This window comes from Colletotrichum jinshuiense, chromosome 5 (genome assembly GCF_051148585.1).
Source record: "Colletotrichum jinshuiense chromosome 5, complete sequence".
NCBI lineage: Eukaryota > Fungi > Ascomycota > Sordariomycetes > Glomerellales > Glomerellaceae > Colletotrichum > Colletotrichum jinshuiense.
The window spans coordinates 117884-389074 of record NC_139312.1 but is presented as its reverse complement, the minus strand read 5'-3'; the positions used below and the strand labels follow the sequence as shown (position 1 = coordinate 389074).

At 54.6% G+C, this 271191-nt stretch overlaps 67 protein-coding genes across 67 annotated transcripts; 33 read left to right on the top strand and 34 right to left on the bottom strand.

Moving 5' to 3' along the window:
* Nucleotides 1-7908: 7908 nt before the first annotated feature.
* Nucleotides 7909-9805, top strand: EsH8_V_000098 (multicopper oxidase-domain-containing protein; the record flags this gene model as incomplete). Its single annotated transcript, XM_083272614.1, has 3 exons — nucleotides 7909-8146; nucleotides 8202-8685; nucleotides 8740-9805. The coding sequence occupies 3 exons, from the start codon at nucleotides 7909-7911 to the stop codon at nucleotides 9803-9805; spliced, it is 1788 nt and encodes a 595-aa protein (XP_083125329.1).
* Nucleotides 9806-13849: 4044 nt separating this feature from the next.
* Nucleotides 13850-17439, bottom strand: EsH8_V_000097 (karyopherin KAP123; the record flags this gene model as incomplete). The annotated part of the gene is made up of 3 exons (XM_083272613.1): nucleotides 13850-14726; nucleotides 14930-17225; nucleotides 17394-17439. The coding sequence occupies 3 exons, from the start codon at nucleotides 17437-17439 to the stop codon at nucleotides 13850-13852; spliced, it is 3219 nt and encodes a 1072-aa protein (XP_083125328.1).
* A 2640-nt stretch (nucleotides 17440-20079) lies between these two features.
* Nucleotides 20080-20557, bottom strand: EsH8_V_000096 (Cerato-platanin; the record flags this gene model as incomplete). The annotated part of the gene is made up of 2 exons (XM_083272612.1): nucleotides 20080-20265; nucleotides 20327-20557. 2 exons carry the CDS (start codon nucleotides 20555-20557, stop codon nucleotides 20080-20082), a joined length of 417 nt encoding a protein of 138 aa, XP_083125327.1.
* Nucleotides 20558-23256: 2699 nt separating this feature from the next.
* Nucleotides 23257-24556, top strand: EsH8_V_000095 (homoserine kinase; the record flags this gene model as incomplete). Its single annotated transcript, XM_083272611.1, has 3 exons — nucleotides 23257-23683; nucleotides 23776-24074; nucleotides 24206-24556. The coding sequence occupies 3 exons, from the start codon at nucleotides 23257-23259 to the stop codon at nucleotides 24554-24556; spliced, it is 1077 nt and encodes a 358-aa protein (XP_083125326.1).
* Nucleotides 24557-24775: 219 nt separating this feature from the next.
* EsH8_V_000094 (uncharacterized protein) lies at nucleotides 24776-26202 on the bottom strand (the record flags this gene model as incomplete). Its single annotated transcript, XM_083272610.1, has 3 exons — nucleotides 24776-25563; nucleotides 25663-25857; nucleotides 26007-26202. 3 exons carry the CDS (start codon nucleotides 26200-26202, stop codon nucleotides 24776-24778), a joined length of 1179 nt encoding a protein of 392 aa, XP_083125325.1.
* Nucleotides 26203-31976: 5774 nt separating this feature from the next.
* Nucleotides 31977-32746, top strand: EsH8_V_000093 (uncharacterized protein; the record flags this gene model as incomplete). The annotated part of the gene is made up of 2 exons (XM_083272609.1): nucleotides 31977-32147; nucleotides 32234-32746. 2 exons carry the CDS (start codon nucleotides 31977-31979, stop codon nucleotides 32744-32746), a joined length of 684 nt encoding a protein of 227 aa, XP_083125324.1.
* An 891-nt stretch (nucleotides 32747-33637) lies between these two features.
* EsH8_V_000092 (RNA export factor GLE2) lies at nucleotides 33638-34853 on the bottom strand (the record flags this gene model as incomplete). Its single annotated transcript, XM_083272608.1, has 3 exons — nucleotides 33638-33995; nucleotides 34078-34529; nucleotides 34587-34853. 3 exons carry the CDS (start codon nucleotides 34851-34853, stop codon nucleotides 33638-33640), a joined length of 1077 nt encoding a protein of 358 aa, XP_083125323.1.
* Nucleotides 34854-36363: 1510 nt separating this feature from the next.
* Nucleotides 36364-37821, bottom strand: EsH8_V_000091 (uncharacterized protein; the record flags this gene model as incomplete). Its single annotated transcript, XM_083272607.1, has 2 exons — nucleotides 36364-37108; nucleotides 37190-37821. 2 exons carry the CDS (start codon nucleotides 37819-37821, stop codon nucleotides 36364-36366), a joined length of 1377 nt encoding a protein of 458 aa, XP_083125322.1.
* Nucleotides 37822-40523: 2702 nt separating this feature from the next.
* EsH8_V_000090 (histidine phosphatase superfamily) lies at nucleotides 40524-41738 on the bottom strand (the record flags this gene model as incomplete). Its single annotated transcript, XM_083272606.1, has 3 exons — nucleotides 40524-41243; nucleotides 41300-41524; nucleotides 41586-41738. The coding sequence occupies 3 exons, from the start codon at nucleotides 41736-41738 to the stop codon at nucleotides 40524-40526; spliced, it is 1098 nt and encodes a 365-aa protein (XP_083125321.1).
* Nucleotides 41739-42949: 1211 nt separating this feature from the next.
* On the top strand, nucleotides 42950-44591 carry EsH8_V_000089 (ethanolamine-phosphate cytidylyltransferase; the record flags this gene model as incomplete). The annotated part of the gene is made up of 4 exons (XM_083272605.1): nucleotides 42950-43049; nucleotides 43128-43245; nucleotides 43327-44101; nucleotides 44238-44591. 4 exons carry the CDS (start codon nucleotides 42950-42952, stop codon nucleotides 44589-44591), a joined length of 1347 nt encoding a protein of 448 aa, XP_083125320.1.
* A 3506-nt stretch (nucleotides 44592-48097) lies between these two features.
* Nucleotides 48098-49447, top strand: EsH8_V_000088 (aminotransferase; the record flags this gene model as incomplete). Its single annotated transcript, XM_083272604.1, has 2 exons — nucleotides 48098-49201; nucleotides 49274-49447. The coding sequence occupies 2 exons, from the start codon at nucleotides 48098-48100 to the stop codon at nucleotides 49445-49447; spliced, it is 1278 nt and encodes a 425-aa protein (XP_083125319.1).
* A 618-nt stretch (nucleotides 49448-50065) lies between these two features.
* EsH8_V_000087 (uncharacterized protein) lies at nucleotides 50066-52541 on the bottom strand (the record flags this gene model as incomplete). The annotated part of the gene is made up of 4 exons (XM_083272603.1): nucleotides 50066-50722; nucleotides 50778-51117; nucleotides 51190-52134; nucleotides 52192-52541. 4 exons carry the CDS (start codon nucleotides 52539-52541, stop codon nucleotides 50066-50068), a joined length of 2292 nt encoding a protein of 763 aa, XP_083125318.1.
* A 729-nt stretch (nucleotides 52542-53270) lies between these two features.
* Nucleotides 53271-54039, top strand: EsH8_V_000086 (uncharacterized protein; the record flags this gene model as incomplete). Its single annotated transcript, XM_083272602.1, has 2 exons — nucleotides 53271-53638; nucleotides 53745-54039. 2 exons carry the CDS (start codon nucleotides 53271-53273, stop codon nucleotides 54037-54039), a joined length of 663 nt encoding a protein of 220 aa, XP_083125317.1.
* Nucleotides 54040-54961: 922 nt separating this feature from the next.
* Nucleotides 54962-58778, top strand: EsH8_V_000085 (uncharacterized protein; the record flags this gene model as incomplete). Its single annotated transcript, XM_083272601.1, has 5 exons — nucleotides 54962-55229; nucleotides 55286-55997; nucleotides 56056-57328; nucleotides 57376-57852; nucleotides 57915-58778. The coding sequence occupies 5 exons, from the start codon at nucleotides 54962-54964 to the stop codon at nucleotides 58776-58778; spliced, it is 3594 nt and encodes a 1197-aa protein (XP_083125316.1).
* Nucleotides 58779-59933: 1155 nt separating this feature from the next.
* On the top strand, nucleotides 59934-61514 carry EsH8_V_000084 (FAD-dependent oxidoreductase; the record flags this gene model as incomplete). The annotated part of the gene is made up of 3 exons (XM_083272600.1): nucleotides 59934-60523; nucleotides 60640-61205; nucleotides 61483-61514. The coding sequence occupies 3 exons, from the start codon at nucleotides 59934-59936 to the stop codon at nucleotides 61512-61514; spliced, it is 1188 nt and encodes a 395-aa protein (XP_083125315.1).
* Nucleotides 61515-62474: 960 nt separating this feature from the next.
* Nucleotides 62475-63895, top strand: EsH8_V_000083 (HNH endonuclease signature motif containing protein; the record flags this gene model as incomplete). Its single annotated transcript, XM_083272599.1, has 3 exons — nucleotides 62475-63042; nucleotides 63097-63161; nucleotides 63218-63895. The coding sequence occupies 3 exons, from the start codon at nucleotides 62475-62477 to the stop codon at nucleotides 63893-63895; spliced, it is 1311 nt and encodes a 436-aa protein (XP_083125314.1).
* A 353-nt stretch (nucleotides 63896-64248) lies between these two features.
* On the bottom strand, nucleotides 64249-65904 carry EsH8_V_000082 (FAD-dependent oxidoreductase; the record flags this gene model as incomplete). The annotated part of the gene is made up of 1 exon (XM_083272598.1): nucleotides 64249-65904. The coding sequence occupies one exon, from the start codon at nucleotides 65902-65904 to the stop codon at nucleotides 64249-64251; it is 1656 nt and encodes a 551-aa protein (XP_083125313.1).
* Nucleotides 65905-66598: 694 nt separating this feature from the next.
* On the top strand, nucleotides 66599-67916 carry EsH8_V_000081 (uncharacterized protein; the record flags this gene model as incomplete). Its single annotated transcript, XM_083272597.1, has 6 exons — nucleotides 66599-66736; nucleotides 66794-67025; nucleotides 67089-67487; nucleotides 67564-67671; nucleotides 67740-67795; nucleotides 67860-67916. The coding sequence occupies 6 exons, from the start codon at nucleotides 66599-66601 to the stop codon at nucleotides 67914-67916; spliced, it is 990 nt and encodes a 329-aa protein (XP_083125312.1).
* Nucleotides 67917-68517: 601 nt separating this feature from the next.
* EsH8_V_000080 (alpha/beta fold hydrolase) lies at nucleotides 68518-69471 on the bottom strand (the record flags this gene model as incomplete). Its single annotated transcript, XM_083272596.1, has 1 exon — nucleotides 68518-69471. One exon carries the CDS (start codon nucleotides 69469-69471, stop codon nucleotides 68518-68520), a length of 954 nt encoding a protein of 317 aa, XP_083125311.1.
* Nucleotides 69472-70041: 570 nt separating this feature from the next.
* Nucleotides 70042-71751, top strand: EsH8_V_000079 (major facilitator superfamily domain-containing protein; the record flags this gene model as incomplete). The annotated part of the gene is made up of 5 exons (XM_083272595.1): nucleotides 70042-70146; nucleotides 70218-70315; nucleotides 70363-70710; nucleotides 70767-70913; nucleotides 70965-71751. 5 exons carry the CDS (start codon nucleotides 70042-70044, stop codon nucleotides 71749-71751), a joined length of 1485 nt encoding a protein of 494 aa, XP_083125310.1.
* A 776-nt stretch (nucleotides 71752-72527) lies between these two features.
* On the top strand, nucleotides 72528-73822 carry EsH8_V_000078 (uncharacterized protein; the record flags this gene model as incomplete). Its single annotated transcript, XM_083272594.1, has 3 exons — nucleotides 72528-73273; nucleotides 73325-73396; nucleotides 73456-73822. The coding sequence occupies 3 exons, from the start codon at nucleotides 72528-72530 to the stop codon at nucleotides 73820-73822; spliced, it is 1185 nt and encodes a 394-aa protein (XP_083125309.1).
* A 1586-nt stretch (nucleotides 73823-75408) lies between these two features.
* Nucleotides 75409-78214, top strand: EsH8_V_000077 (glycoside hydrolase family 18 protein; the record flags this gene model as incomplete). The annotated part of the gene is made up of 6 exons (XM_083272593.1): nucleotides 75409-75644; nucleotides 75779-75978; nucleotides 76127-76518; nucleotides 76563-76963; nucleotides 77141-77553; nucleotides 78207-78214. The coding sequence occupies 6 exons, from the start codon at nucleotides 75409-75411 to the stop codon at nucleotides 78212-78214; spliced, it is 1650 nt and encodes a 549-aa protein (XP_083125308.1).
* A 459-nt stretch (nucleotides 78215-78673) lies between these two features.
* Nucleotides 78674-83020, bottom strand: EsH8_V_000076 (uncharacterized protein; the record flags this gene model as incomplete). The annotated part of the gene is made up of 3 exons (XM_083272592.1): nucleotides 78674-81005; nucleotides 81061-81901; nucleotides 81997-83020. 3 exons carry the CDS (start codon nucleotides 83018-83020, stop codon nucleotides 78674-78676), a joined length of 4197 nt encoding a protein of 1398 aa, XP_083125307.1.
* A 359-nt stretch (nucleotides 83021-83379) lies between these two features.
* Nucleotides 83380-85197, bottom strand: EsH8_V_000075 (alpha-glucosidase; the record flags this gene model as incomplete). Its single annotated transcript, XM_083272591.1, has 1 exon — nucleotides 83380-85197. One exon carries the CDS (start codon nucleotides 85195-85197, stop codon nucleotides 83380-83382), a length of 1818 nt encoding a protein of 605 aa, XP_083125306.1.
* Nucleotides 85198-87330: 2133 nt separating this feature from the next.
* On the top strand, nucleotides 87331-89387 carry EsH8_V_000074 (general substrate transporter; the record flags this gene model as incomplete). Its single annotated transcript, XM_083272590.1, has 4 exons — nucleotides 87331-87895; nucleotides 88031-88134; nucleotides 88212-88348; nucleotides 88499-89387. 4 exons carry the CDS (start codon nucleotides 87331-87333, stop codon nucleotides 89385-89387), a joined length of 1695 nt encoding a protein of 564 aa, XP_083125305.1.
* A 352-nt stretch (nucleotides 89388-89739) lies between these two features.
* On the bottom strand, nucleotides 89740-91269 carry EsH8_V_000073 (Zn(II)2Cys6 transcription factor; the record flags this gene model as incomplete). Its single annotated transcript, XM_083272589.1, has 1 exon — nucleotides 89740-91269. One exon carries the CDS (start codon nucleotides 91267-91269, stop codon nucleotides 89740-89742), a length of 1530 nt encoding a protein of 509 aa, XP_083125304.1.
* A 512-nt stretch (nucleotides 91270-91781) lies between these two features.
* EsH8_V_000072 (uncharacterized protein) lies at nucleotides 91782-92690 on the bottom strand (the record flags this gene model as incomplete). Its single annotated transcript, XM_083272588.1, has 1 exon — nucleotides 91782-92690. One exon carries the CDS (start codon nucleotides 92688-92690, stop codon nucleotides 91782-91784), a length of 909 nt encoding a protein of 302 aa, XP_083125303.1.
* A 635-nt stretch (nucleotides 92691-93325) lies between these two features.
* EsH8_V_000071 (uncharacterized protein) lies at nucleotides 93326-94335 on the bottom strand (the record flags this gene model as incomplete). The annotated part of the gene is made up of 2 exons (XM_083272587.1): nucleotides 93326-94111; nucleotides 94162-94335. The coding sequence occupies 2 exons, from the start codon at nucleotides 94333-94335 to the stop codon at nucleotides 93326-93328; spliced, it is 960 nt and encodes a 319-aa protein (XP_083125302.1).
* Nucleotides 94336-100884: 6549 nt separating this feature from the next.
* EsH8_V_000070 (uncharacterized protein) lies at nucleotides 100885-102321 on the bottom strand (the record flags this gene model as incomplete). Its single annotated transcript, XM_083272586.1, has 1 exon — nucleotides 100885-102321. One exon carries the CDS (start codon nucleotides 102319-102321, stop codon nucleotides 100885-100887), a length of 1437 nt encoding a protein of 478 aa, XP_083125301.1.
* A 504-nt stretch (nucleotides 102322-102825) lies between these two features.
* EsH8_V_000069 (mannose-1-phosphate guanylyltransferase) lies at nucleotides 102826-104350 on the bottom strand (the record flags this gene model as incomplete). The annotated part of the gene is made up of 3 exons (XM_083272585.1): nucleotides 102826-102852; nucleotides 102905-104143; nucleotides 104285-104350. The coding sequence occupies 3 exons, from the start codon at nucleotides 104348-104350 to the stop codon at nucleotides 102826-102828; spliced, it is 1332 nt and encodes a 443-aa protein (XP_083125300.1).
* A 1571-nt stretch (nucleotides 104351-105921) lies between these two features.
* On the top strand, nucleotides 105922-108922 carry EsH8_V_000068 (P-loop containing nucleoside triphosphate hydrolase protein; the record flags this gene model as incomplete). The annotated part of the gene is made up of 3 exons (XM_083272584.1): nucleotides 105922-106111; nucleotides 106201-107443; nucleotides 107494-108922. The coding sequence occupies 3 exons, from the start codon at nucleotides 105922-105924 to the stop codon at nucleotides 108920-108922; spliced, it is 2862 nt and encodes a 953-aa protein (XP_083125299.1).
* A 5337-nt stretch (nucleotides 108923-114259) lies between these two features.
* On the top strand, nucleotides 114260-116125 carry EsH8_V_000067 (general substrate transporter; the record flags this gene model as incomplete). The annotated part of the gene is made up of 4 exons (XM_083272583.1): nucleotides 114260-114662; nucleotides 114726-114838; nucleotides 114953-115773; nucleotides 115855-116125. The coding sequence occupies 4 exons, from the start codon at nucleotides 114260-114262 to the stop codon at nucleotides 116123-116125; spliced, it is 1608 nt and encodes a 535-aa protein (XP_083125298.1).
* A 1890-nt stretch (nucleotides 116126-118015) lies between these two features.
* Nucleotides 118016-123496, bottom strand: EsH8_V_000066 (FtsJ-like methyltransferase-domain-containing protein; the record flags this gene model as incomplete). Its single annotated transcript, XM_083272582.1, has 6 exons — nucleotides 118016-120112; nucleotides 120165-122660; nucleotides 122712-122800; nucleotides 122854-123234; nucleotides 123297-123363; nucleotides 123419-123496. 6 exons carry the CDS (start codon nucleotides 123494-123496, stop codon nucleotides 118016-118018), a joined length of 5208 nt encoding a protein of 1735 aa, XP_083125297.1.
* A 601-nt stretch (nucleotides 123497-124097) lies between these two features.
* EsH8_V_000065 (E2 ubiquitin-conjugating protein MMS2) lies at nucleotides 124098-124713 on the top strand (the record flags this gene model as incomplete). The annotated part of the gene is made up of 4 exons (XM_083272581.1): nucleotides 124098-124170; nucleotides 124236-124315; nucleotides 124376-124581; nucleotides 124653-124713. The coding sequence occupies 4 exons, from the start codon at nucleotides 124098-124100 to the stop codon at nucleotides 124711-124713; spliced, it is 420 nt and encodes a 139-aa protein (XP_083125296.1).
* An 880-nt stretch (nucleotides 124714-125593) lies between these two features.
* On the top strand, nucleotides 125594-126819 carry EsH8_V_000064 (SPFH domain-containing protein; the record flags this gene model as incomplete). Its single annotated transcript, XM_083272580.1, has 2 exons — nucleotides 125594-126000; nucleotides 126060-126819. 2 exons carry the CDS (start codon nucleotides 125594-125596, stop codon nucleotides 126817-126819), a joined length of 1167 nt encoding a protein of 388 aa, XP_083125295.1.
* A 719-nt stretch (nucleotides 126820-127538) lies between these two features.
* EsH8_V_000063 (uncharacterized protein) lies at nucleotides 127539-130220 on the bottom strand (the record flags this gene model as incomplete). Its single annotated transcript, XM_083272579.1, has 1 exon — nucleotides 127539-130220. One exon carries the CDS (start codon nucleotides 130218-130220, stop codon nucleotides 127539-127541), a length of 2682 nt encoding a protein of 893 aa, XP_083125294.1.
* Nucleotides 130221-147477: 17257 nt separating this feature from the next.
* EsH8_V_000062 (uncharacterized protein) lies at nucleotides 147478-148278 on the bottom strand (the record flags this gene model as incomplete). The annotated part of the gene is made up of 1 exon (XM_083272578.1): nucleotides 147478-148278. The coding sequence occupies one exon, from the start codon at nucleotides 148276-148278 to the stop codon at nucleotides 147478-147480; it is 801 nt and encodes a 266-aa protein (XP_083125293.1).
* A 662-nt stretch (nucleotides 148279-148940) lies between these two features.
* EsH8_V_000061 (glycoside hydrolase superfamily) lies at nucleotides 148941-151423 on the top strand (the record flags this gene model as incomplete). Its single annotated transcript, XM_083272577.1, has 2 exons — nucleotides 148941-149468; nucleotides 149537-151423. The coding sequence occupies 2 exons, from the start codon at nucleotides 148941-148943 to the stop codon at nucleotides 151421-151423; spliced, it is 2415 nt and encodes an 804-aa protein (XP_083125292.1).
* A 387-nt stretch (nucleotides 151424-151810) lies between these two features.
* EsH8_V_000060 (uncharacterized protein) lies at nucleotides 151811-152287 on the bottom strand (the record flags this gene model as incomplete). Its single annotated transcript, XM_083272576.1, has 1 exon — nucleotides 151811-152287. The coding sequence occupies one exon, from the start codon at nucleotides 152285-152287 to the stop codon at nucleotides 151811-151813; it is 477 nt and encodes a 158-aa protein (XP_083125291.1).
* A 4095-nt stretch (nucleotides 152288-156382) lies between these two features.
* EsH8_V_000059 (uncharacterized protein) lies at nucleotides 156383-156847 on the bottom strand (the record flags this gene model as incomplete). Its single annotated transcript, XM_083272575.1, has 2 exons — nucleotides 156383-156489; nucleotides 156595-156847. The coding sequence occupies 2 exons, from the start codon at nucleotides 156845-156847 to the stop codon at nucleotides 156383-156385; spliced, it is 360 nt and encodes a 119-aa protein (XP_083125290.1).
* Nucleotides 156848-158621: 1774 nt separating this feature from the next.
* On the top strand, nucleotides 158622-160154 carry EsH8_V_000058 (RCC1-like domain-containing protein; the record flags this gene model as incomplete). Its single annotated transcript, XM_083272574.1, has 3 exons — nucleotides 158622-159143; nucleotides 159261-159867; nucleotides 159940-160154. The coding sequence occupies 3 exons, from the start codon at nucleotides 158622-158624 to the stop codon at nucleotides 160152-160154; spliced, it is 1344 nt and encodes a 447-aa protein (XP_083125289.1).
* Nucleotides 160155-160201: 47 nt separating this feature from the next.
* On the bottom strand, nucleotides 160202-161957 carry EsH8_V_000057 (transcription factor domain-containing protein; the record flags this gene model as incomplete). Its single annotated transcript, XM_083272573.1, has 3 exons — nucleotides 160202-160910; nucleotides 160998-161442; nucleotides 161525-161957. 3 exons carry the CDS (start codon nucleotides 161955-161957, stop codon nucleotides 160202-160204), a joined length of 1587 nt encoding a protein of 528 aa, XP_083125288.1.
* A 1951-nt stretch (nucleotides 161958-163908) lies between these two features.
* On the top strand, nucleotides 163909-165665 carry EsH8_V_000056 (major facilitator superfamily-domain-containing protein; the record flags this gene model as incomplete). The annotated part of the gene is made up of 2 exons (XM_083272572.1): nucleotides 163909-164064; nucleotides 164163-165665. 2 exons carry the CDS (start codon nucleotides 163909-163911, stop codon nucleotides 165663-165665), a joined length of 1659 nt encoding a protein of 552 aa, XP_083125287.1.
* Nucleotides 165666-170199: 4534 nt separating this feature from the next.
* Nucleotides 170200-171192, top strand: EsH8_V_000055 (pectin lyase fold/virulence factor; the record flags this gene model as incomplete). The annotated part of the gene is made up of 1 exon (XM_083272571.1): nucleotides 170200-171192. The coding sequence occupies one exon, from the start codon at nucleotides 170200-170202 to the stop codon at nucleotides 171190-171192; it is 993 nt and encodes a 330-aa protein (XP_083125286.1).
* A 784-nt stretch (nucleotides 171193-171976) lies between these two features.
* On the bottom strand, nucleotides 171977-175700 carry EsH8_V_000054 (uncharacterized protein; the record flags this gene model as incomplete). Its single annotated transcript, XM_083272570.1, has 2 exons — nucleotides 171977-174570; nucleotides 174710-175700. 2 exons carry the CDS (start codon nucleotides 175698-175700, stop codon nucleotides 171977-171979), a joined length of 3585 nt encoding a protein of 1194 aa, XP_083125285.1.
* A 1265-nt stretch (nucleotides 175701-176965) lies between these two features.
* Nucleotides 176966-178353, bottom strand: EsH8_V_000053 (M4 family metallopeptidase; the record flags this gene model as incomplete). The annotated part of the gene is made up of 3 exons (XM_083272569.1): nucleotides 176966-177387; nucleotides 177446-177664; nucleotides 177723-178353. 3 exons carry the CDS (start codon nucleotides 178351-178353, stop codon nucleotides 176966-176968), a joined length of 1272 nt encoding a protein of 423 aa, XP_083125284.1.
* Nucleotides 178354-180451: 2098 nt separating this feature from the next.
* On the top strand, nucleotides 180452-181510 carry EsH8_V_000052 (Sec63 Brl domain-containing protein; the record flags this gene model as incomplete). Its single annotated transcript, XM_083272568.1, has 2 exons — nucleotides 180452-180970; nucleotides 181025-181510. The coding sequence occupies 2 exons, from the start codon at nucleotides 180452-180454 to the stop codon at nucleotides 181508-181510; spliced, it is 1005 nt and encodes a 334-aa protein (XP_083125283.1).
* A 537-nt stretch (nucleotides 181511-182047) lies between these two features.
* Nucleotides 182048-183761, bottom strand: EsH8_V_000051 (nucleotide-sugar transporter-domain-containing protein; the record flags this gene model as incomplete). Its single annotated transcript, XM_083272567.1, has 5 exons — nucleotides 182048-182317; nucleotides 182388-183125; nucleotides 183194-183502; nucleotides 183562-183591; nucleotides 183678-183761. 5 exons carry the CDS (start codon nucleotides 183759-183761, stop codon nucleotides 182048-182050), a joined length of 1431 nt encoding a protein of 476 aa, XP_083125282.1.
* A 4254-nt stretch (nucleotides 183762-188015) lies between these two features.
* On the bottom strand, nucleotides 188016-188411 carry EsH8_V_000050 (uncharacterized protein; the record flags this gene model as incomplete). The annotated part of the gene is made up of 1 exon (XM_083272566.1): nucleotides 188016-188411. One exon carries the CDS (start codon nucleotides 188409-188411, stop codon nucleotides 188016-188018), a length of 396 nt encoding a protein of 131 aa, XP_083125281.1.
* Nucleotides 188412-189372: 961 nt separating this feature from the next.
* EsH8_V_000049 (FAD-binding oxidoreductase) lies at nucleotides 189373-191322 on the top strand (the record flags this gene model as incomplete). Its single annotated transcript, XM_083272565.1, has 4 exons — nucleotides 189373-189693; nucleotides 189755-190178; nucleotides 190248-190309; nucleotides 190369-191322. The coding sequence occupies 4 exons, from the start codon at nucleotides 189373-189375 to the stop codon at nucleotides 191320-191322; spliced, it is 1761 nt and encodes a 586-aa protein (XP_083125280.1).
* A 1083-nt stretch (nucleotides 191323-192405) lies between these two features.
* On the bottom strand, nucleotides 192406-193688 carry EsH8_V_000048 (uncharacterized protein; the record flags this gene model as incomplete). Its single annotated transcript, XM_083272564.1, has 3 exons — nucleotides 192406-192822; nucleotides 192885-193117; nucleotides 193175-193688. The coding sequence occupies 3 exons, from the start codon at nucleotides 193686-193688 to the stop codon at nucleotides 192406-192408; spliced, it is 1164 nt and encodes a 387-aa protein (XP_083125279.1).
* Nucleotides 193689-196270: 2582 nt separating this feature from the next.
* EsH8_V_000047 (FAD binding domain-containing protein) lies at nucleotides 196271-199184 on the bottom strand (the record flags this gene model as incomplete). Its single annotated transcript, XM_083272563.1, has 8 exons — nucleotides 196271-196453; nucleotides 196511-196774; nucleotides 197526-197552; nucleotides 197619-197843; nucleotides 197902-198071; nucleotides 198126-198473; nucleotides 198524-198730; nucleotides 198788-199184. The coding sequence occupies 8 exons, from the start codon at nucleotides 199182-199184 to the stop codon at nucleotides 196271-196273; spliced, it is 1821 nt and encodes a 606-aa protein (XP_083125278.1).
* Nucleotides 199185-199933: 749 nt separating this feature from the next.
* EsH8_V_000046 (SDR family NAD(P)-dependent oxidoreductase) lies at nucleotides 199934-200987 on the top strand (the record flags this gene model as incomplete). The annotated part of the gene is made up of 3 exons (XM_083272562.1): nucleotides 199934-200019; nucleotides 200146-200598; nucleotides 200654-200987. 3 exons carry the CDS (start codon nucleotides 199934-199936, stop codon nucleotides 200985-200987), a joined length of 873 nt encoding a protein of 290 aa, XP_083125277.1.
* Nucleotides 200988-202206: 1219 nt separating this feature from the next.
* On the top strand, nucleotides 202207-204406 carry EsH8_V_000045 (uncharacterized protein; the record flags this gene model as incomplete). Its single annotated transcript, XM_083272561.1, has 11 exons — nucleotides 202207-202363; nucleotides 202416-202538; nucleotides 202594-202709; nucleotides 202768-202874; nucleotides 202937-203140; nucleotides 203350-203474; nucleotides 203528-203578; nucleotides 203642-203724; nucleotides 203774-203951; nucleotides 204021-204121; nucleotides 204188-204406. 11 exons carry the CDS (start codon nucleotides 202207-202209, stop codon nucleotides 204404-204406), a joined length of 1464 nt encoding a protein of 487 aa, XP_083125276.1.
* A 644-nt stretch (nucleotides 204407-205050) lies between these two features.
* Nucleotides 205051-206231, top strand: EsH8_V_000044 (uncharacterized protein; the record flags this gene model as incomplete). Its single annotated transcript, XM_083272560.1, has 2 exons — nucleotides 205051-205272; nucleotides 205347-206231. The coding sequence occupies 2 exons, from the start codon at nucleotides 205051-205053 to the stop codon at nucleotides 206229-206231; spliced, it is 1107 nt and encodes a 368-aa protein (XP_083125275.1).
* A 271-nt stretch (nucleotides 206232-206502) lies between these two features.
* On the bottom strand, nucleotides 206503-208901 carry EsH8_V_000043 (kinase-like domain-containing protein; the record flags this gene model as incomplete). Its single annotated transcript, XM_083272559.1, has 2 exons — nucleotides 206503-208678; nucleotides 208753-208901. 2 exons carry the CDS (start codon nucleotides 208899-208901, stop codon nucleotides 206503-206505), a joined length of 2325 nt encoding a protein of 774 aa, XP_083125274.1.
* Nucleotides 208902-212110: 3209 nt separating this feature from the next.
* Nucleotides 212111-215027, top strand: EsH8_V_000042 (bZIP transcription factor; the record flags this gene model as incomplete). Its single annotated transcript, XM_083272558.1, has 3 exons — nucleotides 212111-213184; nucleotides 213305-214883; nucleotides 214936-215027. 3 exons carry the CDS (start codon nucleotides 212111-212113, stop codon nucleotides 215025-215027), a joined length of 2745 nt encoding a protein of 914 aa, XP_083125273.1.
* A 450-nt stretch (nucleotides 215028-215477) lies between these two features.
* On the bottom strand, nucleotides 215478-216834 carry EsH8_V_000041 (uncharacterized protein; the record flags this gene model as incomplete). Its single annotated transcript, XM_083272557.1, has 3 exons — nucleotides 215478-215692; nucleotides 215812-216229; nucleotides 216319-216834. 3 exons carry the CDS (start codon nucleotides 216832-216834, stop codon nucleotides 215478-215480), a joined length of 1149 nt encoding a protein of 382 aa, XP_083125272.1.
* A 1972-nt stretch (nucleotides 216835-218806) lies between these two features.
* Nucleotides 218807-220142, top strand: EsH8_V_000040 (phosphatidylinositol-specific phospholipase C1-like protein; the record flags this gene model as incomplete). The annotated part of the gene is made up of 3 exons (XM_083272556.1): nucleotides 218807-218846; nucleotides 218908-219740; nucleotides 219828-220142. The coding sequence occupies 3 exons, from the start codon at nucleotides 218807-218809 to the stop codon at nucleotides 220140-220142; spliced, it is 1188 nt and encodes a 395-aa protein (XP_083125271.1).
* Nucleotides 220143-221098: 956 nt separating this feature from the next.
* EsH8_V_000039 (uncharacterized protein) lies at nucleotides 221099-224386 on the top strand (the record flags this gene model as incomplete). Its single annotated transcript, XM_083272555.1, has 1 exon — nucleotides 221099-224386. The coding sequence occupies one exon, from the start codon at nucleotides 221099-221101 to the stop codon at nucleotides 224384-224386; it is 3288 nt and encodes a 1095-aa protein (XP_083125270.1).
* A 594-nt stretch (nucleotides 224387-224980) lies between these two features.
* Nucleotides 224981-227153, top strand: EsH8_V_000038 (DUF2264 domain-containing protein; the record flags this gene model as incomplete). The annotated part of the gene is made up of 2 exons (XM_083272554.1): nucleotides 224981-225770; nucleotides 225823-227153. 2 exons carry the CDS (start codon nucleotides 224981-224983, stop codon nucleotides 227151-227153), a joined length of 2121 nt encoding a protein of 706 aa, XP_083125269.1.
* A 656-nt stretch (nucleotides 227154-227809) lies between these two features.
* Nucleotides 227810-229380, bottom strand: EsH8_V_000037 (Zn(II)2Cys6 transcription factor domain-containing protein; the record flags this gene model as incomplete). The annotated part of the gene is made up of 3 exons (XM_083272553.1): nucleotides 227810-228979; nucleotides 229061-229213; nucleotides 229315-229380. The coding sequence occupies 3 exons, from the start codon at nucleotides 229378-229380 to the stop codon at nucleotides 227810-227812; spliced, it is 1389 nt and encodes a 462-aa protein (XP_083125268.1).
* A 2123-nt stretch (nucleotides 229381-231503) lies between these two features.
* On the top strand, nucleotides 231504-232537 carry EsH8_V_000036 (RTA1 domain-containing protein; the record flags this gene model as incomplete). Its single annotated transcript, XM_083272552.1, has 3 exons — nucleotides 231504-231651; nucleotides 231712-231960; nucleotides 232026-232537. The coding sequence occupies 3 exons, from the start codon at nucleotides 231504-231506 to the stop codon at nucleotides 232535-232537; spliced, it is 909 nt and encodes a 302-aa protein (XP_083125267.1).
* Nucleotides 232538-237605: 5068 nt separating this feature from the next.
* On the bottom strand, nucleotides 237606-239219 carry EsH8_V_000035 (uncharacterized protein; the record flags this gene model as incomplete). The annotated part of the gene is made up of 1 exon (XM_083272551.1): nucleotides 237606-239219. The coding sequence occupies one exon, from the start codon at nucleotides 239217-239219 to the stop codon at nucleotides 237606-237608; it is 1614 nt and encodes a 537-aa protein (XP_083125266.1).
* A 1860-nt stretch (nucleotides 239220-241079) lies between these two features.
* On the top strand, nucleotides 241080-245670 carry EsH8_V_000034 (uncharacterized protein; the record flags this gene model as incomplete). The annotated part of the gene is made up of 3 exons (XM_083272550.1): nucleotides 241080-241382; nucleotides 241449-243851; nucleotides 243928-245670. 3 exons carry the CDS (start codon nucleotides 241080-241082, stop codon nucleotides 245668-245670), a joined length of 4449 nt encoding a protein of 1482 aa, XP_083125265.1.
* Nucleotides 245671-245755: 85 nt separating this feature from the next.
* Nucleotides 245756-247796, bottom strand: EsH8_V_000033 (Fungalysin metallopeptidase-domain-containing protein; the record flags this gene model as incomplete). Its single annotated transcript, XM_083272549.1, has 3 exons — nucleotides 245756-245942; nucleotides 246005-247368; nucleotides 247437-247796. 3 exons carry the CDS (start codon nucleotides 247794-247796, stop codon nucleotides 245756-245758), a joined length of 1911 nt encoding a protein of 636 aa, XP_083125264.1.
* Nucleotides 247797-250470: 2674 nt separating this feature from the next.
* On the bottom strand, nucleotides 250471-265529 carry EsH8_V_000032 (uncharacterized protein; the record flags this gene model as incomplete). The annotated part of the gene is made up of 6 exons (XM_083272548.1): nucleotides 250471-250605; nucleotides 250661-258944; nucleotides 259003-259073; nucleotides 259145-261261; nucleotides 261316-264440; nucleotides 264496-265529. 6 exons carry the CDS (start codon nucleotides 265527-265529, stop codon nucleotides 250471-250473), a joined length of 14766 nt encoding a protein of 4921 aa, XP_083125263.1.
* Nucleotides 265530-271191: the final 5662 nt, after the last annotated feature.

The window sequence follows — 271191 nt, the reverse complement described above, 5'->3', positions numbered from 1 at the left end:
AGTGGATAGGTACCGGAAGTTCTTGCATAAACGGTGTGAACCAACACTCGAGGTGCGATATGATGAGTTCTGTCAAAGATATATATGAATCAACGTCGGTCGCGGATAGTTAAGAAGAGGTGATGGCAGAGGCTAGCCCTTGTTCTCGCGATGCCCCATGGTCCTGGCCCGTTGGCCCTGTTACTCTCTCCTCCCGTCCGACACAAGCTTCAACAAAGTTACGCGGAAGAAGACGTCTGGTATTTTATATCCCGCCTTCTCCTTTGACATGCTACACGGGTTGAAACCCGGTACCCATACCTCGGGAGCGGCCTCTTCTCGCCCGAGGACATGAGGCCATCCATGGCAGCGTGCGCTGCAGAACGTCGCTCACGTGCTAGGAAAAGACTACGACCAACCCAGGCCCACAGTGGACGAACTCGACGTCAGAGTCGTTGTCGTTTGCGGAGCAAGATCATCTGGTTGAGGGGTGAGGATGTGGTTCTTCGGCGTGGGGCTGAGTGGTGACGGGGGTCCCGAACGCGTGTACAGGAAACCCCCTGATACCCTACAGTTGAGTCGTGTGTTTGGGAGTGCCTCGTAGGCCCGCAGGTGCGCTGTGAGACCGGCTCGCAGGCACGTGTCCTGGTAGGCGCTTCCGAGCGAACGTTGCCGACGTAATAGCTATATGGCTTAGTGTACACCAGACCGCGCTGCCAGACGCCGATCTTTCGGTATACATCAGGCCAACCGCTGTGGGCTCTGATTTTGACGGGCAGGCTGCCCCAGTTTCATTTTGTTTCCCTGTTAAAGTATACCAGCACCTATATGTTGTAGAACTAGGGAGGGAAACAACCAAATCGGCAGCGATCGGTCCAAGGACCTTGCAGGAGAGGAATAGGCCGTTCCCATATTCGTTTACAAGGTGCTTACCTACCTTGCCTTGGTAGCTTGTCAGCTTCGGGTTGGCACCGACGAAGGGCAGCCCGCAGCCAGGAGGGCCAATGATATCAACACCCGGCGGGGAGTATATGCATGAAAGACCAAAGTGTAGACCAATGACTACTCATGTTATATACTCAACGGTATGCTTCCACTGCATGAACATAGTCAAGAGGCGAGGTACAAGATTTGCGAATGGAAAAAGATACCCCAGGTGTATTATGAAGTAAAGACATCAGTCCATTTTAACTATCGACGGAATGCCAGTGCTTGACTGGAGGGCTTCCTGCTACCCGAGGGCTGGCCGATAAAGGCTGGTAAGTGATGCGTTTGTGCTACAAGTGCTACGGATACTTCCGTGCTAGTTCCTTGCACATTGCCCCCCATCACTCGTCGTATGATTTTCTGGGAGGGATATCAGCACTGCAGCTCCATGGTAATGCGTGTGCTTCCAGAGAACCACCAGTATTGTCAAGCTTTATGCTACGTGGACTGAAGCAAAGTACTGTCTCTGCATTCCTTGAACCAACCATTTTCTTTGATGTTTCTTCAGCCAAATACAATATCATCAATGTGACATGGCGCTCTTCGGGCTGCTCAAAGCCTTCCATGACGGTGAATACATTTACCTAGAGCTTCGCAAGCTTTCCCTCGATGCTCAGACATGATAGCTATAGACGACGACTCACAAATCGGTAGGGGTGGTTGGGTACTTTGTGTTTTCGCTGTTAGTAAACAACCTTCCGGCTTCAATAATGGTATATGACAAAGTTTAGAGTGAGTCTACCAAATAAGATCCTATGTATCTGGGTATAGCTAGGGCAAGACTTCGGATAATGAATGGGTTGTGTTTAAGTACCGGGTCATAAAAAGGTATTCAATTAATTTAATACTCTCACATTGTATTGTGTAGACAGGCATTCTACGTGTGGCTTATGTGTCTAAAATGGTCACAATTTCAACGGCTGCTCACATCTGAATGAATAACTCCAAAGAACAATAAGTCTAATGTAATTTTCCAACATAAATCGAAATGACCTGGTAATATCACACTTGCGATACAATTCAACTCTTGTTGAACACTCCTATTAGTTTCAAGATAGACTAAAGAAAAAAAACATCTACTTATAGTATAGTCTCCTACCTTCAATGATTCGAAAAGAACTACCCCATAGACAATATACACGCCCATATCCTTGGCGAGAATCTCTTCAAAACATATGCTATATAATCCCCTGCTATCAACTTAACCGTAGGTGAGGCAGAACTGATGTACACAACTGACTTCATGATATACTTTCAATACAGCGCAGATATGGGTGTATTTGTGTATATTTAAAAATGGCGAGAACAGCCGATGTTAACATATTGCCCAGTGTACTCCACAAGGTGCAAGTACGACGTTCAGGTGATACCCAGCAACCGCTATTCTGCCGGCCTACTGATCCATTCTCGATTGTTGCATTATGCCCTTATACTCCACTGCAACTAATTTGTCCTCTAGGATTAACGAAAACCGAGACTTGCATTATTTCTGCTTCTATGCTTCAACTCGAGAGAGGGGAACTTGGTGTCAAAGTGACGTATCGTATTTGTTTTATCTAGCTTTTACCAGTCGACAAAACTAGCTAGCAGCACATCCATCATACGGCTACTATCATACTGGCGAGATATCAATCACTTCTACGAGACGAGGGCGTGGCGTCATGCTTGGTTGACGGAATCATATGCGTGAACCAAGCCTCAAATGATGTATTTGTCACACGAGTGGCTGTGCAGGCGTAGCATGTATCCTCTCGGGTTGAGAATTTCCCAACGGAAGAATGACGAGAAATGTGTTTGTGAGAATGGCGGCCTCGGTCTTGGCTGTGGCTTCTCAAGCGTTCCAAACATTCACTTCCACTTCTCCAACCCGCACCGAGAGAGGAAAAGTTGCATTGTTTGGTTGGAGAGAGTCTGGAACAAAGTCGGGTACGCACGTGCCTACCGTTGTGGGTTCAGCCAGATGCTCTGGGGTTGTGCAATCTCATTTGCTTGATGGCCTGAAACTTCTCCCGCAGAAACAATGTAATTTCTTTTCCACGTCAAGGACGCCACGCCTTATTTCACCCGGCTCCAATCTGCATTGAGTATCGCCCAGTTGAAGGAATGAAAGTGGCCGCGGCACAGCTCCCGAGCGTCACTCAAAAATAGAAATAAGCTAATAGCCCCCCTTACACCGTCGAGATGCGATCCTATTCCGAAATGCGGAGTGAGTAATTTGATTCTGACGCTAAGTGTCGTCGTCGTGGCTGATTAGGAATGCAGCTCCAACAACCTATGATGTCTCAGGAGGCGAACCCAGAGATGATGGCGGCGGCGACGGTTCATGCCGGATGATGTCCCCGACCGACTTGCCATCGTCCACGCCCACCACCAGCCTTGCCAGTCAAATCCGTGCACCACGTCGCTTGCACTCTGTGGCAAGTCGATATCGTCGGCGACCGTCACAGGGGCGGCTGGGAGTCTATTCTGAAATCTTTGCTGAAGCATTGGCCATGCAGCTACCGTGACGTGGCAACATTCGTGGCTGGTCGTGTGGCTGTAATCTTCATGGTGCAACATAGCGTTTTCTGGGGGAAGTCAGAGCTTCTCAGCCCTGCTCTTTGACAATGGGTTGAAACTTCCAGGCTGCAGTTCATGATGGGCATACAGATACCAGCCTCAATGGAACAGCAGACGGGACATTCGCCTCCTCGAGACCGGGGATCATGATGCCGCAGCAGATCGCATCGGCTGCCCCATGCTTCACGATAATTTGGACAACGATGCCGAATCCACGGCTATTCTATACCTATCGAGCATTGCCGCCCAGCCTCGCCTCATTTCACTTCAGCATCAAGGAATTAACACCATGAGAAACCTGACCAGCTCTTTGGACGGCCCACACGGCTCAGCGGAACCGAGCCCTTTGAGCCATAGAAAAACCAGCCAAAAGGATGACGGGGGAAAGATTACCTGGTTCAGCTCATGGCTAGGTCCTCCAGAAGCATTTGCCAAGTTCTAGCCTGGTTGAAGCCTCAAATTGGCCTCAGCGCATCGGCATCCTCCGGGTTCACAATTTCAGTCAAACCAGTCGAGGATATGTATTCGCCACAGATTCGCAAGGGCTTTGATGTTTTATCAGCCAGCGATGTGATCGAAGGTCCATCAACTGAATGGCGCCGCTTGTTGTCAGGAGACAGAGTCCCGTCAAACGACGGCAGCAATCGTTATTTGATAGATGGAAGTTAGAGTCCACCAGTGCAGCCGAAGTACAATCTTCATACGTACGAGATGGACCCTGGTCAACAAAGGAATCGAGACCTGCTTTAGCTGTAGCTTAATGGTTGGGGGTACCGCGACCGGGACGGGATGCTCGGTCCTCAATTTCCCAACTGGTGAGTTTAACGCGTGTATGAAATGGTCAAGCTTGCAGCCCCTCCGAGAAAAAAAAAAGTTGGAAAGGCTAGCAATTTGAAGAGAGACGTGGTTGCTCCGGCACCAGGACAGTATCGGCAGCCCTAATGTGCGGCTGGCCTTTGGCTTTCACAATTGACAACCATGATAGAGCGCCCGGCCTTGGGCCAAGTACCACGCGTCCCGACGAAATGGTTGGCATCTTCTCTGACAGCCATGTCATTTTCATCGGCCGCGGTCAATTCCAAGGATGCGTACTCATCCGGCCTGCGTGCGCCTTCGGATACCTGGACTGCTATGCATTCGAGACGGCCGTGTCTGCACGCGGGCTGCAAGAACCCCAGCTTCGCCGGCACTAACATTCAAGCGAGCTAACGCTCGAACGCCCTAGCCGTCGAGGATCCCAACTTTTGTCAGTGCGCCTCGCATTTGCAGCCCCTGTCCTGCAAGATTCGGCGGCCACAGAATACCCTCCTCCCTCCCCCTTTTTCAAAAGGATTTTTGAAGAATCCCCCATCGTCCTGCCACCAAGTTTAATGCCCGATACCAGAGATATTTCGGCATCCGGTATCAAAGGAATGAGCCGGGCTGGGAGAAACCGAGGCCTGCTGTGCTCGCATTGTCGTATCGGCAAATAATCCTCCGAGAGATCGACCCATGGGTATGTCGAATTGGAAACTCCTGATCGACAGCATGCATGGACAGAGGCAACTCATCCTCGAGACCAAGCTCACACTCCCTTCATCTTTGTGGTCTTCCCCAGACGCACGGTGGTTGTTCTTCGAGAACCAAAGCTACTCCAGCCCGACGTTTTCGATTTTTACCCAGGCCTGTTAGGCAAGCTAGATTTTCATGAACCCGAGGCGCTAAAGAGGCTGGGTCGTTCTTGTTGAGGTAGAGCATGACTTTGTGTGGGTTGAATCTAACACCAAACCCTGGGTCTGATTACCCAAAGTGGGAGCATTCAGCTTTGCGCGCCACATCCCGAGATTCCGTGCAGTCCGTCCTGCTGGTGTTGGCAGGTGAGTGATGACAAAGCGGGCAAACTTGCGTCTTGGCATGCTTCTTCGCCGAGAGTCGTCGCCGTGTTATTTCTAGATGCGGTGCTGTTCGAGCATCCGTCCGTCTGGGAAAGCCTGTTCTCAAATCAGCACACGGATCTCTACCGGCGTATCCATCGGACGGAGGGGGGCTCCTGGTCCGTGGAGGTTGGTGGAGCACTGGCGGGGCGGATCCAACGACCTACCGACCTAGATATCCGAAATGGACCCTTGGCGACGATGGTTCATACATGCCGAGCGTACGAGTTTCTCTTTCTTCGACATCTCTTTGACAACTCGGATAACCAGCAGTTCGTATCAAATTAGGGGAAACCGAATGGAATTACAGCGCTTCGAGTGGCAGAAGGGCTATTTAGACACGCCGAGTTAAGTAGTTCCGGGCTGCCAAGCAACCGGGTCTTAAACCTGCCATGGAGCACCTGTCTGATGAGTCGTGCCTCGTGGAGGTCGAACACTCGCAATATCCCAGTTCAGACACTTTTTTATTGAACGCGTCATCAGAAAAGATAAGAACAGATGGTCGGGGTTCTGGCGAACGTTGGCCGACGGCTTTGGAAGAGCCAAGCTAAGATGCCGGTGCAACATCGGCCATGCCCTTCGCCAAGAGCGACGTATCCGATGTTGGGGCCGTGACAACGTCGTCCGGAGTTTCTCTATAATGGGCCGCATCATGCGCTGCGCTGAGCCGGAGCACAGCAGGGACCTCTCATCCCAACCAACCTCTCCACTGGGGAGGCGAAAGGAGGCATGAGCAAAAGTGCTCGAAGGCCTAGGCACGTGGCGACGCGTCCTCTGTCGAAGCACCTGTACCCAACAGTCTGGACATGCAGCGGATGTTTCCTATTGATGGAAACATCAGGCCACATCTTACATAACCACCACGGGAAGTTTTTGTGGCAATCAGGGCACTCGCATTTAAGACCCGACTGTCTTAATTGTGCTATTGGCGTCACAGAGGCGCGTCTGCGAAGGGCTTCTTTTCGCGCTCGCCACCCCGCGCTACATCATCGATTCTCAACCCCTGTTAATTTGCACAATACAAGCGTACAAGCCTGGATTGCGGTGATTATCGGCGAGTCATCTGGTGGCTGCGGGTAGCCCACTGGATATTTTCGAGCCAAATCTACCAGTGCCTGGAGTTGGTGGGTATAGCAGCACCCCTCGAACACACGGGCGCCTGGGGTACGCTAGAACGAAGTCATTCGCCCTGCCAGCGATGGAACGGCGGCCACAAATAGAGAGGGCGGGACACCGATGCAAGCTGTGCCTGGTGCATGGACGTTGGGAAAGGCTGGCACGATGGTCAGGAGTAAGCGTTATGGTGTGGCGCGCTTGAACTTCTCGGCGTCAACTATTTCGATGGGCAAAGGGGTAAGCAGATGGTGCCTGAGATTTCGCTGCCAGCCTTGTGCGTGCTGTGGAGAAGAGCCTAGGATGGTCCGCGCGCCCGGTCAATTTCAACGACAGCCAGCCAACCCAAGCCACTTGTCTGACCATTGCGATTCGGGGGGCTCCTGAAATTGCAACCGGCATGGCGGCCGGACTGGCTGCATTGGCGCCGCGCCAGCCCTTAGCTGCGCGTTCACAGACTCGCAGAGTCACAGTCACCCTCTCTGATACGGCTGGTCTTGGGGGGGGAGCAGTTCTTACCCCTGCTTGGCATCCGATGCTTTTTGCTTGCCTTTGTACTCGGCCGACATGGAGTCGCGAGACGTTATGGTAACCAATTGGGACAGACATCGGAGCGATCGGCGACTGGGATCATGGGCTCTGGGTGAGGCGAATGCTCCTTGGACTGCGACCGCGTCTAATAGTCTCTGCCTCCGATATTGCTTTTCCCATCATTTGTTATTCCCTACTATGCTGACATCACCCTACTTCGGGCCGCTTGATCCTCTCTCCCTCCACTGTAATGTCTAGCTCACTCGGTCGCGCAGCCATACCACGGACCCCTCTGGCAGCTGGCCACCTTAGCTTGCCAGGAAGTGAAGGAGATTGAGGGTGCAAAGACAGGAGGGACTAGAACGAACCCTCGCCGCATCATGATGGCGACGATGGATTACAACGTGGCTAAGAACGAGATGGGTCTTCATAGCTTTGACCCAGGCTACGCACCTCCCGCGACTAGAACGACAAATGACTCGAGCTAATTGGGTCTGAGGCTTGGTCTGTGAGCCTCGAGATTGCAGTCGGTTCTGTGAGTGCCATCCTCTCCGCACCTGTCCGCCATGGACTTCGACCTGCTCGGATACCTCCCAGTGCGAGGGGCCGCGCCACGGCGAACGGCAGACCACCCTTGGCTTGTGCTCCTGGGGGGGCGGACTAAACAGAGGCGAGTGCATCCGTGTCTCTTCCCTATATATCATGATCATCCTCGCCTACCCCAGTGGTTGTTGGACAGAACACCAGCTCATTATCCTTCTTGGATCTCAGTCTTAGATCCTATCCATTCACTCGTTCTAGTTTCTTTCGTCTTGCAGCTGCAAACATGGTTGTTTTCCGCTACGTTCTTCCGACCCTGGCCTTGGCGCTGGGAGCCATCGCCGAGTCTCGCGAGTTTGAGTTGAACCTTACCTGGGAGACGGCCTCGCCCGATGGATTCGCCAGGAAGATGATTCTGGTCAACGGGCAGTTCACTGCCCCGAGGATCGAGCTCAACGAGGGCGACGATGTTACCATCAAGGTTAACAACAACATTCCTTACCCCGCCACCATCCACTACCACGGTACGTCGAGGCCCGTCCTGAGCCGCATTGCCTCCCGTTTACTAACTTGGCCAAGGTATCGAGATGTTGAACACCCCGTGGTCCGATGGTGTTCCCGGCCTCACCCAGAAGCCTATCCAGACCGGCAAGAGCTTCGAGTACAAGTGGAAGGCCACCCAGTACGGTTCCTACTGGTACCACGCCCACTACGAGGGCCTCATCGAGGATGGTCTCTACGGTGCCATCACGATCCACCCCGCCTCCACCCACCAGAAGCCCTTCAGCCTGATCTCGAGCGACAGTGCCGCAATCCACGCCATGGAGCAGGCCGAGCAGAAGGTCGTGCCTCTCTTGCTCTCCGACCACCGCCACATGATCTCCGAGGAGACCTACGAGTTGTCCAAGGCCGCCGAAATCCAGTTCTCCTGCTACGACTCCTTCCTGTTCAACGGAAAGGGCAGCGTCAAGTGCTATACCGACGAGCAGAACACCGCTATCCTGACCCAAGAGCGCAGTGATGTCCTGTCCAAGGTTGCCGGTGCCAAGATGACTGACAAGGGGTAAGTCGCACCGCGCTGACCATGGTTCCAACACCGTTCGCTAACACAATGCAGTTGCCTTCCCCCCGCCGTCATTGCCCAGGGCAAGGGAGATCTGAGCAAGATCCCTCCCGGTGTTTTCGATGGTTGCCAGCCTAGCACCGGATCCGTCGAGACCTTCAAGGTTGAGAAGAGCAGCTGCGACACCGAGAAGTGGGTGGCTTTCGACCTCATCGGCGGTTACCACCTCCACACCGGCATGTTCTCCATCGACAACCACTCCATGTGGGTTTACGCCATGGACGGTGCCTATGTCACCCCCCAGGAAGTCGAGGCCGTCCCCGTCTCCAACGGTGACCGCTACTCCGTTCTCGTCAAGTTCAAGCAGCAGGGCGACTACACCATCCGCTCCTCCAGCGTCATCGCCGTCCAGCACCTCAGCGGTACCGCTCTCCTCCAATGGCGCGAGAAGGGCCAGCCCGAGCCCGAGATTGTCGCCTCCACCCCCTGGGTCGGCGAGAACGGCAAGCCTCTCTCCCGCGACGTCCGCGTCTTCCGCCAGGCCGCGGCCAAGCCTTACCCGCCCATCGCCATTCCCAAGACCGCCGATGTTCTCCACCACTTCACCATGCACTCCGAGGGCGGCGCTTACTACTGGGCCCTGAACGAGACCTTCCTCGAGCCCGCCGACTTCGAGAACGATGTCCCCGTCCTCTGGGGCGCCCGTGCTGACGAGAACGAGCCCACCGTCCTCTCCACCAAGAACGGCTCCTGGATCGACATGGTCTTCCAGGCCGCTGCTCCTCCCCAGCCTCCTCACCCCATCCACAAGCACGGCAACAAGATGTTCTTGCTCGCTTCCGGCACCGGCGTCTTCTCATGGGGCTCCATCGAGGAGGCCGCCGCCGCCAACGCTTCCCTGTGGAACTTCGTCGACCCTCCCCGCAGGGACGCCTTCGCGACCCCCAGTGCCATCAACGAGCCCACCTGGATGGCCGTCCGCTACCACGTCGAGAACCCCGGCCCGTGGTTGCTCCACTGCCACATCCAGAACCACATGATGGGCGGCATGTCCGTCATCATCCAGGACGGCGTCGACGCCTGGCCCGTCACTCCCCAGGAGTATGTCAACTACGCTTAATTACAGCAACGACAATGTCTATAAAAATCGATTTTCCCTTGGGGTAATTGGTATTGTAATGGGGGGAACATAGAAGGGGGGCACGGCGCGGGGCGGCATACGCGTGTGATTGTATTCACGATCCTTTTTTTGCTTTTTTGTGTGCACAGGCCCGTTTGGACAAAACTGGCCTCTCTTTCCTGACTGTCATATATTCAAGAACATGCAGTAATCATTCAATCGATAATGGACATTGACCTCATCTTCTCTTCCCCTTCCTCGTCATGTTCGCAAATGTGCAAGTTCCCTTCCCGTCTCTCCATGCTTGGCGTTGTCATTCGCCATCTGGACGCCCTTGTTCCCAACAGTTTTATTTTTCAAGGCTCTCTGCATCACGAACTTATCAGACATCTGTTCCAGATATATTTCCCACGATAGGCGTATTTCAAATGATAGGCGCCTTCATATACATCCCGGTCCACCGTCTTCCCTGTGTCGGACGACATGGTGCCGTCTCACCCCGCGGCGGCAGTGCTACTCGGGAGCCTTTTCGTCTTTTCCCCTTCCCCTTGCGCCATGCCGGAGCCTCTCCCAAGGGAGGAGAGGACGAGAAAGAGGGGGCAAGAAGATGAGAGGGCGCAGTGCATCGCATTGCGTCCTGCGCGCGTCGTACGCGCATGCATGCAGCGCAAATCGAAAGGCTCATCATTTTCGCGCATCCCATCACGCTCCCCGTCAATCTCGCTGGGCGCCCCCCCTTGCCGTTATCCCCTTTCTTTTCCCTTCTCCCTTTTCCCGTTACGGGGATATTAGCATGTCTCGGCTTTCTCTGACCTAAAATCGTGTCTCGTCTTGATGCGGATAGAACGGACTAGCCAGTTGACTTGCAATGACAGTTTCTGCATAGTTTGATGCCCAGGCTTGCTCGGTTAAATGAGCGTGTGGTTCGCCCCGGGGCGGTGGGTGAGAGGTAGAGAGGGAGAAAGAGGCACCAGGGGGAAGAGAAGCGAACAGACGGGTGAGAAAAGCAAGTGCGGGGTGGCTGTCTTAGACAACAGGAACACATAGCAGGGGCCAAAGGCAAGGCACATGTTGTGCATGGACTATTGCGCACATCTTTTTCGCGGACCAGAAGCAACGGCCGACATGCAGACAGAGAGAGTACAATTTCATTTTTCCTAAGAGGCGCGATCCGGCGCGTCCCAGGGGGACGGGTTTGAAGTCGTCTCGGCCAACAGTGTTCTCCTTTTTGGGACCCATGCTTGGTGTTAGTGGCTCGCAGTCTGCAGTTTGGGTGGCGCGAAGGCGCATCTCCTTTTTTTTATTTTAACGATTTTTGATTTTTTTGCCCAGCGTTACGCTAGGTGGCCGACCATGTATTAAGTGGCTTTTGCTCCTTGGCGCATTGGCGATCTCAGGCAGGGAGGTAGGGAGAAAAGTGGTGACCCGGTGTTGTTCTTAGCCCGGTCGTATTGGCGGAGGAGGCTTTGCATTAGCGCCGACGCACGTTTGTTTACGATATGTTCATGTGAGAAATTGGTTTTTTTGGTTCGCGGATGTAGTGAAGATTCCGGCAGTACGGAAGTGACGGGCGAGTGATGAGGTGCGAGGAGACCGGATGGTGGCGACAAACGAGGGTCCCGGGATCCCGGCTGCCCATGATGCGCCGTGGGAGAAGAACATTGTGCAGACGACGATCCGATCAGATGCTGATCAGAGAGAAAGACGATGCGATGAGCTTATGATGCGGCGGCGCGAATAGTCGTTGCCATGTCAACGGCTGAACAAGACGATGCTCGGGTGGCGGTCGATAAATAGATGGGCTCAGGCCGTGTGACGCCTGGCCTCATCAAACCTAGCCCGGCAAGAGTGTCCCAAGAGGCGCGCCCTCTCTCGAGTGAGACTGGCACCCAGCTGTCTGACATTATTTCGAGCCCCCAAATGAGGCTGTGGCGAGACCTGTCTGGGCCGCGGCGTCCTAACACGCCCAGCGTTCGGCGATGGTAACACGGCCTGGGCCCGTTCTGCTCCCCGACGGCTGCGAACCGTCGCGCGCATCCCCTAATCGCACGACCGTGGGATGCCCTTTTTGGAATACCGATGTCGGGTGGAACGCACATCCGAGACATCGGCGGAAAATGCGGGGCTCGATTCGTTCGCCGGAGCCCCCGCAGGGCCGTGGCCTTCGGGCCCGCATGCACCCGGCAGAGCACGCTGTCTTCGGCGCATCATTCTGTGGTAACTCGAGACACGCCGCGCAGGCCAGACTTTTTGGTTCCTTATCCTTCTTAAAGAACCACCTCCTGAAGGAGAAAAAAAAAATCCATTTCGCCGTGGGTCAACAGCCAGCAAAGTTTCAACTAAACCGCGACGGCATCTCTGAACCAGAACCCGACGGTAATGAAAGACCCCATCGGAAAGCCACACGGAGGCTTCATCGCCCCCCCACCCAATGTTCCACCGCCTCCTTCGCCGAGACCGGTGTCGTGCTGGCTGAAGGCACCGCCTCGACTCCGATATTGTTGGTCTCTGCGCTGGACACCAAGTCGTCAACCAACCGTACTTTCCCCCCGGCGCCCTCGCAAGCGAAGCTGCATGTGCCCCACACGTGGACTCGTACAGCGTACAAGTTCGTTCTTTCGCTCAGTTGGAAAGAACTGTATGTAATGCGATGGACGGAGCAGGCATGCCAAAATGCAGCTGGCATCATTAGCGGCCACCACCTTACTATTGGAATGCTTCTTGCAGTTATTTCACAGGCAGGAGGCCATTGAGAGTGCCCAGGTACTGTCCGTTTTCTTTGAGGCCCTGGGACCTGCGCAACGGAGTTTGGCTGGCGAGGGGAGCACGCCGGAGTGGATGGTCCGCCTTTGGAGATCGTGGCAAATGCTCTTTTTGAACTCCAGTTGGGGCGTTTGCGGGCTTGGATTCGAGTGAAGGGTCGAGCTCGAACGAGTTAGGCATGTTCATGCCACATGTTATTGGGGTGATGAATGATGCCCAGATTGCCTCGGGGTCGGCCGTGGTAGTTGTAAGTATGATTGATCACAGCGCCTGATACCTTTTCGGACCTTGCGACATGCTGATCTGTCTGGGGCCGGTGGCCAAGGGGTGGAGGCGCCAGCTAGCAGAATCCGTGACGTCTCGCTGAGTAGAGAACTCGAGTTGCCGCATGTGCTGCTTCCGTTATGACACCCGAGAGGAACCACTTCGCGCCTGTCCTTTCAACCTTCAATCCTCTCCCGGGCAGGCACATGCCATGGTGACAAAGCTCTCCCCTCCTGAATTGTTCTCCTGTCATCCGCCTGTTGTGGATGGTGACCATTTTCTAGCTCGCTCACATAGCTCTTCATGGCCCGATGAGGAGGCCGGCGAAAGCGGCGGACCAGTGCCGGACGCCGGTGAGGAACCTGCTGGACAGCGGCCGGGTCACCGAACTGGTACGGTACATGCACATCAACCGCCACATTTTCGAGGATGGCGGTCCTAGCAATGGCGTCATGGAGGCTGAGAGGATTTTGAACGTGGCATCAATTGGCTTTGAGAAAAAAACTCAAGTAACTTTTCCCGGGGGATGGACGGGAAGTTGGCGGAGGAGATTGACGCGGGCCCCCGTATCCAGGGCGGAATGGTGCATATCATTCTGGCCAGTCGTCACACAAGTGTCATAGAAGTGGCATGGAAAGTGGTCTAGAAGAGGGCTGCCAGTTTTAGGTAAGGGTCGAGGATTGAAGGGTTACGGCATGCCTCAGCACGAGGTCTGTACGTGATTAGATTAACACGTCGTTACACAAATCACTCTCACGGGCTGCGGGATGTCATGTCTATGGGGGGACTCTTCCCAGCTCGAGAAGCCTCACAACGCAATTTCACGGGGACGGACAAAAAAGGTAGAACTGAAAAAGTCGATAGTGCATTGGGAATCATCCAGTAGGTATTACCCTGGTAGTAGTCTATGAAGCTATCTACAGACATCAAGAAATGGGGTCTCGTCCACTCATCACTCATTAACAGCCCTTCCTCTTTATGGGGGCTTCAACGTTCTCCTCTCCGAATTTTAGGTTTTTAGTGCAGCGCCTGGGCGAGCTTCTGCACCAGCTCGCGCGTCTCCGGCTCCAACTGGTCCTCGGGCGGGCTGAGAACAGCCTGCAGGACGGGCAGGATCTGGGGAGTGAGCCTCTGGACGGTGGGGTTCTGCTGGTCGTACAGCTTGTAGATGGCCTGGAAGATGGGGGCGTTCTCCTCGTAGTCCTCCTGGAGGGGCAGGACGTTGACGATGGCGGGGATGACACGGTCGACGAACTCGGGGTTGGGGTTGACCATGACCATGCGGGAGATGCAGCCGGAGACGTTGTCAACCATGCGGGACTCCTTGATCTGCAGGAGAGGCTCGAGCTTCTCCAGGATGGCGGGGTACTGGGGGATGGTCTTGTCGGTCTGGGTGGAGTTGAAGATGAGCTGACCAGTGGCGTAGGCGGCGTTGGACTTGGCGAGAGAGTCGGGGTCGGTCAGGCGGTGGACCAGGACAGGCAGGAGGGTCTGGGTGAAGGGAGTGACCGCGTTGCCCATGTACTTGATGGCCTCGGCAATGACGCCGACAGCGGTGGAGCGCTCCAAAGCCTCCTGGGAGCTGGCAAACTTGAGGATGGGCTTCTCGAAGATCTTCCACATCTCAGCGAAGTCGCCGCCGAGGGCGGTGGCGAGGCCGAGAACGACGTCGAGGGCGGTGTCAATGACGAGCCAGTCGAACTCGGAAGAGCCCTCGCCCTCGAGCTCCTCCTCCTCCTCGTCGCCGAGGTCCTGCTGGCAGGGGTGGGAGCGGGTGATGAGGGTACCCAGGATGGTGATGCTCTCCTTGAGCAGGTCATCGTGGGTGAGGATGGCGGGACCGCAGGCCTTGAGGGTGGCAGCGATGTTGCGGTTGATCTCGGTGATGACGCTCCTGTAGAAGAATTATTAGCAACCATGTCTTGATCAAAAAAGTTCTTTGAGAAATTTGAGATTGCCCATTAAATCAGTCGTGATCTAACGTGTTCTCAGCAACCGCACAAAATTTTGTGCGTCTGAGTGAGCTGGGTATAACGCGAGTTATTCATCCTTTTGAGGGCGGGAGATAGAAAAAGAAATGTTTGCCAAGCAACTTACCGCTCGGTATCCTCTTGCCACACGCCCTTGGTGGCTTGGACGACCATCTGACCAAGGCCGATGATGACGTTGTCGGGGGTCTGCTTGGGGGGGAAGCCGGCCTCCCACTTGGCGCCGGTCTGCTCCTCAAAGAGTTGCCAGACGCGGGCGTACGCACGCCAGAGGGTGGAAATGGCGGCCTTGCGGGCACCGTCGTAGGGGTGCTCGGCAAGGGGAGAGACCTTGCTCATGGCCTCGTCGAGGTACTGGGAGATGGCATCGGCACCGCAAGAGTGGGTGATGACATCGCCGAGAACCTCGAGGGCGATCTCCTGCTCCAGGGCGACGGCGGTGACACCGGTGAAGTCATCAATGTCATCCCAGTCGGCGTCCTCGTCCATGTCCTCCTCGTCCTCCTCAGCGGACTTGACGCGGAGCTTCTTGCCGCCACTGAGCAGCAGGCCCTCCGGGATGTCGTCCTCGGTGAGGCCGGGGATGGAGATCTCCTCCTCCTCGAGCTCAAGGCAGTCGAAGAGACCCTTGAAGACACCAGGGAGGAAGTGAGCAAACTCGCTTCCGTAGACCTTGGAAAGGGAAGCCCAGAGAATGAAGCTGGTCTCCTTGAGGCGGGCGTTGTCGAGGCTGAGAGCCTCCTCGCTGGCCTTCATGAGGTCCATGACGTAGGGCTGGAACTCCTGGGCGCCAACAGCGTCGGCGATGCGTCCCATGGAGTCGCAGACGGACGAGCGGAGAGCGAGGGCCTCCTCGCTGTCCTTGATGGTGACGTACTGGCCAAGAGCACCCATGACCTCACTGAAGTAGGGCTTGAACTGCTCTCCGCCGAGGGCAGAGGCAATGGCACCAATGGCACCGGCGGCGGCAGCCTTGACAGCAAAGTCGTCGTGGCCAAGGAGCTTGCCCATGGGGACAATCAGCTTGGGGCCGAACTCCTTGATGAGCTCGTCGTCGAGACCCTCGCCGATGAGGGAGTCGAGGGCACCGCAGGCAGCGCGGATGATTCTGACGCTCTGCTTGTCGGAAGACCCGGCAACAGCCTCGAGGTTGGTGAGGAGGGCGCCAATGAGCTCCCTGTGCTTGGGCGAGAGCTCGTCAGCCATCTCATCTGCAAGGTGGATGAGACCGACAAGAGCAGCGTGACGGACGGAGCCGTCCTGGTCGTTCAAGAGGTTGAGAACGATGGGAAGCAGGGGCTGGAGCTGGGTGGCGATGAAGTCGGGAGCACCCTCAGCGGCAGTGCCGAGAGAGAGGATGGCGGACTTGCGGTGGCCAGGGTTGGGGTTCTGGGCGAACTGGGCGAACTGCTCGAGCAGGGGCACAATGACCTGGCGGGGAGGCAGGTCGCTGGACAGCTGGTCGATAAGGCTCAGGGCAGTTCTGGCGGGAGAGTTGTCATCGTCGTCATCGTCGGTATCGATCTCGGCGACAACGTGCATGCTCTTGACCATGAGCAGGGCGCCCATGTCCTTCATGCCCTGGATCTTCATGCGGCGGTAGCGGGCGCACTGGCTAAGGAAAGCCAGGGCCTGCGAGCGAGCATCCTCCTCAACCTCGGTGTTGACGGCAAGGTCAATCATGAAGTGGATGAGGTCCTTGAGGTGGGCGGCAAGCAGCGCAGAGTCGTAGGCCAAGAAAGACTGGAAGACCTCGAAGATGTCCTTGTACTGGTCATCGTCGCCGTTCTGAATGGCGTTCTTGAGGATCTCAACCATGGGCTGAACAACCTGCTGGAGGATGGTCAGGCTCTCGGCGTCCTCCTCGGGGTCGATGAGCATCAGCAGAGCACCGACAGCCTTGACGGAGTTCAGGCGAACGTCGGCGCTGGCGGGGTCAACGATGGTCTTCTTGATGAGGCCAAGGAGCTGGCTGGTCTGCTCGGCGAAGTGGGTGGGGTCGTTCTCGAGCAGAGCAAAGAGAATGTAGGAGCCAACCTCGCGGTGGGCAACATTCTCGGAGGTGTTCAGGGAGAGAAGAGCGCGGACAAAGTCCTGGCCCTCGCCATCCTCGAGGTCGAGGCCGACGGCGCCGGCGAGGAGGCGCGACTTGGAGTGGCGCGAAGAAGCAGACTGATCGTTCAGAATGCTCTCCAGGAGGTGCTTCTTGGCAAGCTCGCGCTTGTCAGCGGGGAGCTTGGACCAGTGCCTGGGCGTCAGACGCAGGCACTGGACGGAAGACAGCTGTCGAATCGCGGCATCTTCGTGGGAGATGGTGATTTCAATCAGGAGCAGGAGAGACTCGGGCTGAGAGTAGTAGTTCTTCTGCAACTCGGCCGTGACGGCCTTAACCTTTTCGGTGTCGGCTGGAATGGAAGAGACTGATTAGCAATTGTGGGAGAAGCGAAGAAAAGACAGTATTTATATGGACGCCAGGCGGGAAGCGAAAGAAGCGAGGGCAGAGAAATGAGGGAGGCTGGCTCGACGGGGTCTTCTGCCGGGGTGGCACAGGGAAGGGGGAGAGGATAACTCACGGATTTGACTCGCTTGGAGCAGCTGGACCAAGTTTCCTTTATCCATTTTGTGCTTGTTGATGTGTCGTCGTCCTCACGACTGCGCGCAAAAAAAAAGAAAGAAGACGAGAGGAAAAGGGAGCGAGGAGAGAAGGGAAGAGGCTCGGCGCGACGAATTTTTATTTGGACTGGAAGGGGTGTCGGCCAGTTGTATTTGTTGATGCCCGAACCACCTATGACACGGCGCAACCAAGTGAAAAAAAAAAAAAAAAAAAAAGGCACACCAAGCACAGAGCCACACACAATTTTAGGGGACTCGACGTGAAAATTTCGAGATTAGCCCCGCCACTACCGATAAGATAACGAATCTAAGCTGTTCTGGAAGGAAAGAAAATTTCCTGCAAGGCGGGGTTAGGTCCAGGTACCCCTCCTCACCTCACCGCACCTGCAGAATGGGAGTGGTACGTACCTCGTCTGCCCCTCCATTCACGTGCACTTTGCTCTTCACGCTCCTAGGATGGTGTCTTCATTCGCTCATGTCGCGGCGGTCAAACGAGCCCATCTAGACCGAGTTGGGACTGAAGGGCCGCTTGAATGCCGGCCTTTGTCTCATTATTGATCTCATTGTGCAGTCCTGGCCACTACCTAACTAGTGAACCGGCTGCTCTCACGTCCATGTTCCCTCTCTCTCCCGTTTGTCAGCCGCAGCAGAACCTCACGGGGGAAAGTCCGGACCGAACGACACGATATGACGCGAGTCTGAAAACTCAGAACCCAGGCCTGATATGTTCTATTATGCCAAAGCCTACGATCCCTGCAAAAAGGGGGGTTGTTGAGCACCGTACCCTCGACTACCCCTCGCGCTCGGTCCCGGCGTAATTTTCTGACTTTTGGAAGGAGGCGAGGCCTCCCGCTGACGATAATGGCCCTTTTATTGGCGATGGCAGAATTTGCAAGCCTCGCCGCATGAATTGTGGGCTCGCGCTTGTTTCGAGTCAAATCTAACACCGAGATCCCTCACCGACACTTTCCTGCTGCCGGTCCGAGGGACCCACTCCGGCTGTCGACTCGGACTCGGTGCATCGTCCCACACTTCCGCGCGGCGTCGGTTCCAGGACGGCACCTTGCAGAAGCATCGACATCCACTCGAATGCTTTCAAGCAGTGTACAAATTTACCCATAATCAAGAGATGCCATGTTTTGAATACGCACACTTGCTTCTTTGGTACTTGGCTACCGGTCATATGGCATTGAACAGTAGTTAAAGGCACCGCTGAATGATCTAGTTGTTGCTTCAAGCAAAAAAAAGCTATATGATTAACCGGTTTAATCCTGCCGGGTGTTTTATTCATTAGCCATACTCCTCTTCTTGAGAGAGCTTTGGTCCCTCGCTGCTCAGGCGCCAGGGAATGGTTGATTAGACTTCCACAAACCTTTCATGTAGCCTGTTGTTGCTGTATGCTCTTCCTTTCTTGAAGTAGAGAGCACCCGGAAGCAGCTCAAGCAAGATGATGTCACAAGAGGAAGAGCTAGTCGTCAGCTTGCGGGCCCATTTGATACTTGCCCGAACGACGATCCTTGTCATCAGACGTCGCGCAATAGCTCCGTTGGTCGTAGAGAGATGCTTATTCTGTGATCCAAGCAGTAAATCTTACATGGAGCGAGGACGTCGTCCTGATGGTTACCCACGGGCCAGAGGCTGTGGGTGAATTCGATTCGAAGGTTATAAGGACGAGTCCCACGAGGTTGGGGCGGGACCTCCAAAAGTAGCAAAAGTCACTAGCAGTGTACCTGAAGAAAGTGACCCTTTCCCCCCCTACAAGATGAATGGCCTGCTCACGGTGACTTATCAACTGCTGTTGGAGGGTGGTCACACGCTTACCTCTTTTAGTTTTGTTTCGGTAGGCTGTTCAACGGTTTCTCGAAGGTGGTCGGTCATATGAGGGTAGAGTTCTCCCTGAACACACGTATACTCTTCCAGTGAACAAGACTCCCAAGGTCGCCGCAATCGACAGGCTCTCAGAAACACAACCTGCAAACGCACACCTTTTACGATGCTTCCGGCAGGATTATTACTCCAACAAAGTTCTTTCAACTGGTTTACTGGACCAACATATTAACAATGACAATGACAAGTGGCTCGTGTACCTCAACAGAAAGGGGCGCATTGTGCGTCCAGGTCGACGTGTCAGCCGGGGTCGGACCAAACACACCGTGACAACAACGTGGGAAGAGAGAAAGGTACAAAGCGGCCGGTGTCTTGGTATTCTGGCAAACCTCAATGTCGAATCATCGATACGAAAACACACTAGCCAGAGCGTAAGGGCCTGTTCAACAGCTATCTCGGGTAAGCAGTTCGACTCTGCCCAGACCACCACAGAGATTGCAACTGGGCCCCTGATTCGGCAAACAGCCGGGGCATAAGAGCATTGAATACCCTCTTTCCCTTGTTGCAGACACGCAGCGGGGTGTGGAGGCTCATGGTGTTAATATTCGGGACCGATTATATGTGTTGACCACGGACACCGGCAACAAGCCGTGCCCCATTATGATTTAAATCTGTTCTAAGGAATGTATCGTGCTATGCGTATGCCAAATGATTGAAGAGCGCCGTCCCATGCAGTGTGTTGGTTTCCTCCCGCCCCTTCATTACCCAATCATGCTGATTATCTTTTATGACTTCGTATCGTGACACAGGCGTCGTCGTTTACAGCCCGCAGGCGTTGAGGCCGACCTGGGTGGCCTGGGCCTCGATGCGGCCGAGCTGGGCGGCCTGGCCGTTGGTGAGGTCGTTCATGGCGCCGAGGGCGAGGTTGAAGCCGGAGCCGGCGTGGTCGATGGCGAGAACGTTGATGCTCTTGCCGTTGTAGGTGAGCTGCCAGCAGGTGCCGCACTATCAGGTGTTAGTCGGGGTGGGTTCTAGCCAGGATGCGGGGGAAAACGGCGTGACTTACGTTGGGGGAGTTCCAGCCGGCAACGGCATCGGAGCCGCCGATGTAGGGGAAGCGGGCGACCTGGGCCTGGTTGTTCCAGCCGTACTTGGTGATGAGGCCGTTGGCACCGTCGGAGCAGGAGACGGCAGTCAGGGAGCGGGCGCCATCATCGTAGCCGGTGTCGAAGGAGACAGAGACGGCCGCGGCGGCGGTGACGGAGGTGAGGAGGGTGACAAGGCTGGAGAACTGCATTTTGGCTGATGTGGGTTGTTTGGTGGGTTTGATGGGTTGGTATTACTCGTTTGGAAGGTTGTTTGTAGTTGAGGAGACTGTTGGAGAGACTGATGAGGATGAGAAGCAAAAGAGCAGGATGAGGAGGTCTGCCATTCTCTCTTTATACAGCTTCAACAGCGGCTTGATCCATCAGCCTCCTCCATTGTCCCATCACCAGACCGAGCCGGGGCGGACTTCTCCCAACGGCAAACAGAACCATGCATGACGTTGCGGTCTCTCCGGCAATAGCGTTATGTCGTGACATGGCCGGCAAAGGACGCTTAGCTCCTGCTTGGCGGGCTCCATCACACATGTCACATCGTATGGGGTGACTGCCGTAGAGGGCAGACTACCCCAGGGTTCCTACAATTCGTATTGATGCTGAGAATGGATGCCGATCACAGATCTGGATCCTGCCGTGGGGAGCGGGCCACTAGAGTGAGGCGAGGGTTAACCTCGTATTCGCTAGCCCCGATTCCAGCGTCGGGAGCAAACACGCGATCCCTCGAGAATGGCAGCGACAGTGCTCGTCGACTGCGCTGCGACAGGGCTGTCATACTCTGTTTTTAGCACCCAAAAGCCCCTAAGGTTGTTTGGGTTAGTATTCGGTCCGCAGTTTGGCCCCAGTCGCCAACCTCCCCCCCCCGCCGCTCGGAGTGGGAACATCGAGCGACGTGAGTATTAGCAGACGGGAAATATTCTTTGAGGCAAGGGGTTCTTGCCGCTGCCGATCGTTGTTTATGCTTTTACCGCCTTGCCCGTCGTAGCGGAGCTTTGCCTCGGTCAATTGTTCTTAACCGTTGTTTTTCTCCACACGGCCCCCAATCAAAGCCGGCGGGACGCCGCATCAGGTGGTCTTTCTCTCGTGTTTGCCAGAAGCAGTTTCTTCGCCAACGCATGCGTCGCTGCGACCTTGTCGAGATCTGCCGCATGGCAGGGCACTTGACTCCCGCTTCGTGTGGCCGGCACGAAGGACGAAGAGATGCGTTCTCGATGCGAGCGTCATGGGGCTTACTGCGGCTGTGGCGGACGCTATGCTATCCACGTTCAGATGAGCCCCCTCCGAAATCCTGCCGCCACCATGACCACGGCAGAAGGACGCCAATAAGCACCGTCGCAGAGCCTAGCCGTAGTCGCCCACGATGGTGAAGGAGCCTAAGGTCTTTTGCTCATTGGCATAGGTGCGCTTCCTGCTGACCATACGCGGCGTCGAGCAACGTTACAAGCGCGCAAGCGCGGATCGGCGTGCAATCACACTCACTTGTCTGCGACGAACACGCCGATCAGTTGGCCGCGTTGCTCGTGTTGCCCGTCGCGGGGTCCCCGATGTTTCCGAATATCGCCGCCCTGGCCTCTGCCTACCAGCTGACAGTAGAGCCAGGGCATGGCCGCAGAGGTTGTGGCATCCGCGGACGTAGCTCCATAACTCCATGGCTCCAGAGTGCGAATGCGACCGACAGGCATCACTGATAAACGGTGGAGCCCACGGTTGGCTCGGCAGAACACGAACTCTTGTCTTGTTCTCCGCTTGCTCATGGCTGTTTCCGATGCATTTTCGTGGCGGTGAATGGTTATTGCTGCGGGAACCCTTCGGATCCCGTCGAGGTGACATACGATACGATAGGTGTTGGGAGAGAGGGCTGCCGATAAAAAGAATGTATGCCCCAGCATTCTCTTTGAATAAAGATCGCCGCCCCGAGTTTTCATGATCACCGTGCCAACTCTGTTCGTGGACAAGAGTCAAGCATGGGCTACTCGCGAGGCGACAGCAATATAAACGCATGGGGCTGTGAGTTGAGCTGATGTCAAGATAAGGACTATGGCCACAGAATGACGCTACAATCATCAAGGAATTTGCCTGAGCCTAGTCCCACGGCTATCAGTGATCTCCAAGAGACCCAGAATGAGCAGGCCGGATCGCAAGGAAGAAGCACCCCAGACGATCGACCTTTCTGTGGTCCATGTTGCGTAGTGCTGCCATCAGATGAACGTACGGCCGCCGTGTAAGTCTCCTCGGTCCATGAGTAAAATAGAGGCCAAGCGTGTCAGTGTTCATTTTCGAGGACGACATGCAGATTCTCATATCCTCGTATATACCGGCATCGATTCGTGCACATATAAGGACCAATGGTCTCCTGATATCGGCCTCTGGCGTGAGATGTAGTTGAAAGACGCAGTTATCATTGGCAAGACGTCCGAAGAAGGCATGTAGGAAGAAATGAGGCAAATGGCGTGATAAGATAAGGCGGCCGGGAGGTGGGACAGCATGGCACAGAGGGCGCCCCCCGTGCGTCGACCATTGGCCAATGGCAGCCCCGAGAGACACCCCGCATTCGAACGTAGGGCTTCACCCCACCAAAAACAAGCCAGCGCAGCCGCTGAGCCGGCTCCGTCATCGGGCTTCCTCAAATTTTTTGAGTCACTACCGACATTCAATCAGGCGATAACGCGCGGTTCACCCTCATTTCATAGCTCGATGAGAGAGAGTTCACAGCCATCTCACCGAGAAGTCACTCTTACATAAGCCGGAATCACCCCCCTCAAACCAACCTCACAGTCGGAAAACACCCCCCGTCGATCTACCGTCCAACAGGCCAGACCGACTGAACCCCTCACCCGCTCACCTCTCACCTCTCACCCAACTTACACCGCCTGCCCCGGCCCCCCGATCGCCCACCATGACCAAGGAGACGTTCGTGATCAAGACCCCCTCCTCCTCCGCCAACATCGGCCCGGGCTTCGACGTCATCGGCCTCGCCCTCTCCATCTACCTCGAGCTGCACGTCACCATCGACCGCTCCAAGACCACCTCGTCGGAGCCCCTGAACTGCCGCCTCACCTACGAGGGCCAGGGCGAGGGCACTACGGACATCAGCCTCGACCCCTCGGTCAACCTCATCACCCGCGTCGCCCTCTACGTCCTGCGGTGCCACGGCCAGCGCATGTTCCCCGTCGAGACCCATGTGCACATCAAGAACCCCATCCCGCTCGGCCGGGGCCTCGGCAGCTCCGGCTCCGCCGTCGTCGCCGGCGTCATGCTCGGCAAGGAGGTCGGCCACCTGGACCTCGACCTCGACAGGCTGTTCGACTTCTGCCTGATGATTGGTGAGCGCGTTCCCGCCCAGGCTGCTGCTACTGCTGTCCCCCGGACGAAGAAGCAAAAAACCACGGAAAGTTGTGCTCACACCCAGGACCAGAGAGACACCCCGACAACGTCGGCGCCTCGCTATACGGCGGCTTCGTCGGCACCTACCTCCGCCCCCTGAAGCCCGAGGACGTCCAGCGCATCGAGATCCCCCTGAGCGAGGTCCTCCCCGCCCCGGCGGGCGGCGTCGACACGGGCGAGACGCCCCCGGCCCCGCCCCACGGCATCGGCCACCACATCAAGTTCCCCTGGGCCAAGGAGATCAAGGCCATCGCCATCATCCCCGACTTCCAGGTCCCCACCCACCTCGCGCGCGAGGTGCTGCCGCCTCACTACACCCGCCCCGACGTTGTATGTTGAACCCCCTTTATTTCTCGTTCTCTCCCCATCTCTACCTATACCTCACACACTCCGTCTCTCCCCCCTCACCGCACACTCGCTATTCTCATCCTTGGCTGACAACCCGGACCCCCCCTCCACAGACCTTCAACATGCAGAGGATAGCCCTCCTCCCCGTGGCCCTCGGCACCTCGCCCCCGGACCCGGAGCTCATCCACCTGGCCATGCAGGACAAGATCCACCAGCCGTACCGCCAGACCCTCATCCCGGGCCTGGGCCAGATCGTCGAGAGCATGTCGCCGAGCACGCAGCCGGGCTTCCTCGGCGTCTGCCTCTCGGGCGCGGGCCCCACCATCCTGGCGCTGGCCACCAGCAACTTTGAGGAGATCGCCGACAAGATCATCGGCATCCTCAAGGCCAACAACCCCAACAAGGACGTCGGCTGCCAGTGGAAGATCCTGGAGCCCGCCGAGGGAACCCAGGTCATTCGGTAAAGGGGGAGAAGGGTGAGGGAAACAAAAAAAAGATGGTGCGGAGTGGGATTATTTTCTTTTTGGATTTATTCGGGTTATTTAAAGAGAAATTACGGGATGGGAACAGAGAGAGTGAGAGGGAAGAGGCGGTGTTTCCTGACATTTAGAGGCTGGCAAACTTTAGAAACCCTCCATTTGATACCCGCAAGGATCACCTAGCCCCTTTGGTCCCCCTTCCCCTCAGGAGGGCCAGCCCGGGTCCCCTCTCCGCGTCCCGGGTGTAGTGAGCGCGCCGGCCACGGCCCCGTATTGCCTCAGCCTGTCCCCGAAGGCCTCCCCGTTCCAGAGCTCCCGCCCGCCGACGAGCTCCCGCGCGGGCGGGCCGACCTGCTCGACGACGAAGCCGGCGGCCACGGCGCCGTACGCGGCCGCCAGGACCTCGTCGTCCGTCCGGGCGAGCGCCACCGCGAACGCGCCGAGGAAGGCGTTGCCGGCGCCCGTGGCGTCGACAACCCTCGCCGAGCCGGCGCCGTGGAACGGGGGCAGCCACACGGGCCCGGACCCGCGCCGGGGGATGACGAGGCACCCCTCCTCGCCGCACCTGATGACCGTGACCCTGCGCCTGCCCGCGGGCTCTGGCGGCGATCCCGGGTCGCCCGCGAGCCGGCGCGTGTAGTTCTCGACCGCGCGCCTGTCGTAGGGGACCCCGGGGCCCCGCTCCGTCGCCCCCATCATGCGCAGGAGCTCGTGGTCGTTTGGCGAGCAGATGTCGCACAGACCGACGGCGCTCATGTGGGCCTGCTCCCGGTCGCGGATGTTGATGGGCGAGGGCTCCCACGCGATCAGGGGCCGGGGCTCCCCCGCGCCGCCGGCGCCGCCGCTGCTACGTAGGTTCGCGAGGGTTTCGGCGTGGCGCCCGAGGTCCTCGGGCGTCGCCAGAGCGTGGATCACGGAGGCCCGCAGCAGGTCCTTCGGGAACCGGGCCACGTCCGGGTGGAGGGGCGGCGTGGTGTACCGGAACGTCTTTTCTGCGAGTCGGCGTCAGCTTTCCACTTCTGTGCCAGGAGAGAGAGAGAGAGAGAGAGAGAGAGAGAGAGTGTGTGTGTGCGAATCGGGACGAGACGAACTTCCAAAGACGTCGTCCTCGTACTCCAAAAGGCCCCTCGTGGATGGCTTGCCGGGCACCTCCTCCAGGTGCACTCTGGTGCCCCATCCCTCGATCTGGCGCCTCACGGAGGCCGGGAAGTCGGACCCGGCCGTGATGAGGCAGCAGACGGAGCCGGCCTCGTCCTGCGGGACGGCCAGGCGGGCGCCGAGGGTACCTGTCAAATCGGCGACGTCAGCAAAGTGTCAACTTCTCCAATGGTAGCAAATCTTGGGTTTGGAACGGGGCGAAAAAAATCCAAGCCCGGGACCGGGGTTGTGCGGGAATGCGGAGGAGAAGGGAGAGGAGGCGGCATTGCCAACCCACCGTAGAAGCCGGAGCCGCCGGGGACGTCACGGAGAATCCTCCCGTCCGGAAAGCGGATCTCGTCGAGCACGACCATGCCGAGTGAGACGAAGGCCGGGGCCGGGGCCGGTGCCGGTGTGGCAGTAGTCGAGGGTTCTGTGGCCATGATTGGTCGTCGTCGTTCCGTTGGCATGCTCGCCCCGGAAATCACACACATACATGCATACTACTATGATACACACGGATCGCGATGGATGCTAGGGTTTGTTGAGAGTCAGAGGCGGAATAAAGAACCATACTGAGACAGACACGCGCCCCCCCTCTCATCCACTCGGTTGCATATGAGAATTTGTGGGCGGCGGGGAAACGCGAATTGATTGGATCGTGAACCTTCTCCGTCTACCCTATGAGGCGTCTTGGAATGCGAATGCAAGGAACTTGCCGTTTGGGGGTTGTATGGACGGCGCAGGCCCGGCCCGTTTCCCTCCCCTTCCCCTTGGCTCACGACTGTGCAAATGGACGAACGCAGGCTTGGAATTCGTGCTCCTGTACGACCTCAAAATACCAGCGACGGCGGGTTTCCCGTGCTGCCTTTGGCCGCCAGGGCTGCAAGTAGACGGCCCCCCCTCGCGCCTCGAGGGCTTCGGGACAACCCGAAAGGGCCTCCCTGATAGTCGTATGAGGTGCTCGCCGATTGGAATGAGCGGTGAAGGGCAAATAGCCGGCACCTCATTCGCCGGGACGTCAATCGCGACCCAGGATGCCAATCACGCGTTCCTGATCTCGAACAGAGCCCAGCCCAAGACGTTTCTTTTCCCTGCCCCTTATCTATCGTATTTCGCACGAATACGCGTCTTCCCAAACAGCACTGTATTGTGTACAGTACTTCGTGCGCGCGCGCAAAACAAGGGAGAGCCCGTGCCGTGTTCCCTTGATTTCCAATCACCTCACCACGCAAGGGAATCGAGGCCAGGCCAGAGGCAAACAAGGCGCCTCCCGGGCAACCCACGCGCCCGCAGGTTTTCTTTCGAGAAGAGGGCTCCAAGCAAAAACCGAATAGGCTTATCCTTCAGACGGTCTAGGCTTGCAGTCCCAGCCAGACGGGAGGCAGTGAGGACGGGTAGATGTCCGTCTATGCCATGAGAGGCATCGGTCTCGACACGCCAAAGGTATCGATGGTGGCACGGCCGCCGCCGACCCAAAACCCAGAGATTCTAAAAATACAGGGCTGAAAAAGAAAGGAAGAGAGAAAAAGGCGACAAAAAACGTCGGAGCCCGTCGTCTGTCCCTCGAGCGACTGGGGCCGGGGCACGGGTTCTGTTGGATTCCTTGCACAGACTCGCTTTGAGTTTCCCGGCGACCAAAAAAAAGTCCAAACGACCCCCACGGCCACGGACGGTTTGAACTTCGGCGCGACATTCACTCGTCTTCTCTCCTCCTGCTCCTGCATGGCGCGGGTATCAGAATATTGGGACCTTGGGGTTTATTCGGTGCTTTCATGACACTTGCCGTCGTCACTCTACCACTTGGTTCGCAAGTATCCCATGTCTTGCTGCGTGGTTTTGATTCTTCTGATTCATGAAGCAAGTATCGCCGAGCCTCCGAGCACCGGTTCCGAGCAGTGGACAGCAAGACGAGACGCCGTCCGAACTTTGGAGCGTAGCCTGCATAAGCCTCTCGAGGAAGTTGGCGGCGTGTAGAGAAGATGACGGGACATTGAAGACGACGAAAGAGTGATGCATGCTGTGTGCTCCGAGTAACGGCACTTAGCCCGCCGTCCAAAATGCAAGGCGGCTTATCCACAGCAGTAGTGGCCCGCACCAACAGCTGGCACCGAGAGAGCTCGAGTGGGAGAACAGCTCGCCGTGCCTGTCATGTTGTCCGCGACTGCTGGCGGAGACTGAAGAGACGGGGAAAGGTTTCCCAACGATCTGGCGATGCGCCGATCGCCCATCTCCCTGGCCAATCACACCGGCGCTGCTCCCAGACATGATTCGACGAACGACAGCGGCACCGTAGCCGGGACGGGGACCCAAACCCCAAGCGGTGAGGGAGCTTGCTGGGAGTCAATCTCACCATGTAGTGTACATTGGCCGGGCTCCTGGGCATCGAGGCCTATCGGTCGCTTCGCCGTGCCCGCCTCGTTGCCAACTTGTTTATTATGCTTTTATGCTTCCAACCGGCGACACACACACAATCTGCAATCTCCACCAGATTGGCTGTTTGGCCTTGGCCCAGGGAGCATTTATCGGAGCTCAGGGCTCTGCATCCCCTTTCTGAATGTGGACGGCACGGTATCCGTAAGCTGGGGGGGTGACCAACCACCAGTCACGTCGAGCAGATGAACCCCATCAAGGCATGCCCAGCCGACGCGGGCGATCATGGGGTCGCAGGTGCCCCCAGACGGCAGGGAGCTAGGACAGCCAGCATGTTTTGGGTTGCAGGCGTGGCAGGGAAGAGAGAACCAAGCCAATTCGGGATCGCTGGAGGCGGGCAGGCTGGCGGCGAAGAAGGTTCCAAGACGAGCCTGGCACGACGAGAACGGACGTGCAAACAGAAACAGAATTACCCAGATGCGAGGGGGGGAGAAGGGCGAGAGAATGGAGAGAATGGACACAAGTGGGGGGACGAGGGAGAAGCGCCAATGCGCGTCTCGGTGAATGATGGTCAAGCGGCAGGCCAGCCGTGCCTTAGCAAAGTCGAATTGGGGGGTGTTCGTGTTGGCCGACGACGGCGGTTCGCTCTCTCTCTATCTCTCTCACTCTCTCACACACACACACTCCTTTCTCTCTCTGGTGAGGTGTAGGAGCGAGGAGTGCTAATGGTGCGTGTATGAGTGGTGCGTGTGTGAGTGAGCGCACACACTAGGTACGCCGGTATGGTGTGGTGGAGAAACGGGAGGCAGCGTGCATGTACCGGGGAGGACCCGCTGTGGCCCAAGCTCCTCAACGTCTCGAAGCTTTTTTGGTTTTTCTTCCCGACTGGGAGGTTTGGCAGGGCCGTCATCTTCATCCCCCCCCTGGTGTCTTGTTCCTGTTCCTGCTCCAGCTCGCGTCGGGTTCCCCCCCCCGGCCAAACTGACAGGTCAAACAGAGTTGCTCCCAACTACCTGAGTCAACAACAAAAGCACGGCCTACTCAACTCAGCTCAACAAGCATTTCGATGGATGCCACTGATCTACAGACCCATTATCGTATGCGTGGAGTCGTGCCCGTAGTGTAGTAGTGTATGCATCGTCAACACACTGAAGATATACAGACAACAGCCAAAGCGGCTAGGCGGTGGACACCATCCACGTACGCACTTGCTGTATGTACACAGGGACCTTGGTCCGCGAGATTGGCGCCCTGGGGACTAGTCATGCGATGGGACGGGGGGGAGAAGACAAAAAAGCAGTGATTGACTTTTTACTTCCTTGCTTTTGGTGCTTGCTTGCTTGCTTGCTTGCCTGCCAGCATTCATTCGCCTCCTTGCCGGCCCCGAGCCAGCCATGCCGGATAAGATATGGGTAAGATATGGGTGTCTCTATTTTCTGTTGAGCGTGTCCAAACACCGTACCTATCCAGCCGCTTATCGGCACCGCCGGGTATGCACGCCTTACTATGGTGGTGCAGAGAGGACCATGGAAGCGTTGGAACGTGGCTGTCTGATGCTCGCTCTTGGCGAGCTGTCTCTGCTCTGTTGCTCGACCGGCGCATTTCGAGCTGGCAGAGCAGCCCTTCACTTCACTCCCTTGGCTCTTCGTGCTCCTCACCCTCTTCGGAGTTCTCTCGTCATTCCACCCCTTCTCACACCATCCCCCACTGCACGATTGCTAATCTGACAATCTGACACCCGAAAGACAGTTCGCAGCCCGCACTAGTCTAGACTCGCAAGCAGAGTGACACATACAAACATGCACATACATGCACATACTATGTACACATTGATGCCTCGTTTCGATTCCTACTTTGTCCGCGGGGCCCCTAGAAAGGAGAGCAGAGCATCCATCCACCCATACACCCATCTATCCATCCTCGCGCGCGCTATGGGAACTCGAGCACGCTCTTCAGCACACTAACACCCGTCCGGTGCCCGCCTTGGCAGGGTCACGAAGCTGCTTCATCCAAGTGCCTGACCACCCAAGACGTGCAGCTCTAGCAGCGCCGTTTCTCTGTGTCTGGCCATTTGCGTGTCTATCTGCCTGCCTGTCTGCCCGCCTGCCTGTCTGTCTGTGTGTATGTCTCTGTGTCTCTGTCTCTCCGTCTCCCTGCCCGTCTGCCCAACTCTCTGTTTGTTTGTCTCTCTCGGCGCCTCTGCCCCCCCTTGTCTTGGTTTTGGATTCTTGCCCCCCACTCTCGAGAGTGTCCCCGTTCTGCAAACGGATGCCGTTCCATCTCGAGAGACAGGCGTCCAACATTAGCTGAGAGGGGCCTAGGGAAGTCAGTCCACGAAACCGAACACCGCCTCTCGGGCCCCGAAGCCAGATCCAGCGGCCACCGTAGAGATGCATGCCGCACATCCCACGGCCGCGCCATTCCCCTCCCGTCGTCAGCTCACGCGGTCCCGTCGATCGGGCGGTTTACCTAAAGGTTATCCATATTTTTTTTCTCTTTCTCTTTCGCTATGCGAATAGGGCCACTTTTTTTTCACAGCGCACTCGCTCGCGTGTACCTCCCAGGTCAGGACAGGTCCAAGGGGGGGCCCCCCTCTGAATGGATGTCGCCAGGCCGGGCTCTAGACCTGTCGGCATTTCGGTACACTCTTTAAACCTGGCGGGTGCCAGGCCGAGGCGAATGCATTCGGGGACATTGCCAGTGTCGTGCATAACATACGGTAGGGCGGGTGAGAATCGCATAATAGCGTGCATTGCAGGTAGACTACCCAGACCACCGCACTACACTGCAGAGCTGTAAGTGGTATAGTATAGTATATACTATGTAGTGGTGTACATAACCGACGCTGGACAGCAGATGCATGCCGACACGTACGTCCATCCCCCACTCAACCAACCAAAAATACCACGACCGGTCCCCTGCCCGTCTGATTGGATCCTCCCCAACAATACCAGGCCACCTCACTCACCTCTCTCACAAGTCCCCAGGTACGTACCTTTCTCTCTCTCTCCTTGTCTCTCCCCATCTCTCCTCCCCATCTCTCCCTCTGGCCTGGCCTGGCAGGGGTACCTCACCGGCAGCCGGCTTGCTCTCCGCCAAACCATGCTTGCGCCTCCGTCCTTCACCGGACCTCCGGGTACATCCACCTGCCTCGTACCTCCAACACGGACGATGAGTGCGACCGGTACTTTGACCCCAATCCCTCGTCTCCCGCGGCGCCATGTACTCTACCTCGACTCACCTGGCATTCTTTCCACCGTTTCCATCTCGTCCCATCCCACCCCCGATCCCAGACCTGGACGCAGGCCCATGGCCCGGCAAGCACTAATCCATCCGTCCCAGTCAAGTCAATCCCACCGCCCATCCCGTCCCATCCACGCCCATCCATCCAACCTAGCCCGTCCAGCTGTTCCAGGCCAGGGGTGTGTATGAGAGTGTTGTGTGTCTGCAGCGTGCTGCGCGTGTGTATGAGTGAGCGAGCGAGCCTGCGTGCGTGAGTGTATGCGTGTGTGTGTGAGTGTGTGAGTGTATGAAGCTCTGTCTCTGATCTCTCGTCGGCCCCTCTCCCGCCCTCCTCCTCCTCCCTCCTCCGTGCGTATGTATATCTGCCGTGCCACTCCCACCTCCTCCCCTCCCACCGTCCAACCTCTTCTGCAACGACTTCACCATCCATCTGCTCCCCGCGCCTATAAACTCTGTGCCCGCATACCCAGCCCCAAGCCGAAACTGCGTCTTCGCGTCTAATCACCACCTCCATCAACCGCACCACACCTCACCACCGCTCCTCCTCCAACCTCCGCCGTCTACCCCAAACAGCCTGGTCGGCACTTGACAATACAACAAACCCTACTTGAATCAGATTCCGAAAACCAACAAACCCCCCTAAACCCCAACTATGTCGCGCATTACCGCCCCCGTCTCCAAGCTCACCCGCTCCATCAACTCGGCCGCCACGGCCAGCCGCTCCAGCGGCCTGCTCGAGTCGCACTACAACATCAACCATGGCGCCGTCCTGATGCCCAAGTACGCCGAGCTCCTCCAGAACCGGAGCCCCCGCGAGCACGACGTAAGTCTTTCCCCTATCCAAGCCATCAACCCATGGCTCAGCTTCCCCCCTCCAAAACACCCCCCAAAACTAACAAACAACCACAGTCCGCCCGCACCCTCACAACAACCCACCGCCCAACCCCGCAGCCCACCCGCTCCTCGGCGTCGCACCACCGCCAGATGCAGACCTTCTCCAGCACCGCCGGCGCCGGCGGCGCCTCCCGCCCCCTCGCCTCCATGGACTACACCGTCCTGCCCTTCAGCCACGAGGCCGCCGCCGCCGCCAACAGCGACTTCGCCGGCATGCGCATGCCCCTCCTCCCGGACTCCTTCACCACCAAGCACCAGCCCCCCTACGCGCACGAGGCCGCCGCCGAGGACCTCCCCCTCTCCCGGCCCCAGATCTCCATCGTCGCCGCCCACCCCGAGAACGTCGCCACCGCCTCCGCCCTCACCGAGGTCGAGGGCTTCGGCGTCGACGGCGTCGAGCTCAAGTGGGCACACGAGAGCGACGCCGCCCCCGCCGACGCCGAGGGCCCCTCCCTCCGGAGCCTGTGGAACGGCCTCGTCGACGGCGTCGTCGGCGGCGGGTCCGCCCAGCAGAAGCCCGCCTTCTAAGCTTCTAAGCTGTCGGGGCTCTGGTGGGTGAATGAGAGCACCCCTGCTTTCTTCAACCCCCCTGGGGAAGACGACGCTCCTCAACCCACGAAAAGGGTTGTGGGGGAAATGACACGAGAGAGAGAGAGAGAGAGAGAGAGGACGATGACTATCATGATGTGAAACTAGAAAGCAAAGCGGCTGGTTGGTTGGGTATTCCTTTTTTTTTGTTGGGTTACTTTGTGGTTGGGCCGGCTCCGGGAAGGCGGCCGCAACGGGTCACGGGTTATTTTTACTACTACCAGGGTTTTAATCACCAATTGATGAGATGGAAGAAAGAGAGAAAGGAACCAAGGCGATGGGTTGACTGGGATACGGGCATCATCAAACCCTCCGTCCGAGTAAGAGGAACGGGTTTAGAAAGATGGCTCGGTTGAAATTGGGTACGAGAAGCACTATGGAATTCTACGGCTCAAAAATTCGGGATCTCGCATAACAAAAAAAAAAAGGCAGATCTTCTTATCAACACTCTCTTGGTCTTCATTTGATTCCCGTGACAGGCAGGCGCACGAAGATACGTGCGGTGATGTTTGTAACTTTTGATTGCCAATTTGGTATCGCCCCTGTGTGCCTTACACTCCTTTTTCGCGAGTACGATCCCGCGATTCCATGAAATTGATTGTGGTTGTTGTTGTTGCCGAGTCTGTCTGCCCTGGGCAGCTCTAAATTCTTCAAGCCCCCCTTCCTCCTTTTCTCCCTTCGTACATTACACAGGTATCCCGCCCGGCGCCACAGCTGCTGCTTGATATCTGCCTGCCCCGGGCCGCCCATGCCCCAGCTTCTTTTGCGCACCCGCCATAAACTGATCTGAATCTTCAATGCCGCTCCCGCGCGGCTCCCTTGCCTCCCCCCTCACCGCTTCTTCATGGTCGGGCGAGGCTTGCACTCGTCTCCCTGGACGGGATGCAGCATGACCTTGATGGGGAGCTGCTGCGTGTTGTGCTGGAAGCCCTTGCTCCAGTCGTAGCTGATGCCGTACGCGAAAATGGAGCCGTTCTTGTTGAAGGTCGTGGCCGTGATGCTGCCGCCGACGTTGGGGTAGCCCTTGAGGCGGTGCTTGGCGTCCTTGTCCCAGAAGTGGAAGGTGCCGTCGGAGCCCGCCGTGCTGAACGTGCCGTGGACGGGGTGGAAGGAGATGTCGTTGACCGCGTAGACGTTGGTGACGTTGTTCGCGGGGGGGTCGCGGTGGCACTTGAAGGAGAAGTTGGAGCTGCGCGGCGTTAGCTTTCTGCGGACCTGCGACGTCCGGGACTTGCGTGTCCCCCGGGACTTGCGTGTCCCCCGGGACTTACCTAGCATCCTTGTCCTCCACGTACTGGATGGCGCAGCGGCCCTCGATGCTGCCGATGGCGAAGCCGGCGCCGTCCGTGAAGCAGCTCACGACCCTCGTCTGCCACTTGAGAGGGCTCTGGAGGGTCTTGTAGAACTTGGTCGGGTTCTTGAGGTCCACGACGTTGATGTATCTGTCGGCCGTTCCGATGACGAGCAGGTCGTTGCGCACGTCGATCGAGTAGACGCGCTCCTGGCAGGTCAGCGTCGCCGCGGGCGTAGGCGAGCGCATGTCCCAGTACTTGACCGTCTTGTCCCAGGAGCCGGACACGGCCATGGGGCCGTTGGCCGAGTCGAAGAAGCGGACGCACTTGACGGGCTGGTCGTGCTCGCCGATCTTGATTGTTTGCTGAGAGCCGAGGTCGCATACCTTTACGGCCTTGTCGGCGCCTCCGGAGATGACCTTTGTGCCGTCCTGTTCGGGTCGGGTTAGCTGGGGCCGTACGCGGCGTCAGGGGGAGCACCGTCATACCTTGGAGAAGTCGCAGTTGAGCACGGGGCCATCGTGCTCGTAGGCGTGCCTGCCCTCGCTCTGGCCGTTGGGCGCGATCTCGTATATCCTGACCTTCTTGTCCCAACTGGACACCGCCAGGAAGTCGCTGGCCTGGTTCTGGGCGGGGGAGAAGGCGAGGTCGGAGATGCTGTCCTCTGGCGGGTTGGTGAGGGCGATGTCCTGCTTCAGGTCGCCGAGGGTGTTGCTCGACGACGCCGACGACGCGCTGCCAAAGAGGCCGGACATGGTGTCGTTGGGTTTGTCGGTCGAAGGGGGGGAGGGTTGCGCGGTGAGAAAGAAAAAAAAAAAAGGAGCTTTGCGACGCTGTTTGAGCGATGAAGAGCAAGTGGTTCGGGTTCGAGGTGCCTGGTCGGACAATTGAGGGGGGAGTAAAGGTCGGCGAGCCTCAAATAGCTGCTGAAAACCAGTCCTGCGTGAAAGCTATCTATCCAGGCAAGAAGGCAGTCGCGATGCGAAAAGTGAACGCTGCTTCCCCATTGGCTGCAAAGCCACAAGGCTGGGCTGCCTGCGTGCCTCCGCTCCCTTCTCTGCCTGTCTGTGGACGGTAGCTGCAGGCACAGCAGCCACACATGCCCCGCTGTTAAGCCACACCGCGCCCCACCGCCCGCCTAGCGACCTGGTTTTTTTTCCTTTAAAAAGATTCTCGAGCTTCGCGTTTCTTGTTCCTTCTTCTCCTTCCTCTCCAACCCTCTCTCGTCCGACAAATCGCCATCGAAGCTCACAAACAGAGACGTCCTCCTCCTGGAGGGCGTCTCGACCTCTCGGGGTCGACGTCAAGCTTTGGGAGAAAGTCCCCGGACACACGTTATTCTCCCCCTCGCGGGGGAGGAGAAAAACGCCGCGGAAACGCGCCGCCATAGAAGCACAGCGGCTGACCTCCAAGACCTGCGTCCAGACGCAATGGCCTCCCCCTCCGCCCTGCCCCGTCGCCACATCGTCGGCCTCCTACCCTGCCGAGCCCTGAGTGTCCTTGTCCTGGGGACCATATGGACGAAGATATGAGTCCGCGCCCTGGGATCGGGATCTCGGTGTGCTTGGCTAGGGCTTGGGGGGGTCTTCGATGACGGGGTGGCCGCGCGGGGTGGTCGCTTGCTGGGCGAATTCAAGGGTCGGTCGGAGGAGTCTTTTGTCGAGATCGACAGGTATGCGATTGCTCGTCCTCTTCACGGGGGGCGAGTTACTCGATGGGGCTTATTCTCGGTGCGAGGGGGGTTCAACCTCGGACAACGTCTTGTTCGGCCCGCACAGGGCTAGGCACCTACACTCTGGACTTCGTGGGAAGTCTCCCCGTCTATGATGCCCTGGGCCGACGAGATGTTTGTCCACAAACACACAAAAACGTTCGATGATGATTACCAAAATAGAGTCAAGCACTGAGGTGAGAGTCCTTAGGGGCCGCCATTGTGACGACAAAAAATGCGTTATGGTATCTGATGAACACTTCTTCAAACTTCTTTTTTATCTACATAGAATTCCTAGACTATGGCCTCCAGCCTTGTCTCATCATCATAGAAGAGGAAAAAAACTTGAATAATAAGAAAGAAATTTCACTTGATTGAATGTGGTATATCTTTAAGACCCATTGTTTGATCCCCTGCGCCCAACTACATCGCCTCGTACAGACCGGCCCGTCGTCCCCAAAAAACCAAAAGAGTAACTCCATTAAAATGCAGGTCATATCAGACATGATCCCGTCCATGTACATCACATCATATCGTCCCCCTTGCCCGGTCGGTCACATCAGGCCGCCGAGGACCACCTTGCCAATGTTTGCTATCTCCGTCTTGATGTGCGTCCTGCTGCTGTCCTCGAACTCCTTGACGACGCCCTGCACGATGATCTTGCGCACCTTGGCGTCGGCCTTGGCGAAGAGCTCCGCGACGGGGGCCGTCGTCTCCCGCGGGGTGGGGACCAGGCTGAGGACCTTTGTGTAGACGTCGATGAGCACCTCGCACAGCGTGGCAAAGGTCTCGTAAAAGTCAGGCTCGAACGGCAGCGACGGCGTCAGCAGGTGCGTGTAGACCTCGCCGGGCAGCAGGTCGTTGTCGCTGGTGGCGAACGACATGACGCTCGCGCTGGCGCTCGACGAGCCGCCGATGCCGCCGTAGCTGCCGCCGCCCGCCGAGTCCGAGTCGAGGGGGTAGCCGATGTCGTTGGCGCCGCTCGTGCTGCGCCGCGACTTGCCGCCCTGGCGGCGGAACATGGACGGCAGGCGCGCGCGCGAGAGCGAGCTGGTGGAGCCGCCGCCCTCGCTGTGGAGCTGCTGGAAGGACTCGAACTCCTGGAGGAGGTTGTTGAGGCTGCGGAGGAACTCGATGGGGGTGTTTGCGTAGAGGTCGACGATGGTCGGGAGGGAGAGGCCGAGGAGGAGGTAGTTTGTGGCGCGGCGGGCGAGCTTCCGCGATTCGAAGGAGGGCATGCGCGCCAGGTCGGGCTTGTCGAAGAGGATCGTGTTGAACCAGTACACTCGGCCTTCGTGTCTGTCCCGGTCCAAGTCAGCGACCTCTCTGTGTGAAGGAGGGGGGGGGGAGGGGGAAGGGGAAGGGGGGCGGGCCACATACGCTTTGCGCAGATAGTCCAACGTTGATATCCTCTTGTTCGCCATCTCCTGCATCTGCATGTGCAGCACGACGGACTCGCTCGACTGCCACATGTTGGGGTGCGTCGCGGAGGTCGGGGGCATGGGCTGCAGGCGGTCGCTGGGCGCGAGGCTCGTCGAGCCCGTCTGCGTGCGGCTGAGCATCCTGGTGAAGCTGTCGGCCGAGGCGGGGCTCTGGACGTTGTCGGACTCGCGCGTGATCTTTGCGGCGGCGGCGAGGGCGAAGTCGGGGAGGGCGGGCGGGACGTTGCGGTCGGTGACTACGACATTGCCTCCTCCGCCGGAGCTGGAGCTGTTGGCGCGGCGCTTGGACTTTGACGGCGAGCTGAAGGAGGCCTTGCGGCCGAACGAGTTCTTGCGGTCCTTGAGCAGGACGTTGGAGGCGGTGGGCGGCTGGAGGGGCGGCGGGAAGAAGGGGGACGGCTGCGGCGGCTGTATTGTCTGGGATTGCTGTGACTGCTGTTGCTGCTGCTGCTGCTGCTGCTGCTCGCCCGAGGATGTGCCTGGGCGGGATTTTGAAGAGGAGGAGGAGAAGAAGGAGGACGAGAAGAATGGTGCATTGGCCGCCGCGGGTGTTGTGCCGGATCGCTGCATGTCTTGAGTTGGTTGGGGGCCCTAGGAGCCTGGCAACCTGGGAAGGACGGGGTGATGGGGACGGGTTTCGTCAGGGAAGAAGGGGGCCAGCAACCAGGTTCAGGAGTCCGGCGAAGGAGGGCGGGCGAGGGCCCGATGGGATCGGCGGAGTGGTCGTGGGTGGTATTGGCCCGGAGCCTTTGGAGGTGGTGCCGGTGGGTGGTGCGGCTGGCTGGCTGGCTGGCTGGTGGTTTTGTCTGGAGAGGTTCCTTTGCCTTGCCTGGCCAGGGCGGACTGGAAAGCTTGCTGGGACCGATCAGAGCGTCTCCGTTGGCCCTTTTGCGATGCTTTTCGCGTGATCCTTCTCGGCTGCAGTCTTCCCCCCTTGCTTGGCACTATGACTTGCTTTGGCTCGTCTGCTCGCTCTCCGGTTGGTCGCTGGCAGACACCGAGGCCACTTTTTTTTCTGCCAGGTTTTCGCTGACGACAAGGTGGGAGGGAATAGGCTCGATGGCGGCAGGACGTAAGATTAAGGTAGCGCGCGATGCCCCCAATTGCGGTACTTGACGCAGCCCACGATTCGGACAGATTGGAGCTAGGAGCTGGCCTGCAGGACGAGTTTAATGAGAAATGGGGACAGGCGACGCGGAGGAGGCGAGGGGTTGCGGTCGTTTGTCGAGTCCAGACGGGGCCTGTGACGGTGCGTGATGCAGGATATCCAGGGCAGGTTTCTGTCCTTTATTTTTGTTTTGTTCCTGCTTGCGATGGGGTGGGATGCAACGTGGGACACTTCTGTCAGTGGACGGATGCTGGGGGGTGTGTTTGGACGTGGATTTGCGGATGTCGGACGTGGGTTCGACTGGGGGGGCGGAGGTTTGTTTGTCGGGCGAGGGATGATGTGCTGCGGGTGGTTGTGGTCCTTTTTCCCCCTCTCGCCGATTATGCAGCCGGACGGGATTCGACGAGGTGTGCGTCCGTAGGTAGGTATTAATTAAAAGTATGTAGCACTCCGAGAGCGTCTGCTGGCCTGTCCGTTCGCGGCCGTCCTTTGTAAGCTGTGAACTTAGTACACACGAAGGAGTCGACTTTTTCGGGGGGACGCAGTCGGCGGGCGGCTTTGCTTTGTGAGACGCTGCGGCGGGGGGTTACGGCATTATTAAAGGCGAGAGAGCTCGCATCATCGAAAAGCGCGTCCGAAATTAGCATCAACCGGAAGACGAACAAGAGCCAATTGGGCCCGAACCGAATGGGAAACATAAACAACGCCCTTGGCCCTTGAGTTGAGCACCCGGAAAGACGGGGGGAGGAGGTCCAACCGCATCAACATCATCGTCCAAGCCAGCTGCGTTGATCCCTGCGCGCCGGGCCATGTTTGTTCGCTGCTAATGGCGAATAGGCAGTGCGGCAGCCCCCAATGTTTCTGGCCGTCTGCTTCTTCTCCTACTCTCCATCTCTCTCGCACACACACTCTCTCCAGTCAGGGACGGCCCTCCCATTCCGGCCGTCTGAAGAAAGACATCCGGGGCCGTGGGACAATGGGCCCGGGGAGGAAAAAGCACAGCTGCTGGCTAACATGGCTGAAGGGGCCCAGATCCAGGGGGGGAATGCGCTGCGAACGGGAATTCGCCGAGCCGCGTGCCACATTTTGGGGGCGGCTTTGATACCCCCCGTTTTCGTGTCTAAGCTGCACATTGAGACAAAGCAGCTACATATCTAGCTATCTATCTGCAAGAGATATCCGTCCACAATGAGAACGGAACGGTTGCCGGCTGAGAGGTGGCCAACCAGAGCATTCCCAACCCCGTGTGTTAAGCTTTTGCCCTTGCATTCCAGCGGCTCCTTCGCCGCCACCACTCGCATTACGGTGCTGCTAAATACGTCCGGTTCCATCGCGCCCGAATCCTCCAGCCCACGACCATCATCCGTGGGCATCGCCAACGCCAACGCGGCAAGATCTGCCGCCCTCTCGGTGCCCATGCGAGGTCCCTTTTTCCCGAGATCTCGCGCGTCCGCTTGCGCACATGCTCTGCCCTCCCGTCTCACCACTCTCCACCGGACCAGACCGTCGATTCAGCAGAATAAGAGCCTCAACTGAGCCGTGCAGCACCCCAAGCGTCGAGCTACACGAAGCACAAGCCTCACCTGGCCCCTTTCCTCCTCCTCTCTCTTTTTTTTCCACGCAGGTTTTGAAACATTCCAGAAGCTCGGGGTCGCACGTGGGACGGACGCCCCCCCCCCCCCCCCCGGGGCAGAGGAATGTCCGCCCTTTAATGCCGCTCTGCCCCTCGCGCACGAGGCTACACATCGCTGGTGGGACCGTTGTTGTTGTTGATTTCCCGGTTCGCCACCCGTTGTCAGAGCTGCGACCCCAAGACGCCGGAGCGGGAGCGCTGATCATCCCTGGTCGTCTGGAAATATGAGGCCAGGCCCCCGATCGGGCCGCCTTCCCGCGTCAAGCATCACGGACTTCCAAGTGGCAAAGTTGGTGCATGAGACGAAGCCGGCCTGCTTCAGACTGCTGTACGGTTTAGACCGGCTGCTTCAGATGGCGCTTGCCTTCAAGGCGGTTTCTTCCGAGACGGCTTCTTCCAGGCGACTCATCAAGACTGACTGTCGTGCAATGTTTGGTTTATTTTTATGATTACATTACTACTAGTGCGCCAATCCCACCCCACGGCACCGCCTCCTCGCCCCCTTGAAGAAAAAGCCCCCTACGTGACTCCTCACGCAGACATGAGCGTGGCGGCCGGGAGGAGCGCCGTCGTGGCCGTCGCGCAGACGCACCCCTGGCCGGCGATGCTGGTGATCGGGGGTGCGGTGCAGGTCGAGTACGGCTCGTGGGCGACGAAGGTCGGCTCGGGCTGGGGCTCGACGACCTCGGCTTTGACGAAGACGGGGATGATCTGGCCCGTCGACAGGCGGAAGGCGCGGTGGTTCAGCACCTTGAGCAGCTTGGTGATCTCGCCCGAGTGGCTCGTGATGCTGAGCCACGTCTTGTCGTCGGTGCGGAAGACGTCGTCGAGCACGTCCTTGGACCGCGCCTCCTGCGCGTCGCTCGTCTCGGCCTCGTCGCGCCGCCAGAGCTCGTCGTACTCGGTGAAGCCCGCCTCGAACTCGAACGACGGGAACACGTTCTCGATGTACGTCTTGTTGGAGCGCCAGTTGCACGTGTGCACGGTCATGCCCTCGCGGAACCCTTCCTTGACGGTGGGCACAAACGGGCTCGCGGCGGGGAGGTCGATGTCGCCAAAGGTGATGTTGGCGGTGTAGCCGCAGCGGATCAGGGGGCTGGTGTAGTACGACTCGAAGTAGGGCATCAGCTGCGTCTCGTACCGGTCCTTGAAGTAGGCGTTGGCCTTGTAGGCCTCGGCCTCGCCGGCCGGGGTCAGGAGCGGGTCAGCCCAGCGAGCCGTGGCGTTGCCGTCCTGCTCGGCCCAGTAGCACTGCGCCGTGTTAGCCTCGGCAAAGCCGTCGTGCGTCGTCCCGGGTGCGGACTCACGTTCCAGGCGGGGGTGCCGTAGAAGGTCTCGGCGGCGTTGTGCCAGCCCTCGCCGTGGCGGCCCATGAACAGCAGCTTGTACTGGACGCTGTCGCTCTTGCGGCAGCCCGAGTTCAGGTACTGGACCCAGTGCTCGAAACGCTGCCATTGGGTCTTGACGCCCTCCGGGTCGAAGTGCTTGTCGGTAGGGTACGTCCTGTCGATGAGACCGAAGTTGACCGAGGCCTGTCGCAAGAGTTAGCGGGCAAAGAAAGAAAAAAACGCCAAGGCGCGCGAGTCAACCAACATAGTCGAAGCCGGTCGGGTCGGTGCTGTTGTCGTCCTGCAGGAAGTAGCCGGGAACCGACGTGTACTTGATCGACTTGCCCTCGGCCTGGGGCCAGGCGGCGAGGACGGCGGGCGCGAGGGCGAGGACGGTGGAAAGCACGAGACCCTTCATCTTGAAGCTGCGGGAGGAGGTTATCGACGGGATGCGCAAGAGGACGAGGACCGAGGAGGGCTACACCGCAGCGTTGTATGCGGGGGAGAGCTCTGGATAAATAGGACCCCGTCGACGGCATCCCCGCTCGCGGTCCCAGTTGTTTTCCATGGCCATTGACGCGCCATGCCGGAGCAATTTCCCTAGAAGAATCACCGGCGAGGCTCAGAGTCGGGACGGCGCCCGAAAAAAATCTGGGAGCTGGTGAATTGGCACACCGGATAGCTGCGATGCTCAAGACGGTGATCCCGGTCGCGGCCAATCGATTGGCAACGTGGTGCACGTGGGGGGGCCGACGACCGGGTTCCTGACAGCGGATGGGACCCAACCACGTTTTTCGCAGCGTTGTTCCTGAATGCTCTTAATCAACTTTCGATGGAGACGGCCAAGGAGCGATATGAGGCTCAGCCAGAACTGGGCATGAGTATTGAGAGGGAAAATCCGCTTGGAGCTAGGCCGCCTCGGTGAAGATGCCGTTCGGAGCGTTGGCTTCGGTCTGGGCGAACCGCACGCGCCTCCCGCCTGTCATCGTCATCGCCCAATGGAGAAAAAGACGTCTAAATTGACAGAGGAGAAATGAACAATTCGAGATAAGGGAAAAGCCCTGCTGCGCATTCAATCAGCTGACAAGGGTTCGCGGCAGAGGCGCGTAGCACCCCAAGCAAGCCCGTCAGGAACATGTGCCAACCCGTCTGATGTCTTGTTGGTGGGAGAGAACCGTTGGGACGGGACGGGATGGCATGCTTGGCCTGGGGCGAACGAAAACATGTGATGGGGGACCTAGTGGAGGAGGATGCACGCTGGAGGTGGAGGGCAGCCTGGGGGAGGCCCCGTGAGCGCCGTGTGTGTGGCCGGCCGGCCGCTGAAGCTCTGGTGGGGTCTCGGCTATCTCTGTGGCACTGGAACCTCGCCAATCACACGGCGCCGCTACGGGAGCGGGACATCGCGAGCCACCGCCTCCCAGGACCAGTGAGGTGCGTTCCACCAAAACCTCATGTGAAATCCGTCTCTAGTCGGTGAAACGGTCGGCATCACCATCTCATCTGCCCTCTATCGACGCAACATCAAAACGGCCAGGCCCTTCTTGCAACATATAAAAAAACAGGGCAGCACCCCCCGGATTTCGTGACTACTTGGCCTCGAGGACCAGAACCCATTCCACATCATCCATCATGGTGAACTCCGACCCCGAGTACCCGCCTGGCGAGGCCGCCCCTGAGATTCTGGAGGAGCGCATCTGGATCGACGGCTGCTTCGACTTCTTCCACCACGGTGAGCCCCCCCTTTGGCAGGCAACCGAGACCCCGGTCGGTCTCGCGAGCCGGTGAAGCTGACCGTTGTCTGCCGCAGGCCATGCCGGAGCTATCGTGCAGGCGCGCCAGCTGGGCAGCGAGCTGTACATCGGCGTCCACTCGGACGAGGCCATCCTCGAGAACAAGGGCCCGACGGTCATGACCCTGCAGGAGCGGTAGGTCTCGCGTGCTTATTTCTGTTCCTCCTTCCCCATCCCCCCCGTGACGACGGAACCGCCGCGCTCACAACTGGCCAGGTTGGCCGCCGTCGACGCCTGCCGCTGGGTGACGCAGTCGGTCGCCCGAGCCCCGTACGTGACGCAGCTCGAGTGGATCAGCCACTACGGGTGCAAGTACGTCGTGCACGGCGACGACATCACGTCGGACGCCGACGGCTACGACTGCTACCGCTTCGTCAAGGAGGCGGGCCGCTTCAAGGTGGTCAAGCGCACGCCCAGCATCTCGACGACGGACCTCGTCGGCCGCATGCTGCTCTGCACCAAGACCCACTTCATCAAGTCGCTCGAGAAGCGGCTGGCCGGCGAGGAGGGCCAGGGCACCTCCCCGGCCGAGACGCGGGCCGAGGCCGCGGCCATGACGGAGCGCATGCAGCTCTACGCGACCGACGAGACGGGCAAGGAGCCCGGCGTCGAGGTGTGGTTCTGGTCGGCCTCGGGCGCGGCCAAGGCCGAGGCCGCCGTCGAGGAGAAGGGCGACTTCCGCCGCTTCCTGCGGGGCAAGGGCCCGCGGCCGGGCCAGCGCGTCGTCTACGTCGACGGCGGCTTCGACCTGTTCTCGAGCGGCCACATCGAGTTCCTGCGCCGCGTCGTCGAGGCCGAGGAGGCGCTCGCCCGCAGGGACGGCTGGTACTCGCAGCAGGCCGTCGACGAGCGCGTCGGCAAGGGCGGCGACTACCCGCCCGCCTTCGTCGTCGCCGGCATCCACTCGGACGACGAGATCAACCACTGGAAGGGCATCAACTACCCGATCATGAACATTTACGAGCGCGGCCTCTGCGTGCTGCAGTGCCGGGTAAGCAAGCACCGTCGATTCCCTCGAAACACAGACCTATGCCTCCCCCTTTCCCTCCCCCTTTCCCTCCCCCTTTCCATCCTCGTTTCCCTCCTCCCTCCCCCACCGTCCCGGTTTCCCATACTGACTTCCGCAGTACGTCAACGCCGTCGTCTTCGGCGCGCCCTTCTCGCCGACCAAGGCGTACCTCACGACGCTGCCGTGGGGCACGCCGGACGCCGTGTACCACGGCCCGACGGCGTTCATGCCGCTGACGTACGACCCGTACACGGCGCCCAAGGAGATGGGCATCATGCGGGAGGTGGGCGTGCACGAGTTCGCCGAGGTCAACGCCGGCACCATCGTGCAGCGCATCATGCGCAGCCGCGACATGTACGAGGAGCGGCAGCGCAAGAAGGGCATCAAGGCCGAGGGGGAGACGGCGGCGCGGGACCGCGAGCTGCTCGAGGAGCAGCAGGCGCAGCGCGAGGCGGAGAGGGCGCGCAAGTGAGCGAGGCGAGCAGTTGGGAATGGCACCATCGGCGCCGGGTATTTGTCTATTTCAGATGGGAGGGGTGGGACGAGAGAGAGAGAGGGAGAAGGCATTTCATTCATTCATTGGGAGCGCGCGCGTCGTCGAGTTCTCATTTGGCAGTAGCATGTTTAATTGGATATCCTTACGAGCATGGGCACGGCAGCAGTGAAAGTGCGGGCAGAGTGAGGTCGGTCGGTCGGTCGTCCTTCAACAGGTTCGATGACAAACCAGGAAGAAGGAAAATAAAAAAAGAGATGAGAGACACGCAGCAAAAGAATAATAGCACGCCATCAACGAAGCCAACGGGACCAAACCACCAAACGTTATTTCACCCCCGTCTCGCCGGGTCGATCCGCGTGTCAGGATACATGGCATTGCCTGTTTCGGCATGGAATGTGTCTCAGAGCGTGAGGACGGGGGAAGAGGAGGAAGAGGGGGGAGGGGGAGCGGTCATGTTCGCATTCTTATCTTTCTGTCAGACCCCCAGACCGCCTCTGTTCGATGCAGCAGCGAAAGGAGGTTCAACCCGGTATGTCGAGATGTCATGCCATGGCCGTCCCCCCGGGTGCCAGCCCCAACAATGGCTGGTGTCAAGCCACACGACACACCAAGGTTTCCCCGCCATTTCACGTCAAGTGACCAGAGCTGTAACCGGGCGTACCTCCGCTTGGGCGGCGCCGGTGCGTTGCAGGGCTGAGCCTACTATGGATGTATCTCTGGCTCTCCCCTCCCGTCCCCACCCCCTGCGTGCGCCGTGCCGGAGGGGGCACCTCGAATACGGCGCCATTGCCCAGTCAGAGGGGAGAGAGTAGACGGCAAATTGGCATATCCTGGGGGGGTTTCGCGTCATATGTAGGTAAGATAAACCCACGGACCATGAAGCGGACGAAAAAAGAAAGTGCGTGGGTGAGAGCAAGAGAGAAAAGTGTGTGTGAGTGTGAGAGTGAGTATGCGAGTGAGTGTGAGGGTGAGAGTGTGTGGTGAAAAGGAGGGGGGTGAGGACGCCGTGGAAGAGGGATCCGGGCCTCCGAGCAGCCGCATACGCCTGCGCCAGCGCCGTGTGGTACCTATGCTGCATCACGTCTGCGTGTCTGCATGCACGCGCGCATAGGATGGAGTGCACGGCAACCCTCGCGGACAGGTATTACGGTACAGTGCCAGCAAGCACAGCTCGTCCTCCTGCCTCCAATGGTTACACTCGGCACCTCAATCTTGCCTGCGCCAACCGATCCGATGTTCGAGAAGGAAAAGGAGGTGGGGGGGAAGGAGGGGAGAGAGAGAAGACGAGTGCCGTTGTTGGGGGGGTGCGCGCGCGATACCTGACCTGGCGCCCTTGGGGGACACCGCTAGGGCGGTCCAGGGAGCGGGTGGTCGATTCTTTCGGCGTCCTTCCCCACGTCATCGCCTACACTCGGCTATCCGCGGTTGGTAGGAGGGGTAACAAGGGGCAGATAGCGATAACACGCCCTGCACCTCCCAATTCCGCACCTTTGGGTGTGTGCTTTCGTTGGAGGGGCAAAGCCGTCCGGGTTGGTTGGTGGTGGTTGTCGCCGCGCACTCTCTCCAATGCTCACTCCCTGGACCGCCAGCTGCTGCATCATCCCAACAACCTTGAAATCTTGGCAAGGAATTCATCATCATTTCCGCCCTTTCCTCGCTGTCCCCGGGACGAGGGGTGGGGGGGCGTGCCGTGGCCCTGGAAGGCGACGCCGTCGACACCGGTTTGGCGTCCCATCGAACATGTCAATTGACGCTCCAGAACCCTGTCCGACATGTCGCCCAAGGGCAAAAGGGCGCGGTTGACTGTGCGATGTCGGACCTTGACGGCCTGCCCTGGGATCAGCTCCGACGCAAGTCTATTCGGTACATTGGACTGACTGCTGCTGGGCGCGAAAGACAGATTGTCGAATTGGGATGTAGCATTGAGGGATCCTCTGGTGTTCGTGCCGTCGGCTTCGGGAGGACGCTCGCGCGCAACAAAGCCGCAATGGGGCGCGCGAGAAACGTCGACCGACTGGAGCCGTGGCCGGCCGACGGCTTGTGGTGGGACAAAAAAAGCTGTGTGTAGTACGGGTACCGTATGCAATGCAGATGTATCCCGTACCTGACGCCCCAATGACTAAACCCCGACGAATGGGCGGCCGCGGCTTGACCTCTTGTTTCGTCACAGATTTTTTTTTTAATTCTTTTTATTCTCCGGTCCTCAGCTTCGGACTGCAGCGTGGCCATCGCGAGGTGGGATAGTCCCGGCTTTAGCGGGGGAGGACGAGACTGGATTGAGTTGAGGGTTGGAAAGAAAGTAAAAACTCTTCATTCTCTCTTTTTTTTTCTCTCTCTTTTCGTCCGTATTTTCGCCATCCATCCGCCCCCCGGCTTGCTTCCCGGCTCTCTTATCTCTGGCTAATGTAATGGCCTGCCCATGTGGGGATGACCAGAGACTGCCGTTTTCGATCGAAGGATGTGCCTTTGATCAGGGCCGGCCACGGGCAGGGTCGGGAGACGAGATGAGATGTGAGATAAAGTCTGCTACGCCGCTTCACACCTGCTCACGCACTGGTGGGTCCCCGGCCGGGGGTCTCGGGCTCGGCATTGGCATCTCTCGATATGGATGGGAATTCGCCAGCACCGGTCTCCAGCCAGAATAGCCAGTGCGACGGCGACGACAGGACCCCAGAGAAACCCTTGCGGCGTTTCTTTTTTTTCTCTTCTTTCTTTCCTACGTGAATACCTATGTAGTATGTATGTATGTATGCTATGTGGACCCCGGGGCAGAGGCGACGGACGGCTCTCTCTCTCTCCCTCTCCCTCTAGTGCACATGGCCATGCAGCAGATTTGTCGGCCGGCTTGGCTTGCGAGTCGGAAGGGGACCTCTTACACGCTTCCGGACTGGCAACCAACCCGGCAACCAGACTGCTTGCTTGCTTTTGCTTCCTCCCCTTACCCTTCCTTTCCACCCCGTCCACATCCACATCCATGCCATGCGCCTGCGCCTGCGCTGCGCTGCACTACCAGACTTCTCCATCATGTTCCCTGTTATCTGAAAAACCCGCCCTTTTCAGGAGCGGATCCGCCGCCCCTCTGCATTGGCGCTTGAGTCACCTGCTCCATCTGTCACTAACCTTGGGGCCCAGCGTGACACCCGTTGTACCTACTTAAGTTTCGGCTTCATCCTACGACTCGCTCCCCATTGCTTTGTCCCCTTCCTCTCCCCATCTTAAGCCGAACCCCGTCCACCTTTTTCTCTCTCCTGCAAACACACACTCAAACTCACCCACACCCACACACATACATACATACATACACGCACGCGCGCACACGCTTGAACGGGTGTTCCTCGAACTCGTGCTACCTGTCACTTCTTCTGGCCGACCAACCAGCAATCCCTCCCGCCCCTCCGTCTTAGATATCCAAGACATATCCGCTCGACACACCGGTCACTCACGCACACACACGCTGCAGACCTCCGTGTAAACCGACCGCAATGGCTCCCGGCACAATCTCCCCCAGCCTCCACCATGGCAACCAGGACATCGATCTGACCTCCTCGGCCATCGAGCACAAGCTCGAGGCCCTCCCCAACGGCAAGGGCACCAACGGCGCCGCCAACGGCAAGCCCGCGGCCGTCTACCAGGAGCTCGACGCCTCCAAGCTCATCTACAACCGCACCAAGAACCCGCGCGCCGTCCCCGAGCTCGCCACCGCCAACGCCGGCACCGAGACCATCGCCACCGACCACATGATCTCGGCGACCTGGAAGACGGGCACCGGCTGGACCACGCCGGAGCTCAAGCCCTACGGCCCCATCTCCCTCATGCCCACCGCCTCCGTCCTGCACTACGCCACCGAGTGCTTCGAGGGCCTCAAGGTCTTCCGCGGCTTCGACGGCGCCCTCCGCATCTTCCGCCCCGACCGCAACTGCGAGCGCATGCTCATGTCCTCGACCCGCATCTCCCTCCCCGGCTTCCCCCCCGCCGAGCTCGAGAAGCTGCTCCTCGCCCTCATGGCCGTCGACGGCCCCAAGTGGCTGCCCCGCGACCGCCCCGGCACCTTCCTCTACCTCCGCCCCACCATGATCGGCACCCACCCCCAGCTCGGCGTCACCGCCCCCTCCGAGGCCATGCTCTACATCATCTGCACCTTCATGCCCGTCATGGACTCCCCCGCCGGCGGCATGCGCCTGCACACGAGCCCCGAGGACATGGTCCGCGCCTGGGTCGGCGGCTTCGGCTACGCAAAGGTCGGCGCCAACTACGGCCCCTCGCTGCTCGCCACCGCCGAGGCCCGCGCCCGCGGCTTCGGCCAGATCCTCTGGCTGTACGGCCAGGAGCAGTACTGCACCGAGGCCGGCGCCAGCAACTACTTCGTCGTCTGGAAGAACAAGGACACGGGCCGCACCGAGCTCGTCACCGCGCCCCTCGACGACCGCCTCATCCTCGACGGCGTCACGCGCCGCAGCGTCCTGCAGCTCGTGCGCGAGCGCATCCCCGCCGACGTCGACGTCGTCGAGCGCCGCTACACCATTGACGAGGTCGTCGAGGCCGACAAGGAGGGCCGCCTGGTCGAGTCGTTTGCCGCCGGCACTGCTGTGAGTTTTAACCCCCCTCTCCCCTTTTACCACTACCGCTTGCGAATGGTTTGACTGACGATGCATCACCAGTTCTTCGTGTGCCCCATCTCCCTCATCCACCACCGCGGCAACGACATCAACATCGGCATGGGCGCCGCCGGCGAGGGCGGCGAGTACACGCTCAAGATCAAGCAGTGGCTCAAGGACATCATGTACGGCGGCGAGCAGCACGAGTGGGGCGTCATCGTCCAGGAGGAGTTGTAGAAGACGTCGCGCGCGCGCGCCGGTACAAAGCGAAAAAAACACATGGGGAAGTGGGAAAGAGAAAAAAAAAAAAGGCCACAAATTCGTGCCCGCCTTGATTTCGAGGCTGTTCAGGTGCGAGTGGTGAGAGTGGACATGGTTTGGGTTTTCACGAGACAAAGTCATGGCATTTGGGGAGGGGCGTTGGGAAAGGCATCTTTGCACACCAAAAATTTTGGCGTTGGGATTTTGGGCATCATACATACAAAAAAGGGGACGTGGTGCATGGGGAGGGGGTTTGCCGGTAGGAAGTACCTTTTTTTTTTCTAGAGAGAGGGAGAGAGAGAGAGAGAGATTACTGCCCTGGCATCCTAGAATTCACCTTAATAATATGCGTACCGCATCTCACAACACCCTTCTGAGCCAGCACTTTCGAATATTTGGGTTTTGTGATTTCATGAAGACTGGCTTCTTGTTCGGGCTGCCCCGACTTACATTATAGACTTTGACAATTTGTACATCCGTGTCGCCGTGTCTCCGACTTCACCCCCGGTCTAAGCTCAATCTCCGTATAAACAGCAGCATGACAATCGTACACAATGCAACCCTATTCGCCTGCGAACAACCCCCCAACTAGGACTAGGTCCTGTACGTCGCCTCCAAGGCCCGGGAAATGCTCTCGCGCACGTAGCGCCGCACCTCAGCCCTGTTCTCCATGTCCAGGAGGGCGTCCTTGTCCATCGGCGGCAGGATCTCCCAGGGAACGACGCACCAGTAGCAGCCGTCCCGGACGGCCATGCTCCGGAACACGGACGACATGCCCTCCACCCTGGTCAGGTTCCCCGGCTCGCGCAGCTTGGCGCGCACGTCCGGGTGGCGCGCAAAGTCGACGAGGCGCCCGGCCACGGCGGCGCCGACGACGGTGGAGAAGGACGTGCCGGACAGCGGGCGCGCGCCGCTGCCGAGGTCGATGTGCTCGCCAAGGATCGCGAGGTTGCACGGCGCGTACGCCAGCGGCGACGGGTTGAAGGCCGTCAGGCCGCGCGCGCCGCCGTCCGTCGCGAACATGCACAGCACCTGGCTGGCCCGGTACAGCCGCGCGGGGAACGCGATGTTGCGCAGGTTGCCGTGGTTGTGCGCCGCCGCGAAGACGAGCACGCCCGACTCGTTGGCGTGGCGGATGGCCTTTTGCATGTGCTCGAAGTGCGACTCGAACCCGGACGACATGATGACTATGTCGACGTTCCAGACGTCCACCGCGTGGCGGATGGCCTGCTCGGCGCGGGATTGTGAGTGCTATATCCAACGACCGGAAGGGGTGAATCTCCCGGGGGTGGGGGGTGCCTCTTACCTTGGTCATTAGGGACGCAGTATTTTCTGCCGTGTCGCCGGTTGCTTGGTTGTTCTCCCAGACGCGCCCGACAAAGACCCGGACGTCGGGGTTCACCTTCCGCAGCAACCGGAAGATGCTGGTCCCGTGGCCGGTGTCGTCGCGACAGGTCGTGTTGTCCGTCGTGGCAAAGTCGACGAATTTGACAAACTCCTTGGACTTGGCACACTCCGGGTCGAGGCCGGTGTCCAGGATGGCGAATTTGGGGAACGGGGACAAGCCGTCTCTGTCCCCTGCGTACCGGGTGACGGTCTTGAATTTGTCCAGCTGCTGGAACCAGCGGTTGGATGCTGGCTCGGTTCTACCGCTTGCTGATCAGTTCTGCGCCCGACGTAGGCGGAGGAAGCAGTAGATAGGTGTAGCTCCGACGTACCTTGTTTCACTGACGCCGTTTCCTGTAGGCGAGGTGCCCTTCTCAGAGCCGACGGAGCCGGTAGAGCAGGTCGTTGCTTGCGGTCTGGGAATTAACGGCGGATTAGGAGCCGGCTCGCCTATCAATATAGGATTCGCGGTCGAAGCATTCGGGTGCTCCCAGGCCCCCTGGTACAATTTCCACAGGGGGCTGACCACACGCTCGTACAACACTTTCCGGACCTGCTCCGGATGTCCAGACAGGTGCCTCCAGTTGTCAGGAACCAGGCAGAACTCGATCGTATTCTTCAGTTCGTCAAACGTCCCCTTCGACCTCCACAGGCGCGGATTTCTCATGAACCGCATGGCCAGTATGTGGTCTGCGTTCCTCGGGAGCTGGGCGCACTTCCCAAAGTACCCGGCCCCGTTTTGGAGACAGAGCTCGATGCTGATGCCGAGCTCGATCTCCAGGAGCATGATCCCCAATGCGAGGACCTTGGGGAACCTGTGGACGTTGAACTTTGGGTTGCCCTCCCGCGGGGCGTTGTTGTGGAGGTCGGCGTGTAGGAAGGGCTCGTCGACGAACACCGCCTTTTCTGCCTCCGGACGGCACTCGAACATGAAGTGAACCGAGCGGTTGGTCCATTGCTGCAGCATCCAATCGGAGTCGTAGTACATCCAGGCGGCCCTCGCCAAGTGGCAGGACAGAAGCAGCTTCGTTTTGACCCTCTCGGACAGCTGTTTATCGTCGAGTATGTCCGACAGCGGCACGCTCGGCAGGTGCGTCAGGAAGTCTCGCGAAGGTATCTCGGCCTCTGAGTAGAACAGCTGGTCGCTCTGCAGGGCGAACCGGAACACGGCCTCGTTTTGCTCCCTGATGTATTCGCAGAAATCGGCAGCTCGTATCGCCGAACTCGCCAAGGGCGAGTATGGTGGCGGGTCGTTGAAGCTGGTGGGCGACTCAACCCTTCATCGTGGCAGACTGTCAGCCCGGTGCTTGATGGCGCTGCGCGGGAAGCCTTACCCATCTTTGGACACACAAATCAGGGCACCTTGCCACTGGCTTTCGGGGCCGTCGGGACGCTCGTGCGGGTGCCTCAAGAAAAAGAGGCCGAAATCGACGGCCCCGTTGCCGCTTTGCGCGTCCTTGCCGTTGCTCAGTCTCAGGGTGGCCTGTATCTGTCGATCCTTGGAGTCGTTTGAACGACAGAGGCAGTATTCCCGTAGCACTCTGTGTAATTTGATCGAGCACTCTTTATAGTCCTCTCGATCTTCATATTCTTCCTGCTCTTCCTGGCTCACATCGCGGGGCTTCGGCCATGCCGTCGGAGATTGGCCAATTCGAATTGGCAGAAGGGACCATATCCATTCCATGAGGTTTGTCTCTCTGCGAAGCCACCCAATCTTTTATTTTCTTTCCTCCTTTTTTTCTTATCGTCGTCAGGCGTTGGCTCGCCTTGGGCTTAGTGACTTGTGGTGACGGTATCGGGGTGCGATGGCCTTCGTGTGTTGTTGCTTTAGAGTAGCAAGTCGATTGTGAGTCCGGCATTCTTCAGGAGTGTCGTGGTGTGTTGATTCGGTCGGGGGAGAGGCGGGGGGCAGGAGCGAGGAATTAGTTCGGGAAGCTGAAAGTTGGAGGCGGCTGACAGCTGGGTCGCCATGAGCTGAGGCGGCATCAAAAGGCAACTAGCAATGATGTCTCGGCCTGCTATTTGCCGGTCCTGCAGGAGTCATTGCGGCTGTCACAAGCAAAGTGCTATAAGATTTCGCCGTCTGCCAGCGGATGACCTTTCCACTGGCTCAAAGCTTGTCTCTCCTTTCCGACATCTTCTCTGCTGAATTGTACTCCGTAGGCAGAACACCACACTCAATCTCACAGACCTATCGCGCATTTGCTTGCATATCCAGAAGAAGCCGCAGTCATTCGTGATGGACCAGAAATGTTGGTTTGTTCTGAAACAAAGACATTACCCGCCGCCAACCATACCGGACGGGGATAGCGGATCTATGAAAGGACCAATTTGTCTTGGTCACCTCATTCCCGACTTGCGGCATCTTGACAATGTCATCAACCGTCAGGGGCTTAGAGAGATACCGGCAGACATGGCGATTCAGCGCACATACTCTCACGATACCAGCTGGAAAGAGACCAATCAACTCAACGCCAACCTCTCACTTGGTGCCAAAGTGTTGGCAGTCCCTGGGGTCACAGTGAATGCTAGCGCAGGTGCGGCATTCCTAAGATCTGTTGATAACGCCTCCCATTTCGACACCCTGGACACGTACATTGTACAAGCCACCCAGGCATACGTCGAAGACAGTTTATACACTGAAGAGGTCTCCAAGTACATCAAGGAGAATCCATCGATTAACCGGTCATTTTACATGATCACTGGCATCACCGTCGCACGAGGGGCAAAGGTCTCCAAGTCGGAGAAAAAAGGAGTCAGGGCGGCAGGAGAAATGGGAAGGTAAGCCGTTTACGAGATGCGCCGCAAGAATCACCTCTAATTCTGACCTCCACCACCGAAACGGGTCCGTATTCTACCTGCAAATTTTGTTGCTGACATCTTGCAGTGGCTACTCGGGAGTTGTCGACGCGGCCGTCCGCGCTGATGTATCAAAAGAGTCTGAAGTCTCCATATCGGCTCAGTCAGTGTCTGATTTTGTTTGGTCCGTACGCCTGGCAAAGATATCCCGTAAAGGCATCTTTGATAGAAGATGGCATTTCGAGACGTTTTCTGACGGAGCCACATATGGAACCGAAAGTGAAGATGCCCCCGATACTATCATGAAATGTCTACTTCAGGAGGGTATTGAAAAGGACAATATTGTGATGGCCGACGGAGACAATGAAGTCTTTGTACTTTGAAGCCTTTTTGAGGCTTTGCGAGGGGCTTGGTATCAGGAAGAGTTTGGTCGTTGTTGGCGGCACCTTGCCCTCGACATCTTTTCTTGTTTTCGTGTAAACGAATAGCCTAACAATTATCATGGTGCCTAGTGGTTTGTGGCTGCCTTTGAAACGGACGGGTATTCGAATGCCCAGGGGCCCATTGTTCGCAATATTTGTATCACTGGGTATGCACTGTGACCCCTTGTTACTTGTAATAATATTTATGTAGTAAATCCCCATGAAGACAACTCAAATGTCCGGTGTGGATATTGCAACAAGATGTCGTATCAAGCACTAATGTCGCCGCACATCCTGTCCGCCTTTTTGTCTGGGTAGGCAAAATCTGGAATTTAGCTGAGCAGCATTCAGTAAAGTGATATGCTGCTATGTGCGTGCGACCGTGAGGCGGCTGTTACCGCCAGCTTCTTTTCATTGGTAACAGCTCAAGACATGGTTGTACAAACAATAGAAGCCTAACGCCACAAACCGTCATAGCGTGATAATTTGAACGACCAGGCCATGTGTCATCTTCATTTGACTGGTTATGTTTGTCTTGGGATACATGTTGTGGCATTTTGAGTTCAGCTGGTGATTACCGTGCAGGTCAGCCACCGCAGTAAGACAACGCTACTTGGTTATGGCTACCGAAGCTGAACTCGAGCTGTGCATTTTTTTCCACGTGAAAGTAAGCAAACCCCGCGTCCCATCATAATGCCCAGAAAGTGCTAGTAGCGATAACTTCTCTCGCTGTTCACAGGAAAGTTACACATGCAGGATTAATTGGAGAGGATGAAAGGCTGCTAACTTGTGGCTGCATATCAGTCTGTATGGAAATTTGTCCTTGTTTGTGCGGGTTTTCCAGCACTTGCGCCTACCACCCCTCTGAGACTGCAACGCCAGAATGGGAGGCCTACTATCATCATGGGACGACATACTCATTAGAGCAAGAGTTTGTCAAGAATTATTTTACAAGATTTCCCAAGACGCCGCCATTAACTCACAGGGCTGGGTTGAGAAACGTCAGGCCGAATTCAATATTTGGATCTCGACAAGCCAGATTACCAGTCCAAATTCTTTCGACCCAGGTTTAAGAGGCGATCGGAGTGCTGCCGACACCATCAAGCTCCTAGATGAATTATGCCAAACTCTCAGGAAGCTACTGTGCGCTGGTTAGTTTTCTCCCAAGACAAGTTGGTGATAGGTCTACTCTAACTCTTATGGATAGCAGGGGGAAATGGAACAAGAGCTACCGCCAAGCAGAAAGAACACCTAGGCAGAATTTTTGGTAAACTGCATGTCGCAAGTCTGTCGACAAAGGTCGAGAAGTCAGGTCCTAATTGCCGATTTGGCCAAGCGGGCATGGCATCCGATTTAACCAAGTTCGACGCCCTGAAGGTGTATCTCACAGCCTCGATCCACGTTTCACACCTTCAGAGCACAGCGTCACTGGTCAACGTGCCGCATCTATTGGCGGATAAGATGCAATCGTTGAGCAGTGGTTTCAACAGTTTGACAACCGTCCAAAGACGCCTAGTTGATGCCAATATCCGTCGCCGAAGCCTCATTCATCACGCAACTCGAAACATGCCATCTTTGCAAGTCCCAAAAACCGAGGGGTTCCAGTCTTATATTGAAGAGGCCCCCCTTATCATCATGGAAAATTCACCCGAGGACTCATCGATACCTGTATCTTTGCCTGCTATTGGGCCTCTGAACACGCCGAATAGACAACAGAAACACCCAAAGGAGATTGATCATAACATCCTTCGTGCAACAGAACTTCAGAAGACGAGCCATACCGCGACAGAAGCAGCTCGGATCAAGAGCTATTCATGCTGCCCGCCCTGTCCAAAACCTACCAGCGAATCAGCGTTGCTTTGCCCTTATTGTGCAGATCTACTGCCTGCCATTATTTTTGAGCATGAATCTAAATGGAGGTAGGGTTCCGGCGGGATGTGAAACTGAGAAGTAGGCTTAAAGCTAATGTATTCTAAGCGCCCATGTGGCCTATGACATTGCTCCATACACCTGCCCCGTCGAGAGGTGTGCCTGGAATGGAATCGTTTTCATCAGCGAGGCTGATTTGACGGATCATGTTAGACAACAGCACGGCGCCATGAAATGGATCTGTGATGAGTGCGCAGACAACTCAAGACCGTGTTTCTTTCGGAGCGCTCCGGAGTTTAACGATCACATGTCGATGGTACACGTCGACTCGCCATTGAGAGACGACATCCTCTTCTTGTCTGAGACGAGTCAAACAAAGGTTATCGAGCCATCGGCATGTCCCATCTGCCATCAGCCATTTTTGAATGGGCATAGTTTCGGTCTTGACGATCACACGTTGCAGCACATATACGAGTTTACTGTAATGTCTCTTCCATGTACGGCTCGTGATGAGGAGATTAAGGCAGAAATGCTTGAAACATCAGGTGATGAGCATTCGGTTAGCTCGTCCATGCTGCTCGCTTCGCCCGGTGAGATGATGACACCTGTTAAAGGGTTGTCCTCCGGACTTTCTCAAAAGTCAACAACGAACCGAACTGACTACAGGTACGCCAGGCAACCGTTAATTCCTCCGAACTACCTACTGAAAGACGGAGTGTTCATTTCGTACGTCCAAAAAGAGCTGCTGCCTCTGGCATTGGCGGTTGAGAGTATCGGTTGCGGCGGTGCAGCCAGCCAAGACCCTCTGCCCGGGATAAGCAGGCTCATAGCCGACCCCTGGAGACAAAATTTGGAAGTTGCGGCCATGATTGCGAAAAATTTCCGAATCTTGATAGAACAAATCTCGTCCAGAGGTGGCAGAATATCATCCTATGAGCTTCGCCGATGGCAATGTGCACTGCCTCGGATCCGGCTTACGTTACGTCAACTGATGGACCTCTCCATGCTGACACCGTATTGGCAAATTGAGGAACGGCTCATCTGGTCTACTCAAGACTTGTTTGATGAATTCGTCTACCTTAACAAAGCCGAAGACAACCATCCTGGTAGTTCTGATGGCGGGTTTGAGGACCCATTTTCCGAGAGGATGTCTGTTCTAAGGGAAAGCATTGCCATTCGACCAGAATTTGATGACATAAGGGAATCTATAGAACTGAATAACCCCAGGAGGAGATTGATACATGAGGGGCCTGTTGAATACGTTGGTGCGAAGACCGAGGAGGGGCACAACTACCACGCCATTCTCCTCGACAACTTCTTTCTTTTAACCTATCCCTCACCGGGCACAACAGAAAGTTACAAATTGAGACACAAATGGATGGTAAGTGATTGGTGAAAAGCCACTTGCGGATATCTGACATTTGACAGGCTGTTCCTTCGAAACTTCTCCTTGCTGATCACGTTGAGACTTACAATGCCCATGGAGCACAATTTCTCGATGGAGGCCAAGGTTGTATCAATATCCAACAATTGGGCCACAAAAGTAGTTTCACAATTCGGGCAGGTTCTCGACAGATGAAGAATACATGGCTAAATATGTTCGCCAAATGCAAAAGGCTGCACACAAACGACGGCCCGTTCTATCTCAGACTCGTTATATACAACAACGACGCCTATTTGCCGCCATCGGAGGAAAGAGACAAGTTCCTGCGGATGCGTACAAGCATCGAAGAGACAGGAAATCAGACACTAAACTTCGACCGCGACGCTCGCAGACTCCCAAAGACGCATACTGGGATCGTCCGTTTGATTTCCTGGGCTGTGGCAAAAACACTACACGACATTCAACTTGTCTATGGAAATTTGTTCTGGCAGTTTGTGTTTTCCCAAACCAACAGATACGCAGTAAGCTCATTCTTTCGTACACCAGCAATAGTTTGAGGCCTGACCCTGTCGCTTGTGCATAGAAATACGGACTCGTCGGCGGGATCCCGACGGCGCTGGCGGGCTTGTACCTGAGACTCTTCAGATTCGACACCGTTTTGATCCTTTTGGGTGGGTCATTTGAGTCTCGGCTGATGAAGCCGCCACATTTTGGAAGCATATTGCTGCCACGGGAGGCCTGCCGCGTTAAAGATGTACGATTTACGCCTTTCGAACCCGACCCTTGGGCGAGATTTCCGATTGAATTCGCACTAAAGCCTCTGAAACTTTTGCTTTCATTCACAATTATTCAGGCTTATATCTACCTGACCTTGCCTTTGGGGTTTCGATTCCCGACATGCCCATGGTGGCCACCGCTTTCAGTTCCAGGCCATCCAAGCTCTGGAGCACGACGCATGGCGGGCACCATCAGCGACCAGTTTGCCGTGGCTATCCTCGACTTGAACGAGACCGAGTTCTTGGTGGTTTACGAGCGTCGTGCCGTTTACATCAACAAAATAGATTGCCAACCCAGCCGTCCGAAAATTCTATACTTTCTCGGAAACGTGCAGAATGTCACAAAAGCAACTCTACTTTCGGGGTACCTGATCCTATTCACCGACCAGTACATAGAAATCAGGGTGGCGGAAACCGGAGAAGTGCGGCAGTTTATTCCTGGAAGCCACGTCAGGTACATAGGCCAGGGCAAATTCTACGAACGGCTTGATAAGAATAGTTTGGGTTGCATTTTTAAGACAGAGAAATTCGGCTGGAACCCTCTAAACTCCCGCAACGGAAGAAGTCGCCAAGATGTTGTCAGATCTGCGATGGCTCTCCCTGAGTACCCGAACAGCCGTTTTATTTTTGATTTAGTGCTGCGCGAAGAACCTGTACATAGGCCCGAATAAAGGAACGACTGTTTTTCATGTACTTCACTAATCATTCTGCCGGCGGTCAAACGAACCAGGACAAGTGGCAGCACGCTTGGTTGTTTAGGTACCTGCGTTTAAGCCCGCGAACCGGACACCCGAAACCGCCAGGCTGCCCACATCGGCGACCGGTCGAACCGAGGGGCCTCTGTTTGTATCACCGGAAACCTGTACAGGTAGTAGCTCAAAAGATATCAATACGGTTATTCGTAAGCTGTAAATTGGGGTGTATAATAGAAAGTAGAAAGGCCAGCAGCGAAAGCAGCAGTTGAAGATATAGCCGCTAGCAGCCCGGGGGTATAATCTCCGGGCCCGACTGCTGCCACTTCCCGCGGCCTGACCACTTGCCCGTATTCTGACTGAGTGATCCAACAGTAACAGCAAACCGTATGCCAACCTTCCAGTGTCTTTCTTAGAGCTTTTGATTGGGATAATCGGCCACTGCGACTCCTGCGATGCTTATAAGATCTTTATAGTGATCACATTGAAGACGACTTTCGAACGTCCGGTGCGAGAGTTGTAACAAGATGTCATATCAAGTCCTAATGCCTCTGCGCATTCTGCCCGGGCTTTTCATCCGGGCAGACAGTAACAGGAAGTAAATCGGTTGGCGTAGTTAAATGATAGGCTCTTATAGACTGTGTGCATTCTCCGCATCATGGCTTTCCAGTGGTTCAGCAAGCCGTCTCTTATTATGTATTGGGTAGATGGCACCAAAACCTTCGAAGCTTCATGACGTCGTAAAAGCCATAAAGTATCTATGCAATTTGATCGCAGCCACCTTCAGCCACAGAAAGGGGTTTTTTGTCAATAAACACTGGCATCCCTCCGGAAACTGCCCAAATGATCGCTCCCCTCGGCTACCGAATCTTTTTTCAGTACATACTGGCATCCCTCCGGTGCCGAAACTTTCGGAATGATCGCTCCCCTCGGCCTCCGACGTCCTTTGCAGCTCAGTCTCGCATATCTCAAGAACTCCGAACCCGATGCTAGGCGGGCTGTCTTAGAAGCCGACTTTATAGAATTTAGTACTTATTGGAGTTTCTATCAAGCAGTTTCGCATACTAATTTTGAGGCTTAGCTTAGTATTCATGTGAATATTCGCCCTTCAAAGAATAAGCTCCCACGGTCGCCATGAAGATCGCCATTGTAGGATGTGGCCTCGCGGGCATGTCAACTTATCTGGCACTACGCAAATTCCTTCCCGGCAACCACAACGTCACCATTTACGAATCACTTATACCGCCGCCCGACCAAGATTTACCATCCGAGAACCTCGACACCGCCCGGGTAGCTGCACCACAGGGTGGGTGTATCGGAATCTCCGCGAATGGAATGCGCGTCCTGCACAATCTCGACCCTGCCGTTCATGCAGCCATCCTAAAACGCGGGTACGGATATGAGACGGTCAGGCTGAGGAGTTCGACTGGCCAGGACCTTAGCGTCGAGCGGAGGTCCCAGCGAGAAGACGACGTGACCGTAATTATGGCCAGGCAGGCGGCGTGGCGCACCTTGAGGGAGGCGATACCTGATGACCATGTTGTGATCAGAAAAGTCGCAAAGGTTACGAAGAGGGGCCAGTTAGGCAACTCAACGCCAGTGATCTCATTCGTAGATGGCGGATCGGCGGACTTTGATCTGGTTATTGGAGCAGATGGCGTACACAGTACCGTGCGAAAACAGTTCTTCAGTGATCACAGCTTGGATTATTCAGCAGTGTTTTCGTAAGTTGAACTTTGGGCAGGTCTCGCGAACGCCAAATTGCTTGATGATGGAGACTTCTCCTCACCACACAAAGCGTATCATCATATGAAACATTGCTAACATTTCCTTCATCCAGGAAGCGATGTGGAATCTGGGGCTTCATGCCCATGCGCGTCCCGAAAGAAGTTACGAGTACCAAATCGGTTGTCATTGTTAAGGGCGATTGTGCATCCATGGGTTACAGTGCTTACCGCCCCACGGAGGACGATTCAATTACATGGTGGTCTCTGTACGAGACCAAAGAGCCGCCCAGCCGGAAGGAGGTACCTCGAGAGTTCGTATCTGCAGTGCTCCAGGATATGTACGGGGACTGGGAAGAAGAAAACGTCCGGAAAGTGATGTCGAAGGCCTCGGCACCTTTCATCTACCCCATCTGGACAGTTCCCGAACTACCTACATGGGGCGATGGCGGAGTCGTGCTTGTTGGGGATGCGGCCCACGCCATGACTCCCGACATTGGCCAAGGCACGAGCCAGGCCTTTGAAGATTCGGAAGCGCTCGGGATGGTCCTCGGGCGTGCGCTCCAGGAAGACGGCATTTCCGAGGATGTTGCCGTTGATGTGGCTGTGAAGGGTCTCTACGAATGTCGACTGCCACGCGTGTCCAAAATCAAGTTACTCAATGCTCAAAGCCAATCGAAGGGTGTGCAAAGAAACAGCTGGGTTCAAAGGTTCATATTGTTTTGCATTTGGATGATGCCGAGATTCACTTGGCTACGTAAGTTCAAAAGCCTCTCATTTCATCTATTAAGACAGCGTTACTAATCTGTTTAGGTAACAATACACATGGAAATGATCATAGAGTGGACGATATTCTCTATGGCTGGGATGTAGACAAGGAGACAAGGAAAGTGATTGAGAAGTCATTTCAGTCCTTGTAACTTTGTTTATACAATAGATGGAAGCTCATAGGAGAACAGTTGTCCATATTGACTTTGCCTACGTTTTGTAGTGATCATTTGAATCGATCTTATTATTTACACAATGTTGCCTTTTTGTTACCCAGCGATGCCCCCTGTCAACTTTGACCTCAATCTCCATCTCCTCCAGTTTAGCCCAAGAGCGTAGGCGGAATATAAATCTGAGAGCATGTTTAAAGCTACCTAACTTGTTCAAAATGCCCATGTGGCCTATGGCATTGCTCCATACACCTGCCTCGCTGAGATTCTGTGATAACTGCGCCGACAATTCAAAAAAGTGTATCTTGCAGAGAGGATAACAGTTTCCATGGTACCATGAACGTCAGCGCAGCCTCTGCACTAGGTTGTTGGCCACGAGGTCGGGGCATAGTGCCAGTACTGTGTTAGTAAAACTGGGCACACCGAATTGGGTTCCTTCCTGCCTTTGAGTGCTGGTTTCCGTGGAATCTTCTTGCCAGTAAAAGAAAGCTCACTCATCAAAGGGGTTTCTAAAAAGAGGTGCTACCCTTTTGGTCAACGGCCTTGGAATTTTCACAGCAGTCGCGTCACACGCCATTTCGTTTTTTTTTCTCTGTCAAGATCTTCTTCCCTTGCGCTATCCTTCTACTTGCAGCGACGATTCCTTCGCAACACAGGAAGTTTTGCATCCTCGACAGACTCAGGCGAGGGCCCCTTCTCCTCTCAATCTACCGCCTTACTCTGCTACACCCTTCTTCTTCGGTCAACAGTTTCTTGACGCGTGAAGAGCACTCAGTAGGTACTCCACGCCCACTTGGGACCCCTCGCTAAGCTTTTGCTCGCCCAGGTACGCGCGCCCCGCGATTACACCTTCCCAAACTTCGAGCCAAATCAACCACGTCTGAGTAAGTTTTCATCACACCTTCCCCATCCATCTCCGACGCCTGAGCCTGTACTTTTATCAAGGCCACCCTTGCGTCTCTTATATAGTTCACCGAGTAACTCTGGTGTAGTTTACCAACACGAACTCCAACATGGCCGCCAACCCGGACTCCTCCTCTACGACCGTCAACCCGGACACCAACATGGCCGATCCCGAGGGAGACTCCAACCTGGAGGCCATGGCGAACACCAAAGAAGTCCAGGGCCTCCTCAAGAGGTTCGAAGAGCAACTGAAGGAGGCTCCCGAAAAGCTGCTGCGGACGCCAAACATGAGCGTTCGGATGCTGCGGAACGTGAAACAGTTCCTTAAGACGCTGACAGAGTGCGAAGACAACGAGGCCGCCCTGGACCTCATGTACCAGAATCAAATGATTCCTCTAGGCCAAACCCCGGCGCCAACGGATGTCTATCTCCAGGACTACGAGGAGAAACTGTCCATCCTCACCTTCATTGCGAACACTTCCTTCGTCCAGACAAAGGGACGGCGAGCTAATCGTATTGCTAATACGCTAATCAGCCGGTTCGTCTGGGCTGCGATCTGGGTGGCCCCCGTGGAAATCATGAGGGAGTGGAAAGAGACCATCGACAACGACGAGCCATTGAGTTTCAACCACATGCTATTCGAATTGCATATCGCTTTACCTCAACTCGTCAAGTATTGTATGTCAATTTGCTATTATCCATGACTTTGGTTGCTCACAGGATGATGTGCAGGGAGAGCGAAGGAGACTGGCAATAGCAAGGGCATACCTGCGAGAGAGGAGCCTCCGAAGCAGGCTGTGAGTTTACGATTGAATCCACCAATGTCTTCTGAGTTCCAGCTGACTTCAACTAGGCTCTCCAGCGTGATAAGGGTCGTTGTGTGTTGCTTAAATCGCAAGATCCTCAAGTTGCTCACATCTACCCACACGCCTCTATCCTCAACGCAAGTCATTGTGCGCGGCAGTCGATTGCTCTGGCAAACATTTGGGGTGACGACATAATCGAAGAATTCATGGAACAAATGGGCCTGGATCATATTGACGTGCCGCAAAATCTGATTTCCCTCAGCTGCCAGGTCCATTTTTGGATGGATCAGTTCAAGGTGGCTCTAGAGCCGATCGAGGAGGGCTCCAACGACTACCAGCTGTTCGTTCGTTTCCGGTACTTGCGAGAGTCGAGTCTCCGTCCGAAGAAAGGACGGAAAAGCAGATTTGAAACAGGAGGCTTGGAACTCAACCAAGACCCCAAGGAGTTTCTTGAGGCGCTGCGAGTGTCGTCTGGGGAGTTGCTCGGATTTGAAATTTGCAATGCGCAGACTCGCGAGCTCATACAGGATGGCCACTTGTTCGCCATTAGGACGGATGACCCCATCCTTCGACCCCTCCCGAGCATCCGAATCATGCAAGTGTATTGCCGCATGGCACTCGTGATCAGTCTCGCCGGTGCAGTAGAGGAGGACGACGATACCCAACGCGACCGTTGCGCCATGGATTTACAGAGTGATACCTTCGATTCCGACGCTGAGCTGTAGCTAACAGCCAGAATTGGCGGGGTGGGGGGTTGATTACCATATTTATTCGTCTGCCAATAGCCTACCAAGTATGTAGGAAATCCGATTTTCTTTCTAGTAGATCCATTGGAATCACAGGGATACCCGTACGGGTGGTAGCTCAACGAATATCAATATGGTATACTCGTAAGCTGCAAATGGGATATACAAGAGAAAGTAGAAAGACCAACAGCGGGAGCAGCGATGAAGATATCGCCGTGGGCGGCCCGGGCCCGGAGGTAGAACCTCCTGCTCCGCTGCCGCCGATTCCCGCTGCTTCACCGCCTGCCCGTATTATGGCCGAGTATTCCAACAGCTTCCTGGAAAGACACACTTCAGAAACCCATCGCCTCAAGCTTCTTTCCTGCCGCACCGATGTTCCGAACCACATTATGCTGCCAATTCCTTCGATCCCACAAATCTTGCGCAATCTGATCCGTCTGATCCCTAGAATCGACTGAATCCACGTCTCCAGATGCGTCATCGACCGCATCTTTTGGCAGCTGAATTCCCTGGGGCCACTTGAAAAGATTATCCTTATCCCAGATCTCCTTGATACGCCGCAACTCCTGGCGATTCTCTCCGAAGTAAGCCCTCTCATAGCCGCCCTGGACCAAGTCTCTATCAGGGAAGTTCAGGAATGCGGCAGCCTTAGCCAGTGAGAATGGGCGAAGCTTCTTCTTCAGCTTGCTCATGAATCCTCTCATGTTGCGCTCCATCCACTTGTCCTTCCAGAGGACCTCAATGTAGGTGTGATAGAGCGCCTCACGCCAATAGAAAGCCGTGTCTGTGGGCTTTGGCTTCGATGCTTGGCCCCCGGTGTGGATCCAGACAATGTCGAGATTGACGGCTTCTCCCAAGTACAGTTCTCGAAAAGCCTTCATCTCCTCTTGAAGAATATTGGTGATCTTATCGACGTTTTTGTCAATTTGCTCCCGGTTGAATGCGAAGGCGGCAAACACTCTGTACGTCTTGTTCTCCGCAAAGAACTTCTTGCTCTCGTCGAACCATTGCTCCTCGAGCGTCTCATAGAGGAACCGAGTGGAAGGCTCTGGCAGAGCTCTCTTCTTGAGCTGCTTGTTGACATCTGGATGCTTGATGTACTTGTCGATGATCTTGTCGTAGTCTTCCTTGCTGCCGTCATAGTACACAGTGAATCGAACTCCGTCGCCTGTCTTCTCTCGCAAGTCACAAAGCCACGTACTGTCGATAGTGATCTCAGTGGGCCAGTCGACCTTGTAGAAGTCGTTCATCGTGGGTAGCAGTTGGTCCATCTTGTCTTCTCCTGGGTACCATAGGAATCTTCCACCAACCACCCAGCCGTTCCTGCTGTTCAGATGCTGTATCTTCAGCTTCATCTGGGTGACAACACCAAAGTTCGCCTGCCCTGCACCCTGAAGTGCCCAGAAAAGTCTGCCCTTGTCAGACTTTTTATCGTCGGTCTTCTTGACCTCGACAATCTCTCCTTTCGCGGTTACAAGAGTCGCCTCTAGAAGAGTATCGCTTCCCATCCCGAACGTGCGCGTAAAGGGGCCTAGTCCAGAGCCTAAGATGAAACCGCCAACACCCACGTAAGGGCAACGGCCGCCGTTGATGATAAACCCATTGTGATCCCCGTTGATAAGAGTCCTGTACACCTCGCCCCACTGGCAGCCTGCGCCAATGGTGACAGTGTCGGCTGGAACGTCAAGTTTTACCTTGTTCATCTTTCTGAGGTCCATCAAGACGTTGTTCTTCTCGAGTGCGGTTGAGAATCCCGCGTAAGAGTGACCGCCGCATCTTATCGTGAGCCGAAGCTTTTGCGCCTTGACCTGCTTGACAATGGACTGCACATGGGCAGCATTCTCTGGCTGGACAACGCAAGGGGGCCTTGTGAAGCGAAAAAGCAGGTTCGAAGTGACAACAAGCTTCTCGTAATCTCGATAATTGTCGTCGTCCAACTGGACGATTGGAATCTTCTCCGACGTAAAGACCTTGATTGCGGTATCCATTGGAGCTGCTGTGTTGCTAAGGAGTTGAAGCTTTGATGGTAACAAACTGGCTAGTGAAGATTGGGGTCCGATGGAAATAGATGCGAGGAGTGTTGTTGTGGTCGGTAGAAGTGAATTATACTCCCCTATCTTTCAGCTGATGCAGGGTTGCGCATCATTACTAGAAATCGGGGGGTCATACTGGACAGTTCAACCAATATTCAGCCACCACTGTTGACTGATAACGGAACCCCGCAAGCCCTCTGCAGGCTTTCTGCAGCTCGGTCCGTTCCAGGCGTTGTTCTGTACGAGATTCCAGAGGTGCATGACCTGGTATTGATAACTCACATGTATGGCGTTCGTGGACGCAGCTGAAGCTGACGCATTGGACTAATCGAGCGTTAGCTTGAACCTGTGGACGCCTGAAAGCGAAGGCTGATCGCCGTGGCAATCCATTATTGGACAAATACGAGTTTCTTTGCCTATTCGCTACGCTTTCGCCAAGAATCACAGGCCCGCGCGGGGCATATTGTCTACTATAATGATCATTATTAAAGCCCAAGATCCATTGTTATCAGAGCCGTTCTTGGTGTAGGACCACAGACATTTCCATGTGGGGAAAGCTCAAGTTACTGTCACGACATTGATGTAGTCATTGGCCATTTGAGCACAATTACTCCAGCATCTGATTGTTGGGTTCTCGAAGACTGTCATTATGGACAAGTTCAAGGACTACGTTGACTACGTCCTCAGCATCACGGGCTACGTGGTAGCTTGGGTCAACAAAACTGCCAAGGGTATCGTCCGGAAAGTATTTGGGCTAAACCCAGAGTTTGTTGACGAGACTGACCAGGTAAGTCGCAAATGACTTCCTCCACCAACCAAAATCATGGAAATAACCATATTACAGGAAGTCAACCCCGATGGCCAGCCGAAAACCAAAGCCGAGTTCGTTGCGAACGTTAGGAAAGCGTTCCAAGGCACCCCGGCTGAGAGATTCTTCAAGAACAATCCCAAGTTCATCGAGGAGCTCGCCGAGAAAGCCGCATCCCTGGCCGACGATCCGAACACGCCTATTTGTAACAAAGACCTCTTGCCCAAGACTGCTCAAGTTACAATGCATCAGCAGGTGCTCTACTGCGGTGAGTGAACATAATAAAGGACGGGAATTGACATAGTACTTGTTGCTGACGCTAGCTATACAGACGACAGCACGTCCATGAAGCGTGAAGGTCGCTGGGACTCCCAGAACCAGCTCATCAACCGAATCGCCCGTGTCACCACCCGCATTCTCCCCGAAGGGGAAGGCGTTTACATGCGTTATATTAACCAGCAGATTCCCAACTCTGACAGCCTCAAATTCGAAGATCTGCTCGATGTTGTCAAGCCACTGACATGGGGCGGTGACACTCCAATCGGCACCAACCTGAGGAGCAAAGTCCTCGAGCCCCTGGTCTACAGCAAGCTGCCAGATAAACTCGAGAGGCCACTTCTCGTCTCCGTTATCACTGATGGAATGCCCGAGCCGGAACCCCGGTCAACCTTCGTCGATGCCATTGTTGAGTGCGGGAATAAGCTTGAAGCCGCTGGTCTTCCTCGCGAAAGTAAGTGTCAACGCCGCATTTTCGGCTTTTTTCGGGGCTTGTGTGAGGTTTCTTTCTAACTTGAGTTCGTACTTAGGTGTTAAGTTCATGATTGGTCAAGTCGGCTCTGCCAATGCGGCAACCAACTTCTTGCAAGACATTGGCAAGGACGCGAGGGTCGCAAATGTGGTCTTTGTTGCATCAGGTAAGCTGGCGGTGTCCCCACACGTATCTTATTACGACGCAGTACGACATCTGCTAACAACGTCGCAGAAAAGTTAGATGTCACATCCTCAAGGCTGGAAAGTGACTGGGCAATGGACGAATGGGTAAGCATACCATGGCTAACTACCCCTGTGCCATGACATTATTTGCTAACAAGTCTTACTCTAGCTTATCGAGACCTTGTATGCGCCCATCATGAAGAGTGAGGGTAAGAAGAAGCAGTAAATAAATGAATAGCTGCGGTATTGCGAGGAGGTAAGGAGCGCGATCGCTGTTGTTATACAATTTGATGAGGCGATACGTGCTATTGAAACGTTGGCAATCCGATCGTTGTGTTAGTACTCGAAGAAATTACGGACAATTAATGGAACCCCCGCATTACAAACTTGATCCTGTGCACGCTCGACTCGTTTGTCGCATGTGGTTTTAATCACCGGCAACTGACTACCGACCACTGGCACATCACCTAGCACAGACTTTAGCAGGACCCGCCTCACATCTTGATTTATGCAATGATTTTATACTTCACGTAAACTTACATCATTTGTTGGGTTTATGCGGCCGTTAGATGTGAATTGAGAGTTCATTACGGCAAATCTTCCCAGTGTCATAAACAAGCCACCATTCAGCCAAAAGGTTCTTTTATTTATCTATTTATCCATTGATACTACACTAAACACAAACAGATGCCAGTTTAGATAATGCAAATCTAGGTAGTTCTTTAGATTCTTTGTATAATTAACGCCATCTGCGCACATTGGAATCTCTCGACACCAATGATTTGCCATTTAAGGACATTCTTTCGTCTGGGAGAAGACGGGAAGAATCAGACACGGGATACACCGGCGTCATGCAGCCAAGATCGAATTTCGCTGTTAACCCTTTCGGGCTGGTCGCGGAAAGACCAGTGACCCGCGCCCGGGAGCGTGACAAGACGGGTGCTGTTCTTGAAGTTCTCAGGGATCTTGTTCAACATCTTGATTGAGAAGTACTCTTCCTCCAAGCCCCAAATGATAAGAGTAGGAATCTGGTACAGCATTCCGGTCGTGTCGATAACTTGGCCGTAAGGGGGACCAGCGTAGTTGTATTTGTAGATGGCGAACATGCCATCCACAGGACCCTCAGTCAAATAGTCGCGAATCTCTTGGCGGTATTTCTCATCCCTGATGTTGCGGATTATGTAGTCAAAGTCTACATCATCTCCAGGCTTGTAGTTAAAGTAGGGAATTGTGTAGGCTGAAAGGGCTTGCTGTTCCTTGTCGAGTTGGATGAGCTCGTGGAAACGAGGCACAATGGGCGAGTTTATAATGATGAGTCCCTCGACGCGTTCAGGGTGGAGTAAAGCTAACAGCTGCATGGCAGCGCCGCCAAAGTCGTGGCCGCCAACAACTGCCTTGGTGGCGTTGAAGTGGTCGAAAATTGCCAAGATGTCCTCGACGACCGCTGTGAGGGCATATACGTCCGAGACAGGAGGGACATCGCTAGGGGGGTAGCCGCGCATGGTGGGGCACACAACTGTGTGCGTCTTTGAGAACTCGGCGGCCTGCCTGCTGAAAGTCTTGCCGTTGTCGGGAAAGCCATGAAGTAGCACCATTAAGGGGCCCTTCCCAGACACATAGAAATGAGTTCTGACGTCGCCATTTTGGACGTATCCCGAGTGGGGCTCTTGGTTGTAGGGCGAGACAGACATGGCTAAAGTGGAGTAGGCGAGGAAGCTGATTAATAAACAGAGGCGCAGAGGCGAGAATGCGTGTTTGAAAACAGCCGTGATACCAGGCATTTAGCGACTTGGAACTTGTGTTGATAATGTTAACTCGCAGGTAAATAAGTAAGAAGTCAGTTGGGGTTTAAATCTTGTACTGGCTTAAGACGGTGAGGGTATGATGATTGAGTCACATACATCATGTCTGTTTCAACCCTTTATAGCCAGGCAAATGAACCATTTAATCTTTTTTTTATTTTTTAAATTTGACTTCATTCTTTTTTACAGTTCTAATCCGGAATGTTGACATAATTTCCAATAAATGAAGAAAGTTTTGGTGGTTGGATCTCGTTGGGAGGACTGGTCGGAAACTTTACGTGATTTCCGTAAATGGATAAGCAAGAGTTTGTCAGCGGGCTTCATTGTTCGGAGGCTTAATTGTCAGTTGCCATGACCAACTCTCCAGTTCTTGAATTACATAATTTCGCTAAAACCCAACAATCAGTTTGATACCGAGAAGAAAGATGCGTTTTGCAGTATATAGAGTTATTTGCACTTGCGTTCGTCCCTTAAGAGCCCGACAAAGCGTACACAGCTTGCTTAAAAGCGTATTTCTTTCCATACACACGCCCAGAAAATCAATTCGTCATGGAAGATACTCCGGTCGACAGGCTCAACAGCCATATCGGCGAGCTTAGCTCATCCAGGAAAGCCGGGCTTATTGTCGCAATATCATCCATTCAACTTGTTCAAGTAAGTTGACAAGGCTTGCGCACATCCTACTCGATAAAGCCGATGGTTTCCGATGCTGATTTAATTCCCAGATGATTCCGTTTGGAGCAGGAATGGCAGTCACTCTTCCTATTGCCGATGACTTCGGGATACATCGAGACGTGGCCACTTGGATCGCGGCCTCCTATCCGTATGATGCCATAGCTCCACTCGCAGACTAAAGACTAACGGCCCCAGATTAACTCAAGGAGCATTCGTCCTTGCCGGTGGCCGTGTAGGCGGTATTTTCGGTCACAAGAGAACTCTCTTAGCCGCCGGTGCCTGGTGGGTACTCTGGCATCTCATCAGTGGCTTTATGCGCAACATCATCGGCCTATCTTTCGCTCGTGGGCTCGCAGGTGCGGGCGGCGCTTTTATGGTGCCTAATTCCGTGGCACTCCTGGGGATCAATATACCGCCGGGAAAGACTCGCAATATCGCAATGGGACTATTTGGGGCCATGGCTCCTATTGGCGCCGCAGGAGGTAGTGTTTTTGGCGCCATTTTTGCTCAGTTGACAGATTGGAAGTGGCTGTTTTTCTTTTTGTAAGTAAACCCATCGTGGCGGTGGCTAAACTTCCTATCCTAATCCTTTTGTGTAGGGCAATGCTCGGTACCGTTGTCTTTGGCTTGTGCGCCTTGATAACACCAGCGGACCCTCCCCTATCCAATATCTCTGCAGGCACTTTTGACTGGGTTGGTGCCTATTTGGGAGTTGGAGGCTTGATTCTCTTCAACTTTGTTTGGAAGTAAGTCACACACTCTCACCTTTTGCAGAACCGCGCTCATATATTTTGCAGCCAAGCTCCATCCGTAGGCTGGGATGAACCGTACGAGTATGCTTTGCTTATTATTGCTGTGATTCACCTGGTTGCGTTTGTTTTCTGGGAACGGAATGTTGCCAAGGATCCCATCCTCCCCTTCGACATCTGGACTGCGCCATCTTTCTTGAGCCTGATCACCGTTTCGCTTCTCTCATTCATGGCCTTTGGTATCCTGCTGTGGTATTCAACCATTTGGCTGCTCACTGTTCGGAACTGGACGCTTCTTTTGTCGTCAGCAGCGCTGGTTCCACTAACAATTCTCGGAGCCGTGGCAGCTGTTGTTTCCGCATGGCTGATCCCACGCATGCCGGCTCAGTACATTCTGGCCATTGGCGCTCTTTGCGTCATCGTTTCGACAACTCTTGTCGCCACCATGCCTGCGCAACAATCATACTGGCCACAGCTATTTCCGGCGACAATTTTGATGGCTTTCTGTCCTGATTTCATTTTCACAGCAGCGCAAATCATCGCAAGCAACTCGGTCAAGAGAGAGCAACAAGGAATCGCAGGGTCGTTGATCGGCACTATCATCACCTATGGACAGAGCATAGGCCTCGGATTTGCTGGAACTGTCGAGAAGTACACTGCAACCGAGGGATCCGACTTGGTCGACGGATATCGGCACGCCCTTTATCTTGCTATTGGGCTAGGAGTTGCCGCGCTGGTACTAGATCTTGCATTTGTTCGGGTAGCAGCTGACACTCAAGAGGGATGGGAAAAAGAGCCGGAGCTGGAACAAAGGAATGCGGAAGGAAAGATATAATACTTAACGACCACATTGAGGGTGTAGCGCGGTGTGGTGCGTGAGCGTGGCGGCAGAACATTTCTGCGAAGCCTATTACTAACGCCTGAGCTTACATATTCCGGCACGCTCTTTATAGTTCTATTGCAGAAGAAACCACCAGTTTTTCCCAGGGGAACGACGCTCCTATGCTCTTGGCTCGTCATATAACATTCTAGGGAGGTTCTCACAAAATGTAAAGAGTAATTCGGGGAAGATTGTGAAAAATTAAAATGCCCTCTTATGGTATTTGATGAGTTTGTAATGAACTATAATCAGATCGACAGAACTGGTTTCAGCTGGCCGGGGGCTTTTTTAGTTTATATCAGTATCTTAAAGCCGATTTGGGTCGGTCAGAGATGATTTAGTATTGTTTTCTAGTCTAAGTTTGGTTAGTATGACGACTAAACCCTTACTGGAGCTCTAATTGGTAAGAGCTCTTTCGGAATTGCCTCAAGGTGAGTGTTGGAATCACAGGTTACACGTACAGGAAGTAATCAAATGTAAACAAAAGGTCAAACTGGTACTGTATTCTGGTAGTTGTATGTATGCCTAGAAGAGAAAGTAGGTTAGTTGGCAGCAGCAGCAGTAGTGGAGATATCGCTGTTGGCAGCCCGGAGGTTGGATCTCCGGGTTCCGATGCCGCGGCCGGCTGCTGGCTGCTGCTAATTGCCTGCCTGTATTCTGGCTGAGTAATCCGACAGTTTCCAGCCTACATCCGTATTGTTGATCCATGCGCCATCGTGCTTCCGGCAATCATGTTTCCCCCAATATCGGCGGAGCGCAAAAGACAGGTCTATGAGCAACGGAGGGAGAAGGCCGCCGCGGGACGCGAGCGGCTGGTCGCAGGACGTGACCTCGTAGCCATCGCGCTGTCCGAAAACCGCGACGAGGTCCTTGGCCAGCCGGTGTTGCGCAGAGTCGTGCTGGGCCAGACCGCTTACGCCTTTGACGAGGACGCATATGTCAAACGCGTCACCAACGGCGCTTTTCCTTCCTATACCTACTTGGTTGGGGCCGCCATGGAGCCCAACGACGGCGGGCTGCCCCCTGTGCTGGATATTTTCAAGTTGATCATTTGCGACGCGCGCTGCCCTAAGGAGGGCGCGACGTTGCATAACCTATACGACGCACAATTACGCGAGGAGGAGCTCCAGACGCCCGCCGAGCTCGCGAGGGAGATTGTCCGGAGCGAGGACGAGAAGGTGGCCCGAAGAAACGCCAAATTGATCATCCAACAGCTTGAGGGCGCGTCACCGGAGGAGCTTGCCCAAATGGAGAGAGACGAGGGTAATGCCGTTAAAGCGATGTGGAAGCGGGTCTCCCACGTGCCTCCTGCTTGGGTTCGCCGGATCGCTGAAGCTCAGCAACCCTGGGGCTTCGTCTTTTATAGAAGCAGGGAGGTCGAGCGGAAATACGGTGCCATTTGGGAGGAGGCATGGGATGCGATTCAGGAGAATTCGCGCCGGATCCCATGGCCTGTCCAGGGAGAACGTTCTCATCAGTACGCACTTTTGCGGTCTATTCATTGCGATGGGGAAGAGTCTACTCTAAGGCGTCTGTGGATAGATACCTGGGCCACCGGGCTTGTATTTGAAGACTTACCAGAAGACGACGCCCTGCGACGGTAAGTCCTCTATTTTGAGTTCTTTTTCTCTCACCGTCTTCTATAATGATTATTGGCAGGCATTTTAAAGACTTCAGAGAGTCTCTATCGTCCCCTGGCATCTTGCGGGACACCTTTATTGTGATTGACGACGAATGCATCCCTAAGGACCTTTGGAGGTATCCTGGCGGCCCGTCTGCCGAGACGTTCTGGGTTTGGGCATACGATGCCGACTGGGAGCCTGCTTCGGCAGATGTTGCTGTACCTGAGGAGTACCAGGGGCGTGTCAAGGTGCCAATCTACTGCCTGAATGCCTGGTTCTATGCTGCACGTTGTGAGGGCGTCAGTCTGAGGGACATGTGGCTTAAAGCGCAGACTCATCACTCAAAGTGGTGGATCTGCCGCTCCAAACCGATGGAAAACTGGGACCACGAGCCTTATGTTTGAACTTATTCTACGTAGTAATCTAGACTAATGGTAGAACTAGCGGTTTAATTGTCTTTTAACGAGTTTTTCAAGTATCTTGCAATCGCTAGACGGCTTCCGGCAGGGTAGAACCGCCACACACTGACGGGCTCGTATATGGAAATCTGATGCCGGAAATCAGGCCCTCAGGCGAGGGAAGGCTCCGTTGGAACTCGCGCTATCGCAAACAGTGATGATTCTGAGTGGGTTCACCATCGTGAGTGAAGCTATTCATGCCAAGAAGCAAAGAGTGGGCATTTGACGCCCGACTTCGAGTCACCGCAACTGCATCAGTTGCGGAACCAGGGTTCACCAGGCAAACCCATTGTCTAGGCTGATCCAACACGCCCTGACCCGCAAAAGCCTTGGTAGGCTAGCACGATAGCGCAGGTAACCTGACGATGATTCTCGGTCCTGTTGGCGCTAAGGTTATATCCCCTGTGTAGAGCTCGGATTCTGGATAATGGGCCGGTCAAAGCTGCAAGTTAAGGGTCCCTCATCAACTCCACACGATGCTGGGGATCATCGAAAAGGGCTGGTCAAAGTTGTAAGTCAAGGGTCCTCCATGGACTCCACACGATGCCGGGGATGATCGGAAGTGTACCAACGTCCGACCAGGGCATGTTAAAATTGAGTGTGCAATCATCACGGATACTGCCGCATTCACGTGAAGGCACGAAGACGAAGACGTCGTTCTCGGTCGACATATGGCCACCTCTCCTTCCCTGGAGACTTTCATGGCAGACTTCGTCTTCGAGGCATCTTCATATTCTTTTGTCCAGGCAATCTGAGAAGAGTTGAGATCAACTCTGTTCCAGGTTGGAACGAACCATGGCGACAACCAAAGGCCTACCGAAACTCCTTTTCTCGCTTTTCTTTATACTTCAACTTCTTTCCTTTACTGTCTCTGCCCAGGACTGCAGCAAGACCAAGCTCTGCCAGATCGGATGCTGCAGCAAAGACGGCTTCTGCGGCACAACTTCAGCCCACTGTGGTTCAGGCTGCCAGAGCACTTGTGATTAGAAGCCGCCTCCGACCGAATGCTCCGCGACCAGGCTCTGCGCCACTGTCTGCTGTAGCGAGCACGGCTTTTGCGGAACTACTGAGGCGCACTGCGGCACCGGATGCCAGAGCACCTGCGACTTCAAGCTGGGCTGCGAAAAAAACAACCCTTGCAAGGATGGGACGTGCTGCTCCAAGTTTGGCTTCTGTGGCTTCAGCCCGGACTGTAAGTCCATCAAGCGCATCTTACAGAGTGACTATTTCATACTAAGGATGACTTCTGTGCAGTCTGTAGCAAGGACAACTGTGTCGCGGGATGCGATGCCAAACCCATTTGTGACCCCAGAGGCTACGGCGCCGAATATGATGAGCACACGAAATGTCCTCTGAACGTTTGTTGTTCGAAATGGGGGTGATAATTCGTCCTTCCCAAGTTTCGCTTACACGTACCACGCCCTTTAGCTGCATCACTAACATAATGTGACGCCAAATACTGTGGCTTGACCGAGAAGTTCTGCGGCAAGAAGAAGGTCAACCGCCCATCTTGTTCGGCCAAATCTCTGCCCATGAAAAGAGTTGTGGGATACTACGAAGGCTGGGCGCCCGGCCGAGCTTGTGACAAGTTCAAGCCTTCAGACATACCCGATGGCGTCTACACTCACCTCAACTTTGCTTTTGCCAGTATTGATCCGAAAACCTTCCAGGTCGGTCCGGCAGCAGAGGGTGACACTGAACTCTACTGCCAGTTGACGCAGAAGAAACGCATCGATGCCAACCTGAAGGTGTTTCTCGCCATTGGCGGGTAGGAATTCAACGATCCCGGTCCTACGGTCACGACGTTTTCGGATATTGCGCGCTCCGAGGTGAACCAGAGGGCTTTCATCTCGTCACTTGTCTCTTTAATAAACACTTACAACTTTGACGGCATCGACAAAGACTGGGAGTATCCTGTGGCGAAGACTTTGAGAACTTCCCCAAGTTTCTGTGGAATATCAAGAGTGCCCTCACACAGAACGGTGCCAAAAACGGCTTGAGCATTGCGGTCCCAGCCTCGTACTGGTACCTGCAGCATTTCGACATCATCAACATCGCCAAACATGTGGAATTCTTCAAAGTCATGACATATGATCTCCACGGTAAGAACACCCGTCATTTCAGGTTCATTATATTGAAACAAAGTTGACTCTTTCATTCGCGTGTAGGGCTCCTGGGACACACCTGAATCATGGCTGGGAAACCATCTCAACTCCCACACCAACCTCACCGAGATTGAGGACGCTTTAGACCTTCTCTGGCGTAACCAGATCGATCCCGACCAGGTCAACTTGGGTCTTGCCTTCTACTTGCGCACCTTCACCGCGTTTGATCCAAGATGTATGTCTCCAGGCTGCCTTTTCAGCTCTGGCGCCCCCAAGGGCCCATGTTCTGATGCCGTCGGCGTACTCTCCAATGCCGGAGTCGACCGAAGGATATCTTCCGGGGGATCGAGCGTATCTCTCGACAAGGCAGCTGCCGTGAAGATCCTCAAAAGCGGCCGCGATTGGATGACATACGACGACGCCGATACCTGGAAGATTAAGCTCGACTTCGCCCGCAGCCAATGCCTCGGCGGCGCCATGGTATGGGCCATCAGTCAGGACACGACGGACGGCAAGTACTCGAAGCAGCTACAGTCCGTCACTGGGTGCACGTCCCAGGCAGTGACTACGATCACGGAAAGCTCCAACATCTGTATCCCTGGATATTCAAAGAGATGCAGATCAGCGAGTCCAGCAAGGACATCACCAAGCAGCAATGTCGCTGGAGCAACTGCGGCCAGGGGTGTCCCAGTGGCTGGAAAGGTGTGCCTCGTATTGACCCGTACGGAAATAACCAGAGAGAGCTCATGTACGACGATACGGGCTGTGATGGTAGAGGCATTCGTGTGTTCTGTTATCCTCCGGGAGACCAGCCGACATGCCAGTGGCTCTTCTTCAACGGTGGAAAATGCAACCCTGGCTGTCCTCATGACACGGACATAGTGATCGCCTCGACCAAGGCCGGCTGCAACAATGGCAAGGCGCAAGTGGCATGCTGCGATGGCGGCTCGTCATCCATGGACATATATCGCCAGTGCAAGTGGTACGGCAAGGAACACAACTGCGCTACCGGCACGAGCACAAAGCCGTGCAGCTGGAGCTCCACGTACAGCATGCCAATCGCCTGGAGCTGAGACGGTAGCGGCGCTCAAGTCTGTCGAGATAGCAATGGTCGCCGCGGCGGGAGGCCGTATTGCTGCGACGAGTCGGACTCGAGCAGGGCACACTGGAAGAACTGCCAATGGTACGACAACTTTGCTCTGGGTTTGACTCCGTATGCCGGGCAGAAGACTTGCAACGCCAACTGCCCGGCTGGCAAGATCAAGGTGGCACTGGAGAAGGACAAGTTTCTGTGTGGTGGCGGCATTTCGGCGTATTGCTGCGATGCCGTGGTTACGATCTCTGCTGAGGATATGAAGAAGAACCTTAAGAAAGCACTGCGGGCCTGGGCCAAGGAGCCGACGTGCCCGAACACGAAGGGTGGCTTGTCATCCCGCTCTGCGACGGATGCTCGAGGAGACGAGAAGATAACCCCTACAGTCGTTGAGCGTGACGTACCGCAGGTCAGCGCCACTGCCGTCAAGTGGGCGCTGGAAGATATCCTCAGCCATCCGCCCAACTCGTCTTATGACGGTGAGGATGTGATGATTGAGTCACATACATTACGTTTGTTTCAAACCTTTATAGCCATGCAAATGAACCATTTTATCTCTTTTAAGTTTAATTGCATCTCTTTTTATTATTATTATTATTATTATTATTATTGTTATTAGAATCTCAGCCGGAATGTTGATATAATTGTTAATCGACAAAAAACTTTAGTAGTTGAGTCTCATTAGCAGGACTTGTTGGACACTTTATATAATCTCTATACTGGAATAAGCAAGAGTTTGTCAGCAGCCTTAATTGCTTAGGGGTTTACTTGTCAGTTGCTACAACCAACTCTCTAGTTCTTGAATTACATGATTTCATTATAATCAAACGATCAATTTAGTATAGAGAAAAAAGATGCATTTTACAGCATATTTAGTCATTTGCACTTGTGTATATCCCTTAAGAGCTGATAAAGTGTATACAGCTTGCTTGAAAGTGTATTTCTTTCTATATATACACTTAGAAAATCAGTTTGTTATAGAAGATGGCGTTACGCCTCTAGTCAGCTCATCCAGGAGAGCTGGGCTTATTATTTCATCAACATCTATCCAACCCATCTAAGTAAGCTGCTAAGACCTGCGCCCATCCCACCTAATCAAGCTGATGGCTCCCGATGCTAATCTAATTCTTAGATGTTTAGAGCAGGAATTGCGGTCACTCTTCCTATTGCTGATGATTTTAGAGTATATAGAGACGTGGCTTCTTGAATCGCGGCCTCCTATCCGTATAATAACATTGTTCCACCTGCAGACTAAAGAATAACGGCCCCAGGTTGACCCAAGGAGCATTTGCCTTGCTTGCGGCTGTGTAAGCAGTATTTTCAGCCACAAAAAAACTCTCTTGGCCGCTGATGCCTAGTAGGCGCTCTGGCATCTCATCAGCCATTCTTTCGCTTATAAGCTCGCAGGTGCAGACGGCGCTTTTATGGTGCCTAGTGCCGTGGCCCTCCTGGGGATCAAGATCCTACCAGGAAAGAATAGAGCCCAAATATAGTTCCTTCCATTCTGTATCCGTAATACAATATTCACACACTTGCTAGGGGTAGACCTCACCTAGCTGTCTCTGGATCCTCTATGACACTGCTACCTTCTGCACTAACTTATGCTCCCCTGTCTAGGAGCAGCTTTACAACCTCTATATGGCCTCTATTAGAGGCAGCAGTAAGAGCGTTACTATAGTAGCCGCCTTGCATGTTGACCTCTGCCCCGCTGTCTAGAAGCAGCTGTACAACCTCTATATAGCCTCCTAAAGAGGCAGCAGTAAGGGCGTTACTATAGTCGCCGCCTTGCGTGTTGACCTCTGCCCCGCTATCTAGAAGCAGCTGTACAACCTCTATATAGCCTCTATTAGAGGCAGCAGTAAGGGCGCTATATTTGCCGCCTTGCACGTTAACCTCTGCCCTGCTATCTAAGAGCAGTTGTACAACCTCTATATAACCTTCTAAAGAGGCAGCAGTAAGAGCGTTACTATAGTAGCCGCCTTGCATGTTGACTTCTGCCCCGCTATCTAGAAGCAGCTGTACAACCTCTATATAGCCTCCTAAAGAGGCAGCAGTAAGGGCGTTACTATAGTCGCCGCCTTGCGTGTTAACCTCTGCCCCGCTATCTAGAAGCAGCTTTACAACCTCTATATAGCCTCTATTAGAGGCAGCAGTAAGAGCGTTACCATAGGAGCTGCCTTGAGTGTTGACCTCTGCCCCGCTATCTAGAAGCAGCTGTACAACCTCTGTATGGCCTCCATCAGAGGCAGCAGTAAGAGCGTTACTATAGTCGCCGCCTTGCGTGTTGACCTCTGCCCCACTATCTAGAAGCAGCTTTACAACCTCTATATAGCCTCCTAAAGAGGCAGCAGTAAGGGCGTTACTATAGGAGCTGCCTTGCGTATTAACCTCTGCCCTGCTATCTAAGAGCAGTTGTACAACCTCTATATGACCTTCTAAAGAGGCAGCAGTAAGAGCGTTACTATAGTAGCCGCCTTGCATGTTGACCTCTGCCCCGCTATCTAGAAGCAGCTGTACAACCTCTATATAGCCTCCTAAAGAGGCAGCAGTAAGGGCGTTACTATAGTAGCCGCCTTGCGTATTAACTTCTGCCCCGCTGTCTAGGAGCAGCTGTACAACCTCTATATGACCTTCTAAAGAGGCAGCAGTAAGGGCGTTACCATAGTTGCCGCCTTGTGTGTTGACCTCTGCCCCGCTATCTAGGAGCAGCTGTACAACCTCTATATGGCCCTTGTTAGAGGCAGCAGTAAGGGCGTTACTAGAGTCTCTATCTTGCGCGTTGACCTCTGCCCCGCTATCTAAAAGCAGCTTTACAACCTCTTTATAGCCTCCTATAGAGGCAGCAGTAAGGGCGTTACTATAGTCGCCGCCTTGCGCGTTGACTTCTGCCCCGCTGTCTAGGAGCAGCTGTACAACCTCTGTATGGCCTCTGTCAGAGGCAGCAGTAAGGGCGTTACCATAGTAGCCGTCTTGCGCGTTGACCTCTGCCCCGCTATCTAGGAGCAGCTGTACAACCTCTGTATGACCTTCTAAAGAGGCAGCAGTAAGGGCGTTACCATAGTAGCCGTCTTGCGCGTTGACCTCTGCCTCGCTATCTAGGAGCAACTGTACAACCTCTGTATGACCTTTTGAAGAGGCAGCAACAAGGGCGGTGCGGTGTAAGCCGCCTTGCGCGTTTACTCTTGCTCCCAGGTCTAGCAGGCGTCTTGCAGTTCGACAGAGTCCATTTAGACATGCATAATAGAGTTTCGATCCGTCCGGAGGGCCTGGATCATCTGTCCAATGATTATCATCGTGAAATAACCGACCCCATCGTTGGAAGGTTATCTCATCTTGTAAAAACCCGACTGCTGCTTGAACAACGTCTTCAGACGTCTCCGCCAAAGCAGCGAATCTTGTCCAGACTTGCGCAGCATATCGCGCCAGAGGGAAATCCCTTCTAATGTCACTGTGGCTGCCCTTTATATCTGCAAGATACGTCAAGCATGTCCTTGTGATTACAATACTAGCGCTTGTGAGGTCAAAAGCGACTTTGGATGTAAGAAACTCCTTAACCGAGAAGTGAGCAAGGTGCAGTTCCTTTATGTTCTCGTTAAACTTTGGGACCTCGACGAGCGACACTAAGCCAGGGCAATATCGTAGAACTTCTGATTCGCTAAACACCCTGGCGTCGATATCGAAGTGTTGCGTCTCCTCTTCTACTTCTGTAGCAATTATCTCCACGGCCTGGGGCACCGTTAAAGGTCGATCAGAGTAGACAAGGAACTGTAGTAGGCGCATTGCACTACTCCCAAGGTCTTTCGGTATGCTTTCGAGCATCCGGTCGTACGTCTCACTCAGATCCTGAGGTAAGTCATCAAGAGCCATTTTGATCGCCTTGGTACTTGGGCATCTAGCCAGGCTGTCTAACTGACAGGCTGCCCATCTGAACCTGTTCTGGATGTCAGTTATGCCTATAAAATACTAGTAAAATAGGACAAACTCACATTCCGTCTGCTCTATTTCCAACTTTGATTTGAATCAATTTTAGTAGATCCGGTGATAAGTTCTTACGTGAAAAGTCACTTTCTTGAATCCTTTTGGCCACATAAGAGCCAATGTCGGCGTCGAAAGCTCCCTTCTCTAGCCTGAAGCAGCTATATTCGCCAATCAAGGGGGGAAGGACCTGAAGAAACTCCGATTCTGGCCGACTAGTGTAAATCATCTGGATATGACTTAATTCTGGCCTACATGAAAAGTCCTGTATCCACATGAGAAGTTCATTCCTTGTGGTAGATTCATCTAAAGCATCGAAAACGATGTAGACTCCTTTCTGGTCTGTAAGGCTCTTGTATATAATGTCTAGGAGGACCTTTGCAGCAGGCTGGTCCTTACCATCCTTATGCGCTTCAAATGAATTGTCGAGATGCGTAGTGGAGCTAACCCCGCTTTGGTAGAGTTGGAAAACAAGTGACCGAAGCAAGCCATCTACGGTTTGCTTTGTTGTGTCGCTGAAGTCAAAGAAGAAGTGGAGGACAAGATGGTCGTTTCTTTTTGTCAAATAATCAAGAACCATCGAGCTGAGAACAGTCTTGCCACATCCTGCGAGCCCATGCAGCCATAAGTGTTGACGAGACCCTAAGACCCATGCCTTAAAAATGGGGGTTTCTAGGAGCCAGGCGCATGTTCCTTCCTGACGGAGCTTTCTTGCATGGTTGGCGTTTATAGACGGATCAGGAGGAGAAATCCAGCGCTTTATTTTTTGGGTTTGAAGATCGGACTTGATTGTTTCCGTCGTAGCATTCATCGCAATTGTGCTTTTCTGAATTATATCTACTTTATTCTCGACTAGTTACAGTTAGCGAATGTACTGTACCTAGTACCAGATGCTGTGGCTCATTGCAACTCCCATCTATGCCGTCAAACAGTGGGTAATGACTAACCAGACTGAATAAGTTCCAGCGCCCTCTTTGTCTCCTGGACCTCCACAGCCGGCACATGTCCGAGGAATTCCTTGGCATACGCAGCGGCAGTGGCCGAGGCGTAGCGTTGCCATCGATCGTTCTTGTGAGAGTCGGCATAATCGCAGATACCCCGTATGACAAGACAGGGAAAGTGGTTCATAAGGCCAGCGGCTTCCATCTCGAAGCAGATACAGTCCTCCCCGACATCAGCCACAATTCGGTCGCGTGCAGCAGCGTCTTTAACCAGGGTATTGCCGGATGCAATGATGCCGTAGTGCATTTCGGGGTTAGCGGTCTCTCGAGGGTCGCGTTCAACTTCCTCATCTACATCACAGTCGCGACAGTCTAGCTTGGAGACGTGTTCATACGATGACTGGAAGAGGCGGTCGTTGTCGAATCCCTGGTAGATATAGCCAGGGTTTTTCTTTGATTTCTTCCCCATCTTAGGGTATTTGTTCAGCATCTCTTGCAAGAGTTCTGAAACTTTGGAGTCTTCTAGCTCATGACAGGCTTGGATGCTGGTAAGTGCATTGAGGAGCACCGTCGGAGGTCTTCCCAGGAAGCCTTTGCGCTCTTTTTTGTTACCAGACTTCGCCTTGAACAAGTCGTACTGGCAGACGCCACCTGTTGTTCCATCGGGCTGGCTTACAACAACGTCGCCGAGACGGATATCCCGATCTTCGTCTGGCCGAGCGATGCCGCCTCCAATACCAACAAGCAGACCAATACGGATGGCAGGCAACGTGGCAAGGAGATTCGAGGCGGTGGTGGCTGCTGAGGTAGTCCCGTAGTCACCGGCGGCAAGGGAGGCAATCACGATATTATGCTCTCCCATCCGACCCCAAGTGTACACGTTCGCGTCGGTTTGGTGTCTTGAAAACCCCGTTGGCTGTGCGTGTTCCTCGTCAAGCATGGCGACTGCAGCGGCGCGTTCGATGGCCAGAGCAGCGATCCAGCCGACGGTATAGGATTCTGGACTGTCGAGAGCCTTGTGGGACGCCATGGTGTAGGGTGAAGAAGTAACAAAGAGACGGTTGGGTCGATGGAGATGTGATGAATTGCGCCCAAGAGGATGCGTTTCCGGGTCGCAGTCTGTTAGATAGAAGATCTAGCCTGGGAAACTGACATGGGAATGCAGAAGTGAGTCGAAGAGAACAATGATGGGCAGCGAATACCCCTCACCCTCTTTTAGGGCTCAAGATCAGGCTCTCGCCCGATTGCAATGGTGCGAGGCCTCGGCGCCAACATGCAGCAGGCTGAGCACAATGTCGCATATGATTGGTCAAGGGTACATACAGTTAAGAAGATTCCGTAAATTCTGCAGCGTGACCTTTATGTAAGGCCATCATCCGTGGTATCGCTCTAAATGTCAAAATTGGTATACACTCTCGCTTCCCACCCGCTCAGGGCCGGTGCAACCCCCTTCACCAGCTCGCCGCCCTCGCGCGTGCCGACCAGCAACCGCACCTCATGTGCTCTGCACCCAAGCAGCCCCGGCACATCCCCGGCGCTCTCCTCCCCGCCGGAAAAGTTCATCACGACGAGCGCCCGCCTCCTCGCACCCTCCTTGCCATCCGCCGGCGCCGGGCTCTCCTTTAGAATGACCCACGTCCGCTCGTTGTCCGGATCGATGAGCCGGTGCGAGCCGAACACAAAAACGTCGCGGTACTTCTTCCGCAGCCGCAGCGCCCTCTTGTAGAACTCGAGGATCGAATCCGGGTCGCCCCGCTGCCTCGCAGCATTAATGGCCTTGTAATCGTCGTGCACGCGCATCCACGGCCGCGCCCCTTCCCGCGTGAACCCGGCGTTGGGCCCGTCGTCCCACTGGAACGGGATGCGCGAGTGGTCGCGCGCCAGGATGCGCAGCCCGTGCATCGTCTTCTCGATGCGCTCCGCGTCCCCGGACGCGACGGCCTCCGAGTAGAAATTGCCGCTCTCAATGTCCTTGTACTCGTCGATGCCCCAGGCGGCCGGCATGTTGGTCATGCCGATCTCCTGGCCCTGGTACATGAACAGGGTGCCGGACATGGTGGCCTGCCACACGGCGATGGTCTTGGCCGAGGCGCGCCACAGCTCGGGCGTCGAGTCGTCGCCGAAGCGCGACACGGCGCGGCCGTTGTCGTGGTTCTCGCAAAAGGCCGTCGCCCAGGCGTCGGTGCCCTCGATGAAGGACTGCCACGTTGCCGTGTACGCCTTGAGCGTCGACAGCGGGAAGGGCTGGTAGATGTACTTGGCGCCGAAGCCGTTGCCGTTGCCGAGGCGGATGACGGAGAACTCGAAGACCATGTCCATCTCCTTGGCGGCGGCCGAGACGTAGGGGATGACCTGGGAGGGGTGGGGCGTCAGCGACAGCTCGCCGACGGAGACGGCGTTGTAGGGCGCGAGGGCCTTGCGGTTCATCTCGCGGATGAACTCGTGGATGCGCGGGCCGTTGCACCACATCTCGGGCGCGGGCTGGTGCGGGGACGAGGGGTCGGTGACAGGGGCGTCGGCGTATTCGGTGCGCTTGGAGTACTTGTTGACCGTGTCGATGCGGAAGCCGTCGACGCCGCGCTCGAGCCAGAAGCGCATCGTGTCCTCGTAGATGGCCTCGCGGCAGGCCTCGTTCTCCCAGTTCAGGTCGGGCTGGTCGGGGGCGTACAGGTGCAGGTAGTACTCCTGGGTGCGCTCGTCCCAGGTCCAGGTCGGGCCGGCGAAGTAGCCGCGCCAGTTGGTCGGCGGGTGCCGCACGCCGTCGGCGTCGTAGCGCGCGGGCTTCCAGATGTACCAGTCGCGCTTCGGGCTGTCCTTTGACGAGCGCGACTGCTTGAACCAGTCGTGCTCGACCGAGGTGTGGTTGACGACGAGGTCGAGGATGACCTTCATGCCGCGCTTGTGGCACTCGTCGAGCAGGGTGTCGACGTCGTCGACGGTGCCGTAGGGGGCGTAGATCTTTTGGTAGTCGGAGACGTCGTAGCCCATGTCGGCCTGCGGGCTCTCGAAGATGGGCGAGACCCAGACGACGTCGACGCCGAGCTCGTGTAGGTAGTCGACCTCGCCGATGAGGCCCGGGAGGTCACCCCAGCCGTCGCCGTCCGAGTCCTTGAAGCTAGCCGGGTAGACTTGGTAGAAGGTCGCGTCCTTCCACCAGGGCTGCTTGCCCACCCAGCGGTTCTCGTCATCCCACACGAGAGATCCCATTGCGGCGGAGGGGGGGTGCCGGCGTTTCTGCTCAGTACTGTATGGGCGATGATCAATGGTGTGGGAGGGGGGAAAGAGAGAAAGACAGACGAGGGGGGGGCAGAGAGAGAGAGAGAGGCAAGTGTGGGAAAGGAGCCGGCGTCGAGTGTGGGAGAGATCCGTGGTCAGAGACTAGAGATCAGACGCGCCGGGAACGATTCGCATTTTGACCACGCGCGGGAGAGGACTGCATCGGAATTGAGACGGCCGCCACCAGCGGCTGGGGCCCGAAAATTGGCGTGGGCGACGGGCTGCATGACATTGCAGCGGAGAGAAGAGCGAGCGTGCTCGACGTGGGGAGACTTTGGGGACGTTTTCGGGCGAGGATTTCTACCTCTGCCCAGGGCGGCATCCCGCGCCCGTGGAATCACTCCGCAAAAGGGCCGTGAGAGGCAGCGTGGAAGACATGTTTATCGTGTTTCGTCGAGTCGGTGGAGATGCCGATGGGAGAGATTCCCCGCCCTCTGCTATGTAATTGCTGATTGTTTGCCGTGGTTTCCCCTCACCCCTCCGGACCCTCCACAAGCCCCCCCTCACCTCATGCGAAAAGATAGTGGGTTGATGTTGAAGAAGCGGAGATGCGGCGGGCGTTTGTGTCACACTCACATGCCAACTTTTTTTTTGCAGTGTTTTTTGAGTGCCGGACCGCGCTTTCGTTTCTGGATCTTGCCTGCAGGCGACCCCGCACCTGTCGCCCATGGCGGGCATCGGAAGATCTTGGGATGAATTGGCAATAATATGGCTAAGCAACTTTTTTTTGAAAACGACGAAGGGCGCCGGCGGAGACTCCGCCTCCCCTGCTGGTGTTGGATATGGGACGGTTCGCCAGCCGGAGCTGCTCCGCTAGACTCCGCACCTTCCGCCCGGCCCCCTGTCTCCCGGGGAGCCACTCACGTCACAGGCGCCGACCAATCAGGGCCGGCGCACACCGAGAAAAGAGGTGGTGATGGGTTCGGGCGCCGAGTCTGGAGAACAGGGGAAGTCTAGAATGTTGTCCCAAATCCGGGGAAAGCAGGGAGAGGACAGCCTACTCGGAGATGGTGGGTGACTAGGGGCCATCCGTCCCGATGGGGGGGAGGCCTGGAGCCCGGCTCGGGAAGTCAAGGTAATTTAGCTCTCGACTCGTGAAAAATGTGAATAGCGTCATGCCGCTCGCCCTGAGACCTGTCGCCGGCGGAGTCTCCTGTTGCCGCCTCGTGAGAATGGATGCCATCTGCACCGTCAGACCCTTGGCACAAATCAAAAACATGATCACAGGGTTCGAAGAACATCCAACGAAGCCTTTTTCTCCCGCCAGATCGAGCCACCGGCCGCTTAGACCCTTCAAAGACATCTAGAAGGAGGATCAAAAGACCAATCTCGTGGCTCCCCGCCACCCCCACAACGCTCCTCAATGCCCGTGTCTCTCCTCGCCCTCCGCTTCCCCACAATATTTTCCCATGGAGTTGGGAACACGGTCTGATTCGACAACGAAAGCTGGCCCCTTGCCCTCCCAGGGTCGGCTTTTGCTTTCGATTTTGCTTCATCGGGCTATTCCAGGTGACAGCTGGATGCTTGGCTTAGCCCCCATGTACTGGGTATCGCAAGCTTTGTAGGTGCACACACTCAAACCAATACAGCGATACTCTCACGCACGCTACACTACACACGCACGCCAACCCCGTCCTGTCAAGCCCGACAGCGGTTGTCAACTCAATCCTTCTGCCTATTGGGAACCACGCACGGTTCAAGGCTGGGCGTTTTTGCTACTGTGCTAGGAAGAGCCTTTTTTTTTTCCCTTTCGCTCCCCCTTCCCTCTTTTTTGTCTACTGCGTCCATAGTGCTACTTTGACCACGAACGGTTTTCTTTATTTTTATTTTATTTCCTGCTTGCCGGCTCTCGCCCTCACATCCCGTCTTACCATCGACGAGGGTATATAACGACGCGAATGCCCTCCCCATCGGATTGATTTCGCTCCCCAGGCGACTGACTTTCCGCGCATTCCCCAGTCCCCCTTCCTTCCTGTGTCCTTGGTCTGTCTATACGTCCGTTTTCTCTACAAGCACGGCTCCTCTCCTGAGCAGCATCTCCAAGGACCAGCAAAGCCTACAAATATGGCCGACCCAAAGCCCCCTGCAAGCCCCCTCGCAGAGGACAAGGAAACGGGCATCCACCAACACAAGTCCTTCTCGGACGACCACATCGCCGCCAAAGACGATGCGGCTAAGGCGGCGGCGGCGACGACGCAGCACCCGGAGGACCTCGCGGCCGAGGCCAAGCAGGCCGCCGACGCCGAGCACGAGATGACGCTCCTCCAGGCCATCAAGACGTACCCCAAGGCCATCGGCTGGTCCGTCCTGCTCTCGTCGACGCTCATCATGGAGGGCTACGACCTCGCCCTGCTCAGCAACCTCTACTCGTCGCCCGTCTTCAACCAAAAGTACGGCACCTACAACGCCGCCCAGGACAAGTGGGTCGTCTCCGCCGCCTGGCAGTCGGGCCTGTCCAACGGGGCCCGCGCCGGCGAGGTCTTCGGCCTCATCATCGCCGGCTGGACCGCCGACCGCTACGGCTACCGCGTCACCACCATGGGCTTCCTCGTCATGATGATCGCCTGCATCTTTGTCCTTTTCTTCGCGCCCAACGTCAAGATCCTGGTGCTCGGGGAGGTTCTCTGCGGTGAGTTTTTCTTTTTTCCCTTCTTCCTTTCTTGCTCTCCCCGGGGGGGGGGGGGGGGGGGGGGTGAGTGTCCTTGGCTGGGCCGGCCACGCTGAGTCATGTCATTCGGAATCCAACGCTGACGTTTTTCGGTAGGAATTCCCTGGGGTGCTTTCCAGAGCGTCACGCCGGCGTATGCCTCCGAGGTCGCCCCCGTCGTCCTCAGACCGTATCTCACGACTTTTATCAACATGTGCTGGGTAAGTCACTGCCTCTATTTAGACAGGGAAAGAAGGGGGAAACAAGTCAAGACACGAAATTCTGACACATGCTCCAGGTCATTGGTCAATTCTTCTCTGCTGCCGTCAACAAGGGCTCGTTCCACCACAAGGACGAGTGGGCGTACAGGATTCCCTTTGGAGTCCAGTGGGTGTGGCCCATTCCCATCCTCATCGGCGTGGCCTTTGCACCTGAGTGAGTCTACACCCCACCCCGTCATGCATAACCCGCGGCACTTTTATTTTGTTTTGGCCATTCGTCTTCATTGGTTTTCACTTTCATCTCTTCGTATTATGATTATTATCGCTGCTGTTATTTCCAAAATGCTAATTACACGCCGCGCAGGTCCCCGTGGTGGTACGTCCGCCACAACGACAAGGCGGCGGCCAAGACGGCGCTCCTGCGCCTCACGTCGCGCAACCAGCCCAACTTCAACCCGGACGAGACCATCGCCATGATCGAGCACACCAACGAGATGGAGAAGCGCACCAAGGAGGGCGTCACCTACCGCGACTGCTTCCGCGGCGTCGACCTGCGCCGCACCGAGATCGTCGTCGGCATCTGGCTCGTGCAGACGCTCGGCGGCCAGAACCTCATGGGCTACTTCGCCTACTTCCTCACCCAGGCCGGCATGGACCCGGGCAACTCCTTCTCGCTGTCCATGGGCCAGTACGCGCTCGGCATGGTCGGCACCGCCGGCTCCTGGTTCCTCATGCACCGCATCGGCCGCCGCACCATCCACTTCTCGGGCCTGTGCGCCCAGTTCGCCCTGCTCCTCGTCGTCGGCTGCCTCTCCTTCTCCGGCACCAACGCCTCCGTCTGGGCCATCGGCGCCATGCTCATCATCTTCACCTTCGTCTACGACTTCACCGTCGGCCCCGTCACCTACTCCCTCGTCTCGGAGCTCTCGTCCACCCGCCTCAAGAACAAGACCATCGTCCTCGCCCGCGCCGGCTACAACGCCAGCAACATCTTCGTCAACGTCATGACGAACTACCAGCTCTCCTCGACCGCCTGGAACTGGGGCGCCCGCACCGCCTTCTTCTGGGCCGGCACCTGCCTGCTCTCGTCCGTCTGGGTCTACTTCCGCGTGCCCGAGCCCAAGGGCCGCACCTACGCCGAGCTGGACCTGCTCTTCGAGCACGGCGTCTCGGCCCGCCAGTTCGCCCAGACAAAGATCGACCCCTACTCGCACGAGCTCAGCAGCGAGAAGAAGCTGACCGAGGACCACTGACGAGGGGCAGCGGCGGGGATGATAAAATAATAATGATATATATATATAACATTGCTTCCGTTGAAGCAATAATGCGGGCCCGTCCTTCTTTCCCCCCCTCGTCTTTTGCAAGGGATGGGGGCGGGGTGGCCACTTATTTTGAAAGCTGTCGGGAGAAAAAAAAATACCCCCTTTCACATATGGAGTAAATATTTTTTGTACCACTAGATATAGTACTAGCGTAATCTCATGCATGATGAACAAAATCCCAGACGTGCTGCTTTCTGAATATTGATCTGTCTTTTGTGTGTGGTGTCTTCTTTTTTTGTTTCCCACGTGAATTATACATGAACCCTCGCCCCTCCCCGCTCGTTCAGGTCGGGTGGCTCGACGCCCCGCCGAGCGTCATGCTCGGGACAGCCTGCTGAATGTGCTTGTCCAAAAGGTCGTCGTAGATAGAGTTCCCGCCGGGCAGCCGCGTGATGAGCCGGCGCATGTAGTTGAGGTCGTCCTCGGGCCCCGTGCCCATGCTGTCGGGGCTCGACGGGGTGATGGGGACGCGGGCCAGGACGTCGACGGCGGCGGAGGCGATGTCGAACAGCTTCTCGGTGAGCCCGACGCCGTGGACCTTGATGCTGTCGATGGGCAGGTCCCGCGTCGACAGCACGAGGTCCTTGGCCACCTCGAGCGGGTAGTGGTACGTCATGCTCGGGTGGACCGACTCCTCGGCCAGGTAGCCGAAGCGCAGGCGCAGCTGCCACAGAATGATGCGCAGCCACAGCTGGGTGACGCGCAGGTTCGCCTTCTGCGTGTCCTTGAGGTCCGACGTCGACCGCAGCGCCGTGTTGACGGCCGACTCGATGTACGTCAGCGCGGCGTTGGACGGCGGCGTCGCGACCTTTTCCTGGTTGAGCAGCGCGATGAAGGACGTGTCGAGCGGGCTGAAGAGCGCCGCCAGGCTCCAGAACCCGGACAGCGTCGGGTCGTTGTCCATGGACGGCGACTCGGCCGTGATCTGCAGCGTGACGGGCCGCCGGTACCGGATCCCGTGCGACCGCTCCGACACCAGCAGCGCCCAGAACAGCCGGTCGGCCAGCCCGCGCGGCGACGACTCGGTGTTGAGCCGCAGCAGCAGGAACAGCGTCGTGGCCTCGCGCAGAAACAAAAAGGCCTGGCTGTGGTGGAACAGGGCCGAGTGGCAGGCGTACAGGAAGAAGGTGAGCAGGCACTGCTCGAAGCTGGGGTTCGACCTCCGCGCGAAGTTGCGGTGCGCGGCGAGCGCCTCCTCGAACAGCATGCGCCCGTGCAGCGCGTTCTTCTCCGGGATCAGGTTCTGCAGCCACAGGCTCTCGGGCTCCTCGACCTGGAGCAGCACCAGGGCGCAGACGGCCGTCAGGAGGCAGTGGGCCTCCATGCCCGGCTCCGAGGGGCCGGCGACGACCTTGAGGTGGGCGACGTACTCTGGCGTCAGGATGGGGATGGTCGGGTGCATGCGCGCGAAGAAGCGGTCGACGCAGTAGTCCATGACCCGGGCGGGGAGCAGGTCGGCCATGCGCTGGACGGCCTCGTGCGGCACATGGCCGAAGGCCTGCGAGCCGTCCGACACCCAGGCGAGGGAGACGGGGCCCGGGAGGCCGAGGCACTGATCGCCGAGACCGGCGTCGACGCAGCGCTTGCAGGGGCGGTACTCATTGCATGCGCGGCGGAGGCTCTTGCACCGGGCGCAGGCGCGCGACACCTGCGCCCTCTTGGGGCGCGACGACGCCCTGCCTCCGCCTCCGCCGCCGCCGTTGTTGTTGCTGCCCGAGTCTGCCGCGTCCTCGCTGAGTTCCTGGCGCTTGCCGAGTTGAGAGCTGCTGGCCGGGGATATTGAGGAGGGACTAGCTGCTGGGGGGGACCTCATCGCCTTTTGCGTTGAGAAGCCTCATGGTTCAAAAAAGTGTATATCCGACAAAATGAATGGTCCGACCTTTTTTGGGGGGGGAGGGAGAGTTAAAAAAAAAGTGTCGCTGGATGAGGTTGATTGGAGTGAACCCCGACTGGCCCTGGATAGAGGACATCAGGCCGTTAAAGAGATGCGCCGGCGGCTTTCGGTGAGTCACGTGCGACCCCGCTTGGTCTGGCATTGGGCACTTGCCATTGGCACATTTCGTGAGAATGTCCCCCGAGAAGGATTCGTTGATCGCCCATAATGAAACCGCATAGGACATGCCAATACTGAGAGAGAAACCCAAGTGATTCCTCGCGTGGTATCATCCATTGAAACGAAAGAGAAGAAAAGAGGGCTGCATATCTGAGCCGTCTGTCGGTCTGTTTTTGTGAAATCTACAAAGTCCCAACGCCATCGCTATATGCACCCCAGATATCCCCACCCAACAGGGGGAAGGGGAAAAAAAACCCAAAAAAAACACCCCATCACTTTTGCCGAATGTTCTTGGGCTTGCGCTTCTTAAACACCACCGCCGGGGCCGCGGATTCCGTGGCTTCCGCCGCATCTTCCTCCTTCTTGACGCTATCGTCTCCCAAAGCGGGCAGGTCTAGGGGTTTGCCCGCCTCGTCGTCCGTCGGCTCTCTCTTAATAGCCGGCGCATCTGACTTGGGCTCCGTCGCAGCATCTTCCGCATCCTCTTCCTTCTTGATGTCGCCCTCGGCAGGGCTCTCCTCCGTCTTGACAGCAGGCTCGGCGGGTGCATCCTCCTCCTTGATGATAGGTCGTAGAAGCGTGTTGCTACTAAGCAGCGCATCCAGCTCTTTGTCGTCCTCCGGCATCCTCTTCGTGCTGCCCCATTTCTTGGGCCTCTTGAACAAGCCCCGGACGGCCTCCTCCTCCTCCCTCTCCTCCTCCGTCTGCTCGCGCTTCCTGACCCCGATGGCCTTGGCATCGGCCGGCTTCTCCCTCTGCGCGTCCTCGTCAATGACCTTTGTAGTAGTGACCGTCCACTCGCCCGCCATTGCCATATCGCCTCTGAACTCGGTCGGTATCGAAACGCCCATCTCGGCGAGCTGCTCCATCTGCTGCTTCCGCTGCGACTCGGCCGACGTCGACGACGACGGCGCGCTCGACCCGGGCTTGGAGTACGAGCCGCCCCCAGAGTACGGCGCCCCAGATGTGACGCCCTTCAGCCGCTCAACCTCGCGCTTGGCGCGCTCCTTGTCGCGCTCCTCCTGCTCATGTCCACGGTGGAGGTCGCGCAGGAACCGCTTGAGGGCGCCCTGGTGCTTCCCGGTCGCCTCGTGGTTCTGGCGCTCGAGCTTCGTGTCGCGCACGAAGATGCTGCAGTGCTTGCACCAGTACTTCGGCGTCGACTTCCAGTATTCCGACATCTTGTTTGAGGAGAGGCAGGAGTGCGGCGGCCGGTGAGTGGGTGGTGAAGGGAGGGACGTTTCGTTGGGTGTTGATAGAAAAAAAAAGTAAAGATGGCGATTGAGCCAAGACGTCACCTGCGAGCTGCGTCGCAGTGCTGGAATTTGGAGGTTCGACGCAAGCTCGGGCGGGCCCGTGCACGGAGGATCTCCGGCTAAATCCCCGCAAAGTGCCCTGTCCCGCAGACATGCCGGTGCAGGGATGCGGTCTTTAGGCATTGCCATGCATTTTCATCCACCCAATTTAGGACGCACGTCGTCTCATCTACATGTATGACCCGTTCATCACATCAAGCAGCTGGACTATGCTTCAATCACTGTCACATTGCGGGGCAATTCGATATTGTTTTGCAGCTTAATCGCGTGCTGGTATTGTTCTATCGGTACTAATTACCCGGGAATCTGTGCATTGTCCCTTGTCAGTGTGCAAGGCTGCAATCCCATCCTCTCTCCCAGTGTCAAAAAGTCCGTTTCCTCGTTATCATCCATTAAAAGTGCCATCTTCTGGGCAAGGCCGTGAGAAGTTGCAAAAGTATGCGTATTAACCTCTCCGCTGACCAATTAAGTCCTCCCCCCAAAGCGAGAGCAAGGTTTGATTAGATCATGTACGCGGCCGCCACCAGCGAGGCGACGAGAACCACAAGCGAAGCGGGCACCATCTTCTCGCTGCCGCTGAGGGGAGGAGCAACTGGAGTAGTCGTACCCGCGGGATTGGTGGGCGCCGTGCCGGGAAGGCTGGTGGTCGCCGTGGTGTTGGAGCCGGGCGACGAAGGCGAGGGCACCTGAGGCGTCGACTGGACGGGCGGAACGGTGGGAACGGTAGTGGCGGTAGGAGCAACGAAAGTGCCGGGGGGAGTGTAGGGCGGCTGACTGGCGCTGGGCTGAGCGGCCGTACGCGTCACCGGAGGGAGCTCGCCGCAGGGCGTGGTGTGGCCCTGGATCTGACCGTCACCGATCTGGCAGATGGGGATGGGGATGGTGGTGGGAACCACCTGAGGCTGTCCATCCTCAATGACAGTGACGAGCGTCGTGGCGACCATGGTAGTTCCGACGATCTGGCCACCGGAGGGGACAGGGGCGTCGTCGCCACATGGAAGGACGGACAGGTGGATGGGGGAGCACTGCTCGGCCCAGTAGCGATCGTACAGGTTGTAGAAGTTTCCAGAGAGGCAGCGGTAGAAGGTGGTAGAGCCACCAAGGGCGAGGGAGCCATTGTTGCAGACGGAGAATCCAGAGGTGTAGATGACACCTGCCTGGGGGGGACCGTCGAACTGGAACTGGAAGTTGGCAACGATGGAGCCGATGCGGCCCTGGGAGTCGGTGAGGACGCCATTCGAGAGGGTCAAGTCGAGGGAACCCTGGCCAGTGCAAGAGCCACGCTTCTATCGGGATTGTTAGGTACGACTCTCGAGATGATGGTGACACTACGTACGTCAAGGCTGCGCTTGCCAAGCTCCACGACCGTAAGGCCAAAGTTGCCGTTGTACGACGTCTGGCACGAGGGGGGAGGACTCTCCTTGGGCGCCAGAACGCCGCTAGGAGAGGCCTGGGGCATGGCAAGGGCCATGCCAGCCAGGGCGGTGGTGAAGAAAATGATTGACTTCATTTTGTCTGCTTGCTGGACGATATTAGTAAGGATTATTTTTCTCAATATTGATGGTGAAGAACGGTGTGGATTGGAAAAGCAGTAGAGAGGTTGGGCAAGACGTAAATCCAGAGGCGATCGCAATGGTAAAAAAATGTAGTGAGGATGATGATTTTTGGCAGTGGAAACAGCGGCAAGAGAGAGAAAGAGTGATGCTGATTTTACTCAAGAGCAAGATAAGCCTTGAAGTAGTATCGACTTACCTGATGATGCTTGATTCTTGAGATGTAGAGAGTGGCGGTGAGTGTCTTGTGACAGGTGATGATCTGGCAAAGGTGATTCAAGGTGGGAGTTGAGCTGCCAAGAAGAAAAGAGGTTGGTGTTGTGAGAAGGGAAACTTTTCCACAGCCAAGATCTTATTTTTGCCCAAAGATGAAGAGGTGAATCGTGTGCCAGCAAAAAAACCTCCTGACCCGCTTTGTTCAACTTATGCCCTCGTTCAGGAATCACAGAAAAGGCGGGTGTTGCTCGACGTAGGGTTTCCTCTTGTGTCGGTGCCGCGTGGGATCACGAGAGTGTGAGAGGTCGGAGACACCCGAGAAAAGAATGCTTTGTTGCCCGGATGAGTATGCGAAGTGAGTGTCAACTCTTAGCACTTTGCCGTGCTGAGCGGGGCAAGTGAGCGTCCAAGGCCGAGGGAAAGAAAACAGCGGTGTATACGTTTGGTGAACGAAACGTGGCTGGAGTCTTGATGGAGGACGGCCCTGTGACTGAGAGGATATGGGCAGGGGTATAAGAAGCAAATCCTTTGGTCTATAGAGAGTGAGGGCGAGAGGGAGGAAAGGTCGGGGTCCGGTGGTTCATATACAAGAGGAAGGGGAGCAACGTGAGTAGGGCAGGCGGGTATAGGTAGAATTTAAGCTTCGGACATGGGTGTTGCGCGTCTTTGACGTCCTGACTGTGGGCTTGATGGAGCAAACAAGCCCAGGAACCTGCAGTAGTGTATATGTGGTGCAAGTAGCCGTTTGTCTGTATAGGGTTCAGTTGTTGCATCTGCCCGTCGTAATCTTTATGCAGAGGCATGCAGGGCTACTTGCAAACAGCGCCTTTGACAAAGCAAAACCTGATGTACTCCCGCTTGGGTACATCGAGCCCAAAAACGACACCACAGCCACTTCATCCACATGCTCGCCCATTTGGTGGATGAGCGCGGAAGGGTGGGTGGATGACTGATGGTTGTCGATATATGGGCAAGGCCAGGGGTGGCTGGGGGAGGTAGCCTCCAACCACAGGGCTGGGCTGGAGACACGCTCAACAAGGACCAGGGGACAGTGCCACGGGCCAGTTGTACAGTCTAAATCCAGAGTCCGTGGAATATTCCGCTGGGCCTTGTGATGTCAGAGATAGAGCCTAGGTTTCCCCCCGTCGAGTCATGGTGAGTGAGGGGGTGCACTTGGAATCCCCAGCACCCATTCGGACGAACCGGGGACTCGAAACGAAGGGGGTGCTGCTTGCTTGCTATTTTTGCAACTACTTTATTCTGTACTCGGAACTGCCAAATATGTGAATATGCGAGAGCGCGCAACAAGGGGGCTGGCCTGTAGGACGTCGCCGAGAGCAGAGTAATTGATGGTCGAGAAACCGAGGGCAAAGTGCTGGATTGGAAGCGACCACCGGCCTGTCTTGTGCTGAGACAAGAGGCTTGCGCAGCCAACCGCCTGAGGGGTTTTTAGAGGTGGAGGGCCTGTCTTGGATGTGGATTGTGGCTGCTGCTGCTGATCAGGTACAACGGCCAACACGACCAATGATTGCCGGGCCGGAGCGAATTGTGCGAAATGTTTGAACTCGTTGAGTGTGTTTATCAAAGATGTTCAGGCTGCAAAAGGCAGACCGCAAGTCCGCATGGTGCGCGCCCAATGAATGGCACAGCCGATTTTCAGTGGTGCTGGTGCTAAGCGTTGCGGCGGGGGGACGGGGTTCTGCGGGAGGCCGGCACTGAAGACAGTTGGTTCCTGGCCTTGGCCTGTCTTTGGGCTGTATGGCTGTCTTGACTTGGCCGTGCCGTGGTGTTGGATGTGGATTATGGTGAGGGGTCAGCAGAGGGGTAAACCGGGGGGTGCCCCGATCGATTACCGAGAAGGGGGTTGGAGAGGCGGATGCGATGTCGACGTGGGAGCCAGCATTGGTGGAAGAGCGCGGGATCTGCGATCCAATGAGGCCGCGAGACAGTGTGGTTTCCCCGTCGAGCTTGGAGTGTTAGACGCGATTGGAACGTCAGAAGAGAGAGTGTGTGTGTCCCTGGCGTGGAAAAGAAAAGGGGCCATGGGTTCCTTGAGCGTAGATTGGTTGGCAAAGACTCGACAGACCGAAAGTCCTAACCCCTTGCCTTGGTCTCGAGACCCCGACGTCGGTCGATGGAGGGACAGACGGGGCCTTGATTGTGTTCACTGTTAGTGAAGTTTTCCCCGTTTCTATCCGGGCTTGTTTGGTGCAGAAAAACAGCGGCGCTGCTACCGCAAAGAGGAAAAAGATCTCCCAGCCAGGTTGTTTGTTGTCTGGACAAACTTCGTGCCAGAGCGTAGGTTGAGTTTGGGTACTTCGGACGGAGAAAGATCGAGTCGTCAGCTACCAGGCTGGAGATAGTGCGCCGTCGCACTTTGTCTCTCGCCCATGCCAGCCACAGGCCGTACGGGCGGTGATCCAGATCCCTTCATCTCAACAAGCGTGCGACCTCGTCCGAGCTTCGTCCTTCGACGGCATTATTCTGACGAAACCAAGAAAACTGATCTCGAGTCCGGGGAATTCAATGTCGTTCACGCTTCCGTCAGTTGAATGCCGCGTTTCAGCCGACCGGCCGCCATGATATCACCGTATGAATATCGACGAATATCATCATCTGTTAAGACCCGCAGGCGTCCTATCACGGCTTCGTCGCCGGGTCGGAGGGGGGTGAGGGGCCAGACTGGAGGGGCCTGGATGTCGGCTGGAGGGGGTTTGAGGTTTCCACCCATGTCGAGGTTGACCGAAAAGGAAGCCCAGCAGCGACCGACTTTTCCCTTGTGGCGTCTTTGGGGCCCAGGGGCCCAGGGGCCCACGGCACCCGCAGCCAAGCGCAGTTCTAGAGTACCGGGGGTGGCGGGCCTGTCGCATGCGCTGTACCCGTCAAGCAGCTCGCTAAGACTGCCAAGGCCAAGCGCCCTGCATTAGCACCGCCCGCCAGCGTCGGAGCCTGCGTCGATCCGCCCACCCCGAAGACCTTGACGTCTCTTGACTGGCGTGCGGCCGCGTACTAGACGGCCATGAAGAGGGAACGCCGCGAGGTGGGGGGAGCGCTGGAGAACACTGGAAGCTCTTTTGTTCGGTCCGGGACTCTTCAGACCAGTGAGATCCCTTCCTCCCCCTCCCGTCAACGTCACCTTTCGAGGAGTAGAGGCGGCCTCCGGAACGACGGGTTCCAGCACTACTATTCGTCCACACTAGTACATGCTCTAGCACAGTTGGAGCTTGCGATTGAGGCGACGCGGGACGGGAGCTGCCCGGTAGAGACAGGTTTCGATAAGTTCGTTAGGGTTGGGCATGCATGAGACAGGGCGAGAGCTTGCGCAGCTCTCAATTCAATCTTTGCCTCGCGCGAAATTATTGTTTGGCTGTATTTGGATAACACCGAGATGGAATAATGCTAGGCAAGGGAGGGCGCTAGGCCTGCGAAGAAACTCATTAGAATGACGATGTGCAGAAGCGGTGCCGTCCATCGATTGCTGGGATTCAGATCAATATCCTTCGCAATAGCACATCCTGGATGATTGCTGGCTCAGCTGAGCATGTTGGCACCCGCATCATCCCCAGTACAGTAATCCGGAAGTATGTCATCTGAAGCGGCAATCATTGCGAAATGCTCACGGTACCGAATCGTGGCTTGATTTCCTGGCTTTTCTGTGTATCGTGCAGGCAGCAGGTAGATTGTTTCGAGGCAGGACAGCAGCATCACTCGATGCCGGAGTACAGGGGCGAGATGGTTTTGTGTGACGCCGGCGTCTTTTTTGCATCTTGCTAGCCGCGCTTGGCTTGAGAGAGGTAACCACGTGTAATCCTGCCTTGGCCGCGAACACTGATGTTGGCATCCGATCCGGACCTCAAGTTCCTTTCTTGGTTTGGGGTGGCTTCTGGCATAAAAAGAAAGATGGGAGAGACAAGACGTGGCAGGGCCGCCGCCTCTGGCCCTCACGACGGCTGAGGTGTTTGCTGGGCTGCCCCCTCCATTGCGTGGCCCGGGGGACCTAGAGGATGCTGCTGAGCCGACTGTCGTCAGCCGACCTGGTAAATATCGGATATACGGAATATAAGTTTTCCTAGGTACCGAGCGGGGAGCGAATCAAGACACATGGGCATGTGAAGAGGCTCATTTTGACTTTTGCTCAGTCCGATCGTTCCAAAGGCAAAGAAAGAGCAACATTCCCGACCTGCCTGCCGTGCCTGCCGTGCCTGCCAAGTGCGCGCGAGGAAATCCCCGATAAACTGCCGAAGGAAGGATGGTCTTCTGGAACCCACAACGTCATGTCCATTGGCGGGCGGCCTTGGCCCACCAGGTGGATGTCTTGGCCTGGAAATATCCGTCGTCGCTTCAACCTCGTCGAATAAATTGCTCTATCTCTCACCTTCGCCGTCAAAACGAGCCTCAACATCTAGTAGAGACACCTGCCAAACCTTGTTGCCTTCACTACCCTCGCTCTGCGTAAAGTAGTCCCCCGATGAATTCGATCTTCATTCGGTTCGTCAACACTGTAAATCTCGGCTGTTTTCCACCATTGGAAACTTCGCCCAGCAGCAGATAACGTTATTGATCCCCAGCACAATGGATTTCCTTTGGAGTGAAATCGATCCAGTACATTTCTCTACGGTCGGGTTGAACAATCCATCTCTGAGTAATCCCACGAGTAGACGGCCTGTAATATCGCAGATGCGAGACAGCTTCGTAGTTCAGTAGGTGTGACATCCGCTATAGAAACCTTGCTAAACGACGGGAACAGTTAGATATTTCACAGAGAAGCATCCACAAGGGCAATATGAATTGTTCCAACGGTGGATGTGAACATTGTCTCCCATTGGCGTGGGATTGATACTGAGCAAGCGGAAAATGTATTGTCGTCGACATACATGGACGTATGCTATTGAGGTTGAAGCCGAACAACCGACGATGCGATGGTGGCGAACCTCAAACAGGTCATGGGGGATGGGCGGCGATTATGGTTGCCAGTAACAGGTAAGAAAGCATCGCGGGTTGATGCTCGAACCCGGGTGACGCAGGCCATGCTACTGGGAGCGGCATGCAGACATGCGGCGGGCACCCTTTATGGGCAACCAAGTGTCAACGTCTCTCAACATCAGTCCCAGGCCGGATGGTCGAGGGGCACTGAAGGCTTGACCAGGCCGGTTGATAGTCCCACTGGATCAAGACTCGTGCACCAACCTTCGATCCACCATCTGGCCAATCTTTTTCGTTTTTTCCCCTTCTTTTTGCCAGGGAAATACCGACGCGGCTTCCCTTATAGGCAACCGTACGTGACTGTCTGTCAACAATTTCCAGATCAGAGGTGGTCGAGGGGTACTGAAGACTTGACCAGGCCGGTTGATATTCCCACTGGATCAAGGCTCGTAGTCTCTCGTTCGATCCCACCTCAGGTCAATTTCTTTTTTTGGTTTTGGTTTCTTGAGAGATTTGCTATCCTGCTCTGGTGAGGTTTGGAAATCTTGGTGCTTCAACACCACTGCTTCTCGGCCAGGGGCCTACGGTAGTGAGATTGAGGTCCGAGATGCTTGTCTTTGTATTTCTTGGTGTATTGATTTTTATTACTTGCAATGTGTGGTGTTGAAAATATGTCCCGTGGCCTCCTTGTTCCTTCCTTCTAAAACTGAGCTACGTGACTTCACCCGTTTCCACAGTGATGGCCATTTTTTGGAGCCTGGTACAGCTGCCAGATTCTACCTTTCTACTGCTGCTGAGAGCTGATCTGATGCTATTCCGAGTTCCTTGTTCTGTGTGTTCGTCCAGACACTCCTCCAACTCGGGTAATTTTCTGCCTGCCAACAGGGCCCGTAAAATAGAAGTTGGTTTTGATGTTTTCGACGCAATTACAAATGTCGGAGTTCGCCATTAAGACCCCCATTTCCGCTTCTTTCCCAAGAGCAGCTGGCAAGACCACACAAACGAGCAAGCGCATGCTCATACTCCTTAAACCGTTGGCTTCTGCGGCAGTCACCCTGCCAATCTACACGTCACCTGCCGCAGCAACGGCGATGGGGGCAGGTAGAAAGTGGCGAGAGAGCCGGGTTTGATTTCGAATCCAGGAAAAAGGGGGAGGGGTTCGGTTCATGCGCGATTTAAGTCTATTCCTGTGCTTCTTTACAGATTCTCGTCATCAGTCTATGTAAAAGCTCCTTTTCCTATTCTCTGATGGCATTCGCAGAAACTCTACCCAAACCACAGCCTCTACCGAGTCTGAACGGCTCCCGTGACGCCAGTCCCGACTACCCGAATGCAAGAACTGAAGACGTTACCATGATTCCCCCGTGTCACATCTGAATCTCCTCGAAGCCCCACTGCGCCCAGACGTCGTCCGCGACAGCCAGGGGATCTCTGTCGCGGCCGTCCGCCACGAGGCCGTGTATCCATTCGCTGCAGAGCTGAACACTGTCGGTACCGTCGGCGACCGCGCCCAGCCTACCGCCGTACCAACCCCGGACCAGCCGTCCCCCAACCTCCTGCACCGCCCTCTCCGTTTCGTCCCGCACAGCCTGGCGGAAGGCGAAGATGAAGGCCATGCTGGCCTTGACGTTGGGGTCGCTCTTGACGTGATCGTAGCGGGCGATGGGGTCGAAGATGACGAGCTCGAAGCCGTCGGCGTATCTATGGAGAACGATGGCGAAGCCAAGGCGGGGACAGAGGGAGGACCAGAGGAGGGCCTGCCGGGTCGTGATATCGACGGCGCCACGCAGGGGACCGGCGATGGAGGGAATGGAGCCCCAGGTGCGGCCGAACCAAGGCGTGGCGAGGGCGATGTAGAGGTCCTTGCCGGAGCGAAGGGCTCCCGCGGCCTCCTTCGCGAAGACGTCGACGCTGAAGCAGACGCAAGACTCCCCGCCCGACACGTCAGACCAGAGCCACCGCTCCTGCGTGTTCATCATCTGGGCGACGGGGGCCGGGGCCAGCTTCCAGGTGCTCGTAGGCTGGTAGTTCATCAGGAGGAGGGAGCAGAGGAAGACCCGAGTCTCGGTGGGCAAGGTGTTCTTGGTCGGGAGGGGTGGCAGGCTGCCGGGCGTCTGGGGGGTCTTGCCGACGAGGCGGGCTCGCAGGTTCTTCGACGAGATGATGGCGGCGTCTTTGGGGGCGAAGTAGGCGGGAGGCCAGCTGGGTTCGCTGCCGCCGCCTGCATCGTCGCTGTCGTTGATGCTAGTATTCTCTAGCCCAGAGGTGAGCGCTCCCATATTGTCTGACCGAACTGCGAGAGAGATGGTCTGCAGGGCAGGGAGTTCCGCGACGACGTCTCTGACTCGGATCCAAGCATCGACGGTCACGGCGAGATCGGTGATTCGGGACTTGCCCTGCTGATACTTGCCCTGATGATACTGGCGACGGGCCTCGGTGTAGCTGTCGTCGAGGATCTTGACAATCTCCGCAGTGATTCCGCCCCTGGTGCGAAGCTCCAAGGCGACTGTGTCGTAGAAGACGGAGTGGCCGCGAACCGCGATGTAGAGTTTGGTTCGGTCGAGGAGGACGTGAAAGACGTCGGTCAGCGCGTGTTGAGCCTGATAGTTCAGCCCACCAGCGATCTCGGCAGAAAGTTGTTCGTCGCCGAAGATGGCGCTCAAGACACGCCGGATCGTCTCGCCGTCATCAGGGAAGATGGGCCCGGGTGGAAAGGCAAAGCCTTTCTGCATGAGGACTCTTTTCGGGAGGCTTTCCTTGGCCATGATGGTGGTGGTGGTGGTGGTGGGACGCAGCGTGCTCATTTTCTCGACCGTCACAGCTTCCGATATAAATGTGCGTAGATGAACGACAAAGCAAAATGATGGAACAATTTTGTCAAAGAAAGAATGTCCCCAATCTTGGTGCTTTGCGAATATTTATTGAGGCGACATGTTTTGGCTTGACGGCTTCAGGGTTTCAACAACAAAGGTGTTTTGAAATCGGGACATGAAAGATCAGTCAGGTATTTACGGGCTGCTCGTTCTCTAGGCTGCGTATTCCTCACCTCACCTGGTGAAAAAGGGGGCTCACAATGTCCTAGATCGACTTCACTGCCTACCGAGAGTGAGAGAATTATGCAACATAGTGAAAAAGACGGGGCACATTGAAACGCTCTGAATTGGCTGAATTCGACTTGTGCTTTTTGTGACCAAAGACGCATGCATCTATGAAGAGTGATGGAGCTCTATTCGACCCCGTTGCAAACCCTTTCTTCATTACGTCGTCCGCTATCCCAACAACATCTACCGTATCCACAGCCTGTCGGCTTACATGATAACCTCGTTTGCAACATCCTATACGACTGTCAGCTGGGGGAAATACTGTCGGCAGAACAGTGATTCTTACCCTCTTCAACTCCTTGAACGGCAGGCACACGCAGTTCTGCACCCGAACCTCGTCGCCGACACCACAGTCCTTACCCAGGATGGTGATGCTCTGGACCTTAACACCGTTCTTGATGATGCTCGTCGTGTGGCTGCCGACGGGGGTGGGAGTACCCTCAACACGAGCCCAAGCACCGACGCGACTGCCCCAGCCAATGATGGAGTACAGGACGCAGGAATCGTGCTTGATCTCGGAGTCCTCGAGGACGACGGACTCCTTGATGCGGGCACCCGGGCCGACGTGGACGCGGGGTCCAATGGAGACGTTGGGGCCCAGCTTGGCAGTGGGGTCGACCTGGGCAGTGGGGTGGATGAAAACGGGGGCAATGATGTTTGCGCTGGGCTCGGCGAGCTCCTTGGAGCCGCTCTGCCAGGCCTTCTGCAGGTAGAGGGCGTTGGCGGGGACGGCGGAGCCAGCCGTCTTGATCTGGCGCCAGAAATCCTTGGTCTCGTAGACGAAGAAGTGCTTCGTGTCGGCGAGGTCTCCGAGGATGTCCTGCTCGAGGCGGATGACCTGGTTCTTGCGCTCCTCGTCATCGTCGGCGATGATGAAGCTGTTCTCGAGGTTCTCGGAGCTCGGGTAGGACATGAGGCGCGAGGGGCGGTCGGTGCGGCGCTTGATGGCGGACTTGATGGAGGGGAAGATGGCATCGGTGGAGAAGAGGTAGACACCGCAGTTGATGAGGTTGCTGATTTGCGACTCGGGCTTCTCGACGTAGTGCAGGACGCGGCGGGTGTGGGCGTCGCTGACAATGCAACCGAAGTTGGTGGCTGCGTCGTTGGAGACACGGGTGCCCAGAATGACGGCCTCGGCGCTCTTGTCGTGGAAGAGCTGGAGCATCTCGTGAAGAGGGAAAGAGCAGCAGACGTCGGCGTTCAAGACGAACAAGCGCTCGGGGTGGCCCTTGAGGATGGCGTCACGGAAGTGGTAGAGACCACCAGCGGTGCCGAGAGCCTCGTACTCGCGCAGATACTTGATGGCGAGGTTGGGGAACTCGTTGGAGGCATCCTTGATGAAGTCGCGGAAGACAGACTCCTCGTAGTAGCCGATGATGAGGACCTCGGTGATCTCATTGCCGGGGACTCTGTCGATGGCGGTCACGCAGTGCCAGATGATGGGGTGGCCGGCGACTTCGAAGAGGGGCTTGGGGACGTCGAGGGAAAGAGGGCGGAATCGAGTGCCTCGGGAAGGACCACCGACCTGGAATTTTGGAGTTTCATGGTTAGCTTGCGACCGTTTTCAGAGCAGAGCGTTTGGAAGGGAGGGGAGCTGAGCGGGGAGTTGGAGATGCACGCGCCGCACGGTAGAGCGACACGAGGGAAGAAAAAAAGGTGTCCCTACCAGGATAACAGCTTTGGTGGCAGCCTCTCTGGGCGCCTTTCCACGGTAGGGGACCTGCAGCGACATGGTTGCGCTGGAAGAGAATTTGGGATTGTGGTGGTGAGGAGGGAGGATTGTGAACAGGGTCGCTATTTGCAACGTCACCGCTTCGAGGATTTAGACGCCCCTGAGAAGTTCACCTAACCTTGACGTCCTAAGAATAATTCACAGTGCAGGGCGGGCAGACACGGCAGGCAAATGCATGTTGGCAGGGGTTCAAGGAGAGGGGGGTTGCAAAGTGGCTCGTGCCATGTCCAGGTGTGGCGGCGTCGCCTCGTGTTGTTATCGAGGGACTATTGAAACAATGGACCAAAAGTGGCCTAGCAGAGGTACCTGTTAGCTACGTACACTACCTACTCCAGGACCCTGTGCGGGGTGGTGGCTCCTTTGGTGGGCAAGAACGTAGCTCAGATAGCTGGCACAGTGGCTCAGGTCAGGAACACATGCGATGAGCTCGACAGCTCATTCGTGTCCGTGTCCAGACGTCACTTTCTTTTATACCTGTGACTGTCCGATTTTTATTTATTTTGTTTTGTTTTACCAGCTGTCCCTGCTAGCTACCGAGCTCTCTCATTCATCGATTCCACCACAGCCAACCTGGGCCAGAAGTAATCATGCTCTCCCATTGATCAGTCATTGGCACCATGGAGCCAATGTCTCATCATCACCATCATCATTGGAGAGAGGCGACGTTGAAAGCTGCAAGTATCCTGCATGGAGCTTCTCCAATTGAATTCGGCCAAGGCAATTTACGCGTAGATACACGACCGTGTCAGGAACGTGTAAAGTAGCCAGAACACGCGACGGGTGGTGCCTGAAAGGCAAACAGTGACATGGTTGACCAGGTGAGGGCACACACATCGCCCGCCAAATTTGGCGGGCTCTTGTGCATCTAGGACAGCTCCAGCAAGTACCAGCTCGCGTCGTTGTCTTCCAGGGGGATCGTCACAGCCAAGCTCCACCACCAGCCATTCTTTTGCGCCCCTGAGGTCCTTGACATCCCTGTCGCAAAACCACAACGATGCACCTCGCAGACTCCAGTCGGCAATAGTCATTGATAGCAACTACTTGAGGGCACCAGACACATCATCGGATATACTCACCAACGAAGCCATGGAAACATCAGAATAATGTCCAGGACGTCTCAAACATGCTACAAAATCCACCCAGAATCTTCAAACTGCGGCCAGCACCTTTTTATGTCGAATAACAGGGTGGGCTGTACCTCTAACAAATGTCCTGCCTAACACTTACAACCACTCCGTGGTGAGCTCTTGGTGCGTGGGACCTCACGTTGCTCAGGTCACCTAAACGAGGAAAGAGCTCTTAAAGCTTTGGAGCTCCCCAGAGCTGCTTCCTCCACTTTCTGGAGCTTCAGCTTCAACTCCAGCTTCAGCTTCTATCCCTCTCACCTTCACCTCTCATCTCTCACTTTACCGACATTCATTTTTTTATTTTGCTGCCCAAAGGTCGTGTGTGTCGTCAAACGACTCTTTCCCAGCACTTGTTTATTCCTTCCTTCCGCCCTCCAGCTCTTGCCTTTAAATTTCTTCCTCACTATACAACCTCGTAGCATCTCCTGCCAAACTTTGCCCAACATGACGAAGGCAAGAGCGCAGAGAGGCAACAAGCCCATCAAAGCGGAACCCGGTGCCTTCCATCCCAGCGAGGCTTCTCCCACTCCGTCTGTCACAAACACATATAAGGGATCTCCAGAGCAGGCAAGACACACTGCCTCCCACACCGGCCCTGTTGATGTAAACCAATCCTTTATGAGATCCGACGCTCGTAAGTTCCTCTCTTCCTCTCATCTTCTCTTCCTTCCATCTTCTCATTACTCTCATTGCCAACTCAGCAACTAATAAATAAAATGGCAGCCACGCCTTCCATTTTGGTTCCCACAATCCCCGCTGCCCGCTCTACTCGAACAGCTCTCACCAATCCTACTTTTGACGAGAGCGAACCTGTCCTTTTGCAGGTAAGAAATCGCGAGATGGAGCCGCCCGCCTCCTCCATGCAGAACGACTCGTTCTTTGATGGCTCCTTCCGGGACATTGGCGCCAAGCTTAAGATCTTCAACGATACTCTCGGTGAGCTGCAGCAGATTGGCGTATCCCACGATGTTGCCCTGCCTCAGTTGGTCTTGGTCGGCGACCAATCTGCCGGCAAATCCAGCCTCATGTCGGGCCTTGCTGGGCTGAACCTCCCACGGAGTGAAGGCGTTTGCACGCGTTGTCCCATTCACATTCGTGTCTCCAAGAGTGTGGCACGAGACCGCGGCGGACCTGAATGGTCTTGTCGTGTGTCGCTTCAGCAGGACTATGCTTTCCAGCCTCCGCCGAATTACAGCATCACCAAAGCTGATGTCACCGCTGAAAACCCCTTCCCGCCCTGGGTGAAGCAGGCGCGCGTCGTCAAGGAGTTTATGACCATCTACGACCAGTCAGACATCGATACCGTGTTGAAATGGGCTCAGATTGCCATCCTGAACCATGACCACAATCATGAGCTCTACGTTCCTGGAACGGGTGCCGTCACGAAGCAGAGCTTATTGGACGAAGAAGCAGAGAAGACGTTGGCAAAATTCAGCCCCAACACTGTCGCCTTGGAGATAAAGGGACCCGATTTGCCCGACCTATCGTTTTATGATATGCCTGGTATCTTCAGGAACTCAGCTCGTGAGGAGGATGAGTATCTTGTGTCCGTCGTGGAGAACCTGGCTCGCGAATATATCTCGCACGCGGGTGCACTCATCATTTGGGCGGTGCCAATGAACGTCGATCCCGAGACTTCCTCTACCTTATCCATCATCCGGGACCTCCGCGCCCAGCACCGGACAATTGGTGTCATGACCAAAGCAGATCTCCTGCCCGAGGGAAACATCTCCCAGTGGCTGTCGATGCTGCGTGGTGAACGCCACAAGATTGGCCACGAATTCTTCATCACGTCTCGCCCCGCTGATCAGAAGCTTGACGAGCAACAACGCTGGGAAGAGGCCCTCTTCCATGACGATGCTAGTGAGCGTTGGCGGGAAGAATTCCATGCCTTCCGCGAGAGGTGCGGAGTCGAGAAATTAAAGACAGCTCTCTCTGAGAAGCTCGGAAAGGAGTTTGCCAAGAAGTAAGATACCGTATCTCACGTATTTCGCGGTTGAGACTGACAACAACTAGCTTGCCGTCCATTAAACGAAAAGTCCAAGCCCGACTAGGTGAAATTGAGGAGCAATTGAACACCCTCCCCGAACTGCCTAATAATGTCGAGCTTGAAGTCAGGAAGAGTTTGATGGCCTTTTCTACCATCGTCAAGGAAACACTTCGTGGCAGAGACTTCTCTGCCAACTACGGAGCTCTCTCCGACAACTTCCGAGACTGCATCTTGCAAATGAAACCCAAATTCACTCTGAAAGACAAATCCGACGTTCCCGTCTTGGAAATTTCCGATGACGACGACGATACGGCATCCAACGTTACTCCTGGAAACAGGAAGCGTGGCGCCAACGGCCAACACGGTAACACTAGCGTTAAGAGACCACGGCCCGTCGTTAATGGCGGCTCATTTTCGGCTGCCGGCATCAAGTCTGAAGACGGTGGTTCCACGCCATCAACGCCTTCCCGCCGGAGACCCCCCCTGGTCCTGCCCCTCGCGCCTGCATTCCAGCAGTATGCCAACTACGGTGCGAGCTTTCGAACTTTGGCTCAGATCCGTGACGACATCAGAGCGAAGACCAAGGCCGGTATGCCCAGCATTGTGCCCGACGAGGTTTACGAGGACCTGTGCAAGCAAGCCGTGAGGGCCTGGAACCAGCCTATGGGCACTTTTCTGCAAGAGACTATGGGCCGGCTGCAGAGAATTGTTGATTACGCTCTCGATCAAGCGTTTGGATCCTTGAAAAGGCGGTTGATCTTTAAGGACTCCAAGAATCTCATGAACAAGTTCTTGGCGGAGCGTCGCGCCGAAGCTTTGGCATTCCTCAAGGAAATCTACGACATGGAGACCTTCCAGCTGTTCACCGTCAACCGAAAGGCCTTTGAAGAATACGAACGGTCTGAAAGCCGCGTGCTCACACGCTATCGGCATGAGATGCGCTGGCAGGCCTTCTCCGGAGAGGTATCCGAATTTAAGTTCCATGACTGGGACAAAATGACTCCCGACCAGCGGAGCCAGGAAGAGAGAAAGCACAGCAACGAGCTCGCAAAAATGGGCCCAGACACCTTTGATAAGGAACTGAGGGTGGCTGCCTATGTTCGCGGCTACTACATGCTCTCTGCTCTTCGCTTCACCGACACAGTCTGTCTCTCGGTTACATCACGGATGATGCCCAAGATTGTTCAGGATCTCGACTTCTTCCTGGAAAAGAAACTCGGCTTAGTCGGTGGACATGACGAGACGATCTTTTCTCGACTGATGGAGGAGGACGATGATACTGCTTGTAAGAGAGAGCGACTCAAGGGCGAGCTCGAGAAGTTCAACAAGGCGCTCCAGTCCATCACGACCAACGAGTTGGAAGGTGTTTCTGGGTCGTCGTCGCAGGGGCAGGCATCTTTCGGATCGTACGCCGATTCTGTGGCTGACAGCATGGACCTGGATTCATCTATCTGAGGTGTCTGTCTGGGAAGTGTCGAGAAAAAAGCCGATTGTTTCCTGGGTTTCCTTTCATTTCTTTTACTGTTGTAGGGCTTGTTTACCGGAGGACACCGGCATTGGGACTGATACCAACATGTTTTGGGAAGGGATCAAGATCAAGACCTGTTGGGTAGGGATTTGGGAATGACTTCTGCGATGGCCAGCATTGTGGCAGTTAGCAACGGCACAGTCAGAGATACTGCTGGACAAACCTGTGGAGGTTGGAGAGGCTAATTGGCGTGATGGAGTTTCGGATCATCGAGGTCACTAGGGATTTGCTTTCGGTTGACAGGTGAGAAACACCATCACATGCGGTATGGGTACCGAAATGCATGTAATTAGCTTAGAGAATAGACACGAAGATGTGTTGACAAACAGAGAACGAGGTGATGAATGGAATGTAAATCGACTATGAGTCTTACACGGGAAGTTTGGACAGAACAGGAGAGAAGCTGCCACCAAAGATGCATGTTGGCGGAGTCAAATCCGGGCGATTGTCCACTTTGTCGCTGTGGAGACTGGCCAATGCTGACTGGTCCGTGGTGAACAGGAGGGCAGAGACTGGGGAAGGCGCGCCGTGATGCCTGCCGTGCCCCATCCTCTCCAGCTCCAGTTCGGGCCTTTCTGGAGATTCCTTGACGTCCGGTCAATTTTTTTCCCGCTTGAGTCTGTCTTCTTCATGTCTCTTTCATGTCAATTCGCATTGGTCTCGCGGCCTCGTCTCGTGGCTATTTTCAGCTCGCCCAATATTCATCTTGCATGCCTGTCTCGCGGTCACTACACCTACCAACCCCCAAAGCCTCATGCATGGCCTTCATCTTCCTCCATCTGCAGAGCGTAGCATTGCCCCTGTTTTGCCCCGACCTGACCATTCCCGTAGGCTGTGGCAGTACCACACCTCGACTTTACCCGGCTCCGCGGCGCTTCCATAGATCTGGGACCAACCAGCCCGAAGCGTTCGCCCGACTTTCCTGACAGTTTTCGCCATCGGCTAAAATGCTTAACAACGAGCTAGCTAGGCACCACTGGCAAACAGTGCAGCGGTTATTTGCGAAGCGAGGGTGCGGCGAGGCAAGGCAAGGCAGAAGAGGAGGCTGGAAGGACGTTAAGCTCCGACTGCCGGGAATGCCCACGCCAACCCGTGCAGTGTGCGGGCATACGAACTTGCGCTAGACTAGACTATGCCAGTTGAGAAGCATCTTCCCGGCATCCGTCCGTCCAGCTTCATTCGGCGGGCCTGAGTGGAGCTTCCCCGGATTTGGAAGCGGGCAAAACACACCCACCCGCCATCGTTTGGTGTGTCATGGGACATTGTCGAGCCTGGGCGGGCGCAAGCTGGACTCCAAACAGTGGTTCGATGGGGGCACGACGAGTCGACACCGATCCGCATATCCCCACAGAACTGCAGACTTGGTCACGACCCAATAGTGCTTGTGTCTATCAAGCAATCACTGCCAACCATGCCAATTTGTCAACGGCGCCATCACGTACGGGATCGGCATGCTAAGCGAGTCGCAATGCTGAAAACTTGATCGACAGCAATTTGTTCCCGGCTCGACGGACCCATGGGTTCAACGGGACGAGATGGGCACATAAACGAATAGAAATGGACGTGAATCGAGACGAACATCGCCCAGTCTTGTTCGAGACTGGCAAAGCCCTAAATCCCCCGGATCTCCACGGAACCTGGCATCGAACACAAGGATCCTACGTTTGATGGAGCCCGGCCAACGGCACAACGGGGCAACCGCTTATTCCATCCTTCCTCCAGCTCCTCTCGACTACGCACCCAGTATTGATCTTTTTAATCAAAAAAAAGACAAGGGTTCTTTTCTACTAGTGGCGCCGTAAGGTCGTTCCAGCCTAAAAATTCCATTTCCTCAAGCTTGGGTTCGGACGACCAACCCTTCCAGCGGTAGCCCGACTTGCATCCTTTGGGTCCAATCTCGGTAGGGAGACCAAGAACTCCAGGAAATGCAACGGAAACGGCCCATGGACGTCTCAGGAGCATTATAGGATTGAGCTAGACCCCGTTGGTGCTAGGCTCCTTGCCGAACATGACACTGAGACCGGCCCTGTCTCCCGAGGGGGGCGTTCATCCTTTGGTTAGTGGCGCAACACTCTGATACTCAAGTGCAGTCGCCTTGCCTGACGAATCACCTGTTTATGGCCGCTTTTACTTTGGTCAATTTGTACCTAAGGTGAGCAAGTGAGCAGGGTGAACATGGCGATGAAGCAGGCAACCACAACTGACTGGGTATTAAGCTACGGCTCGAGGGGGTTTCGATGTGACAGACTCCTATTCCCAAGAATCTGGCTCTGGGCCCGGGGCCTTGCTTACTGTTCGTGGTATTCATACGGGGGCCAGCAGTCCTAGGAAGAGTAGAACTTGGATAGCGACTTCATGGTGGCCTTCCTAGGTATAAGACTATTCGTCGAGATGTGATTATCTGCCAGCTAACATCAACTATTCCTTTCCTCACCGAACCCAAATTCTCCAGCCAGCACACGGCCCAGCCCGCCTGCGAATGCAAGAAGGTCAAAGAATATAAGAAGAAAAGCTGTTAACTCTCAATCACTATCTGATGATTAGGCTTACGCCCGTCGGTGCACCTCTGGTCAATACTCTACTGCGTGCGTCCTAACACCACTCCCCCCGGATCGCGCGACCTTAAGGCGCCGGGTGATTCGGTCGCACATGAACCATAGGGTGGCGGTCTTCTGGTCCCTGCAAGGATAGGCTGCATGGTCACGCGTGGGTAAACGGCACTGGCCTGGCGTTTGTCTTAGCCTCTCTCAACCACTTGAAGCATTTCAAATAACGACCAGCAAATCTCTACTGGATAGTCTCTGCAGGATCTGCGGAATGACATGCGAGCGCAGCGTCTCAAGACGAGAAAAGAAGGATGGCAGTGGGACTTGGCATGAGGCACCAAACTTCCTTGCGTGACATCTCCCGATCTCTATCATTGTCAGAGATTTTCTTTCAAATGGATTGACGGTGATCGCCCTGAGCGTACGAGCGGCTGCCTGTTATCGCCGTTGAAAGTCTTCGGGGTAGACCCGGTGACCCTCGTCGGCAGCTGGGATCCGAAGAGTGGATCATTGCGAACATTGACCTCTGGTGGGTTCTCCCAAGAGAAAAGCATCTTTGCCATATTCAAGCAAGCAGACCTCGTCGCAATGCGCGCGAAACTCGCCAGAGGCGCTTGTCAAATGTTACCGCGCTGCAGACCTTGGGTTACAGCACATCTTTCACCTGGCTTCCTTTCATGAGCGTTCCTCCAAAAAAATCTATCGCACCAACGGGTAGCTTAAGGTGCCGAATATTGTGTGGGATCACATTTCACGATGGTCTCATCACAAGCCAGCTAACCTGGTCCAACTGCATTTGTCTGGCGATGAGTCGATGGCAAAGTGCGGCCCGTTGTCGAAGACAACACCCAGTCAAGGGCCCCGACCCCAACTCGCTTCGCTTAAGACGGATTGCGCCTCACAGTCGCATGGTCCGCCGCAGGCGAGTCCAGTCACGAAGCTTAGCCCACCACCATCACAGCTCTCAACCGCTCAATAGCCTGTCTAGTCGAATCCGCCAACGAGCTGTGTGGGATGGTGAGCCGTGTGCACTTTCCCCAGGCTCCACGTTTCCCCTACATTCACACACCACTTTCTTCGACACATCCCATCTCTCCCAGCGATCAGCCCTTGCCCCTTCGAGCCTTTCCAAGGGTTTGGCCAATTGGGAACGAGTGGTTAAATTCTAAATGCACTCGTCTTTTGCCGGCCCTTTTTCCAGACGGCCCTTCTTGCGAAGCCACCTGTGCTAGTTTGCCCCGGATCAGCTTGACACCTGAACCGCATCTCGCCGGGGCTAGACAGGGCTGCTCAACCGTTGTTTGGTACGCTAGCTCCTCGGCCTCTTCAGGTATGATCTTTCTTGGGTCTGAATGGCCGAAGTCTTGTCCCGCACTGGGCAGAAGCTTACTCATGCTCGGTCTCTAGGCATCTCGAGGGATTCGTACGATGTGGTCTTCATTGCCACTCTACCCCAAGTCTACCTCGTAGGAAATCTTGTACACCGAGGTGCCAAGTAGGCGCTCTCATGCGTTGCCGTGGCCCAACAATCCCGGGCTCTCCATCATCTGTTTTCAACGACTTGACGACAACTGATTGATGCAGGTCAGTCCTCGCCTGCGCGCGCTGTCCATCGTTGTTGCGGTGGTATTACCAGTCTGTCGGGCAACAAGCAGGGGGGGGTATATCATGGCAGCTTCTTCTTCTCGTTCTGCCTCTATCACGAAAAGGGCATAGCTTGACTTGTCATTATTTACCATGAATAACTTTTGGCTGCGAGGGATGAACCGGCGGACCGGAGATGCCTGATGCGGGCACAACTTAATTGCACTTGTCCTCGTGGGGTGCGATTTCGCCTTAAGGGTCCGAAAGCCAACAAGTCACGGAATACAACTCCAAGGGGCCGCTTCTGGGAACCCTGGATGCGACAGCAACGGATGGCTCTGCATTTCTCGTTGGAGAACAGCTCATGGGGAAGTTCCAACATGCCAGCCCATGCTGCCTCAAAGTTGCATTGTCACGTAAACGGCACGGAGAGGAAATTTTCGACTGACCGTTTCGCGTGCCGGGATGCAGCAGGCCAACTTCCGTGGCACATGAATGGTGCATCGAATATTTGTCTCCCAATGCAATCGGTCCTAACCCACGAATCACAAGACACCAGACCGTAAAACCCATGTCAATGTTCGTTCCGGGCTGAGTGGTATGTCCGCGTACATAGTACCACACACCAGCCCAGCGAGGGCTTGTCTGGCCCATCTCTGAGCGATCTACCAATTTGCATGACCTTTCCTGGGAGGCTAGACAGTGACGGGGACAAAGGCCCGTTGGCCATGGACGACACCTAGATTCAGTCTGGACGCCATGTCGTCTGGGGGAAAATATCCCCACAACACATTGTCCATTTTTACCCGCATGGTGCCAATTCGTGCCGCACACCCCAGGTTCTGGCACACCACCCCGGCCCCTCATATGAGTCCTGCATGGGTGCGCATCTCCAAATGGGGTGAGCATACTAGCTCCGTACAGATCGCAAGCAACAGTAGCACTCTCGCACCGATGGCAAAAGGGCCAGGGGTGAGCTGTGAGAAAACACATATAAGCCCTTGACCCTGACCCTCTCCTTCACTATTCGATCCGCCTCAACCCGCCAGTCGGTCAATCCACTTCGATACCCTCTCTGTAACCCTTCAAGTTCTTCCCCGGTCTTTAGGGAGCAACAGCCCAAATACCGTCACAATGGTGAAGGTCACAGCCTCTCACACGGTTGCCGACAACTCCGAGATCGCGCGGGCTGAGGCCCCGCGTTTCGAGAAGGTCTACTGGACCAAGGAGCCCCATCTTCGCAAGCTCTACTTCTCGACCGTTTTTCTCATGGTCGCCTCGGCCACCACCGGTTACGATGGTATGCTTGTCAACACATCTCAGCAGATGTCGCGGTGGAAGGAGTACTTCGGCGATGGCGCCTCGGACGCCAACAAGCTCGGCATCCTCATCAACATGTTCAACATCGGTTCCATCATCTCCTTCTTTATTACTCCCTACGTTGCCGACACCTACGGACGTAAGGTTTCCATTGTCATCGGCTGTACCTTCATGGTCATCGGCGGTGTCATTACCGCCTTCTGCAATGGCTGGGGAAGTGAGTAGAACCCATTTACGCCCTGGTCTGCGAAAGCACACTCGAGTCTAACCTGCATTGTAGTGTACATCGGCGGCCGATTTATCCTCGGTTTCGGTAACTCCCTGGCTCAGATGGCGTCACCCCTTCTTCTCACCGAGATCTGCCACCCTCAACATCGTGGTCCGGTCACTGCTGTATGTTTCCCTCCTCACTCTCTCGCATCCCAATCAATGCCCCCAAAATACCCAACAACATGTCAACTATCAATGAGTCATGAGTTTGGAGCGACTACTGACTTGAGTTGGCAGATTTACAACTGCCTGTGGAACTTGGGTGCTCTCATCGTCGCCAGTATCGGTTGGGGAACATCGCACATTAACAACGACTGGTGCTGGCGATCCATCACCTTCATCCAGATCGTGCCCTCCGTCATTCAGCTCATCGGTATCTGGTGGGTTCCCGAGTCCCCGCGTTTCCTCGTCAACAAGGATCGCTCCGAGGAGGCTCTCGCTGTGCTGGCCAAGCACCATGCCGGCGGAGACTTCAACAACGCCACCGTTCAATTTGAGTTCCGCGAGATGAAGGAGACCATTCTGATGGAGAGGAACGCCGAGACGACGACCAGCTACATTGATTTCTTCAAGACCAAGGGAAACAGATGGCGCCTTGCCATCATCGTCTCCCTCGGTATCATCTCCCAGTACTCCGGTAACGCCCTGTTCTCCAACTACATGGATGCCATTTACATCGGCGCCGGCATCACCGAGCAGAACCAGAAGCTTGCCATCTCCACCGGCAAGTCGATCCTCGATCTCTCATGCTCCATCGGTGCTGCCTTGACCGTCGACTACTTCGGCCGTCGTCCCCTGTTCCTGACCGCCATCAGCGGTATGGTCGGCTCGTTTGTCTGCTGGACCATCACGGGCGCCATTTTCGAGAACTCCGGCTCCACGAACCAGGCCTCCGGCTATGCCCAGCTGGTCTTCATCTGGATCTTTGGCATCTTCTACGACATTGGCTTCTCTGGTCTACTGGTCGCCTACGCGCTCGAGGTCTTGCCCTTCCATCTCCGCGCCAAGGGTATGATGATCATGAACATCACTGTCCAGGCTATCCTGGCCATTGGAAAGTACGTTGAAACATATCACTCCTTCTCTCTCGATCACTTCTTCTTTTCTCTGTCTGCCGTAGCTAACATTACCGCTCCCAGCCAAACCAACAAGCTTGCGTGGGACAACTTCCCCAACCACTGGAACTTCATGTTGTTCTACACCCTCTGGGACTTCTGCGAGCTTATCTTCGTCTACTTCTTCTACATCGAGACCAACGGACCCACCCTCGAGGAGATCTCCAAGATCTTCGACGGCGACGCTGCTGTCGCGCACATCGACCTCCACCAGGTCGAGAAGGAGATCCACGCCAACGACCACGAGGAGGACATCAACACGCGCGCCGCGCACAGCGAGAAGACGGCCGTCTAAGGACCCCCGCGGCCCAAGCCTTCCTCTCTTCGCGACCAGCACGAAAAGAACCCAGAAAATTAACAAAACCACATTTTTTTTACGTCAATTTGTAATGCACTGCTTGGATTCTCTAGCTTGGCGACCCTAAATCATATGGAGCCTGGTGGCGGACGTAATGCGAGCCCGGCTCTGGCCGGGGCTCAGGCTTTGGTGTTTTTGATTATGATACCAGAGGCATTCGCGACGTGACGTCTCCTATGACGCCTCCTGTCAGGTAGCAGAGAAGATGTTCTACCGAACGATGCCTTACCAAATACTCTCGTTTCAAGTAGCCGTTTAGAATGCGTGGTGATCCCCCCGCCTCCAGACCTGGCGGTGGGATCCTATAGTAATTTGACTCTGCTACTTCCCCCCAATCTCCGTGGTTTCACCGTCTCTTCAGACCTGCAGTGCCAATGTTTTGCCAGGGAAAGCCAATTCGCCTAAAGCTTTTCCCCCTTCTTCTCCCTACCCAACTTGGGGTTCCTGGGCGGAATCTCACACCCCCCTTCCCATTCTTCTCATCCCCTCCCCCAAAGACAGCTGGACCCTATTCCCCGGATTTCCTAGTCGAGACATTGAGACGCGGGCGTGGCGCCGCGCTAGTGCCGGCACACACTCAGCCAGCAACAGCCCGTTTGTTACGAAGGAGGGAGGGGAGGACAGGGGGGCCGGGCACGAGGTCTCGTAAACGCAGCTGCGAATTGGTGGGCTTTTGGGGGGTGCGCAGCTCTGAGCCGTGTTGTCGCTCTATCGGCTACACCCCCTTCCTTATGCCTTTCCTGCAGGCTTCACTTGGCTTTTTGAGGGGAAAGTTGGCAAAAATGCAAGGGGTGGTGGGAGGTGGCGGGCCGAGAGGCCGGTGGGACGCTCCCCGCTCCCTCCTTCCCGCGCGCGCGCGCGAGTGTTCTCCAAAAAGGACAACACACGACACGGCCACCGCTGGCACTTGAGACGTACCGGGAGGAGTTGGGGTAGGGAAGGGGAGGGGGACGGGAGGGGGACGGGGGACTTGGTTGCAGCTGTATGCGAGGGGGAGGCAGGAAGGGGGTTGGATGGGCTGATGTTGTTTTATTGTTTGTTTGCTTCCTTCTTGTGCGAGCCCATTGGGTGTCTCGCGTTAAAAATGTTTCCTTGTTTGGAAACGACGTGTAAAAAAGTTGGTAGCGGAGGGGACGGGGAGGGACCAGTATCGGAACTCCACCCATGCGAGAGGACCTGCTATTATTCATGTGTGTGTGTGTGTGTGTGGGCGCGATTTGACGGTATAGCAACAACATGCACGCGCGTGTGATGTACACGCCCTTTTTATCATCTGGCGGTTTTTGGGGGCTGTTTTTCTTTTCTTTTGGGTTGGTTGGTCGGTTGCTGGCCCAAGGGCATAACGGGAGGGGTGATATTGTATGCATTGGTAAGGGGGGCTGCGTGAGCTACGCATTGCGCTGACTGACGGCCTGGTCTGGCGAAACCATTCTGTTCTTTTTTTGTCGCTTTCGCAGCTTACTGAGATTACCGCTTGGTGCATGATATCTTGCATACATCTTGCGTGGTATCGTGTGTGCGTGGTGCGGACCGCCGCGAAATTCGGAGCCTAGGAGATAACGGGTTCCGGACAAGTGATATATGTGTTAGTCAGACATGGGCATTTTCTCACCGGTAAAGAATCCCTGAAAGCCTTGGCATGTTGCTGCTGCTGCTGCTGTTGGTGTGAAATGAAGAAGGATAATTTATTGGGTTGTTCTGGGATGCAATAATGTACAACTTGCTGGCTGTCATGTCTATGTAATAATCATGTAGGTGGTTATACACGCAAAACGAGGAGAAATCAAACATGTTGGAAAGAAACCCCCTAAGAGGGACACCGCCTCGCTAGACTCCCAGCTCACCGCCGACGACCTCGAGGGCCTCGGCACACAAACTCAGCACCGCCTCGTCGCTCGAGCTGCCCGCCACCCGCACGGCACTCACGAGCAAGGGGTACAAACGGAGCAGATGCTTGCGCCCCTCGCTGTCGACGTTGGGGGTGTCCGGGATGGCATCCGACTCGGAGATCAAATCGACCAGTTGACGGAGGACGCGGAGGAGTTCCTTGCGCTGCGACAACGGCTGGGGCATCCGGCCCCGCAAGGGCTGGTCGGCAATGTAAGCCCGGATGGTGAGCGCGGCGCGTAGAATGAGGAACGGAGCGGCGGTGCGGGCGATGCGGATGTGGAGCGCCTGCGGGGCCTCCGAGAGGTGCGTTGCAGAGCGTGGGGGCGGGAACGCGGGCGTGGGTGGCTGGACGACGATGCGGAGGCTGGCAGCATCGTAGGTTGAGACGAGGGAGAAGAGCTCGTCGACGCAGACATAGCTCATGCGGTCGCGGTGGGCCGGGAGCGGGTCGACAGTGCGGCCGTTGCGTTTTTTGTACAGGGCTGCAAGGCCAGCTCCGTCGGTGCCGCTGCCGAAGATAAGGGAGGACTCCGTCGGAGACGGTGCGTGAAGGATGGAAGTGCGGAAGAGGCTTTCGGCGTAGGCCTTGCGCGTCTTGTCGGGGATGGCCTCGGCGCCGAGGGAGGGGATGATGAGTTCGCGGAGCTTGTGGAAGGATGCAATGTCAAAGGACTCGTCGTCAGAGAGGTCGGCGGAAGACGGGGCGGCGTTGCAGTCCGCACTGACGATGCCGTCGGCGATCTCGACAATCATTTGCCATATGCTCTGTAGTGTCGAGCGCGGTACTTCCAGTGACCGGATCTGGGGGAGGGTAGCTTCCAGGACCGCTAGGATCGAGTTGGTCGCGAGGCGCCAAGGTTGGGCCGACTTGGTGACGATGGGGAAGCCATATTTGAGGACCACCGGCTTGGAGAGGGCGGACAGAGCTGCCGAGAAGGCCTCGCTGGCGTAAATGTCTGCATCCGACGCGTTTCGAAGGACCAGGGTCTGCAGGATGGACATGCTGGCCTTGGACATGGCCACATAGCTCCTTCGTTGGGTCGAACCCTGGGGCTTGAGTGCTTCGTCACTGAAGGCGAGCCGGACAAATTCTGCCACCTGTGAAATCATGGCTGATGGTACGCCGGCGAGATCTGTTCGCACCATCTTTATAGCCTCGAGGACCTGGTTCTGCAGCGGCGTGACATACTCGACGTCGTTGACGTAAGATCCTACGGTGGCTTGCTGTAGGGCCTCTCGGAAGAGCGTCAAGAGTTGGCGGACTCGGTCCACTGTCAAGTCCTGTTGGACGAGTTGATATACATCGTGAAACGCGGCGACGTAGGCAATAAGGCAGTTTTGGTTATCTGTCTTTTTCCCGCCCTCCTCGTCTGAGGAGACTGGCGTTCCCCGAGACCACAGTTCCCAGGCAGCATTGACGGTGTTGGTGTCAAATATTGGCTTGCCAGGATCGTAGTCGAGTTTGATAACTTTACCGAGGGCCTTGTATGTAGCCGTGTTGATGTTCAGGACCTTAAAGTCGAGTAGGGTCGTGAAATGACTGAGGAGCTCCTGCCACAGGGCGTTGAAGGAGGAATGCGTGGAGAGCGGTTCTATGTACGTGGCCAATAGTACCGAGATTCCGTTCAACACGACTGTTGCAGTCTCGTGCCACTCTCCTTGATCGCGATGCACCGAGGATTCGCTCGTGGCAGCCGCAAGTTCGTCTTCAATCGATGAAAGAAGCTTGAATATAACGGACTTGACACAGGTGGACCAGGCTTCTGGGCTCAGCTTGTCGCCGTAGGCGTCGAAGATTCTCAACAGGGTCTGGATCGCGCTGTTGCGTAGCTCCAATCTTTCGTCCGCAGTTACAGTGGTGAGTCTGAGGAGCAGAAGCATCCAGAGAGCCGCATCGGATGCTTCGTGTTCTGAATCTGCGGCCAAGGCTGCCAGGTCGGAGATGCTCGAGCCTTGCATCAGATCGGCGGTAATGGGAAGCGACTCGGTCTTGCCGGAGAGGAAGTCTGACAGGACCCAAAAGAATGTGACAGTCTGGGAACGTTAGCATGGTCCCGATGATTTGGTGTTACAAGAAAACACTGACCGTTAGGGCGATGTTGAGGTCATCATCTTGTGAGCAGAATTTGTAAAGGGTATCAACAAGTATGAGGAAACAGGAATTGGGTAGGGACGCTAGAAAGTCGGAGCAGATGAGTTGAAGGGAATTGAACGAAGACCTAACGAGCTTCGCTGAACGTGTCATGAGAACAACAGTCTGGGAACCACGACGCTCCTCGGGGGAAAACTTTTTGTTGATGAAGATGGAACCTATGATTTCGAAGGCAATTTCCCATCCGCTGACGAGAGTCTCACCGCAATTTTCGATCAAGTTCTTCAAGCCCTCAAGAACCACCTTGTGAATTTCAACATCGGTGCTATGGCTGGCCACGGTGACCTCTCTATCCTCTTGTTGCAAAGGCAGAAGGGCGTCACGAAGTGCCTCGAGCAGCAGCAGCTGCACGCTACTGCATTGCTCACGTTCCATTGTGGCAGCCACGTTGGCGGATTCAAGGGCCAGTCTGACGAGAATTTCTGCAGCCCGGAGCCTTACCGAGGGGTTCATGGCAGCCCCGTTGAGGATTCGGATCAGCTCGGACGTCAGTGGCGTCCATCCAGAGATGTCCGGCGGGTACGTCAGCAGGCGGTCGATATTGATGGTGGCAATATCACCCAATTTGGCGAGAGCAAAATGGTCTTCTTGGTTCGGCCCCGCGGTTGCTGCGGTCGAAATGCTGAGATTTCGACGGTGATGGCCGGGCGGTTTCATGCCACCAGAGGCCGGTGAAGGCGGCTGACCTCCACTCTCTGCTCTTTGCTTGTCTTCGTCGGATCTCTCGAGGAGATTGCACACCGCCGTCACGACTTGTCCGAAAGCGTCGTTGGGAAAATCGATTGTGCTCTCGATGAGCCGCGATGCCGCTGTCTCCACAGCTCGGACTTCTGTGCTGAAGTTCGATAGAAGAGCATTTGCTTCACCATCAGCATGGTGATCCGGGCCCTTTGTTGCCAGCGGTGTTCGTCCAGGAGTCTTACTCGTGGAAAATAGAACAAAGTCGGCTTGCTGCAACGTTTCGAGAATGATACGCCAAGATGAGCCTAGAGTTGGACCGAGGGCGATGCCAAGGTTCAGAAGCGCTCTCAAACATAAAAGGTTACGTGTGTTCAATGTCATCTGGCTTCCCTCGATGCTTTGTTGTCTTCCCTTTTCCGCAACGGGCGACGATTGGTTCACCAGACTGTCGACGCTGAGCAACCCTCGCGCGTTGCTCAAAATACTGCTGTGCGTATCGGTGCTTGGTGTAGGTGTAGACGGCCGAGCGGCTCCAGCATTCAGGCAGGCCGTGAAGACATTCGGCGGTACCGCCGCCTTACCTAGTGTTGTCAAAAATGCGTCTCTGGGCGTGGCTAGCTGAAGCAACCCAGCAACGTGCGCAAACTTTTGAAATGCTCTCACAAGGCTGTGGTAGTATTCGGAATCCATGGCAGCGTATAAAAAGGTTGAACAAGTTGCAAGAATGGCTGGCCAGCACTCATCGATGATAGCTGCGCATATCTTAACTTCGTTATGAAGGGGGTGGTCTTCCAGAACGAGGGGGTTGAGTGGTACTGGGTTCTTCTTGAACGAAGCAGCTCGCTCCAGTGCAATTCGTGCACCGTCTGCGTCATCGTGGGGCGGCGCCGAAGAGTCGCGGTCTTGCTCTTGCTTCCCGCTCCTCTTGCGACTGCGAGTGTCCCCGGGGACCGTGAGCGGAAGTATGAACTTGGCGAGACCCTCGGAGAGCGACGAAATGCATGACAAGGTCAAGCTGTAGATATAAGACTCGGGAACGAGAGGCGCCTCGGTTTTGTCGAGCTGGTCGATACAAGGGACCCTCACGCTGCTCCACTGCGTGCTAATGCCTATGTTGGAGCCATCTGCGCTGGCGGAACCGCTGATGATGCCTGTAACACCGCTAGCCTCAAGCATTGCTTGGTCAGTGGACGATGCGATGCTGGCGTACGGGTTCGCCACCGGGATTGTTGATTGGTGCCCGAGTCCAATGACGGAGGGCTTCTCAGTGCTAAGCCGCACGAAAGTTGCGGTCAGGTGTTTAAGAATATCCTTCTCGCCCTCCTTTGCGTCGTAGTTGACGAATATGCGCCTGATGAGAGCGTGCTCCGAGAAGATACCCCTGAACACCTCCAAGCACAAAGCCCGTTTCCATATCGCCATGTCTTGGTCTAGCAAATGTGTCAGGATGTCAAGGGCATCCCCACTCTCAGATGGGAGTATGCTGAGGTGGCGTCGTAAGAGGGTGTAGAGAATGCGAACCAGACGAACAGTCGTGGCGAAGTTCGGCTTTCCTTTCAGCGCACTGATAATGAATGGCATTACCCGTATCTGCAGGATGTGTGCTTGCTCCTTGTGGGTGGAAAAAACAGCGGCATGGTTGGTCAGGACCGACTCTATCAGCTCAAGACCGAAAGTCTGTGGGAGCCCAGAAAACCTCAGATACTCAGGACGCTGGTTTTCTGTCATGAGACAAAGGTCGTTGAATATCTGTGATGTTGTCAGTGGAATAGACGGCTACCATGTTAAACAATAACATACTCTGTATGCGTCCAAAGCGGCGGCGCGCAACTCAACAGTACCGTCGCCTGTCGGCGCCTCGCCAGCTGGAGGCCCCGGTGATCCCGCTTCTACTCCGTTTGTCAGTAATGAAACTAACACTTGGGAACTCGTGGATACATACTGTCCTCAGTGACCACCTTGTCGAAGACTGATACAACGAGCTGCTGCAGGGTTGCAGCCGAGGTATTGTTGACGATTGCATTCTTGCTTGTTTGCAGTATGAAGCAGATGTTCAAGGCGGTGATCAGGAGGTCGCCCTTGAGGTCTGCGGCATAGTTTTGCAGCAATGATGGCAAAGCTTGGAGAATCTTGAGCTGGACATCGAGACCAGCCGAAGTTGCCTCTCTCAAGGCTTCAAGGACCTGGTTCAGCTTCCCCCTGGGAAGAGCACGGGCTACGATGAGCCTCTGGAGGCAGACAATGGCGATTCCCGTGAACTTTGCATTCTTGGTTCCGCATGCAATGATGAAGGGGTTGACAAAGTTGGGTCGCTGGGAAAGTTCTGTGCCAAAAAGTCAGACATGGCTGCGTGGCCATGAGCAGTGGTAGACGGGGCGACTGTACCGTTGGCAGCTTGAGCCTCATTGGCCCCTTTGAGCCCTTTGAGGTCCTCGAGGGACTTCTCGGCCGCCTGAGCAGAGTACAGTCAGTCATGACATCTTCACTTGGGTGGCGAGCCTGCATACCTGTCTCAGGTCATTGTGTTTCCTCTTGCTTTCTTGGATGAGATTCGTTAGCTCTGTAGCTAGGAGCTGGGTCGTCATTCTGTCACAAGGGGCCTCTCGGGCAGTCCATCATCGGGTTTGACGGGTCGAAATGAAGTCGCGAAATCAGAAAATCCCACTGGCGCCTGATGAATGCAATACGGTGATGCAGCGTTGAGGGAAAGTGACCGGGTTGTACAGATAAACCAAGGGAACTAAGCTAGGTCCCAGCTAGACAGCTTCGTCTTCCATCCCACAGCTCCCGATTGAGGTGAGCTGTCCACCTTGAATGATGACTAAGACGGTCCGCATCCAGATACCCACACCGCCCAGCCTGTCCCAGCTGGCAGAAATGGCTCACCGCCTGGCATTGCCCCGCGCTGGCCCATGCGTTTCGCTGGGCGGCCCACGTCGTCTTCTAGTGACTGTAGGCATAAGCCGCCCGCTATATTACAGAGGGAGGAGCCCTTCTGTATGTCCCCAAGGCAGTCGCTACCCGCCCACTTGCGGGTCCCGTCGACGTTTACCTAAGGCCCGGCCGCATTGCAATCGCTCATCCTCCCTCCCACTTCGTGAACCCCTCCACCTCGAACCTGGAACACTACATTTTGACGTTTGTCCCACAACCACTTCTACCCTCCCGACATCCACAGACTTGATCATGGGCGCAAAAGTGCCGCGAAACTTTAGACTCCTCGAGGAGCTCGAGAAGGGCGAGAAGGGTCTTGGAGCAGGTACTGGCGCCCTCGATACTAGGCCAAGCTGCCCCGCGCATTCTGACTGACTCTCCCTTCTGCAGAGGCTTGCTCCTACGGCCTGAACGATGCCGAGGACCTTTTGATGTCCGACTGGAATGGCACCATCTTGGGCCCTCCCCACGTCAGTACACGTCCCATCCCGCCTGCCAATGCTTTCCGTTACCTAACTGCCCCATGACAGAGCGTACACGAGAACCGAATCTACTCTCTCAAGATGCATTGCGGCCCCAACTACCCTGACGAGCCTCCCACGATACAGTTCGTCAGCCAGGTCAACCTGCCCTGCGTCAACTCTCGCAATGGTGTCGTTGATCCCAAGCAACTGCCATGCCTGACCAACTGGAAGAGAGATAACACCATGGAGACCGTCCTCATCGAGCTCAGAAGGTGCGTTTGGATACACTCGGCAGGCAGTACGCCATATGCGATAGGCTAGAGGCTAACATTAATTTCTTCAGATACATGGCGGCTCCGGCGAACAAGAAAATCCCCCAGCCTCCCGAAGGCTCGACATACTAGTGGCCCGGTTTCATGATTCCCCAGGATGGTACGGATGGAATGATCGGGCTGATTCTCGGTACACACATGGCGTGATGGGTAGTACGGCTCAATGATTACGACTTTCACTCTGCAGTATCTGGTATTTCCCAGCTTTGCACTCGTGTTCATGTGAGAGAGCAACAGAGTTTCCAGCTGTGACAGTTGTAAGGTTGAATCAGCCATAAAAGCGAAATTGGCTTCACAGGGGCTGGGGTCGTTGCGGACATTAAGCTGTGGTTGTCGCATCCCGCATCAGCCTATCTTCAGCAAACTGCCACTATCATCATACACACGCCTGAATATCGATTGACTTGCAGCCACACTTTGTTCCCATTGATGTCTGTTTATCCGGCCGGTCTTTGTCCTACCACATGTGCTACTTCTCGCCTTGACGCCTGTCAAGGTGAAGAAGGCACGGCCCTGCATGTCAACATGGTGAAGCACAGCCTCTTGAACTCCGTATGAACTTATTCACGAAACCAGACGCTGTCTTTCATCTTAGCATTTAAGGAGACTAGAGGTGAAATATAGATGAGCCATCGCATCAAAGCAGCCACAAGCATGGCATCTTATCACCCTAATTTGTAATGCCAGTGCCTTGATTGAAGATCCAATGCAATCAACGTCAGTTCTCATGGATCAGGGTGTTTGCACAACGGGACGGGAACATCAAAGCAGGTGGGCCTCGGCCTACTCCGTCGGCTAATTTTCGGCAGGCAGCTGCCGCCTCCGTCATCCCAAGTTTTTTGCCCCGGTAAATGGCCCACGGGTCCTTTCGCCTTAGCTGACGAGAGCTGCCCCGGAGCTTGCAACCTCCATTGATCCACGTACCTTGACTTATGCCAATGCAGCAGCAATCATGGCTTCGGCGGTAACCAAGGCGGCCCTTTCCCCGCCTCTGCGACGAGCACTCGTCCAGTCGCGCGGGTTCCAGACGAGCACGAAAAACCTACTTCCCTCAAGCTTTGGCGCTGCCTCCAGCATTCCCCCGTCCTACTTCCAGAAGCCTTCGCTCCCCGCCAACACGGTAGTCCGCTTCGTTCCTCAGCAGACAGCATGGCTTGTCGAGCGCATGGGCAAGTTCAACCGCATTCTTGAACCCGGTCTGGCTATTCTTGTTCCCTTCATCGACCGCATCGCCTACGTCAAGTCGCTCAAGGAAGCTGCCATCGAGATCCCAAGCCAGAGCGCCATCACGGCCGACAACGTGACCCTGGAGCTGGACGGTATCCTATACACGCGCGTCTTTGATGCCTACAAAGCAAGGTACGCCATCAGAGGGAAATATCCTGATACGCAGGACTAGTGCGCTAACTGCTATGCAGCTATGGAGTCGAGGATGCCGAATACGCCATCTCCCAATTGGCGCAAACCACGATGCGATCCGAAATCGGCCAGCTGAGCCTTGACCACGTACTCAAGGAGCGCGCTGCGCTCAACACCAACATTACGGCTGCGATCAACGAGGCTGCCCAGGCCTGGGGTGTCACCTGCTTGCGTTACGAGATCCGAGATATCCACGCTCCTGTTGGCGTTGTGGAGGCCATGCACAGGCAGGTCACCGCTGAGCGGTCGAAGCGAGCAGAGATTCTCGAATCCGAGGGTCAGCGTCAGTCGGCCATCAACATCGCCGAGGGCAGGAAACAGAGTGTCATTCTGGCGTCCGAGGCCATGCGCGCTGAGCAGATCAACAGAGCATCCGGTGAGGCCGAGGCCATTCTCATGAAGGCCAAGGCTACGGCATCTGGAATTGACGCCATTGCCAAGAGCATTGCTGAGGGCGAAGACGCGGCAAAGGGTGCTATCAGCTTGTCGGTGGCCGAGAAGTACGTCGACGCGTTTGCCAAGTTGGCCAAGGAGAGCACAGCTGTTGTCGTTCCCGGCAACGTTGGCGACATTGGAGGCATGATTGCCACAGGTCTGAGCGTCTACGGCAAGGTTGGTGAGGCTCAGGCCAGGACAATGGCGAAGCAGATTGTCAACAAGGACTCGGCAGACGAGTCTGGAAACGGTGCGCCCCAGACGCCCAAGCAGCTGAAGGACTCGGTGCTTGAGAGCTTCGACGAGGCGGCAGGACAGAAATGATTAACAGAGCACGGGGCCGGCGTTGATGGACACTCCACGGGAAAATAGCCGGATGTGACATTATGTATTAGTACTACCCACTCAATTCAGAGACGGGCAAGAAAATGCCCTTGCATAGCAGGTTGAGAATGACTTTATCATCGAATCGCAGTTATTCCCTCTTGTGATGGTGGCTACCTTCCACAGGGTAGACCAAGGGAGCTTAAGGAAAGTCGCCAGGGAAGTAGTGGTATTAAAGAAGGAGCTGTGTCCGGGAACGGATGCTCTTTTCATTTGTAAGGTTTTTGGCTTCGAGTCTTATGACTACATCCCCTGCTCCCCCATAATCTCCTCTCTTCATTCATCTTCTTTCCACCCACCAGCATTGTCCGCTCCCGCCGCCCCTTCAAGCATTATGCTGCTGTCAAAGCATATCGTGTAATAACATTATACAAAGTGCAATCCAATGAAACAACTGGACGTCTACCGTCGGCCTTGTCATAAAGGCAAAAAGATAAATAAACCAAAGGGCTTACGCAAAAATTGATCCGCCCTCCCGCTATCCCCCGTCCGAATAACGAATACCCGCCGCCACCCAGAAACACCTCGCCCACTATCCATATATTTGTTGGAAGTTTTTATACAAAATCGGTCGTTGACAAAAAAAAAATTCAGTCGTGCGTAGGGTATCGACAGGAGATTATTGGAATCGCCCATGGCATGCTCCTGTAATCTCAACTTCAACCATCATCACCCCACCAACCAACCTCCACTCCCGCACTGCCAACTGCGCTCAGTCTGACAGCCTTCTTCTTCGACATCCCATACTTTGGAAGAGCCAATGTGCCTTCCGGCGATACTGGTGAGTCTGGTCTTGGGATCCCATACATCGGGTCGACGTCGCTCTCCGCTTCCATTACCCGGACTTGCTCCGAAGCTGCAGTCTCGCCCCTTGGTCTCAAGGGGGAAGACTCGTGGCGGATTCTCTCGCCTGGCCTCAACACTCGTCCCCAGCTCTTGGGGTTCATGCCGGGTCGCTGTTCACGGTTCCGGAACATCGACATATCGCTCGACAATTCGTCGTCCTCCTCACTGACATTGTCAAAGTCCAAAAAGTCGCTCAAATCGGGGCTGGGTTCCGCAAAATCCATCGAGTTAACATTGCCCACTGGCCTGTCCAAGTAAAGAAGTATCCGCTCGTGCTTAGCTTCAGATGTCTTTGTTTCTTGGACAGGTCTCATCTTGCTCAAGCTGCCTGTCCTCGATGATGACAAAGAACTGGGCTGCGAAGAAGAGAGCATGTCTAGATGGCGGGAGTTGCTACGACGATGACTGCGGTCCCCAGTCAAAGATCCCGGATGTACCTCGGAAGGGCGCGAACCCGCCTTAACTGTGCTGTTTGACGTTGCCGATGTCTGGTGGCGAAGGGTCTGTGGGGGCTCGGGCCATTCCATCTCCGTGATGGTGCCCTGCGAAGAGTTGCGATGATGATGCGAGGAAGGAATTCGGGGCTCGTCTTCAAATTCGGCCAGAATCGACTCGCGCATATGAGCCCGCTTCATGCGGAGAGCTGCAAGTAGCATCTCCTCCTGCCGCGTAACGGCCATGAACCTGGAGTCCGAGTGCGCAGGAGCATCTATCGAGTCGCCGGAAGTCGTGAAGGACTCAACAGACGTCGGGCTCAGTGGTGGTGTCGGCTGGTCGACGGAATGAAGAGAAGACTTCGTGGAAGGCATGCGCTGGGGCGGCTCTGCCACGCGTTGGAAATTTGTGCGAAATTCTTGCGGTGGTAGAACCGCAACAGCCCGCGCTTCCTGGCCGATGTAGCCCGGACGGTTCTGCCTGTCACCAAAGGAGTTTGTTGATGACGCTGACATGGTCGAATATATCGATGATGAACGATTCGATTGAGCTGAAGGGTGGTATGTGGAAGATGATAAAGAGCTCGTCCGCGGTTTGACGCTGGCTTGCTTACTCGGGGGCGACTTGCTCGGGATGGTAAGGTAGGTGCTGGTTGCGGCAAAGCTGGCTCGCTTCACGGACTTTCTAGAACTCTGGCTCACAGATGGGGCGTCTCGAGAGTTTGTTGATCTCAGCGACGAGGGGGCCACGCTGCCAGCGTCACTGCTCCGAGATTCCCCTGTGAACTTCGAGATGGAGTCGGGGAAGTATTCTTCTTCTGAGTCCGAGGACAGCGAAAGCACACTTTTTTCCATCAAGTCGGACCCGTTCAGGCTTTGACTCGTTCGTTTGGATGCCTTTGACGTCTTGGTGTACCGACTCGAAACACTAGACGCGCAGTCCCGATCGACTTGTATTGGTTGCTGCCCTGCCAACCTGGAGGAGTCTGGCAGGCCACCGCAGTGGGCTGGATACATCAACGTCGTCGCTTCATTGTGGCGGAGCGGGGGCCTCGAAAAGTTCTTTTTTTGGTCTGTCGTTGATGGCGATCTCAGTGGCGTTTGGCCAGCACTTATTATGGATGGATCTGATACGGCCAAAGGTCCATCGTGCCCCAACACTTGATCAAAAGTCATCTGCTCATAGTGCTCATACAGATTGGGCAGCGTGCTAATGTCGTTGGCGCCTCTGCGGCCATTGGATCCGGAGGTCCTTGGACGGCTCGCTGTTGAGTTCGTGCTCTCAAACGTATTCTTTCTTAATAGCTTCCTCTCAGTCCTTTGCTGGATCGGTGGCGGTATCGCCTGAGGCGAGGTGATGGATGCGAGTGAGGGCGACCTGGTTACATAATCCGGGCTAAGCAGAATACTCCCCCTGTGAGCATCGGTTTTGCCCTTTAAGCTATGACTCTTGCGCCTGGACAACAAGGGCGCCAGGTCCAACCGACTCGGCCGCTTCTTGGGTTTCAAATCCACCGGCACCACAGCATTCGGTGCATGTCCTTCCATGTCAAGCAAGGCACTCGCTTTCTGTGGCGGGCCTTTTGCCATGGCAGAGGAGGATGTCTGCTGCGATATCGACAGGGGCATCTTCGATTTGTCGTACCACGAGGTGATGGTCGAATTCGAACCCCGTCGGGTGAGGCTCGATGTTTCGGTATACTCTCTGTGGCCACCGTCGGTAGTTTTGAGTTGCGAGAACCGATTCGTCAAGAATGCCGGTACGATTTCCGATTCCTGGTCCCATTGCGTATTTCGGTGGCTATTCCCAGCAAAGCCCTCCTCTTCATTACGCATGCCACGGCCCCTCTCGCTTGCATTGTACGTCGCCGTACTTTCGGATACGCATACGCTGATGCCGGCGTTCGATGCGGCGTCCCACTGTCGCGGTGCGTCGATGTTGATTTCGGCGGTGCCCAGTATCTTTTGCGCCTTCGACATTGGCCCGGAGACAATCGGTCCAAAAGGTGGCTTCTGCTTCCTCCCCGGAACGGGAAACGTAAATTTGGACGTTCGGCCCATGTCGACGAGCAGAGTAAGTCAATATGAGCTCTGTGAAGCTGGTCAGCTCAGTCTTCAAATACATGCTCTAGGGTGAAGCGCATTGAATGAAGAAGAAAAAAAGCTCTTCTTAGGCGTGGATTGCCCGGCGACTCCATGTGGAAGAGCCCATGGTAGGAAGAGGGAACTACCTTGTCAAAGCAGGTTGACAACCCGCGCTATCGATGCATGCGGTTCGGAGAGCCAAAGAGACGACAAAACTCCATGCGTTGGGGTTGGTTCGGGCTTTTGCGTTAAAAACTGATGTTCGATTTCCGGTACGAGGTCGTAGATCGTGAAGTTGTAGTTGCACTGCTGAGTAGGTTTTCCCAAATGATCCTCCCTCAAAGCAGCGACACAATGAAATGAGACGACAGCCAGCATACGAATCACTAAAGGGGGGGGGTGGTAAACCAGGTTCCTAGTCTCGTCCCCACTGGCAAAATATCTAAATCGGTCAGGACCCGACAGATTTCTTCCAGTTATCCGAATAAGCTGCTCCTCTACGTATCAAACATGAGACTTTGGAAGGGAAAAGGGGAAAGAATTCAGACCCTCGTACCTCGGAGTTTGTGCGACAAGAGAGGGAACAGCGATTATGATATGGGGAACGACGAGAAAAGTGGCTTTACCAACAATTCGACGCGTGACGGCTGCGATGGCCACCTGAACCTTACATACCGCACCCTTTACTCTAATGTCATCCACCTTTCGTTCGACACATCTCCCCTCCTTGGCTAGGGACTGCCTGACTTGCAGGTGATTAGGGTGGGAAGCCGTCCAGATTCTGCATGGGTCGTGGCGGTCCACCGCACGTAATCCCTGCAAGCCACACGAGACGGTGGGAATGCAAAAGGGCAGGTCGGACAGCCCGCGAACACCCCAATTGTCCCCCCAACGTCGTCGCTGCTCTGATGGTGGCCGGCCCTCGGCCTGGCACTCTCTTGGTCCCGCCCACGCTGCACAACGACACCCGGGGCTAAGGCAGGGGGCTGTCGACGGGCGGAAACACACCCCTGAACTATGGTTTTGATATCGAAGAAAATAAGTCGTTTTCAAAGTTCAGCAAGTCGTAACCTCGTCCTTCCAGCCGCGGACGGACGAGCCACATCGGACGGGACTACGGCCACATACGGACAAGTCGCGAAAGCACAGGGCAGCAGCACGACAAAGGGCGAGTGACGGGGAAAATGGCGACGACAGCGACACTCGTAATCACCGCCCAATTGCTTTAATCAATTTGACAGCGGAGGCCAAGCAGGGGGCGATGGAACCTGCCCCCCAGCCATGAAGTGAAGCTCGTGAATGCTCTTCAAGGTTTCCAATGAATGATCTCTGCAGGCAATCGCCGGGGCCCCTGAACATGTGTGGAGGAGTCTTTGCCCTTTACGGTCGAGGGGGGACACACACCCACCGTCTCATCGGGGATGATCAGCGGCGCCATTCAGCAAAAACCCTGGCCTCACAGCCATAATCATTAATGTCGGCCTTGGACGAGCGCTTTGGGCTTCTCTTCAGAGCACCGCTTTCAATTACAAGTTCAGCTCCGAAGTTGCAAAACCCTTACACCCACGCCGGCTACCATAGTGACGGCACTTGTTGGCAATAGCCTCAGCTGCGCACCCGCTCTACACCCGTGTCCAGATACTCATTAGCCTCGTTATCTCCACGCGCTCTCTTCTTCGAAGGTTTTCCATCCGCTCAGAAGAGTTTTCGGACCGTTAGGGCCATTGGCCCGACAAATGGCGGATTGTCTCGGTCATCCGCTCCTGTCCTGGCCTTGTCTCAGAGTTCCCCAGCAGACGAACGATCCGTCAGCCTATCCTCACCCTGCATCGGATGTAGTGGGCGACATGACCTGTGAAACGGCCTGATCCGGTACGTTTAACCTCGGGAGGCCCACCATCTAGAAGGAAGCCGACGGGGAGCTGACAAGCCCGATGTGCAGCACAATATACCATGTGCTATGCAAACGCTTTTCCACCCCAAAAGCCACAGCGTCGTTGGCATCGTTACGCACGAGAAGACGAACCCCGCCCGCGCGTGCTTTGCCAACTCAGCCCGCCCGCTGGCAGCTCAAAGCCGCATATTCCATCACTTTGCGATCCCGCCCTTTCCGAACCCAGCAGAGAGATGGGGCAATCCACCTACGGTGGCCGCAGTCGCCCCTGAGCTTGACCCATGAGCCGGGCCTTACGAAAGCCCCACGTATTCTGGAATGTCTCTGTGGGCAGGGGGCTAGACCATTGGACTACGCTACTTACGTGCCCACCGCCTATTATGAAGGTCCTGAATACACACTACTCTGCCTCTTGACACCCATTGCCTAGGGACGGCGTGGCTGAGATGCCTGCGAAAGGAATATGTGGCACATCCCGCTACCATTGATCTTAACCACAATGCACGGGGGAGACAACGAGCAACATGGCCAGTGCCCACTTTGAGCTAGGCAAAAGCAACTTGAAAACCGCGGGCGCTCTGGAGTCTGTTCTCGTAGGAATCTGCAGTCGGAAAAGCAAGAAAGTTGAGAGCGACCCGGTTACTGACGTGCCTTTGACGATGGAAAGACGTTCAGTAGTGCTCACTGCTACCCACAATGACTCGCAGCATCCGGCTATTTGGCTCTGAGCGGGTGTTTGGAGTAGAATGGGAGGGGCGATGAAGCGATGGAAAAAAAAAAGCAAAATGGAATGTACTCCGTTCTACGAAGGACATTGGCTATTTTTCCTTCTTCCATCATGTTGCCTTGTCCTGGGAGGCGCGCGGCCGCATTCGTCCAGACTCAGAGTTTCCATTTGAGCCTGCCCGCATCGTCGGGTCCTCGCGAACGAGCCTCCTTTTGGATCGAAGACGAAGCTCCATTGGGTTAGTCGCCGCTCTCTCGACAGGTTCTCCAGTCGTCTTTAGACGGACACGGACATCCATCACTCACTGCCGTGAGTAGCAAAACCCACAGACCCCCTCGGGACGACGTCTTATCCTTTATTTCACACAATATCGGCGCGCCTATTGAGAGAGCCGCGATGGGCTTTCTCTTCTCTCGTCGCCATAGAACCCAGAAAATGTCTGCGGCAGGGGGGCAGTTTGCAAAATGACGGGGGCAACGATAAACCACACTTCAACAATGCGCAGGAAGAAATTCTGCCAGTGTGGACGGATGGGCGTCCATAAATGGATGGTGTCACGATAGTTCAAGCCTCAGGCGATAACATCTTGGCTTCGCTTCGCCGGCTCCAGCGCGCAAAAGAGGGAGAAAGAGAGAGAGAGAGTATTGCCGTGGCCAGAGTGGATTGGATTGACCTTGTGCCGACATGCTCGCTGGTACTCAGCGCTGCACGCAAGCGGCGAAGCAGCCTCCACTTCCCATGGTTGCTATTCCATGCGTGATGATGTATTCGGTCGGCTTGACGTCCGTGTACACATCCATCACAAGCTGCGCAATAACCAGGGCCGAGGGAAATGCCACATTCCGCTCGAGTCGCGTAGGGGGAGCACTTGACAAACGCAAACCACGCCGAGAAACAAAATTGGACGCACAAGCTTTCTCTATGGACGTGTCATGGTTCGAGCCAAAGCGCCTCGGTCGGCAAACGAATTGCGGCAGGGGACGTGCGAGGGAGCGCTGTCAGCTCCCAATCCAATAGTGTGCGGCTGTCAAATTATGCTATTGTGCTCCTACGAACAAAGGGGGACGGCCAGAGATTCAGCGTCAGATGGTAGCCCGTAGCTTGAGCACATGCAGCTCGCCAGTGGGCATCATTGCCTTCTTTCGTCCAAATGGCAATAGGAATTCCCCAATGGTCTGGCTTGGAAGACCTGCAACATCAGGGAGCCATCGCATCGCATTTCGCTTCCATCGATTGCCCATCGTCGGTGAGATTAACGATGGAAAGAGGCCAAGGCCACGTACCAGGATGAGTTGGCCACATGATTAAAGATCGACCCTGGCAGTACATGGTAGCAGGCTCCTGGCGATATCCACAAAGCCCCCCAAAAAAGATTTCGTTCAAGGGCCCGCTTCGACGGCGAACTAATATGGCGTAGAGTCTGTCATGATGTGACCGGGTGTCGGGATGTTGGGGATGCTGGGCGAATTGGAATTTGAAGTCCAAACGCTTACCATTGCTTTCGGGGACCAACCATCTGATAATTTGGCGGGAACCTGTCAATCAATGTCAGTGCGACAACGCGTCCACTCTTCATCTGGTCCCCTCTCCACGAGGGTCCGAGCGACGGTCGGGTACCGTTGATTTCGGGAGGAGAAGCATGACTTCGCCGTGTCTCTCTTTGGTGAACCCCCCTCTCAACCGAAAAAAAAATAGATCTGGTTGCCGCGCCGAAACATGGCGTCTAGTGTGCCGCAGCCAGAACGGAATGCTTGAAGACGGTGCACCGAGCCCTGATGTTGCGAAGTCTAATTCAACCCGTTCATGCAGATCACCGGCCGTCAAGGTAATCTTTGACGTGAAGGGAACAAGCGCGCCGTCGGGGAAGATCAATGTACATCCGCAGAAGTCTGTCCTGAGCCAACACATCTAGACGCCAGGTCGTCATCCGGCAGGCGACTGGCCCTCTCCGTTCAGGGCAGGCAGGGCAGAGAGCAGGCGTCGTATCGGCCAGCAATTGGCCAGACCGCCTAGACGACTGGTTCTTTGGGGGGGGCCTCAACAGAGGGGGAAAAGATCGTTGGAGCTTTGGCCGTTAACCCAGCACGGATGCTCTTGTATCCATATTGAACTGCAACCCTCGCCGTGCATGCCACACCCAAGCAGCAAGCACCCCCGAGCGCTGCAACCTCTTTTCGAGAAGACGAGTCGACGATCCAGATCCCCAGCCCCGCTACCGCTAACCTAGATCTGTGTTGTGGATGAGGCGGCCTGCGTCAGCCCCATCGCGAGTTCGTTTCGTCACCCTGCTTGTCCTCTGCTTTTCCAATATCGATGCTACACTATCTGTACCGCCAAATCTGCCAGTATAAGTGGGCTCTCTCGCAATCAGAGCTCGAAAGAGACAATCCAGCCAGACGCGGCGGGGCCATGGTCGATCCTGGAGAACCTGAACTGGTGATTGTGTAGTGGGCTTGGGAGGAAGCTTGTCTCAGGGGTGGTGGGAGCGGAGAGCATATGGGATATTCGTATGCCTTTTCTTCTTCCTCAGCCACCGTTCATCTGGCCACCGACTGGGCTACTCGGGTGGAGATCAGACGCCGTTCGCCGCGAGGCCGGCATGTTTTAGGCATGACAGCCGACGTCCAGTCGACTGACAGTCCCGCGCCAACGCTGATCCTCCCCAGAGATGCATATGCGCATCGTTGCAAAAAGCAATGTAGGTCGAGGTAGACAGCCATCCATGCAGCCGAAGGCCTCTCCCCTCGACGGCTAAAGCCCTTGCCGGGTTGATCAACAGGGCTCGGTTCACCACTCTTGCCAGCCGCTTGACCACATGTAGTGTGAATCCTTCTTTGCTTGTGGCTTCACGAAGGCGACGGGGTCACAGATGGGTCTCTCTGAACCCTGATGCGACAGCATTTGGCCCTGCCCTGCCAGTACAGCCCGCTTGACCATCCAATCCCCTGGCTGGCCGCCTCCGTCGGTCAAGATTCCGTACGAGCAGCTCCACCGGCGAACGTCTGAGGACATCTTCGCTCCGCGGGCCTACTTGTAACCATGTTGCTGGCTACCCCATCCCCGGTTGTCTGTTGTCGGGTGCGGCCTCGAGATTTCGCAAACTTTCCCGAACGAATCACACTGGTCGGATCTCGGCCGCTCCGCCCACGTACTTCAGAAGTCCCGGTGGCCCTGCCTAGCATCATGCAAAGCTGACATCTCGAAACACCTAAAAGCCGACCACCGCTGTGCCGCACAAGAAGCGGCAGGAAAACCGCATCGCGGGCGGTGGCCGACCAGTCAACAAGGAACCGTATGCAACGCCCCCGCCTCCCCCCAGCCCAGCGTCACTCGCGAGTCGCCACGGGAGATCTCGCCGATTGCTGATACCACCTCGCCCGCTTTCAAACCCAACCCCCCTGGCTACCTTCATCAACATCCAGTAGTGCCAAGCGAGTCGAGGGCGAGGCCCGCTTCATGGCGTGAGATCGAGTTTGTTGGCCCCCAGGCAGGCTGCAAACTCTGAGCGTCGGTTTCGAGGCCCCGCACGCTGGTGTTCCAGTTGGCGGGGTAGGACGTCGTGATGGAAGGAATCATCGCGGGGTAGTTGGGCCATGCGAGAGATGTTTTTGAGCTTCCCAAACTGAGCCATTTTTTCATGTCTTTTTTTTTTCTGTCACTCGGGCTTGGCGTAGGGTCTTTTGCAGTTCAAACTTGAAACACCCTCGTGCCGTTTTGTTTGCCTAGGGTAGCCTACGTCACATCCAATTCTTTCATTGAGTCTCCATATGATGCGGAGAGTCGGGCCCTCTTCGCCGTGTTGGCTCGATGAGCACGGCCAAAAGAAATCTCAGGGATATCCGATCAAAGAGGAGAACTCGTTCCCTGCGAGCTCTTTTTTCCCCTGCCTGTGAATCCGATGTTCCTCGGTGCCCCAAGTCATGTATCTGCCTGCCTGCCCTGCCCTGTTACGTTACTCCTCCGAGTGGATCTGGCAGGTAGCAAATGCTTCGTTGTCCAACGTTTGCGTGGGGGGGTTGGTCGGAAATGTTCCGAATCTGGGTTCCGTGAACTGGCCGGTTTTCAGACAAACCTCGAGGGTTTTCAGTCTCCCCCGGCTGACTGCATACAGGCTGACCTGTTGTTTGGCAAGTGGCTCCAGGTTCGGACTCTGAGGACCGTCGTTTTCACTGCACAAGGGCGCCCGGTACGACGGAGACCAGTATCCAAACGAGATGGCAGCCGGGCTGTCAGATGACATGCGCAAGATGTAACAAAGGCGTATTCTAGCCTTCTGCCTATTCAAGCATGAAAATAGATTGCAAGACAAAAAACCCTCAGCTTACTTGACAAGATCCTGGCTCCTTTCTTTGTCTTGTTGTTTGGCCCTTTTCGTTGCGCGGTGCCGGCGGCAACAACAATGGCACGAGGGGGGTTGTGCATTGTTTCCAACAGTCAATATACATTGACCGCCCTTTTCCGCGCTGTTCTACCACAGTGTGAAGCTAGTCAGCATCGTCCACTTGGCCAGGCCTTGTCAGTACACTCTCTTAAGCGTCCGGGGCTGATGTAAGTTCTGGTCTTGCATCTATCCCGGGATTGAAACATGCTAGATAAGTGAGATGAAACACCGATACTACCAGTAATACGAGTGTGGGGATATAGGTACGAGACCATATGCGTTGTAATATCGTGACCAGACTATGCCAAGTGCCCGCCAACGTGCCAACTGGAGGGTGTGGGCGGGGATGCGACATTGATGCCGACACCGGCGCTGTTGAGTGAGAGTTATTGACTTTTATGATAGGGAGATAAATGAAGATTCTGCTACCTTGGTTATGAGACTTGTGAGGATATCGATAACTATGACATTGACGATGATAGCAGTTGCGGCTGATGAAACACTACGAGAGGGCTTTGATCGTATCGGTGTTGGTATCTGAGATTTTGAAAGGGAAATTTGTTAGACATAAATAGTAGAGTCTTTAATCTGGCCACCGTATTTTCCGATATACAAGATATTGTCTTGCAAACGAGGTGATGAATCAGATCGATATTCTAGCATCCTTGACCCCACGAGTTAACCGTTCTGGCAGAGCTTATATCCAAAGAGTACAATTTGCAAGCGTTATCATAGTACTTCAATCGTATGCCACCGACTCTTGAGACAAGGTTTTCACATGTCAGAGGTATTGTAGGCAGAGCGAAGGGCTCAGTAGGTCCGTCCTCTCAGGTAGGTATATTGTAAGACTATCACTGGAATCTGCCTTCTCCGCTAGAGGCCGGGGCAGCCTACCCTTCTTATATCTATTGGTGACGTCCTCAAACCCTTACACCTGGCCTACGTCCTTGAATATACGCTGTTATGCCTCAGAGCTGAGTGTTGTGGTATTAGATCACTGACATCACGCCTTGATCGATACAATGTAGTCTCTGCGGGACTTGAGCTCATAATCAGTTATGCCTTCCGTTTACATGGAAATTTATCAAGATATTGCAGTACGTCCTCGGTTTTGACTTCTTCCAGAGGGGGTTTTGGCGGCAAATGGCCGTCGGAGAGTTGTAGCTTACCTGGTCTTGGGCAACTTTAGGAGGTTGCGTTGTTGACTTGATACTACAAATGGCGTACCGTTTCTTGAACAACACTCTCAAGGTGAGGGGTTTCTGTGATTCTTCGACAAGTATAACTATCCTTGAACACCATTCTGGTAATGTTGGGATCACAGGTTACCCATACGGGTGGTAATCGAACGTAATCAATGGATCAAACTGGTACTGTATTCTTCTGTATATCTTCTGTGTGTAGAAGAGTAGGTAGGTTGGCAGCAGCAGCAGTAGTGAAGATATCACTATTGCCAGCCCGGAGGTTGGATCTCCGGGTTCCGCTGCCGCGACCGTTGCCGCGGCCGGCTGCTGCTGCTGGCCAGCTCCCTGTATTCTGGCTGAGTAATCCAACAGGTAATACGTTACGAAGATTGTCTATGGAGTCATCGAAGCCCTTGAAAGAGCAGTCTCTTTCCTAATCAAAGGTATAGTATCGTCTCCTTATACAAAAATCGACCACCTACTTCTGGGCCATCAATTTCTGTGGCAGTCTAAACTGTCTTTTCGATACCTTCTTATACGGACACACTCACACCCTGAGTCTTAGACCTTGTCCGAGATACACCCCAACAGCGCAGTCAATTTTTTTGGCGCCAGAAAGCATAATAAACATGATCATGACGCTTATTCCTATCAAGCAATCAACATAAAGATCAACTGAACTAGCATATATGATCTGTTTCTCACCCGCGAGCTAGGATGCCATCAATATCAACCCATCAAAATCGGTTGTTGTGTCAACTCTGAAAGTTCGAAAAACAGTATCAGGATATCTATTGTAGACAAGAGCGTGTTGATTGGCAGATTTGATGTCTTCGGCTGTGTTGCTGTGACCGTACAACATCTTTCTAGTTACGGTATCGAGGTTTAACTCGGCCTCTTACTTGATCATAAAGGTGACGATGGGGCCCGGTGGATTGGTGGCCGGTTCTTCCAGACTCGTCAGCGCTCCATCTAATAACAACAACTCTGAATTAAATGCCTTCAACTGTTGCTGACTTGAATTCGGCAGTGGAATGGGCAAATACAATGAACTTAACGTCAAATATGTCATTGGAGCTACTTCAAATGGGTAGAACCCTTCGCAAGACGCGCCACTCCGTCATAGAAGTGCCACCGGGTCACCCAGCGCCCTTAGGTCGCGCGAGCGGCGTGAATGAACGAGCAAGGTAAACCAGGCAGCTGTTACAGGATTTCGGTTATCGGACACTATTAACGGTGCGCACATTTTATTTGTGGGTTCCGGCTTGCTCCATGCATCCCTGTGTCGGATATGTTGCGTTGCTACTTGATGCTGCTGCAACTTCACCATACTTTTCTTATCTCAATTACAATCAAAACAGTAAGTGATAAATCGGTATGAAAAGTACCAGGCTGGACCATGTCCATTTCTTCGATAATACAATCTATAACAGCTGCTTTACACTATAACACAGGGCTAACTTAGGAGGCTGTTTAAGCGTACCTGAAGACGTAACACCTTTGAAACCTAACCACATCCTATTCGTAACAGAGAAAGTCCAAAGTAATATCTGAGAAGACACGTGGGAATCAAAAACTATACGAAAATACGTTTGACAATATCAAAAAGGAAAGCAAGAATCTGAAAAGGCCTAGAGACGAAAAAGTGGAAGTTTGAACAACAAGTACGCCATCAAATCATAAATAGCTCAGCAATATATGGGCTTTGCGTTCTTAACAGCACAGAAGGATCTTTTCTTCACTAAGGCGTTTCTTAGTACGTAATACGTAGTTATTCGATCGCAACTAATGAGGTGATGGTGGTGTTAGCGCAAGCTTTAATTGACATGAGTTCCGTCCAGGATCTTGATGCTTTATCCACATGGCACAGACACACCTGCAGTTGATAGTCGTTGCCAAACTCGTCATTCAGGAGTTGTTGCAGCTTCCTCTCATCAATAAAGCGCCCCGCGATTTCTTGTTCGTGAGGGTATCTAGCACTCTTTCTCGAAGGCAACGACGACGACGAGAAGCCTGTGCTCGGGCGGTTTGAAGTCTGGGACTGTGCAGCCTCACTGCCTCGCCTTGATGGAGAGAGGTATTCTTTAGGAGAGAAGAAGAATGAAAAGTAGTTCATCTTTGGTATTGCTGAAGAAAAAAGCAATCATACGACCCGGGAAGCTCGAGGAGGATTGAAAGAGAGAAGCCAGCAGGGAGGGGGCCGTTGGGGTCCAGTGGCTCAGTGGTTCATAACATAAAACATGGGCTAAGACCAGGCTAGTGCAATATCATAATCACGTAAGGCTAGAGTGCGTAAATAATAGCCAAGACCAGTGTAACCAGCTTGTGCCCTTGAGTTCTTGTACACATAATCTTTGATCTTCCTGCGATTTTCAGCCAATTCGTGGTTGATAAGACACGACATAGTGGTTGGCTACGCCCGTGCGAAGCCACACATCCCTCTTATTGAGGGGATGATGCTCTTCTGACCGAATTCGTTCCCGTGGTCACAGACTGACACAGCCAGATTTTGTCGGAGGTGGTGTGATCAAGCAGGCTGGGGATTTGCATTCGCCAAAAGTGCACATAGTAGTAGTATGGGTGGGTGTGGACCACAACACTTACACAGTCCTAGCCACAACGGGAGGGTGGATAGGCATTGGACCTCGAGCTTCCCATCGAATTTGAACCCCAAAATACCTCTGGGATGTCTCTGCACATTCATAATCTACGGTTGTCTGGTACTTTCTTTCCTAGAAACTCGAAGGCGCAGCCGCGATTCACCGAGAGCGACTCAGCCTCCATTTCGTATGAACAGGCAAGACCAAGGACGAATTATCGGCCTCCGCTGCTCAGCCTGATTTCCAGGCTTCCAACCAGGCTGTGATTTTCAAGAGTTTTGGTAATATGTTGCCGATACAAACTTAAATGGTCTCCCTCGCCACTCGCTCGACGTATTGGTTGGTTGTTGGGACACCGAACGTCGAGCACGACAGACGACCAGGTGCAGAATTGCTTCACGGTGAGTCGTCACGTCCCCTCTCTGCATAGGCATGGTCCTTTCAAAAAGAGGTATGACAGAAATTGACATCAGCACACAACAATCAAGGCTTGCATGTTCACTCGTAATTGGTGCACTCGCCAGCTCCAACCCTTTTCCCCCTCTTGGATCTCCTGTCATTTCCAGCCCACATCCGACGATCGCGACGACATTCCGGAGTTGTCCACCAAACGTTAGATATGCACGACCATGCAACCCCACCGGAAAGCCGCTGCCAATGCACTTCTGCGCGGTGTCGGCATCGTATTGGCAATTCTCGACATGAGATTACACAAATTCTTTTTCGAGCTTCTTTGCAGGACTTAAACGACAGCCGCAATCGCTTCGTTCCCTTGAAGAAATTGAAGTCCGAGTTTGACTACAAGGCAGTCCAGCGACTACTACAAACTTTCCTTGGTCATGACGTTCACGGTTTCTCTAATGACGAGATTGCCGACCATGTCAGCCCACAAGGGGGTTTGTGCCAGTGCTGCAAGGACGATTTATGCACCGGGCGGAGGATAATTTTCGTAACTCTGATGCTGTTGGCCAAAGAAAACTATATCATCGACTTCATCAATTCACCGGATCAAATTTGCGATAGCAAATTGCCAATAAGACGCGTCGTTAACGAGGAGTCACAATTCGATACTGACAGTTTGCGTCAGGCAAGAGGCCTTTCCATAATCTTGCAAGGCTGGGAAGCGTATGAAATCGAATTGTTCGACCACCTTCAATGGCAGATGAGGTCTCCATACTTCAGTCTTCGAGATACATCGTCCGATGATTATCGACAGCTTGATGAGCAAGTGAGCTTGCCCTGGACAGAGGTCGAAACCCTACGCCAAGCTATCGATCTGGAAGTCTCAACTGTCCAGAGGGTAAGAATTCACGAAGATCATCACAACATGGTAGGACAGCCTTGCGCGTATTTTAGCATCGATATACTTGCTCACTGCCGGACTGTGAAAAAAATAGGGGAACAACAACTACTTTGGTCTTAAGATTCTTGATCCGAGCAGATTTCATGACATTGCTGAAACTGCTTTTAAAAATGAGAGGACCTCACGAACCTCGCACCCACATATCACTGCCCTTCTCACGACATTTGAATACAGGAATAAGTTTTACCTTGTATTACCATGGGCTGAAGGGGGGAATCTTCGGCAACTATGGAAAGAGCACCCTAGATCTCACGGTAGTCTGCCATGGGACAATATTCCATGGTATTCGGATAAATGGATGGCGGATCAGTGTTACGGGATTGCTGACGCTTTGGCTAAAGTCCATGGCCACTCCTCTCTTATGCAACAACAAGAGGATTGTTTCCATCAACCGAAGCTACATCACGATATCAAACCAGAGAACATTCTTTGTTTCAGAACCTGCGAAGATGGAATGGCTCCATATGTCTTGAAGCTGACGGACTTTGAATATTCTTTGGCGCTTGGCCCTGATGAAGCCACCAGGGTTGAGAAGACAATCGGTTCGAAAACTTATCGGCCACCTGAAGCCGACTTCAAGGGCTCCAAAATCGGTCATAGCTGGGATATTTGGGGCCTTGGGTGTCTTTATCTTGAATTCATCACCTGGGTCATCATGGGTTGGGACGGTGTTGAACGCTTTGGCAACGAGCGTATCGCAGAAATGGATGACCGCATCGGTGATCCTAGACTTCGGCCAATCGAAGAAGACGTTTTCTTCCGAAAACGCATGATGAAGAGCATACGTACATGTTTTAGCATATCAAAACCTAAAGCCGTCGCGGAGATCAAGCAAACGGTTACATCGGTAAGTCGCCTTGGTTCCCACGACGGTCAGATAGGCCTATATACGGTGCCCGACCTTGCAATTTGTATACTGATCCCAGAATCAGCATATAAAAGATCTTAGTCGTCATCCGAGGTGTAGCACCTTTCTACAAGATTTCCTCCAATACATCGAGGAAAACATGCTGGTCATTGGCAGCAAGAAGAGGGCTTCATCGGATGAAGTTCGCGGTTATTTGAAACATCAAGTGGACAGTCTGTCTAAAATGACGAGCGAAAGTCGACAACCATGCAATAATGATGCTGGTTTGAGCGAGACTGCACCGTTGCTCGGAGGTGATGCAATGCCGATAAGGAATATAGGGGATGAATTAGAGGTTGCGGTATAGTCGCTTTCTTTGCTCAAGAATGTAAGGTTTGGTGGGGGTGTTTCTTAATTGATTTGGTTGTAATGGCCACTGTCCCGCAAATGGAGCACGCATTTCTCTCCAGTGGCTCAAGATCCCGTATATATTGAAAAATGAAACCACTACCTATAATTAATAAGAAAACTTACATCTAGTCTCTTGATCGACGCAGGCTTTCATAAGTAGAAGCCTTGTGTAAAGTTTGAGGTGGTATTCTAGCTAAGAAATATGAGCCACGCAAATGTATTCTGATGTGAGATGATATGAATGGTAACAACTATGAGTTGCCCCATATCTAATAATCTAAATCCTTTTCTATTTCACACTAAACTATGAGTTTACAATGAGCGAACTGATAAGGAAGATCCAGCGGGTCTCGAGTTTTAATTAGCACGCCTAGCTATCCGTCTCGCTGTCCTCCTCCCGTTGCGCCTTCAGAAAAGCGGCAAAAATAGCCTTGATTTCCATCTGGTTTGCAATTGTCAGCAGATTAAAAATTGAGATGCCTCATAACCCACAGGATTCAGCACCCGAGGGAGCTGCATTATGAATCCGGTCTGGGTACTGGCCTTTAATACTCGTTAGTTCTTGTTTTCTCTCAGTATACGGCTAATTCCAGTGACATACTCGGATTCTGATCTCATTTTCTTTGAAACCAAGCTCAAGAAGCTCTCTCTGCAAAACCTCTGCCTTAGCATATCGATGCGTAATGGCGTTGTTGGCCCGAAACTCTTCGGGTTCAGCCATCTTTCGACGTCTTCCGAGCCCTGGTATTCGGTCTGCGAGTCTGACAAGCCAAGATCGGCTTTCATAGAGGCTCATGGTAGGAGAATATTGAGGAGACTTATATGCAAATCTGAATCTTTAGGGGGGGGGGGGGTGTCTTGGTGTCGGAAGAGGCCTCTAGATGATACGTCCCTCAAGTGCTCAGAATGTTCTGGCAAGGCTGTTATATGCTGTATGAATTCATAGCCACCATTATTTTGCATTTTTGAACGCCCAGGCAGACCAGGCCTGATGAGGTGGTCAGCCGGGGCATGTTGGCAGACTAAGAGGCGTTTTCAAAGGGGGGTCACCCTTCGGGGCTGGGGACCGAGAACGGACAGACATGTGATTCAGCGCTGGCAACATATGCAGGCTGCCGATTCAAACTGAAAATGAAGCAAATTAGGCAAATCGACTTGCAGAATTGGTTGCTTGATAGTGGTGCGCGCTGGGCATGGCCGGTTTCACAACAGCTGAGGGAGGATTGGGGGCATCATGTTCTAATTGGTGTGGCTTGCATCTACTGTCAGCATTGTACTGATAGGCAGTAAAATGATGTGTACGATCAAATGTGAGGCCGGGAGAAGCACTAAATGCTGCAGTTTGTAGACTTGGCACCCGATTACAAGCACGTATTCCCAAACAATGCATTTGCATTGTATTACCCACGGTCGAAGCCAGCTGACACCTATGGGGGATTCGGTTGATTGCTGTTTATAAACCCGGTTGGAGGAGCCCCTTGGCTTTTGATGAGCCCCTTGGTAGCTTTGGCCTTCCCATCTGTCAAATTTCGCCATGGAGTGGTTGAACAAGGGCTCGAAATTTCTAGGCAAAGACTTCAAGAAGTTTGGCTATCATCCACAAAATGAGGGAGTCATTCAAACTGTGCGACTTCAGAGTGTTCAATCCCTCGTAAGTGTGATTCTCGCTCATCGGACGTCGAGGGTCACTAACCAAGCTTGCCGAACTAAAGCAATCCAACTTCAAGCATGAGTTGATAAAACACCAGTCGGAGAATGAATTTTCCGACTGGTTAAACTCGGTTCGTATCCATCTGTTCCAAAACACAACACCGTCATTATGTACTGATCCCGTTCTGCACGGTACAAGATCGAATCGACAATAGTCCAGCCACGAGAACCAAGCATCGTCTTGGTGATGCATCCGAGGCTGACCAGAACCGAGGAAATAACTGGGGCTCCCTTGAATTCAATGGCTCTGCCTTACAAGGTGGACACGCTTCGAATGGTAGTCCAGCGGTTGTTCCAGCATAGGTCACTTTTATTTACTTTGGGTCGAGTCTCCACAGCCGTTTTCAACGACAGGGTAGTGGCTTGGGAACATCCGATGGGTTCGTCAATCGGTAAGATTATCCCGTATGCCTTGCTTCGTCACTCATATCATTATGCTTGTCATATCCATGATTGTCGCTGATTAATAACACAATGGTGCCAATACAGTGTACAATTGCAAGTCAGACACCGCGTCTCCATCTTCTTCCGATGAGCCAAGCGACATCGCCATGTCGGTAACATCTTTCATAGAACATTCTACGACTTATGGAGTGATGTACGGTTGCACGGAAGATGTAATGGTTCAGACTTCAAAATGGCTGGCAAGGTTCAGAGGCCAAGCTCTCCACCCTCTAATCATGCCGATGATCTTTGCCGAGCTGGAACGCAAGCGTCTACTAAACATGTTGGATGCTGAGCAAACTACGCTACGCCAACGGATCTTGGATTTGGAAAACAAGCTCCGCGGTGAAGCCCGGGCTGGGAGCCCCTTGAAGGCTGAGAATTTCGAAAAGGCACAAGAAGACGTCATGCTACGGGCCCAGGACTGTGAGTCCACAAAGCTATGGATTGACGTTAGTTCATTAAGGAACGGGCTGGAAAGCTTTAAGTTTGAACTCCAAAAAATGATCAGTCACTTGCAAGAGTTGGCTACGACGCTGTTGAGGCCGCTTAGTGAAGATAGTCAAATTGGCGATCAACACGTAGAGACACGGAAGACAGGGGCAAGGATTGAGATGAGACTTCGAGAGATGATCTCCGAAATTGACAGCAAGGTGCGAAGCTGCGACAGCTTACTGGGAGGAATGGCACTTGCTGCGCAAATGGTATGGAGATCTCCGTACAGAAAATAAGTCCTGTAAACCCCTTTGAATTGCATTGTTTACTAACAAAAACTATATGTAGGAATCAAACTATTATACGAGACGAGATGCAAGGGCTGCCATGATCATTGCCGACCACACAAAGAAGGATGGTAGCCAGATGAGAAGCATATCATTGCTGGGAATGGTATTTCTACCTGGCACTTTCCTCGCTGTGAGTTACAACACCCTTCGTTTGCTACATTCTGATATTTTTGGTCCTCAAATAGAGCGATTCAAGAGTTTTCGATCAAGCTAACATATTTGTGACAAGTCGATATTTTCAATGTCCTTTTTCGATTGGGCTGCTCCGACCAGTCGCGAGTTCATTTCACCATGGATCATGATCTACTTTGTCTCGGCAATCATTGTCACGACAATCACAATCTGGAGAATGAAGATATGGATGGCTCAGGAGGAGAAGAAAGCAAAAGCCGAGATGAAAAATCAGATGGATAGCGATAATGACTCAATAGTGTAGTTATGATTCTAATAATGAGCTCCAAGACGGCGCAAAGGTTGGTTGTGTTACTAACGAAAGGACAGACTTTGCCGGTTGATTAACAGTGATTATTTTGTAACTCTCTCAAATTTTTATATACTTTTATGGCACTTGATAAATCTCCGTAAGCTTTTATCTTGACTGAAATCTAACCCTAAGTCGTACCACAATTGTTCATTTTGGTATTCTGAACATGATTTTCGTAAATCGTTGGCTCTTAACTATCCCATTTCAGTGCGGACTATTCTCATTTTTTTTCAAGGCCTAAATGCCCATTTACACTCCAGAAGCGTCGATGTATAAGTTTTTAATTATGAAATATTTCTAGGCATTTCCGGGAATGAATACCAGTAGATTTGCTTCCCTTGGCAAGACCGCAATATAATCCAATCTCGAAAGGTCTTGGAAGTCGCTACGCTCTTCTGACCATTTAGAAGCCCTCCAGACTGCCTTTGAGGGCGCTCATCTCATTCTGAAGCTCTGCGGGCAAACAGTCGCGCTTCGCCGTCTCAAAGTCTACCAAGACTACGTCATACCCCTCACGCACAAGAAAGTTATGCTTGTTGATGTCGCCAAGCTTGATACCAAGTCCATGCAGTCGACCTAAAGCCTTCTTGCAGCCTTCGATATCTCCTGGCCCCGCGGCTCTTGCGCCTTCCACCCACTCAGCAACGAAACCAACCACGCGCCCGTCTTTGCCTTCAGTGAGATGACCCAGAAACTTGGGGCCAATACCGCTGCCACTGATCCATTGGTAGGCGGCCGTTTCAATCTGGATGGAAGGGATTTCCCAAGGCCAAACCGCTAGTTTTATGAGCACTGGTTTGCCGCCTTTGAAGTCGGGGTGTGTTGAAACGTGGACTCGTTGCTTCAATCGGTCTTGTCGTTCAAAATCAAGCTCGTTGAGCTTCACGGGGTGCCAAAGGTCTTTTACCCCGTCAAACTGCACTCGCTCAGTCCTGACGAAAGTAGCCTTCTTGGTTTCAGGGTCTCTGGATACGTGGCCATTATTCCAATCTCCAGTTGGAAACGGAGGAAAAAGCTCGCCAAGCAGTGTGGGCTCGAAAGTACGGTCGTCCTCGGCCCCGGCAAACGCGCCTGGCGCTGTGGATACGTACTTCACGTGCTGCTTGTCGACAAGGAAGCGGTAATCGCTGTCGTCTGCGTCATCGTCGTCAATGAGACAAGCAAGAAGCCGAACATTGGCATTCTGTTGCTGGGGGGCAATCATAGCTGAGAAGTCTGCGAGTAAGGAGGAACTTTGGATGAAAACGGCGGCTACGCATCATGTCTCCACGAGACAGCGCGGTTCACAGGAGCGCGAGAAAAACATTCAAGGGCCCAACGATGCTTTGCCCCGACCTGCCTGCGGGATAGACCCTGGGCGGAGAAATTTGAACACGGGTCTCTAATGCTGGGCCTGTGTCTCCTAGAGCGTATAGCCAATCGGCTTATTCCTTGTGCAGGCAGGCTTTGGGTGCTGAAAGTAGTAGTTTGACACCCACCCCTCGTCCTGAAAAATGACTTTGGTGCTGTGTTTGTCTGCTAGTACTGGCGTTCACGTCGTGAACACGCTTATTTACTCACATGTGTTCGCCTATGGGCTCACCTCAGGCATGACTTCCCCAGGTTAAAAGTAGCCACATCAAAGGCGAGCAGTTGGATAAGGTGATTGCGTTTGAAAATCGGGACGTGCTACCCCTGAACCGATTTTTCAGTAAAGATCGCCGTAACCTGTTCTGCTCATTCAAATTGTTAAGGGATATGGTACGGTCCCAACGATGTGCCCCGCATCCAGCGCGGGGTATAGATAGGACGACGTTATCAGCAAGGGGCGAGGAACCTCTCTCACCTTTTCCACGGGTAAGCATGTAGCTTCAGTAGACATTCGCGATGTTCAAATTCATCATAACCTCGGCGATCTTGCTCCATAGGGCTGCCCTGGTGGTTGGGACCGATCCCTACAACTTGCAACGCCCGCTTACAATCCGGACCTGTCTTCCCGAGCTGAAGCATACACCAGGTAACGAAACCGTAAGCAACTTCCCGGATTGCACCCGCGATCCGCTCTGCTCCAATAACGTGTGCGATGAGTCGATTTCAGCTCGTGAGCGCGCCGCGGCGCTGGTGGCTGAGCTCACAATTTGGGAGAAACTGGATAACCTCGTCAACGAGGCACCCGGTGTTCCGAGGCTTGGCATCCCGCCGTACGAGTGGTGGTCCGAGGGTCTTCATGGAGTTGCCTCATCTCCAGGGACCAAGTTTGCCGCTGGCGGCAATTTCAGTTACGCGACTTCCTTCCCCCAGCCGATTATTCTAGGCTCCGCATTCGACGATGAGCTGGTGAGAGCTGTGGGAGAGGTGGTTAGCAAGGAGGCGAGGGCATTCAGCAATGATGGGAGATCCGGTCTTGATCTATATGTAAGTGCATAATTGCGGTCTCACAGCCTGGTATCCTTCCCTCAGACGTCATGTTAACGGAAACCTAGTCCCCAAATATCAACGCCTTCAAGGATCCTCGTTGGGGCCGCGGCCAAGAAACCCCTGGAGAGGACCCCCTGCACCTTCAAAACTACGTCGCAGCTATGCTCACCGGCTTGGAAGGGGACGCTTTTTCCAAGAAGCTGATTGCAACGTGCAAGCATTATGCAGCCAATGATTTTGAACACTACAAAGGCGTCGATCGCGCCGGCTTCAATGCCAACATCACCACCCAAGACCTGTCCGAGTACTACCTACCACCCTTCAAGACTTGCGCCGTGGATAAGCGCGTAGGATCTTTCATGTGTAGCTATAATGGCATCAATGGGACCCCTCTTTGTGCCAATGCGTATCTGCTTGAGGATATCCTCCGTCAACACTGGGGATGGAATGGGGCTGGTCAATATGTCTCGACGGATTGCGACTGTGTGGCGCTCATGGTTTCGTACCATCACTATGCACCAGACCTGGGGCACGCGGCCGCATGGTCGATGAAGGCCGGAACGGATTTAGAGTGCAACGCGTATCCTGGTTCAGAAGCCCTGCAGTCGGCTTGGAACCAGTCGCTCATTACAGAAAAGGATGTCGACAAGGCGCTCACGAGACTGTATACTGCGCTGGTGTCCGTTGGCCAGTTTGACCCGGGTCAAGAGCAGCCGTTGCGCTCGCTGGGGTGGGATGATGTCGACACACAAGAGGCGCAAGAGCTTGCGTACAGAGCAGCCATCGAAGGCGCCGTGCTTTTGAAGAATGACGGTATACTGCCTTTGTCTGCAGAGCCAGCGACGAAGTACGCCCTTATCGGCCCCTGGGCGAATGCCACCACCCAGATGCAGGGCAATTACTTTGGACCGGCTCCATACTTGGTATCTCCTTCTCAAGCTGCCGAGGATCTCGGGCTTTCCTTCACATACAATTTGGGCTCCAAGATTAATAGCTCCGATGACTCATTTCAGCAAGCACTCGATTCTGCTAGAGCCGCGGATATCATCATCTTCGCAGGTGGTGTTGACAATACGCTCGAAGCCGAGACGCTTGATCGCAAGACGCTGGCCTGGCCTCAGCCACAAATGAATCTCCTACGCGCCCTTGCTGCACTACAAAAGCCGATTGTTGTCCTGCAGTTTGGCGGTGGGCAGGTCGACGACACAGAGCTTCTGGCTAATGACTCCATCAGCGCGATTCTTTGGGGCGGATACCCTGGGCAGTCTGGAGGAGTAGCCGTGTGGGACCTTCTATCAGGGCGCAAGGCACCTGCAGGAAGACTGTCTGTCACACAGTACCCAGCTTCGTACAATGAAGCTGTTTCAGCAACTGATATGAACCTCCGGCCTGCTCTGGGCAACTCGGGCCTGGGTCGAACGTATATGTGGTACACGGGGATAACACCGGTACCTTTCGGGTTTGGTCTGCATTACACGAATTTCGATGTCAAGTTGACAGCGACGGAAAACCCTATAATTATCAGAACGGAGCAGGTATCTTCTGCATCCCCCGGTATCGACTCCTCTGAGATCCCGGCATGGCAGCAGACATTGGCGAAGCTGGCCCTCACCATCACTGTGACTGTGTCCAACACTGGAAACGTAACATCGGATTACGTAGCACTCTTATTCCTAAGGTCAAATTCAGGCCCAGCCCCGCGGCCGATCAAGAGGCTTGCAGGATACACTCGGTTCAGAGACATCAAACCTGGCCAAGCGACTGTGAAAGAAATTGGCATTACGGTCGAGCGCCTGGTTCGAGTTGATGAGTTGGGAAACAGGGTGTTGCATCCTGGATCTTATGAGTTATTTGTTGACTTGGACGAGAAGGCGTCGTATGGGTTCGAGGTGGGGGGCCCCTCGACAGTGGTTGAAGAGTTTCCTCAGCCGAAGAGTCAGAAAGAAACGTGAATCTGCCCTGAACAATTACAAAAGCGGCAGCTGTAATGAGGTGCCAAGACGTTCTATACACTATTCTTGTAGCTGGAAATCATATACAAACACACCGCATGGACATTTTAGCTGCCATTCACAGAGTAGCAAAACATCGGAAGTTTGTACGATGTCTATAAGCATTTATTGGCAAAATCAAATCTACTCTCCTAGTAAACCAGAACTCCTCTACTGTGAACGCCCCTGTGCAAAACTCCCGACTCTAACATCGTAGTGCGATATGACCCGTTTCGTGTGCTTAGTTCCATTGCAAAGCCATCGAACCAAGCTTTGTTCACCAACGAGACCTCTCTGCATCTCATGGCAGCCCAAGAAAATGAGATGCTCGTAAGTGGAGACCACCTACTACAAGCACTTGGAGCCAGGAGGGCAAGCCTTCGGGTTGAAGACAGAGTTGATCGACCATCCTTCGGCGCCCTCTTGAACACGCTCCGGGCCGGGATGAGTGCATCGGTGAGCCTTGATTTGAGTGACAGGGCGGGCGGCGCCACCGTGGATGCCGTCTGTCGGGCATCCCATCTTCTTGCTCAGGTACTCTGCAAGTACAAGCATGTAAATGGTGTTGCCTTCGCGGGCAAGATCATTCAAAGGCAGGATGCATGCACCGTAGGTTGAATCGGAGGGGCTCGTCGGAGGAGCGCAACTGGCCTGGCGAGGCAAGAGTGCCGATCCCGCAGTAATATCGCGAGACTCGAGCAGGTCGGCGTCGGTCAAGTTGAAGGCGGCCATGATTTCAGGCGAAATGGGAGGAACGGCGAATGCCTGGGCGTAGGAGCCGAAGCAAAGGGCAGCGACGGCGAGGTTCTTGACGGAGGCGAACATGTTGATTGGTTGAGTTGTTTGGGGGGTTTGTTCCTGATTTCAAAGAGAGTAGGATAAAAAAGAGTGTGAGTTTCTGAGTTGAAAAGACTGAGTTGTAAAGACTGGAGTGAAGCTGGTTGTACTGGCTGATGAATCAAAATCAGGATCTGGAGTGAGCGGCGGCCATCTTTTATATGTACAGAAGCCACTCTAAACTCCCTCGTTATCGCGATGTGTTTAACACTGAGTCCTACTCACGACTTCGACTTCGTATGCCGTATGACCAATGAGCCAACTTGTCGCCCATGTTTGATGACCGTGTTGAGGCTGAGTCCAGCCCTGCAAGGATTTGACTAAACTCGAAATATAGGGTTATTTTGTCGAGTAATATAAGTGAACCTCTCAACTGAGTATAGATTCGAAGCCTAACTCTTGGCGTTGGGGGCCGAGTCAACCAGTCGCTAGAAGTTTGGTCAGCTTAAAATTCGGGTGAGCAATAAATTGGAGACGTGGATTTCTGCTGCCTGGGCGACCGGTTCCCCTTTACCTTACTCGAGTAGGTTTCACGGTTCCTTTGCAGCCCTATGGATAAAGAATATGCGCTCAACGATACGTCGAAAAATAAAAGCTTTGATACTGATAATTGAAAACTTGAGATGGAAGTAAACAAGTTGTGGTGTAGGTCCTAGTTGATTCCGTGAGAGTCTGTCTCGACGTTCAATTTTCCTAATACGTTCGGGCTGCTAAATCGAACGGTATACCGTCGAGGACACAAATCGCAATATGGCCAGCATTTTTGCGTCTATCCGGCGTCTTCCGCAAATACAACCCTACTCCCTGCCAACATTAAGGCGTAGGAGAGTCTCAAACGAAGCCGAGTCATGGCTCCAGGGGCGGCCATATCTATCAGACGAACTCCAGTACAGTCTGTACAGATTCGGGATGCCCGTCTCCACCACCAGGATTGATTTAGAACCCACGGGCCTCGTAACTACTGCGTTCTACTTGTTGCGATTGGTCCAAATGGTATACGCGCACTATCGGCGTTTACCAGTTGCCGTCCGACTTGGCTTTACTCAGCCATATTTTCAGAGTCTAGGTAACTTTAACTGATGTCTCACATAGGCATCTCGCAAGTTCTAGTTGCCGTTCAGTAATCAGGCCCGCCATTGGCTGCGTACAGCAAGTCAAAAACCCGGCCTCGGTCAACTCAAGGTTTATAGATTAGCATTATGCAGCGATCTTTTTCCCGATAAGCGAGACCGAGAAACTTTAATGGTGTTTAATCTGACTGCGACTCCAGACCGATACGCGGCAGTGCTTCGCTGGAACAAAGTCTAGCACGACGTTAGCCCCGACTAGGTGATTTTGCAACCAAGGTACAATACCGGCCAACTGCGCGCTGGTGTCTTGGTGATGAGATCTCGAACACACCGGCAACGGAATTATCAAAATTGGGAAATCCCCAGAGGGGGCGCCAAGTTTGGTCTATCTGACACTCGGCGAAGCTAGCAAGGTCAGCAGACATGTTGGACTTTATGACTCGAATTCAGATGATTGGAGCAGCTAGGCAGTGCTTTTGCCTGCCAGTTACCGAAATATTCTTCAACACGGCCATTAGTTTCACTCATCTGCGCCGAAAAAGCTACAAAGAGCATTTGATTTGATTGCCTTTCTTGCCTCATCATCTCGGGATTGCCCGGTGATGTGGCGGAAGCCTGGTGCTACGGGGCGCTACGGGGCGATTGCATTTCGTTATGCCTTCTCTCATAGTTTTCTATTGGATTTCATCGAATAGTCTGCCCAGAAAAGTAGCTAGTCATTGTAGGGAGGCTGTATGAAAAGCAAGTAGCATGACTCGTCTTTGGTTGCTTCGTCTCACGAAGTATCTGATGGATTACGTGGCCAGAAGTCGGGCAGGTGGTCAGCAGCAGCGGGCCGCCGGCCGCCGGCCCGGGCAGCGGCCGCAGAAGCGGGGCCCAGAGATTACGTCTCCGGGCTCTCAATAGCTATATCATCACTACTGCTGCTACTGCTGCCAACTTTCTACTTCATCTTCTACATATCGATTACTGGCTTCCGAATATACCATATTAATTTTCAGCGAGCGTCTACCTGTAAGGCTTGTCCTGTGGCTCCTGCGGGAATACTATGATCACAACAGTATCCAACGGGGTTTTCTTTCTTGAATATGTCGCCAAATTCCCACTAGTATCTTATTGACTCTTTATATCATGAGAATAATTATGTTCTCCTTCAAAGGTAGTTTAAAAACTGAGAGAAAGGTAGCGCAATTGGCTGAGAGGTTCTTTGTTGCTGTTGATGATATCGAAACGCTGTCATGCTTACAGACTCCCGACCAAGTCATACACAATTTCTCTGACAAAAGGTCTCCTTGTAATAACAGAAAGAAATAAAATAGAAGAAATTTCTCTTTCGTTATCTTCTATGATCTCTGTCGTAGTGGCCGCCCGGCTTCTCTAGCGAAATCCTTAGTCGGCCAGATACAAGACCTACAAATTCAACTACAAAAGATGTCATGATTTCAAGACAACGAAAAATGTCCCAAGAGGCTTATCATATGCCCAGGAATAACCAAATAGATAGAGAACACAAGTGCCTTTGAAATTGCAGTGTATCATTCATTGGATGGGTTCAATGGAGTTATGAACTCTCATGATCATTATCCTACTTTGGGAAGAGTTGGAGCAAGTATGCACCCTAGGGGATGGATATATTCCGACCGTGACGAAATTGCCAATACCTGTAAAGCTACAACGTGGTGGTGGAGACAGGTACGAAAATATAAGGACAATTGATGCACTTATATGTATCTCTGCGCGACTCCGAACTCAACCATTGGTTCTTTGTGTATCACCCGGACAACGACTGGTACCCGGATTTCTACCACCGCATCCAACGGAAGCCGCTGGGCCCCAAGTTCTGCGGGCACGCGCATCAAATCGACGCACTCTTTATATTTATGCTGGCGGCGAGAATGCTCGTCAAACACCACGCACGAGCAGCTCAAAGGCAAGGGAAGCCGACTCGGCCGGTGAAGTTCCACCTCCTCATCCCAGCATACCAGCCGGTTTTCCTGGCCGAACCTGTCAGAATACCCGAGGAAATTGGTGACTTCGTCATTGAAGGCCGGATAAACAATGGAGTCGAGCTGGTGCACCTTAACCTTCCCAAGGAACAGAGTGATTACGTCTCGTGCATAGGCCTACGTTCGCCCGGTGTAGGGTGGTTCGACTGGGCCATGTCGAGAATCGGCTGGGCGGGAGAGCCGCAGAAACATAGAACCTTGGGGCTAGAACCCGTTCGTTCTGGATGATCCCTAGCGACTTGGCAACCCAGTTCCAACGAAGCGAGTCTAGTTGCAGAAGAAATGGAAACGACGATGGTTTTGGTATTATTAAACCATTTCAAGAAACTCGGGTCAAATATTGTGCGGAAATTCCTCAATGAGCTTTGATTGAATTTCTTAGCAAGTAAATTTACTCTCGTAGACCAAATGAAGAGGTAGAGTCACTTCGTGACAGCCAGCTTGCTGGCGGCAAGGGGCCTGCTAACAGAAGCCAAAGATTGACGCTACAAGATGTATCGTATATACTACAAGTTGGATGATCCTAGAGTGTCTTTGGGCAATACGGCTATTTGTTGCATTTCCAACGGGCGTCAGGAAGTCTACTGAGTGAGATTCAGAAGTGTCATGCAAGTTTGGCACTGTGACAGGATTGAACGCCAGAGAACCACGAATGAGAGGTGCAGACTGGCACGTCTAGTCGAGGCCGACATTAAACATGAGGCGTTGTTGGCATTTCAAAATTTATTATTCTTAGGGTATTCTATAGTGAGGCCCTTTCCCTCGCGTCTTGGCAGCGAAGTATAGCCCGAGGCAGTAATATGCACGCGGGCGAGATTATGACCCCTCGTCGTCGACGGCCGCACTCTTCTTACTTTTCTCTCGCTTCTTCTTCTAACAAGGATTTGCGGCTTCGACATAGTGTCCGACGTCGAGCCGCCGCCCAGTATCGCGCCATGCCGTGGCGCGGCGCATAGTTGCGCACCAAGTTGTGCACCAAGTAATTTTTTGCACTGAATTCTCTGCGCTCAGTTGCCGTCCAGGCGACGGCCAATGTAAGACTGGACGTCGGAAACGCAGACGTTGGAGGCGTTGGTGGCGAGCGTCTGGCAGTCGGCGTCCGTGTACAGCTCGACTGCAGAGACGGGGGAGAAACCCGGGTCAGCCCATGCACTCGACAACTTCCGGGCGCTTTCTTTTTTCCCGCCGGAAGGGAGGGAAGGGGGGAAGGGGGACTTACAGCTGAAGATCGGGGTGAGGCCGCTGGCGGAGAACCTCTTGTACGTGGTGTTGTCGACGCCGATGGGGATGCGGTGGCACTGGCCGACGTAGTCGGGCGGGATGGCCAGGCCCTTGCCGCCGTCGGCGGGGAGGTCGCTGCCGAGGCAGTCGGCGGCGGGGTCGTAGAACATCTTGATGGTGCCCATGATGGGGGTCGCGCTGGCGGCGGCGGCGAGGGCCACGAGGCCGGCGGTCAGGGTCGTGAGCTGCATCTTGTTTTGGCCGGGCTCTGGTGTCTAGAAAGTTTCCGGTCTGCCTGGGAAAATAACCTCGAGTTTAGTTTTTTGTATGGGGGGGGAGTCGGGCCCGCGTCCCTTTTTTAAAAGTGCCAAATCATGCGGTGAGGTCACTCCGTCGAGATGCTGGGGTTGTTGTTGTGGAACTCTGTCTAATAATATACGAGCTCGGCCGGGATGGGTACTTGGCAATGGCGTCCCCCAAGCCTTCCAAGATCTACGCAAGAACTCTGGACCTCGTATTTTTCTCGTTATTGTTGTTATTTTCGCTATACCCAGAGCTCCACCCGCCGGGGCTCCCGTCCATCCAGTCAGTGGCAGGCCGCCCGCCGGTATGATAATGTGGGCGGGATGCTGCTGTTAAGGTTATGACCTTGCCATTCATCCGCAGTGCAAAGGGGTTGTCGGCGGCCGGAACAGCCAGGCCGAACCCGCTAGAAATTTGCAAGTTGTTTAGGGCAATCGGTCGGAACATTAGGGGCAGATTAGAGAACGTTGTCGGGTTTGCCTTGACTTTTGCGAGACCGAGAACAGCAGCGCTGTGCAGGCCTTACCCCAGAGCAGAGACTTTTTCTATTTTCACAACCAACTCCTGCGTCGGGACCCCACGCGGCACATGTCCCCCACGTTTGCTTCTAGTGCATGCACCAGTCCCAGTGCATGCGGCAACGTGTGGATACACCGCGATGCTCGACTCTCCCCAGGCTCACACTCAACGGCCCACGGGACGGATTGTCGCCTCTTGGGATCCCAAAAGCATCGGTCTGATCCAAGGACACAATAGATAAGCCATCGATCGAATCCAGTGCGCACCTCGGCCTCTCACCAGCCCACAGCCAAAGCACAGGAGACCGCAACACCCAGTTTCTGCATCTGACGGGAGAGGAACTACGCGAGCCATCACCAGCCCAAAAAACCATGCCTGTGATGTACCAATACCCTTTATCCTCATGCCCCTGGTGGAAAAAAAGGAGGCCGCGCAGTCCTCTAAAGAACAAGACGCGACATGACGCGACGCAACCCGTACCAACGTACCCGTAACCAGTCGCGCAACTGCCCAATGCCCAATATACAACCGGGATCGAATCACTACAACACCCAACAACCCATCCCCAAACCCACCTCGAGTCCAGAAAGCAAACCCCGACGTCCGAATAAGCTCGGCCGGAAGGTCAGCGACACCATGATGAGTAATAGAACCCCCCTCCGCAGCAATGATCAATCACACTGCATCCCATCCTCTGCCTGCTGAAGAAAAAGGGGGAAAGGGGAGGGGATTGGTACAGATGATTGGCCAATCCGCCGCGCCTCCAGGCACCACCAGGCAGCAGCCGCGCCAAGACCCTGCAGGCGGTCCAGGTGACTAAGCCGGGATGAGGTAAGCCGCCTCCGGCTTACACACCGAGCCTGGCCGGGCTCGTCGAAAATGTGCCATATAAAGGAGGGACACGGGAGGTTCGCATCTCATCTTATTGATTTTATTTCAGATTGCTAGAGAGATCCGTAGCCGAGTAGAAACGTTGTCTCATTCATCATTCCGTGCCCGAGAAACCCCCAGGTTCTCACGGCCGAATATATATCTACATATATAAAAGGAGTATATAAAAGCGTAAAATTCTATATCATGGCGACTTCGCTTCCCTCCCGCGCAAAGGTCAACCCCCCACCCGCCCGGCAGCACGCCCGACGCTGCCGCCAGACACCCGTACCCCTCCGCACACAACGCTGACTTGCACCCGCCCCGGAAAAGATGCCAGCGGCACCCGGCAGCTCAAACAACCCGCCCAACCCCGCAGAGAACCGGGCAAACACCGCAAACAAAAACAACAACAACAACAACGCCGGCCCGGTCCCGCGGCGCTCGCGGCCGACGGCCGTCCTCGACGTCGTCGTCTTCGGCAGCGGCGAGAACTGCGAGCTGGGCCTCGGCCCGCGCATCACCGGGGCCCCGAAGCCGCGCCGGGCCAAGAGGCACCTCCCCAGCGACGCCGTCGGCGTCGTGCAGGCCGCCGCCGGGGGCATGCACTGCGTGGTGCTGACGCGCGACGGCAGGGTCCTGACGTGGGGCGTCAACGACGACGGCGCCCTGGGCCGCGTGAAGCCGTCGCCCGCGCCCGACGAGGACGACGCCGACATCCTGGACCCGTTCGAGAGCACGCCGGGCGCCGTGGCGTTCCCCGACGGCGTCGACGTCGTGCAGGTCGCGGCGACCAACAGCGCCTGTTTCGCCCTGACGGCCGACGGGGCCGTGTACGGATGGGGGAGCTTTGCTGTAAGCCCGTCCCGTTTTCCCTTTCCCCCTTCCTTTTCTCTTATTCGTTCCGTCGTTTCTCGCTTTCACTTTCTTCACTCCTTCGCCGCGCGGATCCCCGCTTACGCCCACAAACAGGGAGGAGACGGCAACTTCGGCTTCCTCCACGACAAGCCGCCGCAGACGACGGAGCCGGTGCCGGTGCGCATCCCCGGCCTCGACGACATCGCGGAGCTGGCGGGCGGTTCGAACCACGTCCTCGCGCTCACGGGCGACGGCAACGTGCTGGCCTGGGGCTCGGGCGAGCAGAACGAGCTCGGCAGGCGCGTCCTGGCGCGCCGCCGCTTCGAGACCCTCGTCCCCCAGCGCGTCGGCCTGCCCCGGAACAAGACGGCGCGCATATTCGCGGGCGCGCACCACAGCTTCGCCGTCGACGCGGCCGGCAAGGTGTGGGCCTTTGGGCTGAACAACTTTGGCCAGTGCGGCATCTCCACGCGCGAGGACACGGGCTTCACGACCGTCATCTCGCCGACCGTCGTCGAGAGCCTCGCGCCCTACTCGATCCGCCACATGGCGTGCGGCCTGCACCACTCCATCGCCTGCACCGAGCAGGGCCAGGTGCTGGTGTGGGGCCGGTGCGATGACGGCCAGATGGGGCTCCCGCTGGAGACCCTGCCCAGGGAGCACATCATCTTCGACTCGAGGGGCCGCCCCCGGGTGTTGAACGTGCCGGCCGTGGTCCCTAGTAAGTCTTGACCCGACACAACCCAACCCCAAGTCCGTACACCACAGCAGCCAGACTAACAGAGCCCTCCAGACCTGGAAGCCGTCTTCGTGGCGGCGGGAATCGACAACTGCTTCGCGGGCACGAGCTCGGGCCGCGTGCGCGCCTGGGGCTTCTCGGCCAGCTACAACACCGGCCTGGCGACCACGGACACGGTCCAATCCCCGACCGAGGTCCCGTGCTCGCTGGCCCTCACGTTCGTCGACACCGGGGGCCAGTTCGGCATCGCGGCGGGGCCGTCCCTGTAAAACCTCGCAAACCATCCTTCCGCCCCTTTCGGCTGCATCCCTCCCCCTCACACGATCAGGAAGTTGATGTCCGACGCCTTGAGCTTCTGCACCCACGTCCGCTCGGCCTGGGTGTCCGGGTCGACCGACTCCTCCAGGCTCCAGATGGTCTGCAGGGTGTCCATGGCGGTCATGATGAAGCCCCAGGGCGTCGAGATCATCAGCCTCTTGAGGCGGTCGAGGATCCAGGTGCGCCTCTCGGGGTCGGAGGTGCCGGCGCCGGCGATGAAGGTCGGCCAGCACGTGGCCTTGAAGTTGGGGTCCTCGTCGTGGATGCACGAGAGGTGGTAGAACATGTGGCTGTCCAGCTCCTCGCGGTTGATGGGCACGAGGATCGAGGCCGACGGCAGGGCGTGGAGGATGTACAGGCACGCGGCGAGGCGGTGGGCCGAGCCGGCGTGGATCCGGCTCTCCACGGGGATGTGCCGGAAGTAGGAGATGGTGCGGGGCTCGTACGCCCAGTCGTGGACGTCGAAGGACAGGGCCTGCTCCAGCAGCTGGGCGGCGGCCTGGGCCACGGACGTCGTCGACTCGAGGTCGTCCGTCAGCTGGTTCGACAGCTGCGACGCCGCCAAGAGGATCTGCAGGATGTCCGGAGGGCAGCACAGGTAGCTGTTGGCGGCGGCCTTGCCGAGGACGGAGGAGACCTGGGCGGACTGGTAGTAGGAGATGGCGGCCGGCGTCGAGGCGTTGAAGGCGGATGCCAAGATGTAGTAGCTGCGGCCCGGGCGGGATTAGATTAGCTCAAACAACTCATTACCCAACGTCGGACACACACTTCCCCCTCATCCCTCCCAAACTTACATGAAGCAGTCTGACATGACGTAATCCCGCAGGGCCGCGTCTGCGGTCCCGACGGGCGAGAGGCAGGCCATGATGCGGCCGGCGCCCTCGAGGTGCGGCTTCCAGCCGTCCCTGCCGCTCTCGATCAGCTCGACGTTGACGAAGAAGAGCACCGAGGCCAGGACGACGTCGCCGCCGATGCCGCCGATGTCCTGCAGCGCGGCGGACAGCAGGCGCAGGGCCTTGTGCTTGGCGACCAGGGCGTCGGTCAGGGCCTTGCGGGCGTTGAGGTCGGACTCGGGGTCGGACGACAGCGCGCGCGAGAGGTTGGACATGTGGGCGGCGGAGGCGGCCACGATGATGTGCTGCAGCAGGGGGTGGGCTTTGGTCAGCGGGATGAGAGACCGGAAGGGGTTCCGGTCCGGGAGGTCCCAGGAGACGAGATCCCTGCAGACGCGCGTGGTGACTTTTGGGAACGGGCCGAGTTAGTGTCTTTTTTCCCCCCGCGAGGCTTAATAGGGAGAGAGATTGGGGAGGTGTGAAGTTACAGTAAGAGAGGTAGTGGCGGTAGTGATGCTCCACACCCTGGAATAGAGGATCAACGAGGGTCCAGGGGGCCGACTGGGTCCCGAAGCCGGCGGGCCGGACGGTAGAGACGACGAGGGCGGTCGAGTCGTCTTCGGCGGGTGGCGGAGGGTCCTGGGGGTCCGAGGCGGACGCGGGATCGGCGGCGGCGGCGGACGCCTGGGACGGCGTCGTGCTGGCGGTGTCGGCGGAGAAGGTGATGGTCGTCCTGCCCGCCAGCTTGCCCCGGCTGGCGACACCCTCTGTCCAGCGAAAGAGCTTCCCGTAGCCCAGGCACTCCTGGCCACCTGTTGTGCACTTGTGGCAGTGGGGATAGGAGCGGTCACATCTGAGGCGGCGGCGGCGGCAGTTGTGACAAGGTTTCGTCGGGGCATTCAGCACATCGATGCGGGCCATTGCAGCTACAAACGCGGCCACCAAGGTGGGCGCGGGGGCGCACAGGCGTGTGTGTATGCACACGATATCCCGAGTATCAGGTTATCAGGTCAGGGAGAGGCTGAGAGCCAGCCCGGTTAGGCAAGGTTGGTTAGTTGCAGGCGCAGTTTCAGCCGAAAGCGGGATTTAGGTCCCTCTCTCTGTCTCTCTTTGTGCGTATGTGTATGTGTGGTAACGATAACGTAAAGCGGGCAGGGTCAGATAAAGCTTGGTTTAGTCAAGATGATGCGCGCTCGCGAGAGGAAGGTGATGTCTATGGCAGAGGAGGTGGTTGTGACTGGGGGCGTGGTTCGTTCCGCGCAGATACTGCCTCGATTGAGAAATGGACCATCAACACATGCATGGCAGGAAGAACCCAAGATTGGTAATCGGAGGTGGGGTGTGTCTTTGTGTGTGTGTACTGCGGGGTTTGGATAGAGATGGACGGCAGATGGGAGACGGCTTTGTCAGAGGGAGGGAGGAGGAGGAGGGACGTCAGGATGAGGCGAAAATGCCACCACTGGGCGCGCAGAGTGACGACGGCTGGCGTATGGGAGTGCGGTCAGGCAGGCGATGAGGGGGGGGAATATCCCAAAGAAGCAGACGAGATGCGGTTCGATGCGTGATGCGGCGCGGGCAGGACGACGTTCGGGATGCGAATCTTCGGTGGCCGACGATGCCCTCGCCCCGGACCCTCGATCCGATAAGCAGCGATAAGCAAGCAACGCTAGTCCGTAAACGGCGGCCAAGACACACAACGTGCATACGCACCCCACATGCGCTTCTGGAAGGCGGCGACGAGACACGGACAGAGTTTGGCGCCTGCTTTGACAACGCGCCGCCAGTTTTTGACGGGGTCTGCCCCACTCGCCGAACCGAACCAACAGAGCTCGAGTGGCTGCCGCGCTAGGCCGAGTCCGGCAATTGAAGAACCCACCACTCTGGTCCCGCCCAGCGAGGACGAGCCAACCAGCGCAAAGCGTGTGTCAACGATGCGGAAAAGTTAACCCTTTCGTCACCGTCGCATCCCAGAACCCAGAGCCCCGACGACCTCGACGTCGCGAATTGTGTCATAAAGGGCGTCATATCCAGTCGTCACGTCGTCAAACTAGCATTCCGCAATCACAGAGAGGCAAAAACCATACGATGAAACCCGGTTGATCGCGTAAGCCGTCGTCGGCGCTGCGCTCAATTACGCCCTCCATCCATGCGTTTTTCACCTGTTCTGGCTCTCTTATTCAGCAGCGTGCCAGCGCAGCGCACACTTGCTACCAACGCTACCATGCGCTCACACGCGATAATAGGCAATCTTTCCGCCCACTTGCATCTGGACCAGCAGTGCGTCTGAGCAAGCAATGACAGCACTTATTGCCCAGAAAGGAAGCCAAGACGCACACCATGCTTTCTGTCCCCGCCCACCGCCTCACATATACCTTACAGAGAGAGAGTAGCAGTAGCTTAGTGGTGGTGTAGTGTAGTGTAGTGTCGTGTGTAGTGTGTTGAGGCTCTCTCCGGAACTGGATGCGGCTGGCCCCCCCCATCCCCAGCTCGCGGGGCTATGGCCGTTTGGCGTTGCCTTTCTAGCCGTGCAAATCTTGCCGCGCCTGCTCCACCCAAAACCACACAAAGGCTGGGCCACCCGATTGGAAATCCTTTTTCTTTGTGACGGGACAAAGGAACCTTGCCCAGATGGATTGTTCCCGCGCAATATTTAGGTCTGGGAGGGGCCCCCGTCTGCGGGCTCGCACACCCCCGACAATGCCTATCTGTTCTTCATGTTTGTCAGGCCTTGCATTTGTATGACTTTGAAGATTCATCACGTCCCGCGATAAAGAAACACACAACAAAGTAAAAACGGCCTCCGAAGGCAAGGTAGACCGGTCACCGAGTACCCCACCCACTGCCGAGTGCCGCCCACACGGCTCCAGGACCGATGTCCCAACACGACACCGAGCGGGACGCCGGCTCCAACAGCGGAGCCGCCGAGTTCGACGTCGAGATTCTCGGCCGCCAACGGCCGGCCGTCTTTGCGTCGCGATGGTCCGAACTGGGCTTCTGCCTCTCCCTGCTGGGATCCATGTTGATGGCTGTAGGTTCCTCCCTCCGCCCCCTCCACTCTCCTTTGCACACGCCGGCTTTCCCCTGAATCCCTACCGTGGCTGGGCTGTATCTAAAACTATGGAACAGGAATACTTCGTCAGCGGCTTCCACATCATCCTCCCCCCCCTCGCCAAGGAGCTCAGCATCCCCCAGGCGTCCCAGACGTGGCCGTCGAGCGTCTTCTCGCTTGTCACGGGCGCCTTCCTGCTGCCCTTTGGGCGCCTCGGCGACATGTACGGCGGCTACCTCACCTTCAACATCGGCCTCGCCTGGTTCTTCGTCTGGTGCCTCGTCGCCGGCTTCAGCAACAACTACCTCGTGCTCATCGTCTGCCGCGCCCTCCAGGGCCTCGGCTCGGCCGCCTACCTCCCCGCCGGCATCATGCTCCTCGGCAAGACCTACCGCCCGGGCCCGCGCAAGAACCTCGTCTTCGCCCTGTACGGCGCCTTCGCCCCCGTCGGCTTCTTCGTCGGCATCCTCGTCGGCGGCGTCTCCGGCCAGTTCCTCAACTGGCGCTGGTACTTCTGGATCGGCAGCGCCGTCCTCGGCGTCATCGCCGCCGTCTCCTTCCTGACCATCCCGCACGACTACCGCGGCAAGCGCCGCGAGATCCCCATGGACTGGTGGGGCGCCGCCACCATCGTCCCCGGCCTGCTGCTGGTCGTCTACGCCATCACCGACAGCTCCCACGCCCCCGACGGCTGGGCGAGCCCGCAGATCCTCGCGACCCTCATCATCGGCGTCGCCCTCCTCGTGGCCGCCTGGTACGTCGAGAGCCGCGTGGCCTCGAACCCGCTGCTGCCCGCCGACCTCTTCGCACCCAAGTCCATGAAGACGCTGGTCGTCGCCCTGTTCTTCGCCTACGGCACCTTCGGCCTCTTCCTCTTCTACTCGACCTTCTACATCGAGACGGTGCTCGACAAGTCGCCGCTGACGACGGCCGCCTGGTACGCGCCCCTGATCGTCGGCGGCGTCATCATCGGCACCGTCGGCGGCTTCACGCTGCACCTGCTGCCCGGGAGGATCCTGCTGGCCATCTCGGGCACCGGCAACGTCATGTGCGTGCTGCTGTTCGCCATCATCCCGGACAGCCCCAACTACTGGGCGTACGTCTTCCCGGCCATGGTCTGCGCCACCATCGGCATCGACATCACCTTCACCGTCAGCAACGTCTTCATCACGACCAACCTCCCCGGCCACCGCCAGGGCCTCGCGGGCGCCGTCATCAACAGCCTGCTGTTCCTGGGCATCAGCTTCTTCCTCGGCATCGGCGACGTCGTGGCCGGCCAGACGAGCCACCTCGGCGTCAAGAAGAGCTACCACGCCGCCTTCTGGCTGGCCACCGGCGTCGCCGGCGTCGCGCTGGTGCTGTACGCCTTCGTCCGCATCGGGTCCGCCAAGAGCGACCTCACGATGGAGGAGCGGGAGCAGCTCGAGGCGGAGGCACGAAGGGGGCAGGAGACGTCAGACGACGCAGAGGGCAGCACGACCTGCGGGATCGGCAGCCAGGAGACGTCGGCGACGACGACAGACACCGAGGCGGAAAAACCCCGGCCGTCAGCGCCGGAGGAAATGGCCCCGGCGAGGTGAGGAGAGGACGATTCGTGGAAGCAAGCGGCGCATTAACGTCGTATGAATAATTCAAATTAATTGACGTGGGCTGTGGGGGAGCCGGCCAGGGCAGCGCGTCATTCCGCCATGTCGCAGCAAGACTGGAGATATTGGGCCATGCTGCGCGCCGGCCAGGGGGTTATTTCGAGGGCCATGGCCCGCAGATCCCGGAGCGGTGGCCCAGCACCATGGCGGTGAGGAGCCAACCGCGAGGCTGCGTTGACGGTATGGGACATTCCACCGCCAATATTATTGCAGGAGGCGGGCTGGGTGGTCGACGGATGCTCTCGAAAGAGGGGCCGCCGGGGACGTTCTTGGCCAAGAACCGCGGCTCCGAGACCATCGACGGTCGGGGTCCACGTCGACGAAGTTTGGTCGCCGTGGGAGTGGAGAGGAGCAAGAAAGTGCCCGCTCGCCCAGCCTGCCCAGCCTGCCACCCACGCGGGAAGTCTGCAGCAGCTCACCGTTCTTCACACGCGACTCAAAGTGCCCCCCCCCGAGAAGGCCAAGGACGATCAGCACTCGAGTTCGTTGGGGGCGCTCCAGGGATGAAACCACCATGGCACCCGCGATAACCGTCTTGGCAGAGATGCTTGGCATTGCCGATTGCGATGGGAACAGACAGCCACGGTCGAAGGCAGGGAAAGGGAGCATGACTGTGGCGACGGCGGCTGGAGCAGGTTGGAGCATGTTGGAGCTGGAATCCTGCCGAAGCGCTGATCTGTGGATGATGCCCGAGGCAGAGGGGACAGGAGGGAGCACGGGGTTTAATTGGGCACGTTGGCATGTCCTGTGCCTGTCTGGATTTGGTATAAATTTGGCGAGACAGGATTGTGCTGGTGCAGATGCACGCGCAGATGGATGCACATGCAGCTGCGGATGCTGATGCGGATGGATGCAAGAGACATTAGACAGGGCGACGCATAGAAACACAAATGATGTTGGGATGGTGGGGGCTGCAGAGAGTAGTACTGTGTAGCAGAAAATACATAAAGGAGTACCAAGTAAAGAGGGGCAGGTTTCATTGGCCGCCGAATGCACAATTTTTGCAGTTTCATCAACGATCCAATGACGGCCCCAGAATATCTCTGCATGCAGAGGTACCTCGGCCCCGTGCCTACAATACCTACCTGGTGTAGTGTAGTACACTCACGCTGCCGGGTACCTCCCTTCAAGTATGCTTATTGCCATAGCACCTCATTTACATCCGGGCGGTTGACTCAGGTGCGGTCAACAGTGGCGTCTCTGTTGACTTGTTTGCCTGCCTCTCGCTTGCCAGACAAGGACGTCGCCCGAAGGGGACCGTGGCCTTGTCTTTCCCGCTGCCCACCACCCCTGGTCAGGATGGAGCAGTCCGTTCCGTGGGCAGGGACCGACAGGGAGGAACAGCTATGAGGGCCCTCCCGACGTAAGGGTTTGAATCGGATAGATACCGTCAGGGAAGGTCGGGTGGGCGCCCGCTGCTTCTATTATGTTCCAAATTTGGTTATGCGTACTCCATAGGCCAAAACGACATCAAGGTTGGGCGCTAGGGGATTAAGGTAGGTAGGTACCGACAACGGCAGGATACTTGACGTGGCGGACGACAGAGTGCGAGGAGGAGAGTGGGAGTGAGACAGAGACACGGGAGCCATGACATGACAGGGCGGTTGTTTGTCTCTCATCTCATTTCCTCGCCAGCATCACCACTGCGCCAAGACAATGTGAGACGAGTCATCTGCCGGCTTCCAAAGTCCCAAGAACCGGGACGCGCAATTGTCTAGTCCTATTTTCTCTCTCCTTCTTTAACTTTTTTTCTTTTCTGCTCACCTCGTAAATTTGTTTGTTGAGCCCCTTGGAGCATTTTGGGCATTGCGCAATATGTGAAGTTTTGCCTCACCAATCTCCGACCCTGTCGTCTTCGGAAGCCGTCGTTGAAACGACGTGGGCTTCTGCCCAATTGCAGGCGGCCTGCCAAGACATGCAATTCAAAGACGCAGCTGTAGCTCGTGAGCCCCCCCCGAGGCCAGAGGTCAGCGTCCGGGTCAAAAGCGAGCCAACCCATCTATTGCGGAGTTCAAACTCAATTACTATTGAATAGCTGCTGGAAGCTATTGGATACGATGGAGCCCCTGGAGCTTTACGCCCGGCAGGGTTTCCAGCTCCCCCGACTCCCGAGGCCTTCGCACTATGCTTAGTTGGTGAACGAATATGTGCGCTACACTATATGTGTTCATGTACCTAGTCAAGACGGGGCATCACGACGGCCGCCCGCCGTCGAGGCAGCATCCGTACCTCGTCAGCTAACAGTTAGTGTGCTCCGAACCGAGCTGTCAGCGTTAGGTCCGGCAGTTGCTGTCTTTCTCCGGCCAGCTAGTGTCCAGCTACGCGACAAGGAGAAAAAAATATCCTCCAACCCCGTCGCATCCACTTCGACTCCACGATCCAGTTCTTCTGTCGTCGGGCGCTGCAGCGAGGGTGCCAAAAAAGAAAGCCCGACGGTGGAAATCGAAGGGTACGGGTACCCAGCCAGCGTGCCAGGGGGAAGGGGGGGGGGAATAAGCATGGTAAGCGCCGCGTGTTGGCTCTGACGCCCAGGATAGATGGAAGGCCTGCTGCAGCAGCTGTCGGCAGTGACAGAGTGACAAAGTGGCAGCTGCATTGGCGCCGCAGTGAGGCGCATACTGGTGCGACAGCCTGCCTGAACCTGAAGCTCTGGAGATGGAGAACTGGAGAATGGCCGTCATCCCACTCGGCCGAAGCTCAGCAGCAAGCAAGCAAGCAAGCATGCAATGGGCACAGCGCCTGTCAGGGAGGGGCGTAGTCGAGCGCCTTCAACCCCATTCGCTGGGAGCATGACCGCAGGGCCCGCAGATTAGATTCAAAGTAGGCAGGCTGCGAGGGCAGAAAATCCGACAGCGAGCTTGACACGGGTTGACGCTACCAAAGGAGACAATACCTTATCTGAGACAGATCCTTGCCCCCACAACTCTACCTGATTTTAAATTTAATATACGCCGGGACTAGCTGCCCCACCCGTCCATTCCCGTTCGGTCCTCTGACCCCCGACCCCCGACCGCCCCCCGGGCCTCCCGCCGAACGTGGACGACAGCATCGCAGCCGCGGAAATGGCCTCGACCAACTTCGGTAACGACCCGATTCCTGATTCTGCTAGCTAGCGGCTAGCCTCGCTCGATATTGCTGGCGGGCATCGGACTTTGTCACGGGGCTACTGCGGGAAGTGGGAGATGGGCTGGAGAAGCCTGTGGAATCTGTCCCCTTTTGAACGAACCGGCTCATCCGCAAGGGAATGGCGCTATTCAACGGTTGAGAACCCGCTGGGAGCCCTCTCGCTACCCGTTATCGCCTTTGACCGACGTCGTCGTACGCTGCAGCGGCTCTGTCGTGTGTTCTACCATGACAACAAACCCACCCAAGGTATTGGGCCTCGTCCGAGCCCCCTTTTGCGGCATTGCACTGAGCAGAAAAAAATAATGACCCCAATTCTTTTGGTCTCCCTGTCACACCCAACCCACCACCCATGCTCTATTCACTCTTCCTCGACCCCCCTTGTATGCCATTTCATCCCATCAATCGTCCCCTGACTTCATTTCGCGCCGCAGGTACCAACCAACCTGCCGACCCCACACCCTCGTCCCCCCCTGGTCTGTTTCCAAACGTCAACCCGCTCCTACTGGCTTAGTCCGTCGACAGACTCCTCCTGGCCTCGTTTCTCCTAAACAAACGAGCCACCAATACGGTATACCTCACACCACATGCCCATGCCATCCGTCCCATGTTCCAGGCGTTCATTCGTGCGATTTACTCGGATCTGGGCCGGGCTCCCACCGGCGCCATTCATTGTGGCACGGACTGTCGCTTTCTTTTCGACCTTCCAAGGGGTCATGCAAACCCCCCCATTTCCCTGTGGATGACGAGATGGTCCACCGCTCCAACGTGATCGATAACTCACTTGATGCGAATTGGCAAAGTCACCGGCCACCAGGCCCCATCCAGGTTTCCCAACGACAGACTAGCCCTGTCCAGGCCCAGCAATACGCAAGTGCCAAGACCAGCGTTGCAGTGGCGGGAGAGGCTCCCTCGGTATGGATACGCCAAGCTTCTGCCAGTACCACCATGGCCAGACAGGAGAACGCACACACGCGTACGCAATTCCAGGAGCCCAGGACGTTCCTCGCTCGCAGAACGAACCCAAGCTTCTACCGAGATGGTCTTGGCCTTGGCACGAGAAGCTTAGCCAAGAGATCGAGGGCACCTCCCTCCCCCCCCCCTTCTCATCGTCCGTGATCCAAATACTTAAGAGCATCCTCCTCCGGCCTCGATCTGGTTTGTTTTCCCTTTCGATCTTCATCCCGCTTCAATTCTTTCATTCAGCTCTCGCGCTACTTGCATTCATTCCCTACCAATCTCACTACATCCTTTCGTTAGACGTAGATCGTCAACACACTCTTTACAAACACCACCCACCACACAAACTAGCACTTCTGCAGCTTGAAAGACTCCAACCGTCAAAATGAAGTTCTCCATCGCCTCTTCCATCGCCCTCCTGGCCGCGCTCTCCAGCGCCACCCCCACCCCCACTGTCGTTGACGGCTCCGCCGTCGACCCCCGTGCCGTTGAGAAGCGCGCCACCATCACTGACGCCTGCGACGTCGGATACGGCGCCGGCACCACCGGTGGTGCCGGCGGTGCCACCACCACCGTCTCCACCCTGGCCCAGTTCACCGCTGCCGCCACCTCCAAGGACAAGCTCGTCGTTGTCGTCAAGGGCGCCATCACCGGCGCCGCCAAGGTCAAGGTCGCCTCCAACAAGTCCATCATCGGCGCCTCCGGCTCCTCCATCACCGGTGTCGGCCTGTACGTCAACAAGGTCGAGAACGTCATCCTCCGCAACCTGAAGATCTCCAAGGTCAAGGCTGCCAACGGCGACGCCATCGGCATCCAGGCCTCCTCCAAGGTCTGGGTCGACCACTGCGAGCTGTCCTCCGACCGTGACAACGGCAAGGACTACTACGACGGTCTGCTCGACGTCACCCACGCCTCCATGGCCATCACCCTGTCCAACAACTACCTCCACGACCACTACAAGGGATCCCTCGTCGGCCACTCCGACTCCAACTCTGCTGAGGACACCGGCAAGCTCTACGTCACCTACGCCAACAACCGCTGGGAGAACATCGGATCCCGCGTCCCCTCCGTCCGCTTCGGTAACGTCCACATCTTCAACAACTACGAGGCCAACATCGACACCTCCGGCGTGAACACCCGCATGGGCGCCCAGGTCCTCGTCGAGTCCTCCGTCTTCTCCTCCGTCAAGAAGGCCATCACCTTCCTCGACTCCAAGACCACCGGCTACGCTGTCACCTCCGACGTCGACCTCGGCGGATCCACCAACGACGCCCCCAAGGGCACCTTCACCAAGCCCACCTACAGCTACACCAAGCTCGGTGCCTCCAAGGTCAAGGCCTCCGTCGTCGCCTCCGCCGGCCAGACCCTCAAGTTCTAAGCGTTTGCTTTGTCCGCCACCAAAAAAAACCCGTCCTTCCCCCCGCGTGTGGGGAGATGAGTGCAGCAGCGAGAGCCGTCGATCCCGGGGACTTCGGTCCCCCCGGGACCGGCGGGGTACTAGGAAGAAGTACAACAGAAATTCATGTAAATACTTTCATGGCGCCAGGGTAGTAAGGCGGCTTTTTGGCCGCCGCCTGGTTCTGTAGATAAATGTTGCCGGTTTCAACGCACAAAACTCTGTCCCAAATTTGCTTCGTCTTGCCTCGTGAATGCTCGTGATGTGAGAAATGTGACGAGCGTCCCCCGCTCTCGTCTGCGACCGTACTTGATTGGCCATGTTACTAATTAGAAAACTTTAATAAAGTGGTTATGACGGATTGTAGTATGTTTGGTGAGGGCTACAGATTAAGTGCATAGAACATCAAATGCTGCTTCGGAGATTGCGGGAAGGTGTACTAGGCTGTAGTGTACTTGGCAATTGACTGCTGGCGCCTGGGCAAAGGCTAGCGCCGATTTCTCATGAACCTTAAGGCACCAAAGATAGTTGGTTTAGACATCGCCGCCGCCTAGGACTGCGTAGGCGAGTTCTGTTTTCGCTTCACACCCGGAGTTTAGTTCTACCAGAGTGTAAACATATCATCTACGGATGCGTCCGTTGGTTCCCCCTCCGTCTAAGTCAAGGCATCGCCTTGGCCCGCAGCGGCCTTGTGTTCCAACATATCCACGATATCAAAGTGCCCTTCTGAGGCTGCAGCCTCCATAGCGGTGCCATATCCGCCCCCCTATGCGTTGATATCCGCGCCCTTTACAATCAGCATATTTACGATCTCAGTGTGACCTCTTAAGGACGCAATCTGAAGGGCTGTAGCGTAGTGCTCGCCCCGTATGTTGACATTTGCCCCCTTATCTACTAGCATCTGTATGATCGTAGTGTGGCCTTTAAGGGATGCAACCTGAAGCGCAGTGTAAGAGTCAACGCCTAATGCGTTAACATCTGCACCGTTATCCACCAGTATCTGTACGATCTCAGTGTGGCCTTCAGAGGATGCAACCTGAAGCGCAGTGTAAGAGTCGACGCCTAATGCGTTAACATCTGCACCGTTATCCACCAGTATCCGTACGATCTCAGTGTGGCCTTCAGAGGATGCAACCTGAAGCGCAGTGTAAGAGTCGACGCCTAATGCGTTAACATCTGCACCGTTGTCCACCAGTATCTGTACGATCTCAGTGTGGCCTTCAGAGGATGCAACCTGAAGCGCAGTGTAAGAGTCGACGCTCAATGCGTTAACATCTGCACCGTTATCCACCAGTATCTGTACGATCTCAGTGTGGCCTCCAGAGGATGCAGCTATAAGCGCAGTGTAAAAGTTGACGCTCAATGCGTTAACATCTGCACCGTTATCCACCAGTATCTGTACGATCTCAGTGTGGCCTTCAGAGGATGCAACCTGAAGAGCCGTATTATACGTTTCGCTCTGTATGTTGACGTCTGCACCACTGTCAATCAGTATCTTCACAATTTCCTTGTGCCCTACCCATGATGCCCAGCATAATCCCGTCCATTCATTTGTATCCCTTATATTTGGGTCAATTTTATCTTCATCTAGCAACCGAGAGAGAACACTGCCATGGCCATTGAGTGCCGCCAAATGGATGTTTATCTCTGGCCTCGTCGGGAACGACTTTCTAGCACCCCAAAACACTGCCACCCATGTTTTGAACCGCAGCTTCTGGGCGTCATAAAGTCGGTAGATTTGATTGAACAACTTCTTATCGTAGCATCTTACGTTGCGAAAATGGGCTGGCCAATGTATTGCGGAATACTCCAAAAAGGGATAATCGTTAGTGTCCCGTGTTTCTTCTTCCAAGTCCTCTTCATAATCTTTTTCTTTCGAGTCCTCTTCTTCGGAGCCCCATTCTCCTCCTTCAGAGTCCCATGTTACTTCTTCGGAGTTATCTTCTTCAACGTCTGGATCGAATCTTTCATCGTCAATGTCTCGAAAAAGTAGGTATCGAACGCAGATCTGCGCAAGCAATATATCTGACTGTTGTTCCGCTAGTGAGTGTTTCCACGGACCAGGAATCGAATCATTGACCAAATCCTTTGTGACAAGAAATTCCTTTGCTGTTTGGTGTATCAAATAGATACGACAGTCACTCACAAAAACGAAGAGGCCGCAAAGCTCCCGGATTCGCCGTTGTAAACCATCATTGTCAAGATCGAGATCTTCGTGTGTCTGAGCGTGTGCCGAGTCTGTGGCTAGTTGCAAGGCAACGTCCATTTCCCGAAGGGTAAGGGGCCGGCGAGCACCTACTACGATGCGAAGGAGCATTTGAGCATCCTTTCGCTGAGACGGGTTATTTCTGCTTAATATCTTCTCATATATACCCTCGACAGACTCCGGAAGTGAGTTAATACTCCTTATTAACGCCTTCTTGGTATGTTTGTTGCTATGATAGAGTTCTTTGATTACGAGGTACAGCCAAAGGTAGGTACGATTTGACGTCGTAAGGAGCTTTTTCTGCAGCATTTTCTGCGTGTCTTCGTCCAGGTTAACCTTACGGCCGACTTTAGCTACCTCGTCTTCGATGACGATGCCAATTTCCGCGCTAATGTCGGCGTTTCTCTCTTCACCAGCTAATCGAATTGATGGAAGTTCGGGAGGAATGTCGCTAAAGCCAGACTCAATATCTTGGTATGGCCGACTGGTAACCAAGAACTTAAGGTGAGTTTTCCTAGTCGGATTTGTTGTATGCAGAGAATAAAAGCTGGTCAGGGCCTGAATAAGCCTTTGCCGACCGTCTCCCCGGCACTCGTCTAGAGCATCCAGAACGCACGTGACTCCTTTTGCACGCTCGTCAGTAGCAGCAGCCATGAATATCCGCCACAGCTCGTCTACATCCTTCTGTAGTTGCTGACCACTTTTTTCATATGCTTTTACTGCGTGTTGAAGGAGCAGAGGCTGGTGCTGGAATAGTTGATGAAGGAGCGCGCACAGAGCCGTCGCAAGGTTCTCTTGCTCTTCGTTGTCCTTGAAGAAGAAATAACACACTGTCTGTACCTCTGGGCTTCGGAGCTCCCAGTCAATGAGAGATTTCGACAACACCGATTTCCCACAGCCTGGATCAGCCGAAATCCAGAGTAGGTCGTCATAAGAGCTATTCTGCCATCGGACGAATTGCGGATGCTCTAAAACCCATCTACATGTACCAGGGGTCCTGGTTGGGTTGATGTTCTTGAATTCCTCATAGTTGGATGTTTTAAATATTCGATGGCATTCGGACTGTTTTTCCCTTGCGTATCTGACCTCATGCTTATGCCTTTGCTCTAAAATAGCTGTCTTGGCGTCGCTCACGAGTGCTTGAAGTTGAGGATCTGTGAGACTTTGTCAGTGACCGTTTCAAACTATAGTACTAGCAAGGTGCGATATGTTCTTGAAGGGAAAAGACAGAAATAATATTATGTAAAAGTATCCTCAAAAGAATACCAACAGAACCGCGCATGGCCTACTTACCAGAAACTAGTTGCGGAATAGGCTTCTCCTGCAAGACTCGATCTGGCGAAACTACCAACAGGAGCTCTTTTGCAAACGCTGCAGCCGTCGCAGCCGCATATCCCTGCCATCTCTTGTTCTTATGCGAATCAGCATAGTCGCAGATCCCACGGATAACAATACAGGGAAAATCTTGCATCAGCCCGGCGGCCTCCATCTCGAAACAGAGCACCCCAAGTTGCTTGCTGAGCCGGTCTCGTGTTGCTGCATGCTTGATCACTTGGTTTCCTGAGGCGATGTTCCCGTAGTGAACTACCGGCCCAGTGTCGTCTCTGGCTTCTCGTTTGGTGATATATGTGCAATCGCATTGATCGCAGGCAGAGTCGGGGTCGACATGCTCGTAGTCTGCTTGGAACAAGCAGTCGTCGGCCTCTTCTGGGTAGCCGAAGGCTTTCTTCATTTTCGGTCGTTTGGTAAACATTTCAGATAGGTAGTGCGGAATTTGGCCGTCTCCGGCGTAGTATTCGGCTTGGAGGCGACCCAATGCGGTCAACAAGACGCTTGGTGGTGCGTTAAGCGACCCCGTCCGTTCAACCTCTCCATCATGGATCGTTCTGCCTCGATCATACTGGATGACACCTCCAGTAGTACCGGAAGGTTGGCTGACAACGACGTCGCCCAGGCGGATATCGTGCGCCGGCGACGGTGCTCCGCCTCCGATTCCGACCATCAACCCAAAACGGATCGATTTGAAAGTTCGGCGCATGTCTTTGGCCACGGTGGCAGCAGTCGTAGTGCCGTAGACTCCCGCAGGTAGGCAGGCAATGACCACATTGTGATTTTTGATCTGTCCCAGAATGTAATTGTTGTTGTCTTCCGGGTCCTGTCCGACGAGGTCTTGATGGACCTGGTCGAGCATCGCTTTCGCCGCAGCCATTTCGGACGGAAGGGCGCACACCCAACCCACCGTGTATTCATCCTTTGCGACGAATCTCGGCTCGGTAGTAGCCATGGCGCTTGTTTAGAGAGAGCGGCAAAAGGGTTGGCGGTATCCAATGTGTTCTCGGAGCGCTGGGATTGAATTGGCATTCGATTTTTGAAAATGAAACCAAATGTATAAGATCAAGGCGCCAAACAATCGGTCAAGTTGAAAGACGGGCTCGGATTGAACCGAAGATGGCCTTGTACCAGGGTTACGATTGAAATAATCCTGCTGGGTAACAGTATACGAACAGAGAATGTGAAGCGTCGGTTGCACTTTGCACAACACAGATGGGTGGCATACCTATTATATTTCTTGACGGCCTAGCGTTGCCATACACCGCCCGACCTATAGCAACAAGGACAGCCTGCATATGCGATGCATCAAACATCCACCAGTATGCATTGCTGCCTGCTTCACGACCACACCCTTCTTTAAGAAAAGAAGAAAGCCCAGCGGCCACTAAAGTACGCCAGAGCGAGCAGCCTGCTGACATAGCATTCAAAGGGGGAGGAGCCTATCAACTGCGCTGCCAATCATATATCGTCGCTTCTGCCCTCGGCGCCTGCAAAAGTTGCAGTCTGACATACAGGCCGCGGGGTCGGGGGAAATGGGAGGAGGAAGGAGAGGTTGCACAAATGGGCGTCAACGACAGCCCCCAACATGTATTTGAGGGCCAGCAAGAGTTGATATATAGATGGTTGGTCACCTCAAGAGAAAGATAAGATATACAGGGCGGCGGATTGCGAGGTAGAGAGACTATGTGAGACACCCATCGCAGGTCCCCCTCGTCGAGAGCCAGTTACCAAGCAATACGTAGCCGCCAGCCTGATGCAGCCGAGGTTATCATCACAGACAAAACATGAACGATCGCATGCATGAGGAGACGCTGCATGTTTTGCTACAGATCGTGGCTGTTCAGTTGCGTTTAAAAAGCTTGGTTCTGGATCGCGTCGTAGATACAACGAATTTCTGACCAATTACTGCCCTTGTGTCTCGTCATATTGCTCATCAGTAAGTAAACCCATATATGTCTTGGCTCCTGAACGTCGCTGTCCAAAAGCACTCGACTGTACATTTTCGCATGCGATTAACCCAATTGCGAGGTGGACTGCAAAAACACATACATCACTTTCAAGTCGTCTCGAATCTGTCTCGGTGTAAGGAGAACATGATCATATTTGGCTATGCATATTTGAAGTTGATAGGGTCGTAGGTGCGGAGGGAACTCAGTCAGAACTACCTAGGTACACCATCACTTACATGGGCTTGCAGCCCCGTGGCACCTTTGGTTCCTAGTTGCCCGTCCTCTGGACTCCCACCTCATTCCAAGCATCCCTCACAATTTTGCCGGCCTCATCGCCATATAGCTCCTCCGCTATCTCAGTCGTGACGTCGGCGAACTGAATGAACGTGCACCGGGGTGGGATACGTCCAGAATTCATGGTCTTCCACCAAATGGGGCCTGCCTTCTCGTACGAGAAACCTCCAAAGGCTTTGGCCACGAGGTAGAATGCTCTGTTCGGAATGCCCGAGTAGATGTGTACACCACCATTGTCCTCAAAAGTCGGAACATAGTCCTTAAAGTGGGCCGGCTGAGGATCCTTTCCAAAGCGCGGGTCATTGTAAGCAGTTCCTGGCTCTTTCATGCTCCGAAGGGCAACCCCCTTGACGCCGGGCATGATGCAGCCTTCGCCAATGAGCCAGTCGGCCTCGTCTGTGGTGTTTGTTAGAAAGCCAAGACCCATCTCGTGAGCTTTTGCGCCGACACTTACCGGCGTTCTCGTTCTCAGCAATCTGCTTGGCAATTATGCCGAATACGTCCGAGACGTGCTCGTTGAGGGCACCGCTCATGCCTTGGTAGTCCAAGGGGCTGGTGTGTTCCGTGACCGCGTGGGTGAGCTCATGCCCGATGACATCGATGGTGCCAGTGAAATTGTTGAGGAATTCACCGCCATCGCCGAAGACCATCTGCATTCGCTCCGGATCCCAGACTGTTTTCTCTTATGTTAGTGCTACGGGACATATCCAAAAACCGGGTAGGAGACATACATGCGTTCTCGTACTTCTTGCCAAAGTGTACGGTGCTGATGACGTGCATGTTCTTGTTGTCAATGGACACCCATTCAAACTTCTCCTTGTACATCTTGAGGACTTCGCCCACGTTGTCGAAGGCGTCGTTAACGGCCTTATCCTTGACGGCCTTTTGACCTTCGACCCGGACGACAGTGCCGGGCAGGTCGCGCTCCTTACTGGAATTCTTGACATCGTAGACGGCTCTGTAGAACTGGGAGGGGTCCTCGGATGTGCCCGAAGCAGTAAGAGTCGCTTGCTCCTGGACGCCCTGGCCCTGCTGGACCTGCTGATATCGCTGCTGTACTTCTTGGATGTGCTCCAGGTCTCGCTTGGCGCAGGCCCTAGTGTCATCGTCGACGTCGGCTGATTCGGCAATGTGACGGAGCAGCACGTCAGGGACGATGGATGGGCGGTTATGGGAGGAGAGCTTGTGGCGCTGGGCGCGAGGTCCGCCGAGAATGGCGAGTCGCTCGGCGCGACGGGTGGTGAAGAGCTCCCGGAGTTCGAGAGCCTCGCTCGCGGCCTGACGCTCGCCCTCGCTATTGCAGTCGGCATCGGCAATGCTCTTGAGCAGGTAGGGAGGGACGACGTAGCACACGTGGGCCATGATGGGCTATAGTTTTGGTGTTGAATTGAGGAGGGTTCTGATAAGGGTATCGCAGCGATGAATGTGCTTGGTGGAAGTAGTCTGATAGTTAAGGTTGGGAATGGAGAGAGGGAGAGGGAGAGCGAGCAAGGCAGATAGAATATTGCCAAGCGATGTCTTTTATGGGCGACAGATGGGAGGCGTGGAGAGCAGGCAGGTCGCGGGCGCCTGGCCATCTGCCGTGTTGATGCTGGTGGTGTCCAATGACGGGATGAACTGCTCGATGCTTGTCGCCTGCCGTGCCACAGTCTCGACTTGCACCCCTCTCGCGAGCTTGAGCTTGCCGATTGTTGGTTTGTGCAAGGTACTTCATGTTCTAGGTGAAGTGGATAGGATGGGCAGGTAGCTGTCGGTCTTTTTCCCAATCCATTGGCTGTACTTGCTCGGCTCAGCCTTGGAGAGAGGCTGCCACACGATGCAACCCTTCTCCTACGTGGTGGCTTATCGCTGCCTTGCCCACTTTAGCTGAAGAGGCAGCCAAGACATCTGCGATACCACAGCCAGCTGCTGCCCGAACACTGGCAAGACAATCAACACAAGCAGGCAGGGCCATTCGGCGGGGGATGTGAGAGAGCTGTCCCAATCGGGTCACATCTCACGCCCCTCTTTTGCCCGTCAGATAGCCCACTCAGCCCATCAGCACACACTGCGACCAGCCCCAGAGACCTATGGTGTCATATAGAGGGAAGGAAAGGTCATAAGACGGGTTATTAGGCCTTTCTCCCCCCAATGTTAGTGGTCGAACACGGTAAAGCAATGGTAGATCATAGCAATGACGGAGACAGAGAAACGGGAAAGACAGACTGCCAAAAGAAAGGGGTGTACGGGGTCCGATAAGATAAGAAGATGTCGTGGACCAAGGGACCAGGGTGGATGTCACCCACATACCGTGTCCAGGGGATCGATGCAGGCTGGGGCCTGGAACCTGGCAAACCAGGGGGGACAGGTGCGCCATGAACAAGACAAGAGTGAAGCGGGTGGTCCCCCCGTCTCCACGAAAGCTTTCGTTAGGCCAAGTTTGCCCCGTGTCCTTCTCTGCTAGGTACGACAACCGTTTGACCAGCTGCTGGATGTGTCATTCGGCCGACGTCATCTCCATGTCTGACGAAGCCTTGAATTGGAAGCGAGACTCAGCTCATGACGCTAGATGCAGGAGCTAGAACGAGACAGTTGGAGAAGGAGCGATATGTCTCGGACAGAAAGAAAAAAAAAAGGGAGACAGATGGGCAGTGACAGAGGCAGAAACAGGCGGCCAACCCGGGCGCCTAAGTCGGCCACTCCGGCCAGTCGCAGACGGGCGAGACTTTCAGCTGCGCATGGCTCGTTCGCCCACGCCCACTGAATCTGAGCCCGGGCCGTCGATCTCGCAAGTGCCGGACAAGCCCCGGCCAGTCCCGCTGCCCCACCAAAGCGCCGGGAGGCTAAGCATCTCAACACGCATACTATGTGGTGTGTTAAGAATATGATTTCACGAATAATGCAACCCAATCTAGTTTGGCATCGTCGGTGCCTCCATTCCCAAGTTCTCGGAGGGACACTGCCATCCAGAGGATGTTGCAGACCAACCCTGTATCGTGATTGGATTTGAGCTCAGGTCGACTACCGGTAGACTGCATGTCGTGTGAAAGTGTAAGCTTCGTACACCATCCTTCACCAAGAAAGCTTCTGCTGTGAAACCAACATGAATACGAAGTAGGGAAAGGCCAGGCAGCACCTGCCATTCTCTGCCTTACCCAAGCGCCTTCATGTGATGGTCAGCACAGGAAGAAGCCAGGAAGGAGCGCTCGCAGTGTCAAATGGACAGGGCAAGCAAGAGCACTTCTGCCTGCCTGCCGTAGTCTTCATCCCCTCAGGCAAGCGTAGTATCGTGGACTGAGCTTATGGAAGGAGCTGCCTCTGCCTCTGCCTCGATGTTTCAAGGTCTCAATGCCCCAGAAGGTTTACTTTTCTCCCGGGATTTCTATCATCTGACCTTCGCCTCTCCTTCTTGGCCCCTCACAGCGCCATCTCTCACGCTCAACACCAGCCTACGAGACCGTGACGAGGGACAGCCACCGCCATGCCGCCCCCAACAGCAAAGTTCAAGGCCCCCGGGCCTGCACGATCCCAACCTCCGCTTCCTGCACCACCCTCGCAGCCCTCTCAAATTACCAACGGGCCCAAGCCGCCCGCCCGCCTCTCGCCAGAGCACCACGAAATCATGCTCCGCTACTCCCTCTCCCTCCCAACAACCCGCGCCCTGACCCTCCTCCCCCGCGCTGCCTCCCCCCAGGAAATTCTCCGCTGCGCCTCCTCCGCCACCGAGTTCCGCGCCTTCACCCTCCGCGCCGCCGAGAAGGGCGCCTTCTCCGGCATAAACAACGACCCCTCCACCCGCTGGCCCGTCAAGGAGGCCCTCAGCCAGCCCTGGCACAAGGTCTTCCTCGTGGCCCAGTGCGAGGCTGCCGGCCGTGACTACGGCGACCGCCTCCCCCTCCAGGCCCGCAGGGACCTCAACTCGGCCCGGCCCCGCATCGTCCGGATCCTCGGCCAGGTGCTGCGCGCCTGCGCCGACATCATGGGCTCCCGCAGGGACGCCGTAGGCCTGCGCCGCGCCCTCGAGACCTGGCGCGCCGTCGCCTCCGGAAGCTAGGAGGGGAGGACGACGGAGCTGCTGCAGGTCCCCGACATCGGGCCCAAGAAGGTGGCCATGCTGGTCGACCACGGCGTCTCGACCGTCCGCCGGCTCGCCGAGCTCGAGTTCTTCCACATTGAGAGGATCCTGGTCCGGAACCCGCCTTTCGGCCAGAAGATTGTGCGAAGCTTGGCACACTTCCCGCGCCTCGTACTTGCTGTCGACATCGCCAAGCGTGAAGGGCCCAGCCTTATCGTCAGGGCGGTGCTGGGCTGTTCAAATCGGGAGGTCCCTCTCTGGAAGCAGGCGGTGCCCTTGGTAAACTTGGCTGCGGAGACCTCGGATGGCCGGCTGGTCTTTTTCTGGAGAGGCAAGGTCGAGAGCCTGATGTCGGGCAAAGAGCTGGTGTTCCCCGTCGAGGCGCCGCCGGGCCAGACCGTCTTCGTTTGGGCGGGCTGCGAAGAGATTGCCGGTACGTTGGTGACAGGGGAGGTGGTCGTTTAGACAAGGCCCTCGGTATCCCCATCATCAGTTGGTATTGTGGATTTGCGTGCATGGCTCTCTGCTCAACGAGGGTCTACAGTTTTGGGGCATTTTGGACGACCTCAATGTACGATTTATTCATCAAGGCTAGCGCTGCATAGCCACCATCTCAGCCATTGGCTGCCAAACTCCGCAATATGAACACTCGCTGCTCTCTCCGCTCCCTGCTGGGGAGCCCAAAATATAATGCACCTTCGCCTTCGCCCTGCGGCTTGGCCGGGTATCGCTGTTAATGATACTGTGGTGTGCGGTGTGTGTTGTGTGCGTGTGCGTGCGTACGACCGGACTCTATTCCAGGACCCAACGCCCAAATGTTCCGGAGCATGCCCATCCTATAAACGCATGACAAATCCCCCTCCATTCCTTTTATTATCCAACCGTGTTTGTTGAGCGTGACAGCTCCCCCCGTTCCATCCCCCAAGGCTCGATTCGGTCCTACAAATTTCTGATTTTATACCATTTCGAAATGCCAAATCTGGAGCGACAATGTTGGTCAAATTAGTCGTCGCGGTTCTTGCCCCTGGCTGAGGGCACGCGGTGGTGGTGCAGCATGGGCGACGATGGCCTAGACGTCGACAGACCCATGTTGCGAACTGCCTCGAGCGGATCCAGATTGAGCTTGGTCTCGTCCGTGACCGCTGGCGTGTAGGCAGGGTCAACCATAGATTTCTCGTAGCTCGCGATCGAGATGGGTGGCGGGCGGCCTTTGCGGTCCGGAATGCTGTAGAGGTAGGTCGAGGCCAAGACCAGAGTAGTTCCAGCGATGAACTGGTCGGTGTGTTAGAATCCGCGACCACGCACAATAAAATGGCCGACGGGCGATAGGACGAAGACTCACAGAAAAGTTGACATTGAAGTCAAAGAACCAAACGCTGAAGAGGAAGCTGATGACGATGCTGATGCTGGCAGCAAAGTTCTTGGCAATGTTGTCGGCGTAGTTGATGCACAGCGAGGCCAGCACACCACCCACCGCCTGGAAAACGATTGCGGTCCAAACCACCCAGTTGTAGCCCTCGAAGAATCCGTGGCGAGCGATTTCCTCGCCGTCAACGAAGATGACACCCGCGAGCGCAGGGAACAGGGAGTAGAAGGACAATTGGATGTTGCGCGTCCACACGGATGCGGGCGTGGCCGAATCCTTGAGCATCTTCTCAAAGTAAACGCCGGCAAGGCCCGAGGCCACGGCGGCAATAAGTACGGAAGTCAGTCCGATGGAGTAGTTCATGAGCGGCGAAGGGTCCTGGTCCTCCTGGATGCCCTGGTACGAGGCAGACCGCTTCACGATCTGTTCGCCGACACCGGTGAGACCGTCCACGGCGCGCTTGGTAAGCTCACGGGCTACTTCGGCGGCGCCTTCGGCGGCCTGGCCGAGCTCGTGCACGGAGCGAGGGAAGAAGTGGTCGGTGGTGTCATGCAGGAGGACACTGGCTGCTGAAGGGTCGGTGTGGCTTGCGGGCGAAGGTTGAGGGAGAGAGACAATAGAGACTCCCAGGGTCAGGATGATAAGGGAGATCCAGCGCTTCGCACCTAGTGAACGGCGGAGCATCGTGACAGAGAAGACAGCTGTCGTGAGAATCTGTGTAGCGCATGCGGTTAGCACAGGGGGGGGCGATTGGGGGCGGAAAAGGCTCTGATGGTGCGCACCTTGAGTTGGTAGAGCACCTGGAAGTGTACTGCGTCCAGGTTGCTAACAGCGACATATTGCAGAGTGTTCTGCAAAGTGTATAGAGTGGCGGGAATCCCAAGCTTCCAGCCGTCACCAGAGAAGACGGAGTTGAAGATCTGCTCGAAGATGACGGTGGCCGGTGTCGAAGGGGCCAGTGTTCGCGAGACCTCGGCGATGGAGCATGTCAGGCAAATGGACAGCTTGATGACCTCATTCAAGAAGACAGCGGTGGATGTGAAGTATCGGTGGTCGCCCACGGGGGGCATAATGCGGGAGTAGTGCATGATCTGCCATGGCCGAGTCAGCTTCATGACGTGGAGGTGAGGGGACGGGAATGGGCACATACCAGAATCAATGCCGAGTTTTGGAACGTGAGCTGCGAAGCGAAGCCATTGTCAATATTCTGCAGCGCATAGAGGGCACCGTCGCACAAGGCCGTGGGCGGGTAGATGTTGCGCGTACCGTAATGAGGGAAACCTGCTTCATAGACATGCCGAAGAGGGTCGGCCCCCCCGCCGGAGGCGATGCAGCGTCGAGGAGTGCCATTGTGGCCGATGGGGAGCGAATTGAGATGTCCAAACAGGACAAGAGGCGAATTGGCAATGGCGGGATGGATAGTCAGATGGCGGCGGATTCGTGCGATTTCGTGTTCTCCCCGAATTGGGGAACCGTTGCGTCGGGAGTTTGTGTCGTCGACTTGGTCGCGATTCAGGGGAGCGATGTGGGCGGCGGAAGCTTAGCTGGAGCTCTCCCTTCTCGACCCTATTTTTTTTTCTTCCCCTCCTCCTCGAGATCTTGTCAGGACAGCGGATCGATATGTCGATCTAGAGGGGTCTGGAACAATGTCAGAGCGAGGACCGGTAGTAATATGGCCGGCGGCAAGGTGGCAAAGGCTATGCGAGGCGGGCGGAAGGGACAAAAAATTAAGACGTTGAGCAAAGAAAAAGAAGGGAAGGGTTGCATTGAAGCACTCGAGGAGGGTTCGAAAGTGTGTCGCGTTTCTCAATGCCCCAGGATGGGACGTTTCCAGCCCCAGTCCAAGTGTTTCCTCTCTGGGCCAGCCAGCCGTGACGCAGGTCCCTTCCTTTCCTGACTGGGTGACTCGGGCCCTGACGTAAGGGAAGAGAAGGGGGGCCACGGGCGAAAGCAGGACAGGAAGCACGCACACGAAGCAGAGGAGGGAGACAGACAGGAGGGAATGGAAAGGATGACGGGGTACGTACCCCCTGTCTGTTGTTTGCGGGCAGATGCCAGTTGCCAGTGTGCCAGGGCAGCCAACTGTGGTGTGTGTACACGTACCTGTGGTAGATGCAGGTGCAGGTGCGTGCATGTGCAAGCAAGGCAAGAGGAGGTGAGAGGGTGCTGCAGGTGCGCTGTGCTGTGCTGCGCTGTGCTGTCGGCTGTCCACTGGCTGCCGACTGCTGTCCGTTCTCAATGACGAGTGCTTTTGCTTACCACCACTGGCTGTCCGGTGTCCGGCGTCCGCTCTCCTCTCCCTCTTTCTGTAGCTCCCTATCTTCCGTTCCGTTGCGTGGTACAGAGTACCCCCGAAGTGAGATGGATGGATGCGCTCAGAGGCTGCACTAACTTGCGACGGGAACAGCAAGATCCCCAATGAGTATCCGTATGTACTCGGATATCCGCCCGTTAACAGCACCAGGCCCAAGTATTCGTGACCTGTTTCAAACTGCCTTGTTCTGCTTCGTCGGTTAGTATGGGGCCAGACTTGGGCAGAGCTTCAGCTTCCTCGGCCCTTTATTCGTCCCTGATGCCTCGCGTCGCCTCACCTCTCACATTCTCAAACTCGTCCCGTCAACAGAACAGACAGACGTATGCCTCCCCCCCACACCATGGGGATGGAATCAGAAACACGTACCTCAATCCCGCCGTCTCTGTGTAGGCATGCACCCTGTTCGCCGCACAAGGTCGATGCGAGGAGAAACACTCGAACCACCAGAGCCCAGAGCTGCCAGTGCTTTCTCGGCCCCTCTACGGATGCAGATAGGTATCCCAGTTCGGTCGCTTGCCGCTGGTTGCTGGTTGCTGGTTGCCCGGGCTGGCGTTTTCGCCAAATGCAATGCAAATGCGCCAGCAAGAAAGAGGTCGAGCCACGCAGCAGACGCAAAACCGCAGAGCCGCCCGATCCCGTCGCCTCGTGTGCTTTTCAGTCTGATCCAAATCCGCTGAACCGCCCGAGCGTGCCGTTGTGCCGTCCAAGCCCGTCGCCCTCCTCTCGGAGCCTCTTTCTCGACTCTTTCCTTGCGTCTGCCCAGATGCCCAGGCCGCGGGATGATCGGGTGCTGGAGTCTTTTGCCCGGCCTGCAGATCAGCGACGCACCACTGGCCAGGGGGGGAAACACTGGATGACCTAAGCAAGCACGCAACCCAGACCAGCCAGAGACAGCGCAAGCCGACGATCAGAGATGCGCCGACAGGGATCACCTCTGCTTTAGCTACCCCCCTTTTTTATTCTTTGTCTTGTTCCTGTCTTTTTTCCCCTGGCCGTCAGTGAAGATCCGGGGAAGCTGCTGGGAGAGCTTTCTTGGTCAGCGGCAAGGCGTACCGGGCGGGACGGCAAGAAACAGAGCGTCACAATCCCACAAACGTCGACTTCTCGGCGGCTCAGCCACTCTTTAATAACTCCTCGTCGACTCCTCCCGTCCCTCACCGACCGTTCCGCCCCTACCACCCACTGATCATCATCGTCAGGAGCTCAGCAAACAAGCCCAAGCTATGGCCAAGGGCGGGAACGGATGCCCATAGTTTCTGCGCCTCCATGCACAATGAACTGTCCCGACTGGATCTGGGCCGACATGGCGTCACCTGGCACTTGGCCGAATCATCACCTCACCCTGAGAGCTGAGTCAATCCGACAGCCTCCAGGCAATCGTAGGGACGGTCTCATTGGAGCGAGACACACTACCCCAGCCGCCTCCAACCCTCCCGCCATTCCACCTTGCCCGCCATCCCAATCGGCGTTTAAACCACTCCATCCCCCGCGCGACTCTCCCGTCGCCACGTCCAGCAGATACTTGGCCCCATGACCCATTTAAACTGACCGCCTGTGTCGCCCTAAGGTGTGGTGCAGTGGTCGGGTGAGGGCCCATCACGCGGGGTCTTTTTTCCTGCTTTTCGGACGGCGCATTAATCGCCTTGCTCGCGTCTGGTTTTGTGCGTCTGACAGCTGCCATTGACTCGGGAAGCTGCAACGTCGAGGTTTACCACCACAGATTGTTGCCACGAGAGCTCCAGTTCTTAGCGCGGTCCCAATACCGACGCCTCACACCAGAGCAATGACTGTCCAACATCTGAATCGTCCCAACGAGTTTACCCGTCATGTCTCAGGTGAAATGGCCGATCGGGCTTCGTCTGCTCGGCCCGCTGGTGTTCTATTCCTAAAGGGATGCCATTCTGTTTCCCTTGTGCGAGGTGCAATGAAGTGTTGTTTCACCAATTGCAAGACGTCATGTCATGACCAACCTCAAGTGGCTACTTGCATCTCCAAACTATGTCTTCGTAATAAGCTTAAAGGTATCAGTGCTACTGTCGTCAAATTCTCGTACAGGTGTTTAGTTTCCCTCTGTCGTATTTGCATAGATTACTATATGTGACCTCCAATGCCGACTATTGCAAAGCCTGGCCGCTAGGTCACCACATGAGCAATAGATAGAATGACTTACTCGACGTTTCACCTACAAGGCCGCTTTGCATTTTCTTAAAGGATTTAGAGATGACAATGGAGATTAACTCCACGGCGCACATAGTGTGTGATCACCAGAGAATGTGTGCATCATTGATTGGAACTAATGTGTCTGTGAGATCAATCCGGCCAGATTTCACTGCCAGTATTTACACCTCACTCTGCCCATAAGGAGGTCGGCCTTTAAGTGCCCATGTTCTCAAACCCAAGCGAACTGGCTCGGTTCAGACCACCGGCCTTGTGACCATACTTCATCCCGTTCCTTCTGACCTGTGGGCGACGACCGCTTTTGTCACCATTATACCGTCCAGTTTTCCGAGGTACACCAGCTCCTCCTGGCTACTGCTTCGGTCCATCCGAGAAACTGTGGTGCGTGGGTACGACCTGAGTTGCACGTCGTGGTCGTCGGTTTTCCGGCCGTGGCTCCTGGCATAATTGCCTTTCAAGTGCGAGTCGTCGACGTAATATTTCTGACGCGATGTTGAATACAGTTTGGCTGTTCGGTATAGCCCAGGGCATGCGACGATGATGACGGCTTTGTTGCCGGTTAGCAAAGGAAATTTCTCACGTATTCTCGACGTCCGCCCAGTGAGCCTTACCAATCGCTGCCTCGACTGTGCCCCAGAGAGTAAGCCATGGCACCGTGGGCTGTGCCCCTTTGTTGCCGACCTGAGTGACGCGAACGGTAGACGCGGCGATGCAAACCCATCCCAGACAAAACAGAGTCGCGATGCTCAACTTCCTCGACAGGGGCATTTGCAACGTTGTGATGAGGCGCAGAGGTAGCAGGATTACTAGACGTAGCAAAGTCAAAAAGGCTGCAACGTCGTCTAACGAGAACATGAAAGCTTACTTAACAGGTCCATCAGGACATCAACCGCATAGGCAAACCACATATTGACGGTGGCAGCCACGACATCTCGCGGCGTGGTACAAGCGCCGACAGAGAACCAGGCTTTCATGCTCTAGCAAGCTAACAAAAGCGTGATGATGGTGCCGATCAGTGTCTAGAGCAGGAAATCAGCAGGCGCAGAAAGAACGAGGCGTCAACGAAGAAAACAGCCCCGGCATACCAGAACACACAGTCCCGCCAAAGTCCACTAGAGCTTGATACAAAACGCCAGCTGGTCCAGCAACTTCTTGTACATGCACAGCAGCGAGAACTTGGCCGACCATAGGCAGAACCACAGGCACGCCGAGGTTGTGAAGAGCCCCTTTTGGATGAAGAGGGCATCGTCGGTGGCGGACTCGTACGGCTCGATCACGCCAGCGGCCATGTCGGTCAGCCTGAAGATGGCCTGGACGATGAAGAGGTACAAGATGGCGACGACCATGAAGAAGACGTAGTAAGCCAGGGGCCAGCCATCTTCGAGGAGGAACCGCTTCTGGTGGATGACCCCGAGAACGACGCGAGCGCCAACGACGATGGTGGCGAGGACAATCAGGGCGATGCCCGTGTTTCGAATCGACGCCCTGGAGACGGGAGCATCGGCCATGACGGGCAGAGGAATTTGATGGGAACGACTGCAGCGAGAGGAGCAGTCCGCCGCTCTCCTGGCGGGATGCCTCCCAGTCACATATCACCAAGATCGGGTATCTCTCCTAAGAAGCCGTGCCGGGATTGTGAAGCACCAGATTTTTCCACCCCTCGTTACCCGACTATTACAGTCGGGGAATATACTGCGGCGCAGTTTCTATGGGAGCCAATCAAACATACTACTACTGATTGGTGCTGCTGCAATCCTTCGCCTTTGGCGATAGGCCCGAGGATTCATCTATACCACCAAGACATGGGGTTCGTCGGTTGGTCTGGTTCGGTACCCGAGGCCAGGTGAAACTGCCGTTCTTGATATGCGTCGTTACGTTACACCCCCACGCCATGCCTGATACAGCAAATCTTCATCGTAAATCATTTGCTGGGACTCTTCGTCGGGATTCTCTGCATAGGTGCAGCGATCCTGCAGGTCTGGATCAGGAGCCTGCGTCTTAGCAGCAGGTTCCCGTGACTGGGTTACTCTTCCTACAACCCACTTCTTAAATTACCTTGGACTCTAAGTCCGTAACGACCAAAAAGACGACGGGGATCATTTTTTCTTCTTCCAGCACGGGCGTTTTGCCTATTTGAAAGGCAAATCGACAAGACGGAATGCAAAAATCACCAATCAACCCCTCTGCGGCCGCTTTCACCTGATAAGATGGGGACGACATGCAGTATGGATAAGGGTTGCCCAGCATTGACGGAATAGTCCAACCAGCCAGGGGCCCGAAAAGTAGAGAGGCAACTGGTGAGCCGCGTGCGCCCTTGCGGCATTCTACGGTATATATCGATATGGAACTCATTACTTGTACCACTCAAGGCCTTCCAACGCAGCATGCGAAGATATCCTCGCAGGCCCCCTGCATGCGGCCGTTAACCGAATCCCAATCCTCTGCGGAGCGGCAATAAATGTCTCACACATGAGTTGCAGCCCAGTTGCATCACTCGCCTCTCGCCTCATTCCGCTGCAGCACCGCTCCATCTCGCAGTCCACCGCAACCGACGACACGGACGAGCCGTCAGCCAGAGTAATGCCAGCCCCGAGGTCTCTTCTCGCCGCCGCCTTTGCGTTCGGTACGGCTCTCGCCGCATCTTCGCAGGGCGCGGCCGACACGGCCTCCGTGATAGAGCCCGCCGACTTCAACGTCACCGAGGCTCTCCTGGAGCAGGGCGTCGACGTCTCCCAGCTCCCCGGCCTTTCTGACCTCACCACGCGGTCCGACCTCGTATGCTCCATCGCTGTGAGTTGACTTTCTCAACTCTTCCAGAAGAGTAGCCGTGTCTAATGGAAAGCATCTGTAGTGCAACTCGCTGAAGCTCGTGTTCGGCGACGCCGCCCTGGACACCCGGGGCGAGGAGGCATACAGCAACTTCACCGGCTCGTACTGGTCCTCGAACCAGGCCGAGGTCAGCCCGTACTGCATCTTCAAGCCCTCCAAGCCAGCCGATGTGTCCGTCGCCGTGCTTCTCTCCCGCTTGACGCAGTGCCCCTTTGCGGCCAAGAGCGGCGGCCACGCCGCAATGGCTGGCGCGTCCAGCATCGAGGGCGGCATCACCATCTCGTTCATGAACATGAAGGGCATCACTTTATCTGCCGACAAGTCGATTGCTGCGATTGAGCCCGGGAACATTTGGGGGCCCGTGTATGAGGAGCTGACCAAGTCTGACCTCTCCGTTGTGGGCGGCCGCTTGTACAACATTGGCGTTGGTGGATTGACCACCGGAGGTGCGTATCCTATAGCAAGCTTTGCTAGTATTATATACAGACTACAGCCAGTGCTAAAGTTTTCGTTAGGCGGCATATCCTTCTTCTCCGGAGTATATGGCTGGGCTTGCGACAATGTTGAGAGCTTCGATGTAAGTCACCGTTGCTCATCCACGCCATGGGCCCGACTAGTCACGCTAACAACCAATAGGTCGTTCTCGCAAACGGTATCATCGTCAGGGCGACCGCCACCCAGTATACAGACCTCTACAGGGCCCTCCGCGGCGGCGGCAACAACTTCGGCCTCGTCGTCAGCTTCAACCTCCGGACCATCCCGCTAGCCGGGAGCGAAATGTGGGGTGGCTCCAGATACCACACCGAGGACACCTTCCCGGCAGTCGCGAGCGCCTTCACCAACATCATCGCCAACGCGCCAGAGGACCCCAAAGCCGGCGTCTACATCGTCTGGTCCTACACCAGCGGGACCAAGATCGCCATCCCGGCGCTGTACTACTCGGAGCCGGACGCCGGCAACGCCACCATCTTCTCCGAGTTCAACGCCATCGCCAACATCATGGACTCGACGCAGAACCGCGTCCTCGCCGAGTGGGGCAAGGAGACGATGAACGACAGCCCGCCCGGCCTCCGCGAGGTCTACTACGTCGCCACGACCAAGGCCGACGCCGAGATCCTGAACACCGCGCTGGACATCTTCTACGAGGCCGTGCCCGCCGTCTCGGACATCTCGGGCATCATCCCCGTCTTCGTTACGCAGGGCATCACCGTCCCGATGCTGGAGAAGATGACGGCCAACGGCGGCAACCCGCTCGGGCTCGCCGCCGAGGACGGGCCTTTCTACATCATGCAGCTCTGCGCCATGTGGGACAACAAGGAGGACGACGACGCCGTCTACCAGTTCATGTCGGGCGTCCTGGACAAGATCAAGGCCGAGGCCAGGGCCCGCGGCGTCGACAACGACTACGTCTACATGAACTACGCCAGCCAGTTCCAGAACGTCGTCGGCAGCTACGGCGCCGAGAACGTCGCCAGGCTGAAGAGCATATCCGCCAAGTACGACCCCCAGCAGGTCTTCCAGAAGCTGCAGCCGGGGTACTTCAAGCTCGACCGGGCGCCGGTTTCGGACTCTGGGTACTTTTCCTTCTAGGCGTGGCGTCCCCGCCTCTGCAAGACCTGGTAACTTGTGAAATAGCGCAACTAATTTCTCAGCAAAAGGTATATATTACTAACATATATCTTTAGTTAATTGCACCTTCAGGTACAAGTTCAAGTAGCCGTACCATGACGAGAATAGGCTATGTGGCCATGATTAGTTCTTCTGCGTATGGGGTTTCTAGGCTGGAATAAATAGAACCCGGTGTATATTACTGTCTCAATGAAGCTTCATGTTATTTGACAAGAAGCAGGTCAGGTTGGCGTTAATGCACAGTCTGCAGGTGTGCGTGGGTGCATTCGCTTGTCCGCGGAGGCCCGGTCCCACTTTACGGAGGGGTGTAAACGTCACTCTATCGGGGCAGTGCAACGGCAAGCAGCAAGCGGCAAACGGCAAATGTCAAGGCTCCGTTCGACTCGAATGGAGAGTCTCGATGAAGCTTGGGTGCGCCAGGAGCAGTTTTTGTTGGTATCACAGGATACCCGTACGGGTGGTGAATCGATCAAAAAGCAAAACTGGCACTGTATTCTGTTGGTTGTAGATGGAAGAAAAGAGAGGCAGGCAGCAGAAGCAGCAGTTACAAAGATATCGATCGCCGTTAGCAGCATGGAGGTAGAATCTCCAGGTTCGACTGCTGCCGCTTCCCACAGCCTGACCGCCTGCCTGTGTTCTGGCTAGGTAATCCAATAGTTTTCATGTAACCAACAATGTCAAAGTTTCATAGCAGTCCAAAAAGTCTCAACCCGACATAGATACGTGTAAGATTTCAGGATAGTCAAATCGCCCAATTACTGAGCTTTATATATTTCTCTAGCCTGGGGTTCCAGGGTAGATCTTCAACGAGCCTGCGCAAAGTAAGCTATTAAGCCCAACTAAGATACAAAACGCTTTCTAGTCTTGAATATATCCAGAATATGCTTGTCTTCACACCACCACCTTATTCATATGCTATGCAGTAAAAAAAGAAAGCAGTATGTGCGCTGGTACAATCATTCGGCAAAGTTTCACGTCCCCACTCTGTAGTTGCGATGTGAAATTGGGGCCGTAGACGTCATCTCCAATACAGAAAGTTAGCAGTTACCGAGAGGTTAGCTCCGAGTCCGAACGTTTACGCAAAATCCTTTGCATCCAAGGCGGCGCCCTGTCCCTGATGCTCCCACCCCTTGCCCTGTTCTCAAGCAGCCACTGCACAGTCATGGTAGCCATTGCACAGTTCCACACAAAGGACACAATCATGCCCAGAGAGAATATCAGCGAGGAAGAGAGGGTGTTTGTTCCGCACAGCGTCATGATGCCAAAGTCGTCGATGCCATCTGGGAGCGCAAAACCTGAGATAAGAAGGGTGGCTTGGCAGACGAGGAAGTCGACTGCGTTGAGGACCTTTAGTCTTCGATACATGTAGAATGTTAGGTCGGGGCGTGAGCTGAGCCTTCGCTGGTAGAGATAGAGTGGTACCAATATTGTCGCTAGGGCGAGGGTCGCGTAGCCGATGATCTGGACGAGAATTTGCGATTAATATCCCAAGTCGGTACTGTTCTCCACCAAAGATTGCTCACCCCGTGTTCTGTCCGTGCATGGTCGGAGGTTCCCATTGCAATCACTCCGGTTACCAGCCCCGCAATCGAGAGAGGTGCGAACAAGAAGACTTGGAATATCGTCTGCCATCGGTCGAGCTTCGCCCTGGTGGGTTCCTCAAGCGGGCGGCCGATCATGACGCAGAGGCTAGGTGTTGAAGCCAGGACCAAAATGATTGGATATGCGAGGAAGAATGCGGCAGTCATTGTGACGACTGTTGAGTTGAGTTGTAAACCACTTTGATAGATAACGAATGACAGGAGTTACTCACGGTGAGCATAAGTCAACACGACAAATGTGTCCTCGGGAACGCCGTTTACCTCATACGTAGAGTCTGAGAAGTCGATGGAGAAGGTGTTGCCGGAGCTCGTGACGTTGATGGGTACGCATAATGGAATGGTAACGTTGTTCAATGGGTTGGCCGAAATATTCCTATGCAGCAGCTCCTTCAACCCGTGAACGCCCTTGATTATCCAACAGTGGTCCGAAGTTGATAGACCGTCCAGCTGCTCTTGTAAGAAGTCGGTGATGTAAAACTCGTCCCAGGGACTGAACGGGCAGTCCCGATGTACAGGGATTACCGTATTGTTCAGTTGGTGACTTTGGATTCTGGAAACCTGGTTGCTTCTCTGATGAATTCCTGGTTCAGAGGCACCTGAATTTGCTATCGTATAATCCGAGCCGCCCGCGGCCTGTATAGCGCTACTGTCGCGGATGAAGCCATCCTGAATTGGACCTGCCTCCGCAGCCCTAATTCGAAAGAGGATTAGACCGAGTAGCAACATTCGAGAATACATGGCGAGCTATTTTGTTTGACAATGAATGGGAATATTGATTAGTCGCATGAGATCCAGGCGCCGCGAGTAGATATGGCGACGGAGCTGTCGGGAAGCGCTTTCGTGTCGGACTTTTTGTCGGGTTGTAATTTCGACATATGCCGAAGAAGTGACTACAAGCCAGGTTTTTTTCAAGGGGGATTTTCCATCTTGAGGCTTGCCAAAATTTAGAGTTCGTCTCATAATCCGATAGTGTCGGCCGCGCTCGGGTCCGCTGTGGGGATTCGGCATGCCGCGGGACCGATGGGGCTACAGGGGCACCCTTACCAGCGTTATGACTTGTCTCGTATTTTTCGACGATGATGGTATGCGCAATATATTTTGCCATTACTCGTCCTTCAGACAGGCGCAGTTGAGACTATAATTACGGGCGTTGGGGCTGAATCACTTGCGTACGTCTCACCCTCGCCTCCTCTTTCCGATGAGCACTTTGCAGTTCGCTACGGTATGGCCGGATTGTTTTTAGAAACACGTTGATTTCAAAGACCCGGGCAAAGCGGATCATACTCGACATTAAGCTCCCCCAGAAACAGGGAACTTACGCGGGTATCCGGATTTGGTCTACAATATTCCTTCCTGAGGGCCACTGCTGATCTTTCTGGGTCTTCTTGGCTCTTGTCTTTCAAGTTGGGGGACATATCAGCCCCCGATAGAAAAACATCCATCTCCGGCGATCCTGGCAAGCTGCGGTTGGAGGCGAAGTGATAAATGTTCGTCGGAGAGGTCTGGCCTGGAAACTTCGGTATGTCCTGACGTAGCTCGGGAAACCGAGCGAAGAAGTCGGGCTCCATCGTCCAAGATCTGAGGTCGTGAAGCTTTTCTTTGAATAAAGGTGAGAGGCCATATGCTCCCAGTTGGATGTTTCGTACGTAGCAGTCACGGAAATCGAACGGCCATGCCATGCGGAAGTGTTCTTTGAACATATGCCAAAACATGTTGCCACAATACCGATGTGGCATGGTGGCAAAACGATACCGAAGAGCTGGCCTGTAAATGAGGTTAGCCTCCTCTCATTTTATATATTGAAGCAACGGGTGTCTTGTACCAGGCAAAATAGTCGGCTGGAGGCTCATGGGAAATTTCCTGCAGGGGTCTGTGCGACATTGAGTAAGTCTGATTATCACAACAGACCAGAGCCTAGTGCCAACACTTACGACTTGAGATACCACGGCGGTACTACTGATGCTTTCACCAGGGCTGGATCAGCATATGCTCTCATCAAAAGGTGTACAATGAATAAAACAGCCAGCCGCTCGGTTTGACCGCAGGCTGAAAAGCACAGCTCGTCAAGCTGGCGGACTTTCCTCCAAAAAGGGGTCATTCGCCCTGAATACACGACACTGTCCCAGCCGTGAATCACTGCGTGAACTGGTACGTCTTCACTTGTTTCGTCTTCCGAGTTTAGAACGGCGTTTGGAGGAGCGAGGGGCTCTTGGAGTATCCCGTTGGCGGCTTTCCAGTTGTTGCAACTGACTTGTGAGCCATCCGACAGCCGCCGGGTTCTTGTCGACGAAGAACAGTCGCAATTTTCCATTGGTCTCCATCCATTTGTGGCGATGCTTATTTCATCATTTGATAAGGCGGGTTTGCCCGATAAATCCGGTGGCTCACGCATCACCGCGGATGGTGTCATTGCCTCGAGATCGGTTTGGAACATGTCGTCATTCCAGGGCTGGCTCAAGTCTAAGACGTTCCCGCACGACAGGGAATCCATCTCTTCCCACACAATACTTTCTGTACAGTTACCAGTATGCTTTTGTTCAGCTGAAATTGACGGAGGCGCCGGCGTAGTCGAGGGCCCCGGACTCGGCATTTTGTGTGAAACCGGTTCAGTAGAGCTTGACTGTGGTTGTGGAAACGCTCCGCATGGCGATTCCGCAGAGTCCCAGGTTTGGGCCTCCTTTACATGGGTATTGAATATAGATGAAGTCGATGCTAGGCACCTCATCAACTTGTTCCGCTGCTCGGTTACCTTTGACAACTGCGCCACGAGCGATGCGGTTGTGGCGTTGTCATCTTGGTGACTTAGTTTCTCAACCAGCGTCTCGAGGTGAGCCAAGCGGTTTTTGGTTTTTTCGCGAGCAACGCGCTGGGCCTTGCGATCGTATTCTCTCTTTTTGAGCCTCTGGGAGGAGACAGAGTGTGTTTGTCGGGGCAATTGAGCGGCGGTGTTCTGTGTAGAATTCGGTGTGCTGATTCCGTTCATCTCGCTGTGCCAGGACATAAGGATCTCGGTACAAGTTTGAAGACTAATTGGGAGAATCGACCCATCAAACAAAGTGCATGTAGTTGAGGGAGCAAGGTGACGTGGTAGGTGGGGTTGTCCGACTACCCGTGACCTGATGCGGGGAGATGAAGACGTCGGGGCACGGATACCTCGGTACTATACGGCAACGGCTCAAGTGTCGCCATCTAATACATTATGCTACGTAGCTGTTTCAATTTGCTCTGGATTCTTTGTGGCGTTTTTAAACATGTTCCGCGGGGGATTGTCTCTTAGAATAGAAATAAAATACATTTTTGATCGGAATCTAGACCTTGCTTTGCAATCTTCGCTTCAAAAAGAAATAGTAAGTGCCAGCACTCTGAAGATCCTTGTTGTCCATAGCACCGAGCACGGTATTTTCATCGACGTAACGGAAAGCATCGATAATGGGAAATTTGTCGTAGACCATCGCCGCCGTGGCAACACCGCGGAATTTGACCTCACGCACCTAGAGCCATTATCAGTCAAGTTCTCGGAGACATTGTGCTTCGAAGCCTTCACTTACCCGCGCATGGCCGTAGTCAGAAAGCCAAGTTCGTTTGCCGTCGTCTTCATATCGCATAATGGGGTCTACGTCGTCAATAGACCGGAAGTCCTTGCCAGCCCATCTGAAATCGCGTAATTGTTGATGGACTGGATGACCCGTGTCGAAACTGCCTCCTTCCCACTGCCCGATGAGAAGGCCAGGGGCAACAGGCTTCAGCTGGTCATAGACTTCTGCAACTTGGGTTTCGTCTACATGGCCTTTGATATTGGCGAGCTCTTTGAACTGTTCTTCGGGCCTGCAATTGTAGTGAGACTTTGATCATACTTGTGCCCTGACTGTCAATGTTTAGAAGAGAAGTGCGCACGTTTTTGACATTTTTCAGGAGTGTTCCAGGCTGGTAAGGGGTTATTGGTATCCAAGATTGATGGTTTGGAAAGCATGCAACACAAAAAAATGTGCCGCACACTTGCAGTTATATGTATCTATCAATACTACGAAATCCTCAAGTATCCCGTGGCACCAGCAGTGGGTGTGATATCACCCGAGGTTGCGAGTCAAAATATCATCCCCACTCCTGACTCGGTTTTATGGAATTTAGGCTCTAAGCTGGATTCTACAGAAAACGTAATTGTCGCATAAATCGGTCTGTGCTAGCGCTTGATCGACTTGCAACATGCAGCCAATTCTCTCACATTAATACAGAACAGGTTTTCTATGAGTTGTCGATGAATGGTGTTTGCTGTACTAGATAACTCGATTTGGACTAGGTCCCACTACTAAGACATTATCTAGTTTCCAACAACCAATATTGTTTGATGCAAGCGACGTCCCACTGCAAAGACCAAAGATTTGAATAGCACATTAAGTCACACCACGTATCCATAAATATCATTCATGTTTCAAAACATCACTGCAATATAAAACTGACGAGAGAAGTCAATTCTTGAAGAAAGATCTAAACAACAGCAGAAGAGTCAAATCAGAAGTATGCTTGAAACCGGCTCTCGGGATCATAAACTCGTCTCAATCCTACCAACTTGTTGAAGTGCTCGCGATAAACCTAAATCATGCGTTAGTGACTCATATATTACACAAGGCATAGCTACTGGCTCATATTGACGCTTACCCCCTCTACGCTGTGGTACGAAGTCTCGAGGCCAGCAGGGTTGATTTCTGCTTGGTCGAAGTTTGGCCCTAGAATTTGACGTGGGGCATCGGTGGAAATTCGACGGAGCAACTCATCTTGTTCATTCGAGCCATCTCCTGGGCAACATGCAATGACAAGAAGAAGATGGTTCAGATTGTGAGATCGTGGCCAAGCGACTTCCGCAGAACCTCCAATGGGTGACCTCTGTAAGAAAATAGTTAATCGTCCCATCTAAAAAATATTAGCAGCAGGGTGGACTTACAAACAGTAGGAACTCAAATACGACGGCAGACATGTCATGGATATTTTTATCCACATTGGCTAGATTGTCGTAGAACTCGATAGCCCGTGTAATAATGTCTTTGTCAACGGAGGCAAGAGCCATTGGTGCGTACATCGTCTTCATCGTTCCCCGAAGAACATCCGCATTTCCTACAATTAAATCAAAGGTTAGTAATGGTCGCCAAATTGGTTGATGAAACGTACTTTGCATTGCAATCACCCCCTTCATGTTCGTAACTCTGGTTCGATCAATCACACCAGGCTTTGCCAGGACCCAGTAAAAAATGGTTCGACCATGCTCCTCGCCAAGGGCATCGTAGAGATGAAACACAATTGAGTCACCCGCCTCCGGCTCGTCGTTCTCTAGAACTGTGTACAGAAGCTGTTTGGGTAGCAAGTAAACAAAATAGTTGACCTTGGGGTGCGGAAAAGAGCGGTTAAAGCTGCATATCTCGTCGACCAGCTGTGGCAACCACTGGCGTGGTACCAAGACAGCACCCGACCAAATATCAGTTGGGTATTGGTGTGCCCGAAGCAGGACTTTGGTAATAACTTGATGCATTGTTAGTCGCTGTCCGGTAAAATATTGCCGGTGCACTCACCGCCAAAGCCGCCGCCGCCACCCCTGAGTGCCCATAATAGATCCGGCTCCTGAGATGCCATGATAACGGTGCCATCATATTTAACAACCTCTGCATCAAGGAAGTTGATGGGGTCACTGATACAACCGAACTCTGTGGACATCCAAGAAAGGCCACCATTTAGGATCGAACCTGCGACCCCAATGCTGGGAGTGCGAGCAGCAGGAACTTGTGTTTTTAGTTGTGTCTCCATAGTCGGGCGACTAATGCGGTGGAATCACTTACCTGAATACTCGGGGTCTACCTGATCCATAAATGACACCACCTCAGACCAAGTGGCACTGGCACCAATCGTCGCAATTTTCTTAGCCGAGTCATATTCAAGACTCTTGAAGTTCAACATGCTAACCACAACATGCTTTGCGGAGGGGGATTTGAAGCCATGACCCCGAATTGCAAACTCGAGTTTCGAAGCGTATAAAAACTGGACAATGGTGGAAAGTTCCTTTATTGTACCTGGAATGAGAACCACTGGTGGGTTGAGCTGCTTCTGGATGGCAAACGGCTCCGAGTGGTGTTTGTACGAAGGATCAGTGAGTGTGATTACAGAAGCTGGGCTCAGGCTCCGGATCAGAGAATCCAGAGCAGCAAGCGTCTCTGACTGAAATTCGGAAGACGCCATGTTTTTTGTATAGTTGATAGGGACTATTGATGGTATTTTGAAGTCCATTATGTCACTTTTATATACAGTTGCCGCCATGTGTCTCGCTCCTCGCCTTTAATATCTAAAGCGGACGTCCGAAAATTTGGTCTCAAGCTTAGATGTAACTTGAATGACGTTTATGACATATTGCGGTGTCTAGGAATGCGACAAAGTCGACCAATATTGGACGAAAAGTACCCGCTTCGTAGTTCTTGGCTCTTTGATGCCGTCAAGAAATTAGTAATTCAAGAAATATGAATCCATTAGATGTACCATCTGACAAAGCCTGTCCCATTGAAATCAGTCACTGCCGCCAGTCGATTTGGCGCAAGTCATGATCAACTCGGCCTAATTTAGAGTTGAAGTCCGTTACGGTCCGATCCGGCCGGTAGTAGGGTGGCATCGCCGGCAAAGTCGTACAGTAATGACGTTGTAGTCAGCAAAAGATGGGGTTAATTCCGGCAACACGGATTTATCCTTACGGAAGCCAGTATAATTCCATGTTCGCGTCTTCGTCGTCCGTTGAAGGACGAGACAGGCCATTGGATTTGTAATTGACTTCCCTTATGTAATTATACCCAAAACTTGGCCAGCTTGGAAGTTACGAAGGCACGCGTGATATTTCTGCATTCAATATAAACGCTTTCCTCCTACTTTCTCCTTCTTTATTGCCCTTTGTATGAGGTCGACATATAACGCCGCAGCAAGTGCGATTTGAAAGCCAAAAAATGGAAAGCCCGTCACCTCAAATATCTTCTCCGGCAAAGCCATCACTTCTTGCTCAGGATCTTCGGGGCAAGGTTGCTCTAGTCACGTAAGCTGTCGGCCACGCCAGTATTTATCTTTGCACAAGTTGCTGCCTCAATATTCGAGCCTACTAAGTTTCTTCGGAAACTACCAAGTCTCTGATTCTTCGAAAAAGGTGCTAACGCCGTTATAGCGGGGCCACTCGTGGCATTGGACGTGCCACGGCGCTGCACCTTGCCAGTCGAGGTGCATGTATTCTTGGGACTTGTTCTTCCCCTGCGTCGCTTGACCGTATCAAGTCTCTTGAACAAACGGTAGAACAACTGTACAGCTCAAGTAACCTCGACGCCCCAAAGATCGTCGGATTGCCTGCCGATGTCCTTTCCCCCGATTTCTCGGCTGTTATTGCCGACAAAACTCGTGACGAGTTTGACAGCAAGCTCAACATCATCGTCAACAACGCAGTCTACTGTGATTTCCGCCCCATTGGCGAACTTGACGTCGACTACGTTCAGCGAGTCCTGGTGGGCAACGTGCAGTCTCTAGTGCTGATGATGGATCTTCTTCTCAAGAAGGGATACATTCAGCCGGAATCGAGGATTGTCAACATCTCAAGCGACGCAAGTCGGAGTAACATTCCTTTCAGGTACGTCGCATTCAAATCTCTGTAACAATATGGCAGAGTGCTTGCTAAAATCTAGAAGCGGTATGATGTTGTATGCATCTGCCAAGGCAGCCATGGAATCCCTTACCCGCTCTTGGGCAGACATTCTGAGCCAGGATCCAAGGACATTGGGGACCACCGTTAACTCGCTTTCAGTCGGCGGTACGGCGACGGACTCGTTCATTGGGAACAACGCCCCAGAAGCCCGTGATGCTGCACTTAAGGTCTTGAGGGATGGAAAGTCTGTTCATAATGGGCTTGGGCTTCCTGAGGATGTTGCCAACGTGGCTGGCTTGATTGTTAGTGATGCGGCGCGGTGGATAAATGGTAGCGTTGTGGCAGCCAACGGGGGTGCGGTAAAGATTATGTGAAATCTGTGAGGCTAAACCTTGAGATACTCTAGCAGTAATAGAGCATGGAATAGTCTAAAAAAAAACATAGAATATTCGAAGGTGTTCAGCTTTATACAAAGATCGATGACTGATTAACTAATTAGTGTTGGGCGGATCCTACAATTTTTTATACCCATTAAGACACCATACCTCAACCGATCTCAAAGATTCGACATATTAGCTGAGGCGACGACTAAATAATAGTATTAAGTGATAGTCCAATAAGAGCAACAATTGCTATTGTGTTCTTGCTCGTTGACACATAGTCGTGCACAGGAAAGCAACCGGACTTTCTCCACTTCGCACGCCTCAGGCCCGAAGTACTAAACTTTATTCATAGAACCACAAGTGTAAGGCACGTCTAGCTTCTCCATTCTGCCCCGGATAAGCTCCGGGACTACCCCGCACAGCGTCGGGATGGACCCGCTCGCGTCGGGCGGGTGCCGGTTGGATAGCCGGCCAGGCGGGGCGTGTGCGGCCATCACGAGGCCAAGGTGACGGCCAAGCCGATCCACCTGCAAGATCTGGCTGGGCTCCAAAGACCTAAGCACATGAGCCGCGCCACCAATGCCGGTACAGAAGACGACACCCGGAATTCTCGCGATGTTGTTGCGGCGAAGACCGGAGGCCATGTCGGTCTGGGCCAACGCCACGCCACGTTCACGAAGCTTCTGTACGGCTCAGGAGGACAGAGGGAAGCGGAATTTGACCGAAGCGACCCAGCACGCCATCGCCAGAACACTGAATCATGATGCTGCAATCCCCACGGTTTTGCGCCTCTTTAATTTTCCTTGTTGCGAGACCTCCCTGTTGCCAAGTTTGCACCCTTGTACCCGATGTCGCTTGTAAGATACACCGCGCGCTCAACTTTGCAAAGGCTGAAGTTGCCATCAACTATTGTTTCGCCATCGGCCCAGAATGGCAGTCTAGGGTAGAGGCGTTCACCATGACTGGTGGACGCAGCCAGTTATGAGCTACCTGCATCTCTTATCGGAGCGTGGGCGTCCACACCCAGTCGATGTCGCCATGCGACCCGCCGAAGACGACACCCAGTTTTGGGGTGCAGTGTACTGGTGCGCAGGGACGAGAAAAGAAACTACCGATTCTGCATGCCATTAATAAGACTACTGGAAACCCGGTGCGGAGATGAACAGGAGGATCTGTAATATGTATGCGCGTTAGCTTAACCCCAGCAAACATGTCACAACCTCAAGAAAAAGGTGTCAAAAATGCCATCGTCGTTTCTGAGAGCGGAGGCGAATCCCCCGTGGGGTTGAAAGGCGCATACAATGTTGGAACAGACGGCCCCGGGTACACCGAGTCCAAGAGGACTTGGAAATCCTTTTTCTGGTCGAGTAAGTCTTCGGCAAAAGTCAGCAAGGAAGGACAAGTCGCTAACTGTTGCAGCACTCGACGTCCCCGATGATGAAGCCCGCTTTCTCACCAAGCTCGACTTGACGCTTATTTCGTCGTCGGCCCTGGGCGTCATGTGCCGTTACCTCGACCAAGTCAACATCACCAACGCTTTTAGTATGTGACTAAACTTGAACGCAGGCAATTGAGTTTAAGCTAATATTTATCACAGACAGTGGTATGAAGGAGGATCTTTCCCTCTACGGAAGAGAGCTCAACTACGCCAACGCCATTTGGAGTGCGGCGTACGTTTTTGGGCAGATTCCCTCGAACCTGCTTCTTACCCGTGTAAGTTGATGGCCTTTTTAGCCCGGATACGAACACGTATGTTGACATCGGAATCTAGGTCAACGCTCCTCTTTACATTGCGTTCCTCGAGTTAGCCTGGACTGTCTTCACCTTTGCCACCGCCGGTGTCAGGGACGTCAACCAACTCTATGTTTTCCGCTTCTTGTACGTCTCTCTAGAATTTCTTGTCATTTATGCGGCAAGCTCATTCGCTAACTCTGATGCAGCGTTGGTTTGTTTGAAGCCGGACATTTCCCGGCCGTCATGTACGTGTGCTCGAGCTACTACAAGCCTCACGAGCTGGCTCGACGCAACTCATTGATTCAAGTCTTCACCTCGGTTGGGCCCCTGTTTTCAGGCTTCCTCATGGCAGGTGTGCACGCCGGGCTGAATGGAGTCAGCGGCCTGCCCGGATGGCGGTGGATGTACATGTGCGTAAACACCCCGACAACCGGCACCTTTTTCGGCGTCAGGGACGAGACTGACAGAAAGTAGTATCTGCGGTTGTGTTTCCTTCCCCTGCGCAGTTTGGACAGCGTTTGCAATGCCGCAGCTGCCTGCACGAGCAAAAGCCAACTGGTTAGTCTACCCAAGTTTCGGTATTTTGACATGGACTGATGCGAATGTCCTCCTTTCCTAGGATCTTCACCCAAAAGGAGGTTGAACTAGCTCGTGCCAGAATGCCCACCGAGGTCAAGCTTATGACGGGGCTGTTCAAGTGGAAGGATGTCAGACGCTGGCACGCGACGTGGCACGTGTACCTTTGTGAGCCGCCTCGATTCACAGCCCATGTTCTTCGGATACTAACGAATCAAAAGTCCCTCTCTTCTTTGCTTTCCTCGCCCAGTTTGGCCAATCCGGAGGTTCCAGTGAGTTGGCCCTGATCTATATGCCTGTTACCACTGTTTAGGCGGCTAACTGATTCTCCACAGTGATCTTCTGGGTGAAGAGCTACAACGTCACAGGGAAGCCGGCCGTCTTTTCAGTCGCCGAGATCAACATCATCCCTCTGGGTGTGAGTGTTTATTTCCAGTGGGATAGATCCGAACTGACGCTGTGAACAGATCAACATCATTACTATTGTCTGCACCCTTCTCAACTCGTGGGTCTCGGACAGCTTGCCTGGCGCGGCCAGGTGGCCCGGTATGGTGTTTGCGAGTGTCATGGCCATCATCTTCCCCATCGCCCTCGCCGCCACGCCCGTTCACCCGCCGAACATTGCGACTCGATGGGCACTTTACTGTAAGACTCCCTTGAACGGGTAGCATACCGTAGCCAAAGACGATCGCTGACCCTTGCTTCGCCCTTCAGACCTCACCGCTCTCGGAGCAACAGCCGCCGGCATCACTTGGACCTTTGTAAACGAAGTGAACAGGCATGACCCCGAAAAGCGAGCGTACATCTCCGCCTTGGTTAGTGTCATCTTAACTTTTCTTCGGTTTCGACGGTCTTGGTTTTGACTAATGATCCCATTTTAGATGAACGCGTTCGCCTTCATCTTCACCGCCTGGATCCCGATTTTCACGTTCCCGGCCAACAAGCAGCCGTACATTGTCACCGGCAACTACGTTACTGCCGGGTTCGGCGCGGCAGCAGCGATAACCGCCCTGGCAATTCGACACTTCTACAACCGGGACCTCAAGGAGCAGAAGCAGCCGCGCCCGACGTTGCCAGAAGACAGCGACTCGATCGCTTAAGCCGAGTTCGCCAGAACTCACCGTTTGGCCACAGAAACTGGCTTATGAGCGAGTGCTTTCATGATGATGACTGCGGAGCGTGAGGATGGATGGTGGCAAACGGTTTTACAGTTTCGAGGTCAACGGGGCGTTGTAGCAGGGAGCTGAGCCTTTTGCTTACGAAAAGGGAAAGAAAAAAAAGCTTGAGGATTAATAGGTCTCCTTGCTTATACCACAGTTCCAAGACGAAGCTGTAGACGAGTACCAAGAACAGAACTGGACGTTGGCATCCCGAACCAGGTATTGGTGTTGGCCAGCGCCCACGACGTACAAATCTTGCCTATAAAAGACAAAACAGTACATTGACCTTGCAATAGCCTATTAAATCCACTGTGATCTATACCAGGACCTGGAATGGAATTACTTGGCAGGGCTGTCATTCAAGAAAGCTTCCATGGAACTTATGCGATAAGATAGTCCCAATCGCGATAAGATAACCTAAAACCCGGCCCAGGGGAGGTCCCTGCACCGACCCAACCATGACGATCGCGAAGCTCCCCCCCCAAAAAACAGCTTCCAAAAATCCTCCCCAAAAATGTGAAGAACAGGAAAAGCAAAAAGCACCGCGGCAAAACGAGCGACGCCGCAACGCCCACGAAGAGGACATGCCGTCCCAATTCATACCCGCCCGCAACTCCCGCCACCGCGTCGCCTGCATAGCCCTCTTCCGCGCCCTCGTCCGCGAGGCAGGCAGCATACCCCTCCCCGACGATGTCCTCCGCCGCGGCCAGAACCCGATCCCGCGGCTGATCAAGAAGGGGTTCCGGCGCAACCGCACCGAGACGAGCTACCGCATAGTCTTCGCCGCGCTGTCGACGGGGTACAAGGTAAGCTGCTTCCCTCTTCTTCGGTCTGGTTTTTAGCTAGGGGCCAACGACGCTGACGGTCCTCCCGCAAACAGTTCCTCAACCTCTTCAAAAGCGCCCAGGTCGAGTCCTCAAAGGGGCACTCCGAAATCGTGGCCTACCTCCGCGAGAAGAACATGCGCGACGCGAGATCCGAGGCGGGCAAGCCGGCGCCGGCGCCGGCCGCCGAGCCGCCGCAGAGGCCGAAATGGCCGCCCCTCCTCGTCAACACGGCGCCGCCGGGGGAGCCCCCCGTATACACGTCGCCGCGCCACCCCGTGCCCCGGGACCAGCTGACGGGCCGGAGGTCGGTGCCCCACATCTCGGTGTCGACGGAGGGCATCGCGTTCCTCCGGCAGGGCAAGCCGCAGCCGCACCGCGTGTCGCGGTACGTCATGCGCAAGGACATGCTGAAGAAGAGGGCGATGGACGCGCTCCTCAAGGCGCGGCGCGAGGACCTGCCGTTCGCCACCGAGGAGGACCGGTGGGAGACGCTCATGGCGCAGGAGATGACGGCCGTGAACCGCGCCCAGGGGCGCTCCAAGCGGGACTTGTCCAGGCGGCAGGACAAGTCGCGGGACCTTGAGAGCATGGGGTTCCCCGACAGGATGAGCGAGGACCAGAGCTACGGGTGGAGCGTGGGCGAGGCGTACAGGTTCTCCAGCGAGCAGCTGCATCACGAGAGGGTGAACCAGGTCGCCAGGGCGAGGGCTTTCTTGGAGATCCAGCAGGCGGAGAAGGCGATGCTGGAGAAGGAAGAACGCGAGGCTCGGGAGGCGGGGCAGCACTGGGACGCGGATACCCCCGATAAGAAGTTGCAGAGGAAGCTGAAGAGGTCGTGGGAGAGGCGGGCGAGGAGGGCCGAGGGAAAGGCGGAGCGCAAGAAGAAGGCGTGGGAGAAGAGGCTGGTAGGCCTGAAGCCGGCTCCGATCCAGGTTTGAGAGTTTCATTCCGGGACGGCAAAGCTTTGGCGAAGGCTTTTTTGTACTATACTGTATCCATATAGATCCTTATCACGATACCATCACGGCTGTTCACCACGGGTGCTTTCTCGTCATCTGACGGAGAGAAAGATGCTTTTATTATCATGACTTCGTGAATATGCCGGGATATCTCCGTACGTGTTTTTGCGTCCAATATGCTCTGCCCAGTCATAAGTCATTTCCCTACATGAAATCTTCCAACTGCTCCATGATATATATATAGCTCCTTTTACCCAGCACGTTGTCTAAACCTCCTAGGACTGGTAGGTGAGATGACACCTTGCGGCGGCGGACCAACCATTTTCGCGAGCCCATGCGATTCGCCAGCAACGGCAGCCCAGCTCTTCGTCGGTTGCAGCGACGGGGGTACTTTGACACTGGTGAATCCACCATGCGATATTTCGCTCCCAGCAACTGATGCCAATTCCGCCTTTGTTGTGCAGGGGGAGGACAAGACTGAAGAAACGGACTTTGGGGCCGAAAAGACAGGGCTCGGTGGCTCGCAGGCCGGCCGGAAGTCAGGCACCTCGCGGACGACGATGTCGAAGCCGGCTTGCTTGACGGCCGGGCTCATTGACGGCGGGGTAGATGCAGCCTCCGTATTCGTCTCGAAGCTGCGGCGCGAGAATATGGACGAGGACATGCTGGCCTGCGTGCTGTCCGTCATGCTCGGATCCCTGGCAAGTTTAGGTGTACCCGAACGTGGCGTAGCCGGGATCTTGGCGAGAATCGGCAGCCGAGAGCCCGAGCCGCGGGAGACAAGTGTGCCGTTTGGAGTTTGTGGGTTCGGAGAGGGAGACTCGGGTGTTCGCGAGGCTGGCTCGGGTCCGGGGACGCCCGCCATGACGGCAAAGTTACGTGTGACCCAGGCTTTCGGGGGGTCAATCGGAACCCGCGTTGGCATGGCCGGGCGGGGAACTGCCGAGGATGACAACGTTGTCGTTGGAGGGGGCCGTACCGCTGCTTGAGGCATGGGATGGGTCCGAGGTCGCATATTAATCCCCAGTCCATTGCTGAAGTCCACGGCAGCGTTGTCAAAGGCACGCCGCGAGTCGATGTTGGCGTCCGCCCGGGGTAAACTCGTTCGACCGTGTCTCCGCGATTGCTTCTCCAACTGATTGACCTTTTCCTCGAGTTTCCTCCTTTTCTGCCTCTCCTCGTCCAACTGCTTCGTCAAGTGGTCGGTGTCTCTGGCATGCTTCTTCTCCTGGTTCACAATGCGCATGCGGTAGGTCTCGTCCATCCCCTTCAAGACTTCAATCTCCTTTTTGAGACGCTCGTTCTCCGGCCTCAGCTTGTCAATTTCGGTAGATACGACAGACAGCTTTTCATCAATGCGATTTGTGACATGCCTTGTACTCTTCCGGCAACAGGCGTTATGGTAAACTTGTTCGATGCCGCCCAGGTCGACCAACTCTTGGTCTACTTGGTCTGCCCTCGGCCGGGACTTTGATTCGGAAGAGAGCATTCTGGCAGTAAGATCGAGAATATGACGTGGTGCGACAGTGGGTCTTTTGACATCGTGAAATTGCTGTGTGGCCAGAGCGTGAAGTGCCAGGTTTTGCTGGTACGTTTTCAGCTTCTCGGCGCGAGAGAGGGGTGCTAAATCCCCAATAACGGAGTGAAATTCGGAAAAGTTGCCGTGATAGACAAGCGTGGCAATGTTTAGGTATATCAGGCCGAGAGAGTAGATATCGGCATATTGTGAGGAGTACTCCTCCATGTCATAGGCCTCAGGAGGACGCCATCTAGGAGTTCCGTGTGGACCCATAGTAGCGGTGTTGTCCTGGTCATGAACATCTCGGGCAATGCCAAAGTCGGCAAGGTACACCTTGTCGGGGTTTAGAAGGATGTTGCTGGGTTTGAGGTCGAGGTGGCGGACTTTGGAGGTGTGGCAGTGGGTGATGGCTTGGGCAATGCAGCCCATGGTACGTTGGAGGAACTTGAGCGGGCACTTGCACTTGGAGACGTCTGAAGGAGCATGACGGCCGGCGGTCCCTATGGCGCCCAGGTCTGTAACGTTGAGTGTCTCGAGCCTCTTTAAAATATACTCCCGGTCACCCTGGCCGCTCCTCAGGTCTTCGAGGTCGGTGAGCAGCTCGCCCAGGTTACAGACGGCAACGGGCCAAATCAGAAGGTACAGCTCGCGCAGCTTGAAGGTGTAGGTCCCGACCAGTTTGACAATGTGTTCATGATCCAGGCGCTCCATGGCGATGGCCTCTCTTCGCAGGGTATGGAACGTCTGATTGCGCTGGGGCTTTATCCATTTGCGCGCCAGACACACCGAGCGGTGTGTGACTCTCTCGACGCGGCCAAAGCTGCCCATGCCCAGGTCGTTGTCTTTGGGGGCGATGATCTTGTGGTGTATTTTCTTGGCCTCGGCGAAGTCGTCTGGGTGCTTCCCACTGGAGCGCATTGGTATCAGCTTCGAGCGCATTCGGCGACGCAATGGAGCGAACTGAGCAGGGATCGAACTTACATGCCCGACCAATGGCCGTTGGATGCCTCCCATTCCTTGATCAAGGCCCTCTCATAAAGCTCGCGCTGGGACGGCGGGAGGCGGTCGGGGTGCGCCTGGAACGGACGATGGACTGTTGTCCAGCCGTCCTCGGGAGTTGCGTCGGCCATGGCGGCGGGCGATCGATCGGTCGCGATAGTCTTCCGTCTGCTAGAGCCCACTTTGCGACTTGCTAGCGGTCCTGGTTCCCCGGCGTTCAGAGCCGTGAAGCGCTCATCACTTCGTCCTGGATATCCGCAGGGTAGCGTGGACTCGGCGGGTTGAGGGTTGAGAAAATGGGTGGTGGAGAGAGAGAAACGAGGGGTGTCAGCGCCGTCACTACATTGATTAGTTCGGATTGCCCCGGCCACTGGTTCCCTCATCGAGGCGAGGGTTGACGGGAGGGGCACCGCACGGCAAGCTAGCTATGGTGGAGACTCCGGAGCACTGCCCCGACCGCGGCCCCCTTCAGGGACCATTAGCTAGCAGCCTTGTGGGGCTGGGGCTTTGTCCAGCGAGAGCAGCGACATAGCACAGGAGGGCTGCGCATTGGGGCCGGCCCTCCTTGCCATTTATTAGTGCTACGTAAGGGAGAACCGGATGCTTAGGTCATCCTCCAAAGCTTGCTCACTCACTCACCTCTCCTATTCACCAGTACGGACGGCCCCTGAATCGAGTCACGAGGTGGCTTTTTGGGTGCACTCTACTCCGTATCGGCGGCCGCAGCTCTTGGGCGGATTAGCTGTTACGCCGAAGCTAGAAATGGCTGCTTGTTCTCTGCTCAATTACTACTCAGCGCGAGCCACAATGTCGCCGATATACTCCCCTCCCTGCTCACAGTCGTCAATCCCAGCCGTCACATGCGAGCGTTCCCACGATTCATAGGGCCCTCGAATCTCAATACTTCAATTAAACCTGCTCATTGCTTGATAGCTCCCCTGCGAACAATGTCCTAGAACATTTGAGCATGATGTCCATGATGGACCATTGGCGATATAATTGCTCGTCTAGGGCTCACGATGAAAATCGTGTCGTGGCTATGTCGGACGCAGCAACCGGGATCGAACACCGGACTGAGATGATGTGACGAGCTAAATTTCTGGACAATCGATTGTGGCCAGTCTACCATGATCTTACGTCTTTGTTACACCGCACTTAGGGCAACCCGGAACCCGCCATCCAATGAATACGGACCCTGATTCAACGGCCGCTACCGCTCCTTTGGGACCTCTGAGAGCAGCGCGCCAAACGTCGAGACGGGCATTTCCGAGGACCATACACTGAGACATCGGGATCAGTATGTGGTACACATCATTCCAGCTACGATCATCCTTCTCCCGACCGAGGCGAGGCGGATGGCTGGGTCCCTCTAGAGCCAGCCAAGTTGCCAAAAACGACACGATCGCGCTGGGGTTTGACAGAATCCAGATCGGACACCAGGGGTCGGGGTGCCACACACGGACTCGTGGTCATGGCGATGAATCTGCCATGCCCGCCTGTCTAACCAAGCCACGCCTGTTTTTCTTTTTCGTCTCAAACGCCAAAAAGGGGGTTCAACAAGACGCGGGGGGCCGGGGCTGGGGCCAAATACCCATAGTCCCAGCTCAATTTGTTCACAATCACTATACCGGCATGGCATTCTTCGTATGCGGAAAGAGGCTGCACCAAATATGACCTTTCAGGTCAATTTTCTGCTTCCACTGCAGTCTAATAGTACATACTTCACACCAAGACAGCCGAATTCCGCTTAGTATGCGGAGCCCTTACTCGAACTCGGCTTGGGGCCGCCGTAGGAGACTCGGGCAATTGCCCAGGTGATGGAGCAAAAGACCCCAAACCGGGTCGAGATTGTGAAGTTGCGAACCCATGCAAGCTATTTCGGTCAGTCCTGGATACTGCCAAGCACTACAACCTGCGACAGATTCCCTCCTGGGCTCTTGTCTCTTACGACACTTTCTCAACTCGTCGAGCATAAGCAGCCTGCATGGCCTAACTTGTCTTTGCTTTTTCTTCTTGACACTTCCAAGGAAACGAAACGTCGGCGGGGATTCCGGCGTGTGGCCCGTGGCGATCTTTGCCGCTCGAGGGCTCGCCAAAGCTGCAAAAGTGAGGCTGGCAGAAGAGCTGTCAGTCTTCACGGACAAGAATACCGCTGCAAATGATTTCCGACTGATCCTCTGCCGTTGCTCCCCGGCCCAATTGTCGCCTCCGACTGCTGGGTTCGGGTTCTAATGGCCTGCAGTATCACACGCTAGACCGACGAGCCGGGCCCCCGAACTGACATGATTCTGACCAAAAGTGTCCACCAAGGCAGCATCCTATATCCTGCGGATAGGCGCCGGTTTCGACCCCGGCCCGTATCAGGGCAGGGTCCCTGATAATTCTTCACTCCCCTCCAACGCTCTCTCGTGGGTGCCATGCTCCCGCAGCGCTGCAAACCGCAGATCTCATGCAGAGACTTCGTCCGCCGCGTTCCACGGAGAAAACGAGGCTCGTCAAACGGCCCCCGGTAGCGCATTCCAAGGCCAGCTCCGCAAGCTAATCTCCCACCGCTGAGCCGTCTCGTTGACTACTCCGTGGGTTTCTTCATTACTCTCCCCCTTTCCCTCTCTCCTTCTCCGACAGGGTCCCATATTGCCCATGGCAATCCAGCGGGTTCAACCCGCCTCGCCCACGAGGCTGACCTGGTCACGGCAGATGATCTTGTCATACCGTGCCACCCATTTCATGGGATTGGGTAAAGTGTACGGCGTCTTGTGTCCACGGGCAGCCTCAGCCACACGACGGATCGCAGCGTCATTCTACTGCCTATTCGATACTTTCTTTTTTCTTCCCGACCCCATCAGTCATTCAAACAAGTCTCCCAAGGCATCTTTTCTTATATCATGAATGTCCCTCCCCCAGACGCCTTCGGTGTCGGTGTGTCATGAGAGCTCGATTCAAAAGAAAACTGCCCACCCTATCCTGTTCATACCCGCACAGGGGCAACGTTCGCCCGAGTCTCATCAATAAACTTTAATTTATCGACCCTTCGACGCTGTACGCACTTTTTTACTCCACGCAAGGTGGCCCCTCGATACTTTTCAGTGTCATTCTGCCTCTGCGTGCAGGGCGTTTGCTGAGCTGTGGTCTTGTTATGCATGAGTGGCCGGTGCACAGCTTTGCAGCACAGCAGAACGGTAGTGCGATGGTGCTGCTATCGGACTCTAACACGATCCACTCAACCACCCACCCGCCTCCCGTACAACTTCAACAAGTCTGAGATTAGGTTCGTTAGTCGGCAATTTTCTAGGTTTAGGGGGCCCATCGTTGCCCGCACACCCACTTGGGCTCGGTGGATATGAGTAATCATTCCCGTCCCAACCGCTTGGATGGGCCGTCCGACACGGCCGACGACTGGGTCGAGTCTCCTCCCTTCCGTCAGACCCATCTCGTGGGCGGGTCTCTTGAACAAGGTGGACACGGCATTCCCTCCTTTCTCAATCGACCACTACCCCGACGGCCTGCAACGCATCGCGGCCGATTCATTAACCAACAGGGCGAGGGAAATTTTAGCCACATCGCTGTCTCTGAATCCTCCGACTCATCAACAACAACGCCCCAAGTAGGGAGTCCTCCGGCCGTTGTCTCTTCACCCCAAGCGTATCCAGCATCGTCTGACCTACATCCTCTCTCCCAGCCTTTGTATGCCCATGTGCACCCGTACTTCCAGCAGGCCAGTCAGCACGAGAACCTAGTGGGAAATCATTACAAACGCCACGACCAGCACCTACCCCCGCAAAATCAACCGCAATCCCAATTCACAATCCCACATACATCGCCTCCAGACTCTCACCGGCCTGCCTCTCTCACGCCCTCATCTTCAGATTCCTCCTTGCTTCGCTACCCCTACAACCCTCGACTTCCACCGGCCCAGTACCAAGCTGCTAGCGTAAGCGGCTTCGATCTTGGTCATCCTGACCCCGGCCTTTCCTCAGGCGGCGTCGATCTAATCCCAATCCAGTTACCCGACTTAGCGTCGGCGCACATCATCCCTCAAGATCCGCTCATTGGCTTCTCACAGCCCGCGCCTGCTGGACATCCCTTCTTTCATCACAAAGACGAGGACGACCTCATGCAAAACCGCCAGCCCGGCGCCCTTCAGTTTTCTGGTGGCTACCCGATATCATTCATGCAGGACCCCGAGTTATCCATTCTTAATGCCGAGTCTTACGACGATGGCATCAAGAGCTTTCGCGCACCTAGAAGTCTGCCCCCTGGAAGATCCCCTGCCGCCAACGGCCAGAAATCGGCAGGGCAGTCGAGGAAGCGGGCCAAAGCCCAGTCTGTCGAAGACGGCGAACCAGAGGAGGAAGAGAAGAAGCGATCGCGAGGAAGACCACGCCTAGACACGAACGATGAAACCGCAAAAGATGTAAGTGTGCCATCGAACGCCGATTCCGATTCCCCTTTTCTTCTCATCTTTGAAATGCCATCATGACCCTGTTTGTACTCGTTGTCCTTTCTGCTGCACGCGTCAATCTAACCGGACCAGCGTCGTCGTACACAAATCCGCCTCGCCCAAAGGGCGTATCGGAACCGCAAGGAAACGGCAATTCAGTCACTTGAGAAGAAGGTTAATGAGCTCAGGCGCACCAATGAGGAAATGAGCAAGGAGTTCATGAAGCTCTACGACTTCGCCGTTGGCAAAGGCATGCACGAGAGCACGCCGGATTTTGGGCGGCAACTTCAGGTAACGACGGAGAAGTTCGTCTCCTTGGCGCGAAAAATAAGCGATCAAACGGATAGGGACGACCTGGCCGCCAGCCAGGAGCAAGACGATGAAGCGCGGGAGACCAGCCCAAAGAGCGGCCCCGAGAAACTCAGCGACAAGTCTGGCTCTCCCGATGTCGCCAAGCCTGATCAAGTGCTTTACGGAGGATACACGAAGGCCGCCTTCGACGAGATTACGCTGGAATCGACACCTCGGTCCCAAGTGCTGACGGCGGTACACACAACGTCGTGGGCTGCCGACAATGAAGCACACGTGATGCCCCAGGCACTATCCCAGGCCCCCCTGGGCTATGAGATAGTCACCGAGCCGACGCCAGACAATGCTAGCTTTCAATTTGGTATGTCTTTCGGTACTGGCATGAATTATGGCCTCCTTAACCAACCCGACCAACTGTTCTCCGGGTCTCCTTATTCTCTACTCTCCCTGCCGAGCTCGTACGCCTACCAGGAGCGGACGTTTGGGCGGCGGCTGCAGCGGACGCTGCTGGAGAAGGCGTACTTGCTGTTGCAAATGCCTCATGCGCCGCCGGGCCTCGTATCATCCGCCTTCGGCTTTTGCTTGCTTTTCGAGTCTAAAGAGAGGATCATTGAGCGGCTGGCTAACCGGCTCAGTGTGAATCAACGCGAGACCCTCTTCAATTGGAAGTTCCCCTTCCTGCACCTAGGTGGCGGAGGGACGTGGTTCGAGGACATGAACGAGATGAATGTGACGGAATTCCCCCGCATCGGCAAGTCGAGGCGGACGGTAGGAAACCAGGGAAGTGCCGAGCCGCAACGGCAAAAGGTTGACTCGATGTTCGGCATGGGGCCTTGGGACTCCCAGACGGAGGAGATCCGCGACAGCGCGGTGGACCAGAAGCTGCGCATGCACTTCCCGGGGTTCGACGGCGAATTTTACGACACGGACGAGGTCGAGTGGGCTCTGCAACGGCGCGGCGTGACCATCCCGGCCGCGGCCGATTTCGTCACGGCCGAGATCGACCCCGCCGACTTCGCGCCCGGCGCACCTATCGGGGGAGGAGGGTTTGACGGCGCCATGGACAACGGCGCCGCCAACGCCCACGCCGTGTCGAGCAACTATAACTTGGACACCGCGGACTCCTCCGTGAACCAGTGGCTTGGTCAGCAGGCGGCGTCAAAGTCGACGGGGGCAGACCAGTTCGGGTTTCCCACGACGCAAAGAACCAGCCGATCCAGCGACTCCACGTCCGATCAGATGAACATAGACCCGAACCTGGGCGACGACATGTTTGGGCTCGGCGCTTCGGCATCTAACCAGGGCTCGACGACGGGTCCGGGGAAGAGGCTGGTGACGATCAACGTCGAAGCCTTAATCCAAGGTAAGCATCCAACCTTCGCTTCACTTCTGACGAGTGGCTAACCAGGAGAAAGAAATTACATTAAAATCGGTCTGCCTGGGAAGATCGCCCGGTATCCGGCCGAAGGACCTCGACGTCGCCTTTTGGGGTTCACTGACTACGTAATGGGGGCGATTGTTTATAAACGGACCAAAGGCGTACGGGGTTGCTATTAGGGCCATGCTGGCATCAGGACAGCAAAGCGAATTAAGGGCTAATGCTGGCAGCGCGGATGCTACGCACGCTTTGGCGTTGGGTTTCTCTTTGGTGTGGTCCATTGGGTCACAATATGGTGAAAGAGTAACGGCTCCAGGCAGATGGTGTTGTCTATTGCCCAATTTACCACGGGAAGCAGGGAAGGGGTGAAAGAATGCTAGCGCCTCGGAAGGCGTATTATACATGTACAATCAATTACATTCAGATGTCGTTACTTCATACATGAATCTGTCGTATACAACAGGGAACCCGCTTCAATACTGTGAAAGCGATGAAATATATACATTTAAATCGATGTAAATACGAAACGGCATAGCCTTCAGGTAGAGGGTCATATGCCGACAGGCTTCCCCGCTCCGCTCACTTGGAGAAGGTGGCCTTGATCACCTGGATCCTGTTGTTGTTGGTGAAGGATATGGCCAGCGTCTTGCCCGACGGGTCGAGGTAGGGGTGAGCGACGCCGGCGTACACCAGGCCGTTGTCGATGGGCTTGGCCTCGTAGATCTTGACGTCCGGCGTCCAGGGGCCCTCGGGGCGAGGCGCCGTTCGCAAGTAGACGGAGCCGCCGCCGACGCCTACAAGCCCAAGTCAGACACAAGCCCGTGAAGAAAAGCGACCGCCCTGCCGCCCCCGGGCAGGGCACATGAGGAAAGGCTTTCTCGGAGAAAAGGGGGGACGGTGTGGTTAGACTTACCGAGGTGGACAAAGATGTAGCACTGGTAGAACTCGTTCCAGACGACCTGGCCCTGGCCGACGCCCCACACGGCGGCCGTCTCGGCGGTGAAGGTCGTCAGGCGCTCCGCCCGCCAGCCCTGCTGCCGGCCCCACCAGTACTGGTACTTTGCGAGGTCGAAGGCCTCGCCCGCGCGCACGCGGACGAGGTAGGCGTAGCCGGCCTGGACCCAGTCGGTGACGTACGTCGGCGGGCCGCCCCAGGCGTAGATGTACTCGGAGCGCGGGTCGCGGAAGGCCGCCTGGTCGCCGTAGCGCGCGTCCGTCTTGGCGGGCCACCAGTAGCCGCGCTCGCCGTGGCGCTTGGTGACGGTCGGCGTGCCGTTGATGACGCTGACCTTTGCGATGCCGGCGCCGACGAGGCCGGCCGAGTTCTGGTTCTGGGGGTTGACTGGTGTTAGTACACGGGGTTCTTTGCAGGTTTTGGGCCGGGGGGTGAGTGTCTTGGTTGGTGGTGAGGATGACTTACAACCAGGTAAAAGACGGCGCCGGTCCCGGTGGCGGCGTCGGTCTCGACGAGGCTGGTGCCGCCGAACCCGGTGTCGAACCTCTCGCCCCACGAGGCGTTGAACGGGATGAACTGCCTCTGGCGCTGGTTGCCGCCCAGGTCGAGGTCGTGCACGACGAGCGGGCTGGCCGTCGTCGCCGAGACGGCGTCGCGGACCATGCCGTGGAACCCGGGGGTGTCCCTCTCGGGGTCCGTCACGCCGGCGTCGCACCAGAGCACGTCGCCCCAGACGGCGTACCACTTGCCGGCGATGGCGCCCGTGAACCCGAGGTCGCGGTGCGAGCAGCTGTTGTCGGCCTTCTGGAGGCCCAGGTACTCGACCCTGGGGTTGGCGATGGGGTTCGTCCCGACGGCGGTGGTGCTGTCCATGGCGCTGCGGGGGACGGGGTTTGCGCTGGCGAAGTTGCTGGGGCCGGAGGCGCTGGCCAGCAGCGCCGCGAGCGCGAGGGGTAGGAGACGCGGGGGGCGGGGGAGCATGGCGGGCCCGTCGATCTTGTGATCTTTTGGGGCGGGTTGCAGTCGACCTCGGCGCGGAGAGGGGTGTGTGAAGACGCGGGCTCGTGAAGGAGTGGACGAGTCTCGGTGAGAGCTCGGTGGAAGCCGGCCAAGGAAGGAAATGTGCCAGAATCGATCTGGCCGTTGAAAAGAAAATGAAAAAAATAAATAATGGATGAGACCACTGGGGTCGAGTATATGAGCGAGTGGTGTTGGAACGCAGAAAGAATGAACGAATGAATAGGGATGCGTAAGCGCCTGGGTGTGTTTGGAGATGCAGTACACTGCCAGGCAGAGCGTCTCTTTATGTATTATCGCGACTTCGAATCTCGACTCTACGTGTTCCGCCCTGTGGTCAAGGTTAATATCCTTACATCGTGTCAGGATGTGCACGATGGATGACAAGCTCACGATGGTGTGGCAGACGCGGGCGAAACCACGGACGGCGGGACTGCAGATGCACAACGCCGGACGTGCGCCACGGCGCCGTGCGGCGGGGCCGGCCGGGACAGGGGGAGAGCGCCAGAGTTTCCCATTGTCACCGATAAGCCGCGGGAGCGGCGTCGCGATTGCGAGACGGCGCCATCGGGGATGGTAATTTTGCTGCCTTGGAGGTGGTTGGCGTGGCTTTCGTCATGCGATGGAAGATCTCGGATGGGGTGGAGGATTCAACTGTTGTGGTTGAGCCCGTTGGGCGCCCGCAGGTTGAAGGGGGAGATTGTCTTAGTGGTGAGCCAGCCGCAGGATTGGAGACTAGAAGCCGGGCTTGGACTAAGAGAAATCTCTCTGCCTGGTGTGGGAAATGACAGTGTTCACGCCTCCTATTCATGCATTCGGACCTTTGTGTTATAAACGAACTATCAATGTAGACTTGAGCATGTTTGGGCTGCTGCAAGAATGGCCAGTAGCAGAAACATCCAGACCGCAGCTGCTCATCGGGCACACCTTTCGGTAAGGGGCAAGGATTGATTGTGAATAACATCTAGCGAACCTGACTGAAGAACTGAGAACTCAGTCGCTACGGCCCCGTTTCTGTCCGGAATGTTGGATATCCAATGTCACTTGGCCCATACGCCATGGACCGACCGGCCAGGAAATTATGATGGGGGTTCATTGTACGTATCCTGTCAATTGAGCCTTCAGAGACTTTGTTGATCAATGACGTATCAACCTCCGGTGTTCTCCCGTGTTGTGTTTCTTTTCATACCTGACTACCGGTATATAGATCACCAGTGGGGCACTCAAACAAGGCTTCCGACCACACTTTGGCTTTTGAGGACCCAATGAACGAACTCAAGTGGAAATGGGTGACATTGAAATCGAGCATCTCCGTTGACATGTTTACTCGCCTCCACCCACGTGGCCCGGGTCGCCGTCTCCAACCTCGCCAGAAAATCCAGGAAAGATTAAATGAACTCCCAGGCACATGCTCGCCCCCAAGTCCCCCATTGGCCGACCCCTCCCTGGCTTGCCCAGTCGGGAAGCTCATCGTGCGGGGCAAGCAGCCAACGGGCATCCGGTGTTAGTGGGGGAACCCCATCGCCTCATGCGCCTCTCACGCGTGCAGATGCCTCTCTCTCTCTCCCCGTCTCTCCCAATGCTCTTTTTCTCACAGTCCAGACTCGAATGCGAGATAAACTACCATCTTCCATACGTTCAATCTCTCATTTGAACCCCTGTTTACCGTAGCATCACTCAATCTCATCCCACGTGCTCCGACTTGGCCCGGTTGGCTGGCACAACGCCGCCTAGGCAAAGAATCCCTGGTCCACCAAACACCGATGCCTCCGTCATCCAGTGTCAGTCTGCGCGGAGCTGTCGGGGTCACATCCCAAGTTTTGAATGCGACCCATCCATCTACATAAACATGGCGTTTCCCAAGCCCTCTGTGAAAATGTCCCTGTCTTTTCTCTGTGCGTTCCCTGTAGTATTTTTCGTGCATTCTTACTTTACGATGGCGCCAGTGTCGAACATGGGCCTCAAGGCCGCCCTCCGTAAGCCCGCTCCCTCCATGCTCAACATCTACGCTACGGATCAGAAACTAATCCGTCCTAGTCCTCCTCCCCTTTGCCAACGCCGTCTCGTGCAGCAATGAAACCTACAGCAGCAACGGCCTCACCTGGTCATCCCGCGCAGTCCGCATGAACCAGGTCCAGGTCATCGGCACCCACAACTCGTACCACCGCGAGGCGCCGCTCGAGGAACACCCGACCCAGGCCCTCATCCTCCCCAACGTCCAAAACTACTACTACTCCCACCCGGCCTTGGACATCCAGGCGACCTACCAGTCCATCCGCAACTTCGAGCTCGACATCTTCGCCGACCCCGAGGGTGGCCACTACGCCACTCCCCTGATCCGCAAGCTCGCGAACCTCTCAACCACCCCGGACCCGGACCTCTTGGCCCCGGGAATCAAGGTCCTCCACGTTGCCGACGCCGACTACCACCCGACATGCAAGACCTTCATCGGGTGCCTCAACATCCTCAAGGCCTGGGGCGAGGCGCACCCGGACCACGTCCCCATCCCCTTCATGATCGAGTTCAAGACCTCCGAGGCAGGCCTCCTGTCGGCCGGAGGCGCGTCCCAGATCCCCTGGAACGACACGGCCCTCCTCCAGGGCCTGGACGACGAGATCCGCAGCGTCTTCGCGCCCGAGGACCTCGTGACCCCGGATGACCTCCGCAGGGGCAACCTGACGCTGGAGCAGTCCGTCCTGCGCTACGGCTGGCCCGATCTCGAGAGCGCCCGCGGCCGCTTCCTGTTCCTGATGGACAACGGCCCCGTGCACCCCGTCCGCGACTCCTACACCGCCGGCCGCCCCAACCTCGAGGGCCGCGTCCTCTTCACCAACTCGGCCCCCGGCAACTCCGACTGCGCGTTCCAAAAGGTTCGTTTCTCTCCTCCTCATCCTCTCTGCCTTGCCCCCCTCCCCCCCCTGCCCGAGCCATTGGCCGCACGTGCTAACCGTCCCCAGCTCAACGACCCCACGGGCACCGAACTGGCCAACATCCAGGCCCAGGTCAAGGCGGGCTACTGGGTCCGCACCCGCGCCGACGTGCCCCTCGACACGCTCCTCTCCAACGACACGACGAGCATGCGCGAGGCCGCCTTCGCGAGCGGCGCCCAGGTCGTCTCCACCGACTTCCAGGCCTACGGCATGAGCACCCGCTGGAACGTCGACTACGCCGTGCGCTTCGAGGGAGGGGCCGCGGCGCGGTGCAACCCCGTCAACGGGCCGGCCGGCTGCGAGGATGCCAAGTTGGAGCCTGTCGAGTACGTTCGTAACTAGGCGGCGAAATGAGTGGACTGTATATAATGTGCGCGCTTGCGTCCAAATAATAATGATAATGGCAAAAATTCCTCCAGCAGTTTTCCTTTCTTTCACCTCGAATTCGCTTGGCAGTGTTGTGTGTGGAATGAGGCCTATTTCTATCCGACCCTGATACGAGTTTGGGGTTGCATCAGAGGATAGACTTAACAAATGAACAGCCACAAACGAACACTTTGCAGATCAATTGTCCAATCAACTAACTGCACTTACAACCCCCCCTGAGGCTGAGGGATCATCCAATGTAAGTAAGCTTACCCAAAACGCCGCCCTTGTAGCTAAGCGAGCGCTGATAATGAGCAGCGATGCTGGTAACAGTGGTCTCGTTTAGGCCTATTTGGCGGGGGGGGGCCGTTCTCCCTATGTTTCTCCAACATCAGTGATGTTTTCCCCTCACCGCAGCAGGGCGTCTACAGCTAAGGGGGTGAGCAGGCAGACACGAGGGGTCGCTCGACTCGACCAAGTCCGTTTCGCGAAACCAACGCAATTGAGCAACAATACGAGGGGGACTGCCATGCACGATAAGCACAGGCATTGACTCAGCTGATATGGGTCGGCATGCGCCGGTGTGCTGTGCCGGCGAGTGACGCAGGATCGACCAAAAAGAGGCACAACCGTGGTTATTGTAAAGTCGACGGTGTGAGTCAACGCCGCCTGGATTTGGCCTCGAATCTACCATCCTCGACACAATCCATTCATTCACTATAAAGAGAGACAATGTTCTCCAACTGATATGGCTTTGTCTTCCTCTAAGACATCATCCGTTTTGCTTTCTGGTTTCCGCCAGGGTCAAATGCTGTCCCCTTCACGACTAAAACACCACTTCTACTACCACTGTTCAACTGCCGGCTGTTAGCAATACTATTTCAGAGGATACACTAGACAGAGAGAAGGCAAGGACCAAGAGACCGCCCACCATGGCTACCCACGAGGTCTACGACCTCCTGTTTCTGATGGACGCCACTCCCTCGATGGACAGCTACATCCCTGCTCTTAACCAGGCTCTTCCTGAGATCATCCGGATATCAGCCCTGACCGACTGCTTCGCACGGATTGGCGTCATGGCTTACCGCGACTACTCTTCCAAAGTCCTGACTGAGTGGACTGGCTGGCATGAAGCTTCCGCTCAAGGGAACGCTACGGATGAGAATTCCATCACACAGGCACAGCTGCTGGACAAGGCCAAAAACATCAAGACAGAAGCAGGTCGGCTCAATATGGACTGGCCCGAGGCTGTGAAGTCTGGCCTAGCGCTTGCCTACAGCGTGATGCGCCCAGAGGCCTCTACCATCATTGTCCTCTTCGCCGACGCCCCTCCTCATCTCCCGGGTACCGGATCACTGAATAGAGAGAGGGAGATTGAACATCTTCTCAAGCCTGGAAACTTCGGCGGCACAGGTGGGCTGTTCACTGATTGGGTATCCGGCGCCAAGGTGCTTCGGGACGGCGAAAGGAAGGCCAAGGTCTTCTCCGTCATCCAGGGGTCCGACGCCTTGAACGTGTCCCCTTTCATGTACCTCTCGCAAATTACTGGCGGAACATGTTTCAGGCTGGCTTATAGCGGCCACGACGTGTCGACGTCGGGTGCCATTTCACAGCTGACGGCCGGAATCCTACTCGCCTGGATGGGCGTCAGCAAAGCGGGAGGAAACTCCGCCTTCGGCAATCGTAGCTTTGGCGAAGCTTGTCAGTACCTGGATACGCGGGTGATAGACGATATCAAAGATGAAAACGACGAGGCCGCAAAACGCTTCATTCTCACTGAATGGAAATTCCTTCGGTCCATGGAAAACTACACGTCCGTGTCCCCGGCCCTCAGCGAGCTGCACACCGTGGTCGAAACTCGGAAGACGCCTCTTATGGACATCTCGGCGCGCTACGTTGCCGACGAGAGCTACCGTGAGTTCGTCATCGACCAGCTGAGGTCCCTCATCGAGACAGACGTCAGCGCGATTGCAGTCAACCCAGTCTTTGGCAGCCTCTGGAGAGCCGTCTGCAACAACAGGGAAAACCCAGCTCGGAACGAGCTCATCGAGGCCTTTGGATACTCGGTCGACCGGATTGCCAGTGCCGAAAAGAAGTCACTCGTGAAGCTTTGGCTTGCAGAGTCGTACGACTACACCGCCGAGATCCGGCATGACATTGCACATGTTCCCGAAAAGGATCAATACCCTTGCGTGTTCCTAGATCCCACTGTGCTCTTCAAGGGTGAAGGCGAAGACAACCGTCCTGCAACCGAGTTCACGAGGGACGAGCTGCTCGAAATCGGACGCTCGTGCGACTACCGCGTACTTCGCAGACTTGGCAGGGTTCTAACGCACCTAACATATGTCCAGTCCGCGGACGAACTGCCGGCCCATATCAAAGCGGCGGCGGCGACGGAAGAAGGTTTCACTCGGATCCCAATGGCGCTTGCAACTCAGGAGCATCTGCGGAAATTCTGGAAGGTCCTGCTCCATATCGTCCTCCCCGGAACAATGCTGTCGGCTCGCCCCGCAGCACTGCTGGCCGCCCTGGCGCTTCGTATGGGCATACAGCCTCTCAGGGATGTGGCCGACCGAGAACTACTGTGCTTCACGGATAGGTGGAACTCGATCGATACCCCCGAGAACTGGAATTCCAGCTGTCTTTCGCTGCTGCTCGACGCCGACAAGGATTATGAACGGCGCGTTGCCGAAGGCCTCACGCAGCGTCCCGCTGCGGACGCATGCATCCTGAAGGAAGAAGACCGTCGCCTTTTCAAGACTCTAGTAGACTACAAGCTCCTTGAACTGAACCTGAACACCTCGCTTCAGGCCAAGGTCGGTTGGATGCCAGAGAAGGCCAAGGTAGCACTCGGGCCTGTAGTCATTTGCAAGAAGTGCCAGTTCCCCCGCTCAGTCACCGTCATGGCCAACGACGGCATGTGTGGCATTTGCGCCCAGGGGCATTGTCCTTGTCCAATTTGTGTGCTGCCGGATGACTATGATGCTCGGGTTTGCACCAACGTGGCTGTCACCGACACAGAGAAGACCGAGGCAACCTGGGTCGAATGCTGGACTCCGACATGTCACGCCCAGTATGTTGTCTACAACGCAGACATGCTCAATGTACGGGCCAAGTGTTACTACTGTCGACACCGGGGTTCAACCGAGAACGAGTCCAAGAAGCCCCCCAGTGCCCCTTGTGTCGAGTGTTCTCAGTGCCGGAACCGCATCATCTGGCCCGAGATGTACCGCCCGTCCGACTTCGACCTGTCCAACTTCAAGTGCCCCGCCTGTGCGACGGACCGAGTCACCGTCATCGACTACGAGACCACCGCAAAGTCCCTGAGCAGCGAGAACGGCGTGTCGTGGCTCCTTCGCAATGAGGATTCCGCCATCCAGGACCCTTTCAACGGGCGGTCTCTGTTCCATACCATCTCCACTGCCGCGGACCGGACGGCGCTGGCAAGCAACGTCGAGATCATCCCGGCGCAGGACTCCACCCGGCTCACCATTCGCGGAAAGGCCGTGCACAACCAGGCCGAGATCTCCGACTCCCTCCGCCAGTGGGTGCAGTCTCGGAGGACGGAGGCCGGCGTCTGCAGCCTATGCTTCTCCAACGTCCGCAAGACCGACCTCCGCCGGGCCTGCGGCCGTTCGGGCTGCGACCAGCAGGTCTGCGACGGCTGCCTCAAGGATTGGTACGGCCTCAACGCCCGCGGGAGGCTGATCAACGTCGCCGCGCTCTCCTGCCCCTTCTGCCGCCGCCAGCCCACCCCCAAGACCATCTCCGGCTTCGGCATCTTCCACCTCGGGGACCTGAGCACGGCGGTCAAGGACAGCGCCGAGGGGTGGATTTGCGGATGGTGTAACGACTGTGGGTTCGCCCGCCGCTTCATGGAACGCACCTGCGCCGGCGGCGCTCCCCCCGAGCTGACGGACTGGTCGTGCGACGACTGCAGGGAGGCCAAGGGCGCCAGGGTGCGCGTCAGGAACTGTCCCGGCTGCGACACTCCCACGGAGAAGATGAGCGGCTGCGACCACATCACGTGCAGTGTCCCGGGATGCCACACCCACTGGTGCTTCTCTTGTGGGAAGAAGTACAGCCATAGCGATATTTATACGCACATGAGCCAAGCACACGGAGGTTGGTGGGACGGCCAGGACGCCGACTATGGCGGTGAGTATGAGTATGAGGATGTGTATGAGGATGTGTATGATGATCAGGCCGATGACGAGTAAACGGCGACGGAGACCTACACACACAGGAGGATGCTCACACGATTCAAAGATTAGCATGCGTTCTTTTATTTTCCTTAGATCTTAATTAGTAATTATTCCTGCGATGCGGTTGAATTGTTTTATGTGACCTTGGTGGCCACGATGATTGAAAAGTCAACCAGAATAGGTAAACTGAAATGATGGCGGGAACAATAGGGCGAGCCGGTTGTCGCGCAAAGGAGAGATCTACCAGGAGAATATACTCACGCCAACGTATTCCAGTCACGAATTACAAGATTTTGACGTAAAAACCTCGATGTAACCGAATATTTTGCTGCGCAAAGTTGCTTCGGGACAAGATTCGCGCCGGCTCAGGTGGTCCGAAAGATACCCCGAGAACCGACCGACTTCCTCCGCGAGTTAGTTACTCAGACTAGTGACCACAAGAGGGGGACCCAGTGTACACTTCCTGGGATCATTGTGAGTCTCACTGAAAATCATCTTTGGAGGTGTTTTTTTTTCTTTTCTTTTTCCATTCATTCATGAATCGAGCCGCAAATCGCTCGCCAATTCTGATCCGAAAACAAATGCTCGGCGGGCTTTTCCCCGATCATAATGCCTCCTCTACCTGGCTTCTCGGATAATCCATTCCGCTCACGCGCCGACCTCGTGCGGGCAGCGACAGCGCTTCTGCGCCCTCTGGAGCCGTACAAATCGGCCGGCGACGCGAGGATCAAGCTCGCGACGGGCACGGCTGCCGGTTTCGATGAGGTGTCTGCGCAGCTGGAGGGCTTCGCGCGGCCGCTGTGGGTCGTCGCAGATCTTCTCAACGAGGCCGACGAGAACGATGCTCTCGCCGGGGTGGATCTGAGCTCCTGGACGCGAGGGGTCCTGGCAGGCACGAACCCGGCCTCGGACGAGTACTGGGGAGATGTCGGGGATATTGACCAGCGGATGGTAGAGATGGAGTCCATTGCGTTCACGCTGCTGGTCGCGCCCGGGGCATTCCTATCATCGTGCGACGAGGAGGCCAAGGGGAGGTTGAGGGACTGGTTGGGGCAGATCAACGGGAGGAGATTGCCGCAGAGTAATTGGCTTTGGTTTCGGGTCCTCGTGAATCTAGCCATGGTCAAGGCCCTCGGGGTGCGGATGGAAGATGTGAGACAGAGCATGGACGAGGATCTCCGGGTATTGGATTCGTTTTATCTAGGTGAGGGGTGGTCGAGCGATGGCTTGTGGGGGAGCGATAGGAAGCAGGCAGATTATTACTCGGGCAGCTTCTCGATCCAGTTCGCCCAGCTGTTGTACGTGAGGTTCGCTATCGGGGACGAAGAGAGGGTTGAGGGGTACAAAGCACAGGCGAGAGAGTTTGCTTCGACCTTTTGGAGGTATTTCGACACGAATGGTAGGCGTCACGGTGTGTTGTCCGACCTGGAGCCACTACTGACGAGGCGCAGGCGCGGCGATACCATTTGGCAGAAGCATGACATACCGATTTGCATTTGCGGCCTTCTGGGCGGCGGCGGCCACGGCAGGTGTTGATCTTTCTGCGCCGCTCGGCAACTTGGGAACCGTCAAGGGACTTCTTCTCCGACACATTCGGTGGTGGTCAAGACATCCGGACGCATTCAACACCGATGGCACGTTGAACATCGGGTTCACCTACCCCAACATGTATCTTACTGAAGACTACAATTCGCCCCAGTCTGTGTACTGGTGTCTCAAGAGCTTGATCGTACTAGGTCTCCCCGAAGACAACCCGTTCTGGACATGCGAGGAGCAGCCGCACCCGCTCGACAGATCAAGCTCTCTTCCTTCAAGCGCATCAGAAGCGGGAGCTTTGGATCGGATCAAGGTCGTATGGCCACCGAGACAGATCCTCTGCAGCACGCCCGAACACCACTTCCTGCTTTCTTCGGGCCAGATGACGAAGAAAAACTTCAAGGCACGGGAGGCCAAGTACGGCAAGTTTGCCTACTCTTCCGCGTTTGCTTTTAGTGTACCGACGGGGCCGCTGCTTTCGCAGATGGCGCCCGACAGCACTCTGGTTGCCAGCATCGACGGGGGGGAAACTTGGGCGGTAAGGTCGGAGCCGACAGATGTTCGAATCAAGGCGGTGAGCGTCGTTGTCGACGAGAGCGGCAAAACCAGTGAAGTGCCGGGTCTGGTCAGTGTTTGGAACCCGTGGAAGTATCTCGGCGTGCAGGTCGAAACGGTTCTAGTACCCATCATGGAGCAATACCCTGGATGGCACCTCCGTACTCATAGGGTCAGTTGGGACTCCCAATCAGAACGGCCGTCCTGGGCTGGAAGCATGCAGCTCCTAGACGGAGGCTTCGCCATTAACTCCCATACGCCACAGGGCAAATTTCTCCCAAAGAAAGATAATCCCGAGGTGGACGGGCAAAGCTTCACCGAGAACGATGATAGCTGCCTTGTTCTATCCCAAGCGGGTGCGAGCGGTATCGCCGACGTGGCCATAGAAAGCGAGAGCTTGGAAGGGAGTGTCGACAAGGGGGCATGGGTGTTGAGACCCGACCCCAACACCAATCTGGTGTCGCAGAGGACTTTTATACCTGCACTGAACCACCAGTTTAGCCTTTGTCAGAACGAGGAGGTCGGGTTGGAGGGTTTAGGCGCGTTATACATGGCTTCGGGTGTCTTTGCAGTTAGTGCCGTAGCCGAGCGCGGCAGTGACGAAGTCAAGGTGTTGTGGCAGAGAAAGCCTCGAGTACAGCTGGTCCACAACGTGGATGGGAAGCCGACATTTCAAGTGGTAGGGCCTTAAGTCCAGTGCGATTTCGGAGATTATTTTCAAAGATAGTCTTGAGAGTGACTGGTCAGAGCCTCGCCATCGAATTCAGCGAATGCGAATACGAGCGATTTTATGGAATGAATTCCGGTAGCCACATAAATCCGCAATTAAGCAGATTCAACGCCAATTAAAAGCTTGTTGGTCATGTCCAGCACGGCATCAACCGGGGATGATGACTGAGCCTCATGTTGGAACATGCACTCGAGGCAAACACATGACGAAGCTCAAATTACTAACCGGGATAGACGGCCCGATCAGATTTCAAAGTTTATTTTGGAATTCTTTGTTTTTTTTTTCATATTTTAGCAGTTAAAAGCTCGTAAATCCTAGCCTCTCTGTGTGCCTCGCAAGGTTTCGCCAAGTTTGGCAAAGTCATTCTCCGATCCCCTGGCCCACCGTGGCTTCAAAGTCCCCAGAAGTTTCCCACCAGCTCTGCGTCTTGTCAGACCCAGCGTAACAAACTTTATTGTGTTTCGCTGGATCCAGTAATTTCCCTTCTTCTCCAATACTAGCCATGGCTCCGTGAATACATCGCTGTAATGGAATTGGCACCCTAGCGAGGACACATGTAGCCTGACTGCGACTTGCCCAAAATCTAACGTGCATCCACTCGCAAACGAAAACATAGCCTATAGAATGATAGGCATGGTGTGGGCCATGCGGTCTAGTTGGACCTCGTAGCCGCCCGCCCCTATGACGTCTATAGGCCACATAATCGATTCTTCCCATGGCGTCCCGACCAACTGCTCCGTTATTGTCGAGACCAAAGCCCTGGCCCAACCGCTTAGGAACCAACAGAAAGGCTCAGCCATGTGTATTATGACACAGTAGTAGGCCAACACCACCAGCGCCGAGGGATGACGTCGGCGAAGCATGTCCAAGTAATCATTGGACATCAAGACAGGCCACAAGAACACCGCACGGAACTCGACCGGCGTGGACATGGCATTTATGGAGGAAACCTTGGATATACACTCGCTCAAGGCTATAACTGCATTGTTGATAGTGTATTTCCCCTCGTTCTCGGTGTGGCCGATCTCTGCGAGCCGAGAGCTCAGGCTTGGGAGTCGGTCGAACAGCGGCTTTAAGGACGCCTCTACCACGTTGTCGCTGGAGCCGCGGATGAAGATGTCGCGTAGTGGACCTTTGCGGAGGTCCTCGTCCGACGCTCGTAGGATGACGCTCATGCCGTCTGTAAGGGTAAAGATGTCGAGCATGCTGTCGATTGGAGAGAAGGAAGGGTTGTATTTCTCGTAGCTTGGGTAAGTAGCGAAGGCACTTAGGGTGAGGAATATGGACGAGGCGAAGAGGGCGTGGCAATTAGTCGACGAGATCGTCCCTAGGAGAGTCCCCCTCATGCCATTGATCGCGTCATTTTGATGCTGGGCGGCTTGCATAAGGTAGGCATGGCGGCAGTCGGGTTGGAGATATGCTAGGTGGTAGGCCGAGAAGGCAAGAAGTTGGTGAAGGAGGAAGGGATAGGAGAGGGCTTCCCTTGGTACATCGTATTGGAGGGTTTTCTGCGCCAGGGAGGAATGTGTAAATGTTCGATACGATACGGAGGTGTAATGGTGCATGAGTTCGAGGTCCGAGATCCAGCCGCTGGCAGTCTCAGCCTTATTGAGATCGGTAAGGAACCTCGAAAAGTAAGGGAAAGGGTCCGATTGTGACGAAGGCGATTTCTGCACTACAGGGCTAGAAGCACTTTGGTGTTCTCCCAGTGATCCGGCCACCGACTGTGGCGATAAAGACGATTGCGAGTGCGCGCTTGGTCGCCGCCTAAGTGCCGATGCCGACCCCTATCGACCCATTGGCTCATTAGATTCCGAAAACGAAGTGAAACCACACCTAAGATAATTGGAGGGGGGGGGGGGGCTTACCCGCGAGCCTGATCGCTTAGCACGGTATCTTGAACTCCCTGGCGGCGCCAGAGGCGGCATCTGGGACGAGACGCTGGTTGGCGCTCCCGCGCCCTCCAAACTGCATGACAGCCCATGTCGGACACAGGCACTGCATGGTTTGTTTTCATCACACTACATCAGAGAGGGCATTGTTAGTCTCGGCCAAATAAGGAAGGGTGGGTTTGGGGGGGGGATCGAGATAGACATCGTCGGGGTGGTTAGGGCCAACATACTTTGACTCTTCTCTCCTTGCATCTCACGCACCCGTTTCGGGATTTTCTATACCCAAGCCGCTTCATAGTATGATTGTGACTCTCGCTAAGACTTCAAAGCCGATCGGGCACATTCAAGAAATAGCGCAAGAGTCCGAGAACGAGGATGGAAGTTGGGGAACAAGGCCCAGTAAATAAGAATCAGCCAGTGGGGTGAAATCTTGGGTTGAAGTATGTCCCTTTGTATATGCTAGTAGACCGGCCAACTTCCCAGTCAGCGATCTGTGGTCAATGTATGGAAAGTTGTTCCTCTGTTGAGCATTACTGAATGAGCCCTAGGACATATATGGAGATCGAAGGGTCCACTCACGCTTCATCTGATCTAGGAGGCACCAAACCGGTCACAAATAGCACAACACTGGTACCTCTCGTGGTGACAGGGCAGACTGTGATGTAGGCATTGATGGAACATCTGCGGGAATGCCAAGACTGAATCTGCCATTAGGACACCTTAACGTCAACAGTCAGGCCAACCCTGCCGGGCCAAGTCCTTGTGTGTAGCGAAAAAAAGACAAGCCAGAGGGTAGATGAAGATTAGAGAGAGTGTGTGTGGGAGAAAAAAATTGGAGAAATGAAGCTTACTAGGTTCCTTGGTATCTTGGTGTTTGGGGGTGACGGCGCCAGTAACGCGGAACTGAGTCGCGCCAAGGCGCCTCCCCTCTTCGTTGTCTCAAGGGCCAAGATTTCATATCCTTACCTACACCTGCTAATTTTTGCCCTAAAGGGGGGGGGGGAGAGGAGTACCTACGCGCGGGAGGAGCGGCGGTAACAGTTGGAATGGGCTAAGCCTTGTGTGCGTGCGTCAGTGTGGGGGATCCCCCTTCAGTCTTGCTCCAACGTGGCTACCAGACGCATTGACAGCCTTGCATGGTCAGGCTGAATATAGAACCGGTGAAACGTTGTCTTAGGCATTTGGGACCGATGAAAAATAGGATGAATGGAAACAAAGTTGGGGGGAGAAAAGACTGATGCCATTAGGCGCGCATCGCCAAGCCATCGCCAGAGGTTATGTATCTGGTAGGAAGCTTTTATGAATCCCCTCACAACGACGGCATTATCGAGGTAAATCTTTGGTCGTCAGTCCTCCTATTTCGGTGCCAAGACCCGACTCAGGCCGACTAGTAACATCTAAGCCTCAATCTTGCGTCGCCCATCGCCCGTTAATGTCCCTTGCTGCCTACATTGCATCATTAGAGTTCTCCGTGGTTCCCATCGAGCTTCGGCTCAGCCAAGCCCAGCCAGATTGAGGTGACTGCAAATGACAGGGACACGTCGGCTTACGGCAGGGTCTTGGCAGATAACGTTGTGCTGCGCATGCCAGCGACGGGTAGAATTTGTAGCCACGGTAAAGCCCCGGGCGCTCCGCGGTCCTTTACGAGCAAAGCCCCTTAGTCAATCGCCGACCGAAATGGTTGAATCGGCGAGGACCGTATTCTCAACCAATCATAGCTGAATCCGAGAACGAAAGGCATCCACGCCTTTAACCAGGGTAAAGATCTGTATTCCCACGAGGAATGAAACCTACTCTACCCGCTATCCAATCATGGCTGGCGTCGAGCCAATCATTCCGGTTAGAGGGACCACAACTCTAACGCAGTAGTCCCAACTCTACCTAGCTGTTGCACTCTTCCACGCTATCGGTACTATCTATGTAGAGGCATAATAGTTTAAATGCTGTCTGAGTGAATTCTATGCAACAAGTATAAGAAAGATGGTTTTTATGTAAATATGGAGCTGTATGCGATAGAACCACGGATTTCGCTAGGATGATGAAATCCGAAGCTGATAATTGTTGCGTATGATGGTACGAATCATCTCGTTTTCGATTTCTCTTTCGTCACACCATTCATTTGTCACTACGGTACGGCCCTTGGGGCGAAGCAGAGATGGCATCCTTTGATGGTCAGCCCCAATGTACTGACATCGATACGAGAGCAGACCCAGTAGTTCATCCAAGATTATTCTGAGAGTATTCAAGAAGTCGGTCATATAAGAGATAGTAACTCCTGAACATAGAACGTAAACCTAGTTGAATAGCAGCTCAATTTACAGCATAGAAGCAAACATCTTTGAAAATCACCAAACTTCAAGTTGGTCAACCTCAGCTCAAGGCTGCACGCTACCCCATATTCGCCTCTTACGGATCAGAAATGGCCAAGGACTACTATCACTATGACCCCTCTCTCCCCGCAGCGATTATATTTACGGTCTGTTTCACTGCTTCTGCAGCTGGCCATGTTTTTCAACTTGTCAAGACTCGGACGTGGTACTTTATTCCGTTCTTCATAGGCTGCATTGGTGAGTTCGCAAATTATATTACTCTTGCTTGTACGAAATGACTGACTCAGAGTTTCAAAGTTGAGGCAATAGGCTACGTTGGACGTGCGATTGGTGCAACTGAGAGCCCTAATTGGAGCAGAGGCCCATACATCATTCAAGCACTGCTATTGCTTCTCGGCCCTCCATTCTACGCGGCATCGATATATATGGTTTTTGGACGACTCATTAACCTTTTGGACGCTGAAAAACATTCGATAATTCGGACCAAATGGCTTACCAAGCTCTTTCTCCTGGGAGATATTGCATCAATCTTTGGCCAAGCAATTGGTATGGAACTACTCCCACTCCACAAAATACAATCATGTGTATCTTATGCTAACTACTGGACTTAGGGGGCGGTAAACTCGCGGGCGCCGAGACTCAAAAGGACAGAGACCAAGGACAGACAATCATCATTGTGGGATTGGCCATACAGATTGCCTTCTTTGGTTTCTTCATGTTTGTCACGGGCCTGTTCCACTATCGCATCAAGTGTGATCCCACATCGAAGAGCCTGACAATCACCACACCTTGGCGACGACTTTTGCAAGTTCTGTATGGAACAAGCTTCCTCATTCTGGTTCGTTCCGTCTTCCGTGTCATCGAGTATGTCATGGGGGAAGATGGGGAGCTCCAAGCAAAGGAAGTTTACCTTTACATCTTTGACGCACTGTTGATGCTGCTTGCTTCCCTAGCATTCAACTACTTCCATCCTTCTCGAATTCTCAACAACCCCAAGGGCTTGTGGGGTTCCAAACATGACTCTGAGAACCAGCTCAATGGTTTGCCATTGACCTCAAGAGACAGCATGTCCAATTTTGAAAACTCACAGACAATGGCAGACGGTTATTACACTCAGAAGTAGAAGATTTGTCAGCAATGCGTCTAAGTGTTCGGCTTTCAGGTTTCGAAACTTTCAGAGTTGGGTTATATGCGGATATTCAATGTTATACCGGTGTGCCGTGACGCCGTAAGCTTGCCTCAGATGGACGTCATGTGTGGTGGGAGTTTGAAAGGCACTCGGACCAACTTTTTTTTGTTTTTGTGTGTTGCTCATTCAGTTTTCAATCAATTCAGTTGTTGCATCATGTTGTTTCTGTGATCCGGAAACAGGGATAGAGTATGTAATTCAGCTAAAAGTCAATCATTCAACGCAATACAGATCGTTGGTCGTTTTAAGCGCCAAGAGTCAACTGCCAAATGCTTATTATACCCAAAAGAACATTTTCATGCAATGATTGATCTCTTAAGTTTAATGTTAAGGATGGAAGTGGTCTGACAGTGTCTCCTTTGTTACCAACTTGGAGACCAACCTGGGCCTGCTCGTGCTGACTTAGCCGAAGCAGCCCGATTCTCACAATGTGAACTTTCTTCGCAATGGAGGATCTCTAGATGAACTGGCTCAACACATCTACTAGTTTTGTTCATCATTGATCCGTTCATTTATGCTGCAGATCTTTTATTATTGCTTCTCTGTCCATTCTAATGCTTACAAGTCCTTGGCCTTTCACATGTAGAATCAGGGTCCGCTTCGTCCGCCACCTCTAGTTTGGGTATTATTCTTCGATAAGCCGAAATTGTTTCAACGTTGTCGCCGATGCTGATAACTACTCTGTGAAGGTATAGTGTGTTTAGTCGCAGTAGCAGTCGCAACCGCCCTGGCGATTCACCATAAAACGGCCATTCATGGTTTGACACTATGGGTTGTGTGAGAACATGATACGTATTCTAAGTGCGGTGATCAAGGGGTACTTACTCTGCTGTCACAGGCCCATGTACATAAATTCTGGTCTCCAGGGCTGCAGTTCGAATCCCAAGACGGGTCGCCGGCGCGGCGACAGTCCTGGTTAATGACTGTGACCGCTGCAGACAGTGGAACCAGCAGCGATGCCACAAAAAACATGAAGGAGGAGCGCATGGTGACGGAGATGTCTAGAATAATCTTGGAAAGAACCAGTTGATTTAGAATCAAATTATACTGAGAGCACTTGCATGGCAGAAGACATATAAATACCTGAAAAGATCTTGGTTTTAGTACTTGTAGAGGCAGTGAATTTCATGCCTATTGAGGACGAGTCAGCGGCTAACAATTTAGATTATCTACGTAAACTTTCTTTAATCAACCACAACTTTGCGTCATGGAGCCCATTTCTTTTCCCTCGCCTTATAGGTTTAAATGCAGGCCCAACGCGCGCAGGTGCACGGGCGCGCGGGAACACAACAGCGCGGTACGAAAGTGCCAGTGAATTGTCTGTTAAAGGCTCAAGGTTATTTACTGCGAATTTATAATGAATCACTTAACGTTTCCTTCCATAGAATATGAAAGATATCGAGAATGCCCAGCAAAAAATAACAATGATAAAAGATCGTAAAACCAAGCTCGCGGGGAAATGATTGTAACTTGAAAGGGTCAATGATCAAGAGTCTGCATACCTTCTCGTAAACTTGCCCGCTATTACCCGGCTTATCTAAAATGGTAGACTCTGGCTTCGTCTTATAACTCTTGGAACACCTGAAACTCTGTGTTGCTAGCAGATTTGATTCAATTAACTAGAATTTAAATTCGTGCAATGGAATGGGGCGGGGTTCAACCCACGCGGCCCATGCGGACATGTCGACAGCAGGGCCACTTTACCCCTGACTGCATCACCATCCTGTCTTTTTCTTAGTCATCAGCAGGTATTTAGGTCTGATCAGAGCAGATTGAGCCTGATCAGACATCGGCGGACACCATCACATTAATACTGCTTTCTTTGCGTAATCTGGAGATCTTCTGCGAATTCACTTGTGCGCGCGTGCGACTGTAGCGGAGGTGGTCACTGAGCAACAAGGCAAACTCTCGAACCTTCCCGTGTAGCCCAGAAAGTGCGATTGTCTGTTCAGAATAGGCCTGATCAGGCCTATCTCTGACAGACAATTGACGCTTCTGTTGCTCTGCGGACGGGAAGTCTATGGTAGGCGGAACCTAGGGTGCGTGGTAGTCGCTGGGTGTGTTGTGGTGTTTTGCGCCCATCCATCCCTACTATTCCACTTCAGCAATGATGTAAATAACTTTTAAAGCAGGCCTGTAGGTAGTTTCGGTCCGAAGACAAACGTCGCACTCCTCTGAAACATATTCGCAACTTCTCCTAACACCTCTAGTAGGTCACTGTGTTACAAGTTGCTCTTCATGTTATAGATGGTTTGTATACATGTCTGTTGCAGATCTAATAGCGGCATAGGTGAGAGTAAATACTGTCTAAATGAAGCTATGCAACTAGTATACGGAACATGATAGTCTATAAAATATGAGGCTTTTTGCGATAAAAATATGGCTTCCGCTATGAAGCTTGAACTCGACGTGGGCAGTCCTATAATCTTTTCCTTCGAGTATTGCTATGATCTAGAACTAGGATAGAGTATGGAACCCAACTGAAAGTCGGTCATTCATCCTAGTAACACTATACTGTCAAAAATGGATTACTTAAGATACACCTAGCAAAAGATCTTTGGAATGAAACACTCTCTAGGTGTTATTCAGTGATCATCCAATCATTAGATGATGGTCTGGAGAAGCTTGGGGAGACTGCGTCAATGGAACGTGTAGATATTTTCTCTTCTATTCCCAGCGAGCCTTTAAAAAAAACCCTAGTTTGACGCGGTACTCCTATCATCTGTGAATCTGAAGGAAAATATGGGCATGTCACTAATAAGCAACGAGACGTATACAGATTGGTGTGCCAAGCATGCCCAGGGCCTGCAGTTGAACAAATGTGATCGTCGCGAGTGTTGCTTCATATGGATCAACAGCTAATTATTATGATTCAGGAAGTTCACCATTACCTCATGTGCCCCTGTCTTCTTGATCTCATCTTCACGGGACTTGGCTGATTGGCTTTTACTGATATTGAGTGTGATGGGATCGAGGTACTTTAAACCGTATGCCAAGCATTAAGCTCAAATCAAGCGTCTGAGCTTTCCCACCCCGCTCCCTTTGCTAAGAATATCCCCGAAAGAAGGTTGAATAATGATATGTGTTACTAGTATTAAGTGTGCCAATGAAACATTATTTATGGAAGCTTTCCTCGCCTCTACATCGCGTACAGCCTCCGCAGTATCACGACAGTTATTTATAGCGGTCTTATAAGGGCATTCGGTACGGCCCGTTTAGCTTTCCAACGTGAAACAGCCCAACGGGGCGGACCCTAGAATGGCGTTGCATACTTAAACAGCCAAGCTCTTGGATGGGTTCGAATGGTTCCTTGAAAATTCTCAATGGCTGAGGTAGGTGTGCACACGCGGAAGTAGATGAACCATCTCCGCGTGATAGGCCATACCGCGGCGCGTATTCAGGCTCTAATCCAAATCTGCCTGGGCGTGTTTTCAGCTTCATCTGAAACGATCGCAGCGGAGCTTGAGCTTCATAACTTTTTCGGCGCCGTGAGTTAGAATGATGACATACAAATGTGGCGCAGGACTGGCAAATGTTGTCAAGGGATCCTTGATTTAGTCGAATCCGCCTTGGGGTCAAATGGTCTGTCCTCAAATGCATATGCCAAGACTTCTGCATATCTAATTTTATATTAAACGGTTGATTTCCCCGCAGCTGTACGAGTAATAATTAAAAGGTTTACAATCTCATCACATGAATCCAACCACCGCTGATTGCCACATCGTGATGTCTTGGCATTCTTGTGGTTCTTGGCTTTCGCGCCGGTTACCCGATGGATCTGCAGTGACATCCTCTTTTCCTTGGCATCAGCTGTCTCGTTCGACTTAGCCTTCTCTTGGTCCAATGCCAAGGTCAATGTGAGCAGACGTCAGTCATTGTTTTGATCATCTTGGGTTGTTGATGCCAAGACAAATGTGACTTTGCGACACCGCCATGCTCAATTGAAAGTTCGGCAAACCAGCCATAGTCTCGAGCCCAGATCATGCAGATCAGCAACAGCTCTATCACAAAATGCCTTGGCAACAAGGAAAAGTAATCGCCAGTAGCGCAAGGCAGAATGATGACCAAGATAAGACCACCATCCTGGGATAGCCACGGTGGTGCTAGCTCGTCTTCAGCAATATTGTGAACATTGTTGAGTGCTTCCTCACACGATTTTCAACAAGAACGTATTCAACACGAGCCTGTAGGCGACTATGTACTATACCGATACCCAAGACGAGGTTTGATTTCTGTCAATCGCGAAGGCAGTCGCAAATGCGATTTATCTTGACTTTCAGGCAATATGATGTACACTTCTGCTAAGAAGAGCCGCTGGTATAAGTGACTAGCTACTTGGTTGTTCAGGCGCTGCCCAGTCACCCGCAGCCTTAAGCGCACGATGGATGTAAGCAGGGTGATCATATTGATCTAGTTGCCTATGAAGTAAAGAGATGGTTAACCGAGACGCCTGATAGTTGGATGGGCGCCCCGTAACTGGTCCAAAATTGCCGGCGTAAGTGCTGAAGGAGCTTAGCAAGCATGTATTCCTCGAAATATGAATGTTCTGATATAAGTCCTTGTGCATAACCAAGTGGATTAAAATGGTCTTAGATGAGCTCCACCTCGTGGTGACTCCACCATGGTTTGTGCCATCCGTGGCCGCGTGCTTCTTAAGTATGTGTAGACGGGAAAATAAATACAGGGCTGAAGAGATTGGACCCGAAGAGGGGCAGAGCTTGCTGCTGAAGCAATGTTGCAGGAGTGATAGGGAGATTAGAAGCATACGTTTATATCTGGCTCTTAGATTCGTGTGGCATTCGCATCGATTGTCAGCGTCTAACCGTCCTTCAATTTCTGTTTGCCACGACTAAACAGTGTTTGACTATAGCAACCCGCAAATTTCTGATGTTCTATGATCACTTATTGATCGCATATGAGTTGGATTGCATCGCCAATAGTATGAGGACGACACCACTGTCATTCGGCAATTTACATGAAACCCATTGCTGCGAATCCCTCTCTAAACGCATACAAAAGATGCGGCAACTGTGGGATCCCCTCCTACATAGTGCTGGACCTTTGGGTACATACAAATGTCTCTCTCTACCTTCACACCAAACCCGTTTTGGCCAGAGGCTCGCAACGTGTCAGGAGCCACACCCTTCTCCACCCAGTCGATAATGTATTCCAGCGTTGGCGGCGGACTCGGCCCGCAGTTGAAGCAATGACCAACGCCGGGGGCCACAAAAAAGCGATAGTAGTCGGGAGCCTCTGGATCACGGCTCAAGACACGGTCGTAGTAATCGGTGCTCCCATTGAAGGGAATAGCTGCGTCCACGGTCCCATGCCAGTTGACCATCTTGCCGCCCCTTCTCTTGAATGCGGACAAATCCGGATCTGACGTTCCAATAATGGAATCGTATTCATTGATAGAAGTGTGTACAAGATCGTCCCATTCCTGGTGCGTTATTGCACTTATGTCGAACGATGGGTCTTTCTTGACCCAGTACCGGGCCCAGACGGCAAGTGACTCAGCCCGACAAGAGTCTTTTTCATCACATTGAACCTGGATCGGTCCAGTGAGTGGCTGCGTCAAGTCGGTGCCTTTGCCGAATCCGTACCACTGAAACTCGCCCGTAGAGCTTCGAGGTCCATCCCATGTCGCTTGGATCACCTCTGCAGCCGCCGAAGACACTGTGATCTGAGTGCCATCACAGTCAATTGCCTTGCCTACGACATCATGAGGGTCGAAGTCGCAGAGATCGATTCTGGAAATGATCCCGTCTTCCACGCCGTCCAGCTTGTCGCAAGCGGAAACGACTGCGGCCGTGATAGCGTCAAACTCGCAGGGTCGAGGATAAGTGCGCAGTTGGTCCATGACGAATTTTGGCCAAAAGCTGGCCCAGAAAAACCTGACCCAGTTGACTGCGGGAAACAAGGCAATGATGCCGTCGTAATCTTTCGGATATCTCTGCGCTAGCATATGACCCTGCCTGCCGCCGGTAGAACCGCCATGGAAGTATGAGTACGTTGGGGCGGTGCCGTAGAACGCTTCTGCAACCGACTTGCCGATGGTGGCCGTGTCATGAAGCGCAACAGAGGCGAAGTTCACGAGCAAAGGCCAGTTGACGTTGCCAGGGCTAGTCAGGGCCCAGGAAGGCTCGCTAGCCTCGCCACCGACAACATCTGTTGAATGCCCGCCGTCAGTGGTGGCGGTAGCAAATCCTGATGCCATTATAGGCAACATCAAGAACTCTGCCACCATCCCTCCCCCAGTAGCAAGGTTGCCTCCACCAATGCCCGCGAATCTGCCGTTCCAATTGTCGACGGGAAGCAGGGTGTTGACGTTGATGATGTCGTGCCAACCTGGGTGTGTGTAGGTGACGGTGACATTGCAGAAGTTAAGGCCTGAGATCGTTTTGGGGTCTGGCAAGCCTGCTCCAAACAGGCCAGGAACGTATGTGTAGTTGCGTTGCTCAAATGCTTCGATCGAGATTATTTTCAATCCAGGGATTTCGGGGAGAGCTAGTCCGGCCGGACTGCACTTGACAGCAGATGCCAGAGGAACCTGAGGAAGCCATTGGCTTGCCCAGGCCGAGGGGTTCCAGTCGCCGGGAAGCAAATCCCAAACCATGATGAAAGTATGTCCGACTGTGTAGGGTCTGATAATACGAGGATTCAAGAGATAATACTGGACGGTGTTGAAGGTGGACAGCGATGTACTAATATATAGTAAGCGCGGGGTTGTGTCAGCAAACCGTGAGAGTGCAGAAGAACGCGGCTTCGCTGCTTACAATCCGAACCCGAGATATGTCTGTCGCTTGCCACATCCTGAGAGCAGCCTATCATTGTGTCGGCTAAGATCGAGTTTCCGACGGAAAAGGCACAATGCAGATTGGAGCTGTGGCAGTCTCGGCGTGCATCAGCGTAAGTCAGCCAGAGCGATTATCTCAGTCACTGACTGGATATCGACCGACTGTAGCCCCGCAAAAGCGCCTCGCCAGCGTGAGACATCCAATGATCGATGATGAGTCATTTACTATAGTACCACCACCATCAGTGAAGCTTTCCCAAGTGATCGCCTGCAGACTGTTTCTCGTGTACTTGCGAAACGAAAGAGTCTGATGTGATAAATGGCTTTCCAGCAGGTTGACTGTTTCCTTTCTGTTTTTGAAGAGGGGCAAGCAGGGTCGATTTAGAACAACTTTATTCAGATAGCTTGGGAGAATAAGTGTTAACAAAACATGCGTTAGGTCTTCGCCAGATTTGCGACATGCGAACGATGCCGTCTGAGCAGCGCTGTCCCGTTTTTGTTTGCATGAATAACGCAAGTTTATGGCTTGTAAAATGCTATAATTCTCGCAAGGAACCATGAGAGTGCGATAGTTATGACATTCAATCTGGTTCCCTACGATGTGTTATTGACTTGGGTGGATCTTGTTGTACTGACTCTGCTGCGCTTGAACATACTGCATGTTCGGAAGACACCAAGACGGTCGAAAATGCACAACCATACAGGCTCTGATACATGGCTATCAGGCACCGTTTGCCCAGTGGCTCCCTCAAGAATCACCAATTTAACTCTGTTAACCGAAACCGGCTTTCACATGGTTTCTCGACTGCAGATCTTAAATGTACTTTCTGCGATGTTTTAATGCTGGCGAGCTTGTCGGGGATTCTATATGCATGGGCCGACGCTTTGGTATATTATAGTTGGCCTTTCGGAATTAACACAAGTGTAATTGGCGAAGCCCCAACACATTGCTTACCAGTGCATTATGCAAAGTAGGGAATGTGACTGATATATCGAAGCTGTAAAGATGGCGTCAGGTGGACAACAATGTTGTGAACCTTGCCTTTGGCAACAGTGCTAGGCTGAAGTGCCCCTGCCACACAAGCTTTGGACGTATTATGAGCGGAAAAAAGGGCTACTTGGCGCAGACTTACAGTCAACAGCCAAATATATGGAAAATTACACCCTCGAGGGTGCTGTGAAAGTAATAGCGCCTTTCACACCGGAAGGAAATATCTAAATTCGACTAGTTAGCAAGGTTCCGAGTCGTATGTAAAGCAAAGCGCAACCAATATCTGCGGTTTGCCTCGCAACAACCGACCAGTGCGCTGTAGCAGTGCAATATCCATTCTCTTTAGTCTGCTTCCGTTGAGTCGAAACTCCTATGATTGGACCCTGTGATTGGACTGGAATTTGCCCCCGCCGAATATGCATGCCGACTATTTTGCAACAAATCTGACCATCGTAGACAGAGCTGAGCTTTAGCGAGGTTCGTGGCCAATGGCGTCGATGACAGTGAACAGGGGGCAGGTAAGTGGTTGTCAGCACTAACTTCTACTAAGTTGCCGCCTGATCATTCGATGACCTTTTTCTTTCATGTTTATTACTTACTGGCTGCCTAACGCTGAATCATTAAATAGGTGAGAGAGCCTGTTATCCCCCATCTTCTGCCCAGTTATGGCTCTACCACCGAAGACAACGATGGTGGTTACTGGCGAAAAGACCTCGGTCGTCGCCATTAGGGGCGTCACAGGCGACCCCGCCAATGATGAAATCACGCAGATATGGTTCGAGGTGCAGAAGATGGTCATTCGCATGGCAGGAGGAGATCCTTCAAAAATTGATAAACAACTCGACATTGACGGTGTCATGCGCTACTTGGATCAAGTTCAATCATCTGACCAAAAAGCCGCCGAAAAGCACGGTACCGTCAAGAAGGCGTTTGACAGAACTCTGCAATGCATTTCAAAAGTAGGAGGAATCATCGCCGATGGCGCTTCATATGTGAGTACTTCAACACGCTGTTGAATTATTTTCCAAGGTTTGAACAGATGCTGAGAATAACATTAGGCGTTTGCACCTGCGAACACATGCTTCAACGCTCTAACATTTGTCATTGCGGCATGGCAATCGTACTCGGCAGTCTTCGAGAGTCTTGCGGAACTGCTCGAAAAATGCGCCCAGTTCCTTGAGCGCCTTTTGTATTACGATGAAATGGATGCCACTTTGAGAAAAGTAGCTTGCTGCCAACTCAAACTGTTCGTCGACGTCTGCGATCGTACCCTTCAACTGAAGCCAAAAAGGCGCAAGATTGAAATGTTTTTCCGCCAGCTACTCCTGGATGACGATTTTATCAAGGATCTCCTAGGTCAAATGGAGAACTTGAACGCTAGAGAGCACAGACTCGTCTCTGCTCAAACGTACAAGATCAGCCAGGACGCCGCCAAATCCAGTCAGGAGGCTGCCAAAGTCTCTAAGGAGAGCGGAGCCAAGCTCGATAGCTTGATTGAGAGTAGCGCGGCGCAGAAACAGGACAAAATGGACCAGCAATTCAAGAGCAAAGTTCAAGAGGCTTTCTTTGGTAAGAATGCCAAGGATATCGAGAAATGGGAGACAACCTTGCGGAAAAACCGAGCCTTGTTGATTCAAGACACTGGGAAATGGCTGGACGACGACGCACTGTTTACATCGTGGGTGAGCAGCGAAGACTCAGACCCAATTCTCGGCATCGAAGGCGGCGATGGATCCGGAAAAACGCTGTTGGCCACTCATGCCATAACTCGCCTCCAGACACAGAGAGGCGTGATCGGTACAAGTGCCAGATCGGCGGTTGCGTACTACTTTTTCGAAACGGATTCCAAGGAAGATTCCAAGGCAGCATTTGCAAAGAAACAGGTTGTACAATCGGTTTCGAAGAGTCTTCTGTGGCAACTTGCGCAAACGGAACTCCCATATCTTAAGTCCATCGCCGGCATCTGCGACAAAGTGAATTTTGAAGATCCAACGGACGTTTGGACACAGCTCTTGCTGGAGAACGAAGATCGATTGAATATTGAGAGTACATTTTTCCTTGTTCTCGACGGCCTCGGCGACAATATTGATGGACTCGCCAGCTTTTTACAGAGGGTTTCAAAGGACGCCCCTCGTCTACGCACACGTGTAATGCTGACGGGGAATCAAAACACTTTCGAAAAGCTGGAGGAAGCGGGGGGCATCAGGCTGACCAAAATGACACTTGGTCTCCGGAACTCGCAAGATATCGAGTTGTATATCAAAGCCCGTATGGATGCTATGGACATTCTCAAAGACACAAGCCGTCCCGGAGTCGCCGATACAAGAGCATTGATTTTGGACCGACTCATGACAGTAACATCTGGCGATTACTACATCACAAACTCGACCCTGAGCAGCATTGAACGTGCTGATTCTCTCCAAGAGATCGAAGATTGTTTGGAAAAAGCCGGTAACGCTCGACCCAAGCAAATCTTGGAAGACATCAGAAAACTGAACTTGACGCTCAAGTCGCAAGAGATTAAGGAAGTGAATGAGATTATCTTATGGGTCAAATGGGCATTCCTTTGGATAGCGCCCAGTCTAATTGAAGCTGCCTTGGAACTGAAAGACGATTCTGCATCTTCCGATCGTCAAATTTCCCTTCGATCTTTGGAGTCCAAGATAAGAGACAAGTATTCTCTGTTGTTCTCATTAGACGACCACCGGTGTGTCAACTTCAGCGCGGAGGAGATGCTCGACACTATTCCTCTAAAGAGGTATAGACTAGATGATCCGAATCATACCAAAGAAGAAGAGATCCTGCCTGCCGAGCTCAACATAGTTAGGCACTACTTATCCACTGTCTGCCCCAAGGATGTCTACGACAAGTTTGCGTTCGAAGAGTTCTTCGCTCAGAAACTAGAGCGCAAGACAAACTACATTTATCAGGATCCAGATAACGCCCACATAACCCTCGCTCTACGATGCTTGCGCTATCTTGTGGAGGAGAAGACAGAGAAGACGAAAGAGCTTCGATCTTACGCACCAGAATCACTTTTTAGACACCTCGAAGCCACCGACCTCTCTCTGGCAGATCGCGAGCTGAAAGCCCAAACCGGCGTATTATTGGTGCGCCTATTCACTGAAGAGTCGGCTATCGAAGCGCTTCTTGCACGGGATTATGGTCCAGATTGGACTGTCATGAGTGTCTTTGACCTCCGCACACTACCTCCCCATTGGGACCATTGGGTATTTTCCAACGTTGGTTTCGACCTAATTGAGAAGTGGTCCGGAGATTCAACGGTCCTGGAGAACCTGACCGACAAGGATGCCCTTAAGAACTTGGCCAACTATACAGCCGGCGGCGGAAACTGGTACGAGAAAGCAGCGAAGTCAATTGTAAAGACATTTCTTGATCCAAATAAACGACGGGAAGAAATGGAAGATGCCTTTACTCTACTATATGGTCTCATTAAAAGAGTGAGTCTTAGCATCTTGATGGGGAATCTCGTGCCCTGATTCTTCATGCATATAGCCAAAGCGCTAACTTTCGCAGATGAACGAAATAGAAGAACAAAGAAAACAGGAATTCGAGTACAATGAAGATGACATCTGGAGGCCAGACATGAAAACCTTCCAATCTGTGGAGACATGGTCGAAAACGGAGCTTGGCGTTGAAGACGACAACGCACTTTGGGAAGCACAGATGGCGAGGCTTCTCTACTACTTCGAATTCCCAGGGAGCCCCATTACAAAAGAAGACTGCGAAAAGAGAGCGAGAAGAGCGATTGAACTCAACCCTGACGATTGGTTTGCTGCGTATAACTTGACGCGGACTTTCGGGTCGGGCCGTGATGCAGAAGCCATCTCCATCCTCGAGAGCATCGTCGAGAGGCTGGATAACGACACATCCTGGAGAACCAATAAGCTTGACGTGGAGTCTTTTGGTTACATCCTCGAGGATCTAGGTAACCGCTATTGGGAAATGCCGGATGGATCGGGTGTTGAAAAGGCTATCCAACTCTATGTCACAGCTCTGAACTACTACCAAACGGGACATTGGGGTTACGCCGAAATCATTGCCAATAAACTCGGAGAGCGGAGAGACTGGGCTCGTATCATTGAGTACTGCGAAACCCTGCGCAGTTTTTCCGAAGATGGCATAACTCTAGCTGGTAAAGTCGTTTTTCAGGGAACCATGACTCATGCCCGTGCCTTCTGGCATGCTTTGCAGAACGCATGCCACGAAACAAATCGCTGGGACCTACTAACAACTCTCTGGAAGGACGGCATCGATAAAGCTGAATGCCAACCGCGGGAACCTTACTGGGCATACCAAATCCGCATTTGGTATGCCAATTGTTTGGTGCGTCGACCTGGTTATGAGGACGTTGGAATTGTAATGCTGGAGGGTCTGTTCAAGGAGAATTCGGTCAAGGAGCAGATCAGGGAAGTATTCGACGGCTTGGCCTCTATACTGATGCCAACGTACACAAAGAGGGCCTTCAAAAAAGACGCCTCGATAGAGACCAAGAACGATTACATCGCGAAGGTCATGGGACTGCGCAAGGCCTTTGAACCGAACTGGCTGATGTCCGATACTTGCCTGCTCAGATTCGCGCGCTTTTATCATCTTCAAGGCGACGATGCGGAGGCTAAGAATCTTTTGCGAGATTTCGCAGCCCAGAGACTCGAAATGTTGTCAGATGACGACCTGAGCAACGATTACGCTTCTTTTATGGATCTGTCCCATCTCTTCACTGTCTTCATGGACGAGGCCAATCTGGTTGCGTGTTGGGAAATGATGGCTGTTTCGAGGATCGCCGAGCGGAAAGAATATGAGGGAAAGCTGGAAGAATGGCGAAAAGCCACCGAGCTGCCTGCCGACAATGATGACGAACCAGCCAACAACAAGGCAGAGGCCCAAGAAAAACCAATTGAGCCTGAAAGCTGGGTTTTCTTTTGCTCCGAGGATTGCGGATTCGACACTGAGGTCCCTAGCGGCATCTGGATCTGCACGAACTGTGTTACAGGCACGCGTCTTGATGACACTTGCTATGACAACTTGGCAACAAGGGGTGTGAAGGATATGACCTGTAGTATAAATCACAGCTTCTACCAGCTGCCAAGCTGCGACAAGGCTTCGATCGAGGCCATACCACCTGGCTCTATCAGAATCGGGGGCAAGTTTGTTTCACTCGAGTCATGGAAGGCGGAAGTGAAGGCAGTGTATGTAGACAGTGTTGAGGGGGTTTCTAGTGTTGGACGGCGCATCGGCTCACCCTCACTACTCGATTAGGCACTGGTAGCATATTTTCGTTACACATTACACATTGATTATCCTAAATCTGGTATATACACGATAAAATCTCAACATTCTTCCTCTAGCAGACGCCAGTGGGGATAGTGAAGCCGTTACGGCGGGCGGAAGAGCTGTAGACGGCGTCAGAGCCGAGACCACGCTTGGCAAAGGCGGTCCAGAGCTCGCACTGGTTCTCGCCACCGGTGAGAGCAGTGTCGGCGTCGAGGATGGCATCACGAGCCTGGATGAAGTTGGGAGAGCAGGGTTGGCTGATGGGATTGTTAGTCTCGTTTCCATAACAATATTAAAGGATAATAGGAGGTAAACATACAGAGCCATGCCGTCCAGGACGAGCTTCAGAGTCAAGTACTTGCCGTCGGTAGGGATACCGTTGTTGAACTCAGGACGAGGGCCGTCGTTCTTGCCGTACTTGTCGATAAGGTTCCAGAGGACCTCGTAGAGGATGGTAGCCCAGGTCTCACCGATGCGGTGAACGCTGGTGATACCGTTGATGGTGGAGTAGGTGTTGGGGGTGGTGGTCAGGGAGGTGGAGTAGAGGACGGTGCGAATGCCAGCAGGGTTGTTGTAGACCCAGGCACCCATAGAGTAGTCGGTCGCGCGGGTGTCCTCGGGCTTGAGGCGGATGGCAGTGGCGAAGAAGTCACCCCAACCCTCACCCATACCACCGGACTCAAGGGCGCTCAGGCAGTTGGAGTTGGCGGGGCCTCCCGTCAGACGAGTGGACAGGCCGTGGGTGTACTCGTGGATAACAACACCGGCCTCGAAGCTGCAGTCGCGGCGGGGGGTGGACTGAGTCCAGAGGTACATGCGCATGCGGCCGTTGGTGCCATCAGGGGGAGTCAGGAAGTTGGCATTGTTGGTTCCGGAACCGTCCTGAGCGAAGAGGACAACAAAGTCGTTGCCGGCACCGCCCTTGCCGTTGTTGTTGATCTGGAAGTTGCCGGCAGCTTCGGTGAAGCCGAGAACGTACAGCAGGTCGTGGTAGTGGTTGGCAGTGTAGTAGAGCTGGGTGATAGAGGCGTCAATGTAAGACGTCGGGGTGCTCAAGCTGGTCGTGTACTCGTAGTCAAAGTTGTACGCGGGGCTGGTAGGGCGGTAGTTGGTGAGGTATGCAGTGCCGCCGCTGGGGTTAGACTGAGCGATACCGTTGTTGCCACGGGCCGAAGTGTAGTTGGTTGTGCCGTCGCTGTGCCAGTTGAAGGGCGAGGCAGAGGTGTCCCAGGGGTCGGTGACGAGAACGCGGTCGCCCTCAGTGGGGTCGTTGATGCCCCAAGGGTAGACGCGGTAGCTGGCCAGGTCGGAAACGTAGTCGACAACACCGTGGATATCGGCGCCGGTCTCGGCGTCGACGTAAGTCAGGAGCCAGTTGTCGGTGATGTCGGTCTCAACACGCCAGGACAGGGTGAGCGAGCCGTCGGCCTTGACGAAGTAGACGAGCTTGGCCTCGGGGTCGGAAACGGCGCCGGAAGTGCCCTTGATAGCATAAACCTCGATGCCTTCCTTGGCCTCAGCGGATGCGGAGCTGGCCTCGACAGGCAATTGGAGGACATCCTTGGCACCCTGGAGAGCGGCGACGGGGTCCTTGAAGTCGCGCTTCTTCAAGGGGCTGGCCGCGGGGACCTCTCCCTTGAAGAAGTTGTTGCCGTAAGAAAAGACCTTGCCATCCTTGCCAATCTATCGAACCATGTCAGTAACCTTGTCTCGCAGGAGGACTTTTCCGTCACTTAGGCTGCTGGTCTTACGTTGACGTTGAAATCAGCGTTGTCAATATCAAGTCCGTGAGCGGTCTGCTTGAAGTTGACGTGGCCAATGCCGTTGGTGCCAACGTAGTGGTCACCAACGACGCGAAACTCGGCGTTGGGCACGAGCTTCTTGACAAGCTCAGTGGCAGTGTCGACGTAGCTCTCACGCTTCAGAAGCGCAATGGGCGGGGTCGCCTCCGTCTGAGTCGCGTTCGTGTAGGAACCAAGCTGGGGCAGACGGAAGGCCTCGATGTCGATGCCGCGGCGGCCGATGTTGTGGCCAGTGGCGGGGTGGGCAAAGACCTGAGAAGTCGGGCCAAGAAGGCCGAGAAGGGCAAGGCCCTTCATGCTTCGGTACATGGTGACGGAAAAGAATGAGATGGAAGTACGAGGGGCTGGGGACTCAAGAGTGCCTGCTGGACTTCTACAAAACATGAAGGCGAGGGAATCATCGTGACCTTAAGTATGTCATGGCATTGAGGCCCGATGCAAGCTCATGAACACGAGGGTCAACTCTAAAGCCAAGGAGCTTCCTCTTCGGACCTGCATCCCGCAAAAGGTCCCTGCAAAGTCGAAGGCGCAACTAAGCAACATGGCCTGGTACGAACGATATGGAGCCTCGTAATAATTCATGTTGGTCTCTTGTGCAGGGCCCGTACGATAACTAGAGTTCTATCAGGGAACTTTTTAGCGATGTCCTGACACGATGCATGGTCAGCGCGAATTGGCATGCTTGCGTGATCCGCCCGGGCCGCTTTCCAATGCCCCAAGTCGCGTTTATCCGATAGACGCAAGAGTGAAGAGGGAAGGTAGTTTATTCGTACCCTTGACACCAAGCGGTGGGAAGGTAACATTGACGCTTCGTCTACGGCGTTGGCGGCTTGGCGGCGGCTTGGTTGGCAGTTATGTCTTGGCGATATGGGGGATTCGGCAGACGTCGTTCGGGCTACTCCATACATGTTATACCAGGGCTCTCATTGCGTGATAACTGAGCATACAGGCACTCCGTGAACCGAGCAACTAGGAACAAGAATCAATGTTGGCCAGAAGATAGGTAGATAGGTTTGAAACCCCGAGAAATTTTTAATTTTCTTTATTGTAAGTAAGCTTAATTTAGACTTGGGCCCGACCGCCAGCGCTGATCGTAAGTTAAGGTTGATGAAATACACTTTCGCGGCTAACATTACTCATATTCTGTTGCGGCTGTAGGCGGACAAGCACTTTTGAAAGCTCCATTGCCACATGCGTGGGCGCGATAGGGGAGCCATCACGTAACAATAAAGCCTGCAAATCATCTCGGAGAACGGCCCCACATAGCCCGCAGCGGGATCGATACCTTAAACTGCAGTTCAAAATGCGCTGGTTGCCAAACTTCTCCAGAATCTTGTCATTTCAACGAGTCAGTGCCGCTCAGGGGCCGCTTTCGGTGCAACAGTCAGCGAGGGGCATACTGAGCTTCCAAGAAGACTAAAATAACAACAATCTGGGCCATTTGCAAGTGCTGAAGCCGGTGGATGCCCATCCGTTGAACAGGTGGGGAAAAGCTCCCAAAGAGTCCGTGACCAACCATTTCATGTTGTCATGACGAGATGCTCAGCTGCCATCTTTGGCCTTGCCAGCGTCGCAATATAGAGATTTGGGCAGAAAACAAGGCATCTTGGCGCAAGGGTGAGAGCGCTTATTTGCTGTAAAGCACAGATAAAGGAGGTAGTAATCTCGAAGACTGGTATCACTTTCTAGAAACAGGAGCGTGTGGCCAGATGTAAGCATTTCACGGGCCCTTGCAGCTGCGCATTTGTGTGCAAGCGGGCGCGGGATCAGGCCAGGAACACCGCAAAGGATGAGCATCCTCCGCACGACTGCCGCCCGTCTCCAGTTGACCCCTCTCTGCCTCTCCAGATATCACGGCCCCAGATTCAAAGTCCAAGGGAACAAAAGGGCAGCCGCCAGCGATACGGGGTGCAGGGGCGACATGCACCCTGTCTGCGTGATGGCCTCGGCAGATGATGCCTGTGCGCAGGGGCAGCCGCAGACCTTCCTCATTGGGGATCGCCCGCCGACGCAATGGGACGACCTTATCGATCAGGGCTTGATATCCGACATGACTTGCACTAACCAAAACCTCCCCGCCCGACCTGAGCGTCGGCTACTGGCCAAGGACCGTTTACGGGATTCGGTGGTTTGGCTAAACAGAAATCTGATGGGACTTTCTGCTTGAGGTTTATGTTTACTGGGTCTTTTTTGTTGAATGCTGGTTTGTGGGTAATGGTTACCATCTCTTTCAAGAAGGCGGTTACCTCCCTCACACAAGGCAAATCTCTCGAACTCGAGACCAACGGAAACGCGATTTTCTTGGGAACTCATCAGTCCTTGCGCTAATGCTATTGGTTCTTCTGTTCATGGGATGTTCATTTAATTACCGCATTACCAAACACACATAGCCACAAAAGCAAGCCGCCTTTCACGAGACTGATGGAGTTACTTCTTCAGACGTTCACTCGCAGATTTGTATTACCAAGCCTCTATCAATGAGGAAGGTGTTCTAGTTATTCGCCTCTCCTGACCACCAGAGAAACCGTCTTCATGCATTATCTGAGCTTGGAAAGGTTGCATATTTAAAGCCTCTGACGGACTAAGCAATCGGAGCATTGTATGTATTACACAAAAACTTGACAAGATATTTGTCAAAGGTTCGTCGGGCGGTGATCAAGTATTCAAAGAGGTACAGAATGAACAGTAGAGCATGTATCATATATGTACAACAACACATAGAATGGATGCATCGTGTAAAAAAGAACATACGACGGCCTAGTTGCTAGTTGGGGTTTTAAAGATATGCCTCCAACTGGCAAATTTAGATGATGTTACACAAAATGTAGCGATGCAATTGTAAAGTGCTGGCAGTTAAATACAATAAATAGTCTCCAATATGTGAGAAATGCAAAATGCCTTCAAGCAACAAACAAAACGCCCGTGAAAAAAAGAAAGATGCATTTTCTTAACCCACACAGAATCAACGTCACGACGCGCTTCTTCACAAAGCCCCCAAAACACCGCTGAGAAGCCCAATCAACTCATCGGCTGTGGCCGAAGAGACTCTCAATGAAGATCCAAAGACTCCAATATCCATGCCGCCTTCATTAATGGAGGCTTCAATATCCAGTGCATCCTAGAAACGGCGTTAGTCTTTGCTTCGATCAATTCCAGAGTCAAGGGGTACGTACCGGGAACGCGTCCCGAACCGCGTTATCTTCAAGCCAGCGTGGAGAACAGTTCGCTGAACTGCCATCGTTGGCGAGTTTCTTTGCAATTTCCCCTACTTCCTCTGAATCAGAGACAGACTCGAGGGATAGGTCGCCTTGCTTCAACACCTCGTTATTCTCGTCGCCTAGATGGAGGAAATTGACAAATGTATCAATCTCGACGCCGGTCCAGTCCTTGAGCTCCCAGAGCCCAGAGGTAGCGTGAGATGAAATGAGGTGAAAGTCCTCCTGCACCTTCTTGGCGACCTGGAAAATATCGGCGTCCCTTTCAATTTGGACTTTGAGCGGGATCAAGTTGAGTGTGGGGAACGTTCCCTCCAAGCCTTCAGCCAAGGTCCTGTTGGCATAGTAGATACCAAAGACGACATTCTTTGGTTCGGCCAAAGACGGCTCGCTTCTAACTTGCCGAAGTGCCTTTGCTGTTGCCGCGAAAAAGAGTGCCGGCAGGCCTACACCTGCTTGGGAGCAAGCTGCCTGAAGTTGGGTGACTTCTTTGACGGCAGAACGCTTGAGAACCGAGATTCTATCCATAGAGTGTGACGCGTCTGCAGTATTTGGAGGAGCTGCTGAAGAAGCCCCTTCCAAGTATTTTGTCCAGAACGCCCTGTCTCGTTCTTTGACATCGTCAGAATTGTGTGACGCAAGGAATGATTTCCACGAATCCAACTTGAGTGGTTGAACAGGGACTTGCGTTTGAATTCTTGATAGGAAGCTTTGCATCACCCCTGGAAGGCTAAAGCCGTCGTAGAGCGAGTGCTGGATGCTCAGCTGTAGAAGCCAAGTTTTCTCGTCTGTGTTCTTGGCACTGAGTCGCACTTGAGGCCAGGATTGCTCCGGTTTCTGTACTGACGCAGAAATGTCTTCGTTGAAGATGATGTGTCTATGTGGCCCATCACATCCGGGTTGAAGAACAAATTGCACAAATGGGAGCGACCTTTCTTGAGTCGCGATGAGGCAGGTTCGAAGAATCGGCTCGGAATCAATCAAAGCTGCCCAAGCCGTCTCCAACTGGCTCGCGGTAACTGGTCCATGGAGACGGTAGAAAAAGTCTGGGTAGAAAACGTGTCCTTGGGCATTATGCCAGGCAGAAACCATGTAGACCTGCATCGGCAGTGGAGGCAGAATCTCCTCAACTTGGTCTCTGATCAGGCCAGTCTTGAGCAGTAGTGCATCGGTATCGATTGAGTCTGGCAGTTTGTACGTGGAGGCGCTGGTGCGCTGGCTTTCGGGCGTGTTGCCGTCACTGCCGCCGGTCCTGGATTGAGCCTGCTGTGCCATTTCCTCAATCGATTTCGCGGTCAAAAGAGCGCGGACGCCGAGGTTGATTCCCGCCTTCCGGAGTATTGAAGAGACTTTGATGGTGCTGATGGAATCCAGCCCCAGGTTATACAGCGTGTGGCACTTTTTGATGGACTGGACTTCAACGCCCGCGGCTTGAGAGAGCACCCCTCGGATAATGCTTTCCGTGTTTGTCCATTCGGTTTCTTTTGCACCCTCTGTTACTGGCGGCTTTGAAATTGTCGAGGGTGTCGGCTTTCTTGCTTGGAATGATGGCAACCGGCAGATGGAAACATCGTCGCCCTCGAAATGAAGAAGATTGGCATCAGGCGTCTCGATAATGTACTGCAGGGCCCTGTCGAGTTGATGAAGCAGTTGATGCGTCATCTTCTCGGAGACAAATGTGTCCTGGCCGGCAATGCGCCAGATGAGGCTCCTTGAAGTAACTTCAAGTTCGGCACAGACTGCGAATTCCGTTGCAGATGAGCCCTGAACAGACTTCATGACAGGGTTTTCGGGTCCTGATTCGGGGTTCTTCTGGAGGATGAAGAGAGTGTTGAAAAGCCGTCCCCCGGCGACACTCTGAGCTTTTCGGAGAGGGTAGTTCTGGAACTCCACAATGTCGCTCGTGGTTTCCTGCAGGTAGCGCAGGAAGGTCGTTGTCGAGCCGTGGAGGAAGCATCGCACCGCCACCGTGTTCATCGTCGGGAACATGAGATCCTGTGCTTGTTCCGAGTCGCGTCCCGCCAGGACCACGCCGAACGTGACCTCGAGAGTCTGAAGCAAGGTCGCAAGGGCTGAAGCCCAGCAGGCTTGGCCCAAAACTTGTAGGCTGATGGCATGGCGTTTGCAGAACGCCGTCACTTGGTCCTGCTTGAAGCTCGATACAGCCTCAGTCCTGTGCGTGACTGAATTAGACAATTGATCCGTAGGCTGTCTCTCGGACAAGAGTGATGGCTGTGTGTTGGAAAGGTACTGGGACCAGAATTTTCTAGCCTGGTCTGTTGGCGTCTTGACAAGGCCATGGAGATAGGGCTCAACCGCCGGGCGATCGCCGAGGTGGCCTTGGTAGGCTGCAGCAACGTCTTGGTGTAGCAGAGACAGAGACCATCCGTCGTAGAGCGCATGTGAAATAGAAAGGACAAGGAGCGACTTGGTTTCGTTGGAAACAATGGAGAGTTGGAGTAATTCGGCTTGTCCTTGCGCGGTTCGGGCGCTGTTTGTGTGCTTGTTGATAACATTTTGCACGTCGGCCTGATTTGTCTCGTGCTGCCTGATTATCGTGGGGAAGTTGGACTTCAAAATGACTTGCGCAAATGTCTGCTCCAAGGTCGGGTCCTCAATCTGAACAAACACTGTTCGCAAAATGGGCGAGCGCTCAATTACTTGCTTCCAAGCCTTTTCGAACTTTTCGATGTCCAATCCATCCGCAAGTTCCAAGACATCATGGTTGAAGTACTGGCCAAAGTCTGACTGCAGCATATCGGCAACCATAGACTCCTGGAGCGGTGTAGGCGGCAGGACTGCTTCCGCATCCTGAAGATCAAACTGAGTTGATTCGACAGCTTCCCGGAGCTTCTTCTTAAGATCGTCAAAGCCGGATTGCTGACTAGTTTCTGTCGAAGATGTTGTGTTGTTTCTCAGGATCTTGGACATGGACTCAATTGTTTGCGACCGCATGAGCTGAGACAAGGTGAGCTCGTAGCCGCTGTGCTTGAGCCGAGCAGAAAGTTTGACGAGATCAATGCTGTCAAGCCCCAGCTCAAGAAGCGCCATGGTCTCGGTGATGCTGTCTTCGGAAGTGCCTGCCAGCGCAGCAATCTCTTTTCTCAAGGCCAGAGCCGTCGGCGTCCACTTGAAACTTGATATGTTTAGGTCAAGCTCGTGGTCCGTCATTGCATCGCCGTCGATGGACTCGGGCCTAGAGGTCAAGGGTGTTCGCGGCGACGCAGCTGTCGAGGCTTCTCGTGAAGGGTTTTCGGTGACAGGCAAAGAATGGGTACCTCTTGATGTCACGTCAACCATGGCCTCGTCGATCTCCTCAAACAGGGAATTCATAGTCGCTTCGTCCGCTACATCTGCGTGGGCAACGATCTGGACCCGCAGTTTGCCATCGGGGGTTGCCGACGCTTCAAAAGCCAGGGGGTAGTCGGATACGCTGTAGTCATCCATGATGGACCACATTCCGGATGGCTCTGCCGGACGAGTAGATTCGATTTGGAAAACGAAAAGGTTCTCAAAGATATGGCGGCCTCTCGACTTGGTGCACCATTTCTGTATGTTTCGCAGAGGCACGTGTTGGAATTGCAGCACCGCGGTGTTGAATTCGTGGCATTTCTGGATCAGAGACAGCCATGTGTCCCCCTCCTTGATTCCAGCGTAGAAAAGAAGGGTGTTGAATAACGGCCCGATGGTGTTCTCAATTTGATCCATGTCAATGGACCGACCAGAGACAATTACTCCAGTCGCCGTATTGCCCGGGAAATGCTTCTTGAATACCGACGTCCAGAGAGCCAGGACGACTGACTGCAGAGTAACGTTAAGTGATCTGCGTAGAGTCTCCAGGTTGCGTGCCGAGTACGTCTTCGTTCTTGTGATCACAGTTGCGGAGTCCCCAGATTGAAGTCTGGGAAGGGTGTCGAACGAGCAACTCCTCAGATGCTCAACCCAGAACTGGCGGCTTGCGTCGTAATTTGCCAGAGGGCCGTGTGCAAGGGTGTCCAAAAACGACGGTGCCACCTCGTGTTCTTTGTGCAAATACTCTGCGGAGACCCAACGCAGCATGGCCTCGAAACTCGTGCCGTCGTACAAGGCATGGAAAATATGGACAACAAGCACTGTCTCGTCGCCTAGCTGAGCTACGATCAGCTCCAGCGGCTTGGAAACGTTCTTCGTGTTTTGGTGTATTAAGCTCTGCAAGGCACCCGAGAGCTGCGACTCGACCTCAGCGGGGGTGTGGCCTCGCAGGTCTCTCCATAACAGCTCCGCGGTCTTGACAGCAACTTGCGCAAATCCAGCAGGCGTCTGGATAAAGCTGGTCCTCAAAATCGCGTGGGCTTGTACTAGTGCTTCGCAAGCACGCTTCAGCTTCTCAATGGAAACTGCCGGGGCGAGTTTGAGACGGAATGCAGTGAAATAGGCCCCCTCGTCCTGATCAGACATGAATCTGGAGAGCATGCCTTCTTGGAGAGGCGTGCATGGTGCAACGTATTCAATGTCTCCATCATTGACAAGTGAAAGTTCTTGCACAGATAGAGATCGGTATCGGTGACCAAAAGCCTGGATGAGCTGGCGTGCCTCTTGAACGCCGCTAGTCTCTTTTGAAGAATCACTCTGCTGGAGGGCCTCGGCCAAGTCAACCAAGGCCGGGTTCCTCAGAATGATCTTGGGCGATGCGCCTGCCAATCCATTCTTGCGTAGTAGTCTCGATAGTCTGAGAGCTGAGATGGAGTCAACGCCAAGGTCGAATATGTTGCTCGACAAAGAAACACCGGCATCCTCGCCCACAAACTCTTGCATTGTTGACACGACCTGCCTCTGGATTTCATTGGTTGGCTCGGAGGCTGCTCTGGCGGATGGCGACAGCTGGACCAACTTCTCAGGTGTAAGAGTGCGGAACAATTGGTTCAACTGTTTGATATCTGCCTTGTTGTTGGGAGAAAGAGGGATACGTGGGACCTGGAAAATGTACGATGGTACCATGTATCCTGGAAGAGTATCTCTGCAGGCTTTCTGGACGGAACGGACGAGGGCGGCAGTGTTTGCATCGTTGAGAACTTGGAGCTCGTCTTTTGATGAGCCTGTGGATTTGCAGCTGACAAACGTGACCAGCAGGTCTTTATCCAGGCTTCCGTGCTTGGTGACCAGAGTGGCGACGTCGCTGATCTCGGAAACTCGAGTGCGGATGGAATGGTTGATCTCGCCTATCTCGAGGCGCTGTCCTCTCAGCTTGACCTGGTCATCGGCGCGGCCAAGGAAGTCAAAGCACCCGTCGTGCAATAATCTAACAAGATCCCCGGTGCGGTAGACACGCTCGCCAAGTTTTTCGAGGTATGGAAACCGTTCGTTGGTCAATTCCTGTCGGTTCAGGTATCCTTTGCCGACAAGCTTCCCGGACACGCACAGCTCACCGACACCGCCCTTCATGACTGGGATGTCGGTTCCTGGGAGCAGCACGTAAGACCCAACGTTGTCGAATTGCTTGCCGATGTTGGAGGCACGGCCGTTCTGTGGTACTCTTTGGTACATAGTGACTCCGATTGTGGCTTCAGTAGGGCCATAGGCGTTGTAAATGACGCCAACGGGGCCCCAGACGTCGAGGATTTCTTGCTTCAGTGCCTCTCCTCCGGTGATGAAGACTCCCCTTGAAAGGCTTGGAACCTCTGACGGGTCAAGAAGACGCGCCAAGCTGGGCGTTAAGTCGATATGGGTGATGTTAAGGCGACGGATTGTGCCGGCAAGATCGTCGAGGATGAGATCCCTAGGCGCGCCAACTAGCATCATTCCCACGGACCAACTCCAGTATTGTTCCAATACCGAGACGTCAAAATGGAAAGAGGCAAACTGTAGCCATTTTGATGTCTCATCCCAGTGCCCGTCAAATAGCCTCTGGAATGCCTTCATGGCCTGCACAGCATTTTCATGGGTAATCTCACACCCCTTTGGCGTTCCTGTGGTGCCAGAGGTGTACAGACAGTACGAGTTATCCTGCACACTGAGAGACTCGGGGGAAGTGAAATGCTGCGATGCAGTATCAAGCAGGGCATCATCAACATGGATGAGTGGCTGGTCGACAGTGAAGTCGATGTCCATATCGGTCAGCAGCGCAAGGGCGCCAGAGTCCTTGAGAATAAACTCCTTTCTCGCTTTCGGCGCCGACGGGTCCAAGGCCAGGAAAGCGCAGCCGGATTTGAGGATACCGAGGATCGAGAAACAGGCCTCTGGGCATTTGTCGAAGTGGATGGCAATGGTGTTCCCGACCTTTGCGTACGGTGCCAGGACATTCGCGACTTGATTTCCCCTCTCGTTGAGCTCGCGGAAGGTCCACTGCCTCGATATCGGAGTTTCGCCGTCAAACCCGGTAACGAACTCCAAGGCAACCTTTCCAGCGTGTGTTCGAGCTTTCGTCTCAACAAAGCCGTGCAAGAACTGTTCTTCAGAGGGAATTGTAGGCTCTAGCGGAGGAACAATGGAGAAGATAGAAGGGTCGTTGGTCCACAAGTCGTTTGCGTTTTCGTGCGGGTTTTGAGCGAGATGTTGCAGCACAGCGTCAAACTGGTTAAGCAGATAGGATGCTTGAGTCTTGGGCAGAACGTCGGTCTTAAATGAAAGCCGCAACTGGATATCTCCACTCATAAGCGGCTCTACCTCCAGAGATACCGGATAATCCAAGTTGCCCTCGTCGCTTATCGTCTGCCACGGGAAGTCCGGGGCACTGTCATCCGGCATCCGCTGATAGACAAGCAATGTGTCAAACACTCTTGTGTTCGGGTATCCGAGCCACCGTTGGACCTGTGCAAGAGGTGCATTTTGATGCTTGAGGAGCTGATTGTTGTAGTCCAACATCTGATGGAGAAGTTCCGAGTTTGACTGTCTGTTGTGTGCAATAACAGGAACCGTGTTGATGCACGGGAAGACAGCGTCCTTCGTTTCATCGTCTAGCCGGCCTGACAAGACAACACCAAAGACAACGTCTTCTTCACCGAGATATGCCGAAAGAACCCGCGTAAAGGCCGCTTCTAGCAGGGCTTGTATCGGGAACCCAGCTTGCTTCGCATTGTCGGTGAGGCTGGTGAAGCTGGTTCCGGCCAATTTTTGGGCCACGAGTAGCTCCGGGGACTTTTCTGTCAGGGGTGTCAAAGTCGGGAAGCGATTAACCACAACTTCCGATGCTTTCTGTTTCCAGAATTCTTGGGACCCAGCGGTGTTGACAGAAGCTTGCAGAATTTTGGAGAGCGCCTGCTCGATGGGTGGGTGGCTTGATATTGACTTGTCCGCGAGAAGAGACCCCAAATCCCTCAAGATCAACTGAAGAGAGTAGGCATCGTAGAGGGCATGGTGCATAACTAGATGCATCGTGACACTCGAATGACCACTGTCGAGAGCCAGAGCCCACGGTGGATGTTGCAGCGACCGCAAAACATTGTGCGCAGTGTCGAGCTTCCATTTTGTGACGTTGAATGGCTCCGCACCGTTGTCGGGAACTGTGAGTGGGAGCTGCGAGTTCTCGGGTGCGTATTGCACCATTGCAAATGAGGCATCCCGGTGCTGATTGGGCACAAATCCCGTCCTCAGAATTGAATGAGAAGAGAACAGGGTGTCCCATGCGTGTCGGATCCTGTCCAGGGAGATGTCTTCTTTGAGTGCAAAAGACATGTAGTTGAGGTAGTCTTTCCCTTCGGACTGGATGAAGTCGTTGAGCATGGCGCACTGCAATGGCGAACAAGGCAGGGTTTTCTCAACGCCATGAACCAAAGAAGAGTCATCCACTTGTAGCTCAAATTTTGTGAAGTCGTAAGGTGCAGTTTCCTGCGAGGGTGTGTTCCCGAGACGACTCGCCATCTTCGCACAGGTAGGGAATTCGATGACGTCCAAGGCAGACAAATCCAAGCCTTGACCACGCAACATAGCGGCGAGTTGAACTGCATTGATGCTGTCCAAGCCGAGCTGGAAAATGGATGTGTTTCTGCCGATATTCGAGTGTGAAGCCTTTGATAGTTCAGCCACACTTGAACGAATGCGCTTCTCTGCGTCGCTCCATTCTTCCGCATCAGCCGCCGTTTCGGCTTCCGGGTGGTCAAATTGCTCGGAAATCTTCTCCACAACAATGTTTTCCAAGGCTTTTCTTGCATCTGATGCAAGATTATCTCGTGTTGGTATGCTTGAAGCGGGATGGGTAGCTATGCTAGAAGCAAGTTGCAAAAATACTTCGGCTAGTCCAAGCAAAGTCTCTTGCGTCACGTTTTTTCTGTGTCTGTAATTAGCGCATGAGCTAATATGGTTTAGAATGCGTGATGAGAACATGCCTGTTTGAGTGCAACTTGACAGTTATAGAATCGCTGCGAGGATTCGGGATCAGCTCACAAACAAGAGGCACCTGCAAATTCCAATTAGTAGGTTACTTTCTACCAGATCATTGTCGGTATGGTTGTGAACGCAGAGACTCACATCCATGGTTCCGTTGTCTTCCACTAGTTCCCAAACGGAAGACAGTCGCTCCGCCTGGGGTTGCTGCAGGAGAAGGAGAGAGTCAAAAAGCTGCTTGCCGCTCTTCGAGGCTCCATGTTGAATCGATCGCAGGGGCGTGTATTGATGTTCCAACAGTCGAGGGTTTAGATTTTGGAACTTCTTAAGCAAAGCCATAAACTGGGCTAGCGGCGCCACTTCAACCCTTACGGGAAGGGTGTTGAAACATGGCGCAACGAGTCGATCAATGCCATCTAGCGACGACGCTCTGCCGCTCATGACGTTTCCGAAGCAAATGTCTCTCTCTTCGTAAACAAGACTCAGGAGAACCGACCACACTGTCTGGAAAAACGACAATGTCGAGACACCTGATGCCTTGCCTATCGCTTGAAGTTGGCTAAGTGTTATGTCCAGCGGCTTCGTCACGACAGTGGTCGAATCTTCGCCAGGTGCTGACGGGGACTTGGAGGAAATATTGTACTGCGTGGGCCGGAAATCTTCGAATTGGCTCTTCCAAAAGTCGTTTGTGCCGTCCGGCAAGTTGAGGACTTCGAGAAGCATGGGTGCGTAGTCAATTGGGGCGTCGAGGTTCTTTCCAGTTGCGAGTTGCTCAACCTCCGCGAGCAATACATCTATTGCCACACCATCGTAAAGCGCGTGATGGCAGGCGAATGAAAAGAAGACGTCGGATCCTGTCTTGAACACAGAAAATGACAACGGCGGTATCTTCGAATCCAGCGCAGAATCCAGCGCACTTGAAAGTTCTTGTGCGACTTGCTCGGATGCTTCTCTCAGGCTGCTTGCTTCTACAGTGTGCCATGGCACTGGCCAAGATTCGAGAACGACCTGTGCTACGGCATGTCGAGAGTCTCTTGTAGTGACAAAACATGTCCGAAGAATCCCATGTCGTTGACACATTTGTTCCCAGTACCCTTTCATGTCTGATTCGGGGACGTGTATCTTGAAGATCATCTGGTTGGAGTAGGATGAACCCGTCGTCGAGGAAAGCATGGCTTCTTGCAGCGGTGTGCAGGGCAAGACCGCGGAGACAACCTTTCCTTCTGCTGCAAAATCTCTCTTCACTTCATCGACGAAATCTTCAGGGAAAATCGCTGCGGTGCTGATGGCGGGGGCGGGGGCTGCTTCAGTCGCTTGGGAGAGCACCTGCGCCAAGCGAGCAACGCTCCCGGCCCGAAGAATCATCGACACGGGCACCCTGCGATGGAAAACACCTTGCAAGGCCCTGGCGAGGGAAATGGCGGAGATTGAATCCAGTCCGACGGCAGCAAATGGTTGCCATCGAGTGATTTCATCCTTTGAAACGCCAAGAACCTGCGAAATGGCTGCCTCAATCGCCTTCTCCTCTTCGGACCAGGCAGTTTCGTCATCTTGCTTCTGTAGGGAGCCTGCAGCCAGGTCCAAGTAGTCCCGGTTGAAATCGCGGAAAGCTATTTGCAGCTTGGTTCTATCAACTTTGCCACTTGAAGTCAACGGCACAGAACTGATCGGAACCAAGTAGCTGGGTACCATGTAGGCAGGCAGGCGTGACCGAAGCAGTCCAAAAAGAGAGTTGTTTGCTTCGACCAAGCTGCCGTCAATCGGCAATGTCTTGTATTCCGCGTGGGTGGACTGGGCGGGAACATAGAAGACAGACAGCTGAGATGCGGACGAATTTTCGCGATTCACAATGACGACTGCGCTCGAAGTCGCAAGACCAGACGTGGTGAGAATACTGCTGATCTCCCCAGTGTCGATGCGCTGTCCGCGCAGTTTCAGTTGATCGTCCATTCGACCGAGTACCATCAGAGACCCATCGGGAAGCATACGGCCCATGTCGCCTGATCGATAAATCCTGCCGAATTGTGCATGGTCGAGGAACTTCGATTTGGTGAGCTCTGGCATACCCAGGTAGCCTGCTGCGACTTGGTCGCCTCCGAAGCAGAGTTCACCAACGCAACCGATGGGGGCGGGTTGAGTGGTTCCAGACCCAAGGACAAATGTTGAAGTGTTCTCAAACGAGAATCCAAGATGATCGATGAAGTCACCAGGATTCATCTTTCTGACTGTGCAGATATTTGTTGTTTCGGCCGGTCCGTATCCTGTGATTTGGTAAGCCTACCGAAAACAGTTGCAAAGCCAAATAGGAAACTTACCTTGGTATAGATAGCCGGTCCATTTGTTGGCCACGACGGCGGTCATGGGCTCTCCTGCAGTGACGAGGAATTCCACATTGGGTACATTGCGAGGATCAATTAAAGAAGCCACCGTTGGCGTCAAGCTGAGGTGAGTGCATTCCAAAAATCGGATGGCTTCCTCCAAATCTTCAAAAAGGGTATCATTGGAACCAGAACACAAACATGCGCCAACCTTCCAGGCAAAGAAAATTTCAAAAACGGAAACATCGAACGCCTGTGAGCATGCTTGCAGGAAACGGGAACCGTTACTGTGAGGGTATATCCTGGATAGTACGTCAAGGTTGCTCACGATGTTTTCCTGGGTGACCACGACGCCTTTGGGGGTTCCTGTCGTTCCAGAAGTATAGATGACGTATGCTGGTCGAGATGGATTTGAGGGCAAGCACATGTTCTCGTCCATGTTGCTGGACATGTCAATGGACGGGATATCCATGAATATGCAGTTGGCGAGATCTCCCAAAGCGGCTGAAATCTCAACATCGGCCACACAAATTTTTATCTCTGCCTGCGTCAATATGCCCCGTGTTCGTTCTGTTGGCGTGGTTGGCAGAAGAGGCAAATATGCGCAGCCAGCCTTGAGGATTCCAAGCATTGCTGCATAAAGATTGATCGACTTTTCCATGATGAGACCTACAATACCGCCCTCTGACGCGCCGTGCTCTCGAAGCCAACGTGCAATCTTGTTGGCCAGGGAGTTGAGGTCACCGTACGAGATGGTGTCAACGGCCTCGTGTTGAAGGGCATTCGCAAACTGTATCGCTGTGGCGTAGGGCGTGGCACTCGCTGATTGCTCGAAAGTGGCCGCCAAATCCGGGATTGTAGAGAGATTCGAGGGGTTTGTGTTATAGACAGACGTCAATTCCGGAGCGAAGGACTCCCCGACAGTGTTGATATGGCTATGAGGCTGGCGAAGGAGATGCAACACCACTGACTCAAGTTGCTCTGCCAGCAGATCAGCGTGCTCTGTAGAGATTGCATCTGTATGGTAGGTAAGACGACAAACCGGCCCCTCGGAAGAAGGCTCAATCTCAACAAGAAGACTAGTTTCTAGGTAGTCTTGGTGAGAAATCTCTCGCACTTTGCCCGGTTGCGGTTGCTGGCTGTAAAGAGACTCCTGGTAAACAAAAAGCACATCGAATAGTGCCTCTCCAGGGTTCACCCCTGCAATCTTCTTGATGTCGGTCAATGGAAGAATACCGTGTTGTAAAACCTGGCGGTTGGTGGAGTGAATGTCGCGGACAATGTCAGCAATAGATGTGAGCCCAGCCAGGTTTATTCTCAACGGCGTTGTTGTGATACAAGGCCCCATTGTACGCTCGATATTCGTCACTGGGATGGTTCTGCCTGAAGATACTGAACCAATGACAACATCGGTCTGTCCCTGTACGTGTGCCCAGAGCCAAAGAAGTCCAGCCTGGAAAAGAACCTGAGGATGGCAGCTAAACTTCCGGGCAGTTTCGTCCAGAAGACTTTGAGAAATGTTCAACTTTTTGATATTTGTTTGAACCCCACGACTTTTGGGGGGACGGCCCATCAGGCGTGGTAGATTATGCCGTTGCCAACCCAGCAGGTGATCAGCCCAGAAACTACGTGCCTCGTCCATCCAGTTCTGGGTTGTCGTATCGGTGTAAAATCTGGCCACATCCTGGTATTGCGGCCGCGACTTTGGGGATCGACCGGCTGCCAAAGCAGAAAAGTCCTCAACCAACATATCGACAGACCATCCATCGTAAATAGCATGATGTAATTGGAACAGTGCAACCGGCCCCTTGCTTTGCTTACCATCTCGGATTTGGACTCTAAGTGGGCGTAGATAGTCTTCGTCAGATGCCAGTTGGAATTCATGGTCAAATTGATCAACGGTTTGGATAGCAGACTGAGACAATTGGCGGAAGGTGACATGAGAAAAACCTCGACCAAAGGATACAAATCCTGAGCGTAAAATGCAGTTGTTCTCTGCGATTTGATGTGTCCACTTCTCAATGTCTTGAGTAGTAATATCTGGAGGGAACTCCAGTTCGATCCAGTTGCAGTATGCTTGAGAGTTGACGGACGTTTCTGCAAGCATTGAGTTCTGGAGCGGTGTACACCAGAAGAGGCGTTCAATTTCGCTCTGCAACAGTGCGAGATTCTCATGCTGTTCTAGCACTTGGCTGATTTGTATCTCGGCCGAATCTGCACCGCTTATCGGAGCGTCTTCTTGACTTGGTGTTGAGGAGGATTTTTCTGCTTGAAGTGTGGTGCACAAGGCAGATAGAGTTTTGGACCGCAGAACATCCGTCGCGGACGTTTGAAATCCCCTTTCCCGCAACGCTGAAGCAAGCCTGATTGCCTTGAGAGAGTCTATCCCTGACGATGCGAGGTGTGCCGATAATGAAACTTGGAACCCGAGACAGTCCGATACGATGGCTGATATTTCTCGCTCCAATGGATTACTCGTTTCGGGATGCGCGGTGCTATGAGACTCCGTTGGAGTTGTTGATATTGCGTAATCGCTCTTTAGTTGCTTTCGGTCCACTTTCCCTGAAGGCAACCGAGGAAAGCTTGTCTTGATAACGACATTGCCGGGAACCATGAATGAAGGTAACCACTTGCGGCAAGTGTTGATGACATCCTCAGCCTGGTCCTCTGATTTAGAGTCGTCATCGAAGGCACAGAATGCAACGAGAATTCCTCCAATAACCATGGCGATGGCACTGTGGCATCCTTCGGTGCGCATCGCTGCCTGTTCCACCTCACCGAGTTCAATTCTCTGACCACGCAGTTTGACCTGGCCGTCAGATATTCTTCCAAGGCACTCTATTGTTCCATCTGGTTTCATTGTTGCCTTGTCCCCGGTGCGATAAACGGGGCCGTACGGGGTATCGATAAATGCTGCACTCGTTTGCTCTGGCCTGTTAAGATAGCCACTGGCTAGTTGATAACCACCAACAACGAGTTCTCCAGGCTCTCCAAGTGGGAGGATTCTGAAATCGTACGGACTGCCCTCTTCGGGAATTGCAGTGACAAAACACGAGACTGAGTCCAGGGGGAAGCCAATATTCGAGGAAGGACAGTCTCCGGGGTATTGCGGCCGAAGGGTGCTGCATGAAGTTAGTAATTTGTCGCTGCAATGGCTACTTGCGGAGGGAAACCTACCAATGAATTGCAGCTTCAGTTGGTCCGTACATGCCCCATAATATGCTTTCTGCCTCTTCACTGCCACCAAACTCCCGGACAACGGGCTCCGTCAACATCTCACCGATCGTCAAGAGAAGCTTCAAGCAAGGAGCGTTCTTCCGTGAGCGGAGAAGACTACCAGCAACCGTCGGTGTCAACTCGCAGGCATCAACTTGCAAAGTCCTGATGGCTTCTGGTAGATCATTGAGCATACGACCGCGATCGCAAGAGACTAGAGTAGATCCTCGGAAAAGGGGGAAGAAGATTTCGAACACGGATACATCGAAAGTTGGCGAGGCAAACTGAAGAAAGCGCCTAAAACTCGGAATATGACGGTCGTGAGCCAGGAGACTCTGAGTCGCAGCATCGTGCGATACACCAACGCCTTTAGGTGTGCCAGTGGAGCCAGATGTGTACATGACATAGGCAAGACGCTGAGGCGTTGTCTCCTGTTTTGAATTGCATCTTATTTGTGGTAATCCGTGAACTTCCTCTTCATCCACTACGATGATGGTTCTTTCTGCATCGTCATCTTGTGGGATTTTGGAGATCATGTCCCGGCTGACAACAACGACTTTTGCCGACACATCTTGAAGAATGAACCTTACTCTTTCGGGAGGTGCATCCAGATGCAACGGACAGAAGGCACCACCAGCTTTGAGGATGGCCAGCATCGCAATATAAAGGTGTGGACACTGGGGTATGAGAACTGGCACGACAAAGTCTCCTGTTGTCGAGATGTTCTCTGCAGAGATTCTTGTGGCCAATTCATCCGCGGCGCGGTGAAGCTGCGAATAAGACCATGTTGACTCTTTTCCATGGCTATCCAGTGAGTGAATCGCTGGCAGCGACTCATTTGAAGTGATCTGCACAAGCTCATGGAGCAGTTGAGGACCGGCGATCCTCTTTGGGTGGGGGTTCAAAACCGAGAGCCTAGGCTCTGGCCTGTTGTCGTCCATGTTGGCAGAGTCTTTGGGCGAAGATGCTATTCCGAAGTTGGTGAGCTGATCCATGGGAGCTCTTGCAGAGTTCGAGAAGGTGGTTCGATGTGTAGCACTCTATGTTGGTTCCTAGCATTACAAAAAGGTACTCGCGTATTAGTCGGGGCCCTCTTTTCAACGAAAACGGCACAACGGTCAATGCGCCCAGGCCCAGATGAAGTTGGGCCTGCAGGACGAGGTCAAAGAGACCACGCGCTGAAGAGCGCTCCGTCCAATAAGACAAGTGATGATTCACGAATCCGGTTGTGCAACGGCGGGTTTCCTTAATTGGGTGCTCAGTGACAAGCCACGGGGGCATGCGAGGGGTTGACACGGGGTCGGCTGTGGCCTGCCGGACCTGTAAGATTGCAGCAATTACTCAGCTGGCGCGATGCGTCGAGCAGTTCTGCAACGCTATGCAGTAGGGTCGCTAGAGCTGTGTGTGTCGATGATGAAATATGAGATCGTTCATTCGTGGACGATGACGGCGTGTTGTTAAGAGACGGCTAGCACAGCCCTGTGCGCAGCGTAGATGGTGACCTGTGCGTATGCCCGACGGCTGATAATTCCTGGGACGACTAACAAGGCGTTGCAGGGAAGAGAGGCGCCGTAAATCAAGAAGATGAACTCTGGTGATCTATAGTGCCGCCGGCGGAGGTTTTTCCCCCCCTCTCTCAGTCAGTAGCAGCCTAGACTAACAAGCCACTGCGCTTGCAGTACACAAAAGAGAGCGACTCCGTTGCGGCGGATGCTGGAGTGGCTGATGGGGCGGCCGCGTCGTCAGGTGTTGGCCGTATGGGCGACTAACACGGATATTACCTGGCCGGTCAGCTTGGTCAGTTGGACTGGTGGGTTGGGCTGGTCAAGCTGCGCGCTCCTTCAAACCACACCAAAGGGGTATCCCAGGTCCTGAGGGGCAAATCCGCGCTTATGGCGTCATGACTTGAAATTCGCCGCGACAGTCACTGGCAAGAAAAAAGCACGGGTGCTGCGAAATAAGCTTCAGCGGGCCGTTCAGTTCTATTTAGCAACTCCAACATGGACGACATTCCTTGGACGTCTTGCATGTCCGACTCGGACGTGCGGCCTAAACAGCCTACATGGACGGCGACCGCTGCAGTGGCAAGCCTGCACGGCATGCCGATGGCCGGCAGCCCTATCCGATCTCGTGGTTGGACAAAGCTAGCTCCTGACAGCTGCTGTGCCCCGTGGAGTCCGTTAATCGAACATGCATCCCAATCCGTATTTAATCGGCTGGAGCGACGTTGCCGCTGCCCGAGTCGCCGGTCTGGAAGGGAAGGTGGTTTTATGCTTCCCATGCGGCGACGGTCTCTGGCAAGGCGAGGAGCATCGACTCCTCACTGTCTGCCTCAAAGCTTAGGTCGCCTGTTTATATCCCCTCCATCATAGGTGGTGGTTTGACGGCGCGAATTGTTCTTGGTGTCGGGTTCAACCACGAGCCGGGGGATTCTGCTGCAGTGTACATAGTACCACGGAGAGATCTGATGGTGTATCTAGAACAGGCCATTCTCCCCCAGACGCCACGCCATGATCCGCATCGTGCTCGTCCGTGTTTGCGGCGGGTGGCCGATCTCGTCTGACTGCCGGACAACGGTTTCTAGAAGCGGCAAAGTCCCCGAGCACTTTCCTCTGGAGGCCATTCAGACGGCGGTCCCACGGCGCGGGGCTCTTTTTTGGGGGGGCCACTCAACCACCATGGCTCAGGCCAAGACGATGAGATGGTGGTGGGAAAGACGGCATCTGGCTGGCTAGATGTCGCCTGGGGCCCTGTCTGGGTCACTTGGTGTGACGTCCACAGTAAGCTTGACCCGACGGGATACTCTGTACGGAAGGAAGTCTGTGCTGAAAATGGTTCCATGTGCGCGCGTAGGCGAACTTGGCCGTAGTATATTGACGCCGCTCGCTTGGGGGAGTTGGTGTGTGAGAGCGTGTGAGTGAGTACGTGTGAGTGTGAGTGTGTGTGAGAGGAGAGTGTGTGTATGTGTGTGTGGCGTTCCCAAGAAAGGCACCCAATGACAACCGCCTCGCGGTCCAATCGTGGGTCCCCATCACAGCTGTGAGGTCGTGTCGTGTCACCTTTCCGGCCCGTCTACGTGGAGGGGTGGTGGTGCATCGTCGGGACACCTAGGTGGGCGGAGCATGGCTCAGATGTGGGGGTGGACTGAGTCGATGGCAGTACGTAATTCAGCAGTGTTTAGGCGTATGTAGCGCTTATTGACGACTGCCTTTGGATACTATCCGTCCCCCCCGATCGGAAGCGATCTAAGGGCCGCCTCTGCTGTGGTACGCGATGATTGTGGGTACGGGATGAGCAAGAACAGGACCAAGATGAGGCAAGGCAAGGCAGCAAGTCACCGGTTTACCGCGCAGCCAAAGTGCTACTACCAAAGGTTTGTGAGGCCCGGTGTACCGTTCATTCATAGGACACATTCATGTCCACGTCCACGTCCTGGGAGCTGGCTCAGTCAACAACTGGCGGGGCGTCCCGATCCCAAGAGGCCGTCGATGTCAGCTCCATTACCTGTCGGTTCCCCTCGATGGGAGTCATGACCACCATTGGATGTGGCATGGGAAGGGACGGCGTGGGATAGAATGACATGGGATGGAATGAGATGGGATGAGATGGGCGCTTGGATGATGTCGGTGGATGCCACCAATGTGGCAGCCATGACGAATGGATCAAACTGGGCCCAAGAAGAAAGAAGATGGATCGGAGCCGTGGGGCGCGACGAAACAATGGCACTTTTCACTTGGGCGTCAAGAGCAGGGACTGCGAGAGAGAGAGCGGGCTTGAGACGCAGTCGATGGCCGATGGGTGCCGGGTGCTGTGCTGGTAGTGGTGGTGGTGGTGGTGGGCGAGGTGTTGTGGGCTTTTGGACTTAGGACTTTGGCCTTGGCTGTATGCGCGGTGCCAGGTGCGAGACGAGATGCGAGGTGGTGTGCAAATGGGGCAGCGGAGTGATGACGGGCGGGGGGTGGAAATCCAGGTGAAGAATTTTCCCACCTTCCCTGTCGTGTGCAGCAAAGCATGTGCTTGTCCCCCGCCCTGCGTGTGGCTTGGACTCGTCTCGGGCTTGGTCGCGGTAGCAGGTACAGCAGGAACTGCGCTGCACCGCGCTGCACAGCACCGCATGAGGTGAGGTACGCCGCGCCCTTGTGGGCGTGTCGAATTTTTCTTTCCTTCGACCAAGTGCAAGTGCGTCGTCGGCCCTGTCCCTCACCACGCACGCCAGTGGATGATCGCCAGTGGGTGTCAGTGGGAAGAGGGTGCCAAGTGCAAGGACGCGACAGGGGAAGGGCCCGTTGGCAGGGGCCCATTAAGGGCAAGTGCTGGGGCCATCGTGGCATCGTCACTGGGCCTAATTCAGCAGGTACGTACGCCTTACCTAATTAGACCCGGATCTTATCAGATTTAGATAATCAGATCATCAGATAAGTCGGGCAAAAATGATGCCAATGGCGTCAAAAATTCCCGCAAAGTGTCCACCGCCGCAAGCCCCGACGCAAAAAAGGCATCCCCTTGGCCTGTACCATTCCAAGACTTTGTACCTTTATTTACTTATTTTTTTCTTCTTCGGCAAAGCGAGCCCCCCCCCCAGCCATCTCGGGAATGAATCGCATCCGCCAAAGGAGCCCGGGGGAAGGGAGGAAGGGAGCGAGGGGGAGGGGGCTTCACAGCGAGACCCCGTCCGCTCACGCTCCGACTCGGCATTGCTGCGTCCGATCTCCGTTCGGCTTCACTCGACACCCTCGGCCGGCCCTGAGGGTACCTAGTGTAGTGTCCGTAATGCAGACCTGCTCGCTTCCAGAGAAAGACGGGGCAAATTAATGGCCGTTTCGCACGGAAAGGGAAGAGTGCATCACCTCGCCAAAGCGACCAGGATGGGTCAGGTAAGGAGGCTTCCGCATCTTGTCAGATTAGATCCATCACCAAGTGCTGCGTACACTACACTAAATAGCGCCCTTCCAGTATGGATACTCGCCGAAGCAAAGTACCTACCTACCTACCTCATCCTGCATTGGAAGTCCGTCCCCAGGGCTCAAGCTACTGCGCGCTGAGGCCCTCTCTCGATGCTACGGATACCTTGCTTGTGCTTGCGCGCAATGGCGTATTCGCACAAACTAGTAGTTCCTGTATAACCGGCTGGTCGCAGTATCTGTACTTGCGCCCACATCCTGGAACCCCATTCCCGAGGCCTTCTCGTGAACCCCTGGCTCCTCTGCCCGCTCTCGGAGCAAGCTTTGCAAGTCCTCGACTCATGTTTCTTAGTGATCCTGCCGCCTCCACATCGCATTGGATCGCAAGCGCCCCAGCTGGGCGTCTGCGACACTGCCTGCGTCCTGCCATGGCTTGGCCTTTATTTTTGTGGCTTCCTTTCTATGCTTCCTTGAAAGCTTCGGGAGCTGATCAACGACGAGGGGAATAGACGCAAGAGAAAAATCAAAACCAAGTGCGAGACACAGTCCAGTACAGTACAATATAGTACCGTGCCGTACCGTTCTTGCCGCCACTTCCAGTCCGCCCCATGCTCCTGCCCTCCCCCTTCCCTTCCCCTTCCCCTGCCTTCCCTGTAGTGTACGTGTACGTCTTGATACGTACTTTGTGTTGTACACCTGTACCTGAGGCAGTAGCTCTGCCTTGGGGGTTCTGAAAAGCTCGGCTCCTTCCTTCGGGCCTTTACCTCTTGCCCGGGACGAGTTAGGAGGTACTGCATACCTACAAAAAGACCTTGAGAGATTTTGATCTTATCAGATCCGAAGATAACCCCGAAATCGCTTCGTGACCCCTCCCGCTCAACTCCACTCGGCACCCAAACCATCCATCATGGAAATTTTTAATGAAAAATTTCCCTCTCGTTTCTTTCCCCTTCCAAGTCGCACCCCCTCCCTCCCTGCACACCTGCCTCCCACGTCGTTGTCTTTCTGCATCTGGTGCCCGTCTGATTTCTGCATCGCGACCAATTTGGAGTGGGTCGTGCTAGTTAGTCCCATCGATCTGCATCATCTTGGAAGCAGTCGGCGAGAAGTTCTCGTAAACCGACGGCTTTGGCCCGGCCAGGCGCACGGCTAACACGATTGATCATTCCACCCAATGCGCCGCACGGCACGATGTCCCTTGCTACTCACGGTCGGCCACGCCCGAAGCGACTCGTGGCTCGTGAAGGGAGCACTACAAGGGCAACACCAAAATAACATTTCCAGGACCCGGTGATAGACACTTGCGGGGGCAGGGGTGAGAAATCCAAACATTGGAAACAGCAGCTGGACCGACGCTGGAGTGTCTGTACCTCGCCTCAGGCGAGCAGGAGCTGAGCCTTTCAGGGTCCAGTCGACGTCCCCCCGCGTTGGGAATACAGTTCACCTGTGCCCTCGTCTGGGCTCTCTTCTTCCAATTTTCCGCCTTATTTTTTTCCTCTGTGCCTCCGGTCCATCCCTCCCGTCCGCTCCACATGTGGCCCGGCACATGCAAACAAGATGCCAAGTCCTGCGACCGTTGCCCGCCGCCACTGAGGCTAGACACCACCATCTCGTCTTAAGCTCTGTTGCTCGTCTCTTTTTCCGTCATGCAGCGCCGCCTATCCGACTTCTGCATCGACCGAGGCGAATTCCAGACTCGGGTCGGCGTCCACAATGTACATGCGCGGCGACCTGCGTCCATACAGAACAGGGACAC